Consider the following 216046-nt stretch of genomic DNA (forward strand, 5'->3'; position numbering starts at 1 on the left):
CATCCATTTGCATCTTACGCTATCTACTCCTTCCCTTGCTTTGATTTCCTGTGAAAATGCAAATATGCCCTCAGAAAGGCAAAACCGTTATCTCTCATTTACACTTTGCTTGGGAATAGGTTTTTTTTATCAGCATAAATAATTTATTGCAAATTCTGTAATATCATATACTAGTAGACTTGGCAATTCCACACAGCAGTATTCTGGAATGGAGAAACCACGATTAGGGAATGGAATGATGAACGTATAGGATGCTGAGGGTCAGAGGTCAGACATGCTGGTGTCTAGTTCATGGTCAATTAAGTTATGTTGGGCAGGAAGGAGCTGGGCCAGACCAAGAAATCAAAGATCTCCTTTGTCCTGCCTGCTACAGATTTCTAGCCCTTCCTCCTGCTTCCTTGTGCATGTTCAGGGCTGTGTAGGGAGATTAGAGCATCCATGGTTGCTAGGATTGTCTAGGATTGTGGGTTGTGTTAGCCAAACATGGGATCTCCCATCTACTCCTTGGCCTGATATGCCTAAGAAAAATTTTGACGGCATCATAGTCTTGCTGGCTTCAAAAACTGCCAGTTGTTTTCTTCCATTCAATAATCCTTTTGGGCAATAATCCTTTTGTTTGTGACATTGCTATTTAACACACTGAAATCTGAGAGTTTTTTGCAAGATTTTGGGGAGAAATAATTTTGTTGATACTTAATTAGCTTTTAAGCTGTCTAGTTTTATTTAGATAGGGCTGCACTAGATTCATTGTTTAGGAATACATAAACCACATTAAGAGTAATTCTGAAATGACTAAACTCATAGCCAGTCAAAATTTGGAGAGATAGAGAGTGTTATTTTTATAAAAAGGAAAATCAAATCATCTCCATAGTCATATTAGTGGACCATTAACAAAAATATAGCACAAAACAAACCCTGAATAATAAATTTAGAAAGTCTGACATTTAAGATTTTAAGAAATCATTCATGGATTAAAATATAGAAAATTCACAGCTTACACACTCTGCTTTGTACATATTCATGTGTATTTTGCAAAAGGAATAAGTCTAATTAATTTAGATGCTTAAAGATAATCCTATCACCTCCTCCCCCTCCCATTGCCTGCTAGCCTAGGTTTTAAATCTGTAAAAACAGTTTGAAAGGTTTAATAATGAAGCTGAGATAGAAGGTAGGTTTATAGAAGGCTTAGGGATATGAAAGTTGACTCTCAGTTCTTTAAACATTCAATAAGTTGTCTTCAGAGACTGCTTGCTATTAACATTTCTTCTTAGACTAAGTAAGTATTGTTGGAAGAAGGGGTTGCATTTTAGGTGCCTGGAGTGCTACATAGAGTCATGGATTATTTTTAATTTCATTTTTGAAATGTATTTTGTATGGTGCCAATAATATTTAACCTGAAATCTAACCTGTCAACCAATTTTTAAGTGATTAACATAGAATTGTTGCCCAAAGGTGCAAAGTAGCAGTCACTCTCTAGAGCTCCTGCATCTGGCAAAACTAAATTTTATACCCATTGATCAGCAACTCCCTATATCCCTTGGCCCCAGTCTCTGCCAACCACCGTCTGATTCTCTGCTTCTGTGAACTTGACTAGCTTAGGTAACCCACATGAGTGGAATCATGTATTATTTGTCCTTCTATGACTGGCTCATTTCTCTGCAAGATGCCTTCAAGGTTCTTCCATGTTACAGGATTTCTTCCCAATGGCTAAATACTACTGCACGGGATGTACCTACCACTTTTTTCCTTATCTATTCATCTGCCAATGGGCATTTACTTTGTTTCTATGCCATGGCTACTGTAGATGATGCTGCAGTGATCATGGGGTACTGCTAGAACACTATTGGTCTCCAACAAGAACATGTACTTTGGCTTCCCAAGAAAATGTGAGAGAGGCAAATGGAGGACAGTTTCAGAAGGGGTGTTTTCCTCTAAGTATAATTGTTTCCTTCTATTAATATGACATTTGTATTTTAATTGAATCTCAGTTTGGGTACATATATTCTACTTTTCTGAAGGCTTACATTATCATTTCAATAATATTTATATTTGAATACATAGAAATTGAAATTAAAGATAAGGCTTGAGTATCTATTCGCTTGAGTATCTATTAGCTTGAGTATCTATTCTACTTCTATAATAAAATCCTTGAGAAAGTCACCTGTAGTGACTACTTTATTTAAAAATTATGGGGTCAGCATTATAGAGAAGCAGGTAAAGCCACCACCTGTGATGCTGGCATCCTACATGGACACTGGTTTGTGTCCCAGCTGCTCCACTTCTGACTGAGCTCCCTGCTAAGAGGATGGGAAAAACAATGGAAGATGGCCCAAGTGTTTGGGCCCCTACTACCTACATGAGAGACCTGGAAGAAGCTCCTGGCTCCTGACTTTGCCCTGATCCAGCACTGGCTATTGCAGCCATCTGGAGAGTGAACCAGCAGGTGGAAGATATCTCTCTCTCTCTCTCTCTCTCTCTCTCTCTCTCTCTCTCTCTCTCTCTTTCACTCTCTATATATAACTCTTTAACTCTACTTTCAAATAAATAAATAAATATTTTAAAAAATAAATGAATCATGAAGAAGTCCCAGTCATTGCCTTCCTGCATCTTTTTTTTTAAACTTTTATTTAATGAATATAAATTTCCAAAGTACAGCTTATGGATTACAATGGCTTCTCCCCCATAACTTCCCTCCCACCCGCAACCCTCCCCTTTCCCACTCCCTCTCCCCTCCATTCACATCAAGATTCATTTTCAATTCTCTTTATATACAGAAGATCAGTTTAGTATATATTAAGTAAAGATTTCAACAGTTTGCCCCCACATAGCAACACAAAGTGAAAAATACTGTTGGAGTACTAGTTATAGCATTAAATAACAATGTACAGCACATTAAGGACAGAGATCCTACATGATATTTTTTAAAAATTGATTAATTTTCTATGCAATTTCCATTTTAACACCAATTTTTTTTTCATTTTCAATTATCTTTATATACAGAAGATCGATTCAGTATATATTAAGTAAAGATTTCATCAGTTTGCACCCACACAGAAACACAAAGTGTAAAATACTGTTTCAGTACTAGTTATAGCATTAATTCACATTGGACAACACATTAAGGACAGATCCCACATGAGACATAAGTACACAGTGACTCCTGTTGTTGATTTAACAATTTGACACTCTTGTTTATGGCATCAGCAATCTCCCTAGGCTCTAGTCATGAGTTGCCAAGGCTTGGAAGCCTTTAGTGTTCGCTGACTTTGATCTTATTCTGACAGGGTCATAGTCAAAGTGGAAGTTCTCTCCTCCCTTTAGAGAAAGGTACCTCCTTCTTTGATGGCCCCGTTCTTTCCACTGGGATCTCACCCACAGAGATCTTTCATTTAGGTCTTTCTTCCTTTCTTCCTCCCTCCCTCCCTTCCTTCCTTCCTTCCTTCCTTCCTCTCTCTCTCTCTCTCTCTCTCTCGCTCTCGCTCTCTCTTTCTTTGCCAGAGTGTCTTGGCTTTCCATGCCTACAATACTCTCATGGGCTCTTCAGCCAGATCTGAATGCCTTAAGGGCTGATTCTGAGGCCACAGTGCTATTTAGGACATCTGCCATTCTATGAGTCTGCTGTGTATCCCGCTTCCCATGTTGGATCGTTTTTTCCCTTTTTGATTCTATCAGTTAGTATTAGCAGACATTAGTCTTGTTTGTGTGATCCCTTTGACTCTTAGGCCTATCAGAGTGATCAAATGTGAACTGAAATTGATCACTTGGTCTAGTGAGATGGCATTGGTACATGCCACCTTATGGGATTGTATTGGAATCCCCTGGCACATTTCAAACTCCACCATTTGGGGCAAGTCCAATTGAGCATGTCCCAGATTGTACATCTCCTCCCTCTCTTTTTCCCACTCTTATATTTAACAGGGATCACTTTTCAGTTAAAATTTAAATACCTAAGAAATCTTTAACATAAATCCAGTTTTTTTAAAGAAGTCCACATGTTTGAAGAGCCACAAATTAAAACTGATGATTATCTACTTATAAAACGATGAAATGGTATCAAATTTGAAACCATGTTAGAAACCATGTTACCATGTGTGTGATCTAACTCTGTGGACTCTTTAGAACATACAAAGGGACTTTAAACAGTTCATTAAAAATAGAATTAAAAGATGGTATGTGTTTTGGTACAAAAAATATGAAATCTATGCATATGAAGGGTCTTCAAAAGTTCATAGGAAGTGCATATTATATAAAAAACGAGGCATTTCCAAGAATTCTTTGAAGTGCTCTCATATGTGACAGTGTTCTTGCTGCTCTCTACTGCTACTGCTTTATGCCTTTTTTCACTCCTAATCTATTTGCTTGACTTCATGGCCTCTTCTTTGATGTGATTTCCCTCTGTACAGTCCTGAACTGTTTGGGAAAGCTCGGGTGTATGCAAATACACCTGCATGGGTGGGAGCACACAGGTGCACAAAATTTTTCTTTTTTGAAGATTTATATATGTATTTGAAAGGCAGAGTCACAGAGACAGAGGAAGACACACACACTTGCACACACACATACACACACACACAGAGAGAGAGAGAGAGAGAGATCTTCCATCCTCTTGTTCACTCCCCAGATGGCTGCAACAACTAAGGCTGAGCTGGGCAGAACCCAGGAGCCAGGAACTTCATCTGAGTCTCCCACATGCATGGTAGTGGCCCAAACACTTGGGTCATCCTCAGCTGCTTTTCTCAGGCCATTAGCAGGAGCTGGATCAAAAGTGGGGCAACTAGGACATGAACCAGTGCCCATTTGGGATGATGGTGTTGCAGGTGGCAGCTTTACCTGCTATACCACAATGCTGCACCACCCCCCCCACTCACACATTAGAAATAAAGTCATGTGTTGCCTTAATCTGCTTTTCATCCAAGGGAAAGTGGATAGCTTGGGCTGGCGCCACGGCTCACTAGGCTAATCCTCCGCCTGCGGTGCTGGCACCCCGGGTTCTAGTCCCGGTTGGGATGCTGGTTCTGTCCTCTTCCAGTTGCTCCTCTTCCAGGCCAGCTCTCTGCTGTGGCCCGGGAAGGCAGTGGAGGATGGACCAAGTGCTTGGGCCCTGCACCTGCATGGGAGACCAGGAGAAGCACCTGGCTCCTGGCTTTGGATCGGCACAGCGCACTAGCCATAGCGGCCATTTGGGGGATGAACCAACAGAAGGAAGACCTTTCTCTCTCTCTCTCTCTCTCTCTCTCTCTCTCTCTCTCTCTCACTGTCTAACTCTGCTTGTCAAAAAAAAAAAAAGTGGATAGCTTGAAGTGTGTGTGTGTGCGTGTACACTTTCAATGAAATCCATGATTATAACAGCTTGGGGCCAGAGCATGATTAAAACCAACCCTCTCATTTCACCCAACAAGTACTTTCAGGACTGCCTACTACATGCAAGCCAACATCCTCATGTTCTGTGTCTTGTTCATGGGGTTTCCCATGGTCTGAGCCTTGTCCTCTCCTTTAGCTCTGACACCAAAACCCTTTTAGCATTTCCCTGGGATAAACGGTAGGGGTCTGGATTCAATTGAGGAGGATGTGGCTGGGACTGCCATGCCTAAACATGGACACAACAACGTTCCAGCTGGGACGGATCTTGTGTTCCACCAGTTTAGCTCAGGAAACGGATGTCAGAGAGGCAATATGACTCATCAAAGGGCATGTGATAAGTAATAAACAAATAAGAGAATCGGGGGACATACACATGACGAGTAAGCATGCTGGATGAATTAAGAGGCACTAAAACTGAAGGAAAATATGAATGGACCAGTTGTTCTCAGAAGCAGCTAGGGCTAAACAATGTCTCTGATTAGTTGTGGCCATTCCTTCTGCACATTTTCTCTTTCTATTAATATCTCGGCCATTATCCTTTCCTGGAGGATTCCTATCCAGTATTTCATTAACTTCTGGGAGATCTTTCATTGTTTGTCCCAAATCCAATCCTTGATTTACATTGTGTCCAGCTCATGTGGAAAGTATATGAATTTTGTGGAAGACACCATGGAGATACCTCAGAAATCTGAGTGTAGACCTACCATATGAACCAGCAATCCCACTCCTAGGAATTGACCCAACGGGAATGAAATCAGCAGATGAAAGAGTTATCTGTACCTCTATATTCATTGCAGCTCAATTCACAGAGCTAAGAAATGAAATCAACCCAGATGTCCATCAACCACTGACTGGATAAAGAAAGTATGGTATATATACACTATGGAACACTAACCAGTGGTAAAAAAAAATCTTTGGCAACAAAAAGGGTGCACTGGAAACCATTATACTTGATGAAATAAGCAAGTCCTCAAAAGGCAGCTACCATATGTTTTCCCTGATCTGTGGTAACTAGTAGAGTACCTAAAATGTAATGTATTAGAGTGACATTGACATTTTGAGCTTTGATGATTATTTACAGCCCTTGTCTCTACTGTTGAGGAACAGTGTTTTTTATCTTCATACCTTTTGTTGAAGTTTTTACTTAGTGTAGAGTTAATCTTATGAGTATAAAGTAAACTGAAAATAGATCTTTGTAAAAATGAAGAGTGGGAATAGGAGAGGGAGGAGGAAGAAGGGGAAGAAGGGTGGGAGATATCATTATGTTCCTATATCCATATATATGAAACACATGAAATTTTTTACCTTAAATAATTTTCTTAAAGAAAGTGTATGAATCAAAGCTTCATTTTGTCCCCATGCCCCTTTGCCATCCAATTAATGATCTCTGCTTCTGGAGTTGAGCTCTGGAGAGGACTTAGCCTGTCTCTGTGATAACTATGGCAGTGATGGAATAAACAAAGCCAATGTTCGGTGAGCATCCAGCATGTGGTATGCCCAGTACATTGAGTTATCCATTTGGTGGGGACACAAAATAATTTTTAAAAAGAGGTTTGTTTATTTATTTGAAAGGCAGAGTTACAGAGAGAGAGAGAGAGAGAGAGAGATTCCATCTACTGTATCACTCCCTCAAATAGCCACAATGGATGGTGGCCAGGGCTGGGCTAGACCAAAGCCAAGAGCCCAGTGCTCCTTTCGACATGGATGCAGGAGCCCAAGTACTTGAGCCACATTCCATGTACTTGAGCCACCTTCCATTGCTTTCCCAGGCACATTAGCAGGGAGCTGGATTGGAAGTGGAGCAGCTGGGACTTGAAAGGGTGTCCATATGGGATGTCAGTGTCACAGGTGTTAGCTTAACCCATTATGCCACAGCTTCAGCCCCCACACCATTTAAATTTATATCTTGCTTCCAGTTGATCAGGGGAGGAAACTAAAGATAATTTCTCCCTCATCCTTAACTGTTGATCTCTGTTGATGTTGTCGGTTAATTTAAAAACATAAATCTAGGTCATCCCCTTCTACTCCTTTGACTCTATCCTATTCTTGTTTCCTTCCACCGTCACTTCCATGCCGGTATGCCACACAATTTCTTCTCTTGCTTAAACCCTTTCCTCTTACACCTCTCCTCCCCTGGGGCTGGGTGCAAATCAAGTCTCCCCCTGCTCCAGCTACTTTTCACTTTCTTGACTTCGTAACATTCACTGATGAGACCCCAGTCATCCCTTGGTTTCCATGGTGGCTTGGTTCCAGGTTCTCCCATGGATATCAAAATCCATGGATACTTGAGTGCCGTATAGGAAATGGTGTGGAATTTACATTTAACCTGCACACATCCTTCTGTATCCTTTAAATCATCTCTGCATTACCTACAATACCTAATACAGTATTAATGCTTATAAGTCGTTGTTATACTGCATTGTTTATGGAATAATGACAAGGGGAAAAGTTTGAACATGTTCACACAGAGGCAATTTTTGGGAGTATTTTGCATCCTCTGTTGGTTGAATCTATGGATCCAGAACCCTTACACAGAAAAGGCCAGTAGGCCACCTGTACTCCCCTCTTCCTTCTCATTTCCTTCATCAAGAAACACAAGTAAAATATAATCAAACTCACACTGAAACACTGACTTTTTGCTTCTTCTTGGGGGTTTTCTCTGGGCGTCACAAAATCCACATTTATTTGCAGCATCACCGAATAACCCAGAAACTGAGTCAGCATTCCCCTTCTGCTGACATCTGTCTTCCCACCCTCCCTTCTCACACCTCCTTGTTTCCGCTGTTTGGATGGACTGGATGTGGCTGGCTTGGAAACTCTGAGTCTGCTTCCTAAAGCCTTCTCAGGGCCAGGAAGTTGCTTTGTCTTGCCATCTTTGTTTGGCTCTGTGTTAAATGTTGCATTTTAGTTTGCTTTTATTTTGGATTTTTTTGCAAGAGGCAATTGCCTTCCAACCTCAGAGTTTTCCTGAGAATAAATCTTTTACAAGTCTTCTCCCTGTTTTTAACAAGTGATATCCACCTCTCTCAGGAAAAGTAAAGAAGCTCTTTCGTGGAAGCTGACATCATGAAGCTTAGGATGAATTAAGACATCATTTTTTAAAAGATTTATTTATTTTACTTTAAAGGCAGAGTTACAGAGAGGCTGAGGCAGAGAGAGAGAGAGAGAGAGAGAGAGAGAGAGAGTCTTACATCTGCTGGTTCACTCCCCAGATGGCCACATGGCCGAAGCTGCGCTGATCTGAAGCCAGGAGCCAGGAGCTTCTTCTGGGTCTCCCACGTGGGTGCAGGGGCCCAAGGACTTGGGCCATCTTCCACTGCTTTTCCAGGCCACAGCAGAGAGCTGGATCAGAAGTGGAGCAGCCGGGACTAGAACAAGTGCCCATATGGGATGCTGGCACTGCAGGTGCCAGCTTTACCCACTGCACCACAGCGCTGGCCCCATAGACATCATTTTATCTAAAATCTTCCCTTTACAGAAGAGAAAATAAAATCTAGCAAGGCTGACAGGCTCATAAAGTCCCATTGACAGTTAGTGACAGAGCTGGCACTCGGTTGAGATTTCCTTGCCGCTCTGTCATCTCCCAAAGAGGTCCTGTACTTTGAAATTGCATGCTGGCTGTCTAAATTGATGCCGTCAGTGCAGGATGCAGTTGCGTGTGACCACTGTGTGTTGTGCTGTGTTGTGTTGTGTGTGGTTTGCAGTTAACTGATCACATACACCTGGGGAATTCCCACACATGAGCATGACAGGGGCACCCATGATTCCAGGCAGAGGTAGAGCCTTGTGCTTTCCTGCATGTTCAGTGGACTATTCTATGTTCTTCTAAGGTTCTTTCATAACTTTTAATGCTGATAAAGACATGCTTAAAGACATAAGCAGTAAAACCTGTCATGTGGATTTCCTCCCATTCATGCCAGACTCCTTAGCACCCTTCGCACCTTCTGTGAACACCTGCACTCTGCTCCAGTCTTGCCTTTGCCACTCAGTCATGTTTAGCACATGATGCTGTAAACTCATTATTTTTTAACTAGCAACACAGTGCTCTGCTGTTTTTCATACTGTGTTTTACCAGTCTCTCTTCCACTGAGGATATGTTTATTGCTTCCAGGATTTTGTTGTTGCAAGCAATCCATATCCTACTTTCTGAACCCTGCCTACTACACATTTCCCCTGCCCAGAACACTACTGAATTTATGTATTCTACCTCCTCGGGAGCCAGAGCTGCTCTCCTGGATTATAGCTAAGTTAGCTAATAAATTAGTACTTTCTGTTGTGTTAACAGACAGTATTTAGGACACCTTCCTCCCTTTTCAGGAAGAATATGTTCATTTTAAGAGGAACCATTTGCATAGTTCTTAAATTATCTATCTCTTGGCGAGCACCGCAGCTCACTAGGCTAATCCTCTGCCTGAGGCACCGGCACACCGGGTTCTAGTCCCGGTCGGGGCGCCGGATTCTGTCCTGGTTGCCCCTCTTCCAGTCCAGCTCTCTGCTGTGGCCCAGGAAGGCAGTGGAGGATGGCCCAAGTGCTTGGGCCCTGCGCCCGCATGGGAGACCAGGAGGAAGCACCTGGCTCCTGGCTTCGGATTGGTGCAGCGTGCCGGCCATAGCGGCTATTTGGGGGGTGAACCACCAACGGAAAAGGAAGACCTTTCTCTCTGACTCTCTCACTGTCTAACTCTGCCTGTCCAAAAAAAAAAAAAAAAAAAAAATCTCTCAAGCTTTTAGTAATAGAGGGACTACACATCACATATAAGTAGTATTTTTTTTTTTTGACAGGCAGAGTGGATAGTGAGAGAGAGACAGAGAGAAAGGTATTCCTTTTTTCCGTTGGTTCACCCCCCACTGGCCACTGCGGCCGGTACGCTGTGGCCAGTGCACTGCACTGATCCGAAGCCAGGAACCAGGTGCTTTCCCTGGTCTTCCATTCGGGTGCAGGGCCCAAGCACTTAGGCCATCCTCCACTGCACTCCCGGGCCACAGCAGAGAGCTGGACTGGAAGAGGAGCAACCGGGACAGAATCCGGCGCCCTGACCAGGATTAGAACCCTGGGGTGCCGGCGCCTCAAGCGGAGGATTAGCCTAGTGAGCTGTGGCACCCGCCAGTATTTTTAATGAATAGGAATAATTCAAATGGTAGAAGTTCCAAGAAGACTGAGAGACAAATAAATGCAATTTGGGGGCCAAATGTACTTGCTGTACCATCTGAAACACATAATGTAGGGCGGTTCCCTACTCAGCTAATCCTAAGTGAGAAATGTGGACCAAATTTCATCCTTGAACATCAGCTTCACTGAGCTGGCAGGGAAGCTGCACTCCCAGAGCCAAATCTTCTCCCTGTGCAGATGGAACTGCCCATACCTAAGTCAGAAGGGTGTATCCAGTAGAAAAGACTGTGGTCACTGTCTCACACCATTACAAAAATCTGTGGACAGTAAACAATGAAGCTTTCAGAAGAAAGTATTAATGGAATAATGTCTTCTTGACCTTGCTGTAAGTAAAGATTTCTTAAACAGAACATAAAAAATGCCAGCCATAAATTTAAAAAGGGGATCAATTGTACTACACTCTACACTAAAACTTGGATTTCAGTTCATTAAAAGTCAGCATTAAGAGAGCTAAAAGACAAGACAGAGTCAAACACAACAACAAAAAGTTCTGTGGCTTGTAGCCAGAATATGTAGAGAACATTTACAAATGTTCTTTAATAAGAAATAGGTAGACAACTCAATAGAAAAATGGGCAAAAGACCAAAATAGGCACTTTAGAAAACAGGATAATTCATCTACAATAAAAAAGGAACCAGAAATTAAAAACCATAATGTGCTATAAACTCACATGCACCAAAATGGATAAAATGAACAAATGATAGCAAATATTAGTGAGAAGTTTAAACTACTGGAACTCTCATATTCTTTGGTGTGAGTATAAATTGGTACAGTCACTTTGTTAAATTGTTTTTTGCTCACTTGGTTAATTCTCCACCTGCAGCACTGACATCCCATATGGGCGCCGGGTTCTAGTCCCGGTTGCTCCTCTTCCAGTCCAGCTCTCTGCTGTGGCCCAGGAAGACAGTGAGGATGGCCCAGGTGCTTGGGCCCTGCACCCGCATGGCTCCTGGCTTCAGATTGATGCAGCATGCTGGCCGTAGTGGCCATTTGGAGGGTGAACCAACAGAAGGAAGACCTTTCTCTCTGTCTTTCTCTCTCACTATCTAACTCTGCCTGTCAAAAAAATAAAAAGACTTTTAAAAAATTCCTTGACAATATCTTTCAAATCTGAACATATGCCTAGCCTATAATCCAGTAATTCTGCTCATAGGTATACACAACTGAAATGTCCACGTGTGTCTGCCAAAGAGATATACAGGAATGCACACAGCAGAATGTTCAGTTGTAGCTTCAAACTAGAAACGATCCAAATGTCCATCAACAGCAAAATGAGCCAGCACCGTGGCTTAACAGGCTAATCCTCTGCCTTGCGGTGCCGGCACACCAGGTTCTAGTCCCGGTTGGGGCGCCGGATTCTATCCAGGTTGCCCCTCTTCCAGGCCAGCTCTCTGCTATGGCCCGGGAAGGCAGTGGAGGATGGCCCAACTGCTTGGGCCCTGCACCAGCATGGGAAACCAGGAGAAGCACCTGGCTCCTGGCTTCGGATCAGCGAGATGCGCCAGCCCCAGCGGCCATTGGAGGGTGAACCAACGGCAAAAAGGAAGACCTTTCTCCCTGTCTCTCTCTCTCACTATCCACTCTGCCTGACAAAGAAAAAGAAAAAGGAAAAAAAAAAAAAAAACCCAGCAAAATGAATAAGCAAATTGTGATACAGTTATATTACAATATACCATACAGCACTGAATATGAATAACCACATAATCTGGGTGAATTTCTCAAACATGACATTGAGTAAAAGAGGCTAAATACATTATCACATGATTTCATTTATATAAAGTTCAAAACTAGGCTGAGCTAATCTAGGTGTTAGAATCAGGAAAATGGTTACCGATTTGGCTGTACGGTAAGCTATGCTAGGAGAAATGAAAAGCTTTCTGGGGTTCTGGCATTGTTTCTTTACCTGATCTGAGGGCGTACTCTATGAGTTTTTCCACTTGGTGAAAATCCATTGACTAGGATTTATGCATTTTTACATGTCATTAAAAGGGTTACATCTGATTTCCCAACTTAACTATAATTCTTCAAGTCATGTTTTAAATTGTATTTAAGTTATACAAGTTTCATGTATTTCATACAGATTTAGGAACATAGTGATACTTCCCCTCCACCCACGTGCCAACCCTTCTTCCTCCTCCCTCTCACTTCCCCACTCTTAATTTTAACAAAGATCTTTTTTCAATTTACTTAATGGTCATATCGTTAACCCTAGTAAGTAAAAGAATTCAACAAGTAGTATGGAAAAAAAAAAAAAAGCGCTGTAAACAATCATTGAATCTCACAATCTCCATTTCACTCCAATACATTACATTTTAGGTGCTCTATTAGTTACCTCAGATCAGGGAGAACATATGAGATCTGTCTTTTGGGGACTGGCTTATTTCACTAAGTATAATGGTTTCCAGTCAATGCTGTTAGAACTGCATATGGAAGAAAGAGCTGGGAAAACAAGATAGTTGATGTTGATAACTCAGCACTGTTCCTGGTAAATCCTATTATGTAAATAAGCATGATTTAAACATCAGTGAGGCTCGTGGTGTAGCAATGACTCAAGCTGCCCTTACAAATACAACAGACGGAGTGGTTTAAACTACAGATAATTATTTTCTCAAATTTCTGCATGCTGGAAGTTCAAGATGAGGGTGCCAGCATGGTTGGGTTCTGGAGACCTTTTCTTGGTTGAAGATGTCCATCTTCTTGCTATGGCCTCACATGGCCAGGGGGAGGGGAAGAGTGAGAGCGAGAGCAAGATTGAGAGAGAACACTCTCTCTTCCTCTTCTTATAATGTCATAGTTGTATCAGATTAGGATCCTATCCTTAAGACCTCATTTAACCTTATTTATCTCTTAAAGAGCCTATCTCCAGATGCAGATACATTAGGGGGACACAATTCAGATACCCTATCATATATGCGAACACTTGCAATACGGGGTCTTTGTACACAACAGCACATTGCTTGCACTTCTTTGTTTTTAATATTTATTTTAGGCCGGCGCTGAAGCTCAATAGGCTAATCCTCCACCTTGTGGCGCCGGCACACCGGGTTCTAGTCCTGGTTGGGGCGCCGGATTCTGTCCCGGTTGCCCCTCTTCCAGGCCAGCTCTCTGCTGTGGCCAGGAGTGCAGTGGAGGATGGCCCAAGTGCTTGGGCCCTGCACCTGCATGGGAGACCAGGAGAAGCACCTGGCTCCTGGCTTCAGATCAGCGTGGTGTGCCAGCTGCAGCGCGCCTGCCACAGCGGCCATTGGAGGGTGAACCAACGGCAAAGGAAGATCTTTCTCTCTGTCTCTCTCTCTCTCTCTCTCTCACTGTCTAACTCTGCCTGTCAAAAAAAGATTTATTTTATGTATTTGAAAGGCAGAGTTTGCAGGGAGAGAGACAGAGAGACGTCTTCCATCTGCTGTTTCACTCCCCAAATGGCCACAACAGTCTGAGCTGGGGCAGTCCAAAACCAAGAGCTAGGAGCTTCTTCCAGGTCTCCCATGTGGGTGCAGGCTCCCAAGCACTTGGGCCATCCTCCACTGTTTTCCCAGGTGCATTAGCAGGGAGCAGCAACCCTGGCCCCTGATTATACTCTTATTAAGGGCTTCTTTTGTTCCATTTCATGGAACAGTCAGCTGTGCAACTGTCTTCTCTCAACAAAACTAGTTCTCTTGAGTGCAGAATACACAGTTTTATTTCCTCTGTTTTTTCTGTTCTTAGCACAGAGCCGTACACACCATGGGCTGCAAACACAATTCATGCTTTTCTCACACTGGGGAGGGGGAAGTGTTTGCCTTTTTTGCTTATCTGCTTTAATTTTTATATTTTAATGAAAGGTGAATAAGAAGTTTAGATTCTTTTTCTCTCCTTTGAGACATGTGCACCTACTTGAGTGTTCATCTATAGCATATGATGTGTTGATGAGAACATTTCATAAACAGTATGTCATATATAGGTCTTTGGATAAGACAATGTGTTGGTGGGAGTTTGTGGAAACAGTACTCTCAGGTATTGCTTATTGGAGTCTAAATTAGTACAGCCTCCTTGGAAGGAAATTGGGCCAAATGATAAAAATCGAAAAGGCATTGACCTTTTGACTGAGCAAGGACTAGTGTAGAAATGAATCCTCCAGTCTATTATAACATGTGCAAATGGTTAAACACCCAAGGTCATTCACTCTGCAGTGTTGGCTATAATAAAATTGGAAACAACAGAAGAAAGAACAAATGAAGTGCACATCATACAACGGACTATTAGCAGTTAGGATGAGGAGGCAGACCTGTGTCTGCTGATTTGGAAAGATATTTAAGTTAAAAGGGACATAGAAGGTGCTGTTTGTAAATATACATATTAATTGGCTTGACGCGCATAGAATAGTGCACAGCATATCTCTCAGACATCTAAGAAACTGGTAATAGTGGTTGCTGCCAAGGGAGGGAAGAGTGCAAGGAAACTTATCTTCACTAGCCAGCTGGCATTTTTCAAATTTCATATATCCATATGATCATTCAAAAATATATTGTGGGGCAAGCATGTGGCACAGCATATAAGACACTGCTTGGGATACTTTCATCCCAAATCAGAGTGCCTGGGTTTGAGTCCTGGCTTCTCTTCCAATCCCAGCTTAATTCGACTCTTTGGGTCCCTGCCACCCACATGGAAGACCTAGATGAGGAACCTGGCTCCTAGCTTTGGCCTGGCCTAGCCCATGCTGTTGGGGGCATTTGGGGAATGAACCAACAAATGGAGGCACTCTCTCTCCAAGCCACGCCCCCCCCCCTTTGCCTTTCAAATAAAATAAAAACTATTTCTTACATTAAAAACATGAATTAATTGAGAGAGAATGCTGCCGTCTTTTCCCCTTATTGGGGTCTTAGTAAACATTCTGTAATGGGTAAGCTTGGCCTCGCCGTCTTAGAACAGCTTCCAAATCTATTCCATGGAGCAAGGGTCAGACTCCTCTTAGATGATATTGAGCAAAGTGAGGAGGTCATCCTTCTGCTGGAGACCTTATTAATTGAGTTCAGAACTCAAGAGATTTTTCAACAGATTTTTTAAAAAATGAAACATTCAGTCTCTTGCCCTCTTCAGTAGGCAGAGAATGAGAGGCAAGTTTGCATTTGTCTTCAGCTGGTCCTCCAACTGGAAGCAGAGGGCACCTTGGTGAGCAGGGTTTGAGTTGCAAAGGAAGGAAATAAAGGCAGCGTGACACGAGCCCTAGATTTGTCACAAGCAGATGTTAAGAAGTTAGTTCTTTCCGCCATGGCCTGACTACCTGGTGTTTGGAGGCCCAGAAGGCAAATATAACTCTGTAATCAAGGCAAGCCCATCAAGTAAGAAACAAAAGGAGCCTCTGAAGATACCAAGTCTGTTTCTCAACTCCAAACATGTTAGGGAGTTGATACCCGGCCAGGGATGAGGTGGTGGAGTGGGCACATGCCAGAGACCCCAGCAAGAGGCTGGTAAAATTGGCAAAGGACAAAATGGTCAAGTCTTAGAAAAGTCGCCTTCCCAGAGGAAAGGGCTTGGATTACATGGAACTATTTTATCAGCTAATAAAAGGAAAGAGAACTGTGGAATTTTTAAACGTTTTCATCTGGCCCATTCACCTCCCTGAGAAATATTTTGGGCAGAGCCTAGGATTGAACTAACCCGGATCTTTGGCTTCTTGTTACCTGGGTCCTCACGGGTCTCCTTAAAAACCTGGATTCTAAAACTAGATCAGCTGGCTTCAATCACAGGTCTGTCTCCTGGGAGCTGCATGATTTGGGGCAAGTTATTTAACCTGTTGGCCCTTTGGTTTCTTCATCTGCAAAATGGGACTCACAGGAGAAATGAAACCGACATGGTACAGTTGTGATTGAGATTTAAAAGTCCTTAAAGGACCTGGTACATAGCAGATGTTTAAGCGCTAGCCATAATATTAATGATGATCGTTTCCAATTTCTTCACCAGGGAGAATCACTTCTGAGTGGCAAGGAGCAGACCAACATGGGAGGTATTTGCATGGCCAGCAGCTCGAGGTCTGGTATGAGAAACCGTTTGCCGCTAAGTGAGCTGTCCAACAACTTCTGGGCTGGTGGTAGGAGTTGTTCTCTTTGACAGGTGGAGTTGAACCAGCTGTGGTACCATCTGTTGAGGATGCTGAAAGTAGATTCCATACTGTTTTGCTCCAGCTCTGTGTAAAAGGACAAGCGCTTCTGTCACAGCCAAGACTCCCAAATACTCGAGTTGGAGTGGACTTGGTGTTTTCGGACGGCTGAAAATGCCCGCGTGGAGGACAAGGTAATCTCAGCTTTGCTAAGACTGGGCTCTACAGGCTCCCTAGCCAGAGGGCACTTCACCCCTGAAAGAGGAGAGATCTTCGCGGGGAGGGGCACGTCTGTCGGTCAGCCTGCCTCCCCACCCCCATCTCCCAGGCGCCGGCGGACCCTGCGGGGAGGCCGCCCACCGAGCCGGGACGGAGCGGCGGGGCGGGGCGCAGCTGGCGCTGTAGGCTCCCTCCGCAAGGCACTTCCTGGGGCCTTTGATCTTCTCCGGGACCTGGCAAGCGCTGCGTCTCCCTCCGAGTTTATTCGCTCTCGGTTTATTTACTATATCTGCTTTCTCTTCGCGCTGGCTCGCAGGTCAGCGCGGCCACAGTGGGCGGCCCCGGGGGTTCCCCGAAGGGGGAACTCCCGCGAAACCCAGCCCAGGCGCAGTCTGAGTCCTGGGCTAGCAAATCCGCAGAGCCACAAAAGGGTTTTTCCCCCGACCAGGACGCCAAGCGGGGCCCCGATCCTGACGTCGCACCTCGCCCCGGCCCCCAGCCTGGCCGGCGGCCGTCCTCTCTCTCCCGCGGGTCACCTTGGTCCACCAGGGGTCGAGCTTGCGTTCGCCTGCCAGCCGCCAGCTGAACCTGGAGTTTTGTCTCCTTCCCTGGAGGGTCTCAAGTTGCCTTCCCCTGCCGCGAGGGGACTCCTCTCCTCTGCGCGGGACCCTAATCTCCCTGGGTCTGAGCAGCTCGGCCCCATGCCCCATCTGCGCGCCTTAAATCCAGTTGATCTTCTTAGCGCCCCAGACCTGGGCGTCCCTACTCCTCCTCCTGTCACCCCTACCACACCTGCCAATCACAGACACCCACCCTCCCCCCCCAACACAAACAATCCAGGCTTCGCGCACGTGCCCTGGACCCACAAGGACAGCCATCAAGGTGTTGGGAAAAGTCGCCCCGCTGGGTGGAAGCGACCGAGGAGGGCGCGGCCGGAGGAGGGTCCAGCCAGGGGGGTGGGAGACGACCCAAGATTTCGGGATCAGGACCGCGCAGAGGGTCCCGGATCCACGCTTCTAGTGGTCGAAGTCGGCTCCTCCCAGGCCCCCAATCTAGGTCACCAGCGGAGAAGGGCTGAGCTGGGGTCGCTGGAGGGGGGTGAGGGGCGGGCTGTGCGCTCCCGAGGTGCGCGCGGGGCCAAGGGTTTCACAGCCTGCCCCTCTCCCGCTCGATCGTAATCGCGTCCCCGGGCGAGTGGAGCCTCCCTCCCCGCCGCGCCCAGCCCGGCCCTCCCCGTCGGCCGCCTCCTCCTCCGCCGCCGCCCCCTCCCCGCGAGCAGCCCGGCCGCCCCGAGCCGGCTGCACGCCCCACGCCGACCTCCCGCCCGGCCGCCGTCCGGACTCCCGCGCCGTTTCTGCTCCAGCCGGGTCCGCCCTCCACCCCCTCGCCCCAGCCAGGGGATCCGCCGGGACCGCATCTCCCGGGAGACGCCCTTTCTCTGTGCGCCCGGGACTTGGTGAAACTTTGCCGGAGCCGGCGGCGAAATGGAGGTAATCGGAGGTGTCTTGCTCCGACTCCTGCTCCTGGCTACCAGCCTCCGACCAGGCGCCGTGTCGCTCCGAGCTGCTCTCCGAAAACCAGGTAAGGCGCCCAGTCCTTCCGGGGGACACCACGCCCCGAGCGCCCGGGTCCCGGTGCTGGGCGAGGACGCACAGCGGGCAGTGCACTGCCCCCTCTCTCCCCGGAGCGGCGTCGGCTTAGCCAGCTTCTTGGGCTCTGCTCGAAGCTCAGAGGAGACGCGAGCCTCGCCCTCCCCCAGCCCCGGCCGTTCCAGGGGTGTCTGTCTGTTTTCCAGACACAGTGGAGGTGGTGGTCTCTGTGAAGCTAAGAGTTGGGGCAGCGAGCAGCAATGCTACCTTGATTGCACAGGCTTGCAGCCGTGCCGAGCAGGCAAACAGCTCCTCCTGTGTCTCTAAACATTTTATTGAATTCACATTGTCCCGAGCCCAGCCATTTCCTGTTAAGCGGCTGAAGGTTTGCCTGGAGCCCGCTCTGCCCACGCACCGTGTAGGGACGGGGGTTGTGCTGTTAGGATCTTCTGCCCTTTGGTTCTGCCTGCCCAGAAAAGGGCCCCCAGAGGCTTAGCTGGATGGTATTTTGAACTCCCACCTTTGCGCTGCCATTTCTTCCAAGATGCGTGCGTTGCAGGCTATTACAAAGCGTGGACTGAACGGGAAACCACAGTAACTTGCATTGCCTCCACTTACAGAGCTACAAAGTCTTTGTGTGATTTTGCCCACTGTGTTGCGGCCTGTGTTGTGAGATTGAATCCGAACGTTCTAAAGAATGAAGTTGTAAACATTGTTTCCCAATAACGATTTTTACTTTTTTTTTTTCCCCTGGGACCATATTTAGAATTGTGACCAATCTGTTTTTTCTTAGCTTACTGTGCAAGCAAGATTGTCTTATGGGATTAATTATATCTTGGGAACAATGGAAAACTATATAATATAACTTTATTCGAATACAGTCTGTCAAACCTCCCAGAACGGGTAGCTTGTCTTCACAAATGTTGCTGTAAGAAAGAGGTAAACCAGGGAACATTTATCAGAGGGCAAGCAAAATCATCTTGGGAGGTTCCTCTGTAGCTTACTTAAATACTTTGGCTGCTCAGGATCGCCCCCTTGGTCTCTGGAAATAAGACTTCGCCTTTCAGGGCTGGGAGACAGCCTTCCGTCTTCCGGCTGTATCTTTGCTCACCTGTGCCTTGTCACCTGCCTTGAAATTTAGGGTCATTACCATAACCTGTACCGCACTTCAGTGATGAGCGAGCCCATTTCAGCACCGTTCGATTCATTTTGGGGCTACTGGGAGAAGGGGCGGGAGTATTCTATTAAATTGTTTTTCTTCTGCATGCGCATGCGCGCGCGCACCCCCCCCCCCCCCCAGCATTTCCGAAAAGAACTGCCAGCTTCCCTCCTTCAGACAACCACATCAGGATCAAGTGCGTTCTGCAGGTTTATTCCCATGAGGCCAGCCAGTCGTGGTTTTTGAGTATTGCATGGCGATAGCCATAGTTCTTAAGCATGAGCACTGTAGGTAGCGTTCTTTTAAGGACAGACTTCAATACATTGAAACAGAATTATTGAAAAAAATATATACTTTACAAAAAGCCTGTTGTATAAAAGTGTGTATATAATTCATCATGTTTCCCCCCTTTTTTGGTAGATTTTCTCCTAAAAATATGTTCCTCCTGGCTCATTCAGGCTTTCATCCTGCTGATCTCGCCAGGAATATGCCATGGTGGGCTCTTTGGTTTTATCTGAAGCATAGCTAGGGTTCTGATAGACTCAACTCTACCTGTTAAAGATTTGGGCGTGTTAAAAGCATCGGATTCGAGGTAGAAGCATGTATGTTCAGGCTGGGTTCGGCCGAGAAGAATTTTTTCATTACTTTGTAATTTTATCCAGACATTGGCTTTCAAGTTGGAAAGCTTCTCAGATTAAAATGACAGCTACTTCATAAACTTTAGGGGACATTTTCCTCCTGGGCTCATTTACATCCCTTGGAAAGACTGGTTTTTGATCCGGAAAATTGGTCCAGATGAAAAACTGAATGTGCCCTGCTTGGCTGTGATGTGAACAGCAACCAGCTAATTTATAATCTTCCCCAGACACGAGCAAACCCTGCTTCTATCCATATGGGAGTTTCTCTGTACCTTGTTTCCTCGATAGAAACCGGCCCGTGTGCAGCACTTTGAAGGTGCGGGCGGACCAGAGCAGCTGTTTTGTTTGCATGACCCTCCCCGTCTCTTCACATTCCTACCTCTACTTTTGATAACTACAGCTTTGCTGGAGAAGGCTTGTATTCAAAATTCACCTGACAGTTCCCCATCTCCACTTACCAGTGATGAGGAAAACACCCAAGTAGCAGCTTCAAGCCTGAGCCCAATGTGGGTCCAACACAGGCAACCTCTACCCCAAGGTAGCTGGCTTTCTCACATTGAACATTGATAATGAAGCCTCTGCCTTTGCCAAGACTCCCAGGAAATGCCAGTTTGCAAGTGAAGCCAAATCGAACAATAGCAGGTAGCCCTGGTGCAGGGCTTCGTTGTGCTGAGAGAGCGGGCTGATTCGGATCTGTTTCATCAACTGGTTCACTCTCCAAATGCTCCCAACAGCCGGGGCTAGGCCAGGCTGAAGCAGGAGCCAGGAGCTCCATCTGAGTCTTCCATATGGGCGGCAGGAACCCAAGTGCCCGGCCATCATGTGCTGCCTCTCAGGCACATTTGCAGGAAGCTGGGATCAGAAATGTGGGACAGCTGGGCCATCAACCAGGCACTCTAATATGCAGCACAGGGGTCCTGAGTGGCGGTTTAACCTGCGTTGCTACATTGCTTGGGCGAGCACTGTGATGTATAAGCACTCTCATGCTTAGTAGTGGGGCGTGGTGTCTCAGAGGCAAGGTGATTTCTGGCTTTGTCCACGCTGGCTGGTGCCATTCAAGCCTGCTCGTGTCCTCGTGCGGTAGACAGGACATAGGTCTTTTTTGTCTCTGTAAGGTTCTGACGTTGCCAACTTCAGGGCTGGTCCTGCCATGGTAGGTATGGGGTTTGGTGCCAAGTGCTCAGGATAAGCACTGAGCCCCAGTCGGATGGCTTGCTGGCTTAAAGACCAACCCTCCCAGCCATGGAGCCCGAGGGTGCTGTCTTTCTCCTTAGACAAAACTCATGGCATTGATTAACTTTGGTGTGGCAAGGGGGCTGGAGAATGCAAGTGAGTTCTGCCTTTCCTCTTGCCTGTGTGGGGTGCCTGAGGTGCCAGGGTCCATGGGAGAAGGTCAAGTCAAGGTTCAGAGTTCCTGTCTTTCCTTGGAGGATCTGGGGGTCCACAGGCATCCTTACTGAGACACAGATCTCTAATCATCACTTCTGCTTCCGCGGCACTTCCCTGTCCCTATCCTTGGGTTAAAACGAAGAGCTGGGGAAACTGAGAAGGAGCAAAACAAAAGCCTGGGAAAGAAAAGTCAGCCCACTGGCAGTGTACTTGGTTGGCTGCTGGTAGAGAACATGCACACCTCTTGGTGGTTTCTGCTGCTACTCATGTAGCGCTGAATGGCTAAGGGGTCAGGGGTCAGGGGCCAGGGGTTGAGATCCTGGTCTGCTTCCCTAATACTACACCAATCAACCTGCAATTCACAAGAGACTGATTATTTCTCACTTTTTTAAAAAAAAAAGATTTATTTATTTGAAAGTGTTACACAGACAGCGAGATCTTCCATCCTCTGGTTCACTCCCAGGTGGCCTCAGTGGTCAGGACTGGGTCAGGCTGAAGCCAGGAGCTCCTGGTCTCCCAAGTGGGTAGCAGGGGCCGGAGCACCTGGGCCATCGTTTGCTGCTTTCCCAGGCTATCAGCAGCGAGCTGGATCAGAAGTGAGCAGCCAGGACACGAACTGGCACCCACGTGGGGATGCTGGTGGCAGCTTTACCTGCTATACTGCAATGCTGGTGCCTACTTCCTCAATTATAACTGTCATCCAAGCCCTGTTTCCAAAGCGCGCCCTTTGGGGGTCTCATCTCTCCTGGATACCTCTCCCTGTCCCTTTCCAGTCCACTGCTCTCCATCACAGTGCTGAGCCAAGTGGTCTTGCTTCACAAAGGCCACCAGGGAGGTGATATACATAAATCTTCCCAGCAGGGAGCCACTTGTGCCCTGTGCAGTTGCAACACTGTGGCAGAAATATTTCCCTCTTCATTTGCCAGCCTCTTACCCCTCCTATTGATTTCCACATCATGTCTAATTCCTATAAGAGGCCACCTCTCTGTGTGTCTTTCTCAGTCTTTCCTTTGAGTCCCTGGGTGGTGGACGGGCACAGAGGTCAATGCAGCTTAATGGGAGGCAGTACTTCTTAGAATGCTTTCCCAGGGAAGAGTGATTTGGATGGAAAGGAACTGAGTGGTGTGTTTCTGTTTTTGTTTTTGTTTTCTTCCCCAGAGCTCAGGGCTTTAAAGCTTTAGAATTATTCGGGGAGCTGTTGTCCATCTGTTCATGGATTACTCTATCCCCAAAGTGGCCCGGTGACTCTGAGCCAGATTTCTGGAAGACAAGGTCTCAGGTATCTGAGGCTGAGGTGGGACCTTTGCTTCCCAAGGTTGTCCTGCGAGTATCTTGAATTCCTGTGCCTCATCCACTGGGTCAGCAGGACTGGCGTGTTGCCCAGCTGGCTAGATGACTGATGTGGTGTCTTGATTGCAGCAGGAAGCCTTTTGAGCTGGTCAAGACCTCTGCCATGTGTCTTGGTTTCTGCTTGTCAATCTGCATGTGCTGAAGGTGCACCTGCTATTTCAAGGATAGAAACAGGGTGTGCGGAATCACAGCAGAGCCACAATGATAGTGTGTAGCGGAAGCCGCAGCCCCACCTTGGATGTCACTGATTGTGGCCCTCCCTTTTGAAGATGGACCTGCGTGTGTGGTGGCTTCAGCCTCCTGAAATGAGCAGGAAGTTATTAGCCCCCCTTTTGGAACCTCTGAACCTAGGAAAGGACACAGGGGAAAGTCAAATCAAATTTCTTCCAGAAGAGGGCACTCTGTCCGGGGCTGGCTGTGAGCAGGTCCCAGGCCCCTACCAGGCAAATTATTCCTGAACTTCCTTTGTGGGTAAGAATTTCTAGAGGGCATCCCAGGGCTCTGCTTTTTAACTGGAACTCCAGGTGTCCCGGTGCAGATGCGAGTGATCCACAGCACTGGGGCTCTTCCTCTGCCTGCCGTTCCTTGTAGCTCCACCCCGAGTATACTATACTGCACTGGCAATCTCAGCGTCACTCAGCATCCTTATTGTAACCAGAGCACCCAGGCTCACAGTGGGTTCTTTGCAGGTTGGATTTGGAACTTGTGGACTTCTCCTTCTCCTCTCCTTCATTTATTTGAAAGGAAGGGTTGTGCACAGAGAAGAAGAAACAGTGATCTTTCATCTGCTGGTTCACCTCCCAAATGCCTGTAACAGTCAGGGCTGGGCCAGGCCCAAGCCAGGAGCCTGGAACTCCATCCAGGTCTCCCACACAGGTACAGAGGCCCAAGCACTTGGGCCATCTGCTGCTGCTTTCCCAGGAGCATTAGCAGGGATTTGGATAGGAAGTGGAGCAGCGGGGACTTGAACCAATGCTCTTTTGGGATGCCGATGTTGTTGGCAGAGGCTCAACCTGCTACACCATGACACCAGCCCCTGCAGTCGTCTTCTTCTTCTTCTTCTTCTTTTTTTTTTTTTTTTTTTTTTTTGACAGAGTGGACAGTGAGAGAGAGAGAGACAGAGAGAAAGGTCTTCCTTTGCCGATGGTTCACCCTCCAATGGCTGGTGCGCTGCAGCCGGCGCACCGCGCTGATCCGAAGCCAGGAGCCAAGTGCTTCTCCTGCTCTCCCATGGGGTGCAGGGCCCAAGGACTTGGGCCATCCTCCACTGCACTCCCGGGCAATAGCAGAGAGCTGGACTGGAAGAGGGGCAACCGGGACAGAATCCGGCGCCCCGACCGGGACTAGAACCCGGTGTGCCAGTGCCGCAAGGCGGAGGAGGATTAGCCTATTGAGCCACGGCGCGGGCCCCTGCAGTCTTCTTAAGGCACCTGACGCCCTCCCTGAGCCAGGTCCTTCTCTTCAGCCCAGCATGCTCACGAAAGAAGGAAAGCAGAAAGCTGAGCTATGCTCTACATAACCAACATCTCTATCCCAGAACCCACCCCCCACCACCACCCCCACCTCCAGGCACCCAATTCTTTGAGGCTCTGAAGCTGCTTCCTCCTGGTTGAGCAGGAAGACTTGGGCAGGAGCACAGAGTCACAGGCTCTGACACTTTTGCATTAATTATCTGGTGACATTGAGCAAGATATATAAACTCTGTAAACCCCAGTTTGCTCATCTTTAGAGTGAGGCTAAGGAAATAATCTACCATAACGAGTTACTGGGAGGATAAAGGAGGTAGTAAAAAGTGAGGCATTTAAAAATGTTAGAAGAGTGACATTTGAAGGCAACATTTAAAGAACTGGGATTCTTTAATCTGGATAAGACAAAAACTAAACCTGAAAGATTGCAGGTATATTTCCAGGTTTCAGAAGTCATAAGCATAGCCATTTATGACTTCATGCACTTTTTTCCCTTTACCGTACACGTTCATGTGTGATTCCATGTGACTTAATTTGTATTGAGTTCTTCACATTTGTAATGAATTCTTCAAATACATTGAAATCAGAAAGACTTTCTGGTCAATCATGTACCTCGACTTTCAGTTTGGAAAATGAGTGTGTGGTCTCGCTGGAGAGATTACCTTTGCCAGCTAGTGATCCTGGGGGTAATGGGCGATTTTCCTTGGGAATTGTCTTGGGCAATGCTTAGTAGGGTGTGGAAGGGGAGAGCAGCTCTTCTGGAGAGTTACCACCTAGACTGCTGTGTGGCTGGGAGTCAGTGAAAGTCCTCTTGGAGCTAGAGAGCTAAGAAGTGTTTGGGTCTTGCTCATTGATCAGTTGATTCAAGTAATTCATGAGCCACTACCAGTGGCTTGTAAAAAGACATAGATGGCAGACCGGGCTCACACCTCCTACTAAGGATTCTTCTGCTTGCTCAAATGTAAAAATCCCCTACTCACCCCATGTAACCCCACCAGCTTATTTTAAGAATCAAAGGAAATAAATCAGACTAGTGCTTTGAAAGAGCTGAAGTGCTAAATAAGGAGAGGCTGTTATGGGTGAAGCAGCCCTAATCTGAAAATCCAAAATCTGAAATGCTCCCAATCCTAAACGTTTGGAGCACCAACTTAATGCCACCAGTAGAAAATTCTATACCTGACCTTGTGTAACAGGTGGTAATTAAAACACAGGCACAATGAAAATAGTGCATAGAGTTACCTTCAGGCTACATGGTTAAGGTGAAATGTCAATGAACTTCATTTTTAGAATTGATTCCCATTCCCCAAGATATCTCATAATTCTTATATAAGCAAATATTTCAAAATCTGAAGTCTTTAACACACTTCTGGTCCCAAACATTTTTTATACAAGATGCTCAACCTGTATTATCTAAGACTAGTCGTGGTAATTATTATTATTATCTTGACCAATCAGACCAAGCAAGGATATGCTTTCAGATGCTTCAATCTCATTTCCAGTCTCCCTGCTCTCTACTCACACAGACACTTGACGCTGACTCAACAAATTCTGAGCAACCTAAATTTTAACACTTGTGTTTGCTTACAGGGCACCCAGAATCCCAAATCAGATTTAATGCAATGTTAATGCTATTTATTTTTCTTGGTGCAATAAGTTTATATTAGCCATGTAACGGTTTACATTGTACAAAAGGAGTTGTATCAGCGGGCACTTTTATGTAACATCTGGACAGTTGGAAACATAATACTTAAGCATAACCTGGATTTAAAGCTGTCCATGGCCAGGTGGCTAATTTTATTGATCTTATCTTACACTTAGAAATGGGTCCCATGATCCTTTGCTTGTAATTCTTGGAATGAGCAGAGAAATAAATAAAAAGGGTGATGGCTAGGCATTAGGTACCTGTTGTATTATCTGTGATTTATTTTAAGTTATTCAATATAAATAGTGACCATATGAATTGCTTTAATCTCTCCACTATGGAAGTTTAGTTAATGCTTGAAGAATTCAGGCTGGAGGGCACAGGCCTGGCAGAAGAGTTTACTCTGTTTTCATCTTTCAACAATGATGTGGTACCAGTGGTTACATCTTTGGAACTTCTCTGCCATAGGCAGGAGTTTGCCCTCTGGGATGCAGAGTTATCATTGGAAGCACTTTACTATGGAATTCACTCCCAAAGGGACTGCAAAAATTTTTGGATGATCTCGAAGATTCATGTTAGGAAGTTTTTAATTAGCATAGATTATGTTATATATAATGTTTTCATTGATGAAATCTGTGATTAATTACAAAGATGGTATATCTTCCTCTACTTAAAAAAATTAAATGGGAGAGAGAGAGGAAGAGAGGGAGAGGGAGAGAGAGAGAGAATGTGTATGAGAATGTGTATAAAATAGAGATGGAGAGAGAGGGAGAGCACACTGCTATTTTCTGGTTCACTCCTCCCATGCTTGAATGGCCAGAGCTGGACCAGGGCCAAAGCTGGGATCCAGGAAAGTAATCCAAGTCTCCAGTATGGTGGCAAGAAACCAATTACTTGAGTCGTGGCTGCTGTTTCCCAGGGCGGCATGACATGAAGTTGGAATCAGGAGTGAACACCGGTGCTCCAACATGGGAGGCAGGTGTCTTAACCACCAGGCTAAACGCCTGCTGCCCTCTATTCTTGTGGGAACCTAGAGAATCCAGCAAGTGCAGCTGTTAGGCTACCTCGGAGCTGCTGGATGACATTGGAGCTCCGTGTTCTTCTAACACAGCTATGGATTCACAAGTGTGGCCACCCTAGGTGGTCTGCTTATCTTGCCATTAGGAAACCCATGTATCTGCCTCCACAGGTACAAGGAAGTGCTTGTGGTAATCAGCACAATTAACATTACTTGCTGTAATAAATGTGTCACATCTTGTTGATTTGGGACAAAATTTATTTTTCATCTTTTTCTAAATGCAAAATGTTTGTTTCTGGTTACGCAGCTGTCCTGGGCTCCTTTCCCCCAAGTGGTGATTTTAATCTGTCCACCTTGTAATGCCACCATCTTCAAAATGGGCCTCCAATGTGGAAAGCAAAGTAAAAAAAAAAAAAAAAAAAGGCTTGTATGAGAGAGAATTTTATGTGCAAGGCAGGAGCATAGTCATGTGGCCCCAACCTAACTGTAAGAATTCTGGGAAATGTAGGTCAGCTGTGTACACGGGAAGAAAAGAATTTTAGTGTGCTTTGGTATCCCTAAAAAGAGGCTTGACCAAATTTTTTTAAAAGATTTTGTTCATTTACTTGAGAGGTAGAGCTACAGACAGAGAGGGAGAGACACTAGTTCACTCCCCAAATAGTGGCAACAACTGGAGCCGGGCTGATCTGAAGCTAGGAGCCAGGAGCTTCTTCCAAGTCTTCCACTTGGGCATAGGGGCCCAAGTCTTGGGCCATCTTTGTACTGCTTTCCCAAGCTATAGCAGAGAGCTGGATCGGAAGAGGAGCAGCCTACTACACCGCAGTGCTGGCCCTGCTCCACCACATTTAAAAGAGCAGGTTATATGATAATTTTTGTTTCTTGTTGCTCATGCATATCTGTGTTGTGTCAGAATTTGGTCTGGAAATTGCTTTCATTGTGATGTACAACTTGGTTGGAAAGCAAATAGCTATCATCTGTTTTTACTTGCTAGGGACCAAAATAACCTAAAAAATAAGCAGTGGAATGGACTTAGGTCAGTGTGCAATGGAGTTAAAAAATATGTATATGGCTGAGTAAGTATATGCTATATGTTATTACCTGTGTCCTAAATTTTGCAAAAAGGGCTTCATTTAAATCTCTTGCAAAAAGGTAAGCCGACTACTCAGTGGATTAGAGTGAGTTTCTTAGACCCACAACTATGACTCTTACTACTCCCCACTCAGTCATCTCAAAATTCTTTCTATTTATGCCCCACAACAAAAGGAACTGTTCCTGGTAGCATAATTTATTGAGAGATGCTTCTTAAAATATAAAAATCACCTTGTAGACACCACAGCCTGCTTTGATGAGAATAGGGCGGACTAATCTCAACAACCATAAATTGATCCATTCCGTTGAACCCATACTGGCCAAGGCCCTTTCATGGAGTGGATGTCATTTGAGCTTTGTGATCCTTGTTCTCCTGGAGAATCAGGGCAGGTGATGTAGCAGGAAGGAAGCACACATAATCCGGATGTAAACCTAGGTTGCCTGACCCCTAATGCTTGTTACTTCCTTTCCAAAGGTGTTGCCGCAGTAAACAGATGAGGGTCTGTTCATTGCAACATATGCATCTCGCTCTGCAGCCAGACGAGACACTTCCTCATGCATCTAACCTCTCTTGGAGGGGCTGTGTGTCACCAGACTTTGTGTCGAAGGAGCTGTGATCTGTGCTCGGCCATGCTCCTGGCTGATTGGTGTGGGGGGCTGGGTTGGTTGGAGGGCAGTGTGGGATTAGGGGGATTGGAATGCTATTCTGAAAAATACTTGATGACATGGGCTGCTTGCTACTGAAAAACAGGTATAGCAGCTGGAGAAGAGCCTCAGAATCCTCCTAAGTGTCTAGAAGATTCTTTGGGGGTCTTAGGGCGCAGCCAGATGACTCAGCCAGGCTTAAGCTTTCTACCCCTTCACCATTCAGCCATCTTTATTAGCAACTGCTGTTTTTTAGACTGTTAGTGTGATGCTTTTCAGAGTTTATCATTCAAGTCTCAAGACCTTCTGTTAGTTTCTCAAATGTCTCTTTGATATTCTGGGAGATTAAACTCCACTGAGTTGGTGTAGCTAAATAAATAAATCATTAGTTTGAAAAGAGCATTTATTTAACAGCTATTTTAAAGTAATTCAAAGGCTTTAGCCACAACCAACACACATATCCCATCCCTTCAGCTTGTAAGAATTGTAACAAGACTTTCACCAGAACACTCTGGGTTTGAATTCTAGCTTTAAAATGTGTTACTGTCTGATCCCAGATAGAGTACATGGTCTCTGCGTGCCTTAGATTTGTTGTCTGAAAGTTAAGGCTCATAATGCCAACTGCTTGGGTCTTGTGTGGTAACTGAATGACGTAGGATGGCTGGAGATAAGCTCGTGAAAGAACCGAAATATGTGGCATGTAAGGGGCAACCCAAAGTTGGTACACACTGATCAGGTTCATTATACTTTGTAGAGTATATGCCCAGATAGTAGTTTTTTTTCATGTTTCATATAGTGTGATATAGTCTGTTAAACATTGACACAAATGCATAATGGAGTTAGGTGCCCATGGAAATGGAGATGAAACGAATTTCATTTCTTTAATGTCATATGATGCATTCTTAGAATTTATGGCACCAAATGATGACTTTGGGTGTCTAGATTAGTCACAAACTTCATGTCACTGATGAAAGATCCAGAATCAGCCTCTGGTTTCATAAAAATGACCAACATTTATTTTGGGCTTTGTCCAAAATTAAGAGTGGATCAAGCCACAGTGGTAGGAATGGGCCTCCCTATTTCAACTAAGTGACTCCAAAACTCCAAAACGATTCTTTGCAATTGGAATATAAAAAATATTCCTTAGCTACCTTCTTTACTGTGGGATTAAGAGAATAAATGTTAAAGATGCTATCTATGATGTCTGCCCTCCCTTCTTACTGCCAGAATGATCTCCCCAAGATGCAGTTGTCATCCTGTAACTTTTTTTCTTTGAAGATTTATTTATTTGCAATTCAGAGTTACACAAAGAGAGAAGAGGCAGAGAGAGAGAGAGGGGTCTTCCATCTGATGGTTCACTCCCCAATTGGCTGCAATGGCTAGAGCTGCACTGATCCAAAGCCAGGAGCCAGGAGCTTCTTCTGTGTCTCCCAAGTGGGTGCAGGGGCCCAAGGACTTGGGCCATCTTCTGCTTTCTCAGGCCATAGCAGAGAGCTGGATTGGAAGTGGAGCAGCCAGGCCTCGAACCAGCGCCCATATGGGATGCTGGCGCTTCAGGCCAGGTTGTTAACCCACTGAGCCACAGCGCCAGCCCCCATCCTGTAACTTTTGTACTTTATATACTCCTCGTATATTCTTCTTGCTCCCTACTACCTTCTAAACGCTAAAGCTGGGCATCTAAGGTATCACAGTGTGGTCCCAACTTGCTTTCCTGTCTTCTCATGGAATCCACAGCCTGTGTTCTAGCCAAGCCACATCTCTGCTTTTACAGAGACCTCCTTTTTGCTTTCCTTGAGCTGAATCATGTCCACATGTTGCTCTCCCACCCCCAACATTGGAATAGCCTTCCCTCATCTTTGCCCATAGAAATGCAATGACCCCCTGTTCTGTGGTCTTTGTGTACTCTCCCCTTCTAAAGTCATCCATCTCCCATTCTGCCTTTCATTATGTTGTAGGTATACCTGATTCCTGTCTTCTCTCAGATTTATAGCTTTGTCAAGAAAAGCCCTATGACTTCTGAACCTTTATTTTCCCTCTGTTGCCCATTGAAGTGTCTTGCATGTGGTCAGCCTTTCTTAGACAGCTCCAGAATGGGAAGCGATGGCCTCATTTTGGGCAAATACATTTTCACCTCGTGTGATTAATTTGATCCTGCTCCCAGCTCCTGGATTCATTTCCTTCCTCTAGCACAATACAGAAAGGGTGTCACCTCCACGTGCCAACATTTCTGTTCAATCTACACAGACATTCGAAAACCCACACTGCAATGCGATTTAGAGAAAATAATGCCCCAGGGAGCAAGTCTACAGCAGTATGTAATTTAAATCTCACCTCCATGCTGCCAAAGGATATTGGAATTGCAGGGTTTTAAGGAGACTCTGATGGAGTCCATGCTGTGAAATATGTCATTTTTGATATCCAGAAAGCAAGTAGAGGTTGAAGTAACACATGGAGCTGCCTCCGACCTGCCTTTATCATGTCTTCAGAGGTTAAGAAGCAAAGTCAGCCCCATTTACTCATACATCAAAGACAGTGGGCGAGGAGGGGTTAAAACAGCCCAATGTTCACCACCGCCACCCCCCTTTCCCCATCTGTCTTTAAAACCAAAGGAAAATGAGGTTTGTGTGGGAATGACATCAGCGCTATGACAGAGAAGGTCAGGTCGCAGGAGGAGGGACGAAGCCAGTGCCTCTCATGTAATGAGATCTGACTGTGAGGTCGCCAGGGAGAGAGTCCTCCAGTTCTTCAATGTTCTTCTGTACTTTTTATTGTGCTGACCCTGTCTTGCTTACAAAGATCAATTCTGTAATCCCTGCAACATAAAGCAGCCAAAAGCTAGGCTTGTTGGCAAAGGTTTTCTTTAGGTTTTGTTTTGTAAGGACCATGGTACCTGACAAATTGAACGCCCCTGGGCAACCCGATGGAAAACAACCAATTGATTGACTCATTCATCAATTGATTTCTTGAGGGGCGTGTGGATGTATATGAAAACCAGCTGCATTATAATAGCAATTACAAATGAGCCAAAGAAACAACCTGATGCTGAAGTTTGAGGCCAAGTATACTGATGTTTGAAATTGTCTTTGAATGACATCAAAAAGTAAGATTCACTGATGGATGGACAAAGGGATAGATTGTTGGATTTGTTATGAAAATGCAAGTACAGGAAAATATTAGTGGTGGAATCCAGGTGGTGAGTACAGACATGTTCTCTCTAGAAATCTTTCACTTTTCTGCACGCTTGAATGGTTTCATAATAAGGTGAGAGAAAAGATGAACCAATAGGAAGGAAACAAGCTTCTACACCTTTTTTGCCCGTGACAAGTGCCGTTCCAACATTCTCTGCCCTGCACCCACATGCTGGTGGGCTTTCTACTGGTGTCCTCACTCCACAGTTAACCTGAGCGCTTGGGGATGGCCTTGCCCTCTGGCTTCTTTTGGGCGCTGCCAATGGAAGACAGTGGAAGGAGGTCAGAGGAGAGGAAGGAAGAGAACTGATTTTCCCCTGACTCCTCCCTCCTTGGACACCGCTTCACTGGCAGCCACTGTGTTTCAGCAAAAGTGCAGCTCATGGCCCTCCGTGGCGTCCCACCCTAACTCCAGTGTCACTCTTTTCTGGCTACACATTTAGCCCCGGGGTAGTGACAGTGCTCAGTGCTGCTGGTCTCTGGCTTCCTCAGTACCCCGTGGCTCCTTAAAGTGGCACACACCTCTGTAAGTAGTCTTTTAATTAAAATCTTCTTTTAATTATGTAAATTCTTCTTCCTGCTGGGACCCTAATTGATACCTTTGATACTACTGCTTTGTAATACATGCCCTATTTCCACGATTTTCCTCCTTAGGCATACCCGTAAGGTTTTGATCTGTGTTTAGCTTGCATTCAGATTCTCTGAGGATCAGGTCTGATTTAGCTTACAGATGCCTGTTGTAAATTCATGGAGTAACTGTTGTAGTAGAAATCTTGATTGTTCAAGGATGAACTTGGCCTCTGGGCCTAGCACCACTGGCCACTTGGATAGCAGCACCTTGAGACCCCATGGTCTGACATAGTGTGTGGGGTTGGATGTTGAGATACGATTACAGTGATGGCCAGGTCCTGTGAGCAAGGTCTAGAGATCTCGTGTACAACCTTGTGCCTGCTGACAATATTATACTTTACCCTTAAAATCTATCACAGCCTAAGTCTTATAGTACCTGCTCTTACCATGATGAAATAAAAACACAAATTAAAATATATTCCTTCCATTTCATTTATTATGCTAAACTTGTATTAATGTATGAACTAACTTAAATGATAAATAAGCATCATATCTAGTGTTACCAGATAAAATACAGGGTGCCTGGTTGAATTTTGATGTCAGGTAAACAATAAATACTTTTATTTTAAAAATCTATTGGATCAAACAAATAATTTTCTTTAAAAGTCTTTATTTATTTATTTGAGGGACTGAGAGAGAGAGAGACAGAGACAGACAGAGAGTGAGAGAGAGAGAGATTGAAATTGATTTTATTCATCAACAATGGGAGTCACTGTGCACCTACTCCCCATGTAGGATCTCTGTCCTTAATGTGTTGTACTATGTGAATTAATGGTATAACTAGTACTCAAACAGTACTTTATACTTTGTGTTTCTATGTGGGTGTAAACTGTTGAAATCTTTACTTAGTATATACTAAGTTAATCTTCTGTATATAAAGATAATTAAAAATGAATCTTGATGGGCCGGCGCCGCGGCTCACTAGGCTAATCCTCCGCCTTGCGGCGCCGGCACACCAGGTTCTAGTCCTGGTCGGGGCACCAGATTCTGTCCCGGTTGCCCCTCTTCCAGGCCAGCTCTCTGCTGTGGCCAGGGAGTGCAGTGGAGGATGGCCCAAGTGCTTGGGCCCTGCACCTGCATGGGAGACCAGGAGAAGCACCTGGCTCCTGCCATCGGATCAGCGCAGCGCGCCAGCCGCGGCGGCCATTGGAGGGTGAACCAACAGCAAAGGAAGACCTTTCTCTCTGCCTCTCTCTCACTATCCATTCTGCCTGTCAAAACAAACAAACAAACAAACAAACAAAAAACAACAACAACAAAAAATGAATCTTGATGAAGAATGGGATGGGAGAGGGAGTGGGAGATGGGATGGTTGCAGGTGGGAGGGAGGTTATGGGGGGAAAAGCCATTATAATCCAGAAGTTGTACTTTGGAAATTTATTAAATAAAAGTTGAAAAAAAAAAAAGAGATTGATTCCATTCACTTGCTTGTTCACTTTCAAAATCCTGCAGTGACCCAGGGCCATAGCCAAGTGAGGATGCAATTCATTTCTCCTACATGGGTGACAGGAGCCCACTCACCTAAGCCATCACTGCTGCCATCCGGGGAAGCTGGAGTCCAGGGAAGCTGAGTGTCAAACCCAGGCACTCTGAGCCGGGATGTGTGGTTATCCGGGATGTGGGTTAGTGACTTCACCACTAGGATGGATGCCTGGCCCCAAACAAATAATATTCTGTAACAAAATATTTCATGGGACATACTTATACCAAAAAAGTCGTTGTTCACCTGAAATTCGGATTTGCCTCGGCATTCTGTGATGCTTTTGTTTGCTCAATCTAGCTATGCCAATCATAGCATAGTCAGAGTAGGGTGTCACACTTGCTCGGTCTCAGTGCCTCTCCTGCTTGGCAGTAAGAGCCACGTGTCTTTGTGTGGGAGCGGCACAGGGAGGAACCTGAGCATGACATTTCTGGAAGAAGACTGATCGGAGTCTGACTCTGGCTCTGCTCATTGCAGTTGGGTGAGTTGGGGCCAGAGAATCAACCCTCCCCAAAGCTCACTACCCTCTCCCAATAGAGTGGGTTCATAGGCAGAACTTGCAGGTTTTCTGGAAGATGGACCAAAAATGAATTTACTGTTTCGATATGCTGTTGCTATGAAATTAGATAGAGTTATCATTTTGTTGTTCTTTCTATTCAAGTAAAAATAACAATGGTAAAACAGTTCTAAGAATCCAGATGTTTCTGGACACATGTGAAGGGAAGGGAAGTTAATGCTTCGCTTCTTGAGAAAGTCTCCATGAACTCAAGCTAACCTCTTAAAACTCCAGTAATTTGACCTAATGGGAAAGACCTCAGAACACTTGGACTTTCTCCCACTGCTCTTTAGTTTTAGCTTTTTGCTGAGTTTTATGTTCTTGATATTTTTTGGACTTTGTTCTAATTCCTGGGCTTTAAATGTCTCGTAGCTCACGTTCTTCTGAGTAGTACAGTTGAACATTCCTGTTACTGAAACCGAAAATGACTAATTAGGTCATACCCATTGTCTTAGTTTGGAATCTCCAGCAACAGAACTTAAGGCAAAGATTTGAATGAAAATAGTTTATTTGAGAAGTGCAAACAAAACAGCAAATGGGTCAGGAGGCAGGAAGGCCACAAAGGTTTTCTTATCAAGTGAGTTACAGGAGGACAATTGGAGCTTAAATCCCTGAAGAGCTCTAGAGCGTGGTTTGGAACACATGGCTGTTAGCCCACCTGGGAAGTGAGTAGGTGTGGCAGCTGGGGTATTTATGCCGGTCCCATCATTCTCTGATGGGCAGCTACCAGGAAGGTGGCTGTTCATTCCCCACACTCCCATTTGGCCAGGCTTATGGGCAGAGGAAGGATTCTGCCTGCACCAGGCAAGAAGTTGCAGATCCTGGTGGTCGGAAGCAAGCTGAGCAGCTGTGAGGTGATGAGGCCTGTGAGGTTGTGGCAGATAGCGGCAGTTCTCCCAGACCTATAAATGACCATTTTGACTTGGAAACGCAACCCTGAATGTCAGTTTGATAGAACACTGTCCCCTCAACACAGGCACATGCACACAGGGTTTATATATGTGATGGGAAGAAGACAAAAAGTTGATTGGAACCTCCAAACCCTGAATTCCAGTTCTCAGTCCCCGTGTGCAAAGGGATTTTTCACTGGAAAAAAGTCTCGACATCAACTTCCAAATTTTGACTAAGCCACCAGTTCTGCAGTGGCTGATACCCAGGGAGGACAAGTGCTTAGGGCTGAGATCTGAAAGCCAGCACCACTGATAACTGGGATAGCAAAAACAAAAATCTGTATTCATTTGTGCTAGTTGAAAAGACCAATAGGAATTTGTCTTTGTTCCTTATAGTTATGCCTTATTGTTTAGAACTTGTTTCTAGGACATTGATTGTTATAATGAGGAAGAATCCATATTTATGCTTAAAGGTTGGGCCTTCACAAAACAATAAAGCTCACTGGCAGTTATGTAGTACCCGCTGATTATATGCATAGTGGTTAGCATAGGTAAGTCCAGGTAATAGCACAGCCCCCTGGGCTGGCATCATAGAATCCCTGGATGTGAGTGCTAGATGGGACATGAAGGGTAACTGGCTCACCCTGTATGGGCTAGAGAATCACACAGCTAGTTGGGGTAGAATCTGCACTGGGACCCAAGTCTTCCGACCCCTGGTCTTTGTGCAGCATCAGAATGCCTGCCTGGGAGGACCTCTGCAGCGTGCTCTGAGGTGAGGCACCTGTGAAGGGGAAATTTGTGTCATAGGACAGTGTCAGTGGCTTAGTTAATCACTTGGCTTGCCTCTCATTGTTGGGGATAACCTTGAGGAATTAATCCACTATGGCAGGGCTCCAGAACCTTTTTTTAAAAATACAGTTCCAGCCATACCTCTTGGAGCACTCCCTTGTATAGAATTCATTCCTTACAGCCAAGTTAGCAAAGTTATTTTGGAAAGGGCCAGATAGTACAGATTTCATTTCTCTCTATTTATTGACTCTGTCACAGCTACTCTTCTCTGCCATTATAGAACAAAAGCAGCCATAGGTAATATGTAAATGAACGTGCATGTCTGTGTTTCAATAAAACTTTATTTATAAGCACAGGGTGAGGGCCAAAATCGGGATGGAAAAAAGAAATCTGGTTAATGAGCAGTAGAGTACTAGAACTCTGGTCTGCCTGAAGCCCTCGGGCAGCGCACACCAGCAGACCGGCTGCTCTCTTGTATTTGCTCCCTCTGCAGTCTTTGCTCATTCATTAGCAATATTAGTATCTGCTTTTCCTGCCCAAAGTTTCATTTCCTGGCAAATAGTTTGATTCATTTCCCAAAGACTGGATTGCGACAGTGGTTGAGCTGTGTGCTATGCTAGACATGAAAGCAGGTCCAGAGGAGGTGGACTCTGGTAATTGCAGAGGTTTCGCTTTAATTGCAAACACTCCTGAGAAGATAGCGCCATCTGGGGCAGGCAGTGTTGCATAGTGGGTTAAGCTGCTTGGGTCACAACCTGTATCCCATATTGCAGTGCCTTGTTGGAGTCTGGGATACTCCACACTTCTTTATTATTCATGCATTCATTCATTTATTCATTTGACAGAGTTAGAGAGAGAGAGAGCAAGCGAGCCCAAGTGCGCTCTTCCTTCTGCATGTTCACTCCTCGGATAGCTGCAATGGCCAGGGCTGGGCCAGGCCGACGGCAGGAACTAGGAACTTCATCCAGGTCTCTGACATGGGTACAGGGGCCCAAACACTTGAGACATCTTTTGCTGATTTTCCCAGGCCAATAGCAGGGAGCTGGATCAGAAGTGGAGCAGCTGGGACAAGAACTGGCACCTATATGGGATGCCAGCACTGCAGGCAGTGGCTCTACTGGTTACACCACATAGCCAGCCCCTACTCTGTACTTCTGATCCAGCTTCCTGTTGTAGTACATCTGGGAGGCAAGAGATGGTGGCCCAAGCACTTGGGTTCCTGCAACACATGTGGGAGATGCAGGTGGAGTTCTTGACTCCTGGCTTCAGCCTGGCCCAGCCCTGGCTGTTCTGAGTATTTGGGGAGTGAACCAGTAGATAAAATAGCACTCTCTCTCACTCTCTCACTCTCGCTCGCTCTCTATCTCTCCCCCTCTCTCCCTTCCCCCCCCCTTGTCTCTCTCCTTCCTTCTCTGCCTTTCAAGTAAATCTTTAAACAAGACATCCCTCAGTCAGCCCTCTGCTTGCGATACATGACTCTATCCAAAATACACAAACATAGAAAATCTTATGGACTTGATTCATATCCTAGAACCCCCATTCTGCTCATATTTCAAAATAATTATAATAGCTCAGTTATAAAGGGAGAGTAACTCAGTTATTATCAAGAATAATTATTTCCATATAATTACAGTAGAGACTCTTATTCATTCCAATAGAATTGGCTACTTAATTAAAAAAGTTAAGAGGATGATTTTCGCATAGATTTTATTCCATTTTATTTTGAGTTAAAAAGTAGTAATGGGAGGTGTATTTGGCAATGTTGAGATGTAGGCAAAGCCTTTTTTTTTTTTTAAATAAGAGCCCCGCAGTTGGGGTTCTTGGTCAACCTTCAAGCACACACTATAGTCATAGTCCATTCTCTCCATGGAAAATGTCTCTAGATTTCTCCATCTTGGAGTTGTAGCAACTGCTTTTAGGAATCACCCACTTCCATGAAGTTATTCTAAAGCAGTCAATTTCGTTTTCACAAACGCAACTTCTTCTTGGTATACTTGTATTTCATCTGTTTACAAAATAAAAGGTCATGTGATTAAAATACCAACTGGGAACCTCACAGCCGATACTTGGCAGGCACTCCACACATGTAGCTGTGGAGGGCAGGGGAGCAGGTGTACAAGGGCCTTACAGAAAGTGTCCCCTAGCCGGCCCCAAGCCTTCCATGGGGCTTTGGCACCTGTCAGCATAGGTCCTTGTCTATTTGGTAGAGAGAATGGAGGCTGTTGGTTCATGCAGGAAGTAACCAAGGTAGACTTTATTTTGTTCACAGCAGTTTAAAAAGCTGATGTGTTTAGGGTTGTTGAGAATAGATTTCCTTCCCTCTTGTTCACGCTCTTGTTTTACTCAGGTAATCTCTTCAGAGTAGGCTACGCACAAGCTTTGGCCAAACTCTAACAAAATTGTCAATAGAATTTGCCTTGTTGGTGTTCCAATCGATGGAATTCTTTACAATGAATAACCAGTTATTCCTAAAACCTGCCTCTTCTGTTCTGATACACACATGTAAAAATTATGGTGATCAGAAACCTCAGGATTTAAAAAAGAAACCTAAGCATTTACACAGTTCTATTATAGGGCAATTTTATTTTGGGCAGTTGAAACAGCAACATGTTTATTCCTCTTACCATCCCTTTGAAGTGACCATCTTGAAGAGATGGAGGCAGAGAGAGGTTAGGTAAGAGTCAAGATTTCAACAAAGCAGGCTGGGCTGGAGCCACATCTCCCTTCTGCTTTTGCAGGCTCAAGTTGCTCTACAGAGGGAGGGATGGAGACGTGACCAACATGAACACCCAGAGACTCAAATCTTCTACATGTACAATTCACTCCAATAGGCACAAACAGTAGGCTCTCAGCAAAGTGTAATAGGAGATGTCAGCATCTGGGAGGTAAGGCAGGCACAGCTTCCTGAGTCACTCTGTTTTGCAAGGAAGAAGTGCTTGAGTTGGTGGCCATGGTAGACTTCCAGCTCAATGTGAAGTCCTGCCAGGCCATCTCACGACACTTTCCATGGATTATAACTAGGAAATGTGGCATTAGTCCTGCATAGAGAATCTGTACCTCCAAAATGATGACCATAGGTTCACCTGCTCAGAAAGTCATGTCCAGTCTAAACAGACCGAGAAGGGATTAGCCACAGCAGACTTGGCTGGGGCCCACCACAGAGCTCTTGCCAAGTCAGGGACTTGATCTCTTATATGGTGTTCATGAGCTTTAGATAAGAGATGTCTATGAGGACAATGATAGAAATATAGGAGATTGACAAACTGTAATAATAATAGACGGTGTTTTTTATGGTGCTTCAGGGTTTGACTCTTGTCTGTGTGGTCACCATCGCCACTGGTGTGATTTATCCTCAGCAATAGAGTCTAGAGTCAGACCTATTTTACAATCCTGCCTCCTAGACTTGTTACCTTGAGCAACTTCCTTACTCTTTCTGAGCCCCAGGGGCTTTTTGGAATGCATGAAATAGGGGTAAATCAATTACCTTTTTGGAGTTTTGTGAGTTAAGTCATATAATGCCTATGGTGTGCCTAGCACAGAGCTGTAGCTTACATTACATTCAAGGCAGATCTCCATTGTATATGCAAATGAACTCAGAAAGGTTGATGGGAGTAGCAGAACCAGACCGCTTGCCTTCCAGCTCTTAGACCAGTGATCTTGTAGCCCACTGTATAGAGGCTGGCACATTTCTGTTTAATGATTAGTGAGGCAAAGGCATCATCCCATTGGAATGAATACTCAACCAATCAGAAAGAAATGAACATGTGCTCTGAGTTGAGACAAGGAAGTGAGGGTATCATTCATGCCCTGAGTGGAGGCATTGACTAATCAGTGTGACTTTGCTAATTAGTTATTTATGTTTATATATTCACTTATTCATTCAGCAGTGGTTTATTTAGCAAATACCATTTATCAGGTTTTATACTAATTTCTGGGAATAAAGTGGATAAGAAATGCAGTAATTTCTCTAAAACTCATTACTGCTTTGGAAAGTTCCAAAGATATTATGATTACTGGTGGAAATAGAAATTACTTAGTTTGTAATTTAACTATATTAGATTTAAATCATCTGATTACAGATTATAGAACTAATTATAAAGCTGAAAGGTTTTTCAGGATAATTTCTTAATATAGATCTTTATTAATGTGGTTCCATATAAATGAAAATTCACTGCACAGGTTAGATGGTCTGCAGATTTCAGAGAAAATTGTTAAAGGTAAAAGGACTTTAAATATGTGGTAAGGCTGTTTTATTGTATTACTCAATTTTCTTGACATCTCATAGTACTCTAAATATAATTCATGAAATAGCCATCACTTTGGGATTATAAAGAAATGTGGTCAGTTTCAAAATTGGAAAATGAAAAAAAAAATTGCTGGGAAAGAAAGGGTCTCCACTTTGATATTATCTATTATGCATATTATTATTCTCACCTTCTGCTCAAATAGAAAGCCCTCATTTCACAATTGCTCTTCAGCTGGAAAAGCTCAATAATTTCATAAGGCTTTATAATAGCCAGGAGGTTGATTGAATAGTTCACATTTCAGGTCTAAGAGTGGAGTTTTGAGTTTCTGGGACTTTGGTTCTTAAGTTGAGAAAATACAGGACTCTTATCAATTCTTAGAAGTGGTGCCGTTCAGTGACACAGTGAACTTTCAGGCAGATGGAATGTTAGTTTTCATGGGGTAAAACACCTTCAGACCCCAAGAAAGGAGATGACAGATGCTTGCTTTTTCCTCCTTTATGTGTCACATAACTCAGCTGTCTACACAACTTAATTAATCAAATTGTTGACAGTATTATACTAATATTGGCCAATACCTCTTCTTGCATGGACCCAATGTGTGTTATTTCGTCAACATTGCGGCAGTTGTTGGCCGAAAGAGCACTCGTGTTAACAGGCAGAGGCCCAGAGGATCAGCTCCCCAAATTTGTTACCTAGAACTGGTCTGTGATTGCCACACAGAGTTAGGAGGGCAACCCCAGGGAAAGCCTTTGTGGCTCATCTCATTATTAGTCCCCAGTCCTGCCCCCCCAGGCAGGTTCAGTAGGAAAGCTTCTCTGGTGGCTTGATGTTGAGTCTCTTTAAATTCATGTCTCATACCAAAGCCATCTCTCAACACCCACCTCTCCTCCAGACTTGCTTTTTCCTTATGGTCCCATCTTCATTCCAGTTTCCTAAACCCAAGCCCTTGGTGTCATCTTTGATTCTTTTTTTTTGCTCTCTGCTTGCTAATTCATTTTCCATGGCAATTACTCTTTCATTTCCCTTTCTCTCATTGTGACTTCCAGGTCTTATTTCAGACTCTTATTACTTGAGGCCTGTAGTAGACCATAACTAACTTGTCTTCAGGCTTTCTGACTCCTAGCCATCTGTACTAGTCAGGATAAAGTAGGTTATGCTAAAGAAACAAACAACCCCCTAATCCCTGTGGCTTGAAGCAGAAATTACTTGTGGTTCCTGCTACTTTGTCATTATATATTATGGGAGACAAGAGTTGCCCTCTGACAGATGTTCTGCTCCACTAACTTCCCCTCCTATACATTGGCCAGAACCAGTCACATGGCAGGAACATATAACCCTCCCCGTGTGTTTGGAACAAGTAGAGAAGTGGACACTGGGGAGCACCAGAGAGTCCACTGTTCTGTCCTCTGACAAAGGACAGAACTGTACAGTGAAGGCCAGGGACCGACAAAGAAGGTCACAAGCCTTCATCGAAGACCAGGGTTCTATGAAGGTAGCCAGGAAGTACCAGCCAGAAGGTAGCTCCAAGGAAGTCCATGATGCTTTCTCAAAGAACTCCTTTACTTAAAAAAACTTCCAGCAGTTCCCAGCATATCAGACAGCCTAGAACTCATGGATTGCTAACATTTATTGAATAGATAACACTTGTTAAGCACTCACGCTGTCACACACCCTCGTTGGCTCTTTATCTCATCTATTTCTCACTAGGCATTTTATCTGCATTTGACAAAAAGAAGAAACCAAGAATTAAAGACTATCTGAGATTAGGTTTCTCCCAAATCACACCGCAAGGCAAAGGCTTGGATGCCGGGAGGCCAAGTGAGGAGGGGAGAGGGAGGGACTGTACGATCAGCAAGGAGGGTCAGAAAGTCAGTGATGAGACAGTGAGTGAGCCACACCGCCATGGGCGGCCAGGGCTCAGTGAGAAGCTGTAGGCCAGGGCTCTACATTGCAGGCCAAGGAGCCGAGCAAGTTTTCCACCAACTCTTGTCCCTCCTTGGCCACGGATTGCTCCGGAGATGTTAGCTTCCTGGCACTGGCACCTGCCCTGCCCACACGCAGAGCACCGGCTGTCAGCCATGCAATACCCTGGGCCGCTGGGGAGGGGGCTGTGTCCTGGAACGGCGGTGATGACTGGAAGGGTTATGAGCGCTGACAGTGTCTGCTAGCGAGCGGTGAAGTTATTCACTCAAGGAGGGCAGGGAGTCAGATGTAAACCCCAACAGTCTTGTTCCAAAAACTCACTCTGTCCACGCTGCCCTCATAGTTCTTACCACTGCTAGGGTGGCTCCACGATGCAGCCAAATGGATTGCTGACCACTCCCAGAGCATCTAGTCCTTTTCCCTCCCCGTACCTTTCCTGCCATTCCTCCTCCCACTTGGTGTTGCCTCTGCCTCAGAGCCTCCATTGAAATCCTGTCCATACCCTGCTCCACACGTATGTTGCCTCCATGAAGCCCTCCTTGATCTTCAGGAATGGTGCCTCCTCTCAATGGCCCTGTAGCACTTACCCTGTACTGTCCTGAGTGGCAGAGATGCATTTATAGGTCTTTCTCTGGGTTGGATTATAAACTCTTTGAGGGCCTGCACTATATTTTATTCAACCTCTTCTAATATTTGCTAGAATAAAGAAGGTAAATATGACTGTAAACTTATATACCTATTTTGCATTCTGTTCATATCGGCTGACCTTACCCAAAAATTTCAGGAGGAGGTGGTTTTCCCTATCTCTGCTTACGATGTCACCATGAACTGCTCCATGTACTTGGCTTCCAGCATCAGTGTCGCCACTCTCAGTGTCGCCCGCTGGATCAGGACAGGAGGAAGTGCTGCGTAATGATGGCAGATGGCTTGCAGCCGTTTGTAGCAGGTGCTGCTCCCTGTATCACATGTGGAAATATGTGCAGTTATTATTCGCGTTAGGAATCCAAGTGCGATACAGATGACAGGAGAAAGAGAACACACGTTTAAGGACAACTACCAGGAAACCTGACACCCCAAACCATATACCAGGGCTTGTTAATGATCAGGGGGTGACAAAAGTTTTTGCCTGGCCGTGGCTCACTGGGCTAATCCTCTGCTTGCGGCACTGGTACCCTGGGTTCTAGTCCCGGTTGGGATACCAGATTCTGTCCTGGTTGCTCCTCTTCCAGTCCAGCTCTCTGCTGTGGCCCGGGAGGTTGGTGGAGGACGGCCCAAGTGCTTGGGCCCTGAACCCACATGGGAGACCAGGAGGAAGCACCTAGCTCCTGGCTTCGGAATGGTGCAGTACGCAGGCCATGGTGGCCATTTGGGGGGTGAACCAGCAGGGTGAAGACCTTTCTCTCTGTCTGTCTCTCTCACTGTCTAACTCTGCCTGTCAAGGAAAAAAAAAGTTTTTGCCTTTATTTGCTTCAGAACTGGAAAAAGGAAGTGACCCTAAGTATTCTCCTTTGAAATTCAGAGATGTACTCTTAATGGTTTAGGAAAGGCATAAAGAAAGAAATTCAACCTGGTTCTCCCTGCATTTATTTATATTTATTTGAAAGGCTGGGGGTGAGAAAGAGATCTTCCACCTGCTGGTTTACACCCCAAATGCCCACAACAGCCAAGGCTTGGCCAGGCTGAAGCCAGGAGCCAGGAATTCAGTCTGGATCTCCTACATGGAGGACAAGGACCCCCCACCCCTCACCCCACGTGAGCCATCAAACCTGCTTCCAAGGCTGTGCATCAGCAGAGCCAACAGGGACTCGAACCCAGACACTCAGATATGGGTAGTAGGAATTCCAACCAGATTCCTAACCACTGTGTCAGACAGATGCCCCCTCCCTTGTTTTTAGAGTGACAAGTGTCGTGTTACTGAAGAATGAATTTCATATTTCCACTGCATGCTGGAGCTCCATGACAGGACGTGACAGTAAGAATGGGGGCTCTGGTCTCATCCGTGGAGTCACCTTCTAGCTTTGGCATCCTACTAGGATTTCTAGCATGGGAACTAACCCCAGGCCTTCCCTGTTAACTAACATTGCCATTTGGTTTTGCAATTCTGAGCTCAAAGAGGAGCTTCTGGTCATAGGGGCCGATTCATTCTAAACACAGTTAGGTGACCCTTCTCATCTCCCTCCCATTCCCTGAAAGTACAGAAATAGATTGCATTCCAATGAATCCTTTTCTAAAAAAAATTGTCAAATTACTTGCCTCAACAATTTCCTACGCAGCAAATTCATAAGTTAATTATGCAGTGGGCAAAAAAAAAAAAAAAACCACTTCCTTTTATCTGTTTTAAATGAGTTGCCCTTTGATTTTATTGACTGCTCCTTTGTTCATATATGGCTGAGTAAGAGTTTGTTGGAAGAATGGCTTTGTCGCATTTCAGGGGTTTGTCGCCACTGCTGACTTAAATAGAAAGTCTAAAAGGAAAATGTTGAAAAAAATCAGCTGCTCAATTATGTGTCTCTGGCAAGTAAAGGCAACAGAAATGTTGGCTTTCATCTTCCCGGTTCTGAAATCCATCCCAGTTAATAGAGCACATGTGTTTCCCTACTCGCTCCCCTGCATATCCCTGAGTGCCCAGGTTGAGGGCTGGACCATTGTTTCTGTGTTAACGTCACACACAGATCAGATACCTGCTAGAGAGATAGAACCCCTGTGTATGCGGATAGGCAATTTAAGCGTCCTGTGCACAGGTTCATGTTCACATTATGAGCGTTTTGTATGCACCTGTGTAAGCAGATTGGCCAGGGCTGGCAGTAGGGTGAGCGTGTCACTCATCAAGCAGAACTTTCTGCAGGAGTCAAATTGTGTGGCAGTGTTGGAAGGAAAGAAAAGAAATAGGAGCATAAAGAGTCCTAGAAACATTTGTGATCATTACATTAGGTAAGGCAGAGTTTCTATGGAGGATCATGACTAGTTCTTTATTAAAAAATCATTCTCGGGGCGGGGGGGGGGGGGGACAAGTGTCGTGGCGTAGTGGGTAAAGCTGGTGCCTGTGATGCTGGCATCCCATAGGGGTACCAGTTCATGTCCGAGCTGCTCTGCTTATGATCCAGCTCCCTAGGAAAGCAGTGGAAGGTGGCCCAAGTGCTTGGACCCTTGCACCTACTCAGGAGGCCTGGAGGAAACTCAGGACTCCTGGCTTCAGACAGGCCCAGCCCTAGCCACTGCAGCCATTTGCAGAGTGAACCAGTGGAAGGAAGGTTTTCCCTCTCCTTCACCTTCTCCCTCCCTTTCCTTCTCTCCATAAGTCTGCCTTTCAAGTAAATAACTAAATCTTTTTATTTATTTATTTATTTATTTATTTGACAGGCAGAGTGGACAGTGAGAGAGAGAGAGACAGAGAGAAAGGTCTTCCTTTACCGTTGGTTCACCCTCCAATGGCCGCCGCGGCCGGCGCGCTGCGGCCGGCACACCATGCTGATCCGATGGCAGGAGCCAGGTGCTTCTCCTGGTCTCCCATGGGGTGCAAGGCCCAAGCACTTGGGTCATCCTCCACTGCACTCCCGGGCCATAGCAGAGAGCTGGCCTGGAAGAGGGGCAACCGGGACAGAATCCGGCGCCCCGACCGGGACTAGAACCCGGTGTGCCGGTGCTGCAAGGCGGAGGATTAGCCTGTTGAGCCACGGCACTGGCCTAATAACTAAATCTTTAAAAACAATCTCACTCTGTGTATTCCTCTCTCTGAGGAACCTAGGACCGAGAGTTGCCCTTGTGAAGAGCAACCTTACTGAAACCTCTGTTCCTGTCTTGTGTGTTTGTTTTCAGGTTGCAGCTTTTATTTCTGCCTCTGAGCCCAGACTTCATGTGTTTTTCATTTCCACTTGCAAGAGTTTGAACTGCTCTTGACTGAGAACTTCTAATCCAATAAGCCTTTTGATTTTTAACCAGTTAGTTCATCTAGTGTTTTAGCCTATGAAACTGCTTTCTAATTTTGTGCCGTGGTGCGGGGCGAAGAACATGGGGTTTCAATCAGAAGGTCTAGGTCTGAATCCTAGCTCCAATCTCAGCTGTGTGACTGTAGACAAAACCTTCAACCTTTTGGAACTTCTGTTTCCTTGTTCATCAAACAACTAAGGCCAAGAGTGCTCAGAGCCTACAGAATGATAGGAAAGAGGAAAGCCAGCCACCTGCATTATGGAAGCTGTAAGTGGTTTTCACAAATGAGCACTACTGGAGTTGAACCAGCTCTGTACGGAGACTCAGTGCCAGGAATTCCTTCTTTAGGTCTTCTTCCATTCCTGAAATACTTGATTCACAAACAGTGATCCACACAAGAAACCAGGGAAAACATGCTTTTACCTTAGCAGGTGCCTCTTACTGGTTCCCAAAGTGTCCCCATACATGGCTCTTGAGGCTGTAAGTGGTGGCACTGTAGGCTTCATGGGGTTATTCACTAAGGTCAGTACATTCTTTCAAAATTTCACAGTTAGTGTACTCTAAAAATCTAGTCTTTCTATTACAATTTTGCACAAAGTGCAATGTATGGCATTTGGCATTTTCACATGTGACTTTAATTTGTAGGAGAAGGAAATTATGCTGTGGAATTGATACTCTGAGATATGGAGGTGGGACCTGAGACCTGTTGAGGAACAGTGGGTTCTGGACCTTTCACACTCCCTCCAATTCACTCACAAGCCCTCTTGGATTGTTTTTTCCTTCTTTTTAAAAATTACTCTTTCAGCCAACTATTGACAGACAGTAAGCCACACCCAAACTCAATGGCTTATAAGTGCTATCATTTATTCTCAACCATGTCTCTGGGTTGTTTGTGGTCAGGCTGGTCTAGGCTGGACCTAGGTGTGTAGTGCTGTTTCAAGCTCAAGTTCTTCTGGGCTTGATTCCTTGTTACGGAATAAGCTCAAATCTGCTCTACCTGTGTCTGTTCTGGGATCCAGGCTAAAGGGGCAACAAATTCTCAAGGCGATGACAGATGCACACAAGGAAAACCCAAGTGTGCAAGACCATTTTGTGCTTCTTGCTGTGGCATGATTGCTAACATCTCACTAGTTGAACAAGTCATATTGCTAAGCTTTAAGGTAAGGAGTGGAGAAGTAGATACACTCTGCTCACCACGAGCCAAAGCAAATCATATGACCGGCCTCAATAGAGATGGGTGTGGGAACATATTTCTTCCATGTCGAGGTGGGAAGATTAAATATTTGTGATCAGTGGCCTAATCTACCTTTACTGCCAAGTGTGTATAGAGTTGAGTTCCTATAAGAAAACATATATGATGGAGCCATTCTTCAGTATAGTCATGGGAGATCCAGCATTGCTGTGCCATGCTAAAGCCAAGTGTGCTCCCAGGTAGAACCACTCCCACTGCTAAAATTCCCACTGCTAAAATTATTTGTTTTTTGAGGAATCTCCATACTGTTTTCTGTAATGGTTGTACCAGTTTACATTCCTGCTAATGGTTTATTAGGGTACTGTTACTCTACAACCTCACCAGCATTTGTTATTTTTTTGATTTTTGGACAGTAACCATTCTATCTGGAGTGAGGTGATACCTAATTGTGGTTTTTATTTGTATTTTCTGATGGCTAGTGATCCTGAGCTTGTTTTCATGTGCCCATTGGCCATTTGTATTTCTTAATATCCTTTGCCCATTTCTTAACTGGATTCTTTATTGTTGAGTTTCTTAAGATTCTGATATATTCTGGATATTAATCCTTTTTTTAAATTTCTATTTTATTGATTTGAAAGGCAGAGAGGTCTTCCATCTGCTGGTTCACTCCTCAAATGGCTACAGCAGCCACAGCTGGGCCAGGCTGAAGCCAGGAGCTTCTTCTGAGTCTCCCACATGGGTGCAGGGGCCCAAGCACTTGATCCACTTTCTGCTGTTTTCCCAGGTGCATTAGCAGGGAGCTGGATTAGAACTGGAGCAGCTGGGACTCGACTGGCACCCATATAGGATGCCAGCACTGTAGGTGGTAGCTTAACCCTGTGCCACAGTGCCAGCCCCTGGATACTAATCCTTTATCAGGTACATAGTTTGCAGATATCTCTCCAATTTGTCATTCGTCTCTTCACTCTGTTAATTATTTCCTTTGCTGTGCAGAAGCTTCTTTATCTTGGTGTGATCCTGTTTGCCTGGTTTCGCTTTTATTGCCTTTGCTTTTGGGATTATACACAAAAGGTCTCTGCCTAGGCCAATGGAAAGCAAATTATTCTTAAGCTTTGGTACTTTAGGTATGATTAGCAGTAAATTGCTTGCCAAAAAGTCATACTGATGACAATATACCATGACTAAGGAGCATAGCTAGGTCCCACTAACTGCCAGCTACTAGGTCTAGACAGATGATTAAAAAATCAAGTTCATGGGACATTGTGGAGAATGGCATCTTTTTTTTTTTTAAGCAAAAGAATTCCAGTTAATAAATTTAGGAGTGAGGAAAATAGAAAATCACCCAGGCAAATACAGCAATACCTGATGTAGGCAAGATGCTAAAATTAGTGGGCAAAAGTTTGAAACAGGACAACTCACAGGAACAATGTAGGCCCCACCCAAAGCTAGTGATTCATTTCCAAAGGGAAAATAGTAGCTTATAGTGGAAAAGGCTGGAAGATACCACCTTATCTGTGTAACCCAGGTTAATATCATCAATGATACATGTTGACAATGTATACCCCTTGATATGATACACATCCCTTCTGTGTATCCCTGCCCAAAATGTATGCTCTCAACCTAACTCTGTGAAATCATCACAAAGGCAAAGTGAGTGAGATTTGATAAAACCACAGACAAGTAGTCTTCAAAAATGTTGATGTCTTGAAAGACAAGGAATGGTTTAATTGATAGATCAGAGGAGACTAAGGAGACAAGCCAACTAAATGGAATATGAGATCCTGGATTGGCTCTTGAAAGAGAAAGGACATTAATGGGAAACTGGAAAAATTTGAATCAATATTAATTTTAGGGATCTTATCATTGTATTATGGTTATATGAGACTAAATCTTAGAGACAGATGTGTGAAGTGGATATAGAAACTCTCCATATTATTTTTACTGCTTTTTTATAAGTCTAAAATTACTTCAAAACAAAGGTTATAAAAGTGAAGAAAGATAACAGTAAAGTTAAATTAATAATGCTGAGTAATCCTATGATATCATTAAAGACTCATCCTCTTACCTAATAAAGGCCACAATTTATACATAACATATAAGGAGCTTAAGAACCTCAACAACAACAAAACAGATAGTCTTGTTAAGAAATGGCCAAAGATGGGGCTGGTGCTGTGGCATGGTGGGTAAAGCCGCTGCCTGCAGTGCTGGCATTCCATGTGGGTGCTGGTTCATGTCCCAGCTGCTCCATTTCTCATCTAGCTCTCTGCTGTGGCCTGGGAATACTATGGAAGATGGCCCAAGTCCTTGGTCCCCTGCACCTGTGTGAGAGACTAGGAAGCTCCTGGCTTCTGGCTCTTGGCTTCGGATTGGCACAGCTCCTGCTGTTGTGGCCAGTTGGAGAGTGAACCAGTAGATGGAAGACCTCTCTCTCTCTGCCTCTCCTTCTCTGTGTAACTCTTTCAAATAAATAAATAAATCTTAAAAAAAAGAAAAGAAAAATAAATGAGCAAAGCAAATGTATAGACATTTTTCAAAGAAAAATTCCAGAATTTTAAAAATTCCTTATATGTTGGAAATGAATTTCAAATTATATAATTTTGTTTTACATTTAGCTGTCAGTTGGATATTTTATACCTCTTGATTTAGCCTTGTGGATTTTGGAATTTTTCTAAACACTAGGCTATATGATCAGCAAATCACGTCAGAATCAAGATACTGGTTAAGATTATGTGGTCTGATCCAAACTCGCTTGAGACTCTGTGCAGGAATGACCTGATCTTTACAGCCACACTTCCCGGGCAAAATCTACCAACTCATTCATGAGAACCTGCCAGCAGCAGCAAAGCATTGAGCCTCCTGTTCCTGGACTCTGTTCAAATAACAGCACGAATAATTTTTGGGCTGTGAAAGCTCCCACTAAAAATTCAGAGCTGTTTCTGGGCACCCTCAGCCCCTAGATCCTAAATCACTTGCTAGAGCAAAGTGGCCAAGGAGGAGACAGCCTGCAGCTGGGATCTGCTTGTCATCTGTTTCCCAAGGACAAGATCTATCTAGTGCATTTCAGGCAGTATCCAGTGCCATTCAGGCCAAGACTGCACTGCACACAGAGAACACGGTGGGAAGAGTGACTCTGAGACCACCAGCATCCTTCCCGGGCTCCTGTAGCCTCGGATGGAACACATCTCTGAACTTGACAGCACAGATAACAGAGGAGCTGTTGTCTGCTTAGAGAAGGAGGGGGGAATGTGATTTTCTGCGTGCTTAGTCTTCAGCTCTTACTGGCAGTGAGTCTGTCTTTGATGTTTTCTTCTTTTAAGTCTGTATGGCAATCAGTATTATTAAAGGCTTTGCTTTTAATTGATGAAGATTCCAGCTGTATCTGAGCAGTGTCAGAGCAGTCTTTGGGGCTAATTTCCCAAGTCCACTCTGCTGTGGCTCTTTAGTGAAAAATGATGTAAAACGTCCCAGCTCCTTGTACCTCTTCTCTCACCCCTTTGCTGTTTCTCCTTGCTGACACTCTGCAAACAGCTCTCTCAGACCTAATGAGCACAGGCCTTCACAAGCACTTGTCCTTGGGCCATCTCGGGCTTTAAGTCACTTCTAATCTCCTGTGTTTGGATTCTGAGATGATATTCGGTGTGCTAGTACATATTAACCATTATGTAGCTCTGCAGCATGCCTGTGAATGGGAAAGCTAAGGTTTCCATGAAACCATCAAAAATAAATATCAATACAATATGTAGGTTACCAAATATTAGCCGAAGTTATTGAATGTTTAATACAGTAAGCATTGTGTAAGTTCCTTACCTCGTGTTAGCTAATTTAATCCTAAACTGAAAATCTTTAAAACCATACTGGAATAGGCTTACCTTTTCTCGCCACTTAACAGTTGAGCCAACTGAAGAATGCACGTTCTTTCTTGGCTCCTCCCCTGGAGTGGTGTTAGACAAGCCTCACTCGAGTATCTATTATGTAGGAGGCATTATTTGCGGTGCTTGGGGACGCCTCAGTGGACAAAAACACAGGCTCTCTGCCATCATAGATCATCTATTCTAGCGGGAAGACGAAGACTATAAATAGGATCACAGTAAGTACCTGACTGGATATTGGTGCTAAAGACATTCGAGAAGCACTGCTGAGTAGGGGGGATTAAGGATGCAGGACCGGAACCCATAAGGTTGAGGGTGTTAACAGGGTGGTCAGCTTGGTCCCGCTGAGCACATTGTCGAGTTAAAGGAAGTGAGGCAGTCAGCAAGTTGCTAGGTAGAAATGTGGTCCAGTGTTCCAGGAACACCCAGCAAGCCAGGGTGACTGGAGAGGAGAGCAGGGGAGAGAACGCAGAGCTGCAGGTGGGGACCAGAGGGTGTAGAGTCTGCGGGGTCATGTGAGGAGACACTGCAAGGTTTCCATCAGAGGACTTGTTTGCTTGGAGTTTCTTCTTTGAGTAATTCTCTGACTGCTGTGTTGAGAATAGAGTCAGGGGACTAAAAATAGACCTAGGGAAACCTGTTAGGAGATTATTTCTGTCATCCAGGAGAGGGAAAATGGTGACTCAGGCCGGGGTTGTAGCAGCGGAGGTGGCAAGAAGTGCTTGAATGGGACTGGATGTGAAGATCGAGCCAACAGGATTTCCTGACACACAGCATGTGGGATGTGAGTAACAGAAGGAGGAGCCAAGAACGGCACTGAGATCTTTAGCCTGAGAGACTACTAGGAAAGGCTTTGCTTCAATTCAATGAGCCGGGCTATGGCTAAGCAGGTTTGATGGTGATCGGGACATCAGAAGTTCTGTCTTAGGTGCGTGACATTTGAGATGCCTGTGAAGCCACCCACATGCGTCAGGGAGGCAGCAACACGTGAGCCTAGAGTCTAGTGGAGAACCCGTGGGCACAGCCATGGTGTGGAAAGCCAGCTGTGGATGAGGGAGGAGTGCACATACCCAGATGCTAAGTCTGAGAGCCAAGGAGGAACCAACAGGAGATTCCAGAAGGAATTAGGTCAAACCACACGGAAAACAGGAAGGTGTGAGATCCTGCATGGCAGTGATGAAAGTGTGTGAAGCCGGTGCCGCGGCTCAATAGGCTAATCCTCCACTTTGCGGCACCGGCACACCGGGTTCTAGTCCCGGTCGGGGCGCTGGATTCTGTCCTGGTTGCCCCTCTTCCAGGCCAGCTCTCTGCTATGGCCTGGGAGTGTAGTGGAGGATGGCCCAAGTGCTTGGGCCCTGCACCCGCATGGGAGACCAGGAGAAGCACCTGGCTCCTGCCTTTGGATCGAGATGCGCCGGTCACAGCGGCCATTGGAGGGTGAACCAATGGCAAATGAAGACCTTTCTCTCTGTCTCTCTCTCACTGTCCACTCTGCCTGTCAAAAAAAAAAGAAAGTGTGTGAGCAGGAACAAGTGATCAGCTCATAACCGCTGGTAAGGTTACGTACCGTGGGGACGGAGAGGTGGCCCCTGGAGTTAGCAGAGGCAGGGGACGTGAGTGCCTCTGAAGAAAGGCATTTCGGTGGTGTGGTGGATGAGGACGCTTTAAGGGTAAATAGGCGGGGAGGAACGGGGGAGACTTGCTGGAAAGGAGAGGAAAGAAGTGGGTTAGAGTTGCCAGGAGAACTAGGGTCAGGGGATTGTTTTTAATGTGGGAGAAATCGCAGCAGATCTAAATGATTCATAGTGCAGATCCTTTAAATAGCAATGTGGCACCCTTCAGCACCAGGGTTATCATAGAAAAATGCAACAGAAATTACTGCTTGGGTCACAGGACTTGGAAGTACAGTGCAGTGGGAACAAGATGAGAATAATAGCAAGCAAAAGAGAGAGATTGGAGAAGGGGCATTTATTAAATTCTGTGTATTTTCCGTGAGCTGCTTACAGCCGTGTCTAATCCAATTCAGTGTCTTGCGCCAGGCGAGGTCATAGTGCAGTGCCTGGTATACAGGTGACATCAATCTTCCCCTCCCCTCGACAGCCCCAAAGGTCCAGCTGAGTGTGTAATAGGAAGGGGTCAGTCTCAATGAGCTGTGTAGACCTCATAACACAGAATGGAGAGTGGTGGCAGTCAGAAGCCAGGATTTCTCCAGGGCTGTGGTGCTGTGCTGGCCCTAGCATAGACAAGGGAGTTAGGCGATCTTGCTTTCAGATCTCAGCTTGACCACTGGCCTGCTCTGTGACTTTGGGCAAGTCTCTGAGCCCCCATTTCCTTAACTGAGTTATGAGAGCAATACTAATGGCTACTCTATGCCACTGTTGGCATGAAGCAAGAAGTCAGCAAGTCACTTCCCTGCTCCTCTCTAAAATAGAAATCACCTTTATTTCTCTTCCTTGGGTTTATTTTTCCTCACTAGTTCAGAAGCACTTCTTCTGACTCTTGATATTGCAGGCTCTGTTTCTTTAAGAGATTTTTTTGAGGTGTCTGGAAATAAAAAGAGCACCTGGAAAACAAACCTTTTCTCCTCATGTTCAAATAACTGTAAAATGAACAATATAGATTTTTCTAAAGCTTCTCTCACACCTGGTAAGTGACAAAGCCTTGGTTATTTCAGCCCCAGGGTAATTTTCTGAATAGGCTGTAAGTGTCTGAGTGGGGATTTCATCAGTCGTGGTTCCCTAGCTATCTTCATGGCCTCATAGCCTGGATTCAGCATTGAGCTCATTCTGGACTCGTAGGATCCCAGGGTTGAGCAGGTGGCATCCACTCTCCTGCACAGCTGCTTGTGAGGAAAGCTCAGGGGAGGGTTGTCCTTCCATCTCACAGGAGAGGTAAGAAAGCACTCACTAGAGGCTGGCACTGTGGTGCAGTGAGTTGATGCCCTGGCCTGAAGTGCCGGCATCCTATATGGGTGCCAGTTCAAGTCCCGGCTGCTCCTCTTCTGATCCAGCTCTCTGCTATGGCCTGGGAAAGCAGTAGAAGATGGCCCAAGTGCTCGGGCCCCTGCACCCATGTGGGAGACCAGGAAGAAGCTCCTGGTTCCTGGCTTCAGATCAGCACAGCTCCAGCCATTGTGGCCAATTGGAGAGTGAACCAGTGGATGGAAGACCCCCCCCTCCTTTTCTCTCTCTGCCTCTCCTCTCTCTGTGTAACTCTGACTTGCAAATAAATAAATAAATCTTAAAAAAAAAAGAAAAGAAAAGAAAAGAAAAGAAAAGAAAAGAAAGCACTCACTAGTGTGGAAGAGCAGCAAGCACACTCCTTGTTCCTGGGATTTACCCTGCAAGACTTTGTGAAAGAGAAAACACCAAGGCTGGTGCTGTGGCACAGCGGGTTAACCTGCTGCCTGCAGTGCCAGCATCCCATATAGGCACTGGTTTGATTCCCAGCTACTCTACTTTTGATCCAGCTCCCTACTAATGCATTTAGGAAAATCTATGGAAGATGGCAGAAGTACTTGGACCCCTGCTACCAACCTGGGAGATCAAGGTAAAGCTCCTGGCTTCAGCCTAGCCCAGCCTTGGCCATTGCAGCCATTTGGGGGGCCAATCAGTGGGTGGAAAGTCAGAGTCAGTCAGTCTCTCTCTCTCTCTCTCTCTGTCTTTCTCTCTCTCTCTGCCTCTCCCTCTCCTTTCTCTCTCTCTCTTTCTCTGCCTTTGAAATAAACAAATAAATCTTAGATTTGCAGAGAGATAGAGATTGATCTTCCATCTGCTTGTTCACTCCCTATATGGCTGCAACGGCCAGAGCTGGGCTGATCAGAAGCCAGGAACTTCTTTTGGGTCTCCAATGTAGGTGGCAGGGGCCCAAGGACTTGGGCCATCCTCTGTTGCTTTCCCAGGCACATTAGCAGGATTGAAAGTGGAGCAGCCGGGACTCGATCCAGCACCCATATGGGATGCAAGTACTTCAGATGATGGCTTAAACTTCTGTTAGCATCAGGTACTCCTGGAAGTGGGAGATGAAAGGGAAACCTAAATTAAAGACTGAAATTGTCATTGAAAGGAAAATTCCAGATCTCTTTCTAACACTTGCATAGCTGGGCAGTGCACCCTTCTTCCCAAAAGACCAATGAAGCTAAAGTTCTGTGAAGTGGGAGCTCCTACCACAACAGGCAATATATGTACCCTAATGAAAAGTTTATGTCTACTGGATGCCAAGACCTCCAATATTAATCTCACTGAGCTCCTATATTTTTAGGTTTATTTAATTTTTTATTTGCTTATTTGAAAAATTGGGGTGGGGAAGAATGAGAGTGATAGAATCTTTTTTTCTGCTGATTCACTCCCCAAATATCTGCAATAGCCAGACCTGGGCCAGGCTGAATCCGGAGCCTGGAACTCAATGCAGGTCTTCCACATGGGTGACAGGGACCAAACTACTTGAACCATCATCTGCTGCCTCCCAGGGTGTGCATTATTGGGAAGTTGGATCACAAGGGAAACCAGGACTTAAATCCAGGGGCTTTGATATGGGATGTTGGCATCCTAAACAGCATTTTAATCACTGTGCCAAATGCCTGCCCCAGATTCTTATATTTTTGGAAAACAGAGTTCTCCTTTCAGGAAGGATATTGAGGAATCCTTCTCTGGGGTTTGACCAGCCTGAGACAAACGCTCTAACTATTGATATTGAAAAGTCTTGAAACAGCCCCAGTAAAGTTCACAGTCACGAAACCCCACTCAAATACACAAAGTTTACAATAAGGTCTTTATTTATGAACACTTAAATATGAGTAGATAGTGAAAGATTCCCAGGCATCTAAAGAATGGCCCTAACATGAAAGATAAATACTAAAACAATGAAAAAGGCCTCTTGAAGAAAATAGAGGTTATGGGAGAAGAAAATGTAGGAGAAATTCATCAAAAAATTATTTCTACTCAGACTCTTAGACAAAGACATTACAAACATGAAACATAAGCAGGAAATAATAATATAAAAGGAAATAATAATCAGAATGCTCAAAGTTCTGGGATTTTAGTGAAATGATATGAAAAGCTTACTACAAGAGTTAAAAAGAAAGTTGTAGACATCTCTTGGAAAGTAGAACACAAAGACAAAGAGATGGTAAAAAAAAAAGGAAAAATGAAAGATAGGAAAATTGATGCCTCAGTCTAGCATATTACATTATAAATAACAGACATTTGCAAAGAAAGAACAGGAAAAAGTAGAGGAGATATTATCAAATAATAGAACTGCAGGACATGAATTGTAGATCAAAAAGGCCATTTCCAATGGATGGAAATAGATACAGACCAGGAAAGAAAATGCTACAAAATCCTAGAGAGAAGAAGAATGGGAAACAGAACATAAAGAATCAAAATAGTTTGGAACTTCTCAACAACAACACCAGCTCCAAGAAAACTGTGGAGCAGTAAATTCTGAAGGATGATGATTTCTGCCCTACAATTTCCATACCCAGCCAAACTATCAAGTGTTAAGGACGGAAGACTTTTGCTTCATTGACCTCCCTTGGACCTTTTCTCAGGAAATGGCTGGAGGATGACTCCACCAAAACAAGGGAGATAACTCAAAATCCAAGAAGCAGGGCATAAGATTCTGGAAATAAGTTTCAATTTAGGAGAGATATACAGTAAGTCTGCAGACTAATGCTGGAAAGGAAATGCTAGAATGAAAAATATCTACTAGATAGAGCTGCTAGTCCACACTGGAAAAGATCAGTAGGCTCTGGGTGAAACACTTTTAGATAAATAAAGTTTAAAAAAATATGAAAAATATCTATCATGCCTGAATGTCATGAGAGGAGATTGACAAATTGTGATAATTAAAATTGAAATAGAAAAAATTATGTATTATTCCAGGGAATCAAAATTAGGGAGATTAGAACACAAGAGTGGATTTTTATTTATGTATTTAAATTTTATTTAAGGTATATAAATTGCATGTATTTCATATATACAGTTTTAGAAACATAGTGATGGAGAGGATTTATTATGTAAAACTTGCTTATCATCCTCTCACTGTGATCCCAGAAATGCTCAAAGGATAGTTCCCTCACCAAGGTAGTAAGAAATACTTAGTAGTTGAGCCTGGCATCTTTGAAGATGCTGGTGATGGCCCTTCTGTGTAGGACAGAATTAATGGGTGGGCATGGCTATCCTATCTGGCAAAGGAGCCAAGCAGCCATCAGAGTAGGTGTCTGTGTAACAACAAAAAACAACCATGAATAAATGAATAATAATAATTTAACCTATTAAAGTTTTTTGGGTTGTTTGTTACTCAGTACCAGATACTGTGTTCCTGTTTAGGTTATTTGTTTATCTGTTGTACCCAGTAGCTGATGTAGCACCCATCAGTCTTGTTGGGCTCCATTTTCTCATGCAGCCCTGTTTTTTCTGCTGCTCTCTGCATATGATCCTCTTGATGATGATCCTTCTCTTTGCTTAGCGGTACAACAAAAATAAGGTTTTGAACTGCTTAGATGTTCATAGGATTATATGCATTAGGGTCTGTGAATTCAGCAGTCAGTATTTTCAAATATTTTTGACCATCAGAGTTACACTGGCTTTGGGTCTTTTTGCCCTGTTTGGTCTGAAGACTGGGTGTGGCTGTTCTTGACTTTAACTGTTGTCTGGACTCTGGGATTCTGGTCTGCTCTGATACTTGGCTCTGTTTGCTTCCAGCTTCTGGGGGAGATATGGTTATTCCATTGCCATAGTTTTGTGTGGGAAGGAATAGTTTCCCAGAAAAAAAAAGTTAGAAAGATGTTCCCTTAGGAATAAACAAACTTCTTCCTTTAGGCTGTTCTCAAGTCGCCCCCATCAAAACCTCTCCCTTCTCACAACTGCTGAATAGAGGCAGAAAGGATGCTATTTGGGAAAAACCCAGTATTGGAGAGCTGGATGCCAAACGTGAAATGGCCATGAGACTGAAGAAAGAGTTGGGCAGATCCAAGATGGCACAGAATATAACTTATTAAATAGAAATTTAGGGACAAAAATATGTCTTGGGCAGCTGCAAGACAAGAGGAACCCCATGCCACAAAGCAAGAGAAAAATGGTTTTATGGACAGAGGTAGCCCCTAACATTCATGAGAAACATTGCAGGCATCAGTTAAGAGGTACTCCATGGGTCAGATAGGAGTAGGAGGTGGTCTCAATGCCTTTGTTTACCTCATAGGGGCTAAAATGAGTGCCAAGGTCAACTAGAGGTCAGGATGGTGGTCAGAACCAAATAGCTGAAATTACATCAAACTAAACCCTATACTAGCTATTACCATGTAAAAGTGCTATAGCCCAAGCACTCTTTTAAAATCAGTCAGCCATGGGGCCAGCACTGTGCCATAGTAGATTAAGCCTCTGCCTATGGTGCCAGCATCCCATATGGACATCAGTTCAAGTCCTGGCTGCTCCACTTCTGATCCAGCTCTCTGCTATGGCCTGGGAAAGCAGCAGAAGATGACCCAAGTGCTCGGGCCCCTGCACCCACGTGAGAGACATGAAAGAAACTTCTGGCTTTGGATTGGCCGAGCTCTGGCCATTGCAGCCATTTGGGGAGTGAACCAGCAGATGGAAAACCTCTTTGTCTGCCTCTCCCTCTGTCTGTAACACTGCCTCTCAAATAAATAAATACATCTTTAAAGACAAAAACAAAAAATTCATGGGAAATGCAGATGACAAAAAGAAAAAAAATGCCTGAGTTTCAAACATTGTCTGCAGCCAAAAATAAACTTTAAAAAAAATCAGCCAGCCCTACTCCTCCCCCTTTCATTCCAACCGTCCCACAGATGGGAGTCCCTGCGTACCAGCGAGGCCACCTCTCGTCATCCTCACTATGCTGTTTCTCCCTTGGTAAGGCTCTGACTGAGTGGCTCCTGCTCATGACAGAGGAAGGAAACTTGGCCACTGGTGCAGTGGGAAGGGCACCACTTTGGGAAGCAGACACATCTGGATCGGAATCCCCAGTCTGGCATTTTTCTCGCTGTGTGGCCTTAGGCAGCTGACGCTCTCTTGAATATCTTCATACAAAAAACAAAGCTGTTTAATGCTTGCTGTACTAGGTCGTTCCAAGGTTTATAAGCAAACTGTTGATGAATCCAGAACATAGAATGGATACTCACAAACAAAAACAAAAAACCAACAAACAAAAAACAGGGATAGCAATAAGGAAAGCAAGGTGGTGAAAACTGACTCTAAGAAAAGCCTGGGAAAGTAGTAGAAGATGGCCCAAGTGCTTGGGCCCCTGCACCCACGTGGGAGACCTGGAAGGTTCCTGGCTTCGGATCGGTGCCGTTGCAGCCAGCTGGGGAGTGAACCAGTGGATGGAAGACCTCTTTCTCTCGCTCTGCCTCTCTCCTTCTTTCTCTGTGTCACTCTGACTTTCAAATAAATAAGTAAATCTTTATTAAAAAAAAGAATTTTGAATTTTGGAAGAAGAACCAAGATACTGTGTGCTTGTATATTATCTATAGGGTTACTGTGTTGGCTTGAGCAGTTATTCATTGCATTGCCTAACCATACAACAGAATGTGGTGACCCTAACTGCCTAGAGATTGAAAATGCAATAGTGGTAGATGGATAGGTTTATAACCCTAACCCTAACCCCAACCCTTGAACCATTTTCTGCTGTTTTCTCAGGGACATGAGCAGGGAGCTGGATAGGAAGCTGAGTAGCTGTGAAACAGGATGCTGGTGTCTCTGACAGTGGGTTAACCCACTGTGCCACATGCTGGACCTGCACTGGGCACTTTTTGTACCTAGCAGTCATTTGTCTGAGTTTTTAAAGCTGTATTATTTAGATGGACAAAATTGTATCTATCTATAGTGTACAGAAAGGCTAAGTCAAGTTAACATATACATTACCTTACGTATTTAGTTGTAGTAAGAATACTTAAAATCTACTCTGTTGGTCATTTTCAAGTGTACATTATGTGAATGATAGTCATCGTGTTGTATGACAGATATCTGGAACTTATTCCTCGCAACTGAAACTTTGTGCTCTGACCACAGCTCCCCATTTGCCCCATCCTTATTCCCTGGTAATGACTTACTACTCTCTACTACTATGAGTTCAGCCCTTTTAGATGATGCAGTATTTATCTTTCTGTACTTGGCTTTCTTTTCTTTTTACTTTTATTTATTTGAGAGGCAGAGTTACAGGAGTTACAGTGAGAGATGGAGAGAACCATCTGCTGGATCACTCCCCAAATGGCCACAAAGTCTGGAGCTGAGCTGATCTGAAGCCAGGAGCGAGGAGCTTCCTCCAGGTCTCTAACAAGGGTGCAGGGGAACAAGGGCTTGGGCCATCTTTTACTGCTTTTCCAGGCCATAGCAGAGAGCTGGATCGGAAGAGGAGCAGCCGGGATTAGAACCAGTGGCCATATGGGATGCAGGCACTGCAGGCAGAGGATTAACCTACTGTGCCACAGCGCCGGACCCTATACTTGGCTTATTTCATTAGCACAATGTTCTCCAGGTTCATCCATGTGATTATAAATGGCAGGATTTATTCTTTTTTAAAGATTGAATAATGTTGTGTGTGCTTGTCTAGTCAGAGTTCATTGATAGACAACTCTTTTTTCTTTTGATTTTTTGTGTTTTTCTGTTTTGGGCAGTAATGTAGCAAGAATGGAAGTAGAGTTATCTACCGAATGTTGGAAAGTACTTATGGTCCTCTCCCTACCAAGGTTTGTATCAAAGTACACACAGCAGTGTTGGCAATCTTGGAATCGCTAATGCTGCGAAAAACTGCAAAGCAGGCAGAGAAACAAAGGACAGAATGGATACAAAAGCTGTTTGAGCAACTGAAAAATGGAGCAACTGAGAGTCCAGGTTCTCAATGTAAGAAAAGGGGGCACAGAGGGAAAATGAGAAGAGTGAGAACCTGTGTGTACTGTCCATTTAAGGAGCCCGTTTCATCCAGTGGCTCAGACTGGGGCAGGGGATTCAGAGTCAGAATGTCTGGGTCCACTTACAAGCTCCACTCTCACCAGCCTGTACTCACAGACACGTAAAGACTCAAAGCCTCGGTTTTCTCATCTACCAGATGTGATAATAATGGGTTATTGGTAGGTTTGTCACGATGATTCAGTGCAATTGTCTCTTTATCATGTGGTTACAAATGCTCACTTTGGTTCAAATCCTGGCTCCAACCCATGCCAGCTGTGTGACTTTGGAGGAGTCGCTCAGTGTCTCTGTGCCTCAAGTTCTTATCTTCAAAATAGGAATGATAATGACATATTACCCAGGTATCTGTGGAATCATTTGGAATGTTTCTGGCCTCTGACACATGGGATCTGATTCCTCTGCCTTTTGTTGTAGGTGCTTGTGTCTTGGTTTTGGTGTCCAACACCCTCAACACTCAGTTATTACTGTCAGATATTAAGATGCCTGTTTTTTCTGTCATAAAAGTGATATATGCCCTTTAGAGGAAAAGTAGAAAGAAAAAAATTCATTGCTTTGAGCCAACCACAATGAGGCTTTTGCTGACTTTTCTCAGGACTTTGCTCTGTATAATTTTTACTGTATGGGCACTCATTTCATAGACTGTCTTGTTTTTATATATAATAACGATCATTTCAGTGTGCTATAAATTTTATAAATTTAGGTGTTTGAGATGAACATGCTCATGCATGAAACTTCATTTTCCATATCTGCAACTGTTTCCTTAGGATGGATTGTGAAGCATAGCAAATACTTGAGCATATTGATATGCCTTTAAGAGTTACCCTACATTGCCCAGTTACTTTCTGAAAGATTTATGCTAAGTAAAACCACCAATCAAAATGTGTGCAAAGGGGTGCATTTTATGGTGCAGTGGGTGAAGCTACCATTTAGGATGCCTGTATCCCATATTAGAGTGCTGGTTCTAATTCTGGCTGCTCTGCTCTGATCCAGCAGCCTACTAATGCATTTGGGAAGTAGTGGATGAAGGGTCAAGTACTAGAATCCGTGCCAGTCATGTGGGAGACCTAAATGGAATTCCTACTTTTTGGCCTCAGCCTGTCCCAGCCCTGACTGTGGTGGCCATCTAGATATCGCTGTCTCTCACTCTGTCTCTATCACTCTGCCTTTCAAATAAAGAATTAAATAGAACTTGAAAAAAATCATACAAATATTCCCACTATAAAACTGGGTTTCATCATTTTTAAAAACTCATTTTAATTTGTAGGTAAGCTGTGGTCCTCAGGGTTGTAATAAGTTGTATTTCTTTAATTACTCTTGTGTTTGGGCTTTTTTTTTCCTGTGAAATTTAGAATTTTATCTTCTCTCGTAATGTGTGTATTTATGCCCCTTGTCCATTTTCTCTGTGGACCATAAAATATTGATGTTGTATTTTGAATGAGCTCTTTATACGGTAAATGATATTAATCTTTTGTCTGTCGACAAATATTTGTCCCCAGGCTGTATTTTAACTTTGGTTGATGTTTTGATTGGAAGAAATGGTTTTTAGAAATTGTGGTATAATCTTTTTTGTGTCTGAGTTCTCCTATTAAAGAAAACTTAAAAGTAATTACGCTAGGGTGGATAGGATGAATGGAGAGAATCATCTTGCTTTATGGCTTTACAAATGTCTATTTCTCTAATTCTTTAATCCATCTGGAGTTAAAGTTATGTTGGTGTGTAGTATGAATTAAGGCTAAAAATTGATTTTCTCTTCTAATTTGCTAACCAACTGTCCTAATGTCATCCTTTGAATAATTCTTCCATTCCCCATTGATCTAAGACGCCTTTCTTATCATAAATTAAGTTTTTATGCATTCTCAGGCTATCTGTTCTGTTTTATTGATCTGCCTGTCCATTCTTATGCCAATACCATGGTGTTTTAATTATAGGTGAAGGGTATTTTAAGTCCACTATTTCAAGAGACAGCCCAGCAGAGCCAGAACAAGTATGTGAATATGCGAGGTTATAGGCAATGTGTTGTTGTGAGTGTCTGATGGTTTTGTTCTTCTGGCCCATTGCTGAGCACTGGGTGGTCATGGAGTGATTGCTCTTAGTTGAAGAGACACTCAGAGATGTGAATGTGTCCCTGGAGGTTGTCCCAGACATTGGGTATCTGAGACAGGGCACCACCAGTATTTGCCTCTCTGTTGATTTTCCTGTGTTCCACTTGAAACCTCACTACCCACCCACCCACCCACCCACAGGACACCTTTTGAATTTAGGTGAGGCCATCTGACTAGGTCTACTGAATGGTAAGTGTAGCCTAAGGAGCGAGCCTGTATTTCATCAGGCTCCAGATGGCGAGGGCTTCATTAGTGTGATCCCACTGTGTTAAGGAGACAGCCGACTGTTGGTATTTGTAGAATCTATGATAAGTAAACCGCTGTGGTAAGCCACTGTGTTTTAGGATCAGTGTGATGATAGCACAACTCAGCTTGTCCTGACTGATAGCAGAGACTAGTCAAAATATCTAACAGTTGGTGTAACAGGAGCACTCCATCATCAAATAGGTGCCAGCCAGGACACCATGGAGAGGTCGGGTGCACAGGGGATGATTTAGCTTTGTACTTCATTCAAGGACATCCCTTTAAGGTAACTTTGCATATCTCAAATCTCATTTCCTGCGTACTGATTTTCTAACTTAGGTTTTATAGTCCCTGGTGATGCTAGGCTTGATGGTTCCCCTCTTCTGTCCTACCAGTGACATGCTTTGCTTGTGCCAGGAAACAGACAACTCTTTAGATCTTACTGTTCCATTACACTTCTCTCTTTTCTTCATTAAGATCATAAATGCGAGTGGGCACAGTCCATGTTTGTGGTACTTCTGTCCCTTCCCAAGCTGTACGCTGTTCATTCTGCAAAAGCATGCTAAGTGCACTGTGTTTCAAGTTTTATGTAGGAAATGTTCCTGCTATACTTTCTCAATTAATCATAAGACCTTTCTGCTCTCGACGGGGCAGACCTGACACAGATTATCTGAAATGAAAAGCAGATTAGGGGAACTTTGTGTCCTTGCCAACAAGAGGGAGTATTACGGAGCGTGGTGTTTGAGAGGCTGTTTTCTAGAGTCCTGGCTGCTGCCCAAAAGGTACATGGGGAGCCAAGTTATTTAGTCCCCTTTAAACTCAGTTTCACATCTGTAAAATGAGGTTCTTCTGACGATTAGATAAACTCATCTAAAATACATAAAGTATCTAAGCACAGTACACTGTCCTTAAAGCAGTTGTTGTTATTTTTAGTACTAGCACAGCCTACTAATAGGTGGGGAACACCTGTTCCTTGGCTGGTTGGTGACAGTTGGCCTGAACATCCCTATCAGGTCTCAGAGCAACTGCAAGAGCTCTCTTGGCTTTCTGACGTGTAGCCTTCCCCCTCTCTCTGAGCCTGCATCTTCCTGGCTAACTCCTGTCCCTATGACCATTTCTCATCAGACTCCAGCTCTGAGCACCATGCCTGACTCCCCAAGGCTCTGGAGTTGTAGCAGTTCCTGTGTTGTTGTGATCACCTTGGAATAGCTACTTTCTCAGATTCCTCATCCCTAAAAGAGCAGAGTCCCAGGCCCCGCCTCATAGAGTGTTGTTGGGGGACAGTGGATCAATACAGCCAAAGCCCCTTGAACTGTAGCCAACGTATGATAAATGACCAATACGTTTTAGTTCTTGCTGTTCTTCATTTCCAAAGCTTGGTGATTTTAGCTATTTTTGTTAAAGCTTCGGCTTCCCTTTCACATTGCAGACTCAATTCCATCAGATTTTGCTGCCTTCCAAAGTCCACGTTCTCCTAACACGTCCCTCACCACCCCTTGCATGCCCTTGACACAGGAAGTTCACTTCAGCCGTTCTCCTAGTTTGTCTCCTTGGGTTTGCTCCCCAGGACCCCAAGGTTTTCAGTTTTCTGATGTCACTTTTGAAGATCTGCATGAGAACGGGTGGAAGACAGGCACAGACCTGCTGCATTGGTCCAAGGGCACAATGAGCAGAAATGCAGTTGAAAAGTTGCTGCCATCCACTGCTCCCCAGAGTCTGTCTGTGTGTTCCCTGTAGCCTGCCAGTGCTTGTTCTGCCCTGTGATCCTGGAAGCAACTGCAAGCTTCGATCTTGGGGTCAGAGAGACCTGTGGTCACATCCTGACTTCCCTACTTTTTTGACCTTGAGCATGTCCAAAACTGTGTCCTCAGTCTCCTTGTTTGAAAATGCATATGACAACACTTAGCTTGCAGATGAGTTGAAAACGTTAAAAAGGACAACACAGTGCTGTGTGTAGCTGAGAGGGCAGCAATCTGTGATCCAGCCCGGTGTCCCCTTGTTCAACCATGGGTTGCTGAGACCAAAACTTTGCACCAGGGAGTAGACTGGGAGGAGTGTATGGATGGAAGTGAGAGGTCTGGAGGAAGCTACATCTGCTCACTCCACCTTATGCCTGACTTGAGGGTCTGTTGGCCAGAATGGGGGCGGGGAGGGAGGTCCTTTTCCTATTTGCTTTAATGTGTCTTATGAGCTTGGAGGTGGAAGACTCTCTTTGTGAAATGCCCAGAATACCAGGCTTAGAGATGGTAGCCAATAAATTAGTTATTTTATTGTCATCCTTAGCAAATGTCTGTGACAGCACTATGAACCTATCATCTTCAAAGCTCCTGGCTTTTGGGGCAAAGGAGGATGGTCAGTTTCTTTTCTAGTTTTAAAGGAGTACTGATCTCTATTTCATGCAAGGCAGGAAATTTTAAGCCTTTTCCGATTATTCACAGCCTCGTGTAGCTTATTAACTATTAAGCTCTTATTCTGTCTACCTCCATGGCTTCACCAGGAAGGAGCCAGAGGTGAGTGAAGGCTTTGCAGTGTTTCTTGCTGCCATCATGAACACTGAAGAGGCCGGATTCTGGTCCAGCACAAGGGGAAAAGGGAAAGCAGCCTGCTAAGGCAGTGTAGACCAGACACCCCCTCACCAGATGTGCTGCCAGGTGTGTCTGGAAGCCAGCATTGGCAAGAGGAAACAGGACAGGCACCTGATCCTGAGAATAGGAGAAAGGATAAAGCCGCTCTCCCCGAAGTCAGTGGCTGAGCTGGACATGCCAGAGTTACCAGCTTTGTGTTCTCCACTTCCAAGGCTTGGGAGTGTTCTGGAAAGAGGGTTATGATGACAAGAGGAAGTGTTGTGAAGATCAAGAGTCCTGGCTGAGCTTGGAGAGCTCCTGGCTAGACTTCACCCAGCTTCTTGTCTTCCCACATTTAAGACTCCAGCCAGGAGGCTTTGGTAGAGGTGAACAGAAAAGCAGGATTTATTGAAAGGCGGAGGGGTAGTACATATTCAGACATGAGTGCAGGAGACCACAGGAAAGAGACTTGCCCCCCGCACACTGGGTGGTCAGGGGTTCATGGAACCCAGAGCAGGAATGACTAGAACCTGCGCCTGGTTCAAGAGGTCTTGAGCCTGGAGCAAATGACCTCTGGTCCCAACCAAGACAGAGGTCTGGTGGTGGACAGATGACCTTCACTTACCCATGATTTATTTTTCCTAATGGTCTCTGTGATGTCACACACACCTGGCAGAGCAAATTCAGGTTTTTGCTACTTGAGGGATTGTCAACACTGATTGACAGAAGGATGGATAAGGTTATGGGAGTAGAGCTAGAAGAACAGGGATTTTTCCAGTCATTTAGTCCATTTAGCAACAACTCTTTATGGAATGCATGTGTGCCACAGACTATTGTAGGTACCAAGGATAAATGGAGAGCACAACAGTCCCTGGCCTCATGGAACTTACATTCTATGGGCTCTTTGGGGCAGCATGGAGAGTCTAATATAGAATGAAACAGAGGAAGGAGTTAATAATGCTCCACAGTTCCTGGGCTGCTGGGGACAAGGGAGGAGGAGGTGATTTGAAGGGAGCAGAGAATGTGTTCTGGAACACTTGGTATTTGGGATGTTCTATTATTTGTATGTGGTTTGTTCCCATCAAAACTGATGTTGAAGCTTGATATCCAATTTATTGGCATGGAAAAGTGGTAGGACTTTTAAAAGAAGTGGAACCTGGTGGTGGTGGTTAGGTCATGACCAGCCTTGTGAGAGGGTTAACAATGGTCCCATAGAGCAGGTTCATCTCACAGGGCTGGATCCAGTGTCTTTGGGTGTGTTGTTGTAGAAGAGTGAGCCTGCCCACTTTGCCCCTCCTGCTTTCTTTTGCCATGTGCACTCTATTTCTCGCTCCCTCTTCTTCTCCCTCTCCCTCATGCATGCTATGGCCATGTGATGCTATCTGACACTTGTGGTGAAGCCAGGGGTTCCTCACCAGATCCCAGTGCCATGCTGTTTGGAATTCCCAGCTACCAGCATCATAAGCCAAATAAATATATTTCCTTTATAAAGCATCCAGTCTCATGTATTTCATTATAGCAACACAACATGGAATAAGGCTGTTTGTGAGCCAACATGAGCCATTAGATATGCCAAGCATATCTGAAAAGACAGTTGGCAGATGCCTCACGACACTGTAGAAATGGATGAGGCCACTTGGAAGACTGGGACTCACAGTGGAGCTCAGTCAGGAGCAGGTGCACCTCAGCCCCCTTGGGGACCTTCATCAAATGTCATGCAACAATGTCATTAATGCAGACCTGGAGAGACTGAAATCCTCCATAGGGACATCTTCCCCAGTTGAGAACTTCTGTTACTGAGATGTCCACTGGGAAGAATGTGATCCATGGTAAAGCAACAAATAGAGCTGGGAATCACTGGACAGCTGGGGAAGAGGGCCAGGGAAAAGTTAAGCCTGGAGACAGCTTTGTGCAATTTGGTGGTGGAAATCCCTCGGTGCTGCCAGATAGGATGTACCTAGCTGGGGACTCAATCAATTGAAGTTTTTAATTTCAGTTATTCCCTAACTACTGTGTCTTCACACACTCAGATTCTCTGAGCTGTAGTTTCCCCAAGATTAAAACCAGAGGTTAGACTCGACATGTGGTTCAGAAATGAGCAATATCAGCATTTCCTGAGAAGCTACTAGAAATGCAGATCCTTGGGCCCCATTCCTGACTCACTACAGAAACTCAGGGTGGGGCCCAGCAATCTGACCTGCAAGTCTTCCAGGGGATTCTGATGGCAGTTTGAGAGCCACTGGCTTGGAAGGATTTGAAGTTCCCTCCCAGCGTTGAAGTTTCTGTGCTGTAGGGTAGGGCATCTGGCAGCAGTAGAGACACTGCTCCAGACACCAGCACGCCATATTGGAATGTCTGGGTTCGAGTTCTGGCTCTTCTTGCTATTCTAGCTTCCCGCTAATGCGCCAGGTGATGGCTCAAGTACTTGGACTCCTGCCACCCACGTGGGAGACCTGGCTTGCATTCCTAGCTCCTGGCTTCGGCTGGCCCAGCCTCAGCTGTTGTGCACATTTGGAGAGTAAACCAGCATTTGAAAAATCTCTATCTCAATCGAATAAGATGAAAATAAGTAATAAGTAAAATTTGTAAGACATTTCTACATGATATTCGTGTTCAGATGCCTGCATCAAGTTTCATAGTCTATGCTTTGTCCTCTCAGCATTGTTGAGTGGTCTTCAGTAAGTTGATTTCCTCATAGCAGGGTAAAAGAGCATGCGTGTTCTACGTGTGTGTGTGTGTGTGTGTGTGGTGCGACAGGAGGTCTATGAGTGAAGATTTACAGCCTCCCTGCTTGTTTTCTTGGGTGATGTGGTGAGAAGCCAGCTGGAGTCAGTGAAAGCAGATCATACAACAGGCTCCCACATTAAGTAGCCACGTAATAGCTGGTTTTTGCTTTAAATTTTTCTACACTGGAATTAGGAGGTAGAGCTGGGCCTGGAAATTGGCCTCTGATAGTTGGGCCAGCAAGTTGCCTTCCCCTTCCACGAAGGATGCTGTCACCTACAGGTACAATGCCGTAGCCTGAAGTCCTGGCTCTGTCCGCTGCTTGTCCTTGGCCAATAGCAGCAACCCACTGGCCACTCTCTCACCCAGGGGCACACACAAGTAGCTACACAGTCAACCTGGGGATGAAGCCACTGAGGACCAGCAAACAGGCTGGCCTGTCTGGGCAGGGAGTCTAATGGGCAGCAGGGAATTCTGGGGTCTTGAGTAGACCTCCCCCGCCCCTCCCCTGCCTCGAGTAAAGCAGTGATGTATAAGTGAGTGGAGCACGCCCCAGAGGTGCACCCTCTCAGCCTACACTCCTGAGGGTTGCCTGGGGCAGGATCCAAACTAGACCTCTTCAATCAGCATCCATCTGCCTGGTTCTAAAGAAGTGCTGCCCCGGTGGATGGTTCTGGGGGACTCGCTTCTGTCTTCGTCCTCAGTAGTCTTCAGATACTCACCTGTGTGGTGTTTAGGGAGAGAATCATAGGCTGGCAGAGCTGGAGGGACCTGAATTTAGGGATTTCCTACTGCTGCCTATTGATTAGGAAGTGAGATGACTGAGGCAATCCAGAAGAGTGGCCTCCTCTCTGGAATGACGCCCTTGAGACACAGATGATGCTCTGGGATGGTGGCTTTCATTCTAGAATTTACACTCTGGAATGATAAACTACTCTAGAATCCTATGGTGTAAGGGTAAGTCATGTTCTGGAATCCCACTAAGGAATGATGCCTTGCTTTCTAGCTCCACATTCTGGCATAGTGGATTTTCTGGAATGCTGGATTCCATTATGGAGTTATGTTCTGGAAAGGGAGATTTCAAAGGGGCAGCTTTGTTGTGGTGTGAATGGTAACTGACCCACAAGAAATGCTGGCAGAGCTCTGGGAAGCATTTCCTGCTGCCCTTCAGGGTAGCACATTTCATCTCGGGTAACTGGAACGAACATGGTCCATCTCATAAGGCCTTGAAGACCTATCTCAGAAATGGAGCTAGTGGGTTAATTTTCTCTTTAATTACATATCCGTGGTGCTATTGAAAGAATAATAGTCGGAGCAAGCTTCAGAAAGATGGAGATAGGGTTTTTGTTTTCTGATGAGTCTTAGTTACTTTTAGCACCCTCCATTGCATCAGTGACTATAACCTGGGTCCATGAAAATCCAATCACTAAAAAGCTAGCAATATATTTCTGTCACAGACAATATTTTTGTTTGCATTTTGAAGTGTTTTTATGAATTGAATTACAAAACTAATTGAATCAGAGATGAATGTTGCTTGGGAAGTTGAAGTAGTTGTGAAATAAAATTACCATAAGAGACTGACCTAATTATTCAAGAATTTCTAATGCAAAAAAAAAAAAATACCCTAATACAGTTTGGAAAGCCCTCAAAGAAGAAACCTCAAGAATACAGCTCCCTTGTGGCAAAGAAACACATTTTTATTTAGTTACCTCTTGAGAAATGCGGCTTTTGGCTTCGAAGAGCACATCTTCAGAGTGGGCATAATACAGGGGACATTTCTTCAAAATCAGTGTTCTGTGGCATAGCATATTCGGTTATTGGTAACCTTTGTTAGGGAATGTGTTGCTTTTGTATTTAGCTGCTTACAGTTCTTTGTCCCCCATGTCAGTGATCTAGTACTTGAATTTTTGCTGACGGTGAGGAAGCACTGGTTTGTTTCTTGTATGATCCCAGGAGACTTCAGATCTTTTTGCTTCATTGAGAGTTTGGGAGAGTGCAGCGTGGTGGGTTTTTGTTGTTGTTGTTGTTTGTCCCATGCTGAGATCTGACTTTCTCCTGATGACTCACAGGTTGCAGAAGGGAGTCTGGTTGGGGTGCATTCCCCCTTAGCTCACTCTGACGGTTGGAAGCCACTTGGAGAAGGACTTTGATCTGCTTGTCCCAGCTGGGACCGCAGCCCAGTGTCTCAGTGTCTCCGTGTCTCTGAAGCTGATTCCAGGTCACGCGTGGGGCTTTCCTTGAGGAAGTCTCTGGGCTTCCCAGGCCCATCACCCATCCCGGCTTGGAATTCATCGCTAGCCCAAGGCTGGCGCCTCTCCTGCCTGCAGCCTGCTCCCTCCAGACGGGGCCCAGTCATGACGCAATCTGTATGTAAACAACAGGCTCCTCTGCAAACACAGCTTCAGATGGCCCCAGCTGGCACATTGCAGACAGATATACAGAGAAAATGCCACGGTCAAGCGTGCCGTTGGCAAGTGCTGATGAGGAGCCCTGGTACTACCCTCAACCCTCTTCATACACCCCTCCCACACGTGAGATTTGGAGACCCCAGACCTATGGCCTTGACCCTCATGTTGCATTTAACAGCTTTACAGAAAGAAAAGCTTCATGTCTTGACATAGGTTTTCGAGCAGAGGCCGTGGAAGGCTTGGCAGGTGGGCCCCCTGCACGGCCAGCTCTGAGTGGTTAGCGATGCTGCCCCAGCACTGGGTGAAGGCGGGGTCTGAGGTGTCTACGAAGAGCAGGGGGTGGAGAGGGTGTGACCAGTAAAGGCTGAGGGTGACTTATGGCATCTAGAAGTCAGGATGGCCTGTAATGCTCTTTATTGGATTCCTGGAGGGGCTCAGGTTGGCCAGACAGATGATGCATTCAGTTCTCACCTGTGCCATAGGAGCGCTCACCTTACACCTGGCCCACCTTGCTATTGGGCATATAGGCCTGCCCCTCGGGGGGAGAGGGCTGGGCTAGAGAAACAGATTTGGGGAGCCACAGCGTGGATGTGGTGGCAGCTGCAGAGAGGGGGGGGGGTGTCGTGGGAGCTGACAGGGGAAGCCAGGCTGAATCACAAAAAACACTGGTGTCAGGGTGTTGGGAAGAAGCACCTCTCTACCTTGTTCCTCACTGTCTCTGCCTCCTTCTGCACCACTGTTGCAGACTCTAGAGATCAGTTTCTTCATCTGTAAAGTGGGAATAATGCCTCCTTCTGTCCCCTATTGTCATGTGGATCAGCTGCCGTCTGGGGACAGGGTGGACTGCATGGACAGATGTGTGACCAGTCCTTTCAGTCCCCGCTAAATTCCTTGTCAGTGAGGGTTGGGGGGGTGGGGAATGTTCACCAGCCAGCAAGAGAACCAGCAGGTGACAGCGATGGGGTGGGCATTTGGAGCAGCAGTTAAGTCATCATCGTGTGGGACCTCTGCTCACTGTGAGGCGCGCCTGGCTCAAGTGCTGGCTGTTCTGCCTCCAGTCCAGCTTGGATGTGCACCCTGGGAGGCAGCAGGTGATGGCTCAAGTACTTGGGTCCCTGTGCCCCATGTGGGAGACCCCAGTGGAGTTCTGGGCTCCTGGCTTTGGCCTGGCCCAGCCCTGCCTGTTGTAGACAAAGGGGAGTGAACCAGATGATAGATTTCTGTCTCTCTGCCTTTCAAATGAAATGAAAATAGATTAAAAAAATTTTTTTTAAAAAGGAAGATAGGATCAATAAAATTTGGAAACCAAAATACATATAGACAAGTGGCAACAGATTTAGAAACCTAAGATGGATGATTTCTAGGCCAACAGTGAGAGGAACACCACACGCTGTCTCATGTTTGAAAATTGTTTTAAAATTTACAAAGTTCTCTGTATCTTGAATCTCCCTCTCTCTCCCCCTCCCTCTCTCCCTGTCTCCTTCTCTCCCTCTCCCTCTCCCACTCCATCTCTCTCTCCCACTCTCAGGATACAAATGTTCAAGCAGTAGAGATTCGGGTATGTTGCATGGATAAACCGCAGTTTAGCTCTTTACTGGTAGGCAATTGGGTCATTTCTAATAAAAATAAGTGCATAGATAGAAAGAAGGGAGGGATAGCATTGTGGTATAGTGGGTGAAGCCACCACTCATGATGCCAGCATCCCTTATGGGTACTGATTTGTGTCCGGGCTGCTCCACTTCCAATCCAGCTCCCTGCTAATGCACCTGGGAAAGCAATGGAAGATGGCCCACATACTTGGGCCCCTGCACCCACGTGGGAAACCAGGATGAAGCTCCTGGCTTCTGGCTTCAGCCTGGTCCAATGCTGACCATTTTGGCCATCTGAGGACTAAACCCTCTCTCTGTAACTCTGACTTTCAAACAAATAAATCTTAAACAATAACAAAAAAAAAACCTATCTCAAAAGAGTGCATTGTTAAAAAAAATAGGAAGGTAAAAACATGGAGTTTTTTTCTGTTTTCTATTTTCCTTTTTAAGATGGGTAAATAAATTAAAACCACCACTTGTAGTATTATGTAGATGTTAGCTATTCAGAGAAAGAGCAAGCCATCTTCAAATCAGCCTGTGGGGGCAGGGAGAGCATAAGGTATCCTGCTGGCAGCCCTGGGCTTCTGGCCAGCTCTGCTCAGAATCCTCCTGTGTACGGGAGTCAGGACCCTGCACGCGGGGCTTGGCCTGAGCCGTCTCCCAGGACCCAGCCTCCGTGAGGCTCCGTGGTGAGGGACAACACTGTGAGATGCTCTTGAGACTCAGGCTCTCCAAGAGAACCCAGGGCACCAAGAGCGGCACATCTTTAATTCTGAGCGGCCGACAAAGGGGACCTAGCCTATGTCCTCGACCCTGACAACGCACAGGAGCTCGGTGGGCGGCTCTGGGCAACGCTGTTCTCAGTGCCACTCGCCTCCTTCCTGGGCACCTGGGGCTGGGGGCTGGTTGGCCTGTGCTGCCACTAAGTCACTGGATGCAGATATGTCGCCTTTTGTTGTTCAGAGCCAATGGTCTGCTTTATGAATTGCAGTGTTTTGGCCTCACAGCTAAGTGGAAAGAAACAGACTGTGAACCAGAGAGAGCACTGCTCTAACCTGGCCAGTGTAAACTCCCAAGGCTTTGTTTTGTGGAATTCCTTTAGAATCAGGGAGCATGGTTACACCCACAATTATGCAACTTTTGGTCTTTGGATACAAAAATACTTTTAAAAGTAATTTTTTTAAAATTGTGAAAAACTAACAGTCTGCAAAACTTGCCAAATACAAGAAAACAGGGTAGAAAAATACCTTTTATTTCAGCTATGCTGATGTAGAAATTAGCCTTTTCTTCTTACCTTCGGTTTACTTTCCAAATGAATGTGTTATGTGACTGCAATAATAGTAATGGTGGCCACTGAATATACTCTTTGCTTATAAACATTGCATTACAGTTTGGCTACAATGTGATGCCAGTTTTGCCTTTTAGAATAATCTTTTCTAATTTGAAAATAAATGTAGATTTATAGAAGAGCTGCAAAAGTAGTAGAGAGAAGTCCAATACACTATTCACCCAGTTTCTCCCCAGGTTAGCACCATACAATCCAGGGTAGATGCCACGTCTAATACGTGGACTAGTAATAGTACCACCTAGTGTTAGTACACTGATGCCACCTAACTCTCAGACTTCATGGAGCTCTTACTAGGTTGATCACCAATGTCCTTTCATTGCTCCAAGATCCAACCCGAGATACCACACTGGAATGAGTAAAATCTCAGCTTTAATATTTGCATACATGTAGGCAGTGCACCGTAATCGACCTGTTGCCCTGTGTATGCATATTCAGATCCATGATGGTTTTCCTGTCTCCCGAGCGATTCTATGAAGCACATCTTTATGGGCTCAGCCTTCTCTGCTAGGGAGAGTCTTTCCTCACAGCAGACAATAATCACACTTCTGGGAGCCCAGAGGTAGCAGCAAATTAATAGCACCGAATTGCATCCAGTGTTGTCTTCCAAAACGCCCATCTACTTGCTGCTACTGCCATCAGTAATTTTTTGAGAGTAGCGTGTTCACGGACTCTTGTCAGCATTAGTTACTTTCCCTTAATTAATTTGGCTAATTTAATAAGCAAAAACACATCAGTTTTTTTAAAAACTATTTCTCTAATAACTAGCAAATCTGAATGTTTCCATGTGTGTGTTAACCTATCCTTCTTTTGTGAGTTATCTCTTCATATTTTATTTATTAGGGTCTGAATATGTTTTTATCAATATGTATGAGTTTTATAATAAAGAGATCTCTTGGCCTGTCATTTTGTTAGTTATTTACCCCTTGATCTGTTGTTTTGGATTTTTCTTTTGTAATTTTTGAAGAGTATAATGAAAGTTTTATGATTTAGAGTCCATTGCTTTTCTTTTGATTTATTTTTTTAACTCCTCCTAAATTTAGAAATGTTCCTGCTCAGAAAATCTGATTTTAAAATTCAATTTTTTAGAATAACTTGACTTCCCATGTTTAACTGGCTCATTGGGAATGTTTGCAGTATTTGGTCGGAACGCTCACCTGACCGCTCTCATTCACCAGCTACAGATCAGCTCCCTCCTGTCTCATGTGCAGGAAAAGCCGTCCGTGTGTCCCCAGCTGAGTCAGTGGCACAAACCTCTTCCTCCTCGTGCTGCCCCAGCCAGACTCTTTGGAACCATCCTGGTTTCCTCCTCCTCTTCTACCCATATCTGTTCAACCCTGGAGCCCCATTGGGTCTATATACATGGTTATCCTTTTTTTAAAAAATATATTCTTTATTTCAGTGGGAGAGGTGCTCCTATTCACTCGTTCCCTCCCCAGATGCCTACAACAGCCAGAGCCAAAGCCAGGAGTGGGGCTATCAATCCAGGTCTCTCATTTGGGTGGCAGGAACCCCGTTACTTAAACCATCACCACTGCTTCCCAGGGTCTGCATTAGCAAGAAGTTGGAGTTAGGAACCCAAGCCGTGGACTGAACCCAGGAATTCAGTGTGAGATACGAGCTTCTTAACCTCTAGGCTAAATGCCGCTCCCATGTGTAGTTGTTTGGCCACAGAATTAGTTCTTTTAATAAATGGTTTTCAATGGGGACATTTGGCAATGTCTGGGAATATTTTTGCCTAAGGAATGCTACTGTAATCTGGTGGGTAGAGACTAGGGTTGCTATAATATAGGACAGCCCCCACAGAAAACTACGCAGCCCCAAATGTCAACAGTGCCAAGGTGGGGAAAATGTCTTTGATAAAAGGAATTCTGCTTTCAGAACTTATCCAATTTAAATCATTGAGTGTACTTACACTTTCATTCATTTAATCTCTTTTGGGAGACCAATAGGCTTGTAGCTAGTAAAAATTAAAATGTTTGCCCCCTATCTAGGTTGGACACCTCTAAAATAGCTATAGCTATATATATTTTTAGAGAAATACTTGCATGTGTGCCTAAAAGGTATAAACATAGTATTTTCAGCATTATTTTTAACAGTAAAATTTTGAAAACAACCTAAATGTCAATTAGTAGAATAACAGTCAATGTACATGCATGCTCTGTATAGCATACTCTATATATAGAGTATTTGCCGAAGTGCAACAGCCAAGATATGAACCAGTACCCGTAAGTGATGCCTGTGTTACAGACGACAGCTTAACTTGCTTCATCACAGTGCCAGCCCCAAGCATTTGAATATTTTAAATCCCATTTTATACCTAACCATATTTGTTAAAGGTTCTGTGATAGGAGTATACTAACTGTATAAGCAGACAGATCTATATAAAACACACATGCTATTGAGCAAATAAATCACCTGCTTTAATCCATTGCATATTCTGAGGGTCGGATCAGAAGTGTTCAATTTTGCTACCCTGACTCTCCCTCTGCTGGTCCCTGACCTCTTAGCTGTTAGAGAAGGGACTGGGGGCATTTGTTGGCTGATTTTTTTTTCTGAGGCCAGGTTGGGAGGGGATTGAAAAGCTGTGTCAAGGTCAGCTGAGACGTAGGTGGTATAGCCAAGAGATGGCTGCGTTTCTGGCCCGTGGAGTTACCTGGAAGTCTGTTCCTCATCTTGTGTGATTGCACCAGAGGTGGGATGCATGGAGCTTCTAACACGCTCTCTTTCATTTCGGGACAGGCAAGGTAGGGCCTCCTCTTGACATCAAGCTTGGAGCCTTGAACTGCACAGCTTTCAGCATCCAGTGGAAGATGCCAAGGCACCCTGGGAGCCCCATTGTCGGGTACACGGTGAGTACGTGGGCTTGGGGCTTGGTGCCGTGGGAGTGCAGGTGACTCTGCAGCCTTCCGTTGACACTTCTGTGCAGATGGAGTCTCCCTGACCAAAGTGCTTGGGACCAGAAATGTTTCCAATTTCAGAGTTTTTAGCAATGTGTAAATATTTGCAAATGGATGCAAATTATATATATATATATATATATACACATATATGTGTGTGTGTGTGTATATATATATATATATATATGGTGAGATTTCTTGGAGTTGGGCGCCAAGTGCTAAACACAAAATTCATTTATGTTTCAGGTATACCTTAGACACATATCCTAAAGATGGTTTTATATGTAGGGTATTTTTAGTGCCCCTGTGTTTTGACTGCAAGCTGTCACAGGACATCAGCTTGTGCACTTTTCCTCTTGTGATGTCATTGTCAGTGCTCAGCAAGTTTCAGATTTTGGAACCTATGGGATTTCATGGTTTTGGGTTAGGGATGCTCACTCCTTGTATGAGTGCTCCCATGTTAATAATGACCCCCTTCTCTGTAACACTAGAAGAAATACTCCCCACTTAATAACATTTGTAGACTCTTGAATGTTGCATCTGCATTAATCCACTGGGACCTATTCAGTACTTTCTCTGTTGAGTGATGGAAAAATATAAAGCAAGTAGAAAATATGGTTCCTGCTATCCAGCTGCCCATGGCCAAATTTGGAGAATTAAGCAGACATACGGGGAAGCGTAGGGGATTCACATGGAATGTTGTCAACAATATAATCTGAATTCAAGGAGTGGGCAGGTGAAAGGGAGGAAGGGAGAGGGAGCATGTTGTTATCTGTCAAGGTTATAGACTGGGCTGATTGCAGTTCATCAAAATGTTCTCTGTGCACAGTTTTTTAGAACCAAGTTCACTTGTAGAAGTCAGGACATTTCAGACAGGTATCTGGAGTTCTGGAATTTCCGGGTTAGAGGTAGAGCTGGCTACACTGCATCTATATGCCAGTGAGGCACCTGACCCACTGGAGCTGAGCTGCCCATTTGGATAGATGCCAGCTCCCCCGTGGACGCTGGGTTCCCCCACTTTGTACCACTGCACTGAGGAACAGGAGCCGCTGGTCGTGGCCTGGTCCTGCTGTATTTCTGGACTTGTTCACCTCAAAGATGGGAACATGACAGCTTCCCTGAGAGGTCACGGTTTGGGTGAAAGCAAGAGGAGCTGGCTGGACCCCTCTTCATTGCACTTCACTGTTGGCTGTCTTCCTCCCTGGCCTCTGCAGGCTCCTGGGTTGGTGACCCTTCCAAGTATGGCTGGCGTTTGTTCCACAAAGCTAGTGTGCAAGAGATGAGGCCATGGACTTTAGAACCCGGCACGCTTGTGAATGGGGTTCAAACCTTTGATCCTGGAGAATTATGGGTTCTGCCCTCACCAGGGTGTCTGCCTCTTTTCCAGGTCTTTTACTCTGAAGTCGGCACGGATAAGTTCCTGCAGGAGCGGTCGCATGGGGTGCCCCTCAGCCAGGACACCCTGGCCACTGTGAGTATCTCCCTCCTGGCAGCCCCTCCACACACCTGGGCGCTTGGCATTTGGGGAAATTCAGATGGATTTCTACTTTGGTGTCTGGGGGCTGCTGCACATGCCATAGTAATGCTCGTATAGACCTGTGTGATTTCGGGGGGACTGGGGGGACTGGTGTTCAGCCTGGTGGTGAAGACACCAGTTAGAGTGCCTGTGTCCCACATTAGAGTCCCTGCATTCAATTCCTGGCTCTGGCTCCTGACTCCAGCTTCCTATTTATGTAAACCCTTGGGTGCAGTGGATGGCTCCAGTGGTTGGATGCCTGCCACCCACAATCCAGGGAGATGTGCATTGGGTTCCCAGCTCCCAGCTTTGGCCCTGGCCTGGCCCCAGCTATTGCAAGCATTTGGAGAGTGAACCAGGATGGGATCTGTGTGTGTGTGTGTGTGTGTGTCTGTGTCTCAAATAATTTTTTTTAAAAAAAACTGCCAAATACCTCACATGAACATTACCTCTGTGCCAGGCAGTCTGTATCTTGGGAAAAGCAGGTGTCTACCAAAAAGTCCTGAACTCAACCCCATCTTCTCAGACCAGGAAAGAACCACTCTACAGCTGTTTTCTCTGTTCTTTTCTTCATAAAGTTTTGAAATTCCAATAAAGCTTTATAAATAAATATGATGCATTTGTATCTTCCCAACTGCCTGGAGACACAATGGCGAAGAAAATGGTGCAATTTGAAGTGTGTATTCAGACGGGCAAGTTGTATATTTTTCTTTTCAAGCCCGGCATCCTGTGCTTCCACTAACCAATTGTTGGTTCCTCATCTGTTTCCTGTCAAGGTCCCTCTGGGTGAACCTCTCGCCTTCGGTGTCTCTGTTGCCTTTGCTTTCACTCTCCTTCTCCATTCAGTGTTTCCAGTACTCGCTCCAGGCCAGAGCCCCTCGGCTTGCCCTCCAAGGAGTTATACACCAGTGCCCATGAAGCTGCTATAGCGCAATGGAGAATGCTTGTGACCTCTGCTTAATAGGAGCCTACTGGGTACATGTAGCATGTGGCTTGCAACCTAGCTGTCATCTACTGCCTTGATAAGTGACTGTCACTTGTGGAGCGTGTGACACCAGCTGAACACGATCCCGCGTGCTCTATGCATGTTTTCCCATTCAATTTTCACAACTCCCAGATGACCTGATTTGACTGACAAGGACACTGACACTTGAAGTGACTTCAAAGAAGTGAAGGAACTTCCCCGAATCCCACATTAAACGTGATAAAGCCCCCTAGAAGCCCAAGGCGGCCTGACTTCTGAGCCGCAGCTCGAGTTATTCTCACCAGAGTTCACAAGAGTCCAAAAGAAAAGCTGCCCTTTTTCGGGGTGCTTACATCGGGTGTGATATGCTTTTGATCTCAAACAGACTTTTTGCTGATGCACCCCTTTTGGCTTCAGTAGCCCTTGGCCCCAGCCTTGATGGAGTGCTCTGTCCTCAGAGGGGCAGACGGGGTTCGCTCCATGTAGGACATGACAAGTTGTAGGTCCCTCTCCCCTCAACAGCCCTGGAACTTTTAGCAAACCCAGTGACCCCACCAAGGTCTCCCCAGCCATCCTGGTCTTGTGTCCTGCAGGGCTCACTGTACTTTTGGGAACACAGACTAGGTATTGAGGGCACACTTCCGGAGACAGGTGCCTTGGAATCTGCGATGGAGATCCTGCCCGTGATAGGGAAGCCTGGCTGAAAGCTGGCATCTCTCTGAAGGTTGCTGCAGTGAAAACCCAAAACAGAGGAAACCTGACCAGGAGGGAGACCAGCACCCTGGGCTTCCATGCCTGCTTCCTCCACTCCCAGGTTGGAACTTGGCCAACCTGTCAGTAACTTTGGCCAAAGTCACTTAACCTGCCTAGTCCTCAGCTTTCTCCTGGGAAGGGGGTGTGGTGATTATACCGCTGTGAGAACCAAACAGAACAGTGTGTGGAGAAGTCTTGGGTAAACTGTAGAAAGCCATCTAATCGCTTCTCGGCCTTTTGGCTAAGATCAAGTGTAAAAAGCCATCCCGATGGGAATTATAATTCCTGTTGACCTTTATGATAAATAAATTTTTCTCCTTTCCAGCCATTAGAATGTGCTACCAGTTTTATCTTGCTGATTTCAGCAGACTTGCATAGTGGCTTCTGTATGCCTAGTGCATGATAAAGCCCCGCCAGTGTTTTGGGAGCAACGTCTTGTTTTATCATTCCCACTGATAAAACAATCAGAGAACAGCATAAGGCTAGATGTCATTAGCATGCCACTTAATAGACAAAAGATTTGAAGAGGGAGAGATGGGTGTGGGAACAAGTGGTCAAGAGTTACAACTCGGGAACTGAAGTAGGACATTTTCCGGAAATTCAGACTTGAGGGAGGGCCATCCCAAAGAGAGAATGGTTTGAACCCAGAGAATGTACATGTGTATGTGCACACGTGTGTGTGTGTGTTCACATGTGTGTGTTTGGGTGGATGATGGAATTGGAGAATTTACAGACTAGAGAGAGGAAGCAAGGGGTAGATGCAAAGGGCGTGAGTCAGGGAGGGAGAGGTAGAGACTTGGTATGGCTTTCTAGGTCTCAGATTCCCATCAGCAATATATGGATTCGAATAGTACGGATCCACTGTTCCCAAGCTCCGAGCCAGGGTGTCCTGCGGCTCTGTAGCATTCGTGGTAACGCTGTGGAATATTTAAATGTTTCAAGGAAAACAGCAATATTTATGGGACTGCTACTACCAAGTTGCTTGAATCTCATTACTTGGTAAGTTGAACGGTCGGCCATTTCTTCTGGCCTAGAAGTGCTGTAAACATATTCCTGAGACAGCTCACGTGCACGAGCGGAGAAAGAGTGGGAGGCTCTGCTGTATCATGTCACCCGCAGCGTGCGGACAGGCTGGGTCTCAGGTGAGGTACTGGTGGTGGAGCCCTCAGCGTGACACCTGGCAGGGAATAAGAACTGAGTAAGTGGTCACACGGCAATGCAAGGTGTGCGTTTGCTGAAGCTTGGGTGAACGTAGCCAAACGGGCAGACGCTTTATGGGGTCATTTTAGACTTGCAAGTTTTCTTTTCTTCCTCATGCTGCCTCTGTTTTCTCTCCTCTCCAGGAACAACGTGATCACCCAGTGATTTTTGTAAGTATGTTTTGGAAAAATTAAGCCCCTCCCCCACCCTCTCCCAACAGGGGCTGGTCAGTTCTAGCGCGAGTTGGGACCGTCAAGCGTACAGTATGGATTTGTAACAATTTAGAAAGGGCTGTGTTACGCTTGTGTGTGCTGTCTCATCTCAAGTGGCAAAGTAAGGTTCAGGGAACCTCTTTAAAGGCTGAGTAATTTAAACACTGTCCCAAGCCTAGGTGAAACCAGTTTGAAAGGAGAAAAAAAAGATTATGTTTATAAAGATTTATTTATTATTTTAAATATAGAGTTTCAAAGAGAGAGAGAACTTCCATCCACTGGTTCACTCCCCAAATGGCCACAATAGCCAGGTCTGGGCCAGGCTGAAGCCAGGAGCTTCTTCTGGGTCTCCCACACGTGTAGAAGGGCCCAAGCACTTGGGCCATCTTCCGCTGCTTTTGCAGGCCATTAGCAGGGAGCAGCAGGGACTCAAACCCATGCCCTTATGAGATGCTGGTGCTACAGGTGATGGCTTAACCTACTATTCTACAATGCTGACCCCCCAAAAATAGTTAAATAAATAAGTGAGCAGAACACTGGGAGTAACCCCCCCACCCACACTCCTCCCACATAGCCTCTCCTTTGCTTACTCATCCTAACAATTCTAGATTGTCTTTGCAATACTGCAAAACTGCCCTCCTCCTCCCCCACAAATAGTAGATTTGATTTCTGGATTGAATGCCAAACAGGATCAGGTTGACAAGCAGTTAGTCTGGTTTAAATTATAAGTTGACTAAAGTGATTTCACTGATAATGTGGAACTCTGATGTCTTGTTTGTTAATTTTCCTCTAGAAGCTTCTGATTTGGTTAGCATTTCACATGCACTATTATCTTTTTTCTAAGAAAATTCTGAATGGTTCATCCTGAAAGCAAAATATTAAAGCACATCAGGGCAATTTGGTAACCTTTTAGAGTTATAAATAGTAAAGGAGGTTTAGACAGGTAGTCTCTACACTTTTTTATCATGCATACTATCACCAGTATATTTTATATATCATGTATATTTATAAATTATGTATATGCTACTATATTAATATATACATTAGAAAACCTCAGAAAATTTTAAAGGAGGAGATAAAACAGACATAGAAAATGCTGGGTTTTCTCCTATCATCATAGATTGTCTTGCTCACCCCTGGGGAGGCACCGCCATCCTGCTTTGGAATCCATTGGTCTGGCTGACACAGAGCAGTGATTCTACCTGGGTCTTATCCAAGGTTAGAGAAACAAAACTTAGCCAAGAGTCAAAAAACTGGGATCTTGTTCCTGCTGTGTCCCCAGAGCATGAGTGAGCTCCTCTGAATCTCTCTTTGGCTATGAAGGAATGGGCCAGCGACCGTTTCCAAGTAGAGGTACCTTGACTCTAAGGGGCCCATAGAAATATGTGTGAGCATTTTAGTGGACAAACATCAGGGATGCTAATTTTCCTGCTGTACACAGGACAGATCTGCGCATGAGAACTTTTTGTTACCCAAAGCCAGTGCTGCCTCTGCTACAAAGACCTGGAAAATGCTAACTTTCTATGACCACTAAAGGGGTAGAAATTTCTTCAACTCCTCTATCCACTCTGTTCTGCATAGTATTCCCCAGTGCCATTGGAAGGAGAATGCTTGGAAGGGACCTCTTTTCTGTGTCTCTGCTGCCTTCAATCAGATGATGCTAGATGTCCTCAACAGTTGCTAAGGCAAAGGAGGCTGAAATTTGCCTTGTGGGGTCAACTGTGAAATTGAATCCAAGTTTATTAGCTAACAATGAAGGTTGTTTAAAGAATCATAGAGCTTGAATCACAGAACCTTTGCCCTGGAGAGACCAAGTAGCACACCTAAGGCTGCGTGAGTTTGACAGAGCCTGGGTCTCCTGGCTCCTAGTGCAAGGCCTTCCCCACTTCATGCCCCTTCTAGCACTGCTCTTCTGCTCTAGTGAAGAGGACAACCTTTAGCCTCGTTTCTGGAAACAAATGAACTGCTTTCTAGCAGTAAGAAAAGAAAGTATGTAGATTGAGAATCAATTGGAATCAAAGAATTAAGTTTAGAACTATTTAACAAGGTTTCATCCATGCAAGGTGAGAATGGGCTCATCTTTTGGGGGGCTTCTCTTATCTGCCTACCAAGGTTATTTCTGTACATTGGATCATTTATCAGTGAGGACATAAGACTAGAGGTTCAGAAACCCAACATAACAGAGAGTCTAACAAAACATGTTATCTATGTTTCCCTCATACAACTGCCTGGATATAACCGATGTAGGACTCTTCTGATGATTTCCCTGTATCAGTGACCCAGTCTCCTTCCATCCCATTGTTCTGCTAACGTTTTATGCCTTCCTCTCCATGGTTTAAACGGCTCAGCACCACCGCCATGTTCCAGGCAATAGATGAGGAAAAAAGGAGCCGGAATGTACCCCTTCCCCTAAGGGGTGACTCAGCATTTTGACTGGAATCCTATTGGACAGAATTGAGTCACATGGCCACACCTAGAAGTAAGAGCAGTTGGGAAATGTAGTTCTTCTGTGACCGTGGCCCGGCTAACATAGGGGCATTCTGAGGAAGGAGAGCATGGGTGCCAGGAGACAGAGTAGCCAGCTCACAGCCTAGGAGTGGAAGGGATGGGACTAGTTCAGTCGTCACGGCGAAGGCAGCTGAGCATCTGCAAAAGCCAGGTCCTCTGAGAATGAGACGTGCTGGGTCTGGAAGTCGGACGATTGGAAACATACCAAGCTGTGGTGTGTTCTCTAAGGGAAACCAGACCCCTTGCTCCCCCAAGGGCAGTTATACAAGCTCTCTGGATCTATTTTAGTCTTCTGTAAGCTTGAACTATTAGCACTGACCTATTGGGGCTGTTCATGAGGATTCAAAGAGGTAGCGATGTGCAAAGATTTCAGGAATTCCAGGATGCTATATGATCGCAGACTGTTAATGCCGATGCCAGTCATGAGAAGGAAGTTGGTTGTGATGGCAATCCATGGAAGAGGAAGGGTCCTGGGGCTCAGGGTTGCTCAGGCCTTCTACTTGGGCTCTGCGACATGACTTTCCCTGCTTTTCTGCTCTACAAATGTAAACGCTAATAGCACAACAGCCACCAGTGGTCCTGAGAGGGGAAGAAAGGGGTAGACGAGCCCAAAGCACAGTTATTATGCAGCAAAGAGCTCAACTTTGCCCCCCATCCCTCCAAAAAAAAAGAGGTGGAGGAGGATCAGGAGAGACTGTGGAATTCACTCTGGCCTCTGCTCCAGGAACGAAGCTTCTCTCACTCTGTTTTTCACCCCCATCTTGCTCAGAAATAAAATCTGAGAGAGAGAGAGAGAACATCTTGACTTATTTTCAAATTTTCATGAGGCAACAAAAATGGCAAAACACAGTTTTTCTACTTGGAAAGCAGCGTATTCAGCATCTTTTCCAGTTTAGCACAAGGCTAAAGTAGTGAGGCAAGATGTTTAAAGACAGAAATCCAGAGTCTGGAATTGTGGAGCATTTTACTAACCACTCCTAGGTCATCCCCCAAGTCACCGTGTAAGGAGGGTGGAGAGATGTCGGAGGAGGTGGTCACAGCACAGTCGGGATTCCAACCCCTCTCCACAGCCCCAGGGACTCAGTCCCCTTGATCCTCACAGCTTGATCCAACACAGCTTGCAAGTGTGTTGGCACAGGGAAGGGCTTAGGCAGCAAACAGCATCTGGGGATGATAACGCTCTGCCTCTCAGAACACACTCGGCGGCAGGTAGCACTAATCTGTCTAATAAAGAGGTTTAGTGTTTTAAAATCTATATACGGAAATTCAATAAATAACTTTTTTTGGATTTCAGTGGTAGAGTTTTTGAAAATTTTTCTTGATTTGAGAGGCAGAGACAGACAGAGGGAACTCCACTCATGGTTCACTTCCCAAATGCCTGCAATGGCCAGGGTTAGATTGGGGCCAAAACTGGGAGCCAGAAAGTCAATCCAAGTCTCCCACATGGGTGGCAGGAACCCAATTACTTGAGCCACCACTGTTACCTTCCAGGAATCTCGTTAACAGGAGGCTAGAATCAGGACTGGAGCTGGGAAAGAAATTGAGGCAGTCCAATGTGGGACATGGGCATCTTCACTCCTAGGCCAAATGCCCACCCTGGTGGTAACATTAAATTTCTGACACATTACCTTCCATGCTCTAGATAAAGTAGTAATAACATGGTCTTCAGTGTTTTTTGGTAAGTCTTTCTGTTGTTGTAAATATTACTTAGCCTTTTTCATATACCCAATTAGAACTTGGGTCTTGGAATCAAAGTGATCAGAGCAAAAATCCCCACTTGGCTGAATATTAAAAATACATCCTTGAGCAAACTATGACCTTTTTATCCCTGTAATTGTGATTTTTCTCCTCTGTAAAAGAATATAAGAGTGTTTCTCTCTGTCTCTCTCTCTCTCACTGTCCACTCTGCCTGTCAAAAATTAAAAAAAAAAAAAAGAATATAAGAGTGCTACATCACAGAACTGAAGCAAGAATTAAGAGTATGTGTTCAAATGTGTATTTCCTCTAGAACAGAGAACATACCCCTACAAATGGTAGCTAATCATAGCTGGATTTAACATTGGCTCATCTGTAATACCTAGCATAACTTTTGAAGCCTCAGCATCACTCCCCCACTTCTTACAGCATGACGACTTCCCTCAGAGTAAAGCATCCTAAGGCTGTCACCTGTGAAAGCATTGCCTTGCTTTGAAAGTGTTTCTGCTGCCGTGGGGAAAGCCTGGAGTGGGAACTGGGATGGTGGAGCCTCCAGTCTCTTAACTGCCCAGCTTGATAGAAGGTAGAGCTGGGATGCATGGATGCACAAAGTGGAATAGGATCAAGGCGCTATGAAAGCAGGTCTGTAGCTCTGTGAAGCTGCTTGTGGGATGGAGAGAAAATGAGAGGAGTGGGAGGAAGTGACAGATTGGAGACAGAAGCCCTGGAGGAGGCTGTGGGAATGGCCCAGGTGAGGAGTCCAAGGGCCCTAAGCAAGGCAGTGAAGATGGACATGGAAGAAGGCAGCAGGTTGGAAAGGCATGGTGGAAATGAGCAACAGGAAGTCAGTCCTGTTCAGAAATACTGACTCCAGGGCCTGGGGCAGAGTTCTCTGTTGGTCTGTTTTATGTTGCTGTGACAGAATCCCACAGCCTGGGTAATTTATAAAGAAAAGGAATGTTTTTGGCTCATGATGCTGAAGGCGAGGAAGTCCATGGGCATGATATTGGCATCTGCTCAGCATCTGGTAGGGACCTTCTTGCTGCGTCATCCCATAGCAGAAGGTAGAAGCGCAGGACAGCAAGGGATTGTGCTCACTGTTACAGCCAGTCCCCTCTCTTGGTATCCACCCCACTGCCGCAGTACCAGTCACAGTCCATTCGTGAGGACTCTGCTCCCCTTACCCCAATGCCCCTTATTAGGCTCCTTATCCCAACCTGTTGCTTTAGGGATTAAGTTTCTAACATAAGATCTTGGATGGACACATTCAAACCTTGGCAACTGCTGATGCTATCAATCACAATGCAGGGATCCGTGGTAATGAGGTAATCTGTGTATAAGGAACACCATGGCCCTTGATTCTCTGGTTTTGTTTTCACTTCAATTTGTTTATTCATTCATCAAAAGGCAGTCATGAGCATTTGGTCTGTGTTTGGTAATATGCTAAGCTTTGGGATGCCAGAGAGAGAAACACTTTTTGCTCTCAAGTGGGTAGGGAGAAAGAGACAAATGAACAAGCAGTTACAATACAAGGTGAGTGGTGCTAAGATCAAAGATGCCCGGGAATCGTAGGGGAGGGGCTGGGGTCAGAGAAATGAGGTAATGTCTCCGCCGAGCTGAGCCATGAAGGATGAGCAGGTTGAGCTCGGAAGAGCAGGGAGAAGGGCATTTCCTGTGGAGGGAGCAGCAAGTTCAAAGGCCCCGAGGCAAGGAATTGAATGGCATAAATTTGAGTCTTGCCAAGTTCTTAAGAATGACTGGAATGAAGAATGCAAGGAGGGGAGGTGGCATGGCACGATACTGGAAGGATGAATGGGTGGGGGATACAACTATGCCCTTCTCCGGGAATTGTTGAAGTGGAAAGTGGGGATTTTGGAAGATAACTCCACCATAGCAGTGTGGAGTCTAGGTGGGAGGTACAGGCAGTCTATTGGCAGGAAGAATAAGAGTGCATCGTTTAGTTATCAGAACTCGGACCTCCATGGCTGTAAGGATGAAATGACCTGAGCAGATTCAAGTGATGTGTAAGAGGTGCAAGAATTTCTGGCTTAGGTAATGAAAGGCAGAAATGAGGTGACACAGCCAATACATTGTGTTGTGTGTGGTAGAAGGAGGAGGAGTGATTAGTTGAGCTTGGGTTGTGTTGAACTTACATTGCTTGCTAGTTTTGGGGTAGCGATGTTCAACAGGCAGCCACAAATGGATGCCTGGAGATCAAGAGGCAGGCCAGAGCCAGTGGTGTGGAACTGGGAGATGTGAAGGTGGTGCCAACAGTTGAGGGAACAGGAAGTGAGTTTACCCAGCAAGATTCTACATAGGAGAAGAGAAGATGAAGATGATGATGGGTGGTCTTCTTGGAATTTGCAACACTTAGAAGGGGCAGAGAAAGAGAAGAGAGTGGAGGACCCTGGAAAGGAGCAGCAAGAGAAATAGACGGAGGCCAAGGAGGAACAGAGTCAGGGTTCCCAAGGAAGCCAAGAGACTTCAGAAGCAAAGGTGGGCAATGGTTTTAGAAGCGAGGCTGAGACATGCCCCTTAGAGTTACTACGAAGCCACTGTGAGGAGTTTGGTAAGAGCATTCCGGGAGCTTTGTAGTAGCTGGATGCCAGATGGGACTCAGGTGAGGAGTGGCTTGAGGGTGAAAGGGTAGGTACAGCTCTTCAAGAAGTTTGCCTCTGAGGAAAAGAGCCAAGCGTGCACGTGGTAGGGGACGGTGGTTCTGCTGGGAGAGACTTAGCACAGTGAGAATAGAAGAAGGATAAGGCAGATACAGGAGACAAAGAGGAGAAGGACAGGTGGGATTTAGAGCATTGGTGGTGACCACGCCCCGGACCCGTGGTTCACAGTGGAATCACTTGAAGAACTTTGAACAATGTCTGTCCCCAGACACAGTGATAATTAGCCCGGTGTGGCATCCAGGCACCAGCACTCTTTTTTCTCTCTGCAGATGTTTCTGATGTGTAGTTAGTATTTTAAAACTACTGTATTAAGTATTAGATCATTATTTTAAAATACATCTTTGGATCTCCCTAATTTTTCTTAGCAACAGTGAGTGCTTTGTCATCTGTGGAGTGTATGAACACATTTCAGATGCAATCCTGCCCTCAAATGGATTGGGGTCTCAGAGTTAGTAACAATTTGTAATATATATATATATATATACATAATATAATGTTATATATATGTTATATATATATATATATATATATATATATATATATAAGTGTCCCAGTAGTGGCACAACAGTAAATAGGGTGTGATGGCCAGGTCCACTCCACGTGGTGAGGGAAGGTGTCACAGGTTGGGCTTTGGCCCTGGAGTAGAGAAAAACCTCAATGATCATAGAAGAGGGTCCTCGCATACCCAAGACAATAATCAGTACAACCCATTCAAGAACATCTGCCATCCCAGCTGCTGTTCAAACCTTATCCCAAACATTAAGATCGTGCAAAATACTCACGTGTCATTCCCACTTTACAGAGGAGGAAACTGAAGCTCAAGGAATTTCCTATTAAGGCTGCAGCTAGCACTAAGTGGCTAGATCAGGATTCATACCTGGGTCTGGTTGACTCCAGTGCCGGAGCTCTTGGCGTTCCCATGTGATGCTATTTCTCACCGATGAGACTCGGGCCCCCACTCAAGCATTTAGTGCTGCAACCTCAGGAGCACATCACTTTTGTCAACACCCAAGGCAGGGCACATCCTCTTCAACTGGGGCTTTCTGGTAAGGGCCTTTCATGTAGGGGAAGTTCACGTACACACGCATCCATCATCAGTCCCAGCGGTTCTCATCAGGGGATCCCTGGATTAGCAACAGCACACGGAACTTGTTAAAAATGCAAATCCCCAAGTCCTAACCAAAACCTATTGAATCAGACAGTCTGGGGGGTCAGATTCAACAATTTGTTTTGAGAAAAACTTCCGGGTGATTCTGATGCTGTTTCAAAGCGGTGTCCGTCCGTCCGTCCGTACGGATCAAGACCTCAGTTCGCTTTGGTGGTTAGTGCACGAGCCTCTGCAGAGGGAACTCCAACCCTGGGAAAAATGGTTACCTGCACTCCAGCAGCCTCGTGCTCTGATCAGAGGATTCTGAGGTTGAGAGCAAGGTTTGACAGTGTGACGGGGACCCAGTTCTAGAATAGTGTAGAGATTCCAGAAAAGCATAATCTTCCAATCTTGGAACATATTTCACAATGTTTTCCTTTTAGCAAATTTTAAAACTGGGCCAATCCCACACAAAGCAAAACTCCCTCCAGCCCAAGCAATTGCACAGGGGCCTCAGCAGGTAAAGGTGATAGAAACTTCATGGTTTGTGCAAACAGAACTTCTGATTGTTGGCACCTCTCTTGTCTGGTCATTGCCAGGAGGAAGTGATCGGAGATTTGCAACCAGGCACTGAATATCGAGTGAGTGTAGCAGCTTACAGTCAGGCTGGCAAAGGACGGCTCAGCTCTCCTCGGCACATCACCACCTTGTCGCAAGGTAAAAATCGGTTTAAATGCACTAGGAATAGCAAAGGGACAGGCTGCCCTTCTTTCATTCAGCAGAGATCAGTAGGGACCTACTGCACGCCAGTGTGCTAGGTAGGATCTGGGAATTCAGTGATGACCAATGTACAGCCCATGTGGAACTTACTGGGTGAGTCAAGACATCATCTAAGTAAGTGCTACCTCCGGTGCTGTAGGGATGTGTGATGTAGGGATAAGAAAGAATTTCCCCAGCAGACGCCAACCGGGTGAAAATGTAGCAGGCAAGTGGGAATTAGGCATGTGAGGAAGGGGAGTGGGAGGAAAGGCTGATAGAGAAAAGGAATCCATCCGTGCTCACTGAGGCAGCCCTGGGCCACACACTGGGGTGCAAATTGGGGTGGATCTGCCACTGCCCACAAGGCACTCTGTGGAGGGAGAAGGCAGCAAGGGGCTCTGGTGCATCCCCAGCTGGAATTATGGGAAATGCATAAGAAAGGAGGGCAGATGAAGTCTTCCAGGCCCAAGCAATAGTATGAACAAAGGCTGGGAGGGGCAAAATTCTGCATAGGAAGATGTTGACAGTGGCTACCTGCGGTGATAGGATCATGGGGGACTCCTACATCTTCACACACCGGGGTGTTTCCCAGATGTCCTTCCATGCTGTATATTCTGATCATAGAGGAAGTACACACACACACACACACAGTGGCCGGAATGCCAAGCATTTAATTTTTCCTAGTAGGTAAATATCAATTCCAATAGGCAAATGGAAACGAAAAGTTGTTAGGAGATGAGAGTGTGATTGAAGATCACCATTGCGTCCAAAGGCAGTGATTTCCTGCATGTCCCAGTGTAGTTGGGTTCCCAGGCACAGGTGCTGGAGAAGGGGAGAGCGGCTCTCAGTGACTCAAAGGTTCCACAGTGAATCCAGCTGTGATGAGTTTTTTGTGCGTGTCGGCTTGGTTTAGATTTTGAGGCTGTTGTGGGCGGAGCCGTGTGGGCTGTAGGAAGCACATGTGTTTTTTATGTTTGCAATCCCTCCAGCCGCTGGGCCCACCAGCCAAGTCTAGTTGTGCTTGTTGTCCTGCCCAGATTCCTGCCTGCCTCCTGCTGCGCCCCAGCAGCCACACGTGGTCGTGGTCTCTGATTCCGAAGTGGCCCTCTCCTGGAAGCCTGGAGAGAGGGAGGGAAGCTCCCCTATTCAGTACTATTCTGTGGAATTCACCAGGTAAGGCTGCACGTCACTTTCAAAAGCCAAATAAGTGGGATGCAGGTGTTCTGAGGGGGACGTGAGTCTCGAGGGATAGTCCTGTCTGGGTCTGCACCGCACGTGTGTGTGAGAGAGAGCGCACAGGGTGTGGGGCTCGTATTCTTGCTCCAGCCAGCACCTGTCCTCGCCCCACCTCAGCAGCAGGTGCTTGTCCCCTCTCCCCTGCCTCTTCCCCATTTCCTTTCCACCCAAAGACTCTGCTAGGCGTGCAAACTCCTGATCCCCATGACCATCAAGCCTGCCTGCTCTTCTCACTTGAAAGTGCTGTTCCTGGCCTTGAAACACCTATCTATTTATCCTTGAAATAAATTTTGATGACGGTTTTTCTCAGGGCTGGGTGGACCCCTTCACAGTCCATGGTTTCCTTCCTATCCCTGTTGCCCTGGGCTGTGTTTCTTGGTTTGCTCCCAGCCCTTTTTCTCTTGTCTCTACCTCTCTAGTTCTTGTTCCTCAGCTTGTCATGGGGGAAATGCCAAAATAATAATGATAATTAGATGTTCTTACAAAGCTAACAGATGTAAAAGCAATGGATCTCAATGCTGGTCTGTAATGTTATGCAGAGAGAGCAAAAGAGAGAGAGAGAGAGAGAAGCAAGCATAGGTGAACAGAAGGAATACCCAGTAGAAGGCCTCCCCTGAACTCTGGCTGCAGCCTGGATTGGGACTGAGGCGCTGGCTGATGAGTTTGTCTGGGAACAATGCACGTGGCATTGGGATCGTGCATTAATGATGACGGGGTGTGTTTGAGGCCCTGCTGCCTCGCGGCTCCACAAAAGGGCTGGCGCAGCTCCTCGTTCCTCAGGCTCTCTGAAGCTGGGACAAAGGATTCTGCCAGGTTTTGATGAGCTCTGCTTCTGTTCCATGACTTCCAAGTGTCTTTGTTGGGAGTGGAAAACAGACGTTTGTGTGTGTAGGGGGGAAGCCTGCACGGGGTTGCTAAAGCTCAAGTGCAGAGCTTGTTTCAGGCCGGACTCCTTCGGTCACGAATGGCAGAAACTGGAAAGGGGAAACTGAGGCAGCAGAGCATCGGTGCATCTGTGCCTGTGACCAGAAGGTCTAGTGGCAAATTGGGCTTCAGGAGAGACCGCACCCCGGCTGTCTCAGCACTTGTTTCCATCCGGCCCTCGGCTTCATTGGCCTTGTTTCGGGCCAGCTTTTCCAGTATGGTGGCAAGAGAGCCACTCGACTTGCAGGCGAATAGCTCAGCTCCTTCCTGGAAAGAATGCAACCGTTTGTCCACAGGCCCAGCAGAGCCTCTGTGTTCACTCTGCTTGGTCATGCTGAGGTCCCTTTCCTTTGTCAGAGCCAATCCCTGCAGCCAGGGTGGGGAAAAGTCACTGTTTGGTCAAGGACTGGTCATGTTGTAAACTCAGGAACTAATGACGAGTGGGTCCCAGAGTTCCTGGATGGAAGGTTTGAGAGGGTTGGATCCTCCAAGGAAAACTGTTTAATTACTGGAAAGGTGGGAACAGATGGTAGGGAAATTTTAAAATAAGTACATATATGATGTATGCATATGCATGGATGTGTATATTATGTGTGTATATATGTATGAATATATTATGCATGTGTGTGTATATGTACCTCCTACATAGCCCCAGATGCTCTTCCTTGAGGATAATTTCCACCTGCTGTCGAATAGACTTGGTAGGCAAAACTTGGAATATGCCTAGAATACCAAGGACTCTAATTCTGGTGCCAATACCGGTTAAATGTGCAACACTGAACATCTTAACACTTCAGCTTTCTCATCTGGAAAACCTGGGACAAAACATTTATAATTTACTTATGCAAGTAAATTAAACCCCAGCCAACACAGTAGTTTTTGATTCTTAAAAATATAAAAATTCTGTATGATAATCTAGCAGATCACATATGCAACCCCCCAGGAAATGTGAAAGTCAATTTTGTGCTCAAATATGTGTTTTCTAAAGCTTTCTCTGTGTCTGCTACATTGGTAAAAGAAAGAAAGGCAGTTTTTATAAAAGTATTTATTTTATGTATTTGAAAGCCACAGTTAAAGAAAGAAAGGGAGAGGCAGAGAGAGAGATTTTCCATCCACTGGTTCACCCGCCCCCCAATTGCTGCAATGGCCAGGTCTCAGCCCAGAGAAGCCAGGAGCTTCTTCTAGGTCTCCCACGCAGGTGCAGGGGCCCAAGCACTTGGGCCATCTTCCACTGCTTTCCCAGATGCAGGGAGCCGGATGGGAAGTGGAACAGCTGAGACTCCCAACTGGTACCATATGGGATGCCGGCACTATAGACAGCAGCTTTACCTGCTATGCCACAGCGCTGGCCCCCAAAAGGCAGGTTCTTAGCCAAGGGTGCACAACTGAGCTGGAAGAAGAAAGAAGTCATCAGATTGAAATCCAGAGGACCAGGAGAGGGCGCTGACCCTCCTGCTTGCCAGCTGTGCGGCCCCACACAAGTCACTTCCTCTCCTGACTTCGATGCCTCTCAAGGCATGGGGTCAACCCCAGAACAGAACCTCAGACAAGGACTTGGGTCTGGAAGCAGTAATGAGTGAGGAGAATGGCTCAGGAAAAGAGGGTGGTGCATAATGCCATGTTACTGAAGTCACCATGTGGGCAAAGCCATATCACTGAGGCTTGATTCCATTGTGATCTCTCTGAAGCCTACAGACTGCCTCTCACATTTGTCCATAGAGACGGGACACGTTTACCCCCTGGCTTCTGTCCTCTCTTGTTGTTTGAGGATTGCTCTGGAGGTACAACTTCTCCACACTTACGGCTATGCTGGCATGTGGGTTAAGGAAGCAGATCCTGGGGGTGGCATTTGCTGTGTGGCTGCAAAACATGCCCATTGGTAAACATCTCAGGGTCTTTCCCTTATAGGTGAGTGCCAGAAGGTAACTGTGGAGGGAGCTTTCCTGGACTGCAGATCGGGAACTGCAGCTGTGGTCTGAAAGCTTGTGGCCCACCCCCCCAATTCGTATGCAGAAATCCTAACCCTGAAGGTGATGATATTAGGATGGGGGGTTTGGGGAAAGTGATTGGATCATGGGGGTAGGGCCCCTATAAATGGGACCAAGGGCCTTTCATAAAAAATGTCCCAAAGAGGCCCCTCACACCTTCTTCCATGGAAGGATCCAGCAAGAGGGTACCAGACAGTGAGCCTTCACCGGACCCTGAACCTGCTGGCACCTTGACCTTGGACTTGTCAGCCCCCAGAACTAGGAGAAAGCAATTTCTGCTGTTCAGAGGCTTCCTAGTTTATGGTGCAGTCATTCTTTTGTGTCCATTGGTTCTAAGACAACCCCTCCACCGCCACCACCCATGCTTACCAAAATCTGTGAGTGAGTTATTTGCATATAGACTATATACATCCTCCTGTACACATCAGGTCATCTCTAGACTGCTAATAGCACCTATATAGCATAAGTGCTATGTAATTATTTGCTTAGACTGTATTGTTTAGGGAATAATGACAAGAAAAATATCTGCACATGTTAAGTATAGATGCAATTTTTCCCCAAATATTATTGTTCCAAAGTTGGTTGAGTTCATAGATGTAGGACCTATAGATACAGAGGCCTGACTGTATTTTTTTTTTATAAAAGCCTCAGTAGATTAAGAAAGCATGAAAAGCTTTTGGGGTTCTTCAATTATTCTGTTTTTCCCCAGAGAGACCCACTTAATGTTAATGTTGAATTCCTTCTCCCCAGATACCTTCTGTATACAGAAACACATGTGATGGTCTCGAGATGAGCCAAGAGTTCATTTTTACAGCCAAGAAGCAGGCCTTTGTTGTACCATGGCTAAGTAATTGTAGAAATCGTTTTATCTGAGAGGTTCTCTTCGGATTTTTGTGTCTTCATGTAAAGCTCTTGTCCAGGTTGTCACTGAAGATTAGGTTCCAGTCCAACCTCTGAGATGGTAGGCACTTAGACATCAGTTGCCCTCAGTGCTTGCTATTCAGTGGGGATGACAATATCAAAGATGATGTTAAGAGATAGTCCAACAATAACAGATTAACCCAAGAAATTACAGGTGACCAGGATCTGGGGGTACTATTGATGAGTATTTGCTAGTTTTTTTTTTTTTTTTTCCTTCCTATTATTTTTTAAAGATTTATTTGTTTAATTTATTTTAAAGGCAGTTACAGAGAGACAGAGTGAGAGTGAGGGGGAATCAGAGAGAATGAGATTGAGATCTTCCATCGGCTGGTTCACTCCCCAAAGGCTGTAAAGGCCAGGGCTGGGCTAGGCCAAAGCCAGGAGCCTGGAACTCTGTCAGGGTCTCCAGCATGTGTAGCAGGACTTGGGCCATCTTCCATGCGTTCCCAGGCTTGTTAGCAGGGAGCTGGAGCTGAAGCAGAGCAGCTGGGTGACATGCTAGTGCTCTTGTGGGATGCCGGCATTGCAGGCAGCAGCTTAGTCACCTGTACCACCACACCAGCCTCTGTTTGATGGTTTTGATGCTATTTCAGGTAGATACACTTGTGATTATCCCTTGAGTCATAGGCTTAAGACAAAGCATAGTTTTGTCCCTCATCTTCTCTCTGCCCCATGGCAGGGGCCATCTGTGGTGTGAGCACCCTGAAGGTGTGCTCTCCGTGATGGCCTAAGAGTGTGGTCTCCCACTCAGGCAGGATGACAGCTTTTTGATGGGGGTTATCTTCATAATCTCCCCTAAAGTTGGCCTATTCATTCACTTCTTGGATGCAAAAAGATTTCTAATTTTTGAGCTGTGTAGAAAAGATTTGAAGAGGCAAACTCTAAGTAAGTCTTCAGGATGCAACATATTTTGCATTTAATAAAAAAAAAAAAAACCTGCCACCTGTTTTTCTCAAATAGGACAGCCATTCATTTGAGGAAAAGGAGAATCTTTCTTAAGTAGTGCTGAAAATTTCTTTGTGGCCGTCATTGTTTACTGTCCAGCAAAATAAGGACTGGGCATAAATATAGCTACATATGTTTTGAAATATTTGGACTATAAATATCTGAGAAATTTTCCTCGTTCTACCTAAGAATTTCCCCAGGGTAAGTTCCCTTCTCATAGTCAAGCCAAAGGCCTGGGAAAATGTCTCTTATCATTGATCTTTGGGATACCATGCTTCATGTATGGTATCCATTGGGTTGGTTAAAGAGAAAAGATAGTTTTCATAGAACTTACTATAGTTTTTCTTTAGGTGCCATATGACTGGTTAAAATTGTGTCAGAGCTTCGTTTTGTCAACTGCTGTAAGAGCAGACCAAAGTTTCAATGAATGCTTTCAATGAAAGTCTCTCACTGGGGGTGAGCGTTAGGAACACTGCTTGGGAGACCTGCATCCCATATCAGAGTGCCTGGGTTCAAGTTCTGGCTCTTTTTCCAATTCCAGCTTGCTGATAGTTTGCAACCTAGGAGACAGCAGGTAATGGCTCAAGCACTTGGGAGCCTTGGGTTGAGTTCCGAGTTCCTGGCATCAGCCTGGCCTAGCTCTAGCTGCTGTGGGCATTTGGTGAATGAATCCACAAAGGGGGGATATTCTCTCTCTGACTTTTGAATAAATAAGAATACATAAATGAATAATGGTTCTTAAAATGTTAAGTTTATACAAGTTTCATATATTTCATATATACAGATTTAGGAACACAGTGGGATTTCCCCTCCCTCCTGCCCACATTCCAACCCTTCTCCTCCTCCCTCTCAGATTCCCTTTCTTAATGTTTACAGTGATCTATTATCAGTATACTTAGTGATCGTATAGTTAACCTTGCTCTAAGCAAAGGAGTTCAGCAAATATTGTGAACGGAAAGAAACAAAACTAGACAAAAGATTGTTCTTCAATGGAAGAGACAAGGGCCATAAACAATCATCCTTTATCAAAATGTCTATTTCTCTCCAATATATTACATGTCGGGAATCAACCCAGATGTTCAACAACAATTGACTGGATAAAGAAACTATGGTGTATGTATACACTATGGGGTACTATTCAGCTGTTAAAAAAAACTCCTCTCTTTTGCAACAAAATGGTCGCAACTAGAAACCATTATACCTAGTGAAATAAACCTATCCCAAAAAGACAAATACCATATGTTTTCCCTGATCCGACGCAACTAGTGAATAATATTTTAAAGTCCACTGCTGGTTTGTTTTGAATGCATTTGAAATTTCAGAATATTTTTATCTGTTTTAGGGAGACAGGTTAAGAAATGTTGACCTCTCAATCTCAGCACAACAGTTGTACTAATAAGTGAGAAAGGGTAAGACTTCCTCTGTTCTCCTTTTTCACACTTTTCTGCCTAAATAATTCCCTGGCCCCTTACAGATGCCTTCCAGGGTAAGACTTGCAAACCCCAGCTCACACAAGGCTGCTTCTAGTCTGACTGTGGTGCCTGCCGGCACAGTGGTTTCACTTGAGAATCTCGAGGTCATGTAACCTTCACAAACTGACATTTTTTTTTTGTCAGAAGTCATCTGTCTTTCCATCCCATCATGAACTCTTCCTCAATCTGCAAGTAGCCAATGAACTTGACTTCCTCACGGGGAGTGACACTGCAAAGGTCTGTTACTGAAATGAAGATGGAGTCTGGAATTTAGGAGATAAGCTGAAAGGACTGTGGATTTTCCTTGAATAATTCAAAGAATGAGGTGCTTTGATGTGCGGCTATGAAGGTTAAAGGAGTTTGCATTCAGAAATGAAACTTGTAGCCTGATTCTTGGTATCATCTCTGAGGTTGAAGTTTGTCCAAATGTAGAGTGAGAGGAGACAGCTCTGGACCAACTTGGCAAAGTGGCTTGATTCCAGTTCTCAGTGTTCTCACATGTAAAATAAGGCTGGACTGTGCAACACCCAAACACCTTGTACTCTGCTTGTCATTGCGACACTGGTGAGGCAGTCTAGACTGGTGGTTTAACGCACAGGGATGGACTCCCCAGGGCAAGCCTTGCCCCTACCACTTTTCAGCTAGGCGATCTTAGATGGGTGATTGATTTAACTTCCCTGAGTCTCAGCAGCATGGGGATAATTTACTTAGCCCACAGGGTATTGTGAAAGTAATTGGGTTGATGCACATGGCAATGCTGAGGGCAGTACCTGGTGTACAGTAGTGGCTCAGTCAATGCAAATTTTTCCTACTATGGCTTTCACAATGACTCTTTCCTTCTTTCCGGTAGTTTTCTCCTAGTGTGTTAACTTTTCATTACTTTCAAATACCCAAAGGGAGCTACTTGCAGAATGAAGGTTTGTTTGGGCCCTCAGTTCTAGAGGTTCACAGCCCCATATCACACAGCCTCTTTGGGTTAGGTACCTGCTGAGGTCAGAGGATGGCAGAGGGACAGTTACATGGTGAGCCAGGAAGCCTAAGGAAGGACCCTCCTCCTCCACAGTCATGTGTATCTGTTGATAACGACCACCAGGGCTCCACCCCGGCAACCTCGTCCAAGCCAATCATATCCCAAAGACCCCACCTTCAGACACCATAATGTGATCAATACACTGTCCGTCCTTAACCTCTCAGCCATTAGCACAAATGGCTGTTAACATGAGACTTTAGTGTGAAAACATCTTCATGAGTTTGGTAAGCCAAATGCTGTTCCGACAATGACACTTTGCTCTAAGTCTCTCTTTCAGAAAGGCTGTTCTCCCTCTTTACTTAGCTGACTTAAAAAAAAAAATATATATATATATGTATATATATATATATATTTGAAAGACAGAGATCAATCTTCCATCTACTAGTTCATTCTCCCAAATGCCTCTGACAGCTGGGGCTGGGCCAGGCTGAAGCCAAGAGCCAGGAACTCCAACCAGGTCTCTCCACATGGGTGGCAGGGACCCAAGTACTTGAGCCATCACCTGCTGGCTCTCAGGGTACACATTAGCTCGAAGCCAGATCCAACGCAGAGTAGCCAGGACTTGAACCAGGCACTCCAATATGAAATGCAGGCATCCCAAGTAGCAGCTCAGCCTGCTGGCCCGCAACACCTGTCCCCAGTTAGCTTACCGCTGTGTTCATCCTTTAGGATTCTTCCGCTTCCTCCAGAAAGCCTTCCCTGACTGCCTTCCTGCGCTCCCAAACTAGGTTATGTGTATCTGTAACTTTCCCTTGCCATACTCAGCATGCTTCTAGTTAATTACTTGTCCAAAGCCTGTCTGCCGATCATGCAACATGAGGGCAGGACCTGCTCCCGTATGTTCAACACAGCACTTAGCACTGTGGGTGCTGGCAAACATCTGGACACAGGCAGTCATGGGATTAAATCTAGAGAATGCCAACAGCCAACTGGAACCTCCAACGAGGTGCTTAATCCTATGAGCTTTGGTCTCCGCAGCTGCGAAGCGTGACTGAGGGTAGTAGTTACATCGGAAGGGTCGTGATGGTGAAAACTGTGTCTCCAGCACTTAGCAGGGTGGTTTGTGTGTGTGTGAGGGGGGGGGGGTGTCATGTATGGTGATTCTTTTACACTGAGCCTCATGGAAATGTATTGCCACACTAGAAGCTGTATAGATCATTTAAAAATCATTAGCCACAGTGGTTCAATGAATCCCTTATCGATAAGGTTGGAGGCCTCAACAGTAACCAGCATCATACCTCACTGCCGAAAAGAAAAGCAGGGGAGCCCACCATGGATCTGCACCAGCCATCCTCCCACCGTCCACAGCTGCACCCCTCTCCCAGCCCCCCTCCCTTACTACTCCTGTTTTCTCTTCATGAAGGGGGGATTGCTCTATGGTTGAGCGTCCATAATATCCAGGTTTCTTATTATTTTTTTTTTTAATTTTTATTTTTGACAGGCAGAGTGGACAGTGAGAGACAGAGAGAAAGGTCTTCCTTTTGCCGTTGGTTCACCCTCCAATGGCCGCCGCGGTAGCGTGCTGCGGCCGGCGCGCTGCGCTGATCCGATGGCAGGAGCCAGGTGCTTCTCCTGGTCTCCCATGGGGTGCAGAGCCCAAGGACTTGGGCCATCCTCCACTGCACTCCCTGGCCACAGCAGAGAGCTGGCCTGGAAGAGGGGCAACTGGGACAGGATCGGTGCCCCGACCGGGACTAGAACCCGGTGTGCCGGCGCCGCAAGGCGGAGGATTAGCCTATTGAGCCGCGGCGCCGGCCGATATCCAGGTTTCTTGACGGGCTTGAAAGTTGCCGGTGTGCCTTCTTTCAGAATGGAATGCACACTTTGTTCCCGAGCTCTGCGTAAGTGAGTGAATTGCCCCCTTTTGCACGGCATTTGTAGAGTCCATAGCAAGAGTGGTGGCAGTGCCTGCACGACTGAAGGGTTATACAGCCCTGCAGCAGCTTTCTCGCCTCCCACAATTCGAACTGAAACTGTTTAAAGAATTGTTCTTGGGCAAATAGTTAATTTGGGGGAGAATGGGTAAAGCCAAGAAGAAAGTGCCACCTTTCTCTTCAGGGACGAGTTTGGGAAACTCTGCTGTTGACGTGTGAGCCTCCGGTACCATAGAGCTAAGCAAGAATGGGCTTGCTCGGATGGCACTGAGATTTCGTATGACCAAGTAGCGCGCCGTGAAGAATTTCTTTTTCTTGCCTTTAGTTTTGAAATGGAAAACCTCAGACACTCCTTCCAGAAATTCTGGTCATCGTCATGACCCTTGTCTCAGGCTCGGAATGAAAGGCAGTCCACCGGGTTTTCTGCAGAAGTCTGCCCTGCTGTTCCACAAATCGATCCCTCCTACCGTGAGCATTGCTAATATATAATTCCTGGTCAGATTGATGGGAGTTGACGTAAATTGAAATCTTGTGTATCAGCTTTGGGAGCCATTTGTAAACTGTAAATGAAAAGTGTGCTGTCCTGTGGCCTAGCCTGCTGGGACACACTGCCGGCTGGGTTTATCATTACCCCTTTCTATCCATCTGTTTGGCATCTGGGCTGAGTTGAACCAATTCATAAATAAAGAGGCTGAAAGTTGAAGGTCAAATAATATATATATATATATATATACATATATATGTTTTTTAAAAAACAGTCACTACTCAGTGGTTTTGGGCTTTTCTCTCCAGTTTTAGTGCAGAGCAAATCCTGAGTAAAATCAGTCTGTAAATTTGACAGAACCTGGGTTCTTCGGAGTGTGAGGTTTTGTCTCCTGTCATGCTTGCCCTGGCTCATCGTGGGGTTCATGTCTCTTCTCTTAGATCAGGGTGCTGCACCTGTAGTCCTTAGGTTCCCCCAGGGCCTCCAGGACTTTGGTTAGCAGAAAGCTACATTCTTAGCTTCATCACCTGAAATGCAGTAGTCACTTCAAAACCGCATGTAGACAACAAAGCACAGGGGTGTTGGGGACCTGGGGGTCACAATTGCTAAGACTCTGTCACTATTAAAATCACAAGCATTGCCTCATTCCATTGCTGCGCATGTCTCAAAATACCACTTACGTTTATCACTGCCGTGAAGTTATCAGAGGTGTTAAATCCCTTGCTGGGCTCTGTAATTTAATGTCTTAATGATGAAGCACATATATTACCATATGATGATATTTATGATCTGGCCACTGTTTTTCATATAATTTGTATCCTTTGGTTCTTATGAATTTGTTTTATGTAGTTATAGCCTTATTCTGAGAAGGGGTTTGTAGGTTCACTCAGACTGTCAAAGTGGCATATGTAAGTTTGAAGATATTGTCTTAGACCAGGGGTTGGCAGACTTTTTTTTCAAAGGACCAGATCCTAAAGATTTTGTGCTTTGCCAGAGTAAAGAACTCTGTGTCAACCACTGCAATTGGAAAGGAGCCACCGACAATACGTAAAACATTGGGTGTGGTTGTGCCCCACTGAAACAGTAGTAGCTGGCTGCAATTGGTTGGGTACTCCTAAGGTCGAATTCTGAAGATAGTTGAAAACAATGCAACCATTTTTTACTGCATGCCTGCTGTGATCACACAATCATATATTGACTATCTTAGGTGTGTAAAGCATGTGTGAGAGATTGAGGCGTGAATGAGCCGTCACCCCTGCCGCTGGGAACAGTCTGTTGAGGAATGCGGGTGAGCCTAGTCCCGAAGAGGGAGTGTCGCAGATAGGCTAGAGGTGCAGAACCTGGTGTGAAGGAGACTGGGCCGGCTTCTTCCAGGAGCTAAGAAGAACACATCAGAGATATCCAGGCAAAGGAGGAGGAAGGAGGGAAATGAAGGACTGAGGACAGAGGCCACGTAAGCCATGGTCTGGAGGCGAGGAGAACTTGTTCTTGGAATTGCTTAGAAAGCCTGGAACTCTGTGTAGGGAGAGACCGGTAGGCAAGGGCCATACCAAGAAGGCAGCCTAATGGAACTGGATTCCTCCTCCTGCAGGGAATAGGCAGCTATGGAAACTTTTAAGCATGAAAGAGACTGGTAGCATTTGCATTTTTTTTTTGAAAGATTGTACAGGCATCCCAAGGAACAGAGGGGAGTAAGACAAAGTCGCCATGCTTAATGAGCCTTGCATCACATGAGAAATGATATAGTCAGTATAACCGTAGCGTCAAGTTCAAGGTGTGGGATAGATCAGAAGGAAGTCTTATTCATTCTGTTTCTGAAATGGGAGAAAATGGTCAGGAAAGGAGTCACCAGATAACCCAGGGTCCTCCAGAAAACATTGGATTGTGCAGTGAGAGATTCAGTGCTGAGAGAAGAGACCACACATATGCGGGGACTCCATAAAGTTCAGGCAAAAATGGAATTGGAAGATGAGTTTATTTTGTTACAGAAATTTTTGAAATCCATCCATAGAGGGGTCTTCAAAAGGTTCATAAGGATTGCCTGTTATGAAAAGGCTATGCATGGATTTCATGGTTTTTTGCACCAAAATAAATACCTTTTAATTCCATTTTTCCATGACTTTCTTAAAGTATCCTTTTGTGTGGTTGTGCTGTAAGCAGGCTTTTGGTCCACTTCCTCTGTGGCCAGTAGAGTGGCCTCCACTGTCAAGGCCATCCCGAATGGTCTACTATATTCCCTAGAGGACAATTTTGTGCTCCAACAAATTCCATTCTCAAAAATATTTTCCTAGCAGGATTTAACCACATTTAGCCCAAATTCCTAGTTACTGCCTGTCACATACTTGAACTTCAGCTTCAATTTTCTAGAACAGGGCTTCCCAAACGAGAAGTGGTGACTCCTTAGAAGGTAGCAACATGGGTTGAGGGGGTCTTAGCCCATTGTTCTTTCAAAATGAAATATAATAAAACAGAAGAGAAAATACCAGAAGGTATCATGCATAGTAAAAATAAGAATGATTTTGTGAAACTTGTGTTTCAGTTAAGGGGTGTATGTGTGTGTGTGTGTGTGTGTAGGATTTACTGGGTCATACCATCCAATGTGTGTCATAGTGTGGTTCACTCAAAAATAAGGCATGACGTTTCTCTGGTGTGTGATGTATCCAGAGCATCTTTGACATTTGATAGGCTTCATTTGCTGCTTTCTGGAGATTTATCTCACTACAAATAATAAATTCTTCCCCGAGGAGACTGTTTTCTCTGTTGTTGGAATTTTAGAGTTGGAAATGCCATCCAAGATGTTGTAGCAGAAATGTCTAGTCCAGTGTGTATCAAATTTGGGGCCATGGGGCCGGCACTGTGGCACGTAGGTTGGTCCTCCACCTGCGGCGCCGGCATCCCATATGGGCACCGGTTCTAGTCCCGGCTGCTCTTCCAATCCAGCTCTCTGCCATGGCCTGGGAAAGCAGTAGAATATGGCCCAAGTCCTTGGGCCCCTGCACCAACATGGGAGACCTGGAAGAAGCTCCTGGCTCCTGGCTTCAGATTGGCGTAGCTCTGGCTGTTGTGGCCATTTGGGGAGTGAACCAACAGAAGGAAGACCTTTCTCTCTGTCTCTCCCTCTAACTGTCTGTAACTCTACCTCTCAAATAAATAAATAAAATCTTTAAAAAAAAATTGAGGGCCACAATGCTTCAGTGAGGGGCAAGATTAATTTCCTGGGCTTTCACTAGCATTTAAAAAAAAAAAAAACAGGAAAAGAAAATAAATGAAAAGGAGAGACAGAAAAGAGCAAAGCAAGTAGTGACAGAAGGATAAATATATTTTCCTTGAGACTTTTTCAGTTTTGTATCCATATATAAGTTATAAGCATATGAGGACACTTCAAAAAGTTCATGGAAAATGAACTTAAAGGTATTTATTTTCAGTGCAAAAAATTTTTTTTCTAAAGATTTTGAGTGACGGAGTTACAGAGAGAGTGAGAGACAGAGAGGTCTTCCAACCACTGGTTCATTCCCCAGATGGCCACAGTGGCATTAGCTGAGCCAATCCAAAACGGGGAGCCAGGAGCTTCTTCCAGGACTTCCATGCAGGTGCAGGGGCCCAAGCATTTGGGCCATTTTCTGCCACTTTCCCAGGCCTTAAGCAGAGAGCTGAAACAGAAGAGGAGCAGCTGGGACTAGAACCAGTGCCCACGTGAGATACAGATGCTGCAGGTGGAGGCTTAACTAACTATGCCACAGCACCAGCCCAGTGCAAAAATTTTTGAAATCTGTGATCTTATTGACGACTCCCTCATATATATGTGTTTGAATGCATAAGTACGTTGGGTTACTATGCAAAAAAGTGTGTGACAAGGTCAGAGACACTGAACTAAGTCCAACCTCCTACCCTATTGAGAAAGTCACTTACTTTGTTGTCATCCCTGCTTCATGGCCACCCAACTTCTGCTATGGCCCTTGATGAGGGCTCGTCCCTTCGGAGGCAGGCCTCATCTGTCATTCTTAATCGCTATCAAAAAGTGTTGCTCATTAGGAGCTACCATCAGTTTCTGCCAGTCCAGGGTGGACAATTCAGTGGAGTCTGCACCACCTTCCTTGACACACAGTCTGTCTCTCCTGCCCCATGCTCACTGTGTGTTCTCCACCCAAGCCAAGTGGTGACTTCTGCCCCTGTGGAGATGGGCACCTCCCACCATGTGATCAGTGTGCAAAACCACTTCTCCATGGGATATAAGCACTGGGCCTTTTCAGCAACAACTGGTCCAGAAAATTCATTTTGAGCAGGTAACCAGTGTGCAAAGTTCATACTTGTTGCCCATCCTCACCGAGATTTTTGTCACACCACATTTTCTCTGTCTTATAACTATGCAACCAACTTTTACAAATCTAGTGTGAAGAAAGGGAGGGAGGGAGGAAAGGAAGTATCATTACATTCTTAGAATTTTATCTATGAACTACATTGAATCTGTTCCCTTTATACTAATATCACATTAACCTGAGAATTGATGAGAATTGTGTTGTAGTAATTATCATGTCTTTGCTGTGACCTTGAGAATCTAATGTATCAATTGATTGGCTGTGCCCTTGTAATTCTTTTTTTTTTTTTTTTTCAAATTTTATTTACTTATTTTCATTTATTTGAAAAGCAGAGTGAGAGAGAGAGAGAGATTGATATTCTGCTGGCTCACTCTCCAAATGCTCACAGCAGCCATGGCTGGGCCACACCAAAGCCAAGCTCTAGGAACTGAAACTGGAACTTGCACAAGGTTAGAAGGGACTCAAGTACTTGGGCCATCACCTGCTGCCTCCCAGCGTATGCATTAGTAGAAGGTGCGCTGGAAGTGGAGGAGCCAGGACTTGAGCCAGGCCCTCTGATACTGAATGCAGGCATCCCAAGCAGCATCTTCATTGCTATCCCAAATGCCCACCCATGCTTTTGTGTTTCTATGCATTGAAAATATCTTAAACTTTTATTTAGTGATGAATCTTATTTTGGGGAGGCCACATCTGAAGCACCTATTTATATTCCCTAGAGTTATTCTGGTTATTTTATTTGACTTATGTATTTGAGAGACAGGAGAGAGAGAAAGGAGGCCAAAAATGAGAGCTCCAATCTGCTGGTTCATTCCCCACATGCTCACAGTGGCCTGGGGGACAAAGCTGGGAGCTAGGGATTCAGTCTAGGTCTCCATGTTGGTAACAGGACCCCAACTGCCTGGGCCGTCACTGCTGCCCCCCTAATGTCTACATTAACAGGAAGCTGGGAACGGAGCCAGGAACTAAACCTGGTAGCTCCAGTGTGGGAGGTCTCGTCCTAACTGATATCTTAACCACTAGGCGAATGCCCACTCCTTTCTGTTTATTGTGTATACAACTGCTTAGAGCGTTTCATAGTTTGGACTCTTAAGATTCCTTTCTGTGTTTTTAACTTTTCCATTGGAAAGTTTTCCCAATTATAGGTAAGACAACAGAGCTGAGCCTTCTTATATTACCTTGAGGATTTTTTTTCCCATCAAATTTTCTTCTTCTTAACCATATATATTGTTCAGGAAACTCCTCCCCACATTCTTTTTTGCCTGTTTACCCATGTGAACCTCCCTGAGACATGGATAATTCAGGCAAGCTAATAATTTCAAAACCCAATCAAACAATAGTCATTAATGTTTCTCAGCACTTATTTAGAGCAGAGGCAAAATATCTATGAAATGTAATTAGCTTTTCTTTCCCATTTTCTCACAAGACTTTCAGTAAGGTCTTTCAAGGTGTTTTAGAGTCCAATTTTATGTTCTTTTGGATCAAATTCCATCCTGAGAAAGACCTTGAAAAGTATGTGTGTTTGCGTGCAAATGCCTGTATGTCTTGGACATAAGTAGATACGAGGGGACTTCAAAGTTTGTAGAAAAATGAAATGAAAAGGCAAATTTATTTTTTGTGCAAAAAATTTTTGAATCCATGCATATGTAAATATGAGTGAAATTGGTGGAAAATGCACATTATGAGAAAATGCATGTATAGATTTCAAATTTTTTTGCACCAAAAAATCTTTTAATTATATTCTTCTACTAACTTTCTGAAGTACTGTCATATACTGATGCATTCACCTACCTTAGAAGTCCTTATGTTATTGGGATTGTGAGGGAGGGTCAAATTTTTTTAAGTCAGATAAAAATCAGAAATCATATTTTTTAAAAAGGTACATTATGCCCTAGCATTATTTTAAGAGCAATTCTGTAAATGTACATCAATTCTTTTCTTTGAATGTATGTCTATTGATTTGGGTGCTCCATAAATAGTCTTTTTTTTTTTTAACAGACAGAGTGGGTAGTGAGAGAGAGAGACAGAGAGAAAGGTCTTCCTTTTTGCCATTGGTTCACCCTCCAATGGCCACTGCAGCTGGCGTATCTCGCTGATCCGAAGCCAGGAGCCAGATGCTTCTCCTGGTCTCCCATGGGGTGCAGGGCCCAAGCATCTGGGATGACAGTTTTTTTCTCTTAAGACTTGGACTGTATCTTGACATTCTCTTCTAGCCTCGAGGGTTTCTGAGGAGTAGTATGCTGTGACTATAATTAGAGATCCTCTGAAAGTAATCTGGCATTTCTCTCGTGAACATTTTAGAATCTTTTCTTTATGTTTTACTGTGGTGAGTTTGATTACAATGTGTCCTGGTGAGGATCTTTTCTGGTCATGTCTATTAGGAGTTCTGAGTGTTTCCTGTACTTGGATGTCCCTTTCTATCTCCAAACTAGGGAAGTTTTCTGTTATTTCACTGAAAAGACCTTCTAATCCTTTCTCTATTCATGCCTTCAGGAACTCCTAGAACCCATATGTTGGCTTTTTTTAGTATCCTGTAGATTCCCAACAGTGTTTTTTAGTTTTTTAATTTCCTCTTCTTGTCTTTGATATGACTGTATACTTTTCTGTGCTTTGTCTTTTAAATCTGATATTCTTTCTTCTGCTTCACTGATAAAAGGCAGAGTGGACAGTGAGAGAGAGAGGCAGAGAGAAAGGTCTTCCTTTTGCCTTTGGTTCACCGTCCAATGGCCACTGCGGCTGGCATACCGCGCTGATCCGAAGCCAGGAGCCAGGTGCTTCTCCTGGTCTCCCATGCGGGTGCAGGGCCCAAGCACTTGGGCCATCCTCCACTGTACTCCGGGCCACAGCAGAGAGCTGGCCTGGAAGAGGGGCAACCGGGACAGAATCTGGTGCCCCGACCGGGACTAGAACCCGGTGTGCCGGCGCCGCTAGGCAGAGGATTAGCCTATTGAGCCACAGCGCCGGCCTAAATTTGTTCTATTGAATTCTTCATTTCATTTTGATTTCTCTTTAAGACCTCAATTTCATGGGAGAAATTTTCTTTCATGCCCTGTATGGATTTCAGTAGTTCGTGCATTTGCTTCTGATTACTTCTCTGTAATCTTATGATCAATTTTTTGAATTCCATTTCTTACATTCCTTCCATCTCATCATCTTCACAATCTAGTATTGAAGTGTTGTGTTCTTTTGGGGATGTCATGTTGTCTTCCTTTTTCTTGGCTCTTGAATTGGTGCATTTGTTATTTGGCATTTGTGGAGATACTCATTGGTTTCCATTGGTTTCTTCTTCTTCTTCTTCTTTTTTCACTATAGCAGCTTTTATCTTTGTACTATGACTCTGTAGATGAGTGGAATGCCTGCTTTCAGTGAATCTCTAGAGGCTTGCAGTGGGTGTGGCCAGAGAGCTCTGTTAATTCTCCAGGGTTAAGGGCATGCCTAAGGTGACACACCCAGCTTTGGCATGGTAATACTTTTTTTTTTCCCTTTTTTTTTTTTATTCTGCTCAGCTGAGCACCTCTCCTCAAAGGACACCAGTGCCTGAGCAGTAGCCCAGTGTGTATAATATTCATCCGCTCTCCCAAGGACCACACAAAGGATCTGTGCAGTCCTCAGTATAAGTTCAGTTTCCCCAGCAATGTCTCTCATCAGGTAACCAGGAAGCCCTGTGTGGAGCCTCCCACAGTGACTTCCCAAGTCCCAGCCACACTGTGCATCCTCCCACACACCCTCAGTTTTTCTCACAGTCCCATACAGAAGCCTCCCACAGTCACAAGCTCCGAGCCCCCAGCACCCTGTTAGTTTTCTCCACCAGAGTCAGGAGTTTCCACTTGGCTGGTTATTGGGCACAGACATGAGCTGATACAGCTGTTACGTATGTCTAGAATGGCACCCAAGGCTTGTTAGAGGATGCTGTTGTAAAGTGATCAGGGAGAGAGAAACCTGTCCGTCCCGTCCTTTTTTTTTCTCCAGTTTGGCTGGTACACTATCCCCCATGGGACTCCAACCTGGGTTGCCTCTAGGCTCCTCCCGCAGCTTTTTCGCAGTGGCTTGGGCTGCTGGGGTCTGGTCTTACCTCACTTTGGCGCACAGGCTCTCAGCTGCTGGAGTCCTGAGCCAGGGGCCCCCACACCCTCCATGTAGGTCCACTGCATCCCTCTAATTTCCATAGAGATTCCTCTGCCATTTTTTCCCTAACTCTTCCCTGAGACTACACTCTCTCAACTTTTTTTTTAAACTGTCTTCTCCTGGGCTAGAGCAGTGAGTGCCCTCCCTACTCCGCCATCTTTGTTTATTCTAGCTAGTACATGGGAGACCAGGATAAACACCTGGCTCCTGCCATCGGAACAGCGCGGTGCGCCGGCCGCAGCGCGCTACCGCGGCGGCCATTGGAGGGTGAACCAACGGCAAACGGAAGACCTTTCTCTCTGTCTCTCTCTCTCACTGTCCACTCTGCCTGTCAAAAAAAAAAAAAAAAAAAAAAAAACAGTGAACACAGCTATCAGCTGTATGTTTATACTCACATTTCACTGATTTGTATATTATTAAATTATAATAACAAACACAAAAGTCATAAATAGACTCAGGACTCAACAAAGATGACTCTAAGCCAGGAGATCAATTGGTAGCAACAAATGTGCATCATTGCTTAATCAGCCATGTTAGTTAATTAGAGGACAGACCCCATATGCTCATATGCTCATTTATCTCCTAGTAGCCGATGTTTTTATGTGTCATCTCCATTTTCTGTATAGATTAAATGGTCATTTACATCAGTGACCCAGTTCACTTACTGTCTTTGGGTATCCCACTCAATATTTTGCATGTAGTTAGCACTTCACATACTTGCATCACACACATAGTTGATATTGTTCTGGTTGCTCCACCACCCAAGGTAGGTCTTTCCCCTTTCAGACTTCCAAGTTAAAATGCATTCAATAACTAACTTAAGTTTTTCCTAGTCCCTGGAGACTCTCTCGGGTCTCTAGTTCACACTGACCCACTCAAATTCAGCTCTTGATATATGCTCTTTGGCACTGGCTTCCTGCTGATCCTTAGATGTATTATGCCCCCAGTTGGATTATAAGCTTCTGGAAAAAGGTACTGTGTTTATACATCCTTGGAGGCTCCCAAAATATAACCTCTGTGATGGCTGCCTGGTTGATCATCATTAATCACTTGCCAATTGACTTGCCCAAGTCAGCCACCTGCTGGGTTTGATGATACTAAGAAAAATGCTTTTTCACTAAGGTTGAGATTGGGGATGGGAGAGGTTGTCAAGTTGTCACAAGAAAGGGGATAAAAACAGAAAGTTATACCACCCAGTGGTTCTGTGACTTTGGTAAATTAATCTCCTTCAGTGTCCTTTGGGTGAAGAGAGAGACTAGACTAAAGCAATGACTTTGAAAGCTTGTGGGGTCATGATTATCTGAGAATCTGATAAAAGCTGAGGACTTAGAAAAATGAGATGTGTTCATATAGAAAACATTGCACATAATATCTAAATGTCCTTAGACACTTAGGTCATTGGACCAAACGATCTGGATCTAAGACTCCATCCAGCCCTGAAAACCAGGCTGGATTCTCATAGTGCCATTGCTGGTGGCAGGTGCTTTTCCAACCAAAATGGCCACATCTGTATGACTTGAATTGCCTCACTGTGCTTTGAGAAGACATTGCTGACCACAGTGTAGGGGACCCTCCTAGCCCCAAGAGCGGGCCGAGTGATCTGTTGATCCCAGCTATCCCACTACTTGGAAAGATCTTGAAGTGAATGCATTACTGGTGGCTGTCCATCTTCCCTGCGTTCATTGGTGCACATTCTCAGACAACTCTCTCCACCTGTAGCCTTTTCATTGTGGGGGAAAGTACTGGGGAACTGTTGCTATGGTGATATCTGACCGGCGACTTTGTAGTTAGGATAAAATCGTTTTCTTGAGTTCTTGAGCACAAGAAGATAAAGCCATTGTTGACGACTTAGGACAAACTTTTGCCTGGTTATCACTGGAAGCCTCACCTTTGTACTTTTGTGCTTAAAGAGACTAAAAGCATTCTAATGAGAAACTCAGGACAGAATCAGAAACAAAGTGCCAAAGGTTTTGAACTGGTATTCAATCTGCATGAGCCTTCCCCTCTCAATCTAATGAAATTAAATGTTAATGATTGCAATCTCTTATTCACTAAAAATAGTTTTCTCTCCTGCATTAAATAAGTGACAAATGTAAAATAAGTTTTTTGGCTGTCTTGTACATGAAGATGGGTGCAGATAATCGCAGTCACAGGATACACAGCAGCAGGTTCTCAGAAGAGAGAGGGGTGTTTCCTCTGTAAACATCACAGGGGAAGCTTAGCAGAGGATAACAGGGGAGTTTTATCTAAAGATCACATCTTTTCTGACTTCGCTTTTAGGTCTCCCCTGTGGCTTTTCCCTGTGAAGTGATTTCGTTCTCATTTAAGTTTGTAAATGAGTTTCCTTCAACTCTTGGGAATGTTCTCTTTGATGATAAAGTTCGTTTGCCTGGGAATCATCTCCAGGGAAGGAGCATCCTCTGGAAGAGCCCTGCCTCCTCCAGCAGGCGTGCCCTGTGAACCCTGCCATTCCCAGCACGCAAATTCTTGGGAGACTGGGCCCCTCCAGCTGCTGCTCAGCACCGTGAGCACGCGAAAGAAGCTGTTTACCCGGCTTAAGCACTCCCTTTACCTACCAAGTGAACACTTAGGAAAGAAATCTGTGGTTTACTCTCTTTTGAGTCTCTCTTTTCTTGCCAGGTAAATTTTCCATAGAGGACAAAAATCAAGTGTTGCAAAATGGGCTTTCCTACCTTCCTGTAAATACCCGGGGGGAGAGTGGCTGGGGAGCAGCCCCTACCCATTTACACCTCCTCTTTTTATCAATTAGCAAGGATGCTCTTAATCAGATCTTATCCTATCAACCCGGGGTTTGCCTCACCATTTCTCAGCTATGTGACCTTGGGCAACTAACTAACAATTCAGGGCCTTAGCTGCCTCTCTTTGAAGCAATGTGGTGTTTAATGTTAGAACCCATTGCAAAGGGTAGTTGTAAGAAGTAAATGAGTTCAAATATGAAGCTGATGCTTGGTCCTTTGACAGCTTTTGCTGAGTGGTAGTTGTTCTTAGCTGGGAACACAAGCCCTCCTCTGTGATAGGCTACTCCAGTGTTCCCCAGCCATACACCGTCATTGCCAAGTTTTGCCTTGCAATTCTCGTTACCCAGAATGCTCCCCATTCTCCTTTCCAGCTAGGATGTCTGTGTACAGCAGCACTATCCAAAAGAAATGCAATGGAAGCTTATATTGAAGTTTATGTTTTCTGAAATGGCATTAAAAAGGTATTAAAATCAAGTGAAATTAATTTAGGAATGAATCTTAATCCACAGTGTTATAGGAGTTTGGAGTCAGTTCTTTGTCTCATGGGGTGAAGATTTATGATGTGGACAATGAAGGGGATGAGCAAAACAAGAGAAAGTAGATTTTATTGAGAAACAGAGACTCCTGCTTGCCGGGGGTGGGGAGGTTCCACGAGGGTGGGGGTCCTGAAGGGAGGGATCCATCTAGGTCAGGGTATTGGGAGCTTATATTGGAACGGCATATCAGTTGATCAGTTCTTCTACATGGTTTCAATATGTTAGGCATCTGTTTTGTTTTGTTTTTCTGTGTCTCCTGTGTAGCCCTCATGGTTCCTGGCCAGTTAACAAATGTTACCGTGTTGACTGCTTGGGAGAAGTGACAGTTGAGAAATATTGTTGACTTGACCAATTAAGGCAGATTCTACCTACCTGATTGGTTGCGATGTACTTAAGATATGGGGCTGTGTGGTGTGTTCTGGTATGGTGCCAGAGCCTAGCTTCTCACAGGGTCACTGAGGGGTAGGGGACCCGTTCTGTTCCCTAACTATCAATCTTTTCATTTTCTTAGGGCAGTATCTTCTGTCTAACCAGCAGCTGGCAGGTATCACCATCAATAAGGAACACCTGGTTCCCTATTCCCACAGAGGCCCTTCCTAACTGTCTATTAACCTTTCTAACTCCTCACAACAGCACCCAGAGTCTTGCCTTTTCAACATGTAACCAGTATAAAAATTGATAATAAATAGTTTGCAAACTGTTTATCTTTAAAATCCAGGTACCTTTTGCATTTACATCACATCTCAATTCAGATTAGCCATATTTCCTTTTTAAATTTTTATTTTAAAAAAGTGACATAAATATTTTGCATATTTATGGTATCCTATGTGATATTTCCATATATGTATACATTGTTTAATGTCCAATCAGGGTAAATATATCTCCTCAAATAGTGGTCATTTCTTTATGCAGAAAACATTTAAAATCTGATCTTCTAGGTTTTGAAATAGAGAAATGCGTAGTATGTTAGTACCATCTCTAGTCACTCTATTGTTCAATTGAACCCCAGAACTTCTTACTCCTATCTACCTCTTAGTGCTTCTTGATCCAATTTGCCCCACACCCTTCTCCCTAGCTCTGACAACCATCATGCTTTTAGCATCTCACTCAACATATGAGTGAGATCATGTGGCACTTGGCTTATTTGCTATAATGGCCTCTTGTTTTGTTCTGTGTTGTTGCAAATAACAAGATAGTATCTTTGTCATGGCTGAGTGATATTCCATTGTGTGCATACGCCACGTTTTCTTTCTCCATCCATTACTGGAGGGATACCAAGGTGGTCCCCATTTCTTGGCTGTTGTGAATCGTGCTGCAGTAAACCTGGAAGTCCGCACGTCTCTGGACAGACTTACCTTCCATTGTGTATATACCATAGTGGGATTGCTGGGTCATACGGGAGCTCCATTGTCAGTTTTCTGAGAAACCTCTGTACTGTTTCCGCAGTGGCTGTACTAATCTAGATTCCTACCAACAGCATACAAGAGTTGCCTTTTCTCCACTTCCTGGCCAGCTGGTTTTTTTTTGTTTTTTTTGTTGTTTTTTTTTTTTTCATTTTTTTTGATAATCACTAGTGTCACTAGAGTAAGTGACATGATTAGTGATATTGAGCCTTTTTTATTGTAAACCTATGGCCATTTGCTTGTCTTCCTTTGAGAAAGGTCTGTTTAGATGTACTACCCCAGGCTTTCAAGTGCTGATTAGCTACATGAGCTAGTGGTGCCACGTAGAAGTGCACAGGGGTAGAGCAAGCAGGCAGCCATGGATGATCTGCTGTGGGCTTGGGTGAGTCCCTCAACTAATGGCTAGTGCACGCTGGGTGTTTACAATGTGAGGCCAAACACTATGCCAAGAATTAATATCTCAGGTAATCTTTATGATAGCCTTCTTTTTTTTTTTAATTTTGCAATTGCTTTTTTTTTATTTAATAAATGTGAATTTACAAAGTGCAACTTTTGTATTGTTGTGGCTTCCCCCCCAACCTCCCTCCCTCCCGCTGCCCTCCCCTCTCCCACTCCCTCTCCCATCCCGCCCTTCATCGAGTTTCATTTTCAATTACCTTCATATACAGAAGATCAAATTAGTATATACTAAGCAAGGATTTCAACAGGCTGCACTCACACAACCGCACAAGGTATAGGGTATTGTTCAACTAGTAGTGTTGTTTTTAAGTTACATAGTAAAACACATTAAGGACAGAGATCCTACGTAGGGAGCATGTACCCAGTGACTCCCGTTGGTGATTTAACAATTGGCACTCTTATTTATGATGTTAGCAATCACCTGAGGCTGTTGTCATGAGCTGTCTAGGCTATGGAAGCACCTTGAGTTCACCAACTCTGAACGTGTTTAGTCCAGGCCATATCACAGTGGAGGTTCCTTCCTCCCTTTGGAGAAAGGTGCCTCCCTCTTTGATGGCCTGTTCCTTCTGCTGGGGTCTTGTTCACCAGGATCTTTCATTTAGGTTGTTTCCGTGTCATGGCTTTCCATGCCTGTGAGACTCCCATGGGCCTTTTAGCCAGTGTGATAGCCTTCTTACATAGGTACTTTTGTTATACCCATTTTACAGATGAGAAACCCAACACTTAAACAAGTTGAGTAGCTGCTGACAAGTGGTAGAGCCATCATTTGACCTCTGCTGTTTCTATCTGCTCCCCTCTATAGTTGAGTCCTAGAAGAGAGCCCTAAGCGAAAGCGTTTCCTATAGCCTCCTCCAAAGGATGTGTGGAGGTTCCACAAGCTGGCAAGGTTACACAATTCGTTAAGAGTGAGAATGTCCATGAACCAAGTCGTCCTAGGTTTCCCATGGCGATTTGTGCAATTAGTCACCCTGTAAAGCTTGTATTTGTTTATTTGTGAGCAGATTGTGATAGATGGAATCTGTGCTCTCCTGACCTCTGGGGTTAAGACTGCCAAGGGCAGCCTTGTGTACAAAACATCTGGAAGGCAGGGACCTTACAGCTGAACTCCTTTGTGGAGACCGTTTCATCATAGTCAAGGCCATGGGAGGAAGAGTAGATGGACTTTAAACACTGCTTCAAACTGGCCCTAAAAATGATCTAGTTGCTTTTATTGGCAGGGATGTACAAATGATGACCCAAGATTTAAAGTCAGGATCACTTTCGGATGGGAAATGTTAACTCATTTTTATGAGCATTGCTTCCAGAGTGCAAATGCTGTGAGTTTAGACAGCCAGCTAGCTGCCCTTCCTTTGGTATTTCTCAACTACTGCTTTTTGTTTTTATTCTTTGATACAGGCCAGATATCGACAAGAGTTGGACCTTAATCCAAGAGCGGATCCAGATGGACTCCATGGTCATCAAGGGCCTCGATCCAGATACCAACTACCAGTTTGCCGTGCGGGCTGTGAATCCCCATGGCCCCAGCCCCCGAAGCCGGCCCAGTGACACTGTCCGAACCCCCGGTGAGTACTTGGCCTGCAGAAGGAAGGCACTGCAGGGCTTGTCTCCTGACGACTCACCTGACTGGGCTATCTTCGTACCCTATAGGAAAGGGGCTAGCCTCGGGCTTTCTCCTGCTCTTTCCCCAGCTCTCTGAAACTTACAGGCTTCCTGCAGGGACTGTAGCTGTTTCTATGTCCAAAGGTCGAGGGAAGATTTATTTTTGTATCCTCTTTGGGGAGTTTGAGGTCAGTTTTCTTTCGTGATCACGCAACGGACCCCAGAGCAAAACAATGGCATTTCCCTCTCTCTATTTTTTGACAAAATGAGCTGATCTTGGATCCACAGAACAAAAACCCAGAGCTCCCAAACTCTTCTGGGTTAATGTTCACCTGCAGATCAAAGTCATTTAAGTAATATCTACCCCTCTTATTGATGGTCACGAAGTGACTTGTCATCACTGGGGTATAGCAATGGTCTAAGTTCTCACGATGCCCCTTGGGGCCCCGAGTGGGGAAGCTGGGGTCAGTGTTTATCAAATCACCTGGGGATTTTGCTGAACATCAGATTCTGTTTCTGGTCTAGGACAAGAACTTAACAAGTTCCCAGATGAGGTCAAGAAACATACTTAAATTACAAAGGGCTTAGACCACTTGGCCAAGCCCAGCCTAGCTTAGAAATCTTCGTGTTTTGGAAATTAGGGGGTGGGGGAGATGGGGGTGGTATTTCCATAAACGTAGAGCCCTGTTGAGTGGGGCGCTCTTAGAACCGAAATGTTGGAGCTTTTTCGTTAAAGACTCATCTTTGCAGAATTACCACTAAAATCCCTCCAGCAGAGCCCTGCCCCCTCCTCCGAGTCCTCTTCACCCAGGAGGGGAGCCCTGCTCTGCCTGGTGGTTGGCCTTGAATAGGCCGGCACAAAGCCTGGTTTTTCCTGCTTAGTTGGGCTGAATTAGCTCCTCCTCTGTCCTCAAAGAATCCCCAAACAGCCAACTTCCAGGGCCACTACTCGTTCTAGCGGTAGATTCTCCAACTTCCCCAAATCCTCAGGATTTTGGCTTTTCTGAAACCAACCTGTACTTTCACCTTGAACGTCAGGCCACACCTTCAAAACACACCCACATCCACACCCACCGCCCATCCCCCCACCACACGCCATAACTTCCATCACCCAGAAATTGTTTCACTCTTCTTTGGTGTTCATAAGCTAAAACTACCCAAACACAAGTCGAGGAATGAAGCATCTGCTTTTATTTTATTTTATTTGCCAGGCAGAGTAGACAGTGAGAGAAAGAGAGACAGAGAGAAAGGTCTTCTTTTTTCCATTGGTTCACTCCCCAAATGGCTGCTACAGCTGGTGCGTTGTGGCCGATCTGAAGCCAGGAGCCAGGTGTTTCTCCTGGTCTCCCCTGAGGGTGCAGGGCCCAAGCACTTGGGCCATCCTCCACTGCCTTCCCGGGCCACAGCAGAGAGCTGGCCTGGAAGGGGAGCAACCAGGACAGAATCTGGCGCCCCAACTGGGACTAGAACCCAGGGTGCTGGCACCACAGGCGGAGGATTAGCCTAGTGAGCCATGGCGCCCGCCGGGGCACCTGCTTTTAAGAAGAGATGTTAACAGTTCTATTGCAAAGGCAGGCCTTCTTCTATTCCTGGATAAGATCGAGGCTGGCTTCTTTAATTCAGTGTTGTGATGGACAGCCCAAAATTGGGGTAAGAAGACTGGGAGCAGACTTGGAAGCAGTTTGCCCTCTGTTGTGTGCCCACTCCGCCCTCCACTCACACTGAGCGCCTCTGCTCGTGCTTTGCAAGCTGCTCCCTGCTGCCCTCCTTCGGGCTCTCCCTCGGTCCCCTCCCTCCACGGAGTCAAGACAGGAGAGGAAGGGTGAGGCGAAGCCTCCCGTGCTGTCCTTGGATGTGCTGGGAGCCTGGAGCTGTGGCAGCACCAGGACAGATGGGTTGGGGCATCTCTCGTCCAGAAATGCTGGTCTGGCCTTGCGGGTTCTCATCCTGACTTCCCCATTGCTGGCTCCTGGTTTTGCGGATTAAGTGGGGGTAAGGTATTTTAAAAGTATAAGAAAATTTGTAATGGGTCTCACGTGTGCAGTAAAATTTTTTTTTTTTTTTTAATTTTTGACAGGCAGAGTGGACAGTGAGAGAGAGACAGAGAGAAAGGTCTTCCTTTTGCCGTTGGTTCACCCTCCAATGGCCGCCGCGGTAGGCGCGCTGCGGCCGGCGCACCGCGCTGATCCGATGGCAGGAGCCAGGTGCTTCTCCTGGTCTCCCATGGGGTGCAGGGCCCAAGGACTTGGGCCATCCTCCACTGCACTCCCTGGCCACAGCAGAGAGCTGGCCTGGAAGAGGGGCAACCGGGACAGGATCGGTGCCCCAACCGGGACTAGAACCCGGTGCGCCGGCGCAAGGCCGATGGACAAAACTATGATAATTCTGTGAAAACTCAGTTATAAAATGATCTTAAAATAGTTTTGTGACTTTTAGGTATAGACAGTCACTCAAATCAGAATAACAGGAATAACATTTATTATATGGTCTGTGTCATGAATACATAAGAATGTGTTGTGATTGGGTATTTAAATTACAGTTTTGATCATAATCACTCATAGTGTTAGCAAACACTTTTTTTTCTGGCACATTCACAGTTTTGAAACTGTTACTTTTGCTTTTGAAACTCATTTTTCCTACATGTAAAATTACCCAATTCCCACATAGCACTTACTCAAATTATAATAAATTCCAAATGTCAGAGTTGCCGCTGGGAATGCCTATCATGTAGTGGGCAGCACACCTGGAAAGCCATTTAATTCTCACAAAACCTGTGTGACGGAGGACTGGTATCCTTTCTCACCAATTAAAAACATTGAGTCTTTGAGAGGTTACACAGTTCGCCAGGAATGATCACTGGAAACGCGGGATTTGAGCTTGGGTTTGGCGAACTACAAAGCTACTTCCCTGCGTGAGACTCAAGTTCAGAGGTCAGCATTCTGCTGCCGCAGTGCAGCATGGGAACCTTTAAGGTCAGCAGTGAAATCAAGTGCAGGGACCAGTCCATGCAGAATCTGAGCACCAAAGGGGCCTTGACAGCAAAACCTCTAAGAGTTGTTTTTATCTTTTCTTTTCTCTTTGCCTTTTACACTCACGGGGTATATTGTATACACTGTATCGTGATTCAGAGATATTATGAGGACTGAAAGTCAGCCCGTGGAATAGCCGTGGTGGTTTATGGCCAGCAGCTCTCCTCATTGGTCGGACCCAAGTCAAACCAGCCAAATATTTATTAATTTACTTATGATTTAAACATTAAAAATGTTTGATTAACAATAATTGCACACATCAATGGAATATGCATGGGTGACACCAGTATTTCTTCCTGCCGGGCTTTCCTGTTTCTCATTCCTTGCCCTCCTCCCCATCTATGTGAATGTTGGCTTGATTTGATGCCACTTTGCTTTCTTGGCAACCAACTTCTCAACAGAAAGCTCAGGGAAACCTGTGAGGCCCAGGGTCCCCAACGAGAGCCCCTGGATCTCACCAGACACACTCTGGGCTTCTCTATGGCATGTTTTAGGCCTAAACTCTGTCACATAAAAAGAGAGAACACAGAAGCCCCACCCACTAACCAGGGGGGTATTTACTTCCTATTGGGCTTATTAGTGTCAGAGCAGCTATTAGCACCTTAATGAGTTATTGGAAGGTTTTCCTTGCTCTTCTGAAGGTGACTAAGGAAAGCCAGGTTACAGGTACTCAGCCCCCGGGAGGAGGGAGGATGATTCCAGGGGTTTCCTGGGAGCACTGAGATGTGTTGAACACACAGCACACACATCTCAGCTCCACACATCACAGGTGGAAAGGAAGGAGGTATCAGGACTGCAGTGCCCGGGTGTTCTGATGAGAAGTAGAATCATTTTGGTGACCTTGAACACTAAGGATGCTAACCTGGATTAACTTGTATCTTGCATGAACCACTCTCCACACAAATTAATGCACACTTTGTTTCTAGGAGGAAGTATCAAAAAGACCAAAATCACAATCTATCGCTTCTCACCCTGATCTTGCCATATTTTTGCCCCCTGCACCAGCAACAACGTAACTTGCCTTTGATCTTGTCACTGAGCCACTGGTGTGCACAGCTCGGGCCAGTGTGGGCCATGCGCTCACCCCATCTGGCAGTCAGTGCCTCCCTGCAATCCCACTTATCAAGGGTAGAGTCAGGTAACAAAAGAAATGAACAGTACGTAGCAGCAACAGCAGAAGTCCAAAAGTCCCATCGTCTCTCTTGTTCCCAAAGGCAAAGGAAATGCAATGAACAGTAACTTCCAACTCTCGAGTGCGACCAGCTCTTGGATTATAGAACCGTCCCAGGGCATGGGTCTTTGTCCTAGCACCCTGCAGCACTGGCTCTCTGTATTCCCTCTGCACGGCAGTACAGGCAGACAGAGTGAGTCAGCTCTGCACTGGAGTGAACTTGCTATCCCCAGGGCACTCCCCGCAGACAGGGTTCTTTCTGTTCCCAGCAAAATCCATTTTGCACTCTCCTGCCTCGGGGCTTTTGGGCATGCTGTTTGCCTTTCTAGGGGCTTTCTTCTCCCAGATCTTTCCTAACCAGGACTGTCCCCCCTCCCCACCCCCCAATGCACCCCCGTCTTTCTTCTTCCATCCCATAGCTCAGATGTCACTTCTTCTGAAAGCTTCTGTTACCCAGCCCCGTGACCCCGCTACATTTTCTGCACAGCGCTTTTACTGCCCAGAACTATTTCATATATTTGATTGTCTGTGTCTGCCCTCTCTGATGAGCTCCCTATGGAGCCAGAATGACTTAATTCAATGCTGTGTTTCTAACACTGTGTGCAAAGGCAGTGCTTAGTAAATCTGCATTGAGCCCATGCCTGAGTACAGGTGGCTAAGGCGCCCAGAGCCCAGGACTGCTTCGGAGGTTGGATAACCCTCTGCTGCTACCATGGCGGTGTTCAAAGAGGAGCTGAGAGGGATGGTGGCCTGGGAGTCCACGCAGGCCACGAGTGGTGCCCTGGTGGCAAGGTGCAAAGGCAAATTTGAACCCCGAGAATTGGAATGTGACATAAAGGAGGGCACAGCCAATAAATAGAATAAGAGGGGGATGGAAAGTGGAAAGAAGGATGAGAAGAAACCCCGTGACTTTAAATTCAAGGAAGTTGGGGCAGCAGAGGGGCTTTTGAGAGATTCTAGTGACAGAAAGAGTAGAATTTGCTGCTGAGGGGGTGACAAGAGGAGGGACATTTTCCCCTCTGCTCCTTGTCATCCTAATTATGGCCTTAGACCCTCTGGGACTGCAGAGGGAAGCAGGAGAAATAGTTTTGCTTTGCTTTGGTTTTCACCGTACTCTTCTTCCCATAGTCCTCTTTTCTTCCATGGTTTCAGAAATTTCCTCTTCCGCTGAGCTGAGCCAAGTCCACCGGGCTCATAGCAGTGGATTCCTGTGAGAGCCAGTGTCTGTGAGCTCTTCACGATGCTGGAAATAGTAACTAGGATGTCCATTGTGCATGGTGACGGAAGGATGGTGTAGCTGCCGTGCGAAGCCACCCGTGTCTCTAGATGCCTCTATGCCCTGAGCTCTGTTCTTGGGTCATGAAGATGTAACACAGCAGAAATCAGGAAGAAAAGTCCAAGAGCAAAAATGTCCCTGACTGAGAAGAGAAGGGCTGTCAGAAGCCAGATGCCTTAGGTCCGAGAATGGCTGGGCTGAGTCTTGGTTGAGTAGGGTAGGCACCACTTCCCCTCTACCCTCTGAGGCTCCATAATGCAGTCTGCGAGAGGTGGATTCACAGGAGAGAACGTGCGCAAATGTATTGTGTCCCTGGAAAGAACTCAAAACCCAGAAAGATCTAGAAGCTCATAAGCCCTCTTCCTAGGGGACAGGGAAGGTGGGCTGTAGGCCAGTTAGAGGAGAGTAAATGATTGTTGGAAAGAATAATGGGCTCTCGAAGAAGAATAGGTGCTGGCCTGGGAAGAGATTGTCTGGGCCGGTGTCCTCAGCCCTTCAGTCCCCAGCTCCTGTGATAGGAGGTTTATCTGCCCTAACTGATGAGATTTCATGATGATGGGTACCTCTAGGAGGCCCTGTCTTTAGACAGATAATGCTGTTCGCTAAATGCACTCAACTTGAAATCATTAGCACAGGACGGTGGCTTACTTTGGGTGGTGTTTTCTGAGCTCTTTGTCTTCAGTTGGTTGGTTAATCTTAAAAGACTGCAGCAAAAAGAACAGCAGAGAATTGAAACTGCAAGTCACAATGAACTTGGACAACAAAATTACCTATCTCTCACCATGTAAGCCCATCCTAGATTCAAACAAAAAGGAAAAAGGAAAAGAAAAAGAAAATTACAGAGTTATAGTATTGGACCTCCATTCTTGGTTGGTTGGTTGGTTGCTTGTTTTTGAATCTCCTCAAAGTGAGCCATTTATTTAGATAAGGATCAGCAGATTTTTTTTGAAAGAGCAAGATAATAAATATTTTTGGATTTTCAGGCCAGCCCTGCAGTTGTAGAAGCCATAGACAATAAATTAGTATGCATGACTCTATTCCAATAAGACCATAACACTGAAATTTGTATTTCTTATAATTTTCATGTCACACAAAAATTATTCTCTGGAAACATTGGTTCCCAGGTGAAGACGACCACTAGCTCAGGTTCAAAGGCAGCCTGATTCAGGCTTGTAAACGTCGTTTGCTGACCTCGGTGCTATAGAGCTGGAGATTTTTCGTCTCCTTAAGATTCTCCGGGAAGTTTGGTAGCCATTTTGTCAAGCTTGAAGGGTATGCATTAGCACAGATGAATGAGATTGTTCCCTTGATGGAGAGCTCTGTGATTTAATTTTCTCACAAATTTAGGTTTTTAATTTTTTATTATTTATTGAAGACAGAGATGAGGTGAGAGAGAGAGAAACTAAGAGAGAGAGCATTTGCACCTTAAATGTCTCCAAAAAACCAAGACTGACGTGGGCTGAAGCTTGGAGCTGGGAGCACAGTACGGATGCCCCTAAGGATGGCAAGGACCCACGTGCTTGAGCCATCACCACTGCCTCCCAGGATCCTGTGAGCAGCAAGGTGGAGCCAGGAGCCTGGAGCCCAGATAGGCGCTCCGATGTGGGACGTGGGCATCTCAATGGCTAGACTAAATGCCCATGCCATGTGAATAGTCTTAGAAAGCTGCCACTTGATCACACAGGAGCGAGTTTGTACTGAGAGACAGACAGAGAGAACTGCGCAGAGAGAGAGATGCTGTGTTGAGCATTGCTTCAGGAGCCAGGAGCGTGGGTTAGGCCTATAAATAGGTGAGCTTCTTGGATGCGTAAATCTTTAGAACATAAGACAGAAAGGGGAACAGGAGGCCAAACAAATCATTTGCTTCAATCCCAGCCAAAACAAAGCTGCATTTTAAGTGTGCAAGTGCGCATAAACATAACTGGGGCTGGGACTTTACACTCAGGGTGCCCTCCACTGTAATCACTCTATTGATTTGCTAATGCCTCCGTGCACGTAAATCTGAGTAACGCTCATTTGCACCACGTTATTGGCTCTAAAGGGAATGATTCACTTTGCTGTTTAAATACCTGCTACCTATTAATTGCTCTTCGGAGGCCTTTGTACATCTTACATTACCATACATTTACTTATAATCAGCACCAAGTTTCACCCCCTCTTTCGAGACAGAGAAGAAAAGCTAGAGGAGTACAGGATAAGAACGCAGAATTTTCCAATACAAAAGAACCCACAACGCTGTTCTAGTTTGAACCATAGCGTCTCCTCAGGGACTTGGTTGATACGTAGTGGCCACAGGACACACAGCTGTGTACTATTTATTCTACTCAGTGGATTATAAACATTAAGACATGGAGATGATGCACACAGGCTGGCATGTGTGAGTGCATGTGTGCACGCGCACACACACATGTCTTACTATTGTCATTTTTGCTTATTATCCATTTTGCTTTCTTCCCCTTATATGCACCATTTCATATCTCTTCAGTTCTTTCCCTTAGAACACTTTATGCTTTTACAGCATCCTCCATGGGGATTGTTATCCTGGCATCCGAATTCCTGAATCACTTAAGTCCTCAGAGGAGAGGACAGGGCCACAGTTTGTGGTTTAGCACAAAGAGAGGATGTATATGAAGTCAGCTTAGCACAGTGACGGACGTACAGGACAGATGCAGTGCACGCTGGTTGAGTCATGTGGCGCTCCTGTGGTTAAGCACCGAATACAGAATACAAAGGCAAATAGGTTCAAATAGATGCAACCATGAACCAACTGCTGGAGCAAAGGGGACTGTCCTGTGATTGTAGGTGTGACCAGGCTCCTAGCAGGAAACCAGCACACACCATTGGGTGATTTGAAAAGAGCTCAGTGCAGGCGCTCTTTGCAAAAGTTTGGGTAGATGCAAGGAATACAAGAAGGAACAATTACCAGCCTCTGGACAGACCAGGAGGGCCACTGGGCATGAGAGCTGTGGCTCTGAGACTTGGCACGTCACAAGCACAGGGGGAGAAGTTGGGGGAATCCTCTGACTCCTTCCCCCTCCTTCTCTCTCCTGGTGGTGCTGGTCAGGGGGCATGGCACAGGGCAGAGATGGGGTCTGAGGAGCAGAGGGAAGGAATCCTCCAAAGGAGGAACGGTGTCATTTCACAGAACAAGAGAATGTAGATTCTGTTATGTGGTTATGGATTCGTTTTTGGCCATTTACTCATAAATTTAGGGTACAGACATCGCATCCTTCTCTGTGTGTTTAGCATATTGGCTTCAACACCAGTGTTCTGAGACCTCATAAACAAGCTCATAAAGACTTCAGCAACTCCTGGAGCTGGAAAAGACCTGCCTCCCCCTTGCGGGCACAAGGAGACCGAGGCCCAGGTTCACTCAGTGGCCTTTTCAAGGTCACTGGATAAGAACCCAGTTTGATTACTTTTTCCATTCTCGGTTCCTTAAATGAGTGGGACTCCTTTTTTCTAAAGTATTCTTTCCCCTGGGGAGTTTAAGGATGAGCAAGAAAGCCAGTGTGGCAGGAGAAGGAGCTCCATGGAAGGGGACGGTGAGACCAGAGGGGGAAGGCACTGTTGGAGAGCAGGAGTAGGACCTTGGGGGCCGCTAGGAGCCACTGAACTTGGCTTTCTTGCAGACAGATGCAGAGACTAGGAGGTCCAGGGCACCTGGCCAGAGGAGCGAACAACCTTACTTAGATTTAATAAAATCATTCATAGTAGAATAGAGTCGAGGACAAGAGCAGGAAATGAGGAAAACCATTGCAATAACCCTAAAGCAGAAGGAGCATTTTGGTTACCTCTAAATAGGAAAAGGTGATTGTGCTTTATAATGCTTATTAGAAAAAAATTCAGGCAATGTAAAAACTATTTTAAAAAATTAAAATGATGGGGCCGGTGCTATGGCATAGGAGGTTAAGCCTCTGCCTGCGGCACCCACATGCCCTAAGGATGCCGGTTTGAGTCCCGGCTGCTCCTCTTCCCATCTAGCTCTCTGCTAATAGCCTGGGAAAGCAGCAGAAGATGTCCCAAGTGCTTGGGCCCCTGAACCCATGAGGAAGACCCAGAAGAAGCTCCTGGCTCCTGGCTTTGGATCGGCCTAGCTCCAGCCATTGTGGCCATCTGGGGAGTGAACTAGCAGGTGGGAGACCGCTCTCTCTCCCTCTCCCTCTCTCTGTCTGTAGCTCTGCCTCTCAAATAAATAAGTTTAAAAAATTAAAATTATTGTTAATCTCAACATCTAGACATAACTACTATTAACATTTTGGTAGATAGTATCTCCTAGGATTGTTTTTTAATCCGATGATTAGATCACACTGCATAGTTTTTCTGTCCAACAAAATATGATATACATTTTTAAATATAAATGCATCATTAACTTTAATAATGACTGTGTGTTCCATTGTGAAGCTCTGCTACATTTACTTAGTCCCTTATTGATGGATATTTAGGATATTTCACTATTACAAAGCTGGGTTTCTATCGTGTTTTAAAAGATGTATTTTATTTATTTGAGAGGCAGAGTTACAGACAGAGAGAGGGAGAGACAGAGAGAGAGGTATTCCATCGCTAGTTCACTCCCCAAGTGACCACAACAGCCAATGCTAGGTCTATCTAGAGCCAGGAGCTTCTTTTACATCTCCCACATGGGTGCAGGGACCCAAGCGCTTGGGCCATGTTCTACTGCCCTCCCAGGCCATCAGCAGGGAGCTGGACAGGAAGTAGAACAGCTGGGACTCAAACCGGCCCCCACATTGGATACCGGCAACACAGGCAGAGGCTTACCCTACTAGGCCACAGCACCGGCCCAAAGCCGGGTCTCTTAATTGTGACCTTCGATATTATTTTCTGCAAGTTCACATTTACTCTTCAGGTATCTCTGGGAAGCAGAGTGGGCCAACACTATTCCTTCTCTAGTTCGCTGTGGAGGGAGATGGATGTGCACAGCCAGGCAGCAACGTGGATGACAGTGGACACTCAAGTGACTTACCTGATAATTTAGCCTTTCGTCCATGCTACAGTAGATAATCTTTTACTCACAGGGAATGTTCTATATGCCTTTTGAGATAAATACTTTAGAGAAAAATTGCCATCTGCTATAGAGAGCTGTTGGGCATCATGTTGGAACTTGATGGTGGGCATCTCACCTCTCATTCCCACCAATGGGAAGAGCAGAGGCCTGTCTCAGAGCATCTGTCACTGCTGCCACTGAGCGCCAGCCCTGGCTCTGCCCTGTTTAAAAGTACAGCCCTATCTCCATCTACCCTGTTGGAAAGTGCAACTCTGTCTCCATTTGGCCCAGTAGACAACTTCTCTCATGACTGGGCTTGACCACGTGGTTAGTAGCAAGGGAATTCCAGAGGCCAAGGAAACAGTCCAAGACTCACCAGCACCAGGGAATGTCCCGCAAGAGCAACTCAGGAGTCAGCCAGCCCATGATGGTAGTTTGCAATGCATCCAGCAGATGGCGAGAGTTCCCAGACTTTCTGAGCTGAAAGAACCCTGCAGAATCTGTGCGGAGTCCGGGAAGTGGTGGGAATGAAAGCCCCAGGGAGAAGCTCCACTAGGTTCCCTAGTCTCAATCCAACAGGAGAGGGCAGCTACTTTTAGATTTTACTTCTTGCAACCAAGAGAAGAGCTCAAGGCCAAAATGGGCATTTCTTCAGTGATCTGAGTATTTGTAATCAATGCTGGATTCTAATGATACAGAAAACTAATACACTTCCTTCCAGAATGAAATAAAGAGCTGTAAATGCAGAAAGAATTAAGACAATGAAAAGTAGGAGAGTGAGGGATGAGAGGAACTATCATCAGCCTGAAGTTGCCAGCCTTTTAGCTTCTGCTTTTGTTTGTTTGCTTTGGGTTAATCTGAACACTGTTCTGGTGTTGTTCAAGAAAAAGTATTTCTGAGGCTCCAGGGATTATGTCCCTGGTTGGAGCACCCATTCACCAAGTCCTTTTAAAAACGTGTCCTCATTCTCTATGCCAGGCAGTGACTGGGTGTTGGGGTTTTAGCAGTAAACATTGATAGCAAGGTGGGGTGCCCCATCTCAGTAAATAACAGGTCCATATTATAGTATATGCCATAAATCATGTGTGTGATGGTGATTGCTAAGAGGAAAAGAACAGGCAAGAGTGCACAGAGGGTGCCGGAAGCTGCTGTGTGGCATAGGCTTGCTTGCTCTTTGAGAGACCAGAGCAGAGTCCTTCCATGTGGCAGGACAGCAAGGGCAAAGGTTCTGGGGTGAAAGTGGGCTTGGGATAGTAGGAGGCTCATGTGACAGGAGCACAGTAAGTGAGGAGGAGAGTGACCGGCAATGAGGACATGTTAGCCAGGGACCACGAGCCGAGTCGTGTGGAGCCTGCAGGTCCTGACAAGGACTAAATTTGTTTCTAAGAGTCAAAGAAGGTGGAAGGTAGGGGGCAGGTGCCACTGGCAGCCAGGAGGCCATGGTCATACTGCAGTGCACTGGACAGCCCCCAACACACCAATAGTGGATTAAGAAAGACCAAAAAACAAAGCTAGAAAACCTAACCCCTGCTCCAGGCAAAATGGACATCAACCTGGAGAATTAACTGATAGCTAAAAAGAAACAATTGGAGGAAAGCAGCTCTCAGACTTCCGGAAGTGCTGCCCACTGCAAGAGCATGCAATTCGCACGGCAGTCCAGGACACATAAACTTTCAGAAATGGCTGTGTGTGTGTGCACGGGTCTCTAACAACCGGGTAGTCAACCTTGCCGAAGGAGGAGCTTTTCATTTTGATGCCATTCGGCTCCATTTGGAAAAACTGTGGTTGTGGCCTGCAGAGTGATTTTCACAATCCACTAATGGATTGAAATTTGTAGTTTGAACAGTACTGCGTCAGGTGTGTAAGGACAGTGAAGAGAGCATCCCATAAACTATTTATTATTGGCACTTAAAAGGATAAAGGAAGGCAGTATTAGGTAAGTCACCCAAAAGAGCAGATGTTAACTGCACGAGTATTCCTGTTTGCCAGATGCTTTTTGAAGAGAACTGAAGCGGTCCTTGCCGTCCAAGCGTTCATGGTCAAGTCCAGGGAGCTGGTGCGTGGACGCCACTGGATTGGAGTATGTGTAGTAGGAACAAAGTCTGAAACACAGAGGAAGGCAGCAGTTGACCTTTGTGGGTTGGGGAATGGGACGTGGGTGGGTAAATTTTCACAGTGAGGTGTCTCTGTGTGGCTAAGAAAGTGTGGGGTGTCCCCAAAGGGTTGAGGCACCGGAGAATCCAGGCAGAGGGTTTCATGGGCTGAGTGTTGCTGCACAGGCCTCGTGCAGGGGTTGAAAGAAATAGGTGCACAGAGCCGTGTTGGCATGGTGGTCTCAGAAATAGGCACACAGACGGGAAACCACCTCCCCTATCCTGGCTCCCTTGTCCATTCTTGCTCACAGGATGAAGGCCACACTCCTTAGCCTGAGGTTCAAAGTCTTCCACATTCCACCCCCTGCCTACCTGTCTTGCCTTGCTGCTCCTGGCTTCATAGCAGGAGCCCTCACCTCAGCAGGTGGCATTCCAGCTGTCCCCACTCCCCAGAGCCTTGGCCTGCCCTTCCGCCTCCTGCTCTTTCTCTATGCATTACATCCCAGCGAGCTGCCATTTTGCCAAGGTGTAGTGTGCAACCTGCTTTAGAGACTGCTCCAGGAGAAAGTCAGCCATGGCGAGCCCGCCGGGTAATTCCTTTCGTTAAGCAGGCACTGAGCTCTCAGCCTTCGCATGCCATGGTTTTCTCTCCGATGGAGAATGGGTTTGATGGTTCATGCCGCACGTCCCCACCCCATTGGCTGCACCCCTGGGTTGTCCTCTCTCTCTGTCTTTGTGTAACCAGTACACCATACCTATTTAAAAATGAGAATAGATTACTCTTTTTTAAGAAAGTATTTATTTACTTGAAAGTCAGAGTTACAGAGGGAGATGGAGAGACAGAGAGAGATCTTCCATCCACTGGGTCACTCCCCAGATGGTTGCAACAGCGAGGGCTGGGCCAGGCTGAAGCCAGGAGCCAGGAGCTTCATCCAGTTCTCCCACGTGGGTGCAGGAGTCCAAGCACTCGGGCCATCTTCCGTTGCTTTCCCAAGTGCATTAGCAGGGAGCTGGATCAAAAGTGGAGCAGCCAGGACTCCAACTGGTATTTTATTGTAGGATGCCAGTGTCACAGGCCGTGGTGGCTTAGCTCACTGTGCTCTAAAGCTGGCTGGCTCCGAGAAGAGATTACTCTCGTTCCTGTTAACTTTGGGAAGTTTCCTTGGGCACAAGTTAATCTTATGAGCCAGCGAGAGGCTGGCTTGTTCCTGTCGTGGCTGCTCTGTAGGGTTCTGAGCCAGTGCTGGGCTTGATGAGGGGGCAAGTGAGGACTTAAATCGGGCTTCTTCCCAGCGTCAGGCAGGCAGCACGGACAGATTGATCTGGGTGAAGAGAGTGGTTCTCTGCACTGGGGGGGGCATGTATAGGACCCCCCCTTGGCTTAGTCACTGCTGAGCTCCACCTACAGATAAGTGGCAGAGCCGTGCACGCTTGGGGCATGCGAGTTAACATGTTTGCATTTTATTTTATTTACTTGTAAAAAGGTTTACTTATTTATTTTTGAAAGTCAGAGTTACAGAGAGAGAGAGAGAGAGAGAGAGAAAGATCTTCCATCTACTGGTTCACGCCCGCAGATGGCTGAGAAGGCCACGGCTGGGCCAGGCTGAAGCCAGGAGCTTCATCCGAGTCTATGGGGACCCAAACACTTGGGCCACCTTCTGCTGCTTTTCCCAGGCCATTAGCAGGGAGCTGGGTCAGAAGTGGAGCAGCTGGGACACCTACTGGTACCCATGTAGGATGCCGGTATTGTGGGCAGCAGCTTATCTACTATGTCACAACACTGGTTCTGTTAGATTATATTTTTATTTTTTAATGATTTATTTATAAAAAGGGTAGAGTTACAGGGAGAGAGACCCATTATACCACAACGCCGGCTACTTGATTTTTTCTTTCTTTCTTTCTTTCTTTTCTTTTTTTTTTTTTTTTTGACAGGCAGAGTGGATAGTGAGAGAGAGACAGAGAGAAAGGTCTTCCTTTTTGCCATTGGTTCACCCTCCAATGGCCGCTGTAGCCGGCGCATCTCGCTGATCCGAAGCCAGGAGCCAGGTGCTTCTCCTGGTCTCCCATGCGGGTGCAGGGCCCAAGCACTTGGGCCATCCTCCACTGCCTTCCCGGGCCACAGCAGAGAGCTGGCCTGGAAGAGGGGCAGCCGGGATAGAATCCGGCGCCCCAACAGGGGACTAGAACCCGGTGTCCCGGCTCCGCAAGGCGGAGGATTAGCCTGTTAAGCCACGGCGCCAGCCTTGATTTTTTCTTTTAAAAATTTATTTATTTATTTGGAAGTCAGAGTTACACAGAAAGAGAAGGAGAGGCAGAGAGAGAGAGAGAGAGAGAGAGATCGATCTTCCTTCTGCTGGTTCACTCCCTAATTGGCCGCAGCAGCCAGAGCTGCACCCATCCGAAGCCAGGAGCCAGGAGCTTCTTCTGGGTCTCCCACACGGGTGCAGGGATCCAAGCACTTGGACATCTTCTTCTGCTTTCCCAGGCCATAGCAGAGAGCTGGATCGGAAGTGGAGCAGTCAGGACTTGAACCAGTGCCCACATCGGATGCCAGCACTGCAGGCGGTGGCTTAACCTGATACATCACAGCTCCAGCCCCTAGATTGTCTTTTAAAATGTGGATACTTCACTTTGTGCTGAAATGATTTGAGAAGGTTTATGCACACACAGACATACACACACACACCCCTCCACTAAAAAGAAGTATGATAAGATAATCAGAAATCAGATACAGGAAGAGGACATAGTCGTATCCAAACTGGAGATGGGGCAAGCACTGTGACACAGTGGACTTAGCTGCTGCTCAGGACCATATGATTTCCATATCAGAGTGGCAGTTTGAGTCCTGGGTACTCTGCTTCTGATCCATCTTCTTGCTAATGCCACTGAGAAGGCAGCAGACAGTGGCCACCCATGTGGGAGACATGGATGGAGTTCTAGGCTCCTGTCTTTAGCCTGGCCTAGCTCTAATTGGGGAGTGAATCAGCGAATGATAGTTTGAGCGCTCTCTCTCTCTGCTTTCCAAATAAATAAAATTTCGAAAACCTAGAGATGAGACAGTAATTTAAGCCTTGGAAGCCACTCAACTCTGGTGTTCTTATTAGCAAAAACAAGAAGGAAGTCAAGGTCTAAAAGAACCCTCTAAATGACAGACACAAGCCAGTTTTTCAGAAAAAATCATTTTTTCCCTGAATAGTTAGAGGGCAGAGCTATTGAATAAGGAATTTTGAGTGTTTTAATGAACAGTGACTGTCATAGCAGTTTTGTAGTAAATAAGGAAATTTTTTGTATGGCCAGATTCCTAGTGATTCCCATTAAAATTAAGGATGTCAGTTTGAATCGTGGTTGAGTAACTGATTTTCTGCAGGGATAATTGAATTTGACAAAAGGAAAACCTTTAAAAATTGGAAGCATTGATGATTAACATGTTCCTTAGAGCTATTCAGCAAAGTCCTGTGTATATTCTAGACAACCCACTAACATATATTCTGCGATTGAATAGCTGATGTTTGTCTTCTACATCACAGTTGAAAGTGATAGTTACTTTTCAAATGTTTTAATTTATTAATTTGACGGACAGTCAGACAGAGACACACAGACAGGCGGAGCACCCACCTGCCGGTTCACTCCCAGATTGCCTACAATGACCAGGCCTCGGCCAGGCCAGGGCTGAAGCCAGGCAGGTCTCCCGTGTGTGTGTTTGGCAGGGACACAGCCACTTGGGCCATCACCACTGCTTTCCCAGGATCTGCGCTGGCAGGACGCTGGAATCACCAGCCAAAAGTAGGACCTGACCAGAGGTGTCCTAGGGCTAGGTCGACTGCCTGCCTCCAAAGGGGCAGTTCTGAAGTAGTTGAATTCTTGTTAGTTCAGTCAGTCTCTCTCCCTCCTTTCCTCCCCCTCCCTCCTTCCCCCTCCCTCCCTTCTTCCCCTCCCTCCCTCCCTCTCCCTCTCCCTCTCTGTAGTAGAACTTCCTTGGCCTTCCTAATGTGCTCTGAGCCAGATGCAGTCCGGACACATGACCTCCTGCACGATGTATTTCAACATCAACCATTTCTTAACTGTCCCAACTTCTTTACATGGAGATAAATACCAGCAAAACACCACAGCCCCTTAGGTGGCTCCTGTCCTCTACGTCCGCACCCTTAGCTAGCATTTTCTCTCCTGGTATTCATCGTGTTGACATTTTCTCAGCACTCTGGGAGGTTTGCTCAAACTCATTCCCCATTTCAAGCTTCAAATTTCTACAGGGTAGATTTTCCTTATTATTTTAAGTGTACATTTGCATTCTCCTGAGAAAATTTAGGCTTTGCTTTCTTATTTTCTTGAGATTTATTTATTTGAAAGGAAGCGTTACAGAGAGAGAGGGAAAGACAGAGAGAGGTCTTCCACCTGCTGGTTCACTTTCCAAATGACCACAACACCTGGGGCTGGGCCAGGCCAAAACCAGGAGCCAGGAGCTTCTTCCAGGTCTCCCATGTGGGTGCAGGGGCCCAAGGACTTGGGCCATCTTCCACTGCTTTCCCAAGTGCATCAGCAGGGAGCTGGATCTGAAGTGGAACAGCCTGTACTCAAACCAGCATCCATATAAGATGCCAGTGTTGCAGGCAGTGGCTTAATTCGTTGTGACACAGCGCTGGCCCCGTTTTATTTACTTTTTTGTTATGAATTATTTTAAGCAAAATAAAAATACTAGGAATATACTATGTGTCCACCACCCATCCCTGTCAGATCTTAGCAGGTGCCCCATTTTCTGTGGTGCTACAGAAGTTAAGATCTTACAGGAATGGGGGTTACCCCTGTGATCCTCCCAACACTATTCCCTACCTTCTTTCTGAGAGGGGCTTGCATCTCATGTTTAGGATTCCCCTTCCAGACTTTAATCCTTTTACTAACATGTATGTGTGTATTGGTGAACAGCATGGTGTTGGTCTGAATGTTTTAGCATTTCTTATAAATAGGATGGCATAGCAGGTTTCTTTTTTTTCCACCATATTAATTGTTTTTGCTTTTATGCACGTTGCAGTGCAAAATTCTAGTTCATTCAGTTTTATTGCTGCATAGTTGGTGTTCTACCATGTGAATATGCTATAGTTTACTCATCAATGATTTTGATGTTAGACTGTGAAGTTGCTTCAGTTTTTGCAATTACAAACAGTCTTGAAATGATCCATCTTGCATGTTTCCTTGTGCGTGTGCTTAGATGTAGAATTTTGGGCCACAGTGCAGGCACATCTTCAGCTCTCCTATGTATGACAAAAACACGCCTCAGAGTGTGTGGCAATGTATTCAGAATTCTTGCCCTACATCCTTGCCAACACTTGGTATTACCAGACTTTTAACTCTCATCAGTCTGATGGATACAAAATGATACATTGTTATTGTTTTGATTTGCACTTCTCCATTTTTAATGAGGTTCAGTGTAATTTTATCTCATTGTATGAACTGACTACTTACTTGATTGTTCATTTTTACTGCTATTTATACCTATATAATAAATATATTTTTGGCATATGATTATATGTTAGTAAATGTGTTTGATAAATATTAAATATCTATGTTTAAATATGAATCCTTACTCAGTATTATGTGTTGCAAGTATCTTCTGCCAGGTTGTGACTTACCTATTACCTGAATTAGGGTAGTCATTATCAGATAGAGGTATTTTAATTTAATGTAGTTAAACATACCAGAATTTCCTTTGTGATTTATGCCTTCTGTTTTTTTAAACTAATTCCTTTTTGCAAAGTCATTAGGCAGTAGCCTACTGTTTATGCTAAATGTTTTAAAATTTTCCTCTTTGTGTTAGAGTTTTAATATACATAGGCTTTACTTTTAGGTATGGAGGACCAAATTTAATATTTCTTTCCATACAGATAGCCAGTTTCCCCAGCACCCTTTATTGAATCATTCTCCTTGCCTCCTGTTAATTTGTATGACATCTTTCTGATGTATCAGATCTCCATACATTTCTGGATCTGTTTCTGAGTTCTACCAACTTCTCCATTCATACTTCAGCATCACAATGTTTAATTTCTACACTTTGTAATGTGGCATCTGGTAGATAATTCTAGTCCACCTTGTTTTTCTTCAAAATTGCCTTTCTTTCCTGGAGCCTTTGTTTTTCAATAGAAATTTTAGAACCAACTTTTCAATTTCATAAAAAACTTTTTTGGATTTAAAAAATCAGAAATATTTTGAGAGATAAAATTAAACTTATATTCAATATATAAATTCATTTTTGGAGGAATTGATGTTTTTATTCTGTAGAATTATACAATCATGGCCATGTTTCATCTCATTTGGATCATCTTCAAAGTCTTCGTGCACTTTAAACTTTGCTCCTTAAAAGTCCTTTATAGCTTTTATCAGATTTATTGCTAAGTCTCTTATACTTCACGTCTGTTTAAATTTTTTATCAAGACTTTTAATATCATTGTTCAACTCTTTTGTGTCCCTATTAATTTTTTGTCCATTTGATCTATCAATTACAAAGAGAGGTGCATTAAAATTTCCCACTGTATTTCTGCACCTGTCTCAATTTTTCTCTTGATATATCTGTACAGTTTTAATACTAGGTACATACACATTTAAGATCATTTTATATTCCTGGTGATTCTTTTAATCATTATTTAATAGCCATCTTTGTCATTAATGATGATTCTGCCTATTTCCTTAAGGCTTTTCCTGTCCAGTAATAGCATAGCTACACCAGGTACTACTGCCTGGGATATTTGTGATATGCTTTTACTTTTGATCTTTCTGTGTCACATATTTTGGGTACTTTCTGGAAACACAACGTAGCTCAACTTCTAAAAATCCAATCAGATAAAGCACTGTCTTTTAAGCAACAAGTTTATTGCATTTACAATTATTATAGTTGTTGACATGTTTTATTTCTACAATTTTGTGCTTTACTTCACTTTTTTTTTGTTGTTGTTTGACAGGCAGAGTTAGACAGTGAGAGAGAGAGAGACAGAGAAAGGTCTTCCTTTTTCCGTTGGTTCACCCCCCAAATGGCCCCTATGGCCAGTGCACTGTGCCGATCTGAAGCCAGGAGCCAGGTGCTTCTCCTGGTCTCCCATGCGGGTGCAGGGCCCAGGGACCTGGGCCATCCTCCACTGCCTTCCTGGGCTACAGCAGAGAGCTGGACTGGAAGAGGAGCAATCAGGACAGAATCTGGCACCACAACTGGGACTAGAACCCGGGGTCCTGGCACCGCAGGCAGAGAATTAGCCTAGTGAGCCGCAGCACTTGCCACTTTATTTCACTTTTTCCAGTGGGGTTTTTTTTTTTTTTTTTTTTGTGGAAGATATTTGTTTCTGTTTGCTATTTTCTGTAGGGCTAACTGTATTTTCTTATCTTTAATAGTCCCTTTATTGGGATGAAATTTTGTGTTCTTTTATTTACTACCCATCAGTTGTAGCTTTCCATCCTTAACAGTCTAGAGCACATCCACATGTTATCCTCCCAAACCATAAAAAGACCCGAGTGGCTCTAATGCACTCACCAGCTCCTTCTTGTCTGGCACATTGCCTTGGAGTATTTTTGTTCCACCTTGTTTTTACTAGCCACGTGTTTAGGCATTTAAAATATTTTGCAATTGCTTGTTTAGATTTTTCTCTACACTCACCAGTTTCTTTGCCCACAACTCTTTGCATATTACTCTCTCCTTGTACTTTTTCTTGAGGTACACTTTTCAATAAATCCTCTCTCAGGTCTGTAGTTATGTCTTTGTTTCACTCCTCCTGTTGATCAGTCATCTTTTGTGTTGATAAGTATTTCTTCCTAATTCTTTGTCTCACAGGAGTGAGAAAGGATGAGAGGGTTTAAGTGGGTCTGAAGTGAACAATTTTTTTGTCATAATACTTAAAAGAGATTGGAACTATGGATGGCCCCCAAATATGAAGCCACTTACAGAAACACAGAAAATCCACAGAGTTGGAAACATCTGTGTCTCCCTCCCCCCTGGATTGTGAGCCCCATCTCCCCTCTTTCTGCTATGTCAGTGTCCCTGTTCTAGCTCACGGATCCCAAAGGCAGGATGTTGCCTGAGCCCTCTCCTGTGGGGAGCCAGCTGGAGGCCAGGCTAGAGTTACGTGTCACGTCACAGTGGGGATGGTTCTGCTAGGCGATTGCTGCATTGTGCAAACCTCGTAGCATTCATTCATGCAAACCTGGATGGCATAGGTCAGTCAGTCGCCGTGGCCATGGCCTCTGGGTGCAGTCAAGACTGCATGCTGGTGCTACTGTGCGACACAGCAGACTGTTTCATAGTAAAATGATTTTGATCTAAAACAATGATTAAGAAGGATAGGATCGCACATAGACCAGTAAGTGGCATTTCTCATGATCAAGTAGTGCCTCCTGTGCATGGACTTGTAGCCGACTGGCAGCGTGGTCGGCTTGTCTACCCCAGCATCACCACAGCCTGTGAGCAATGCATTGGGCTACAACGCCGCAGCAGCCGCGGTGTCACTGAGTCCCTGGAACGTTTCAGTCTGCGGTGATCTTAGGGGACCCCTGTGGTCTGTGCAGTCCACTGTTGACTGAAATGGCTTTATGTGCCGAGTGAGTGTGTATGTCATTTCTGTATTAGTTACCGCCTCTCTCTTACTGAATCCACCTGTCAATCTCATCTTTGTACTGGGTCGTTTCCATTAGCACACAAGGCTAGATTTCCTATTCACAGAAAAGCTTCCTTTGACCTCTCAACCTTCCACCTACCTTCCCATTTCTGCTTTTGTTTGAACCGGAGTTACTGTGATACATTCACAATGCTTGCATTTGTCATAACCTCCTATTCGCTCTTCAATCCACTCCCATCTGCTTCCACTCCCAGTATGTATGTGAAGAGCATTGACAGCTGTGCCTCTGTATCCCCTCCACGATCAGGCCCCAGAGGAGCAGGTGCAAGACACCCAGGCTTCTGGCCATCGGTCGAACTCCCCGCAGTCCCACTATCTTCAGAAAGGGAGCCTCCTGTGGAGAAAGACAGGAGCTCGGCTTGGTTGACTGGTTTATGCTCTTCCTAAGGAGGAGCCCCCTGGAGGGCTCAGTGCTGGCAGTGCTTCCTGCATGTGTATGTGCAGGAAGACAAAGGAATCAGAGATGCCCTGGGGGGCAAGGGCTCTGGATATTGGTTGGTGCCTGCAGCGCCCTTCTCGGGCAAGAGCCAGGTGAGAATTATGGGAAGTGTGCTGGGCAGATCTGCCCGTGACAGGTACTTAGAGCTGCTCTCCCCTGACGTTCCCTCTCCAGCTACTATCGAGCCAATACCCCTGAATTCTGGTTGGAAGGAGATGGTTCAGGCAAGTTGTCTGGGGCAGATGGAGAAGCAGAGGAAAGCACCCAGCATCCCTGTAGACCCTGGGTCCCTGTGCCTCAGAGGCTGCTACTGACCAGCACTGACACACTGATCCAGAAGGCTGTGGCCCTGGGCGCATAGCTGGGCTTTGTGACTTCCCCACACAGCACACCCACACTTGCAGTATTTCCCAAGCTACGGGTCTCATCCTGTTGTTCTATCACCTTCTGTTTCCCCTGGGGATGCACGAGCTGCTGCAGCTTCACAGCCCAAGAAAATACACAAGGAAGGAAAATTCCAACAGACTTCATTTGCCTCGTAGGTACCCATCATTTTCCCAAGAGAACTCTGCAGGCTGGTTCCCTTAAGAGCCTGGAAAGGGTTATTCGTAGCTGTTAAACCCTTTGCATGCTTCCGCTTGTGGCTGGACGTGTGCTGCTCGGAACTCAGATGGCTGCTGTTACCATTTATTTGTGTTATTTCTAAACTACCCCAAGAGTTTCCCCTTTCTATTCCCCTTACATTGTTTAAGTTCCTACAGAGTGCCAGGAGTGAGCCAGGTGTTGGTATACAATAGAAACCAAAACAGGTCATGTTTTCATCAAGGAGTTTACAACTGGTTGGGGCATTACATTCATGAAATCATCACATGGGTAACATGTAGTTGCAAACTCCAGGCTGTCCAAGAGGAGTACATGAGAACAAACAAGAATGGCACCTGACCTTACCAGGAATACAAGGAAGACATACCTAAGAAAGTGAGTTTGAACCTGGATATCAAAGAATTTAAGAGACAACGGAACGGCCAGTGAGAGACGAGATTTCAGAGCATCGGGGCCAGCAGGTGCAAAGGCTCTGAGGCAGAAGAAAGCATGGGTGTCGAGAAAAAAAATAGAAGAAAGATCCAGGGAGACCGGTCCAGGGGGGGATGGAAGAATAGATGTAGGTGAGGCACAAGCATTGGGCCAAGTCACAAAGGTTTGGGGGGACTTCACGGAGACTCAGGCCCCAGATCTGACCTGTCATCATGACCATTGCACCGAGGGGATGACCTGGTTCCACATTGCTTCAAGGGGAAACCTTTCTCTCCCGTCAGTCTGATTGTGATGGGTGTTAGGGGTTTTCAGGAGACCCTGCGAACAGCACTTTTCCCATCTGCCCGCTCTCAGAATCAGCTGACAAGGAAGACCACCCAGCCAGTAGATGAAGGATCACATACCATCCCTGTTTCCACTGGCTCAGGAGACATGACTTTCTGTAAGTCACGGTGGCTAGCAAACTTCCTTCTCCACCACCGGAGGGCGCTCTTGAGGGGACACTGGGAATGCACAGGACTCATCCTACCCAGCTCACCACCTTGCACTAGTCCAGGTGGAGATGGACGGCATGAGGGACGGAACTGGAGTTCCCTCCTTGCCCCAGTTCCTTTGCTAGCGAAGCTTTTCACAACTCAGAAATGTGAGCCAAGTGCTTCCCCCAGCGGCTGAATCCCCATCTCTTCCGCCATACAGAGAGAAAGGGTAAGAACCCAACAAAACTTAGGGGAAGCCTCTTCTCATGCCTGGAGCTTCCGGAATGGGGCCTGAGAGTACCACCCCCACACTGCTAAGCGTTCTTACGGGAAAGGTCCCAATATACAACCTGGTCCCTTTGATTGAGGATGGATTCTGATACATGATGGCAATGCACATCTTCTAGGGGATGTATCACATGGAACTCACAGCTGCAGTCCCCCACCCAGCTGACTTCCATGCTACACTGTTTCAGTTTTTATACAAGTAAGTAACGTTATCTCGGAGTTTCTTTCGAAGATTTTGCCTGATGGTGGTGACAGATCCTTCTAAATCAGGTGTGAATTCTAGCATCAAAGAACCTTAGTGCTGGAAAGGACCTTGCACTTCAGCAGGCTGATCCCATTCCTTATTTTTGTTGGAATCCATCAGACCCAGAAAGGTGAAGTGACTTACTCAAGGTCACACAGCTGTACGTGTCCTTGCACACTCATTTGGATCCTGTGTCTGGAGACATTTCCAAGTACCTCCTGTTGATATATCAGAGAAACTCATGATTTATAGGAAACCCCTGATGCCTTAAGTAAAACAAACATACAACGTTTTGTAAAATAAAAGTCCTCTTTTTGTCTACTAACAAAAATTTCCATTTTGTTTATTGGTTTTTCCTGCAGTGGAATAAGCCCGGAACTTGTTTTGTATTCAGTTAGTGGCTAGATTATTCAGGTTCTATTAAATGTCTCCTTTTTAATGTTCTCTTTTCCTAATTAACAAAGTGCCAAGTAGAAAGAGATAAATTATGCACTTTAATTACAATAACCCCAGGCTACTGGGAGAATTCTTATCGCTGGCTTGGACTGTACTTTCTGTGCTTCTTTGGAAAAAGCACCGTGAGATCTTGCTGCCTGCCGTGGATTTGCGATCTGAGGTGGTGAGCTGTCAGGGAACGAGCAGTGAGCTTTAATTCCAGGTTTCTTTGAGTCGTGCTGTGCCTGGTTCTCTTTGTGTGTGTGTCTTTCCTTATATTAAAGTTAGGAAATGACTTTTAGCCTGAGTTGTTATGAGAGGCAGTGGAAAATGCTGCAAAGGTACTAGAGTACATCAGCAGGAGCCCAGAATTCCAGATCAGCTTTACCATAAATGAGCTGTCACTCTAGCCAATCACATGGACCCTGAGCCTCAGTTTTTTCCTCTGTAAAATGGACTGGTTGGCCAAAGCTAGACATGTGTTATTCAATGGATAGAGCCGTCCTGGCCTCCCACATGGATGGCAGGGACCCAAATACTTGGCCCATCTTCTGAACTTCCCAGCACCTCATCAGGAAGCTGGATTGGAAACAGAGCAGCTGGGACTTGGACAACCACTCCAATGTGGGATGCTGGCATTGGAAGGGGCAGCTTAGCTCCCTGCACCATAGTGCCGGCTGCAGAAGTCATCACCATTCTCATCATGATAACATCGCATAGCAAAATGCAGCTGTGGTCCTTTTCCCCAAGGAATTCCCTCCAAGATAAAGACTAGGGAAGCTACCTCTACTCCAACACCCAGCTTCTCTGGGCTCCAGGTTCTTCTGACTAAAGCATCTTAGATATTTAGTGTCAAAGTATTTAGACATGATGGAGCATTTTGGGGTCTGAACTAGTGGTCGTATGATCTGGTTGTAGTTTGGGATCGTCTGCCAATGAGATGCATACCTTTGGTTTTAAGTCACTTCTCTTCCATGACGTTAGTTTCCACATTTATAAACTGAGAAAGTTGGACAGATGGCACCTAAGGTCTCTTTCAGTTCCAAACTTCTAATTCTGTGATGTGGAAAGGCATAGGGTTGGTAGAAGTTTGGGGGGCTTGTGGGGCTGTCTTTAGGTTTGGGACAGAGTCCCACCATGTAAGCATTCCTCTCCAGATACCTCCCCACTTAAATGGTCCTGGCCCAAGATAGAGTGGCAACATAGTTCAGTGTTGTGGGCGGTGTCTCCTCTGCCTGGGAGCGGAGTTGGCCTTTGGTGTGTATGAGAAATGTTAGCTACATAGTGGAAGGGAAGGAATGTTAAGAAGTCTACAATGTGGTCCCTGCCCTCTCAGGGTTCATAATTGCATTTGAAAACACAAAAGCAGCATTCTAAAGCTGGGAATTCAGAAGATGTAAATACCCTTCGAAGCATCTGTTCATGTCATCAAGTGTTGGAAGCTTACTCTGAGCCCAGGATTAGGGGCACACATCCAAGGGTGGAGAGCCCCGTCCCAGGAGAAGGAGGGACGGCCTGGCCTGACCTTGGCCGTGCTGTCTTCTTCCCAGAAGAGTGTGGCGTCCTCCATGTCATCACCAGATTGTGCTCTTTTGACGATGCACATTCCACTCTGTCGCTGCAGAGTTCATGCCAAGGGACAGGACGGGCAGGATGTATGTGAGGAGATGGGGGAAGGGGCAAGATGGTAGCATGGAGAAAAACACTGACCAAGGTCACGAGTAAGAAAACACAAGCTGTGTTCAGGACACACCTGGTAAACCAGTTTCACCATAAGGTGGCTTTTGTAAAGGAAAAAAAAAGCTGAAAACATGATTTGGAGTTGGTTGATAAGTAGCCAAAAGAGAGACCAAGGATAAATTCTAGCCTTGCCATCTACTATCTTTGTGCTTTTGAGATAGTTATTTAATTTCTCTGAGTTTATATCTCCACCTGATAAAATGGGGATAATAATGCCAATTTCATAAGATTTTATGAGGACTGAGAGAGGCAAGATAGGAAGAGTTCCTGGCCCACTGAAAATGACCAATGTGTATTAACTCTTCAAATCTCAGTCTCTTTCTACCTTCATGGTGGTGTTTTCTCTGATAGACAGACCTGGGATTTGAGTGAAACTCACCCAGTTACTAAGTCGTTGGTTTCAAACAAATTATTTAACCCCTCTTAACCTCAGTTTACTTATCTACCAAACAAGGTCAGTCATATTTGTACCGCAGGTTGTTGAAAAGCTTATAAACGCGTTACATGAAACATTTGAAGGTAACTGGGAGAGAAGCAGTGGGTTTCCATAAACAATGGTGATGGAGGCAGAAGGGGTATTGCTGTCATTGAGGCTCTTGACTCCTTGACCAAGAAGCCTAGACTTAGATAGCACACTATAACAATAAAGTTGAAGGGGATCTGGGCATTGCTGACAATATGTACAAGAATGTCAAGAGTGTGTACGAGGCAAGGGACAACACCCTGGAAGCAGAGACCCACCAGCTGAAGACACAAACAGCTTTCTTTAGGTACACACTGTGTAATTCTTTCACTGCCAAATGGTTGCTTTCCTCTGAAGTGTGACAATTCTGAATAGGAAAGAGAAATAGAGAGTGAGGGAGAAAGATAGGAGATGGAGAGAGAGGAGAGGAAGGAGCTGTCCGTTAGGGCTTTTTCGGTGAACACAGCTGGCACACAGCTGGGCTGCATGCAGGTGGCTTGAGAGAACACACGTCAGACCATGTGCTGAAGTATAAATCTGGCTGTGATGGGCTTCAATGCCAGCTGACAGCTGAGCTGTTTTAAATAAAACTGTGGGGAATTGACGCGAAGGAGGTGAGAGTATCACCTCCCCCATGCTATCCCACCTCTGCCAAGATGAGCCGGAGCCCCGGAGAACAGCTTGTGCCCCACTGTCTCCAAATCACCTGCACACCAGGATTCCCCCAGAGGAGAAAGGACAGGAAGGACTCCCTGCCTTTCCTTCCGCGTCGTGAGCAACTTGCTTGCCATTTGGCCTAGAGAAGTGCTGTGGTCTGAGTATTCCCCAGATGCGTTCGTTGAAATCCTAACCTGGATGTGATGGTGTGGAGAGGTGGGGCCGTGAGGGGGTAATTCGGTCACAGACATGGAGCCCTCATGAATGGGGCCAGTGCTCTTACAGAAGGGGCCGAGGGAGCCATGTGTGTCTTCTGCCGTGGACGGACACACGGAAGCTGTCCTCTGTAACAAGACATCACCAGAGATCAAGTTGGCTGGCTCCTTGGTCTTGCATTTCCCAGCCTCCAACATGGTGGGAAATAAATATCTGTGGTTTCTAAGCCATCGTGATTCTGTAAATTTTCTTAGTGGCCAGAATGGGTGAAGCCAAGGAGGTGATTTTGGTGTTGTGAGAAAGATGTTCTGGTTAGCTTATTTGGAGAGCTGAACGCCTTTAAAGACAATCTCTGACTTAAATGTCATCTTTTTTTTTCTTTCCATCAGCGGTCCAAGCACTGGATGTGTAAGAGCTGGTGGGCACCAGCAGCCTCCAGGAGCCTCTGCTGCCGGTGTTGTGTGTGCCCTACCGGCTGGGGCCGGGCATGCTCTGTGTAGGGCCGGTCGCTGTGCCCACATGGAGTGGCCTGTTGCAAGGCCACCACCTGCTGTGCTGCTGCCTGTGTGGAGCGTGAGTCAGGGCTCTTGCAGATGACTGGGTTTTTTTTTTTTTTTTAATTTTTATTTTTTGACAGGCATAGTGTACAGTGAGAGAGAGAGACAGAGAGGAAGGTCTTCTTTTTTCCGTTGGTTCACCCCGCAATGGCCACTGCAGCTGGCGCGCCGCGCTGATCTGAAGCCAGGAGCCAGGTGCTTCTCCTGGTCTCCCTTGCAGGTGCAAGGCCCAAGGACTTGGGCCATCCTCCACTGCCCTCCCCGGCCACAGCAGAGAGCTGGACAGGAAGAGGAGTGGCTGGGACAGAATCCGGCACCCTGACCAGGACTAGAATCCTGTGTGCTGGCGCTGCAGGCTGAGGATTAGCCTATTGAGCCATGGCACTGGCCCGATCACTGGGTTTTGTGGATGACAACTGTTAGCCTAGCAGTTAAGATACCCGGCCCCCACGTCATATCAGGGTATCTGGGTTCAGTTCTGTGCTCCAGCTCCTGTTCCTGCACCTGCTCCTGGCTTCCTGATAGTGCAGACTCTGGGAGGCAGTGAGGAGAGCTTCAGGAATTGAGTTCCTGCCAGCCACACGGGAGACCTGGACTGGGTTCTTGTCTCCAGCGTGTTTCTGGGAGGTGAACCAGTGGAAAGGAGGGGAGCAGGCACGCTCGCATGTTCTCTCTCTCCCCACCTCAATTAGATAAAAAAGAAAATCTAAGGAAAATGCCTTGTCTTATCCACTAGGGGTTTTTTGCAGCCTACTCTGGCTCTGAAAGACCCCGTTGACCTGCCAAGAACCATAGAAATCACTGGCCTCAGCATACGACATGAAGCTTCTGTAGGATGTATGACTGTTTATTATAATATTTTTTGTGCCAAAAACTTAGCTAATCCTCTGCCTTGCGGCGCCGGCACACCGGGTTCTAGTCCTGGTCGGGGCACTGATCCTGTCCCGGGTGCCCCTCTTCCAGGCCAGCTCTCTGCTGTGGCTAGGGAGTGCAGTGGAGGATGGCCCAAGTCCTTGGGCCCTGCACCCCATGGGAGACCAGGAGAAGCACCTGGCTCCTGGCTTCGGATCAGCGTGGTGCGCTGGCCGCAGCGCGCCTACCGCGGCGGCCATTGGAGGGTGAACCAACGGCAAAAGGAAGACCTTTCTCTCTGTCTCTCTCTCACTGTCCACTCTGCCTGTCGGAAAAAAAAAAAAATCACGTGCTCTTATACATAGTATATATATATATATATATATATATATATATATATATATATATATAATGTAAAACATCCACACAGGCAGCAGTTACCTTGAAGAACAGAATGTTACAATGTTACTACCTGAGGCCCCTGCCCATCATGCTCCATTCACATCCGTCTTCCAGCCTCCACTAGATATTTTTGTGATTGTCCTTGCCTTGCTTTCCGTGAGAGCTTAAGTCACATGCCTGTGGATCCCTAAATAATACATGGCGCTTTGCCGTCTGCTGATTTTTTCCTAAGTGGTGTCAAACTGGAGGTGATCTGTTGAAAGTTGGCATTTTTTTGCATGAAGTCATGTGAGCTTAAGCCATATGATGCATCACGTGGCTCGTTCCATTTCCCCTGCTATATAGTTCTGCACTCCACAGACGAGGTGTAATTCACTTATCCATTCTGGGTTGATGGACATTTGGGTTGTGGGTTATTCCTGTAAATAGTAAGCAAGTGTTTGGGGCATTTTTAAAATTTTTACTATCGCAAATTCTGTTGCTAACAAATTGGTTTTGCACATGCCTCTGGGAACACGTGCACAAGGGTTTCTCTAGGTTTTGTGAGTCCAAGTGGAGTTTCTGGGTCAAAAGCTAGAACCATTTTCTTTTTTTTTTTTTCTCAGTGCAGTCTCAGCCCATGCTGCTTTATTGCTAAGAAGGACACACACACACACAGGTGCAGAGTTTCCAACTCTTACAATTCTTTTTTACATCAACGAAACCATTTTCTACCTAGTTAAATATTTTCAAGGATCAGGTCATGCCTCTAACATTTGCAGCTGAGTCCCCGCTGATCCCCTCCTTGTTGGTGTTTCTGTATTGCCTGCCTCCCGTTTTTGCCAGCCTGCAGTATAAACTGGTAGCTCTCTCTGGGTTTAATTGGCATAGTTCCCTGATTTCTTCCTAGAGGAAACATTTCTTATGGTTTTTGGTCATGGACGCTTCCTCTTTTGTGTTGAATTCCTTGTATGTTTCCTGTACCTGCTGATCCATAAGGCACAGCTGTGCCTATGGCTGAGTTAGGCTAGAAGACAGAGCGAAGGCGAATGTTGATCGAAGCTGTGCTACTTTTCTTTGGGAAGGCACCGAGGAAGCAGGCAGTGGCCGCTATGGACCCCATTACGTCACCGACGTGGGAATCAGTGATGACGATGACGGATTTGAAGATGACTTAGATTTGGATATTTCCTTTGAGGAGGTAACAATTATCTGTGCTTTTGTTTTTTTGCCAAACAAGACAATTTAGCCAATGGACTGTGAACATTTTGCTTAAAACTTAAACTAGCCCATTTGCTTTTAATACTTCCTTGTTTCCTCCAACAACGAGGCCCCCACGTGATCATCAGCTAGCAGTAGGCACGTAGAGAAGTTGTGACCACGCTGATGTTCCATGGACAGGTGGGCAGGCCCTGCCTGCAGACGTCACAGCCTGGTGAAACCATATCTAGATTTCCCACCAAGTGAAATCTTATACAACCAGGTACCACTCAGACATGAACAACCCCTTGACAAAGTACCACGTCTGTGACTAGTGGCAGTGAGAGGAAATCCTGTAGCATCAGTGCTACCATCGCCTTTCACAATACGGGACAAGCTACTAAACATCTCTGGGCCTCAAAGTCTCGAGCATACATCAGTGCCATTTGCGCCTTCTGCACTCGGGGTTTTGGGAAGTAGCGACAGTGCCTGTATTTTCCAATATCAGCCAGCAGCCACAAAGAAAGCCCTCCTTACTGCTGTGTTCCTCCTGGCCACTTTTCCCTCTCTGGCTTCAGGTTAAACCACTTCCTGCGACCCAAGGAGGGAAGAAGAAACTCGTGGTGGAAAAGAAGATGACGTCCTTGCCTAACCCCAAGGCCGCTCCCAGGCTTGTGCCCCCTACCTCAGCCTCGCTCCCCACGCCCGAGGTGGCCCCCCAGCCCACTCCAGAAGAGCGGAAGGGGACGAATGGCATGGCCACGATGCCCAGGCTCTTTGACGCGTCTTGTGATGAAACCCTGTGCTCTGCCGACAGCTTCTGTGTCAATGACTACACGTGGGGGGGCTCGCGGTGCCACTGCAACCTGGGGAAAGGTGGCGACAGCTGCTCGGAAGGTAGGTGCTTGGGGACCGGGAAGAGGGGGTGGGGGTTGGCCAGACCTGGAGCCGGAGGGCGGTTTGTAGTCTACATCTGGGTCCTATTTGCTTTATAAGATAATCACCTTCTTCGTTTTGTCATGAGGTTGGCTCTGAAAACTGGGAGGTAGCTTCCATTGCTTGTAATTCGATAGAAGCCCTAATTCTTTTTCTAAGGATGCTTTTTATTTGAGAGGCATTTTCAGAGAGAGAGCGAGTGAGAGAAAGAGAGAGAGTGCTTCCATAGTTGGTTCACTCCCCAAATGGCTACCATGCCTGGGATTAGGCCAAGGTGAAACCAGGAGCCAGGAGCTCCATCTGGGTCTCCCAGGTGGGTGGCAGGGACCCAAGCATTTGGGCCATCTTCCTCTGTTTTCTCAGGCACATTAGCAGGGAGCAGGAATGCAAGTGGAGCAGCCAGGACTCCAGCTTCTGTTTAAGTGGGATGCCAGCATAGCAGGTGGCTGTTTAATCTGCTGTACCGCATCCCCGCCCCCAGCAGCCCTATTGCTGTGGCTTTCCAACATGCAGTCCTTTTGGAGTAATCATTCCTACACACCCTGGGGAGGTGGGCTTTTCTGTGCAGCCATCTCTTCTAAAACTGTAGCCATAGCATGTGTGTGCGGGTTTGGAAGAACAACCCTTGAGCCAACTTCCATGACACACATCCATTGCTGGAAAGTGGTGACAGGCGTCTGGAAGTGCCGGACTGCTTCTCAGGGAAGCAGGTGCAGTCTCCAACAATGCAGGTTCTTTCTAAGTATTTCAGAAGCTCCAGCTCCCCCAGAAGGAGAACTGTCAGTGTAACGAGTAGCCAGAGAGAACAGCGAGCTAAGTTGAGCAAGTTTCCCCCAGGTACCCTCCAGGCAATGGCAGACATTGATTTTTGCTTTTGAAGAAACGAGGCAAGAGCATTTTCCGTGTCGTCTGTTTTTCTTTCCAGATGTTGCCATACAGTACCCTCAGTTTTTTGGCCACTCCTACATCACTTTCGAGCCTCTGAAGAACTCCTATCAGGCATTTCAGATTACTCTTGAGTTTAGGGTAAGAGCTGTTTGATTACCGCTCGGAAGTCTGCACACTTACTCCAACACGTGGCAGGGGCAGAGGGAGAGAAAATGCTGAGGGGAGCGGCCCAGGGTGAATGCGACCCAGAGCCACCTCCTCCAGCGGCCCACAGGGCAGCAGGAATGATGGGCACTTTCTCATCCTCAAGGGTGCAGTGGGAGGGTGCGTTCGGTCTGTCACTGAGCCAGGAAAGCGGTTGGCCCAAAGCTGCCCAGTGAGGATGTCGGTTGTAACAGAGATCTCACACACACACACACATTCTTTCAGAAGAAAGAATGTATCCTCCATTCCCAAACCCCTTTAAAGGAGCCCCATCTCTGCCTTCTTCAGAATGGCCCTAACTGAATACATACAGTGGCTGTGCTGTACACAGCCTTGGCCTGTGGTGAGAGCCCTGTGGATCCCCTGACTGAAAGCGGCTGCAGATCAGAATTCAACCCATGACTTCAGCTCACAGAGCAGCTCCAAAGAAACAAAAATGTTGGGAGGTCTGGAAATGAGCCCGCCTTGGGGTCCAGATGGGTCCCACACTGTGGAGTCCCACGGTGTTGAGTGCCCAAGACATGACCTATCCCTGCTGAGACAGCGAGCAAGGGGCTATCAGCTGCGTATTTTTTACCATCCTGTTCTCCTGATAAAATGCGGAGGAGCAAATTTGCGTGCCTCCCCAGAGGGAGAAAGGTGCAGGTAAAAGAATAATGGAAAAGAAGGAATGTTCTTTGTGAGCACAGAATTTGACGCTGGCGAGCCGGCAAGCCATGTGACCATGGTTCTGAGCGCATCTGGTTTTCCCACAGCTCTGCAGCTGGGTCCACACAGCCACATAAAGAGCAGGTCAGAGCGAGTGCCACCTTCCTCTCCCCGCATTGCTAGTCCTCACACACTGTTTCCATCACAGCCATTCATTTATTGAAAAGGAACTGGGCTGGGTACCTGGGAATTCACTGGAGTCCACCTGCCTGCCCTTTGGTAAATAGGGTCGCCAAGGAGAATGCCCAAGTTTCGTATTCACGGGGGTTTCCAGATGGGGCTCTCGGGAAGGGGAGGAGGTGCTCACTGCCGTGGGGCTTTTGTCCACTGACAGGCAGAGGCGGAGGATGGCTTACTGCTCTACTGTGGGGAGAGCGAACACGGGAGGGGCGACTTCATGTCCCTGGCCATCGTCCGACGCTCCCTCCAGTTCAGGTAACTGCTGCCTAAAGGGCCGTGCGCTTGTTTGCCCTGTCCTGCAGAATGCTTACATGTTTATTGTGTGAATAAGATCTATACAGGATGGGTCCAATGGGAAGAGAAGATGAGCCTGGGCCACTGTACAAAGTAACTGGCCAACCAGCATCGTCAGGAAACTCCGGACCTTGAGTTTGGGAACTTTGGAACCATCCATTGAGTCAACAACCACTGGTTCTTCTTCTGTTTTTGTTGTTGTTGTTGTTGTTTGTTTGTTTTTTAAAGATTGATTGATTTGTTTGAAAGGCAGAGTTGAGGGTGGGAGGGGGAGAGGGAGCAGGGGGGAGGTCATCCATCCTCCAGGTCACTCTCCAAACGCTGCAATAGCCGGAGCTGGGCCAGACCAAAGCCAGGAACTCCATCTGAGTCTCCCACATGAGTGGCAGAGACTCAAGCCCTTGAGTCCTCTTTTGCTGCTTTACCAGGAGCATCCGAGGGGTCAGAAGCAGAGCAACTGGGATTCACACTGGTGCTCCTGCCAGATCATCGCGGACGGCGGCTTGACCTGCTGTGCCATAGCCCTGGCCCCAGCCGCTGGCTGCTGAGTGCCCGCAGAGAACTGGCCCGGCCCTAGATCCCGTGCAAAGAGAAATCTCACACACACATAATGAGGAGCCGGTGGGCTTCTCCTAAGCTCCTGGTGGCAAATCTGGCCAACACCATGGAAGGCAAGGAAGACCCAGCAGGGGTGGAGAACCTGTTTTTCTGCCAAGGACCATTTGGATATTTATAACATCATTCATGGCCCATACAAAATTGCCAACCTAAACATTCACCTGCTATATTCATAGTAGTTTGAGTTCCTCCTGCTGATAGGGCCAGACCAAATGATCTTGCAGGCCTGAGATGGCCTGTGGGCCAGGTGCTCCCCACCTCTGTGCCCGAACGCTTTCTAGAGGCCCAAGTCCCAGCCTCATCTTTGCCCAGGGCCGTGCTGAACTATGGCTTCCCTCCTCTGCCCCATCATTTCTCGCCCAGCACGCTTTGGAAGCTTCTGTGTGGTCTTCCGAGGGGCAAGTTTTGCAGGTGGACGAGAGGCATGCATAGCAGCTGTCTGTCGGTGGCCAGGGCACATCAGCCTTGGCCTTCTCCGTAGCACGCTGGCTGAGATCCTAAGGGCACCAGGCACCGCTGCCTGACCCTCAGCCGATAACCTCTCCTGCCTGCATCTCCACACAGGGCTGTCTTGAGGACTTGGATGAGTTTATCCCTAGAACTGAATAAGAAGACCCAGGAGCAGGCACTTAGAAACACTAGCCATTCTTGTATTTAGCATAAAAAGAACTTTTGTTTAAGTGGGAGTCTTTTGAACACCCCATTTAGGCCAGAACATGGGTCCCCATCCTTTGCGAAATGGTTGGACTCCTAGAAGTTTAAAGTTAGGCACCAAGATCCAAGGCAGCGAATGCAACCCTGTCAGACCCCAGCACGTGGTGGGCAGGACATACTCTTAGCATCACGGCCGTTGTTGCCTGGAAGTAGTTTTCCAACTTGGAAGCTCCCACTGAGAGATCCCGATATCCCCTCTAGGCAAGGCTGTTCCCCCATCCCACTCTGTTGAGGGTCAGGAGATAAGAAGTGGGCGGCAGATAAAGCGGCTCTTAACAAGGACAGAACAGTGCTGGCCGCTTCCTTCCCAGGCTCACGTGTTAGAGGCGTGGTGGCATGTTGGACAGTGGCCAGAAAGGACTGACATGCTTCCCATCAGGCACCCCGGGCCCTGGGGGTTGGAACCAAAGGAGAATAGCGCAGACTTCTGAGGGTGCTTCTCTGTCCCTCACCTTTCACCTGAGCTGGGGCCGCCCGTGAGCCTCACCAGGATTGGCACCTGGCAGGACACACACGGCAGGGCTGGCCAGCTCGCCAAAGCCAACGCAGAGACCTGGCTTTGTACGTCTCAGCAACACCGCTGGGCCCGTCCGCTGAGAACTGGGGCAAGTCCTGGGAGGGCACCCCGCGGGCACAGTGACTCACGTTCCAGGTCGCTGCGCCTGAACCCACTATAGGCATCAGCAGTCTTAGGAAAGGCAACGGAGGGCACCCAGGGCGTTTGCTTGATCTGCAAGAGGATCAGGTAAGAGAAGCCCTCCCTTGACAGGTGCCCAGCCCGGGAGCACGCTGGGAAGGAGGCGGCCCGTTCTCCCGTGTATAGACATAAGCTGCATTTGAGATTCATAAGCCCGGTTCTGAACAGAGACTGCAAGGGGCCAGGGGCTAGAAGTGACGTCCGTGACTCTAAAAACATAACGAGTTCATTCATCAAAGAATCGTCCTCTCTCCTTTTTCTCCGGCCCAGGTTTAACTGCGGAACTGGGGTTGCCATCCTCGTGAGCGAGGCCAGAATCAAGCTGGGGGCGTGGCACACGGTGACGCTCTACAGGGATGGGCTGAACGGGCTGTTACAGCTGAACAATGGCACCCCGGTGTCGGGCCAGTCCCAGGTGAGTCTGTCCCGGGAGAGCCTCGCCGCACAGAGCCGAGGTAGAGTGTGCAGCATTCGCCCGTTTTTATGACCAACCCGTGCAACGAAGCTGAATGGGCTCCAGCCCCGTGTCACGCCCCCTAGCGGTGGTCTTCAGTACACACTCCCCGTCCACATCTACCAGGATAAACTGGACCGTGCAAGTATTGGCTCAGTGGCGCGCCCACGCCCTCTGGGTGCTGGGGCTGTGTGTCCAGAGCTGTTTCTCTTCCCACAAGGCCATCAAGGCCAGGGATAGAGGAGGCCTCTCTTGGAAGCCAGCACCCATTATTAATGCCAAACACAGAACTTCCTTTTAAAGCAGAGATGGTGCAATCCTGTGGCTGTAGAAAATGGGCCCGAAAGCAGGCAAAATCCACCCATCCACCTGGTTTGGGAGGAAGTGGTAAAATAACGGGACTTTTGGGCTACTCAGCCAATCACCGGGGCGCCGCCGCTTGGTTGTGCTCTGGGCCATTTTAGGACTGTGTGGAGAGCACACAGTTTGGATTAGGAACCCAGGCTGTAATTATAATCAGGCAGTGCCCGGGTTCTCTCAGGAAGATGGAACAAGAAAGCCTTGGTGTGCATGTCTCTAGCTTCTGTCTTGCTGAGCCAAAAGTCTTTAAAAACGAACAGAAAAAAAACCCTTCATCTCGGCCCTCGTGGTTGTAAAGGGACACGAACCCAAACCTGGCGGGCGTGGATCCAGGCGGTCGCTTCTGCCCATGTTGCTAGCGAGGGAGAAGACAGGGTATGTGAGCCGCAGAGTCAGTTGGTACCAGAATAATAGGCCTAACGCGATCCATTGAAGTTCCACAGGAAAAATGAAGCTTCCAGCTTGGGTCCGGAGCACCACGACAAAGACGTATGGAGAAGCTGCAGTAGAAGCCGCACATGGGAACATGTCTTAGGGTTTAAAGCAAGGAAGTTCAATAGTGATCAAGGAACAGGGCACAACTAAAGACACTGCAGGATGCATTAACAGAAGTATAGCATGTAGAAAAAGGGAGGTGACAATCCAGCTCCATTCTGGTCACTTCCCCCCGGTCCTCTAGAGAGAACTACATTTATACTTGTGATCACGTTGTCAGAGCGCCACAGCAAATGGGAAGACGCACCTGGGAGGGGTGGGCGGATGACATACCCTTCCTTCAAGGGCTGATTGGACGCCACTGTTTAGTTTAGAGAAGAGGAAGGTGTGGATGGTGGACTTTGTCACCGAGTTGCAGGAAATGTCTCAGGGAGGAAGGATGCTCTCTGTGGACCGCCAAGGCTGAGGCCAAATGAGGAGAGCCGCAGGGAGACCGTTTCTAGCTGCCCCGGTCACACACACGCGTGCAGGAGTGCAGCGGATCTCAGCAGCCGTCGCCCTGTCCGGGCCGAATGCGTTCAAAAAGTAACTTCCCCAAATCTGTCGAAGAGGGTACACAAGGGATCGAGCGGCCAGCGGGAACTGGGGTTCTAGGAGCTTCCCTGCCTGGTTTTCCCAGTCCCGAGGCTCGGATTTTAATGGACGTAAGAATTGATGGTGAGAAGGCTGTGGTTTTCTGGCCCCTCGGGGCGCCGTGTGCGTCTGTGCCGCTGGGACTCTTCACGGCAGTGGCAGGAGCAGAAGCACAGGTGTGCAATGCTTGCTCGCCCTGCTTGGGAGGCGCTGGGTCTGTCTTAAGCTCAGAGACAAGCCTGAGGTGAGGAGTCCTGTGCACAGGCTGCGTTAGGGGGGTGTTCCCAGGGGAAGCCGGGGAGGAGGAGAAGATGAACAGAAAGAGAAGGAAGTAAGCAAGAGAGAGCTCTCGGAAGTTCTGCAATGGATGGCTTTAGCCTGACCCCCATAGGGAAGCTCTGCCGCATAAATTGTATCTAAGTTTTCCCAAACTGTTAAGGGCTGTCCTGGGGGAATGCAAACTCCAGGGTATTTCCATTTCTCTGTCTAGCACCAGGGACCTGAGGGCAAACTCATCAAAGAAAGGCCAAGGCCAGGCTTGAAAACTTTGGGATGTTGCAAAAGGAACTACCCCGAACTGCACTTAATGCTCTAGGGAAAAAGATTGAGCTGTCAGATAGCTTGTTATGATCCTGGATCAGGGAACAGGACCAGCGAGTGAGAATGGGACCCAGAAGCAAGACTGAGGATCTTGAAAGAAGCCAAGAAAGCACGTGGTTGATCTCACGAAAGCGGAGTAGCCCAGGGGCTGGCAAACAAAGTCATCAAACCTTACACCCACTGCGAGCACCGCGAAACTGCCTCGCTCACTCAGTCTGCTATTTACAAGTTTTCTTCATATTTTCATTAGAAAACAAAAATGTAGCTTTTCTACTTGCTTGTAGTGAGCACGTAAAGGATACAGATTGCTTTCCCTGGCTTAGATTCTTGGCATTGCATATGTTCCGCCAATGTGCCCTTCCCCGACGTCCTTTTTGGCCCTTTTATCCAAGTCATTGATATATTTCTGTAATAATAATAATAATAATAATAACCAAGGATCTTAATTTCATCCCACCTAACATTCAGTTCTCTGTTTGGCAACCTCAAAACCTGCAGTCCAGACTCTGGTTTGGTCTAAAATTAGAAGATTGGAAATTGCCCCACCTCATTGTCATTAACACTGAAAAAAAAGAAGGAAGGGAGGAAGGGAGGGAGGGAAGGAAGAGGGGGGAGGGAGAGAGGGAGGAGGGAGGGGAGAGAGAAAAGAAAACTAAAAATTAAAAAAGTTTGTGTCCGTAAGTCAATTTCAGAGGATTTTACAGCACAGTCTACTTGGCAATTTTCCTGCAGGATATGGTGCAGGGGTGACGAGGACAGGGGAGGGGCCAGGGTCAGCCCACTCACCTGCAAAACCCCCGCTGGCCCCTGTGGAGGTACAGAGGGCGGCCGAGGGACAGAGCGAGCTGCTGTCAGCGTGGGGAAGAGGGAGCCCTTTGGGACGCCTGGTGCAGTCCACCGCCTGCCCCACTGCCTGCCGGGGTGGCTGTGGCTCTGGCCGGCTCTTGTCTCCCCTTCCAGGCAGTCCTCACTCATCTCTCTGGAAACCCAGCCCCCTGGCAGGCTCAGAGCTTCCCGTGCAAAGCATGGTTGAATTTCTCAGGCGGGCAATTGCTGAAAGAGAAACACTAATGGAAGCTTGAACTCAGGGGCTGCGACCCACATGCTCACGGAGAGCCTCATCCATCCGAACTTGTCCTGCTTTATCTGCCCTTTAGTGACATGGACGTTTCCTCTTTCTTAAAGGGACAGTACAGTAAAATCACCTTCCGGACACCGCTCTACGTTGGTGGAGCTCCCAGCGCTTACTGGTTGGTCCGAGCCACAGGAACCAACCGGGGCTTCCAAGGCTGTGTGCAGTCGCTGGCGGTGAATGGGAAGAGAATTGACATGAGGCCCTGGCCACTGGGCAAAGCACTCAGCGGGGCTGACGTGGGTGAGCAGCTGCCCTGTGGGTGTGGGACACTCCTGTGGGGTTGTCTTTCTGGCGTGGGCCAGGGAGGTGATAGTGACCTGGGTTGCAAGCCTGGGGGGCTGGGAGATGTAGAACTTCAGAAGGGAGGTGGGGGACCTGCATAGGCGATGACCTTGGGCCTGAGCACCACGATATGGCAACAGTGTTGTCCCACGTGCCTTTGGTTGTGTGCTGCGGCCGGCCTGGACCTCTCTGTGACTCGTGGCATGGTCTCACTGGACAAAGCAGCCAACAAGTCCGTCCCCACACCCTGACACACCAAGTCCATTGGCAAAGCAGGTGCAGCCACGTGAGAAGAGCTTCTGTAGGCTCGGTTTCAGAAGTGATCAAATTCTAATTCTTTCTTTATTTTTTATTTTTTAAAAGATTTTATTTATTTACTTGAGAGGCAGAGTTACAGACAGAGAGAGAGGTCTTCCATCTGCTGGTTTACACCCCAGATGGCCGCAATGGCTGGAGCCAGGCAGATCCAAAGCCAGAGGCCAGGAGCTTCTTCTGTCTGGGTCTCCCATGTTGGTACAGGAGCCCAAGGACTTGGGCCATCCTCTGCTGCTTTACCAGACCATAGCAGAGAGCTGGATCAGAAGTAGAGCAGCCGGGACTTGAACCGGTGTCTGTATGGGATGCCAGCACTGCAGGTAGATGCTTAACCTGCTATACCACAGTGCCAGCCCCCAAATTCCAATCCTTGGCCACGGGACAAACTCCTTCTCTTCACTCTCATTTTCTCCTCATATAAGAAGATGACATTGTTATCTAGGAGGCAGAAATTATTGTACCCATTGTAAGGATGAAGGAAGTGGGGCTTCTAGGAGTTAGGTAGCTTATCCACAAGCAGGCAGGGCTGGGCTCAAAGTTCCTTTATCTTGACGAGGAGTGCTCAGTAGCTGGGTGGGTGCACTGACTCCCCGTCAGCACCCATGCTTTCTTCCTCGCACCCTCGGGGTTGGGAGTTTCCTTCTCTTGGAAGTAAACGTGTCCGTCTACTCTCTGGGCCCGTCCTTCCCGGCTTCCTGGGCGCCTTGCAGTCAGGATGCCCTTCTCCAGGGCCCAAGCGTTCTTAACACGTCCTCACCATGACCCCTTTCACGGTCTGGTGAAACCTGTGGACTTCTCAGGAGGATAATTTTTTTTATTGGAAAGGCAGAGAGACAAGAGAGACACAGAGATCGTCCATCTGCTGGTTCACTCCCCAAATGCCTGCAGCAGCCAAGCCTAGGGTCGGCCAAAGCCAGGACCCTGGAACTCAGTCTGGGTCTCTCCCGTGGGTGGCAGGTGCTCGGGTGCTTGGCTCATCACCACTGCCTCTCAGAGGACCTGGCAGCTGGATCATAGCGGACACTCACACCCAGGCCGTCTTACCTGCTACACACCAAGCACCTGGGCCCAGAATGATGTCTTTAAGTGCAGGAAATAATCTATAGCATAGTACGCGAGGAAACAATTATATTGAAATAAGCCATAAAATATTTTTAGGCTTTGATATTACAATGATATATGTGCTTCTCTGGAAAGCATGAAAGAACAACATGATTTAACGGTGGGTGAAATCACTACACGATTTCAAAGGAGCAAAGGGTTTAAATGATATTTTTGCAATGTCTGCCACAAGTGGAACGGGAGAACAGCCGGGAGGGCTGCTGGTCTCAAGTCACAAACTCCTGCTCATACGGCAAGTATGTCACCTGCATCCATGGCTGCAGGAAACACTCAATTTCGGCCCGAGGATAGGGAAAATAAAGCTGTACTATTTTTCCTGTCCAAGTTCTGGCTTATCCGCACCCACTCAGGTCCTCTCTCCAGCTCACACCAGCATCGTGCTTGGCATAGCCCCGCCACCCCTGCAGAGCAGGGATCCTGGGGGCCTCTTTCCTTCCCATGAGGGTCTGAGCCAGCCAGTGCCTGTTCCCAGCCTCCCTCCTTCCTTCACTCTTGTCGCCTTTCTTTCAGTCTTGCAAGCGACAAACCCTGAGACCATGCAGGAGTCTTTTTCCATCCTGGAACTCAAGAACGAATCGCTGATTTCTCTTTCCTGTTTCTCTGGATTCCTCCCCATTGGCTGTGCGCTCTGCCCGTCCAGGCCCTGTGTCCCTCCCCAGAGGAGTTCTTAGCTTCCCCCCCCACCCCCGTGCCCTCACAGCTCTGCTTGTCTGCCCTCCTTGCGGACACTGCTGAATCACCGCCGGCCTGGCGGGGTGGTGGGGAGATAGATCTGACCCTCTTCCGGGCCCTCTCCCAACCCCGCCCTCACCTCTTCAAAATAAGACCGTCCCAGTGCAGACGCAGTCATTTCTTCCATGTGTGTCTAAACCCCAGGACTCCACTTCCTGCCGTGGAGTCAGCCCTTTTCCGAGAAGCGATCGCAGCCCGCAGGGATCGGCGGGGCCACAGGCACCTGCCAGTTTGGCTCTCGAAGATCAAAGCTGGAGTCTGCCTGGGAGACTTGTGAGTGCTGGGGATGGTGGTTTCAGGGCTGTGCCCACAGAGAAGCCGCCCATCACCCCCAGCCCTTCTGCCTGAGCTGCAATTCACAGAGCAACCCTGCCCTGGCTGGGGCGACAGCCCTTTCGGAGGGCCCTAATTAAATTCTCTCATGGTATGTGAGGTCAGGCTCCTTTCCTGGGTGCACCCCGGCTGCCCAGTCCTGCCCGCTCCTCCTAGGAGTCTTAATGAAGAGGGAAGACTGGATCTGTTCAGTGGAAGAAGATGATGGGTGGGGAAAGGAGACTCGCCCTGCTCGCACAGGGGTCTGTCCCCAGCTCATACGGGTGCAGTGCTGGGGGAGGGATGGGGGGCACAGCTGGACCCTTCAGGGACCAGAGAGTAGCACCCCCGCCTCCATCATCAGGTGCTCTGGGCTGGGTTGGGGTCCTTCCACCCAAAGCCAAAAGAAAGAGCAAAGTGGCACACAACGGTAGCCCAGGAGGTCGGTTTGTTTTCACTTCTGATGACCTTGAAGATGAGAGTGTTGGGCCGAACGCCTCTGATGTCCAGCCTTTCGGTGCTTGTGGCTGTAGGGCTGCTCCCTGGCGCTCCTAGGATGGAAACTTTAGAGGTGGGTGGCGTGGTTCTGGAAGCCACGCACAAAGGTATCACAGAGCCCTCCCTGACCCAGACAGCAGAGTCAACAGTTCTCATGAGCCAATGAGCTTACACACGGCTGCTTAACTCCTTCCCTGCTGTCCCCACTCATCCTATGAACCGACAAGGCGGGAGCACTTAAGCTAATTGGGGTCATGCAAATTAGAATGCTTTTAACACAAACCCTCTGCTGGTATTGGAGGGATTGAAAGCCACTCCCAGGGGGAACCACCGTGAGATGGATTAGAATAGCAACAACTCAGTCATCTCTGTCGGGGGTCATACAGTTGCCCAGCCACTTCTTACGTGATTGATTGTAACCACCGCAATTTACATAAAGGCTCTGTAGCTCGTCAGAAGGGACAGGCCAAAATCCAGCAAAGAGAAGTTCTTGCGGCTGTGTGGGTGGGTGGGGCGGGGTGGGAGGCGGCCAGGAGGGGAAGGGCGCCTCCCCTGTTCAGGACCGAGAGCTGTTGGCATGCTGGGGAGTGGCCCACGTGCTGATGGGCTGTGGAACTCCCGCTCCGTGTTTAGGGGAATGCAGCAGCGGAATCTGTGACGAGGCCTCGTGCGTCAATGGTGGCACCTGCACGGCGGTCAAGGCCGACTCCTACATCTGCCTGTGTCCGCTCGGATTCAAAGGTCGCCACTGTGAAGACGGTGAGAGGAACACTGTTCTCCCTATGTGTGAATTCCCATGGATGTGGCTTTCACATCAGTGTTGCTGGTAGGGGAGGGATGAGAGGATCTTTCTTACCACTTGGAGTCTCTCTGGGTGCCCAGGTTTCAAACCGATCAAAGACTAGATCATTTATAGATGATGAGTGCGGGTGGGCTCTTCGTGCCTCTCAAAGCACTTGCCAAAAGCTTATCTTGTGTGCTTTATATCAGACTGAATTCAAAGCATTTGAAGTGCATGTTCTAATTTCTGACAGTTTCAAAGAAAAGACTGTGAAAGTATTAGCAGAAACCTTAGCAATGTGATAGGCCAAAAGTGATGTTGCTTTTTCTTCTTTGTACTGTTCTGCTGACAGATTCTGCTCTCAACATCTCAGTACCGAATATGATATGGAAATCTATACATGCACACACATATGTGCTTCATTGAAACACATGCATGCGCACACATGCAAACACAAAAATGCATACAGGCCGGTGCCGCGGCTCACTAGGCTAATCCTCCACCTAGCGGCGCCGGCACACCGGGTTCTAGTCCCGGTTGGGGCGCTGGATTCTGTCCCGGTTGCCCCTCTTCCAGGCCAGCTCTCTGCTGTGGCCCGGGAGTGCAGTGGAGGATGGCCCAAGTGCTTGGGCCCTGCACCCCATGGGAGACCAGGATAAGCACCTGGCTCCTGGCTTCGCATCAGCATGGTGCGCCGGCCGCAGCGGCCATTGGAGGGTGAACCAATGGAAAAGGAAGACCTTTCTCTCTGCCTCTCTCTCTCACTGTCCACTCTGCCTGTCAAAATAAATAAATAAAAATGCATACAGATAACAACATTTCAGAGATTTTACAAAGCCACGTGGGCTTGAGCGTGCTTTAATTTTTCCTGATTTCCAAAATGAAAACTAAACTGTGACTCAGACTGCGAAGCTAGTCACGTGGCATCACGAGTAATTCAGACTTGGATCTACAGTACTCTAGTCGGGTAACAATCTCAGGTCTCCTGTGACCGGGATGCATGAGTCAAGGTAACTGCTACTGTCACAGCATTGCAGAATTCGGTAGCTTTTAGAAGAAAAGGCCAACCTTTTTTTTTTTTTTTTAAGATTTGCTTATTTATTGGAAAGAGTTACAGAGAAAGACAGAGACAGAGAGAAAGCATCCACTGGTTCACTCCCCAGATGGCTACAATGGCCAGAGCTGTGCTGATCTGCAGCCAGGAGCCAGGAGCTTCTTCCTGGTCTCCCACGTGGGTACAGGGGCCCAAGGAATTGGGCCATCTTCTACTGCTTTCCCAGGCCATAGCAGAGAGCTGGATCGGAAGTGGAGCAGCTGGGTCTTGAACCGGTGGCAGCTTTACCTGCTACATCACAGCACCAGCCCCAGGCCAGTTCTTATTTCACAAATCACTGCAGCCTGTGGGGGCTTGTGAGCAGCCCTGCTCCCAGCAATCACTCGGGGACACAGGTCCCCACTGTCTAGTGGCTGTTTTAGTGCCTTCAGGTCCTCCATTGCTGCAGGGAAGCCGTGCAGTGAGCTGCAGGACTGTACCCCGGAGGACCAGAGCAAGCGGTGGGGACAGAACCAGCCAGTGCAGGGCTCTCTGACCCTTGCATTTCTCCGCAGCCTTCACCCTGAGCATCCCACAGTTCAGAGAGTCTCTGCAGTCGTTCGCCGCCACGCCCTGGCCCCTGGAGCCCCGGCATTACCTGTCCTTCATGGAGTTGGAGATCACCTTCCGGCCGGACACGGGAGACGGGGTCCTCCTGTACAGCTATGACACGGACAGCAAGGACTTCCTGTCTCTCAACATGGCGGGGGGCCACGTGGAGTTCCGCTTTGACTGTGGCTCTGGGACTGGTGTTCTCAGGTGAGGGCTGCCACCTGCTGGAGTTCCCCCCTCCAGAATGCCAATGAGTAACCACTTTGCAGAAACACCCCACGATAGCCCCCTGCTTATGCTCTTCCCGTCTCCCCGGTGCGGTCCAGCTCCTGAATTCTGTCTACTTCCTATTTCAGACTTCCTCTATATTCTGTCTTCCTGCCTTTGCACAAGTTGGCTACCCAGCAGGTAGCACTTCTCTGCTTTGAACCATGGGAAGTGGGCCTGCTTCCGGTGGGGGTAGACTCCTCGTCTCCACCCCGGCCCTACGGTGCTGTCATTAGAAACCTAATAAACTTAACAAACCATCACCTCATATGGTGTATGTGTGTCGGCTAGGAAAAAAAAGTACCAGCAAATCTCATTGAAGAGAAACGTCCTTGGCAGTGTCACTTTAAATTCTGACTTTCCTCTTGAACTATTTCTGTCATGGAAACTGCCAATGAGTCACCAACAGTGCAGAGATCCGTGCCCTGACCAGTGTATGGCGAGTAGTTGGAATTGCATGGCGGTAAATGGATGCTCCTAAAACACTGGCTGGTATTTTCAGACTTGGTCGGAGCAGTCCGATCGCCCCTCCTGTTACGAAGTTTGTACTGTGGGGTCATCTAGGAGACTGCTTGTTCCCATGCAGGTGAGGCCATGTATCAGAATTTCTCAGCGTCTGTGCTTAGCAGGTGTAGTATTTTCCTTTGTTTATGTCTCCCCCTTCTTACATCGTTCCTCCCATGTTGGTTTTAACCTTCAAGCCAGACGCACGGTCATTTAATGGCAGCATGCCTCTTGTTGCTCCACTTGCCTGATTCTGCTCTTCTGAAATTCAGTAGGACGTCTTGCTCCACGGTGCCCTGGATCGGGATATCAGTCAGTGTGTTGTTGTAAGGGAAATGGCAGCTGTATACGGTCACCATCCGTATTGCTTACCTGTCATTTATAGAAAGAGTCTACAGGGGAGATGTCACCACTGTTCATCACCCTGAATGGCTGATCATTTTTTAAGGCTGCTGGGACATCTTCACAGTGTTAAGTTTCAACAATTCTTTAAAAAGGGCACTGGGTTAGTTTTTGTCCTTGTGGCTCAACTGCTACGCCCAGGTGACATTTCCCACCTTGGGAATTGGACAACATTTTTGTACCTCTGATTATGCAAAAACATCCCATATCTCATGACAATTTTGGTGGGTATTTAATTGATTCCATTTACATATGATTATGCAAAACAGCCTAAACAAGTCATTCGGAACTACACGTCAAGTTGAGAAAGGAAGACACCTTGAATATCACCTTGCACTTGGCAGTGGCTTCTTTCTCAATGAGGAGTGACCAGAGAGAGGCAGGGAAGGCCAGGGCTGGTCAACCCCCCTCCCGGACAGGCCCCTCTCTGCCCTGCCTCTCGGTGGCGGCAGCGCCAGCTCTACCATCCCAGGCCCGAGGACCCTTGACACATCCCGCGTTTCTCCCTTTCATAACTCCGTGCCTGTTTTTGACACAAGGTGCTTTCAAATTTTTAAGACATAAATTGCTGCTTCCTGGACTGTCGGGAAAGGAAAGTGGGAACCAAGTGTCAGAAGATGAAATGAGGCAGGAGTGTCCAAGGAAGGAGGCACCCTCTGGGTCCTTGGCCCATCCTTGGCCCAGCCTAAGCCGACAGTAGCCAGCCCCGTTGATGCTTCAGCTGCTCCCTTGGAAGCTGTTTCCGCTCATCAAGAAAATGCAGTGTATGCCTGAACTACAGGAAGCTGAGGAACTGGCCACATGGTTTTAGCTCGAGGAGGAGGAGAAGGTGGCAAATTCATTATGAACTTGATTCAAAAATCGAGACAGTTGGAATGAGTTCTTTATAGCCATGATCGATATCGCTGTGCTGGGGGAAGGCAGGGTGTTGACCCTGAAGGACCTCTGTGAGGCAGGACGTGAGAGTGGTGCTGTTAGTTATTATGGAGATAGACCACTTAAAAAGGGCCGCTTGTTTCTTTATTGCATATTGATTTAGGCAAGGTGATTAAATTCTAATTGCTAAGGACAAATCACAAAAGCATTCGCCAGCACAAAAGAAAGAAATCAAGTTAGGGGGTGGTGACCCTTCAATAATTGTGCCCATTGCCATTCCTCGTTGTTGTCTGAAGAAGATCCAGGACCGAAAAGTAATTGGGAGGTTCAGTGATGGCTAGGAACGCAGCACCGTTGGAATGACCCATGCAATCATTATACCCTTTCTGCAAACCCCACTATTTAATGTAATGCATGAAACTCCCATAAATATCATCTAAACTTCAAGTGTTGCTACCTTCAATTAGTGATTGGATTTTATAAAGGTAATTTTGATCCTTGACACAGTATCACAAAACACGAGCTCTGTCTCCCCTTCTGTTAGTCCGTGTTGTGCTGCTGGAACAGAATCCCTGGGACTGGGTTGGTTATTTATTTATGTACTTATGTATTTACTTTAGAGATTTATTTATTTATTTGAAAGACAGAGTTACAGAAAGAGAAGGAGAGAGAGAGAGAGAGAGAGAGAGAGATCTTCCATCTACTGGTTTACTTCCCAAATAGCCACAACAGCTGGGGCTGGGCCATACTGAAGCCAGGCAGCTGGGATTCCATCCAGATCTCCCATGTGGGTGGCATGGGCCCAAACTACCTTCCCAGGTGCATTAGCAGAGAGCTGGATAGGAGGGGTAGCAGCCAGGACACAAGCTAGCGCCCATATGGGATGTGGACATCTCAGGCGGTGGCTTAAACCACTGTGCGTATGCACACATGTGCACACAAGAGATAGAGACATAGAGAGAAGAAAGGAGGAGGAAGGAGGCTCAATCCATCCTTTTATCACGAAGTCACTCCCACAATAATGACAGCAATCTCTTGACCTAATCACCATGCAGAAATCCCATTTCTTGGTACTGCTGCCTTGGGAATTCAATTTCTAACAACTGAACTTTAGAGGACACATCCGAACAATGACACCCCCAGTACTTTGTGATGAAAACGTTTAAACATAGAGAAGTGCAAAGAATTATACAGTAACCATTCCTCTGACCACTACCTAATGAGTTGCCTTATCACATCTAGCCATCCTTGTATCCATTCGTCCTCCCTCCCTCCCTGCCTCCCCGCCTCCCCGCCTCCCTGCCTCCCTCCCTCTCTCCCTCTCTCCCTCTCTCCCTCTCTCCCTCCCGTCCTTCCTCTGTCCATGCATTTCAAAGGATGTTTGCAGACGTGAGTTGTTTTGCACCATCACCCACAGGAAGCTCATGAACCTTCCAAGCCTGTGCTCAGTTATGGTTGTATTTTACCCTCGTGTCACCCATGTCTACAAAACCAGATACACTGTCCCCACATTTCAGGATTATTAGAGGGATGCATAATACAATAAATGCAGTGCTCCCACTAGGAACAGATCCAGTAACTGGTAGCTCATCTGCTGTTGTTACTAGGTGTGGATTATTTTCTTTTTGCTACATGAATTAGTGCACCTCAGGTTGGCACCAGGCTCCTCATAACTAAATGGATGAAAATAGCCCTGACATACTAATCCAGGCTCAGTTTCTAGAGTCGCAGAGCCGACAGGCTCTGGTTCTCTATATGTAGAAAAAGGTAGCTTGGGAGGGGATTGGCTTAATGATCATGGAGACTGAGAAGTGCCGTGGCCTGCCGTGTGCAAGCTGGAAGTTCGAGAAAGCTCGTAGTGTAGTTCTACCCAAGCTTGAAGGCCTCGCAACCAACAGGTCCGTGGTGCACATCCCAGTCGGAATCCAAAGGCCTCAGAACCGCCCCCATCTTGAAGACCCCAGGACTAAGAGCATCGATGCCAAAGGGCAGGAGAAGATCGACGCTTCAGCTCAACAGCAGAAGCCAATTCTCCCTTCCTCCACCTACCAGGTCTATTCAGGCCCCAGCAGGTTGGGTGATGCCACCAGACTCGGGGACAGGGATCTTCTTTGCACCATCTACCGATGCAAAGCTAATCTCTTCTGAAGCCCACTCTCAGACACATCCAGAAAGAGTGTTCTAGCTAATGTTGTACCAGCTCTCTTGGCATCCCTTAGCCCAGGCAAGTTGACCCATAAAATTAACACTGTGTCTTCCTTCAACAGGAGTGAAGAACCCCTCACCCTTGGCCACTGGCACGAGCTACGGGTGTCTCGCACAGCAAAGAATGGGATCTTGCAGGTGGATAAGCAGAAGGTGGTTGAGGGAATGGCAGAGGTAAGAGAAACACACCTTTTCTCTCGATGGTTAATGTGAAGTAGATTGACTTCTACTTGGTACAAAAATAGCACAGTGGAGTGGTTAAGCACACAAACGCCAGTACCTCGGTTGAAATCCCGGCTTTCCACTGCTCAAATTGCTTACCTTTTCTATTCCTCCTCAGCTATGAAGGGCAATAACGGTAGTACCGGCTTCATAATGGTGTAGGGATTAAGTGAGTTAATATTTAATAAGCACAGCCCTTACAAAATTGTCTTCTACTCCCTTTACCCCCAACTTTCATATCTTACTGACAGGGTAATGTAGTGGGGGGTGGGACCATTGGTTTGGGAGTGACACCTCGGACAAGAAGAGAGTGTAAAACCAGACTCCTGGAGTTCAAAAGCTAGCTTCATGATGCACCAGTGGGCTGAGCCTGTTCAGTAACTCAATCTCCCCTTGTCTGTTTCTCAGCTCACAGTTATCCTCATATCCATGAGGAGAGAGGAGATAATGATGGTGCTTCAATCATTCGGAACTAAGAAATAAGCTGATTGTATTTGTAAAACCCAACAGTGCCCTACACGAGCTCAGGACTGTGAAGCTGTTTAAAAGTATTTTTCTAATTGGCTCCTCGTGTACTTTCATGGATCCAAAAGCTCAAAGTTTCTACTCGAGTTTACAACTTTCTTCCATGATTCTGTTCCCAAGGTCATGTCCAAAGAAAACACTTTTAAAAGCTAAAGGAAGTTTTGCTTTAAACTGTAACCTGCTAGGATTCTGCGTGTGCAAAAATGCACAGCCCCTAAAAACACAAGGAACTTTGGATTTGCCAGTGTCTCGGTTCCCAACAGTCTTCCTTCTGTGCAAAGCAAGGGTCAGAGAGGGCGCCGATCAGTCAGTGGATTGGTAGAGAAAGGAAAAGAAAGGAAGGGAGACCTTCGCTGGGGAATGAGGTCTTGGGCCAAGGAGGACAGAAGCAAAGAGGACTCACTTGTCTAGAACAGTGCTGGGGCCCACAGTGGCGAGAGGACCTGTGCGAACCAAGCACCTCCTTGGGAAAGAGAAGAATCCCAAACTAGGATCTTCTCCAGGAGGTGAGCACCCTTCACGCCTACAAAATCCTCCATAAGTATTTGAGGAAGGGAAGAGGGAGGGAGGGGTGGGGGCAGAGGGGAGGGGAAGGGGGAAGGAGAGAAGGAAGGAGAGAAGGAGGAGGAAGAGGAGGGCAGGGAAGGGAAGGGGGAAGGAAGATGGATGAAGGGAGGTGGATTTCAAAACCAGGGACACTTGTGGCGTAATCCAGAAAATTCTAACAGCTCACTTGTATCCAAAACAGAATTAGAGGCTCCCAGATGTAGACTGGCTGTATGTTGGCCTAATCCTGTAAGTTCAGAAAAGCACTGTATCTCTGTAGGCCTCAGTTTCGGTCACCTGTACAACAGGAATGAACATGTAGGATGGGGTTGTCTGTGACCATCAGTGAAGTCAGGTCTCTGGTTAGAAATAAGGAACTCTTCGGGACGTGGTGTTTACCTTTAGGGTGCAGGAGACACACAGGAGCATGCGTACCTCAGGGTTTCCATCACCACCAGTGCAGAGGATGAGAAGGAAAGCTCTAAGATAGAGCCAGCACCCACTGTATAGTTTTTCAACTGCCCGCGGCTGGGTGGAGCTGGCTGGGGCTGCTGTCCCCGCCCTGGGTGGCGGGGTGCCCATGTGGAAGGAGTGACACGGGCATGTGTGCCTTTGAGACAAGTCCTACAGAGGCTGCTCTGAGGCCCGGGGATGGGGGAAGGCCTGATGCTTGACCTCTGTGGCCTGAATCTTAATCAAGTCTCTCCCCTGGAGAGATTCTGGAGTCCAGCTCCCTAGTTCTGCATTCCATCCTCAAAGCCTGGCTGACAGGGGCAATGGTCTTGGCTCTAGGAGGCAGATGGGCACAGAGGTTAGAGTAGTCTGAGAGGCAAACCCAGGATGTAGGCACCCAGGAGCCCGTGTCCAGACTCAACCTGACCCTTCTCAGTGGAAGCAGACAGCCCTGAAAAGTACCAAGAGCCCATGGTTGGGTCCACCCCTGGCAGACAGGGCTGCTGAGGGCTCCACCAGCCCCAGCCCAGGGGTCTTGCTCAAAATGCTTCCAGCCAAGTGGAAGTGATGGGTCCGACACCAAGCACTTCCCCTGCAGAGCAGGCCTCACTTGGGGAGGTTTTCTTCTTCCTTCCTGGAGTCCCCTGTGGGTGGAGCAGCTGCATCTCTTGTTACAGAGAGAGGGAGAGGGAGAGACACAGAGAGATATCTTCACTCCCCAAATGGTTGCAGCAGTTGGAGCTGGGCCAATCGAAAGCCAGGATCCTTCCCTCTGCCCACATCCCCTCCAGAACCCTGGCTTGCTCCAGTGTCCCAAATTCTGTCTTCCTTGGCCACCCCCCACTCCCCATGTGTGGAGTAGGGGATGAGGCATCCATACTCCCCAAGTGCACCCATAGGCACCTATACAGACCTCATCAGTGTTGGTTACCACCTGCCTGTGTACTTATCTGTATTCCCCACAGTGTAAAGTGTAAACCCTTACAGCTTAGGACCTGGGTCTTTTGTTGTTGTTCCAGCACTTAACACAAGTGCCTGGAGCATAGCAGGTGCCTACTAGTTTTTGTTTATTAAATGATTGAATGCTGCTATTCTTTGTTCTTCTTGGATCACAAACCCAAGAAATAATGACTTATGTGCCTAGAGTGTGGTCACCCCCAGGTATCTCAAATTTTAGTTTATTTCAAAGTGTTATAAGATTTTAGCATTTTGCTTATATCAATAGAGTTGGTTGAGTTTAGGTATAAATGTTACACAGAGCTTGCTGTCTGGCCCAGCCACTGCAGTGTTGAACCTACTGTTAAAACCTCTACAAGGAAAGGAGGCCTCTGGGGACTCGCCCTGGGGTACCCTGTTCCACTGAGAATGTCTGTGTAATTTGTGTTTGATAACAAGGACTCCTCCCTCAATCCATGCCTGCCCTTTCTGGCCTCCGAGAGCATCTATCCTTACCATTACCGAACGTAATGATACCAACCATATTGGAAAAAAATGCTGTTGCTTCCAGCTCTGGCCAAGCACTAAATAAGTGTTAGCTCAGCCAGCAGCATAGCCAGACTGTGCTACAGCAAGTCGTGCACAACCCCTACATAGCAACAGCTTATAAGGAGGGTTTGGTTCTCACGCATCCAGCGTACCCACCTGTGGTTAGCTGCACCTTTAATCTGAGGCTGGGCTGAAGGAACAGAGGCAGGGAGAAGAGGCCCTGGTGAGCCACTCCCTGGCTCTGAAAGCTTCTGTCCAGAATGGACTCGGTTCACTGCTCACATTTTATTGGCTAAAGCAGGTCACGTGGTTCTCCTTCCTACAGGGAGGGCCCTGCTGATGTGTGCGGTGCACCAAGGAGTGGTAATGCAGGCTGCACATTCACTGTGACCCACAGACAAAGTGGATGCAAAGCTACTTCAAAATGTTTATGAGCAATGCCTACTATGAAATAGTGATTCATGGGTCTCAAAATATTTTTAAGTTTTATTTATTTTAAAGGCAGAAATAAAAAGGCAGAGAACTTCATCCACTGGTTCTCTCCCTAAATACCTACAACAGCCAGGGCTGGGCCAAGCCAGAGCCAGGAGCCAGGAGCCAGGAAGTCAATCCAGGTCTCCCATGTGAGTAGCGGGCATCTGTGTGTGTGAACCATTACCTGATGCCTCTCAGGGTGCACGTTAGCAAGAATCCAGAAACGGAAGCAGTACTGGGACTTAAACCCAGCCATTCCCATATGGGGTGCAGGGTGTCTCAAGTGACATGGTAACCATGGCACCAAATGTCTATCCCAAAACTTCCCTTTGAATTCCACTTTTCCACAAACTCTTTGAAGTATTCTCCTATTGGGATTCCTGAAATAGAGCCTTGGAAACATCAGGAAGTCTACCAACAGTCCAGCAGGTGTTAGGTAGGGAAGTGAAGCGAGAGGAGGGGTGAGGCTGGTGCGTGGACAGCTTGCTGTGCTGGGTCTTAAGGGTGTCTCTGCCACCAGATTCCCCACCAGGTGGACGCACAGGCCCGTTTGAGGGCCGTGAGCATCTCCTTACAGTGATATTGTGCTTTGTGTGTGATCTGTTGGCAGGGAGGCTTCACGCAGATTAAGTGCAACACAGACATTTTTATTGGTGGAGTCCCCAATTACGACGATGTGAAGAAGAACTCGGGCGTCCTCAGGCCATTCACCGGGAGCATCCAGAAGGTAGAGGTTTCACTGTCTCCTGCTTCCTGGGCCCCCCGACTGTAGACACTGGGGCTGCGGATTGTGCCTGGTGGGCTTGCTGCACCTAAGGAAGGTGGTGAGAGAAGAGCTTGAGGATTTTACTTTTCTGATGCCCACAGCATAGCTCTCCAACCCCATTGTTTTGCCACATCCTTTCCTGGGTCTATGCTATGCCGATATTCCATGCATGCCACTAGACAAAGGTGGATTTTTATAGAAAATCCACGAAAATATTCTGGGCCTGTGAGGGAGGCAGCAGGCATCTCTCAGGTTGCTGTGGACACACACCTCTACAGCAGGGAAGCGGGTGAGTGGTCAGCGACGGCAGCTCTTGGCTCGTGCTTCTCGTTGGCCTTGGCAAACTCTCATGTTCACCCCCATCCCTGAGCAGCTACTGACCAGCAGTCATGGAACTAAGCTCTTATTTGTAGAAATTATTTACTATTTATTTGAAGGGCAGAACAAGACACAGATGGAGAGACAGATAGAGATCCCCCATCCACTGGTTCACTCCCCGGATGCCTACAGCAACCAGGGCCGGGCCAGGCAGAAGCGAGGAACTCAATCCAGGTCTCCCTGCCGGGTGGCAGGGACCTGGTACTTGCGCCATCACCTGCTGCCTCCCAGGAAGCAGGAAGCTGGAAGCAGGAGTGGAGGCACCAGGACTCCAAGTCGGGCACTCCTGTGGGGTAGAGGCTTCCGAAGCAGCGTCCTCACCATACCAAAGCTCTTGAGAACATAGAGGAGTTCTTCTCCAGGAGGCTCAGGAGAAAACGACTCAGCTAGGAGGAGCTGCTGACCCCCCCAGGTCTGATGCTTAATCCCTTTCCAGTGGCTGCCGGAGGTCTCTGGCAACTTGACTCAACAGCCCCTGCTTTCATGGCAACCAAACACTGCGGGGAAAGGAGCGGGGAACAGCATGTTCCCTTCTGGATGTTGGCATCACCAGTTAGCAACCAAGGGGCCGTGTGGGCCACCGATGGGTTTGGGGCGTGAGGTGAAGTGCGAGGGAGGCTAACGCGAGGGAGGAAGGGTGGGAAAAGGTCCTAACGTGGTGGGCATAACCCAGCACCCAGGAGGGACCCTGGAGTTGGGTCTCTCTTGTCTTGCCTCCCTGTGTACAGCCCTGACCCTGGTGTGCTTCCCTATGTGGCTGAACCTCAGTGTCGGGGACACTTCCTTGTCTGCCCAGGAGTAGCACTGGCTGTGCCCCTTGTCTGTTGACATTCACATCTGAGATGCTGAGAAGTTTCACCTGCTCTGTGCACCCTTCCCACGCCACACACTGCCCTGGCAGGGCAGCTCTCCCCTCTCCATGAAGAGACATTGGCTGAGCCCTAGTCCACTGCAAACAGAGCCATGCTTGCCCCGTCTCAAACACCTGTCGCTTGGTTTCACTGGCCTACCTTTTCATCATGAAAAGGTGGGGATTGGATAAAGTTTCTGGCCACTCCCTAGCAGCTTCTCAGATTCAGGACTGGGGCCAAGTCTTCTCCCCACGTTCCCCAAGGATCAGGCAAGCCTTTGGTGACATGGATTCCTGGCAGGAAGTGCCACTGCTAACTCGTTAAAGCCTCCTGGACAGTCAGGGCTCCCCTGGCAGGGGTCCTCTCTGCCCCTGAATTCTGCAAAGCCAGCAACAGTTCAGAATACATGCACCTTCCCAGCTAAGGTGCAAAACCTAGATCCATTTGTTTGGGGGCTAGAGAGCCCTGCAATGCCTACTGGGAATTCATCAGTTTCCCTAGAGCTACATTGTAGGATAAAGGGTGCAAAGGAGCTCTCCCAACCCTTCACCCCCCAGAAACACACGCACAGCGGTGCCAGAAGTGTAACCTCAGTTCATTTCCAATTTTTTCAGTGGTGGGGAGAGGGAGAGAGCACAGGAGAGTTGGGGGAGGAGGGCAGAAGGAGTGAGCTGGACACTCAAGGAGGCCCAGTGATGGAGTTCAAGGAGATGGCACAAGAGCATTAGCCAGAAGTATCTGGAAGCCTCGGTGGCTTCCACAGCCCCCACGGCCACTGTTCCCCAGGGATTCCTGCCCTTTGACCCTCGATTTGAAACTCTCACTCGGCTTTCTAAGAGCAGCTCTCAACTTTGGCTGCAGCTCCCCAAGTGATTCTTGGGAGCTTTCTTAAGTCACTGAGGACTGGGCGTCCCCTGCAGATTCTGGTTCCATGGGGTTGGGTGGGTGGGGCATTGGCAGATGGAGGACCCAAATGTTCAGGTTCCTGGGACTCCTTTCTGAGCTCCCTGGGAGGCTGATTTTCCAGAACCAAGGGAGTCATTTATCTTGCAGATCCCCAGCACTCCAGCTCCTGCACCCTTACAAGTCCGTAAAAGCAAGGCTTGCACTCCCACGTGTTCCATCCCCTCGCCCTGTGGAGCTTAGTGTGTTCAGGGAGTTTAGGAAGACCTCAAAAGTGTTGCCTCCAATCCTGAACTTTTTTCCATTTTTCTCTCCCAAGATCGTCCTGAATGACCGAACCATCCACGTGAAACACGACTTCACGTCCGGCGTGAACGTGGACAATGCCGCCCATCCTTGCCTGGGGGCCCCCTGCACCCATGGGGGCAGCTGCCGGCCCCGGAAGGAGGGCTATGAGTGTGACTGCCCCCTGGGCTTTGAGGGGCTGCACTGCCAGAAAGGTACCCTCGGGGGTCCCAAGCCACTGCTTCCTGGAAGGAGTTGGGGGACTGGGCGGATCGCTGGGGGACCCCCACTCTGAAAGGCAGGATTGGTTACACTGGTTCAGCCATACTGGTTATTTTGGTCAATGATTTCAATTAGTTATTGGATGGTTAATTGTATATAATGCTTTAATAATGAAAAATGCATTTCTTTATTGAAAAGGCAGTTACAGAAAGAGAGGCAGGGGGAGGGGGAAAGAGAGAGAGAGAGATTCCTCCATCTTCTGGCTCACTCCACAAATGGTCTCAACAGCCAGGGCTGGGCCAGCCTGCCAAAAACTCCATCTGGGTCTCCCACGTCGGTGGCAGGGGCACAAGCACCTGGGCCATCTTCTGCTGCTTTCCCAGGTGCATTAGCAAGGAGCTGGATCAGAAGTGGAGCAGCCCATACTCAAATTGGCACTCTTTGGGATGCTAGTGTTACAGGTGGTGGCTTAACTTGCTATTCCATAACGCATGCCCCTGATGATTTCTTCATAGGAATTAAAATCTGACATACTTCTATAACAGTAGGTTGTTATAATATGCTTTATTTTGGTGCAAAAAGTTGTTGCCATCCATGCATACAAGGGTTCTTCAAAGAGTTCATAGAAAGTATATATGATGAAACATGGATTTCAAAAATTTTTCACCAAGACCTTTCCATGAACTTTTTGAAGTCCACTTGTAAGTGAGGCAATGCATCGAAGACATTTATAAGAGTGCCTGGTAAGTACTCAACCCGTAGGAGCCATTCTTGTGATTGGTAGGAAAAAGGAAATGCATTAGCAAGTGCCTGAGCTATGCAGTTCCCCTCTTGCCCTTGACTGAGAGCCAGGGCAGTCATAGACCATGAGTTCCTGCTGGATTTGCTTTCTGTACCTGCGGGGGCTGTGGTCCTGGCACCAAGGAGAGGCCTGCCCGCGTATGTCGGTCGTGTTGGGCCTCATGGGTCTCCTGTTTCAAACGTCAGTGTGGCCTCACCTGCACGGGAGCAAGGAGAAGGGGAAGGGGAAGAAGAGAGAGGGAGAGGAGAGAGGAGTGAGGAAGGAAGGAGGAAGAAGGAAGGGGAGAGAGAGAGAGAGGGAGAGAGGGAGAGAGGAGGAGAGGGAGAGGGAGAGAGCAAACAGGCCTGAAGGGAGAAAGGCAGTGAGCTTGTAAAGCAATGTTCTCTCTTCTCTTCTCTTCTCTTCTCTTCTCTTCTCTTCTCTTCTCTTCTCTTCTCTTCTCTTCTCTTCTCTTCTCTTCTCTTCTCTTCTTTCTCTTTCTCTTCTCTCTCTCTCTCTCTCTCTCTCTCTCTCTCTCTCTCTCTCTCTCCTCTACCTATTTCCTGGTTCCTTGGGTTTGCATCAAATCTATGGCTTAGGGAAAAACTATCAATTACAGGTAGATACTTTGGTACCAGGTAATAGCAGGGGAAGTCGTTTTGTAGCAGCCCTGGAGAACATGAAAGATGACAGGTTTCCACTGAGAAGACTTAGCATTTCTTGGATTTAAATGAATTTTGAAAATTGAATAGCAAAACATGCAATGTATTTTTTTAACAAAGAAAAGTAATTGATGCATTTGTGAATTATCCTGATTTCAATCCTGTAATTCTAACAAGCAAATCACAATTTAGCTAATAGGATGGCCTTGCAGAGTTCAAGTTCAAGTTCAAGAGAGGCGTGCTCATTCAGAAAATTGGATCTGGATGTCCTACATCCGTGTTTGTTTGCTAAGTCTGCACTGCTACCACAGGCACTTCTGGCTTTCCTCTCACACTGAGGGCCAGTGTGTAAGTGAGCATTTAGCTCTGGGCATTAAAAGAAGGAAAGGATAATTTGTGAGCATCGTGTTAGCCCTTGTTTCCTGCTGTAGAACATTGGCCATGGCCGATAGGAGGGGCTCACGTTGGCAGCTTTGTTACAATAGGGTCAAGTTCATTGAGAAGCAGATCTCACAGGAGTGATGGGGCCGATCCCACGGAGGACCTAGCTGGCTTGGTGAGCTCTGGGGGAATGCACAGCAAGCCGGGGTATTCGGATGGCACGCAAGCTTTTTTCCTGCAAAATGGATCAGGGCGGAGAGTAAGTGGTTCTGTGGCTCCTCAGGGAGGCCGGCTTCCTCTAGCCTCATCAGAGAGTGGCAGGTGGAGCCCACCAGGGCCATCGCTGGAAGTCTTAGCGCTTGCTCTTGCTCACCTCTTGGTGGCACAGGAGGACAAGGGTCACTCAGAGAAACGCCGGGGCAGTTGCAGGCACCAGACCAGCAGGGGGCGGTGGGGACCCTCATCATCCCCGCTGAGCTGCTGTGGTACTCTCAGGCTGCCACAGGCTCCCCACCTCAGCGGGGATCTCAGAGATCTTCCATCTGCTGCTTCACTCACCGAATACCTGCAACAGCCAAGGCTGGGCCAGGCTGAACCAGGAGCCTGGAACTTAATCCAAGTCTCCCAAGTGGGTGGCAGGGACCCAAGCACTAGGGACATCACCTGTTACCTCCCAGGGTGCACATTAGCAGGAGTTGGAAGTGGCAGTGGAGCTGGGACTCGAACCAGGCACTCCCACATGGAATGTGGCCAACCCAAGCAGTGTCTTAGCCACTGCATCAATGACCATTTCTGAGGGCTCTCATTTTTATTCTTTTTTTTAAAAAAAGATTTATTTATTTATTTGAGAGGCAGAGTTATAGACACAGAGAGGGAGAGACAGACAGAAAGCTCTTCCATCCGCTGATACACTCTCCACATAGCTGCAATGGCCAGAGCTGGGCTGATCTGAGCCAGAAGCTTCCTCTGGTCTCCCACGCAGTTCCAGGGGCCCAAGCACTTGGGCTATCTTCTGCTGCTTTCCCAGGCCATCAGCAGGGAGTTAGATTGGAAGTGGAGCAGCCGGTACTCAAACTGGCACCCATATGGGATGCCAGCACCACAGGCAGAGGCTTAACCTAGTATACCACAGCATTGGACCCATATTCTTTTTTTTAAGATTTATTCATTTGAAAGTTATGGAGAGAGGGAGAGGGAGGGAGAGGAGAGGGAGAGGGAGAGAGAGAGAGAGAGAATATATCAATCTTCCATCTGCTGGTTTAATCCCAAGATGGCTACAACAGCCAGATCTGGGCCAGGCCAAAGCCAGGAACCAGGAGCTTCATCTGGGTCTCCCATGTTGGGGGCAGGGACCCCAAACACTAGGGCCATTCTGCTGCTTTTCCCAGGCCATTAGCAGAGAGCTGGATCAGAAGTGGGGCAGCCATGACACAAACTGGCTCCCGTATGAGACGCTGCCATTGCCGATGATGGCTTTACCCACGACACCACAGTGCCAATTCCAGCTGTCACCTGTAGACATCTTCCTCCACCTCACACCTCCAACCATGTACTCCCCAACACCCATGCCCCTTTTCCTCTCTCCCCAGGGTTATTAACAAGGCCTCCTCTCAGAAAAGGAATCCCATCCTCAGAGAGACCTCTTTCTCTCTCTCATCCAAAGTGCTCCATCTTGTATCCCAGTTCCTCGGAACGCATGCACCTAACGTGCTTGTAGGTGACAGTGAGTTTTACCAAGCCCATGTAGAAACCTGCATTCTACATAGTGTGAATTACTATGGCACGCACATACACAAAATGACAAGTGAGGTTCTGTGGTCCAAGACATTTGGCTGAGTAAACAAACAGCTCCATCTTCTGCAGGACTTCTCAGCCCTAGTCATGTCCTGAGCATCCGTAGAAAGGTACAGGGCACAGGTGTTTCCTCCTGGGTTCTCCTAGCCAGTAGCAAACAGCCCACTTGGGAAACAACCGAGCCCCACTCCTCTTTTTCCTACCCTTACAGGCCACTAGATGGCGGTGTTTCTCTGCTGAGTGTGCTGTGGGTGGCAGAGCCGTAGGCCTAGGCCATGGCTCTTCAGGGATGCACAGCCCTGAGGGTGCAGAACTTGCCCGGTGGATGCCGATGGACCACACACGCAACCTTCTGTACTGTAGTTGGTAGACGCACCTCGTGTAGCCGAGGCTGATTCTGGTGACTCCTTTTTTTATCCTAGGATGAAAAAGCATAGCTTCTGTAAACATAGACCCTACTTTAAGAAGACTGTGTACGTAAAAGCACAGACTAGTGAAACGTATTTTGTGCATACTACAGAGAATTCATCCTCTTAGGAGGGTTTCTCACTAAGCAATGGGAAAGATGGAGGTCTCGTGCCCAGAGGCTGGTCTTTCGATAGCTGAAGAATTAGTCATACAGAGTTTGTTTTTCTACTTTGTGGCTACAGAATCTGCCTACTGTGGCCTGAGTAGCCCTTATCCCAAACACTTGATTTTTTTTTTAAATTTTGGAGCATTTGCATATACATAATGCGATTTCTGCAGGAGGACAGACTTACGTGTAAATGCAGATTCACTTATGTCTCACGTACATCATACACACTTGGTCCGAGGATAATCGTACACCATATTTGTGGTGCACCTGCATGTTGACTTGACCCATCACCTGAGTCATGTGGGACATTTTCCACTCATGCCATCAGGTTGGTACCCGAACGCTTTAGGATTCTGGAGCCTTTTAGACTTCAGATCTTTGGATTGGAGATGCTTGTCCTGTAGGGCAAAGGATGCCACCGCAGGTAGAACTGTGTGACAAGGGTGCGAGTGCCCTGCGGAGGAGCAGGCTGCCCGTGGAGGAGGTGAGGCCCCAGGGGCCTCCACCCAGTTTGCAGGTGGAGGAATGAGTTGTTGGGAGAGCCGGGCGAGGGAATCCGCAAGCTGCTTTCCTTGTGAGTGCCGAGTGAGCCAGTGTGCGTGAAAGGGCTATCGTCCCTTCAGAATCCCCTGGGGAACGTAAAGTTCCTCAGGTGGGCAGTTTGCCCTGCCTGGGCTGTGGGACTTCCATTCGGCTGTTGTGGGTGAGAAAAGGACAAGACACATTCCCCTGGGACCATCAGGAAGACCGTCGCACCAGAGGGAAGAACGCAGAGAGAATCAGGTGGAAAGGTTGGGTTCAAGTGCGCTGGAGTTCCCAGTAGTATTGACATAAGCCACAGGGGCCCAACAGGGCTGGATGGAGGTCACTTCCAGCTCTCATGGTTTGGAACAGGACTTTTTCCCCCATGCAAACTGACCGACCTGAATGTATCTTCACCATGTCATGTCCGCCGCTGGAGCGTGCCCTGGCCCTCTGTCCATCACAGGATAACCAGGGCTCTGGAATCTTGCAAAGGATGCTGGGGTGGGGTTTAGGGCACTGTTTTGCACAATGGAGGGAAAGAGGCAGCCGCAGCCTTATCGATGCTTCCTCACGGGCAGCCTACAGCCAGGAAAAGTCAGAAGCGTTGGCAGGGCCCCAAGCTCTTCAGCAAGGAGCTCTCTCTGCAGGTTGGGAAGACGTGGGCGGTCAGTGGCAGGCAAAGGAGCCTCCAAAGTGATAAGAAGAATAAGATAACTCATTATCATAAAGTCTCCTTGGTCCGCCTCCAGCCTCAGGCCATTCAGCAGAGATGGGAGCGAAGAGGGAGTGGGCGGGTGCCACCCGTGCCCAGCAGAGTCTGGTGGGGCCTGAGTTCCCGGAGAGGTGGTCCTGGGCTTTGTGATGGGCCCAAGGCCGTCCCCTAAGCGCTCTGTCCCCCCTGCGCAACCAGGAGTTCTGCAATGGCTGCGAAAGTCTGACTCTCCCTGTTCTCTTTCACGCTGGCACCGGGCAGAGTGTGGGAATTACTGCCTCAATAGTAAGTACAGGGAGTCCTCTGAGGCCAAGACGCCCTGGGCTCCTGCCAGGCCAGGCTGCGGCCAGGTCCTGGGCTCAGCGCACACGCAGCAGAGGGCGCGGGGGTGGGCTGCATGGGAGCGCTTGCGGGGACCCTCCCTCTGCACCCCAGCACGGCCCAGGAACCCCCTCCCCACCCCCACCAAGCTCTGGCTGCAGCTCCTGAGCCTGGGCTAAGCCGGCCGGTGTCAGGGCTCCATGTGCAGAGCCAATGTGTGACAGTCACGTCCTGACCACTTCATGGAGTCCGGGCAACGAGGGCTGTTGGCCTCAGGCCCACGGCCATGGCCAACAACAGCAGGGACGCGCCCTGGCTGTGACTCCCGCCCTGGGCCCAAGCCAGAGCTTCGAGGGGGCTCCTCGTTCAGCCCCTTAGATGTCCAATCCTCCTCTCGCCTCCGTGGCTCCTGGTTCCTGAGCTGTCGCCCTGGCAGCCCTGCCCCCACCCCTGTTCGCTGTCTCCTCTCCCCTTCCCCAGGGGGTGATCTCTCTCTCTCTCTGTCTCCCTCTCTCCCTCTCTTTCTCTCTTTCTCTCTGCTGGTTTCCTTCCTTTTCCATGCCCCTCTTCTCCCTGCCTGGGGGCTGCCACCTTGCTGTGTCTCCCTCGGTTCTTGGGGGTCCTGGGGGTCGTGCCCTCCACTGCTCCAGGCGGCAGGCCCCTTGTTTTTCCTTCTCTGCTGCGGCTGTTTGCTCCGGGCTCCTTGCCCGTCCTGGGGCTGGCTGCTTTGCCTCCCACTCCTTCCTGTCTCCACTTCCCTTCCTCGCCGGCTCTTCCTCCTACCTGCCTTGCCCAGGAGCTCGGCAGGCGGAGGCTGTGGCCGCTGGGCCCCTCCTCCCTGTCCCTTCTGTCCCTGGGGCCAGAGAACCCTGTCCAGGGCTGCGCTGTTCGCAGAACCAGTGGGCAGTGTCTTGCTGCCTAACTCAGCAATGACCTTTGCCAATTTTCTCCTCCTTTGCTTCTCTTACTCACTTTTCTCTTTCCCTCCTTAGTTGCCACCCCCGCCCCCCTTTTAATTTCCCCAGAAAAGATTTTGGGAGCCTGCCATGCCTATCTGCTATCACGGGGGCTTGGACGTAGGGGGCCAGTGGCATTCGTTTGCTATGGTCTCTCCCTCTTTTTAATGTTTAAAAGTTGAGTTTAAACTCGCCCATTGTTCATGGGCACCACACAATTATACATTTTCTCTCTGGGAGCAGAGTCCTGACTTTTAGTGTCTTTTTGCACCAACCACATATTTTCTTGAAACTCTAATTGTCACAAATCAAGTATTTATTTGTTTTCATTCATTTGGAAGGCAGAGAGAGACAGCCAGACACAGAGATCCTCCGTCCACTGCTCTCTCCCCAAATGCCTCCAACAGTCAGGGATGGGCCAGGCCAAAGCCAGGAGACTAGAACTTAAGCCAGGTCTCCCATGTGGTTGGTGGGGACCCCAGGACTACAGCTGTCACCGGCTGCTCCCCAGGCTGCACATCAGCGGGAAGCCGGGGGCAGAATCAGAGCCAGGACTCAAACCCAGGCACACCAAGGCGGGATACAGGCACCCCAAGTTCCATCTTGACCACCGCACCAAACGCCAACCCCAGCACGAGGAGTAGCTGCAGAAGTGGATAATTCTCCCCTCCAGCCAGCATTGTGCACGTTTCTCTGCATTGGAGATTTGTTCTGCCTTCAACCCGCTAAACTTCCATTCCTCCATCTTTAGTTATTGCCGCTCTCCTAGAAATCCCCTAGCCTCATTCCCGGCTTGTGACACCGAACACAGCTGCTTAACCTGTTCTTTTACAAGAGAGTGATTCCCCAGAAAAACAGTGTGCTGAGAAGCTGGGAGAAAGGCAATGGATTTCTGAAATCCCAGAAAGTGAAAAGGGACCAGGAGGCCCAGTTAACCCGAGGCTGTCCGGCTCGTGGTCTGTGGCTCTCTCAGCCGCGTGATCTTGAACAAATATCCTCGGTGCTTTCTATGCGTCACTTTCCCCTGCTGTAAAATGGGCATAACCAGCCCTCTCCTTCCCCCACTCTTGCTGCTACTCCACGAGGCTGTGGCAAAGACCTTGGAAAACATCGCAGGGGACGGTGATCGGTAAACCCGAGTCAAAGCCTCATCCATTGCACGCCACAGGTCCCTGGAGGTCCTACCTGGGGTAGATTAGCTTCCAACGAAGACAGCCTCGTGGGCCTGGATTAGGGCTTGTTTTTTGCACCTCCCTGGGAGAACATCTGGGATTCTCCCCAGCTGCTCCCCACGTGGCGCAAGTCTTGCTCTCTGGCTTCCAGGAATCACTGGGAACAGTGTCAGTGCATTGCAAGGCCTGCTCCGTAGCTCTGGCCAGTGGCAGTGACTGCCAGCCCCCTGGGGGATGGGGAAGCCAATGCCAGGTCATGAGGTCGGGTGTTTCTGAACCTGGCCAAGCGCGCGTGCAGCCCAAGAGCAAGGGGCTGACAAGTTGTGAAATGCCACAGTCCCAGGGGCTGGCTTTCTGGGTGTCTCCCTGCCTGGTGTGTGAGTGCAGAGGTCAAGAGAGCCAACGGACCGTATAACTCCCGTCTTCTGTTCTGTCCCAGCCATCACAGAAGCCATTGAGACCCCGCAGTTCACAGGCCGGAGTTACCTGATGTATGACAACCCAGACATCCTCAAGAGGTAATGTGTTTCAGCGGCTTCCTTATCCCCTCGCAGGTCGATTTCTCAATGTCTTTCCCGGTGCTTTTGCTTATCTTTCCTGCCAGAAGGTAATTCTCCAAGAAGGCCCTTTAGCCATGGCCTTAGGGGGAAAAAGTGCACAAAATAAACATAGAAACTAAAACACAACACAAGAAAAACAAACCAAACTTGGGAGGAAAAAAATAAATTTTTCAAACCAATCCCATGACAACAGATGCAAACCCTCTCTGGCCAGTGGGCTTGGAGAGGGTCGTGTGACCCAGCACGGGGGCTTCCAGTGTTGAGGCTTTGATAAGCAGGGAGCATTGGATGCCTCTGAAGTCCAGGTTGTGATGTGACTCCATGAGCAGAGCAGTGAGCTGGATGCTTTGCTCTGGCCGTGGTGTGCAGTGCTGTTGGGTACCAGCAGTGGGAGGGCCAGCTGCTCCCCTACCCAGACAGCAGCTCCAAGCTCATATCCTGCTGGCTCAGGTCCTACCCTATCTCTTCCTCCTCAAAGGTCTCGTGTCCTCATCAGGCTCTGGCCAGTTCACAGAGGTGCTGGCCCAAGGAGATGCCCACATCACAGCCAGAGCTGCAGGCCCAGCCTTGGTTTTGCCGTCACATGGCAGGAGGCCAGGCTGGCAAAGTCTTCCAACCAGCCAAGCTTGTCTTGAACACTTTGAGTTGGCACCTTCTCTCTTCCTTTCATGTCCCCTCATTCTTTGTAGTTTATAATGTGCCACCTACCCTCTCTGCCCCCAGCACAACCATGCTAGAATGTTCTTTCCTTTTCAAGTTGATTGCACGATAACAGAGCAGGCCAATCTTTGAGCTAAAGGCATCCGGCTCTTAGGCACAGAGCTTGATGACTTTACAAAGAATGAAAATGCTTGAGAGAAATGTTCCTGGGGCACTGGATGGCCCTGGTGACTCTGATTGCATACCAGACAGACATTGCTTCATGTCTCTAAGCCCAGGAGATATTTACCTATGTTGTCTTGTCATGGGGACTTAGGTAAAACACATTCCCAGCCAGGAGGGAGCCTCTTCCTTCTTCAGCTCGTTATTTGCCAAGACAGAAGGTCACGGCGTCCCCCAGAAAGCAGGGATCTTGTGATCCTGGTCTTCAACTCCTGCAGCTTAGTGAGAGACACTGGGTGATCAGGGGAAGGGGGGGCAGTGGGCTGGAGTAGAAGTAGGGCGCCCCCAGCCACAGCAGCTCTGATGGTATCTCTGCATGTGCGCATGTATGAAAGTCTACTTGGCCGGCGCCGCAGCTCAATAGGCTAATCCTCCACCTAGCGGCGCCGGCACACCGGGTTCTAGTCCCAGTCAGGGCACCGGATTCTGTCCCGGTTGCCCCTCTTCCAGGCCAGCTCTCTGCTATGGCCCGGGAGTGCAGTGGAGGATGGCCCAAGTGCTTGGGCCCTGCACCCGCATGGGAGACCAGGAGAAGCACCTGGCTCCTGCCATCGGATCAGCGCGGTACGCCGGCCGCGGTGGCCATTGGAGGGTGAACCAATGGCAAAGGAAGACCTTTCTCTCTGTCTCTCTCTCTCACTGTCCACTCTGCCTGTCAAAAATTTAAAAAAAAAAAAAGTCTACTTGCATGTAGGTCAAGTTCAGGGTCTGTTTCTGATACTTGGTGGCAAATAACAGAAAACTCAAATTAAAATGTCTTACAACATGATCAGTATTTGTTATTTCATGTAGCAGTTGGTCCAGACTTGGGCTGGATCCTGGGTTGTTTAATTTCAGGCACCAACTGCATCGTCCAGGACCTGGGTCTCATCCCTAGCTCTGCCTTGTTATCCACCGCCTAGTCTCTGAGGCCCCTCCCCTGCTGTCCATCAGGTGCTTGTAAAACACAGCCATGCCCAGTGGAAGTCCACAAGACTTCCTGGCTTGAGTCATATGATTCTTTTTTAAAGTAAGAAAATCCTTCCTAGAACACACCTGGAACATTTCCCCCTATCTCATTGGACAGTCGCGGGTCACATGCCCACCCTGAAATCAACCACTGACAAAAGAAATGGAAGCATCTTGATTGACATGTGCCAATCAGTAGACCCAAGGCAAGGGGGAGAAGGAAGGCATCTGGAGCAAAAGTGGGGGAAAGCAGATCCCCAGGGAAGCGGCCAGGGCAGCATTGCTTCCCTCTCACTACTCCAAGGCCCCCCAAGGGGAAGGCAAACTCGGTCTCTTCCTGCCTAGATTGGGCTCTAGGAATCCAAGACTAAAGTCCCTCCACTCCTCCCCATAGAATGCACTTGACAGCTCTACACCCAGGGTTGTGGGACAAACAGAGGGATGAGAAAATGGAAGAAGAAACTTGTCCAGTAGTGCCCTATTAGTAGCAATAAGAAGTTCTGTTTACTGCTCTCTCACCTTTTGTTTGAGGAATCCCATGCCTGCTCCCCTACCTACATCAGTTGAAAAACTGCTCGCTGTAGTGAGAATTTCTGGACTAGCCCATTTCCAATAGTGGGTGACAGCACAGGTTTCCAGCTTGGGGAAGGAGCCCATAGCTTGGACAGCCCTCTTCCCTCACCACCTCCTGACCCTCTCCACCCTGCCTCTGCCTCAACACCCCTCCCAGCCATCAGCCCCTCTTGTCTGAGAGCCCACCCCTTTCCAGTCCCTGGGTCCAAATCCCGCCCCTACAGACAGCCATGACCAGAGCTGGCCATTCCCAGCAGTGATCAAAGCCAGGGGAGCGGCTGCCCCTTGAGCTCCTTGGAAATTGGGAAAGTTGATTTCTGCTGGACAGGGTGGGAGCGGTTTCCCATGGCCTGTGAGTAATAGGAAAGAGCAAAACCTGATGGTGGGTACAGGGGTGCAGCCTGGGAATGGCGTTGGCCACAGACTTGCTGAACAGTGACTCAGCAAGTGCTCTCCCGTGGAGCTTCGCAGTGCGTGGAGCCAAGTGTGCAGGGTGATACTATTTCTAACCTCCTGGAAGTAAGATTATCCTTACACCTGGTTGCTCGGGGCTGGCCAATGCAACTGGGACTACTCAGAAACAGATGTTGGTGATTGACTGGGTGGACTTGTTTATGCATTTCCTTCCAGGGTGTCAGGCTCAAGATCAAATGCATTCATGAGGTTTAAGACAACCGCCAAGGATGGCCTGTTGATGTGGAGGGGAGACAGCCCCATGAGACCCAACAGTGACTTCATTGCCCTGGGCCTTCGGGATGGAGCCCTGGTGTTCAGGTAAGCGCCCCTCCGGCTGCGTGCAGCTGTGTCCTCTCGTCTTCCTCAGATGGAACAGAGCACGCCAAATACAGTGCTCCAAACGTGAGCCAAAAACACAGGCTGTTGGAATTGGCTGTAGCCGGAAGCTCTGGGCTTACGTGAGCCTCTGGCCCTTTCCAGAATCCATCCACTAATCTAGAGCAAAAGTCTGCAAACGGGCCGAATCTGGCTCACCCCCCCCCCCCCCAGTTTTATAAATAAGGTTGTACTGGAATACTACGGTATCCATGTAATGGCAAGGACTGTGACCTTGCTACAATGGCACATTTGAGTTACTTTTGGTAGAATTGTATGGCAAAGTCTAAAACATTTGCAGTCTGGCCCATTTCAGAGCAAATCTGTGACCCTGTCCTAGTGTGTTCCTTCTGTACGCTCCTCACCCTCCAGCTGGGATGAAACAGAAGAAGATGCCAGGGCCGGTGCTGTGGTGTAGTGGGCTAAGCCTTCATCTGCAGTGCCAGTATCCCATATGGGTGCTGGTTTGTGTCCCAACTACTCCACTTCCAATCCAGCTCTCTGCTGTGGCCTGGGAAAGCAGTGGAAGATGACCCAAGTCCTTGGGCCCCTGCACCTACATAGGAAACCTGGAAGAAGCTCCTGGCTCTTGGCTTTGGATTGGCGCAGCTCCACCCATTGCAGCCATTTGGGCAGTAAACCAACAAATGGAAGACTTTCTTTCTGTAACTCTACCTCTCAAATAAATAAATAAAATTGTAGGAAAAAAATAAAGGGTGCTGATCCCGCTGAGTATGGAAGGAGTCTTTAGCTCATCCTCAGCTCAGGGTGCTGAAGATCTGAACTCTGGGAACCTTGGCTTTAAACTTGAACTTGGGCCCTTGTTGCTGTGTAGCTTTAGGAAGGAGAATGCCTGGTCTCCAGCCTTCTGCAGCCAGAGGATCGAGATTGCCATAGTTTGTATCTCTTTCTGCTTACTTTAGACTCCTCTCAACTTTCTCAGATGTGTGGCTGTAAGGAATTACCTGGACAGTTTCTCCCAAGCAGCATGGGAGAGAGCTGAGTTTCCAAAGGGCAGGGACTGTCGGGTGTACCTCTAGAGATCGCAGTGACACATTCTCCCTTGAGAGGAGAAGTTCTCCTCTCACCCAATGCTTTTCGAAGTGTGGCCCCTGGAGCAGCAGCAGCAGCAGCAGCAGCAGCATCCTGCACCCGGCAGCTTGGTAGAGAGGCGGATTCTCAGGCTTCATCCCGACCTGCTGAGCCAGAAACACTCTGGGCCTGGGCCCAGCAATGTGTGCTGTGAGCATTTGTTTTTCCTTTCTCTGTTTGAAGATTGATTTATTCATTTGAAAGACAGCTGCAGAGAGGGAAAGAGAGCAAGAGAGCCAGAGAACGAGTGCTCTTCCATCCGCTGCTTCACTCCCCAAATGGCTGCAATGGCCGGGGCTGGACCAAGCTGAAACCAGGAGCCAGGAGCTCCATCCAGGTCTCCCAGGTGGATGGCAGGAGCCCAGGTGCTTGGGCCATCTTCTTCCTTCCCAGGTGCAGTATCAGGGAGTTGGATTGAAAGCAGGGCAGCCGGGACATGAACTCGTGTTCTGATACGAGATACTGGCATCGCAGGTGCAGCTTAAACCCCTGGGCCACAGTGCTGGCCCCATGACCACTTCTTCAGGAGATTCTCTGGCCTGCTAAGATTTAAGTGCCCCTGCTCCATCTCCAAATCACATGCCCCACGTGAAAGCGCAGAGAGAGAGAAATCTCCCATCCGGTGGGACACTTCTCACCCAGCAGTTCACTTCCCATCCTCTCCAAATGCCTGCGGTGGCCAGGGCTGGACCAGACCAAAGCCAGCACCCCGGAAGTCAGTCTGGCTCTCCAGCATGGGTGGCAGAAGCCAACTATTTGAGCCATCACTTGCTGCCTCCCAAGGCGTGCATTAGCAGGAAACTGGCGTGGAGAGCAGACCCAGGACCTGAACCCCGGCACTCTGTTGTGGGACGTGAGTGTCCGAAGCGACATCTTAATTCACTGCGCCAAACCCTGTCATCCCTGTCGTGGTGTCTAGTGCGAGGGTTCACGAAATGCTATGAGATTAGTGAGAACAGGAACAGACAAGGGAGAGCTAGCTGAACGACAGAGGAGGTGAGCATTTTACCCTGGGACTGTGTGAGTCGCGTGCCAGAATGACTGACAGCCAGAAGAGGTTGACATAAATCTGTTTGAAGTGAGGAAAAGACATTATGAGAGGAACTGTCACTTGTCCAACATCACGCTAGCCCGTAAATAAGCAGAGCTTGCAAAGTGCTTCACTCCCATGCTACTGGGGACTTTGGGGACATAGGTGTAGCCGTAGGCTGGAGGCTGGCAGGTGCGAGGCAGCTTCTCAACCCTGTCTGCTCCCTTGCCCTGGGGACCCCACCCGGCATTGGCTCAGAGGTCAGACATGTAGCTCCCCACGCTGAGTTTTAGCCTGGTGGCCTCCAAGCCTTTTTCTTGTGGTTTTCCTGTGGTTAACCTCGTCGAGGCCTCAAGTACTTGACTGTGCCCAGAAAAGGGAACTGAAACAGTAGCTCAGCCTTGGGTGGGATGGCCCAACTTCCCCCCAAAATTGCCAACGGAGGCCTATCCGCCACCCACTCCAGCCCAACCGGAAACCTGAAGAAGGTCAGGGCCGTCCCCAACCCTGGGAGGAGGGCTCTCTGCCCTCGCCCAGGCTCTTAGTACCCTTCTCCCAACCCCCTCTCCATTGTAGGTGCATTTCTGGCTTCCGACAATTGGCTCTGTGTTTCCCCTGTGATCCTAGAGTCTTCTGGTTGTGCTATGTGTGAGATGCACTGCTGGACTGAGGCCCAGGCAGACTTCTGCACCTGGGCCTGGGCCTGAAGCCACATGCTTGCTGCTCCACCAAATTTCCTTCCCTCTGGGCAGTGATTCTGCCCTGTCCATGCCCCCAGCACAGACCTGTGCAATACTGCCATGGGCTGGGCACCGAGAGGAATGCTGGTGTAGGCCAACACTGCACATGTCAGCAGACAGCAAATTGCGCAGGGGCCTGTTCCAAATCCTGCTGTGTCCCCTGCGATGCTGAGGGAGCAGGGCTAGGTGGGCCCCAGGATCTGATAGGAAACAAGCACCCCAGGTGATTCCAGGAACTGTGTCCTAGGAATCAGGGTCCCACGTGGCTTTGGAGTCACACATGCAGGATTGCCACAGCTGTGTGATCTCATGCAAGTGACCTAACTTCTCTGAGCCTCTGTTCCTTTTTGTCTGTAAAAGTTCAGGGTGAGCTGTGAGGCTTCAGTGGATTTGAATTCAGGATGTGACTGAGCTAGTTATTAGTGATGATGATCCTAGGAATTCTGGTCCTGGTTGTGTGTATGCTGGGCTCTCAAAGCCCCTACCTGGGAGAGGTGACAGGTGAGGAAGTTAGCACAATATAACTGCTTCATAAATTTTGGCTTGTAAAATTATTATTGTTTTCTACATATTTGAAAGGCAGAGAGAAAGAGAGAGGGAGAAAGAGAGAGATCCCACCTTTTTCACTAGTATACTGCCTGCATCAGCTGGAACTGGGCCAGGCTGAAGCCGGGAGTGGGTTGCTCCCTCCACATCTCCTGTGCAGATGGCACAAACCCAACTACTTGAGCCATCACCTGCTGCCTCCCTGGGTGTGAACTGGTGGGGAGCTGGATTCAGCAGCCAGCGCTGGGAATTGAACCCAGGCACTCGATAACGGATGCAGGCATTTGAACCGCGAGGCTGAGCACCGGCTCCCCAGCACCTGCTGTTTGGAAGGAGACATGGGCTCTGCTCCTCCAGGAGCGCTTATCACCGGATCCCAGAGAGTCGGTCGTCCTGTGATGAAGATAAATCAGCCTTGAGGCTTTGGTGCGTGATCTGGGCCCAGAGTAAACACCAAAGGAATCCTGAGATAAGAAAATACGCTCTCGACTTTCTGGACTCTTCCTCGCCTAAACGCTGGTCCTTTTATGATTTCGTTCTCAAAGCCCTTCTGCTAGGGAATACAGAAACGCAATGGAACTTTTTTTTTAAACTTTTATTTAGTAAATATAATTTTCCAAAGTACAGTTTATGGATTACAATGGCTTCCCCCACCCCATAACTTCCCTCCCACCCGCACCCCTCCCATCTCCCGCTCCCTCTCCCATTCCATTCGCATCAAGCTTCATTTTCAATTATCTTTATATACAGAAGATCAATTTAGTATATATTAAGTAAAGATTTCATCAGTTTGCACCCACACAGGACATAAAGTGTAAAATACTGTTTGAGTACTAGTTATAGCATTAATTCACATTGGACAACACATTAAGGACAGAGATCCCACATGAGGAGTAAGTACACAGTGACTCCTGTTGTTGACTTAACAATTTGACTCTCTTGTTTATGGCGTCAGAAATCTGCCTAGGCTCTTATCATGAGCTGCCAAGGCTATGGAAGCCTCTTGAGTTCACTGACTTCAATCTTATTTAGACAAGGTCATAGTCAAAGTGGAAGTTCTCTCCTCCCTTCAGAGAAAGGTACCTCCTTCTTTGATGGCCCCGTTCTTTGTACTGGGATCTCACTCGCAGAGATCTTTCATTTAGGTCTTTTTTTTTTTTTTTTTTTGCCAGAGTGTCTTGGCTTTCCATGCCTAAAATACTCTCATGGGCTCTTGAGCCAGATCCAAGTGCCTTAAGGGCTGATTCTGAGGCCAGAGTGCTGTTTAGGACATCTGCCATTCTATGAGTCTGCTGTGTATCCCGCTTCCCATGTTGGACCGTTCTCTCCCTTTTTGATTCTATCAGTTAGTATTAGCAGACACTAGTTTTGTTTGTGTGATCCCTTTGACTCTTAGACCTATCAGTGTGATTAATTGTGAACTGAAATTGATCACTTGGACTAGTGAGATGGCATTGGTACATGCAATCTTGATGAGATTGTATTGGAATCCCCTGGCACATTTCTAACTCCAGCGTTTGGGGCAAGTCCGATTGAGCATGTCCCAAATTGTACATCTCCTCCCTCTCTTATTCCCACTCTTAAATTTAACAGGGATCACTTTTCAGTTAAATTTCAACACCTAAGAATAAATGTGTGTTAATTACAGAGGTCAACCAATAGTATTAACTAGAACAAAAAAAAAATACTAAAAGGGATAAAGTATTAAATTGTACATCCACAGTCAGGACAAGGGCTGATCAAGTCACTGCAATGGAACTCTTAAAAAAAAAAAAAAGGATAACAAATTTATTCATAGTTTTGGTGCCAGATTGAGTAGGAAAAGGGAAATCAAAATGCTTTACTCAAATAAGTGTGATTTTATGGTTATAAGTGGGACATAACACCTGCCAGCAGGTTTATCTGGCCATCTGCACCCCAAACTTGAACTTCCTAATATTTTCATGCAGCAGAGAAAGGCATGAGCTCTGACAATAGTAAAAGGTGTTAAGGAGAAGTGACTAACACAGGCCCCTCAGGAAGGTGGCCAGAGTCACAAGACATTGGTAGAGAAACTAGATGCGCATTCATTTGTTTTTGCATTTTGTATTGAGGCGTTAGCTGTGTGTAGTGCACACATGTTCAATATATGGTTTAATCATAAAATGGGTTAGCCTTGCATCACCGCCACCCAGAACAAGATCCAGCACCTTGTCACCGCCCAGAGAGGCTCCCCTATCCCCCTTCTACTGAAGGAAACCACGATTGTTGGGCATTTGCTGTGACAGAATGCAGGGAGCTAATCTTGGGCGAGTTATCAGCCTTCCCCGGGAAAGTGGGAGCATGTTGGGCAGGTCTGACCTCAGAGAGAGTGGGAGGGTGGCAAGTCAGGCCCTGTAGAAGCCAGCTGAGCTGCCCCCTCCACAGGGAGGGTGGCTCCTGTCTGCGGCGGTCACTCTGGCTTCCCTGAGCCCTGAGCAGCAACAGGAAGAAAGCCTATGCTTGGTCCAGCCGGGATCTAATCCAACCGAAAAGGTCTCCTCTCCCAGCACCGTTCTGGTCCTGCCTCCCTGCCATCAGTCCCAGGTCACCTGGACTCAGATCTTGGTGTTCCTGGCCGCTTTGGTTACATATTCACAGCCTGTGGGTGCGCGCTCACACTTGGCTGCCCTTCCAGGAATGGGGTAACAAAGGCCTCACCTGGTGGCCTCTCCTGCTGCCTCCTCAGGTGTGCTGTCACCCTGGGTACATCCGAGCTGCCTGTGGCTGAGGAGGGAGGAGTCTCTGCTTGGCTCCTCCTACATGCGTCTGCTTTCTACGGGTTATCCTCACATTCCCTGCCGTCCTTCGGGTACTGCGACCCTCATTCGACAGCTGAGGATATTCAGGCTCAGAGACAGGAAGCAGATCTCCCCAGGTCACAGAGCTAGTAAGCTGGCAAGCCTGGAGACCCAGGCGTCACTCCTCCATCACCCCGTGCTGCCTCGCAGGAAAGGCGAGGAGAGCAATTCAGCCAAGTTTCTGCCAACCAGCTCCTCGCCTGGCTCCATGGTCATTCATTGCTTCAAACATTTGGCCGCCACATAATGAAATCTGAGAATTCCACCTCCAGGCTGCTTTCTACAAGGAGACACTTGATGTGGGAAAATTCGCTAGAAAACAGTGGCTCTTTCAGGGTCGGGGTGGCAGCTTTGTCCCATGGTTTGCCCAGTCATCCTGAGTTCTATTCTTGGTTAAATGTCAGTGGGCTGTGTCTTTGAGCCTCCATGAACAAGGGAATGACCTACAGTGCTTTCCCTGGGCAAGGCCAGGCACCTTCTCTTCTTGCTCTTTTCTTAGAATGAGTGCTCAGTAGCGGATCCAGGCTTCCCCTCCACATTCTTGTTCCTTGGGCAGTGAGATAAAGGAGAGTTCTCCTTTCAGCTGATGAGGATGGAGTTGTCCTGAGTGGAACACGCCGCCCTTCACATGCATGTGTACATGGGCTTTATCTTATTATCCAGGGAAAGTCTAGGCAGTTGGCCTAATGCCCGCCCTCCAGTAGTCACTCCCTGAATATTTGTTGAATTGAATCAAATTAGAATAATCGAATGGACAGTGGATTAAGAGGGCTAGTTCTCTGGTGAACAACATGTCCATGGCTTCTGATACCCTTAGGGCATCTGAGAATCTGGGAACCAAGATAGAAACCAGGAAGCTGGTGGGCAGACCTGACATCGGAGTGAATGGGGAATGGGACAGATAGAACATCAAGTTCAAGCTGGACACGTTAGCCTTGTGATTTTTGGCAAATTCCCTTAATCTCTTTGAGGTTTAGCCTACTCTGTAATGTTCTGTCTTGGAAAAAAAAAAAACCCTGTATTCATTTTCTAAGGCTGCAGATAATAAATTTCCACCAACTGGATGGCTTACAACAACAGCTCACTCTCTCACAGTTCTGGAAGCTAGAAATCCAAATGCAGTGTGTTGCCAGGGCTGGTTCCCCCTGGAAAATCTACTCCCTGACTCTGCTAGGTCTGCTGGTCGCTGGCAATCCTTGGTCTTCCTTGGCTTGTAGGTGCATCGCTCAAATCCCCGTCTCCGTCTTCACAGAGCCTTCTCCCCCAAGTGTCTGTCTCTGTCCAAATCTCATCTTCTTGTAAGGATATCATTCGTACTGGGTTTGTGGTTATCCTGATCCAGTAAGACTTTGTCTTAATTAATTGCATCTGTAAAGACCGTGTTTCCAAATAAATTCACGTTCTGCGGTTCAGGGTGGCCATGCCTTTGGTGTGCGGGGGTAGCCACTGTGCCACCAAGTGCAGTATGTGACACGTGATCAAGCCCTTCCTGTCCCCGGGACTGTGCTGCTGATGCTTCCATACGTGAAGCTTCAGAGAATTGGCCTTGTTGACACCGTGCTGAGGACGCCAGGCACAAAAAGAGAAAGCATGTGTGGTTCCGCTTATATGAGGGCTCTACAATCATCAAATCCGTGGGGCCAAACACAGAAGGGTGGTGATCAGGGAGAGGGGAGGGCAGACTCCAGAGCTGCTCTTTAATCTGTACAGAGGTGTCCTTTGGCAAGTTGGAAAGAATTCTGGAAATTGCGCTACAACGTCAATGTATGTGGTTAACAACACCGAACTTTACCCTTAGAGGTGGTTGAGACGGTAAATGTTACTGTGTGCCTTGCCACAATTAAGATTTGTAAAAGTATTTTAATCATGGGCTGAGCTGCAAATCAGGCACCATTTGTGTCACTGTTTTGTGTGAAGGCAGCTGCAGTTCAGAATTCCAAAGAAGGCAAGGAGAGTGGGTGTGTGCCTGTGCTTCGATGTTTTATTCTGTCCTCTGCCTTGTTTTGTCCCAATGCCTTCAGCTACAACCTGGGCAGTGGTGTGGCATCCATCATGGTGAATGGCTCCTTCAACGATGGTCGGTGGCACCGAGTCAAAGCTGTTAGGTGAGTGGGAGAGGGGGAGGGGAGAGGGCAGGGCTGGAGCCGAGCGGGGGTGGGATGTGGTGCGTGGTGCCCTTCTCGTCCCACTCTGCGGCCCCCACCTCACCCAGCACCTTAGCACTTCTGGGCCAGGGCGTGCAAGGCCTTGCCTCCCAACTTCCACCTGTGTTCTCCTTCCACTGAGGCTGAGACCCTGAACCCCACTCCTTCAGTGCTCAGTGGCCTGCTGATGGATACGCTGGAGGAGAGTCTCTCCACCTAGTGAGAAGGGTTGCAGGGCATGGACTTTGAACGATGCTCCGCATCTCATTGTACAAGCCATTACATTCTCCCCATGCCTTTTTTTTTTTTTTTTTTAAATATTAGAAAGCGTACGTGGTTCACCCAGCTCCAGTTGCTACCTTGCCCCCTCACAGAAGTAACCCTGACTTCTGATGAGCTTTGGGTGAATCACTCCCTTGCTCTTCTTTATCGTTTCATGACCTAGATCCATAGTCATAACAGTTTATTTTCCGAAAGCGCGTGCCAAGCCAAGTCACAGACATGGCGACACCACGTGTTAGCTACAGGTCCTAGGGGAAGGTGAGCGACACAGAGTCTCTGGGGTTCCCTGAGAAGTTACCATAACCCTTTCTGGGGGACTCAGTGGCTGAGGTCGTGAGCAAGGCCTGGGAAGCACGGGGCTTTGCGCTGTCAGCTTCCTTCCTCGCTGCTGCAGGCTGTGGTGGGAGCAGCGGTGGGGGGCGCCCTGCCCTGGCTGCCGTGCCTGTCTTTGGTACCATAAAGGAAGTGTGAGGGCACAGAGGCGGATATGCGTGTGTCCGCTCTCCAGAGGCCTAGAAAGCCCTTGAGACAGAAGCAGAGATTTCCATGAAGCCCCAACTGTAGCTTGTTGTGAAGAGACATGTTTTTCCCATCGTAAATATTTATAGGCCTTTATCTCAAAACATGCTCTGGCATACAAGTCAAAATGCACAGAGACCAACCTGACTCCCAAGTGCTCTAGACTGGTGGCTGCTGAGTTCCACATGTCTCTTACCCATCCAGAAACAGCCAAGGGGGAGTAGCACATGCCTGCATTCTTGGCTCCAACCACCCTTGATCCCCACAATCCCCACTTTGGTAACATCAAGGAGCACATCGCTCAGTTTCCTTGAGTAGAGCTGGTTGGTAGAACACTTACACATTGTGGAAGGATTTTGAAATCTTGACCATTGTTGTGGTTGGATTATGTACATCAAGACACATGCTGTGGAGAAACCACGCACTTCCTAGACATCTAAGGAATGTGACGTTGAGTGACTTTCCCGAAGCTATACCATTGTTTGTGGGCAGAGCCTAGATCAAAGGTCTTTCTATGCCACCCTGTGATGCAGCCCACACACAACCGGCATTTCTGCTCTTTGGGAGGGAGAAGGCAGTGGAATGCTGCACCAGAAAACTTCCGACGTGACAGCATCCAGCGTGGCCCCACGCAGAGGGCTCAGCAGATGAGGCTCTTCCTGTTGGCATCATTGATGCTTCTGCTTAGGTTACAGTGAGAGCTGAACAGCTGGGGCTGAGCCCAGGAACTCAGTGGGTGGGAGGATTCAAGCAGATATTATGAATTGGGAGAGATGGGCCTTGAAGGAACTACAATAAATCTGCATGGGAATTGGGTCAAGGCCATGGGTACTAACCATGGCAAGAAGTGTTGAGTAGATACCTTAGTTCTCTGCAGCAGGCTCCATGGTCAGGGATAGAGAAAACAGTGAAGAAGAGACACCCCCTCCCCCCCTCAAGAGGAGCCCTGCTTTGTGCACTGTCTTATTCTGGGGAATTCTGGCCTCACAAGCGTTAATCCTAGCAGGAAAGAGAAAAGGAATTTTCCTTTATTTAGCATTGCCAGGTGCCAGGTACTGTACACACTTTATCTCAGTAGTGTGCACAGCCACTTGGGTTTGGTAAGCTTCATTTTATGGGTGGAGGCAGTGATGCAGTGATGATAACAGTTGCAACATCCTTCTTCTCCAGTCTTTACGGTGCACGGGAGCTATCAGGGACTGTGCCCTGTGCTTGGCAGGAGTGGCATCTGATTGCCACAGTAGCCTTGGATGATGGGCATAGTATTTCCCACCGCTTTGAGGCCTGTGGGTCCCGTAGAAACTTGTAAGGCAATCTCTTTCCTCCACCAGTATAATCCTCTATGCACAAACATTGCTTTCTTGGCTCCTCGTTGTACTTGACATCTCAGCAGGCCTCATCACGCTGCTGCTACTCCGCCCATTAGTTTCACTGTCAAGTTCATCCCTGGCTCCTTCTCACCTCAGGTTCGGTTCCAAAGTCCTTAACAGTGCCCTGTGCCATCTGCTTCTGACATCATTTTTCACCTCTCCATTCCGCCACCCCATTGTTCTCTGTGCTCAGTCTGTACTAATCGCTTTTTCCATTGTCATGGGATTGCATCGGGCTCCGCCCATGTGATTCCATAGCACCCTTGTGTTCTCTTGCAGAGCGCTGACAACCATGTCATCATTCACAATTTGAATTTTCACTGTCCTGGGAAAACTTTAAACTCCCAAGGGCCAGAAATTTGTTTTGCATTTTGCGTTTTGTTCAGTTCCATTTAGCACAGTGCCAAACACACAGTAGGTGCTTTAATGCATTTTTATTAAAACAAGTGCACCATGGGATGGGTGCCAAAAAAGGCAGTGTTGAACATAGCATTCCACAGTAGAACAAATATAAGAATAAAACTATAAAAAATGGTTTTTTGTGTTTATCTGTATGGCGTGTGTGTGTGTGTGTGTGTGTGTAGGGATGGACAATCCGGAAAGATAACTGTGGATGACTACGGAGCCAGGACAGGGAAATCACCGGGCATGATGAGACAGCTCAACATCAATGGAGCTCTATATGTGGGTAAGTGACCTTTGGCCAAATCTAAATTAGGCCAGTGCTTTTCCTTGTTAGTCATCCATTTGTCTTGCTGGGCTGTGCACTTCACTGGGTCAGTCAAATACCTGGAAATCAGGAAGCTGTCCAGATGCTCAGCTCTTCCATTTGCTGAACTTCTGACTCATAGCTGAAGGGCAGAAAGGCACTCAATCAAGTGCTTTGGACCAATTCGCCAGGAAAACCATGCTTTTCTTGTTTATAGAACAGGAACCTGCTCCAAATAGCTCTGTGAATTCTCTCTGAGGAAGGAGGAGCTGCCTCCCTGGCCCCTCTCAGAATAGACTGCGTAGTATTTCTGTGAGCGCCTTGTAACCCACGCGTGCAGATACGTAAACACGACAAGACGGCTTCTTCCACAGGAGGCTTCCGAACAGTGCACGCTGAACGCATCCCACGTCAGTGGGTTTCTTGTGGTTTGAGACGACATCGGCGCTCCTGACAGACTGCGTTTTGGTGACATGACACAACATTTCAAAAAATTTACTAGATGCTAGACGTGGTCACAGGGCTAGAAGTCACGCGTGAGGTGTGCCTTTACAGGCTTTGGTTTTGTGTCAGACTGACCCAAGTCAATCGATTTCTTCAAGGAGAATTGAGACACAGAGAGATGGGAGGTGTTTCACAGGTCAAGGGGCCCCCAGCCCTCCCTCTTCCCAGCAGCCAAGAGATATCCTGGTCAGTGGGCGTTCAAAGGCCTCCGAGAGAGAGAGAGAGAGAGAGAGAGAGAGAGAGAGAGAGAGAGAGAGAGAGACCGGTGCTGACATCTGACCCTTGGCTCACCCTCCCTCCCTCTTGCTTCCTGGCAGGTGGAATGAAGGAAATCGCTCTGCACACCAGCAGGCAGTACATGAGAGGCCTCGTGGGCTGCATCTCTCACTTCACCCTGTCTACGGATTACCACGTTTCCCTCGTGGAAGATGCTGTAGATGGGAAAAACATCAACACTTGCGGAGCCAAGTAACGCCAGCTGGCCTTGCCCAAGGGACAGAGCCTCTAACCTGAGAGCCCTGGGGCCCCTGAGCCCCAGCCTGATGCTGGACACAGGAGCCCGGGGACCAGGTGTGTTTGCTCTCATCAAGGGGAGAGCACACCCTGATGAGAAACAGAACCAGCACGGGAGTCCCTGGGTGGCCTTTCCTGCCGACACTCTGTGGGCCAAACCCAAAGGAACACTCTGGGTCGGGAGCATCAGACTTTGCCCATTGAATGTGTAGTGGCTGCCAGAGTTCATACATCAGTGAAATTCCAGAGCCTGTCTGGTGTAGCTCACTGACTATGCTGTGATTCATAGTGCAGAGAGAGGAGAGGGGGGACAGACACCCACGGGGGCAGTATTGAAACACTTCTCTCTTGCCCTGACTAATGACATTCTTACTGACAGCAGAATGACTGTGTGACCTTGAACTTCACATTTCCCTTCTTGGTCCATGGAGTATTCATTTTAGCCACTTCCCCTCCTCACTGGCTGGTTCCATACACTCTGACTATTCCACGAAAATAAAGATTGGGGGGAGACCAAGCCTGGAATCGTAATCGTAATGTGGCCCTCTTTCCCAAAGTTCCCTCATAATGCAAAATCCCCACTTTTTATAACGCAGTTCTAAGAAAAGGGGCCCCATGATTTTGTAGCTGTACTTTTGTATGTGTATATTTTTATAGCTGCAGACTACCATACAGTATACTTTTGGAAGTTTGAGCGGACCATCTGAATTCTTGCATACTTTCCTAAAAACTTTCTCCCAAGGGAGACTCACTTAGGCCATGTGTGATGTCAGTGGAGTGGGACCAATGACTTGGGTGGGCAACTCGGGGGGCTGAACCATTCTCCTCCAGGAAATGTTGATGGCTCAAGGGGATGGAAATGAAGTTTCCAAAATAAGCAGATTAAAAAGAACATGTGTTACCGAGGCAGGCCACTGTCATTTTTGGTTTAAGAGAGGGGGGCAATCTATACAAATGACTAAAAGGCATAAAGAAAGCTAGAACTTCATTGTTGGGTCATTCATCCATGGAGGTGTCACACAGGTTTTGCAGAGGACATAGAAGAAGATGGTCAGTGTCCCCAAGGGTGAGCAGGAGGTGGAGCACCCTCAGGGTGCTCGGAGCGTCATGGGGTTGGGGGAGCTGAAGAAACAGAGCTGCTTTCTGCATATTCACACCCCTGATCCCGGAGACAGCTGCTCCCCTGGCAGATCCCCGCTGCAGGTCTTGCTAAGGCAAAGGTGAGCTGAACACTGCACCCGGTGAGGACGGAAATGGAGCCAACAGACGCAGGCATCTGTGTGATTGGTCCCAGCCACGACTCCGCTCTTGTCTGTGTGCAAAGCACAGTTTTAGGCACTTGAAGAATTCTAAAAGGTGAGTACGTTTGCCTTGTGCCTTCTGTCTTTGGGAATCTTTGTTAGCCAGGTTCCTACCTGCCTGAGGAATAACAGTGATCGTAGTGGCAACAAGAATAATAATCCTCCTGTCCAACCCATGTCACCTAGAGAGTGTAATCTGGAGAGAAATGGCTCTTGCCATCTCCCGGCCACCCTCACCTCAACACCTGTACCCTGGAGACGGCTGGGGCCAGTGTTTCCCAAGCTGTAATAGCCTTGCTTTTATAGTGCATTTTGAATGGATTGCCTCCAGACAAAGAAGCTGTTGTGATTTTAGCAAAATATTCAGCTGAGTTGAAGCCAGGAGAGTTGTCTTTCAGAGGAGTTGTTCCATGCAAGTGTTATCCAGAGGCAAGTGCAGTGACCCAGGGATGGGGGCCTGGGAGTGTGTGTTGAAGCTGGAGAGGATTTAGACCACTTTCCCCCTGGGGGGAAGCAGATGGGGCTGAGGGGGGAGAGGTGACCAGGTCATGGATGAGGGCTCTCCTTGGTGGGAGGGTAGCAGAATAGGAAGATGCAAGAGAGATGATGGCGTGGCAGGCTCGGGGTAGGAGGACCGAGTAAGACCCAGAATACTCCAAGCTTGGAACAAGGCTCTCTGGCCCTCTTGGTAAATGAGAATTAGGAGATGTGGAACAAGTTTATAGCAGAGCTGGTGGTGGGTATGAAAACCTGATAGGCAAAGCTGGGAGGCGCTCAGCCCTGGCTTGAGGATGTACCAGTTTTCTCTCTAGGTGTATCTGTTGCTTATTGCCACAGCGGTTCTGCCTGACAACCAGCACGCCTTGTGGTGTATGGCAGAAGTTGATTGCCACGTGCCCCGAGTGGTCAGCTTGGCAGCTCTGCCCACCTTGGCTGGGCTCCACAAGGCGCTTCTTCTGGTCTCAGCTGGACTTGCCCGCGTGTGTAGGCGTTGCTAATTTAGGACAGTGTTGGGTGTCACGGTGAGGTGATTTGGGTCTGCTCCATGTGTTTCCTGGTCCTCCTCAGACTATGGTCCAGCCCAGGCTTGCCCTTCTCATGATGATAGGCAGCGGGCAAGAGCACTGAATTTCTGGCCCAGATTTGGAAATGTCACCCGGCACTTAATCCTTGTCAGACTAGTCCCGATCTATAGATTCAAGAGATAAAGGTCAAGACTCCGTAGCACTTATGGACTCTTCCCTATGGCACAGGAGCTTCCAAGTCACCTGGCAAGGGGCACACACACAGGGAGGTCTGAAAAATCGGGCCGATCATGCCATCAGTCCGTCACAGCAAATCATGGGTTGATGAAAGAAGTGGTGGGACACAGCTGGGGTGGGGGCTGTGATGTTCTCAGGGAATGGCCAGGCCGTGTCCAGGGGGAGAAGCGTTTGCCCCTCCCCAGCCCCATCAGCTGGGCCTGTTTCTGCTTGTCCAACCTGTCCCCCGTCGCCTGACACTTGGCTGTTGTACTGAGGCCTAGGGCGGGATCTGCCAAGAGGCATGCAGGCGAAGGCGGAGGGCTCTTGGCTGGAGAGCGTGGCTTGGGGAGTGGCCAGGGAGCTGGGAGGTAGCTGCAGTCCCCTTCCTGTGCAGGAAGGATACAGTGAGGCATGGGTTCCTGAAAAGCCTTTGTCCCACAGTCGGGACGGGAGAGAATTCCTCAGAACTCCCCGTCCGTCCCAAGCCAGGCTGACTGCGGGAGTGCGGAGGGAAAGCCAAGTGCTTGCTTTTCCTATTAACGCGGATTTTCACAACTCCCATGGTGGGGATTCTCGCAGACAAGCTCTGTGGGGTCTTGGCCTCCACCCTTGCCTGGAAGCTGCCGGGACCTGCCTGGCCCCGCTCGCAGTGGTGGGCCCTGTCCCACCTCCGTATTGACCTTGCGTTTCCGGGCACGGGCCTGCTCCAAGCCTACGGGCTGCAGCTTCCCCTGCCCTGCCTGCCCTTTCCTTCCCTCCCCCACCCCCTCCTTGCTTCTCCCCTCTGCGAGGGAGGAAGGATCTAGGAAATGTGCCCAGAGCTGGCGGGACCAGTGCTTTCCACTTGGAGGAAGCGCCGCATTTTTCGCCTTTAACCCAGAAAAAAAAAAAAAAACCATGGTTCACAGAAAGCTTGTTTTTAGCACTGCCGAGTTCCCAAAGGAAGAGGAGTAGGGAGTGGGAGTACAAAGATGATACTGGAGGACAGGGTCCTGGACAAAGCAGGGACTGCTTCCCAGGCTCTCGCCTGCCTCTTCCAGCCCCTGCCCGGCCCAGGGAGGCAGAGTAGCTGCCCTTGGAAATGGACGTCCTGGCTGGGCACGCCCCAGAAGCCCAGATCCTTAGCAGAGAAAAGGGTAAGATGAATTTGTCTACGGCGGGAGAGAAGTTCTCCAGGGCTTCAGCCCGCAAGGAGCCCTGGGGGAGACGGCTGATGGTGTAGAATCAAAGTCAGTCCAAGAGAAGGGATGTATGTTTTGTCCACTCCCACACTCCTTTCTCACCATGGAGAGCGTGGGGCGTTCACCGGCACCAAGACTGTGTGTGCATAACTGAGCGGGTGCCGAACAAAGGAGGGAAATACCGGTGCCCCTGTGCCCCCGTCTCAGCCCCTGGGAGGCCGGGGAGCAGCAGCACGTTGGAAGGCAGGCATGCTGGTGGCTCTTGGTAGCATTGCGAAGTTCCAATTTGCAGGCTGCTGCACACGCAGGCCAGCAAATCGCCAAAGCCAATTCGACAGGGGAACGGGCTTCTGCTCTAGGCCACATGAGTCGATGCACCTTGACCTCGTGTCCACAGAATGATGACATATTTGATTTTCGTAACAGCTCTCCTAGGAGGGCCAGGGCAGATGGGCATGGCCCGTGTGTCTCGGCAAGACAGAAGCTGGCCAGAAAGGCGGAGGGACTTGCCCAGGGTCCCACCATGAGGGTGCAGCCACGGTGCTGCCCTGGAGCACTGGTCTAGCCGTGACCTTGGCCTTCCACTGAGGGCAGCCTGTCCAAGGGCACAGGGATTACTGAGCAGAGCTCTGGGGCTTCCCTGGCTTTGCTGTCCTGAGTGATGTGATCATATGGGGGGCGGTGCGGGGTGGGCGTCTTGGGCAAAAGGTAGTTCTCAGGGCTCTGCTGGTCAGTCTCCCGCCGTAGGTGTGTTCAGGAAGCCTTGTGCCAAAGCTGCTATCTTGCAAGAACGCTGGCTTGGGCCACCAGAGCTGTCCCATCGGAGTGGGATTCAGGCTTCTCCACATAGAAGAAAGCCTGGGTTGAATTATTTTCCCTTCTCTCCTTTGCCTGGCATCTCCGCAAATAACCTCCCTCCCTCCCTCAGGGGAGCTGTTACATACTATTTCTGTGTAGCAGTGGGCTCCCCTGGGCCGCCGCCGAGCCCTGGCCATGCCAGGAGTTGGAGATGCAGGCACCGCAGGGAAAGCCGCGTCCTGCCTCCCCTCCTCGCCCTGCCCTGCCTCCCCTCCTCACCCTGCCGGCCTTTGCAAAGCCTTCTCGGTCTGAGAAAGTGCCTGGCAGCCCAGAGCTGCCCTTCCCTGGAAGGATGTGAGAGGGGCCTTGTGGCTCAGCACTTAGGGAGGAGATCCCGGTTTTTCTATTCATCTCTTATTTCTGTTTTACTCAAGATCCACACAGTGTACAAAGGCCCAGAAATGTCCCAGCATGTGTTGGGGCCCCCGCTGCTGTCCCTGGGGGACTACCACTAAGCCAGGGCCCAGGCTGCGGCCGTGGCCGCCTTGCACAGCCTGGGACTAAGAGGCCGCAGCTCTGACTTGGCTACGAGAGGACCCGGGTTGGAATGCCTCTGAGGAGGAAGGCCAGGGAGGCTCAAGGAATTTGCCATTTATACTCATTTAATAACAAAAGTCAGAGGCACCGGGCCAGGGGATTAGCTGAGGAAAGCCCTGGTAGGAAACCAGCTAAAAGAAAGCAGAGGCCGGGGAAATGGGCTGTCCGACCGCTAAGGCAGAGGGGAGAAGGGGTGGGTGGCATCGCACGGCCCCTGCGAGGTGACCTCAGCCCTGGTGCCAGACACCCCATGGCCTTCTGTCCTTGGGGGAGGCTGGGAATGGGATGAGGTCCCGTCACAATAGTGGAACCGGGAAATGGTGCCCGCTGGCCATGCCGGCCACAGGCCAGGAACGAGAGAAGCCTGGGCCATCGTGCACCGCAGGCCCTCGCCTGGGCCGGGGAGGAAAGATGCTGTGGCTGGAAATGGAGGCCTCACTCGCTGCAGTGCACCTGCGTCCAGCCCGGAGGCCTGGAACCCCTTGGGTGGCTTTGGGGCAGTGGGGCTGGAGGGTGGGGCAGTGACGGGATGGGCTGGGGCCTCACCAGCACCCTAGCCCTGCCCTCCTCATGCCCTCGCCCACACATCTCATTTCACAAACGGTCACTGAGGGCCTACTGTTCACAGGCAACCCCTGGGCGAGAAACGCTGAGGCTGCACACGATGGTGAAGACTCGGTTCTTTGACGAGTGCTGTCAGCCTGGGCTGAGGGCTCCCTGGCCTCGCGCTTCTTCAGAGCCAGGTGCAGGCTGTCTTTGGGAAGGGCCGAGTCTCCTGTAAGGGTTTGCCTGATTCAGGCAGGCCCACCTGGATCGTCTCCCTTTTGAAGTTTTTAAAAGATTTATTCATGGGGCCAGTGCTGTGGCTTGGCAGATAAAGCTGCCTGTTTCAGTGCCAGCATCCCCTATGGGCACCGTTTCATGTCCCGGCTGCTCCACTTCCGATCCAGCTCTCTGCTGTGGCCTGGAAAAGCAGCGGGAGATGGCCCAAATCCTTGGGTCCCTGCACCCACGTGGGAGACTGGGAAGAAGCTCCTGGCTTTGCAGCCCTTAAGGCCATTTGGGGAGTGAACTAGTAGATGGAAGATTTCTCTCTCTCTCTCTCTCTCTCTCTCTCTCTCTGCCTCTGCCTCATTGTAACTCTACCTTTCAAATAAATAAATCTTTTTAAAAATTTTTAAAAGATTTTTTAAAAGATTTATTTTTTGAAAGATTTATTTTTATTTTACTTTGAAAGATGCATTTTTTGAAAGATTTTTTAAAAAAGATTTATTTATTTGAAAGGGAGAATGAGAGGGAGAATATAAATTCCAGCCACTGATTCACTCCCCAAATTGGTGCAACACCTGGGGCTGAGCCAGGCTAAAAACAGGAGCCTAGAGCTCCATCAGGGTCTCATCCATGGGCGGCAGAGGCCCAGGTATTTGCGGCAGCCTCTGTTACCTTCCCAGGTGCGTTAGCAAGGAGCGACACCAGAAATGGAGCAGATGGGTCTCGAACTGGTGCTCCAATAGGGGATGCCGGCACTGCAGGTGGTGGCTTAGCTCACTGCACCACAACACTGGCCACATCTCCCATTTTATTAACTACAAGGCAACTGATTAGGAACCTAATTATGGGAGGGGCAGCCCATCATATTCACAGTTTGGGACAAGAGCCCTTCACGCCAGGAGGCAATAATCGTGGGTCCTCTTAGAATCCCACCTACCACAACCCTTACTCCTCTAACATCTAATCTCTCCCACCTGCGGTGATACTTAGTGGAAAAACAGGTTCACTCTTACAATGCAGCTGTCCCGTGCTTTCTCAGGTCAGGAAGGTGCCAGTCTGGGACTTCCTAAACAAGGCATCAAAGTCTCCCAGGAAAAAGGAAGTTCTATTCCTAGAGAGCATGAACTAAGTTAAATTGCCCACGCGCAGTTCTGAAAAACGCTGTTCTCCTTGGGTCCAAGGGCCTTTTAGCAATGGCTGAGGGTGCAGGATGGAGCACAGGTTCTGGGCTGAGGCCCTGGGGACTGAGGAAATAGATTCAGGCAACAGTTCCCTCCCAGTCTGAGCCCTGAGCTGCCCCTGCTGCTGGCTCCCATAAGCAAGCTGCCATGCGAGATACAGGGGCACACAGCTCTGCGCCGGGCCAGATCTTCATGAAGTCACTTCACCGTAAGAGACCTCATTTTATGGCATAGAAAAGTCGGCTTTCAGCATGAAACTCAGGAGTTATTCCCTAGTTCTGACCAAACCTATGCCCAAACGTTATGTCTGACTCTCCAAGTATTAGTTAAGGAAAAATAGGAGCAATATAAAAAAAAATCCAGAATTCAAAGTTTCATCGGCACATTGGAATTTTACGTATCCACAAAACACTAGTGCTGCCACCTGTGATGTCGGCATCCCATATGAGAACTGGTTCAAGTCCCAGCTGCTCCACTTCGGGGCCAGCTCCCTGCTCAAGCGCCTGGGGAAGCAGCAGAAGAAGACCCCAGTGCTTGGGCTCCTGCCACCCACATGGTGATAGAGTCCTGGCCAGGTAGACAGGGAGCAAGCGGCCCCTCTCAGTGGCTGGAGACAAGAACAAGCAAGCAAGCAGCACCTGTGAGCGCTGCCGGTGTCAGGTGCTGGTCCTTGTAGTCAAGGTTATTCTGTGCTGCTGTGACTGATCTGGGGAATGAGAATTCTGTGCGTCTTGGGGGGAAAGGGTCATGTTTTCTGTTGAGACGCGATTGCAACGACCATCCAGCCAGCCAATGAAAACCGTCCCTTTTCTGTGCCAACCCGAAGAACTTCCTGTTTCACAGCCTATAAAACCTCAGCCCCCTCAGCCTTCAAACTGGCCGCCTCCCTCAGAGACTGCTCGGTGCTGCTGGAGTTTTTTTTCTTCCCACTTCGGCTTTTTTCAGGGGTGCCCCTTAGTGCTGTCGGGCTGTTTTTTGTTTTGTTTTGTTTCTTCCCTTCCTTCACGTTTGTTTTCTGAAGTAAACCACTCCTGCTTTGCACACCCTTCCTGTCGGCGCTCCTCACGAGACACAAACCCAGCGGAGGGAGAAAGGACTGTAAGGCCCGGGGCCCTCCGTCGGAAGGGGAGGAAAGACGGCTGGCCTTGCTGTCTTCCGAAGTCGCAGTCCACTGTGGATCCTGGGACTCGGGGAGCCGGCTAAGAGTGAGTAAACACGCGGCTGCTCCCGAAGCCGGAGGGCGGCCTCCTTTGGTCCTCCCTCGCCATCGGGCCGGGGGAGTGCGGGTCCTGCTCTGCCTCAGTTTCCTTTCCTGGGACGTTCTGTGCCCTCGCTCGTTCTCAGGTGTCAGGAAGGGAAGAGGGGTGTGCGCCAGGTGGCCAGCCTCGTTTGTTTCCTGGAGAGAGGGACCTTGATCCACTATCCATTTCTAATTTGGTAGATTGTTATTCTCTGCGATTTACATTTTGTTGATGACTTTCCTCTTTAGCTCTTTGATAACAGGATTATTTGGTTTTACCATTGCTTGGGAGAACAGCATCCTAAAGTAGTTGGTGTTACCTGCCTATTTTATTTATTTGCTTGATTGAGTGATGACAATGACTGTGATTGGATCTGGCCAACAGCTGTGGTTAAAATACTCCTGCTAAATGGTTTATTCCTACCTTGACTTTGACCAAATGGCTGAGCCTTTGGCAGTTCTTTAGATTGAAAGCTGAGTCCTTGGACCTTCCTTCTTCCAGGTGGAGCTCTGAAAAGATAAGGCTCTCAAATGGGAAAGATAACAGCCCTTTAGTTGAGGGTAAACACATGGCTGGGTTATAAAGGGGCCTGTGTGACGGAAGGAAGGTCCGATGGTTGGTGCTCCGGGGTTAGTGGGATGCGGTTCTGGTGCGGACACATTCCTCTGGCTTCCCATTGGACAGCTTGCCCTGCGCGTGCTGTTGGTTGCATGATGGGTAGGGAGTGCGATGTGTGCTGTGTCCTGATGACCTTCGGTGACTGGGGCCTGTCAGCGCTGGGACAGGGAGCTGGCTGCCCCCTCGCACGAATCTCCTACCCTTCCTCACACCCCTCTCCCACCTACTAGGTCCTGGCACCAAGGGTTAAAACCCAGGTTTTGAGGCTGCAGGTGTGGGTTAGTCACCATCAGCATCAACATAGGGGTTTGTACAATCTGTGCCTGAGGAGTATTCCACCTTACGGTGGGGCATTCTCATCAGGGATGGGCACTGCCTGGCCGATGTGAGATACCGGACACAAGCTGGTTGGAGAACAAAGAATGGTAAGCACCGCAGATTCCGGCAGTGGTGGGAGACGCTGATGGAGTTCCAGGCTCCTTCCTGGCTTGAGCCCAGTCCAGATCTGGCCGTTACAGCCATTTAGGGAGTGAATCTGCAGATGGAAGATAGATCTCGCTCTCTGCAACTCTGACTTTCAAATAAATAAAGACACTTCTAAAGATTTAATTATTTATTTGAAAGGCAGAATTAGAGAAAGGTGAGGCAGAATTAGAGAGGCGAGGCAGAAACAGAGGTCTTTCATCCTCTGGTTCACTCCCCAAATGGCCACAATGGCTGGGGCTGTGCCGATCCAAAGCCAGGAGCTTCTTCAGGGTCTCTCACATGGATTCAGGGGCTCAAGGACTTGGGCCATCTTCTGCTTTCCCAGGCACATTAGCCAGGAGCTGGATCAGAAGTGGAGCAGCTGGGACTTGAACCGGCACCCATATGGGATGCTGGCACCGCAGGCATTGGTATTACTTGCTACACCACGGTGCCGGCCCCATAAATGAATCTATGAAAGAATAATTCCATGGAAATACCCCATTGCTTGAAAATATTTTCAAAGTATGATGCTGGCGCCATGGCTTAACAGGCTAATCCTCCACCTTGTGGCGCCGGCACACCGGGTTCTAGTCCCGGTTGGGGCGCCGGATTCTATCCCGGTTGCCCCTCTTCCAGGCCAGCTCTCTGCTATGGCCTGGGAAGGCAGTGGAGGACGGCCCAGGTCCTTGGGCCCTGCACCTGCATGGGAGACCAGGAGAAGCACCTGGCTCTTGGCTCCGGATCAGCACGATGCGCCGGCCACAGCGGCCATTGGAGGGTGAACCAACAGCAAAAAGGAAGACCTTTCTCTCTGTCTCTCTCACTATCCACTCTGCCTGTCAAAAAAAAAAATATTTTCAAAGTATGTTAAAGAATCAAGTTCTAAAATAAAATGTATACTGTCACTCTGTGTCTATACATAAATGTATGTGCACACACACAAATCTTTTCACATAGGAAAATATCTGGAAAAAAGTTTTGTTTTTAGCTCTCATTTAATAAATACAAATTTCATAGGTACAGCTTTAGGAATATAACAATTCTCCCCCCACATACCCACCCTGCCATTCATACTCCCGTCCCACCTCCTACTCCTGTCATCCCATTCTTCATTAAGATTCATTTTCAATTATCTTTATATACAGAAGACCAACTCTATACTAAGTAAAGATTTTAACAGTTTGTACCCACACAGACACACAAAGTATAAAGTACTGTTTGAAGGAAAGTTTGACCCTTAATTCTCATAATACAACTCATTAAGGGCAGAGGTACTACATGGGGGAGCAAATGCACAGTGACTCCTGTTGTTGATTTAACAATTGACACTCTTAATTTATGACGTTAGTGATCACCTAAGGCTCTTGTCATGAGCTGCCAAGGCTATGGAAGCCTTTTGAGTCCACAGACTCTGTCATTATTTAGACAGGGCCATAAGCAAAGTGGAAGTTCTCTCCTCCCTTCAGAGAAAGGTACCTCCTTCTTTGATGGTCCCTTCTTTCCACTGGGATCTCAGAGTTCCTTCATGTAGATCATTTTTTTGCCACACTTTTTGGCTTTCCATGCCTGAAATGCTGTCATGGGATTGTCAGCCCTTAAGGGCTGATTCTGAGGTCAGAGTGCTGTTTAGGGCCTTTGTCATTCTGTGAGTCTTTGTGGCCTGCTTCCCTTGTTGGATCATTCTCCTTTTTAATTCTATTATTATTAGCAGACACTTGTTCTTGTTTATGTGACCCATTTGACACTTAATCTTAGCTATAAGATCAATTATACACTTAAAATGATCACTTTAACATGTAAGATGACTGATACCACCTAGCGTAATGGGATTTGGAGTCTCATGGCAGGTTTTTAGCTTTACCCTTAGGGATAAGTCCAGGAGAATGCATGCCAAACTGTACATCTCCTCCCTCTGTTATTCCCACTCTTATTTTTTGCTGGGATCTGTTTTCAATTGGATTTAAACACCTATGAATAGTTCTTTGTTAAGTAAAGAATTCAACCAATGGCATTAAGTAGAAAAAGAAAATAGTAAAAAAAATAAAATAAAATAATAAACTGTTCCTCGACAGTCAAGATAAGAGTTGATCAAGTTGTTGCTTCTCATAGTGTCAGTTCCACTTCCTCAGGTTTTCTTTTAGGTGCTCTGATCGTTGTCACAGATCAGGGAGCACGTATGATATTTGTCCCTTTGGGACTGGCTTATTTCACTCTAGGCTAATCATCCGCCTGCGGTGCTGTCACCCCAGGTTCTAGTCCCGGTTGGGGTGCCGGATTCTGTCCTGGTTGCTCCTCTTCCAGTCAAGCTCTCTGCTGTGGCCCGGGAAGGCAGTGGAGGATGGCCCAAGTGCTTGGGCCCTGCACCTGCATGGGAGACCAGGAGGAAGCACCTGACTCCTGGCTTCAGATGGGCATAGCGGCCATTTGTGGGGTGAACCAACGGAAGGAAGACCTTTCTAACTCTGCCTGTCCAAAAAAAAATAAGTATGATGCTTTCCAGTTTCATCCATTCTGTTGCAAATGACTGGATGTCGTTTTTTTTTTTTTCTTTTAAACTGATGTGTAGTATTCCTTAGAGTATATATCCTGTAATTTCTTTATTCAGTCTTCCGTTGACTTGCATTTAGGTTGACTCCATGTCTTGGCTATTGTGAATTGAGCTGCAATAAACATGGAGGTCTAGATAGCGCTTTTATATGCCGATTTCATTTCGCTTGGGTAAATTCCGAGGAGTGGGATGGCTGGGTTGTATGGTAGGGCTGTCTTCCTATCCCAGTATTGACCAGGCCCAACCCTGCTTAGCTTCCAAGATCAGACGAGATCGGGTGTGTTCAGAGTGGTATGGCCATAGACCAAACTCTCTTCCATAGTGGCTTTACCAGTTTGCATTCCCACGAACAGTGGATTAGGGTACCTTTTTCCTCACATCCTCACCAGCATTTGTTGTTCATTGATTTCTATATGTAAGTCATTCTAACCAGGTGAGGTGAAACCTCATTGTGGTCTTGATTTCCATTTCCCTGATGGCTAGTGATCCTGAGCCTTTTTTCATGTGTCTGCTGAACATTTGGATTTCTTCTTTTAAAAAAGTCTATTTAAGCAGTAAGGAACAATGAAACCCAGTCATTTGCAACAAGATGGAGGAATCTGGAAAACATCATGCTGAGTGAATTAAGCCAGTCCCAAAGAGACAAATATCATTTGTTTTCCCTGATCGGTGACAACTGAGCACCAAAGGGGAAGCCTGTTGAAGTGAAATGGACACTATAAGAAACAATGACCTGATCAGCTCTTGTCCTGACTCTAGATGTACAATGTAATACTTTATCCTTTTTAGTATTTGTTGTCGTTGTTGTTGTTGTTCTAGTACTAGTGGTTGAACTCAATAATTAACACACAATTATTCTTAGGTGTTTAAATTTTAACTGAAAGGTGATCCCTGTTAAATTTCAGAGTGGGAAAAGAGAGGGAGGAGATGTACAATTTGGGACATGCACAATCAGACTTGCCCCAAATGATGGAGTTAGAAATGTGCCAGGGGATTCCAATACAATCCCATCAAGGTGGCATGTACCAATGCCATCTCACTAGTCCAAGTGATCAATTTCAGTTCACATTTGATGGCTCCGATAGGTCTAAGAATCAAAGGGATCACACAAACAAGTGTCTGCTAATACTAACTGATAGAATCAAAAAGGGAGAGAAAGATCCAACATGGGAAGTGGGATACACAGCAGACTCATAGAATGGCAGACGTCCTAAACAACACTCTGGCCTCAGAATCAGCCCTTAAGGCATTCGGATCTGGCTGAAGAGCCCATGAGAGTATTGTAGGCATGGAAAGCCAAGATACCATGGAAAAGAAAAAAAGAAGACCTAAATGAAAGATCTCTGGGAGTGAGATCCCAGTGGAAAGAACAGGGCCATCAAAGAAGGAGGTACCTTTCTCTGAAGGGAGGAGAGAACTTCCACTTTGACTATGACCCTATCGGAATAAGATCAAAGTCAGCGAACTCTAAAGGCTTCCATAGCCCTGGCAACTCATGACTAGAGCCTAGGGAGATTACTGACGCCATGAACAGAAGAGTGTCAAATTGTTAAGTCAGCAACAGAAGTCACTGTGTACTTACATCCCATGTGGGAACTGTCCTTAATATGTTGTCTAATGTGCAGTGATGCTATAACTAGTACTGAAACAGTATTTTTACACTTTGTGTTTCTGCGTGGGTACAAACTGATGAGATCTTTACTAATTATATACTGAATCGATCTTCTGTATATAAAGATAATTGGAAATGAAAAAAAACCTGGTGTTAAACTGGAAATGGCATAGAAAATTAATTTTTAAAAAAAAATTATGTTGGATCTCTGTCTTTAATGTGCTGTACACTCTTATTTAATGCTATAACTAGTACTCCAACAGTATTTTTTTCACTTTGTGTTGCTATATGGGGGCAAACTGTTGAAATCGTTACCTAATATATACTAAACTGATCTTCTGTATATAAAGAGAATTGAAAATGAAAAAAAAAAAAAAGTCTGTTTAAATCTTTGGCCTGTCTCTTAACTGGGTTGTTTTGTGGAGTTTCTTGATCTCTTTGCAGATTCTGGCTAATAATCCTTTATCAGTTGCATATTTTGCAAATAATTTCTCCCATTCTGTCAGTTGCCTCTTCACTTTCCTGTTTTTTGCAGTACAGAAACTTCTCAATTTGATGTAATCCCATTTGTTAATTATGGCTTTGGCTGCCTGTGCCTCTGGGATCTTTTCCAAGAAGTCTTTGCCTGTGCCAATGTCTTACAGGGTTTCTCCAATGTTCTCTAATAATTTGATGGTGTCGGGTCGTAGATTTAGGTCTTTAATCCATGTTGAGTGGATTTTTGTATAAGGTGTAAGGTAGGCATCTTGCTTCATACTTCTGCACGTGGGAATCCAGTTTTTCCAGCTGCATTTGTTGAATAGACTGTCCTTACTCCAGGAATTGGTTTTAGATCCTTGATCAAATATAAGTTGGCTGTAGATGTTTGATTTCTGGTGTTTCTATTCTGTTCCATTGGTCTGTCCATCTGTTTTTGTACCAGTACCAGGCTATTTTGATTATATCTGCCATATAGTATGTCTTGAAATCTGCTATTGTGATGTCTCTGGCTTTGTTTCTGTTGTATAAGATTACTTTAGCTATTTGAGGTCTCCTTGTGTCTCCATATGAATTCAGAAGAATATCTTTGGCATTTTGATTGGTATTGCATTGAGTCTGTAAATTGCTTTCGGAAGAATGGGCATTTTGATGATATGGATTCTTCTAATCCATGAACATGGAAAATTTTTCCTTTTTTTGTATCCTCTATTTTTTTAATGTTTTGTAATTCTAATCAGAGATCTTTGACATCCTTGGTTAAGTTTATTACAAGTTATTTGATTTTTTTGTAGCTATTGTGAATAGCATTGATCTTAGAAGTTCTTAGCCGTGGAGTTGTCTGTGTATACAAAGGCTATTGGTTTTTTTGTGTATTGATTTTATATCCTGCTACTTTACCAAACTCTTCTATGAGTTCCAGTAGTCTCTCAATGGAGTTTTTTGGATCCCCTATATATAGAATCGTGTCATTTGCAAATAGGGATAGTTGACTTCCTCCTTCCCAATTTGTATCCCTTTGATTTTCTTTTCTTGCCTAATGGCTCTGGCTAAAACTTCCAGGACTATATTGAATAGCAACTGTGAGAGTGGACATCCCTGTCTGATACCGGATCTCAGTGGGAATGTTTCCAACTTTTCCCCATTCAATAGGATGCTGGCTGTGGGTTTGTCATAAATCACCTTGAATGTGTTAAAGAATGTTCCTTCTGTAGCCAATAAGCTTAGAGTTCTCATGAAAGGGTGTTGTATTTTATCAAATGCTTTCTCTGCATATATTGAGATAATCATATGGTTTTTGTTCAACAGTTTGTTAATGTGATGTATCACATTGATTTGTGAATATTGAACCATCCCCGCATACCAGGGATAAATCCCACTTGGTCTGGGTGAATGATCTTTCTGATGTGTTGTTGTATTTGATTGGCTAGAATTTTGTTGAGGATTTTTGCATCTATGTTCATCAGGGAAATTGGTCTGTAATTCTTTCTCTGTTGCATCTTTTTTAGGTTTAGGAAGTAAGGTGATGCTGGCTTTTTAAAAAGAATTTGGGAGGATTCCCTCTCAACTGTTGTTGAGAATTGGAGTTAGTAGTTCTTTAAATGTCTGGTAGAATTCATCAGTGAAGCCATCTTGTTCTGGGCTTTTCTTTGTTGGGAGGGCCTTTATTACTATCTTGGTTATGGGTCTGTTTAGGTTTTCTATATCTTCATGGCTCATTTTAGGTAGGTTGTATGTGCCTAGGAATCTGTCCATTTCTGTTAGGTTTCCCAGTTTGTTGGCATATAGCTCTTTGTAGTAATTTCTGATGACTCTTTATTTCTGTGGTGGGTGTCTATTGTTACATTTCCTTTTTCATCTCTATTTTATTAATTTGGGTCTTTTTTGCCAATGGTGCAAAAATTTTGTGTTTTTTTTTTTTTTTCAAGAAACCAGCTCTTCATTTTGCTGATCTTTTTGTATTTTTTGATTCAATTTTGTTGATTTCTTCTGTAATTTGAATTCTTTTCTCCTAGTTTTGGGTTTGGTTTGTTGTTTTTCTAGATCCTTGAGATGCATTGAAAGCTCATTTATTTGGTGCCTTTCCAATTTCTTGATGTAGGCACCTATTGCTATAAACTTTCCTCTTAACACTGCTTTTGCTGTATCCCATAAGTTTTGATAAGTTGTGTTGTCATCTTCACTTCCAGAAATTTTATTACTCTTTTGATTTCTTCTATAACCCACTGCTCACTCGGGAGCATGTTGTTCAGTCTCCATGTGTTTGCATATGCTCTATAGATTCCTGAGTTGCTGATTTCCAGCTTCATTCCATTGTGGTCCAAAAAGATGCATTGCATGATTTCAATTTTTTTTGAATTTGCTGAGACTTGCTTTATGGCCTAGTATGTGGTCAGTCCTAGAGAATGTTTCTTGCACTGCTGACAAGAAGGTGTATTCTGCAACTGTAGGATGAAAAGTTCTGTAGGTATCTGTTAGATTCATTTGGTCTATAGTGTTGATTAAATCTGCTGTTTTCTTGTTGATTTCCTGTCTGGTTGACCTGTCCATTGCTGAGAGTGGGGTATTGAAGTCCCCCAATACTATTGTATTGGAGTCTAAGTCTCCCTTTAATTTGCCTAACATTTCTTTTAAATAGCCAGGTGCCCTCTAACTAGGTGCATATACATTTATAATAATGATGGCATTTTCTGTTGAATTGATCCCTTAATTATTACATAGTACCCTTATCTCTTTTAACAGTTTTTGTGTTAGTCTATTTTGCCTGATATTAAGATGGCTACACCAGCTCTTTTGGTTTCTGTTGGCATGGAATATATTCTTCCATCCTTTCACTTGCAGTCTGCATGCACCTTTGTTGGTGACATGTGTTTCTTGTAGGCAGCAAATAGATGGGTTTTGTTTTTTAATCCATACAGCCAGTCTGTGTCTTTTAATTGGGGAGCTGAGGCCATTTACATTCAAGGTGACTATTGATAATTAACAACTTTGCTCTGCCATCTTTCCAAAAATATTCCTATTTTTTACTTGGAATTTCCTCTGAACTTTTGCTGAGATTTGCTTCCTTTACCTTATTTCCTAGTGATGACCATGTTTCTGTGTGCAGCACATCCTTCATCTTTTGTAGGGATGGACAGGTGGTGACAAATTCTTTCAGTTTCTGTTTGTAATGGACGGTCTTTATTTCACCTTCATTCATAAGTATTCTGGGATGACAGTTTTTTTGTCTTAAGACTTAGACTATAGCTTGCCATTTTCTCCTGGCCTCTAGGGTTTCTGATGAGAAGTATGCTGTGACTTTAATTGGAGATTCTCTGAAAGTAATCTGGCGTTTCTCTTGTGCACATTTTGGAATTTTTTTAATGTTTTACTATGGTGAGATTGATTAAAATGGCTCATGGTGAGGATTTTTTCTGGTCATGTCTATTAGGAGTTCTATGTGCTTCCTATACTTGGATGTCCCTTTCTCCAAACCAGGCAAGTTTTCTCCTATTTCAATAAAAAGACCTTCTAATCCTTTCTATCTGTGCCTTCAGGAACTCCTAGAACCTGTATGTTGGTTTCTTTTTCTTTTTCTTTTTTTTTCTTTAGTATCCCATGGATTCCCAACAGTGCTTTTTGGTTTTCTAATTTCCTCTTGTCTTTGGTTTGACTGTATACTTTCTTGTGCTTTGTCTTTTAAGTCTGATATTTTCTCTTCTGCTTCACTGATTCTGTTTTTTTTTTTTTTTTAAGGCTTTCTACTGCATTTTTTTATTCTATTGTTCATTTCATTTTGATTTCTCTTTAAGATCTCAATTTCATGGGAGAAAGTTTCTTCCATGTCCTGTATGTATTTCAGTATTTTGTGTATTTGCTTGCTTCTGATTAATTCTATGTAATCTTTTTTTTTTTTTAAGATTTATCTTTTTATTTGAAAGAGTTACAGATAGACCTCTCTCTCTGTCTCCATTTCTATCTGCTGGTTCAGTCCCCAGATGGCCACAACAGCCAGAGTTGTGCTGATCCGAAGCCAGGCACCAGGAGCTGCTTCCAGGTCTCCTACATGGTTGCAGGGGCGCAAGGACTTGGGCCATCTTCTACTGCTTTCCCAGGCCATAGCAGAGAGTTGGATCGGAAGAGGAACAGCCAGGACTAGAACTGGTACCCGAATGGGATGCTGGCGCTTCAGGCCAGGGCTTTAACCTGCTGTGCCTCAGCACTGGCCCCACTTCTGTATAATCTTAGGATAAATTTTTTGAGTTCCATTTCTTGTATTTCTTCTATCTCATCGTCTTCACAATCTAGTGTTTAAGTGTTATATCCTTTTGGGGACTTCATGTTGTCTTCTTTATTCTTGTTTCTTGAATTGGTGCATTTGTTGTTTGGCATTTGCGGATATATTCTTTTTTAAAAAAATTTTTCCTGCTGTGGTGGCTTTCATCTTTGTACTGTGACTGTAGGGAAGTGGAATGTCTGCCTTCAGTGACTTTATAGAGGCTTGTAGTGGGTGTGGTCAGAGAGCTCTGCCCAGTTCTCCAGGGTTAAGGGCGTGCCTAAGGTGACATACCCAGGTTTGGCATGGTAAATCTCTGTCTCTTTTTAAATCAGAAGGGATGTTTATCCTGCTCAGCTGGACTCCTCTCCTCAATGGAGACCAATAACTGAGCACTAGCCTCAATGAGTATAACATTTGTCTGCTCCGTCCCAAGGACCACACGAAAGATCTGTGCAGTCCTCAGTATAAGTTCAGTTTCCACAGCAGTATCTCTCTTCAGGTAACCAGGAAGCCCTGAGTGTGTGGAGCCTCTCACAGTGACTTCCCAAAGTCCCAGCTGCACCGTGCATCCTCCCACACACTTCTCACAGTCCCATACGGAAGCCTCCCACAGTCGCAAGCTCCTAGCTCCCTGTTAGTTCTCGGCAGAGTCGGGAGTCTCCACTCGGCTGGTTGCTGGGCACGGATACGAGCTGGCGTAGCTATGAAGTATGTTCCAATGGTGCCTGCTTTATTGGCTTGCTACAGGATGCTGTTGTAAAGTGATTGGGGAGAGAGAAACGTGGCTGTCCTGTCCTTCTTTTTTTTTTTTTTTTTTCTCCTCTAGTTTGGCTGGTACACTTTCCCCCACGGGGCTCTAAGCCGGGTTCCCTCTAAGCTCTTCCTGTAGCTTTTTCGCCAGTGGCTTGGGCTGCTGGGGTCTGGTCTTGCCTCACTTTCCAACAATGGTGCATAGG

The 216046-nt window shown here is 47.0% G+C and overlaps 1 protein-coding gene and 1 pseudogene across 3 annotated transcripts; both read left to right on the top strand.

Annotated features, from left to right (window-relative positions):
* Nucleotides 1–18168: 18168 nt before the first annotated feature.
* Nucleotides 18169–197695, top strand: EGFLAM (EGF like, fibronectin type III and laminin G domains). 3 transcript variants are annotated; one of them, XM_062212121.1, is made up of 23 exons: nucleotides 18170–18404; nucleotides 77143–77252; nucleotides 78688–78771; nucleotides 81877–81903; nucleotides 90513–90630; nucleotides 91710–91845; nucleotides 116537–116703; nucleotides 146831–146946; nucleotides 147524–147842; nucleotides 148807–148907; nucleotides 150016–150116; nucleotides 152455–152599; nucleotides 155852–156041; nucleotides 159696–159821; nucleotides 161452–161695; nucleotides 165805–165916; nucleotides 170058–170174; nucleotides 172665–172845; nucleotides 181173–181251; nucleotides 184327–184470; nucleotides 192776–192859; nucleotides 195654–195757; nucleotides 196600–197695. In XM_062212121.1, exons 1-23 carry the CDS (start codon nucleotides 18308–18310, stop codon nucleotides 196752–196754), a joined length of 3057 nt encoding a protein of 1018 aa, XP_062068105.1. In that variant the 5' UTR covers nucleotides 18170–18307; the 3' UTR covers nucleotides 196755–197695. The 3 variants fall into 3 exon arrangements, with proteins under 3 accessions (XP_062068106.1, XP_062068105.1, XP_062068107.1); XM_062212122.1 differs by lacking the exons at nucleotides 192776–192859; nucleotides 195654–195757; nucleotides 196600–197695 and having other exon boundaries at nucleotides 18169–18404; nucleotides 172665–172751; nucleotides 172810–172845; nucleotides 184327–184415; XM_062212123.1 differs by lacking the exons at nucleotides 18170–18404; nucleotides 77143–77252; nucleotides 78688–78771; ... (12 more) ...; nucleotides 165805–165916; nucleotides 170058–170174 and having other exon boundaries at nucleotides 172699–172751; nucleotides 172810–172845.
* LOC133774767 (U2 spliceosomal RNA) lies at nucleotides 80755–80934 on the top strand (annotated as a pseudogene).
* Nucleotides 197696–216046: the final 18351 nt, after the last annotated feature.

The sequence above is a fragment of the Lepus europaeus genome, chromosome 15, assembly GCF_033115175.1.
Source record: "Lepus europaeus isolate LE1 chromosome 15, mLepTim1.pri, whole genome shotgun sequence".
Lineage (NCBI taxonomy): Eukaryota > Metazoa > Chordata > Mammalia > Lagomorpha > Leporidae > Lepus > Lepus europaeus.

Excerpts from the sequence above, each read along its gene's own strand:
- EGFLAM (XM_062212121.1), top strand. The coding sequence starts at position 18,308 with ATGGAGGTAATCGGAGGTGTCTTGCTCCGACTCCTGCTCCTGGCTACC. Across the intron at positions 78,772-81,876 it reads GCCAGGACACCCTGGCCACT|GAACAACGTGATCACCCAGT; the intron begins GTGAGTATCTCC and ends TCTCCTCTCCAG. Across the intron at positions 192,860-195,653 it reads CACCGAGTCAAAGCTGTTAG|GGATGGACAATCCGGAAAGA; the intron begins GTGAGTGGGAGA and ends GTGTGTGTGTAG.